Source organism: Falco biarmicus, chromosome 6 (assembly GCF_023638135.1).
Source record: "Falco biarmicus isolate bFalBia1 chromosome 6, bFalBia1.pri, whole genome shotgun sequence".
In the NCBI taxonomy this organism is placed as follows: domain Eukaryota; kingdom Metazoa; phylum Chordata; class Aves; order Falconiformes; family Falconidae; genus Falco; species Falco biarmicus.
This window is the reverse complement of record NC_079293.1, coordinates 50,324,152-50,612,509: the sequence shown is the minus strand read 5'-3', so window position 1 is coordinate 50,612,509 and position 288,358 is coordinate 50,324,152. Positions and strand designations below refer to the sequence as shown.

The following is a 288,358-nucleotide window of genomic DNA, read 5'->3' as shown; positions in this document are numbered from 1 at the left end:
AAGGTGTGTGTATATATATATATATGTATATATATATACCTTTATGTAAAGGTACTACTCTGAGCAGCAATGGACAGGAATTTTCCAGTCTGTAAGGAACCACTAGAGAAACTGTGATCAGATTCATCCACAGCAGAATCACCAAGATGCACCCTTTGCATCAGAAAAAGCTGCAGATTATTATTAGAAGATCCCTGGGGTTAGTGGGAACATAGTCACTTCACTTTCTTGATATTTGAAGTGCAAAAATCAAGGGAATCAGTGCATACACACAAAAAAAGGATAGAGTATGGGAAAAGCAAGAGTTAAAAGTTGAAAATAGCCAGGTAAAAACCAGAGGGCTGAATCTGATACTGCATTGTTATTTCTTAGGTGCATTCCTTTGTAGCTAAAACTCAGTGAAAACTTTTAAGATTACTTGTATAAAACAGATATTTTTCTGAATTTCAAATCCATTCTATGCTATTTTGTGTGTCTGTCACAAAGAATGGCTAAAATAAAATCAGTATGGCTAAACGTAATTAGGTGTTTATTGTCCTTTTCTTGAAAGAGTGATTTGTTTCCAATTATTGCAAAGGCTATACAGAGCCCTAGATGATTTTTTTTTTCCTAGGAAAAGCTTTTGCAACTCAAAATAATATCAGGAAAAAATACTGTTCCTCCTTTTAAGAAAGTGGAAAAAATTGTCCAATCAGTTTTGTTTATGTTTGACTTTTATAGACATCCAAGCTGTGCTACCTTGCTAAGCTGGGTGCAGCTAACAAGGAAATTAATATCATCAGTGAATCCCAGTTTGGTCTCCCAGGCACTGCACTTAATATTTGGGATGAAGCTATATATTGCCAGTGCTGTCCTGCTCACACCCATGAACAGTGGATTTTTTTTCTGTAATCTTATTGGAAACTGCCAAAAAGAAAGCAAAACTTCTTATACCTAATGAAAAAAAGAAAACCAGACCACATGCAGGTCACACATGCTTCTCAGGTGCTAAAAGGTGTGTTTCCTTTTAGGCCGTATCATCACCAGGAGGTAGAGAAAGCCAAGCCTACTATAAGCCAGCAAAATGTTTCTCATGGGGACATAATTTCAACCTCATCATTGGCTCCAGAGGGGCATCCTCACCTAGGTTACCTGCACAAAATTCACAGCCAGACAAGCAAAGCAAACAGGTTTGAGTGGGCAGGTGCAAAGATACAGAGGTCCAAAACACAGGCCTAGAATAAAGCTGTACCGGTATTCTTTTAGTGAGCTGTGCTGAGTATTAGCCGTTTCTCTGTGTTTACTGAGGTCTTCTCAGAAAGCAGCAGTGTGTCAGCAAGCCAGGCACATGTGGCATCCAGCTTTCAGCATCATCACCAAAGACAGGAAGAACAGTAAGAAATGTGGAGTACCTATCAGGTGTGCAAAAGACATCAGGTGTGTGGGAACACAGCAAAGTCTAGGCAAAGAATTTTTGCTGTGAGGTTCTATAGAATCATCCTCTGTGTATGAAGCCTTTAACTAGAGACATGTGTTTGTACTTCATCTGAATTCAGAGAAACTTTTATTATAAACTCTATGAAAGTACAAAACAAATTAAGAAAGGCAAGATTGTCAATGTCAGGAGAATCTAAATGAAAGATACATTTGCCGGAAGAAAGAAATATAAGAAAGGTATTTCACAGATATCTATACTCTGTCCAAAGTAGTACTTGTTTTAACTTTGAAGGTAATCGGACTTGTTTTTCTGTACCATCTCATATTGAAATTTCTTTAGTATATTTTATACTTTATGTTGTTTCTTTAGAGCAAATCAGGTATTTGTTAACTCTAGGAAGATCTAACTACAGGGAAAAGCTTGAAAGTAACTTAGAATCCAAATATAAAGTAGGCAACAGGATCCCTGGAAAACAGGCATTTGAATACACGGCCATAAGAACATGCATTTCTCTTTGTTTTGGAATTCACTTCTCAGAGTTCTACAGAGGGTAACTTAAAATGGTGTTGGTGGGAAGCACAGATAAAAAATTACTCTTCTATTAAATAGACATTTAACAGAAGATTAATCCAAGAGATTCATCTCTCAATCCTGTATCTTCAATAGCTTTTTGTTTATCCTAACATTTTTGTGTCATTATTTCCCTTCTATAAAGGGGCAATGATGATACTTGGACTCTCCTTTCTCTCCCTTTTGGGTCGATTTTTTCTATGTAGATCATATGCTCTTTAGAGCACAAGTTAGCTCCTATTATCATTCACTTACAACACCTAGCATAATTGGTGGCTGGTTTTGGTCCAGTGATTTTAGCAGTACTGCTGCATATAAGAGTAACAACAGAAATTACATATCATCCCAGACAGGGAGATCCAGGTTGACAAACTTTGGCATCAGTGCTACATCCTGCCTGCTCTGTCACAATCTAATTAATGATTGAACTGGTTGTTTACAGATGCTAGTGGACACTTCTGATGGTACTGTCTTATTCCTATTGGAATTAAGAAATCTCACGTATTTTGTGAGTTTTAAAGGTTTAAAAATTTTTACCTACTGTGTAGGTAGGCCTCAGCAAAGTTCCTGGTTCATAGTCTTTATCTATTTCATTTGTTATTATGGTAATGTCACATGACCAATATCTGTTAGACAAGATGTCTGGGGTCCTTCATACGTAATCAGGCTCTCTACAAGGGCAAAGCGAAATCAAGATGGCATGCCTCAGGTCACCCTGAACCTCAGAGACTATCCAGAGATGTTCTTACAGCTTGAAGTTATGGATATATCTCAGACCTGTCAACTGTTGTTATTCTGCAATGCAAACATCCCGCTGCATGTTATTTGGTTGTCCCTAAGATAGCAGCTGATTGTGACCAGTTTCCAGCATGAAGATTGGGATCACTTTCCCCGTCATCATTCCACTCTCCTCATGTGACTCTGTCTAGTTATCAAACCTCCAGCCCAAAGCTCACAAATATCTGCAACAACATGGTATTGGTTGAAAGATCATCCTCTGTTGAATGTCCTGCCACCTAAATTGAGGCTGAGCTAAAAAACTCACACACCAAAAACTGTACAGTTCCTGCCCATTTTGCTAGCAAAAGCCTTCTCACAATACCCTATATCAAAACCTTGACACACAAAGGAAAGTCTCTGATCTATGAGAGGTGCATAATGAGATTTGTAAGTGAAGCTTTTTGTATGAATTTTATTTGGGTTTAACAAATATAGATAAAATAAATCTGGTAGACAAACGTAATGCCTTTGAGAAAGAATCCAGAGTAGACTTTAGAGATGAGATTTTATATAAAATATATGTGCAAGTAGTGATAGTAAATTACCTGCTGGATTATTGGTTTTTATTTTGGTAAAAAGTATTTGGGACAAGGTATTTGTTACTCTTTACATGATATACAGGTATTATTACCATATAAGAGAGTCTGAATTGATAAAAAATGCATTATAGTAACAGCTGCATAGAGGATTATTTGCATACAAAATCATAACCGATATTTGCTTGTGCTTCAATTTTACGCTCAACAAATTTATATGGTGATTCATTTCCAACTTAGTTCAATCTTATAATTCATTCATAGTAAAGAGAAAGATTACATCAAAAAAGGTTTTTATTTGCCTGGAAAATGAGCATTTCTTACAGACTGTTTGACAAAGACTGCATAGAAATCTACAGCCTCATTTTTTTTTTCAGTGTAAACACACGTAAGATGTATCTTATATTCTCTTGCCTCCAGAATTATTTGACTGGAGTAGTGATGGATGATAAGATAAATCGTGAAGTTGAGAGTCACCCCATACCACAAAAGATATCAAATGCACTTAGTAAGCTCACAGCTACAGAGACTTTTCAGGCATACAGAAATAAAATAATCTGCAGTGTCTTCCAAGTCTCAAATGTGAGGGACCTACAAGTGATTTAAAAAACTACACTTCCTGTGCCCATATGTGTACACGTATACAGATTCTGAAAAAGTAAACTACTGATACTTATTTTACATACTTTCATCTATCATAATTACAAGAATATTTATTTAATTCATTTTACAAAATTATATTTTTTTAACTGAAAAAGGAATATTTTTACCAATAAGTAGACTACAGGTTATGAGAAAGTGTTTTTTGAGTGACTTGTGTTTTCAGGACAGGAAATCTAGTGTGGAGCTGGCCTGATATTCAAGTCTTATTGAAAAGCACATTTTGAGAAGTCAGCATAAGAGTGTCTGCCAGTGCTGTCCTGAAGTCCCGTGAGGAAGCACAAAGACCCTGGATAAAATATGTTTGATGAGCCGGTTATAGGTGCCTGTTACAGATGCACTGAAAAGATACCAGAAACACACTGTCATGGGTGGATCCAGTCATTTTTCTCACAGATATAGTTTCAGGTACTTTTGGGTATTCAGTAGATGTTCTCTTTCATTTGAAAGCATCTCACAGAGATGATGGAGAAAATGTCGGATCCTCGTGAGCCTCATCATGACTTGCAGAGTTATGGTCAGAGTCCCTTCCAAATGCTCTTCCAGTTTAGTAGCAGATTCACCTCTCCTTTCTTCCCATTCCTGCTTCTAGTGAGACTGGGAGCCCTCCCTTCTCTCTCAGACTGTAATAAAGATTATAGGGCAGATTGAGAACACTAAGCTGTATTATTTTCAAAAAGCAGATCACCTACTATGCCCACAAAGTTCTGACACAGAAATTAGAGTGAATACCTCTCTTGATATAACCCAGTATGCTATGCATACATCAAGTCAAGGCTGATTTGTGCCTAACTGTATTCCTTGTATTAAAAGGTTTGTTATAATGCTTCTTATTTCCAGGCATTTACATGCTGTAAATCTAGGTTTGTTCAGCAATACAAGAAACAGTCAATATTGTCTGTAATTCTGACAAAGTCAATGTCACTATGCAGACTTAAATCAAAATAGGATTTAGTTCCTTTTGGAAATCCAGGCAGGTTGACTGTAATGAGAGGTCAAGAGATATGGATTCACTGAATCCTCCCTACGATAATGCCTGAGTTAAAGCAAAACTTCTGGATACTATCTTCAATATACCCATTCATTTGGACTTGCAAGGCTCCTTTGGAAAAGAGCTGTGCTTGTCTCCACACTTCCTGCACCAAGGATGCTCTTCATCAGCCAGAGCTCAGGGCCATGCCATTACTTTACACAAAAGCAGGGAAAGGATAAGATTTTCAACATATTATGAATTTTACCAGTTGATTCCTCAATGCAGATGTTATCAGATTTCATAGCTTATGTCTTCCAAATCACCCCCAGTTGTTGGTGGGTCCAACAGGCCCAGCTGCAGTGTGCCAGAACAAAGGCTTGTCAGATTTAACAGTGCCTATGCTTTTATGCATACTGGATGATAAACTGCATAAAAACATCCATCTGGTCTCTTTACTTGCATTATTAGAGTTTTGTTAGATACTTCATGGTCTAAAAGATAACGCTACTTTAGAATAGATTAGCTTAGGAAATATTTTATTTGTAGATGAATGATATTTGCAGACTCCTGAAAGTCATAGATCTGGGATTGCTTTTACATTCCTACTAGAGAGAGCCTAATGTCTCACTGCTGCAGGAGGTCTAAATAGCTCCAGAGAAAAGAGTTACATCCAGTGCTCACACGTATATGCACAAGATTAATTACTTCTCTGCATCAGAGTCAAATAACACAGTTATATAAGCTTCAGTTTAATAGTAGGAGACAACCTTATTTCTTTTTTTGTTTCTGATTTATCTGTTGTTTAGCAGAGAATTTTTTTCCTGTTTAGTAAAACTATGATTTGGAAGTGGAATAAGTCCCCAGACATGCATTGAAAAATATCCAAGAAACGCAAAACTAAGAACAATGCTAGAATACAGCTCAAACACATTTTAAGATACCAGGAGCTTTGCCTCCAGCTCCTGATGGTGGTGGTCTGACTGGCTTCAAACTACACACTTGATGGGAATGTTTGGTCCAGGGGACCATACTAAATCTACTCAGAAGGAAAACTTGCCAAAAAAAATGTGCTGCATTGATATAGAGGCCCACACACTGACTGCTTTGATATACTGTTCTGTTCCCTGTGCACCCAATTACTGGCTCATAAATGAATGGTGGAGGAAGAATTCCTTTAGAAAACATTGGTTGCCTATTTCTCAGTGTATAAACCACAACTTAAAGCTGGATGGATTGGTAGAAATGTGTGCTGCCACCACATTTTGAAAGCAGGAGAGGACTTAACCCTCTTTGCGTGCAGGAGCCGCAAGGTCATGGCCATGTCATGTGCTACAGGAGAAAGCGTTGCTCTAGTCCCTGTAAATAAAAGAGATTAGGGCAGGGAGTCCTTCTGTCTTGGTAGCTTCTCTGGCAAAGTTATGTCAGTGATACATGTGCCTCAGGTGGCTTTAACCAGCCTGAGTACTGATGGGCAGATAGATGTGGCAGCTGAGAAATGACATTTGAGGTGTTCATTGACTAGCACTGGGCCTGAGAAGTAAATATGTATGACCTTGAATGAATGATGTGTAAAACGTGGTAATGGATTGTATACTATAAATTATGCCTGCTATGGTGTGCAATGAAAGTTTCAAACTGGGAGTTGTAAGAATGAATGTCTAGTACAGCAGATGTTCAAGTGAAAGATAGATACAGATCTCTTCATGGAATAGCCTGCCCAAAGGGAAAATTTCTTGTCCCCTCTTAATAATTTCTGGCATAATCTTATGCCTCAAACTAAAGGAGTATCATTACTTCATAGTTCCACATTCTTTACACAAGACTGGGTATTTTGCATGTAGAAGTGTTAGATTCATTTTTATTCAGACTAAGAAGCTGACCTCGGGAATGCCTGCTGGCAATGAATTCCAGAAATCTTTTATGAGCTGTGCAAAAACTGGAAATGGGCCTGGTTCTGAAATGTGGAAGGAAGAGCTCAGTATACCTTCATCTGTCTGAAAAGAGGAAGAATGTGCACAGTTGGAAGTCCTCTGTCTTTTTCAGTCTTCACTTCAAAAATTGTAAGAATTATTATGTCCTGGAAAAGTGACTGAATTGGTAGCTGCCAAGATATTTTCTGAAACTTCAACCTTTTATACAGTTTCATTCTTCTTTTGAAGAAAATATGAGGGAATTTTTATTCTGTGATATGATTTGTCATTTATATCTGGTTTTGGTTAGTTAATATATGTTGGCTTACACATGCCTGGAACATCTGCTAAATCTTGCAATCCCACTACCGATGGGTTCAGTATTTGAAACTTTCCAGCTTCCCATGTTGCGTTTTGGATTACATAGTATGCTTCTTTAATCTTTGAAGGTGGATTTTGCCTGCAAGTTAGAAAAATCTTTTTGAGAATATCTATCAAACTGAAAACAGTAACAACATTTTTCTGAAATGTTTCCTTTACCTACAGAAATTCAAGCTCATTCAGGTATATAATACATATTTTTTGTCCTAAAGCTTTTAAATATTTTGTCCCAGCTCTTCAGCACTGCATAAAAAGTATTGCTTGTTAGGTGCCTAATGTGACATTTTCATTATTCTTAAGAGAAATGGAAGTTAAATAGTAAGCCAAATAACAGGTGAAAACTGAATCCAGAACTTTGAATATTATATATTCTTACTCTTATTATATTTTGGTATAAACTATATTGTATGTAAGTTACTACTTTAATTTTTTTTAGAAGTCCTTATAAATGGACTCCTTATATTGGCATCCTAAGGCTGCAAGCCCATTTCCTTTTCATCCATAGTATTTTGTTATGTAACCTTCTGTGTTAAAACCTAGTGCTGTTGTCAGGTGTAGCTGTTTGCAAAATTTCAGTGTCCTAAATTCTGTACTGTAGCCCTGCAACTACGTAGAGTGGATCCAAAGCACTGTTGAGTCAGTGCTCTCCAATTGAACCAATAGGGATTGAAAAAAATCTAAATCCAAGTAATAAGATTTTCTGGATTTAGAACTAAAAGGTAGAAAAGTAATCTCAATAAATAATTTCATTTCCTAATTATTGTCTAGAATGGATTTTCATTAAACATGCAATTTTTTTGATCATTCATGCTCTTTTAAACATTTTTCCTGAACGTTTCCTAGCGTTAGACTTTACAAGTCATTACAAAATGTAATGACTCATAGCATTTGTTTACTCCTTTTTTTTAGGGAGAAGAAAATACCTGTGGGACCTGTATTTATTGAGAAATATCAGCAATTTCACTACACTTCTAAAGCAATATAATCAAATGTCTGTTTACTTTGCAATTATGGTAGCAATCTCTGGGTACTTTGTGTTATTTATTTAATTCCACAGTAATTTAGTGAATGTTTTATTTAAGAACAGAATAATTACATGCCTTTTCAGTAATGAACTGCAACTATTAAATGTTTTTAATGTATCATTTCATAATTCAGCAAACAAGAACAAGAAACTCTATTTTAATTGCTATCCTTTTAAAGTGCATTTAGAAAGGGAGAATTCTACAAAAGTAGAGATCACATTTCTCCTTGCTGTAACCAAACATCAAACATTTCTAATGTGATATGCCAACTTGTATATTCAGAAACAAAAATTTTGGAAGGCATGTCCAGCACAGCTTAGACTGTTTGTGTGGGGTTTTTTATACAGCAGGTTTTGTTGATTGCTGTTTTGCAAATGACTTAATTAAATCTTATTATTAAGGCAGTAGAAACACACAAGCTGAATAATTAGAGTATGTCTTTCACAACACATTGCAGGCAGGTACATTTGTGTGCAATAGATAAGCAGGGGTCAACCAAACTACTCACTCAGCAGTTCATTTTGGCTCTTCTTATGACTCTGAATCAACTCTGTGTCCTACAGAGGTGTGGGGGACCATGTGCTGACAGTGGGCATTCCTCCCTGTGAATTTTCCATGTCTATGTTTACATTCAGCATGTTTGACCTCCTGAGTCACAAGGCCTGATTTCTTTTCTTTTATTACATGACCTCTGGTTTTCAGACATTAATGGTGTCTGAAGAAATCCTTTGGGTCTATATTTCTCACAGACATGTGAGAAGAAAAAGAATAGTAGGAAAATAACAGAGCTGAGATGCTTCAAGTAACTTCAATAATTTATGGACCAAAAGAAGTTACACAAGCTGAGTATAAGCCTGGAAGGCAGCCACGTCAGTTCCAGAGAAGGAAAAAGCTTCATATATAAAACTGATTTTCTGAGAATTTGTTTTTAACAATATTCCATTTCAATGGGTCTCCATTTGGTTTTTTTCATATGCAGCTACCACCAGCCCTTGAAGCTTGTTGAAAAGGTCTCAGAAGTCTACCAAGAGATAATTCACTCAATGGGAGTTAAGACCCAGACAGCTCAGCTCAAGGATTTGTTAAATTGGAGGTACCGCTGAAAGTCTAAATCCGTTTCCTTAATACAAGACATATATCTGAGTGCACACCTGCAATTTCAATCCATAATGTTCATGCATGTGCCTATGCCACTGTCCAACCTATAACATGAACATATTCTAATTTTCAGAAAGAAACAGGAAAAATATCTTTATGACATTGTAGCACAAATAGGTAGTTTGTCATATGAACTGATATAATTTAATGTTTTTAGAAATGTGCTGTTCTCACTAAAATTATACTAACTGTTCTCAATAGAAATCAACCAAATAAATAACATAGCCTGGATTATATGAACAGAAAAGGAATTGAAGCTATACTGATCACAAATGTGAAAAAATCTTAAAAGGAAAGAATTTGGGGTTTTTTAAATGAGATTATAATTGTGCATGATTTCTAAGTCAGCATAGTTTTACGGTGGTTAAGATTTTAGTAGATTTTTTTAAATCAATACTTAGTATTTTTTACTTTAAAAAAAAATCCACAGCTTTTTTCCAAACAGCTAACTTATCAGTAACACAAAACTTGAAAAATTATCCTCTTTATTCAATGGGATAATAATGCTTGTAAAACACATGGTTTTGATCCACTTTTTTCACACAAGAAAAGGCACCTTAACTATGAAGCTCCCATCCCATGGGACTTTCTGTGTATGAGTCCTACTTTGGATGTGAAGCTGTAATACACAAAATATTTGTTTATGGTACATGTACCATAGCACTGACTATACATTATCTGCACTGCTGAGCTGAACTTTTAGGGGTTTCTTCACTGCCCCTCTGCTTTTGATAGCCTTCTCATTGTATTTACCCTGACACTTATTTCTGCTGGAATAAAATCTGTCTTCTCAGTCATTCTCAGTTCAGTATCACTATTATCAGAAGCAGTACAAAACGTAGCTTTTACAGCAAGGTTTTCAAAAATACATCCCCAGCCTTAAGCCTTCCAGGGAGTCGCCCACACATCTGAGATCACTGCTTGCACTACAGATAATTTTTGTATTTCATTTTTCACTTTAATATTAAGACTTTGAAGGTGAAAAACAGACTACAAAGAAACAATGCTGAAATTTCCACTGACTTCATCAGGGTTACAATGATCAGTCAATTACCTATGTACTGGGCTTGGGTGGCAAGGTTTTGGTAGCAGGGGGGGCTAAAGGGGTGGCTTCTGTCAGAAGCTGCTAGAAGCTTCCCCCATATCCGATGGAGCCAATACCAGCCGGTTCCAAAAACAACTCACTACCAGTCAACTCACATGAAGAATTTACTTTAGGGATAACTATCCCAAAAAGAATGCCCAGATATACTTTGTGCTACACCTTTAGTCACGTTAGATGCAGATGTAGTCAGGCACATTGACTGCTAGTTATACCAAGCTTAGCTCTTCCTGAATATGATAAGAATGATCTGAGGCTGGACAATAGCCAGCAATGTCAATAAAAGGTTCAGGAATGACCAAATTCAACATGTCAAAATTTGTTGTAAAGCTCATTCTTCACATCACAGGTAGACATCTTCTCACAGCTAAGCCAGCTAAGCCTCATAGACTAGCTTGTCTAGAATACCGCCACTCTTTTCATGTAGGTTTTTAGTGTCTGAACTATATTAAATGTGCCTTCTGAAGACAACCAGTTTCTGATCATAATTCAGGCATAGTCATGATGGAAAATGACACTGTAATTTGCACGTTATCTCTTTATTATGAAGAGATGTTGCTAATGTTGCTATCTTCAAGCGATTTCTTGTCTGAAAGTTAACAAAAGATTGTTGCCAACAATAGAAAAATTAAGACAAAACACTGACTGGAAATATCCACCAAGGCTATGCTGTCACTCATAATATCCTCACAATGGACTGACAGATTTAAAGATATTGCCAGAATTCCAGTGGGTATTTTTCTATCCTTTGGAAACTGCTTTATAATTTCACGGAAGTTTCAGCCCCAGAATGGTGAAATGATACTTGCACTGTGATTTGTAACACCCTTTCATGCTGTCCTTTTTTTCCTGTTTTTCTCACAAAGCAATTGAAAGAACAAGAGCTCATATAAATGAGGTTCTCTGCTGGCAATAAAAAATGCTGAACCAAAAATGCAACAGTATCCTTAATTCAGTATGATGTGCCTAGGTCCTGTAGCCATCATTTTGAAGCACTGGGGACTGTGGACACCTGAGCAGTGTCTAAACCTGGTACCTGCACAGAAGACAAGCAGTTTGCTGACTTCCCTTCCTCCATCCAAGCTACATCACAGTAGTGTAGTCCAAATGTGCATTATTCAGTTACAGCAACATACATGTGAAAAGACTGGTTGTATTTAATTCATCCTTGAACATTAATAGAGCTAAATGTCAAACTATCAAATCTCCCCATAATGAGCTTGTTAAATGTGATGTAAGAATTATCCACTCTAAAAAAGACAGAGGAAAAAAGTAAATACCTACAGTGAAAAACAAGAAAGAACTTGAAAAACAGAGGATGCTAGTTAAACCCTTACAAACAGTTAACAAAACATGGCTTTGGGAGAAGGAATAGACACCATAAATATGTCAAGCTGGGGCACCAGATAAACTCAAGGATAATGAAATAGTTAACGAGAACAAAGGGAAAGTTACTGGAACTAATTGTAAACTATCTTAATTAGCATACTAAAAGATCCACCCCGGAATAAAGAAAGCCCCCTACTAAGAAAGCCCCCTCCCCACAGAACATTTGAGGTGAAAAAAGAACACTGTACCTTTTAATGGAGACAAGGCTTGTAAGAACAATGAGAATGAAGTGTGAATAAACATAATTCTAAATAACTGTTCAAAGTGTATAAGAAGTTTTGCAATGTGTTAAGAGGTGTGCTAGCTTTGTGGATTACCACCTAGCACCTATCTCTGCAGACATGCAATAAACACATCCCTGGGCTCTGTTTGTAGATCTGCTTTTGCGCTCCTGGTGAAGAACTCAGATTTGGGATAACAAATAGTAACATGGCTTGCATCTTAAAATTACTAAAACTGTGAGCAGCATTTCAGTACAAACCAAATCCAGCTTCACTGCCAAGCACAAAGAAAAAAACCCACTCTAAAGAAAAGCACCTTAGTTGATTGGGTTTTAGTTTCTAAAAGTAATAGCCCTGGTCAGATAATTGTGTGAGAAATAGCACCGAACTAGCATTAACATTCACAAACACTATCTCGAACTTTCAGTCTCCCTTTGCCAGTCATTCACTCCCACAAGTATTCTCTGTATCGAGCCACCTATCCATATAAAAAATATATGAAAAGGGACAGTGAGTCCCTTGAATTGAATAAATTCAATTAATGATTACATTTTAAGTGTATCCTAGCAGTGGACATCTGGAAGAAAAATAATGGTGGGGGCTTTTTCTTTATTCCTGATTTCTGCTACAGGAGCCAACAAGTTTACAGAGCTATACATGTCCAATAACTAGGGGGGAGAGAGTGTTTGTTACTCTGTAATAGAGAGTAATAGAGTAAAAGAGAGTAGCAGAGTCCACCAAGCACTGCACAAGCACAGAACAAACAGCTTCATTGTCAGACTACAATCTAAATAGACCTCTGAATTGTCCAATATGATGTGATTATTCCTGACAAGTCACAATACTGAAAGAAACTAGCTGCTGGTTATCCTCTGGAAAAGATCAGCTGCTGTCGCTTTAGATTTTTCTGAAACAGATGTTATTTCTTCTTTTTTTTTTCAATTAACATTTTCCTTATTTATTTTTAATCTAGTAGACAATATCTGTAAAGAGTTTACTCTGTCTTCAAGCTACCAGATTCAGACCTCTATTTTTACCTCTTCTCTGAAATACTTTTGGATTTAGTTACAATGATGTTATTACTTCAAATCCAGGAATGGCTTTAGCTTTAAGCAAGATTGCAGAAAGATAGATTTAAAGTTGAGTGAAATCGTATTGCCAGAGGCCTGGACTGTAAGCAAAACTTTTAATCTCAACTAATTGACTACTTTATGGCCATAATTAATGGCACATAGAGGACAAGGAACAGTAAAAAAATAAGAAGAACCTATCTGTACAATGAAATGGATATCCTAAAGGCAATTTAACCACATGCCACTTGGTATGTAAAGAAGCAATGAAGCATGCTTTGTTTAAATATATATTTTGTAAGAAAAGGCTCCTTGGAGCATTGATTTTTGGAGATGCTACAGTTTATAGGGAACCGATGATTGAAGACCCCTCTCAGACTTCTTGAATGACACAGGAAAGATGATAATGATCCTATTCTGTGGCAATAAGACTCAAAACAACTAATTGTTGGAGTTCCACTTCCAGATGCTTCACTCATGACAGGACAGATTGAGTGCAAAGGGCAGAGATAACAATAATTCTGTCATTGGAAGGCATTATATGTTAAATAGAGGCACAATTGCCCACAGACCCCTTCTCATACTTACGGGTAAATCACAATGTACGTTTTGCATTACTACTAGCACAAAGGAGCATGGATCTGTTTGCCACACTTATCTAATTTTCTTTGCATAAAGAAGCCCCTGTGGTAGAAGCATCATAACACTCTCCTTCACGTCTGTGCAATTGCTCAGGATGCTTCGTGCAGAACTGCATCTGACAAAGCAGCCTCCATACCATTTTCTCTAAGTGAGAAGTTATGTGCCAGACCACAACTGCTAGATGTAGCTACAGCAATAAAATATACTCCTGGTGGTTTCCAAGAAAAAAATATAGATCAGGAGTAACTGAATATGCTCATTAGGCATCCTGAGACTGTTAGCAATTATATACAGCACTGTAGGTATCAAACAGATGCAACATTTAGTAGTAAATAGCAGAGTGAGACAATGCATTAGAGTACACAACATTTTAAGATAAATGTGCTCCACTTCCAAAGAGCTGCACAGAATTTTAATTAGGCAGCTACTACCACAGTGATTTCATGTGGGAAGGAGCTATTTGACAGTCTCTGTGAAGAGGCAGAAGTGTTATTAAGTCATTTCTTTAACCAATGTCACTGTCTTTTACTGCATCTATTGAGAGCCAAGTGAGGAAATTTTTTACTAATACAGAGAAGAACTCAATGAATTTACGAGTCAGAGAGATTATAAAATTATTACTGGAAAAGTATTGTGTCTGTAAAGTAGATTATAGGAACTGCTTTAACTGGGAGTCTTCATACTGGGTTTACCACAGTTTTTTTTAGTTTTGCCATCTCTTTTTCTTCCTTCTGTTGCAAACAGCAGAAAACATTTGATTTTTCTCAAGTTCTTTCCTCCTTTTTTGGTAGAGCCCTGACATTGGGTTGGTTGATACTGAGGGCAGCTTGGGTCTGAGAGGGGTCAGCTCTGAGCCTGCTCTCCCAAGCAGTCCCTGGTCCCCATTTTCCCTCTTTGTGTCCCTCCATGCCTGCTGCCTGATTGCTGCCATAGCTTCTGCCCAGCAATCAGCAAGAGCACCTTGCTATCCTTGCCAGGGAGTTGAAAGGGTCCCTGCTCAGTATGGCAAGGATAAGGTGTTTCCAAACTCAGAAAGTTTTTTTCCTTCCCTAGTTCAAGCTCCTTTTCTGACTGCAAGGACACAGAGTAACAGTCTCCCTGCATCACTTTTACATGGGGAGCTGTGTGGCTGCTTTGCATAATTTTCTATCTCTCTGATCTCCTCCCAGCTGGAAATAGAAGTTGGTAAATTACAAAGTTCTTGTAGCAGGATTGTGGTTTCCTTTTCTATTAAGGTCTTCATACAACCTAGACTGTTGTATGCTATCTGTATACATGCAACCTACAATTGTGCCTACTGTTTTATTACAAGCCCTACTTAGAAAAAGATTACTCGCAAACATAGCTAACATTACTGGATTATAAAACCATGGAGTCTTTTATTTTGGCCTCTATAGGAACTGGCTTAATAGAAAAATATTTCTGTTATCAATGTTCTCTGAAATTACTTGTGTGAAGATTTCAAAAATAAGCAGCTTAAAAGCTTTAAAAGACAGTCTTTTACTTAATCGGTAAAGGGTTGGAAATACATTTTTATCACTACCATTACCAAAGAAAGATTTAATTATATTTCTGCAACTGTTGTGAAGGAAGATTTTCACTTTAATTCCTGTTAAATTTGCTTCAGAAGAATTGGGATAAGTAAGATTGTTCATAATTACTATAGTAATCTCAGGACCACAATATACTATCAGGTATTTTATGTCCTGAATAAGAATAAATATAACTAGAAAGTTATATTTAGATAAATATATGTATATATATAAGATTGATAGATACATACATACATAGATTAGTTATATAGAGAGATATATATACACATAGTTATACATATATGTAACTTTATAGTTCTATATCTTAAATAGCCAGAAAATTAAGTCATCAACAGTCAACAATATATGAGAAAATGCAGTAGAGTTTCAAGCACTTTATCTAATTTTGGCATTACTAGGCCTCAGCTGCAGGAGCATGTGACTAAGCTAAAACATTTAATATTTTAGTGTCAAAGTATTCACTAATGTTTTGGGGTATCACTGTGCTAGGCAGCCAGTGATTAGCCCCAAATTTAAGATTTCCATCTGAATCTGAAAAGTTAAATTCCCATTGAATTTCAAAAAGATCTGGATGCCAAATTCTTTAACTTCTTTCCTTGTTTCCAAAGCTTTAAATTGATGATAATTGTTAGTACTTGCATTCTGCTTTTATTTGTTTCAGATCTGGTATTAAGGAGCAGGTTTTTTCAGGGTACTCATAAATTGTAGGCAAGTCCTTTTGAGCTTTGCCAGGCTTTGGTTAATAATTACTATTCTACTACTACTTGCCACATAAAAACAAGGCAGCCCTTTAATTTTAGGTAGTAACATTTGCAGTGTTAGAACTTGAACTTTAGCAGTTCATAGGTGAAAAATATTCATGCCGATGGATTAACATTAGCTGGGGGTAACATGGATCGATAGTATCTTCGCAAAGGACAAAACATTAGATGGATATTGTTGCTAATCACATAGTGCTATGAAATTTACTTCAGGAGAAAAAAATCACGATCAGTCTCGGTTAAGCTAAAGTACACACATTTCTACATACTTGAAATCACATCGCAATTTCTCTGTGTTCTGGAGCACCGATAATCCAATGCCCATTTATTACATTCCTGGAGTAAAACAGAAACACATTCAACCATCCCAAAAAACAGTCATCCAAGGGACAAGCTAAATTATTTTTATTGATAATGTTATTGAAATCTGCAGTCCCCTAATGCTTCAGAAGGTTATTGAGACTTAGAATACAATATGCAATGTCCACTCACAAACTTCCTCAAAACAAGCACCGGGAATACCTTGGCTTATTTTCAGGATTCAGACTCCTACAAATAAGAAAAAAGGATTTGCGCTGAACTTCTTCAGAATTCCTGTATTGGTATGATCATTAACATCAAAAACTTGGAAGAATATTTATTTCCAGCTATTTCAACCCAGCTTCTCTGTTCATTTTGAAATGATACAGAAATATTCCAAGTGTAGAGTAACAGAAGTATATTACCAGTGTAATATAAGCAATGCAATATAAACAGCCATTTAAGCTATTTTTATATAAAACATTTTTCCTTTCCTTTCCAGATACAAAAATTTCTGCATAAAACATTAAGTACTTCTAAATTATTACTGTTCCTCCTCTGCATAGTTCTAAATATGATGAAGAACAGGCTTTAAAGGAGACTGACTGAAATACCTCAGTTTAATCAAAACTCAAGAAAGCCATTTATGTTAAGTTCCTTTTCCCATTTTTGTTCCTTACACTCATCATTGCATTTTATTTCAGATTAGATTTTAATGTTTTTGGCAATGCAGCTTTCAAAGCCCAGGAAATGGAAAGTGCTGGAAATAAAGCAGCTACAGCTGCAGAACAAGTTTCCTGGAGAGATTAGGACACGGAAGGATGTGCTGGAAGATCCTGCTTTCTACAGAAAAACCTCACTATTTCATTACTTTTAAAACTTTTGGTCATCTTCTCCAACAGCAATACATCTAAAATGAAGAAACAAAATGTAATATCCTTCTGTAATACCAGTGGTCTCGCTGCTGCAAAAACTATCAAAATTAAATTCTCTGTGGTCAAACTCCTTTGACCTAATCAATCCAATCTGAGACGTCCTAAGCTCCATGCTCTTCTCTTTGATAAGGACACTTTCCTCATTTGTTACAGACATTTGTATATAAAGGAACATGAAAAGAGGTAAAATCAAGTCCTTTACTCTGAGTCAAGAGTAACATACAGTGCAGAAACAGCATCTTTGCAGCTACTGAGATACAGCTAGACAAATAAACACTGCTCTTGCACAATGTGCTTTGAGTCCACTCTGGACTCAACAGCAGCCATAGGGTGACATGCCAGAGTACTTGCCCCAAGATTTGCACAAAAGAAGCACCAGTCTGGCACTGACACTGGTTTCTGTGCATGTTTTCAGATCCAGCTTACTAATAAGATCCAAAAAGTATTCATAAATGCCTCTTTTACCCTGAAAGAGAAAGGTGTAACACTTCCAGGAAGTCCAGTTTACCATGTCTGGGAACATGCTGTGAAGGAAAGACATAGAGCAGGGATAACATGCCTGATTCTTCTTTTACTGGCAATCTGAGTCAAATGAAAATCAAGTTTGTTGTGTCTTGAGGAAGGAAGTGTCTAAAAATTAATATTCCTAATGTTTCAGGATGAAAGTGTCCACTCCACATCCAGTGAGAATTAAAATTATAGTTATTATCAGTTATATTGTTATTACAGATTTGCAAAATAAAGTAGACATTAAAATGAAACAAATACAACAATAGGAAAACCCTTCAAATTAAACGATTCCTTCTGTGTAAAGCACAAGAAAGAAAAAAAGAAAGAAAAAAAGCTGTTTCAGACTAATACCCTGAATGCATAACACACTTCAGATTTATTGCTTGAAAGGGGAAAAAAAAAAAAGTAATGGGTTCCTGACTAGGGAATGACTAGCCAAAACGCCATTAAATATAAAGGTGTGAAGCATTTAGTAAGTATTTCTGATCTGCACTTGGAAAGAAGCAAAGAGATATTATATTACATAAGAATGTATATATAAGAAAGTACTTTATATTAATAATTAAGGAAGGTTTTAATCACCTATGTGGATGGTGGAGAAATGTCAGCTAAGGAAACCCAGACAGTTTACCCAGAGTAGCAAAATTGTTGGCTGAGGAGACAGCTAGATTTCTGATGCTTATTTTCAGTAGAGTCTAGAATAATGGGCATGTTCCTGGCCAGAACTAGCAGCTTATTGAGAGCTCTGATGTGGGCTGACCCATGAATTGCTTCCATTTGGGAGAGTGCTTTTTCTCAGGAAAGGAAAGAGATCTCAGGCTCTCAAGCATCTATCAGGATCCCAAGCACCCGTCAGGCTCCTGAGCATCCAAGCAGCTCCCACACAGTCAGCACTCCCCAGACAACTATGTACCAAACTGAGACAGTGACACAATGAGCTGCTGTCATCCAAAGGGGGCTTCCTCTAGGGCATGATGACTGCTGCTACAGGACTGTCTGCTGAGAAAACACAGGTCGAGCTCTTGCAGCAGCTGAAGCTGGAACAGTCAATACTTGTTAGCTCTATTCATGCTTCAGTCAGGCAGTCCGTAAGCCTGTTAGTCTGGCCATTAAGCCTTTAAAAGTATAAAGAATTAAAATCATCTCATAAAGAATTAAAGAGAAAGCTTATAACGAGTATCAGTCCTCACAGTCTTATGGAAACAAGATCTTGTCAAACAAACGTGATATCCTTGGAGGGGATTTCACTTACTGTGGAAAAGACATAATAAAGGCACAATATAGGCCGAACCAAGACATTCATCTGAGTGCTGCACAACAGTCTGATTAAAAGATGAGTAGACACAGCATCCATGAAGCATAAATTTAATGGATTAAAATTTAGACAATTAACTGATGACAAAAAGCCATTCACAAGGGAAATCATCATAAAACAGATGCATTTCTAGCATCTACAGAGCCTGATAATACACCAGGAACTCTCAGTAACTCAGTGAAGAGAAGCACATAAAGGCAATCCAATAATATTTACAAATGACACAGAGCTGACAAAGTAGTAAAATACTGATAAGGAGAGAGCAATCAGAGAGACTGCTCTCAATTGCTTGGCAAATGAAACTTGCTTAAGCACAGTGTTTCAGTACAGCAAATGCAAAGTCATAGATCTATGACAGGAACATTATTCTGTATCCTAGAAAGCAGCATACTATTAGGATGTAGCATTATTTCTGCAAAATCGGAACTGTAATGAGATGACAGTAGAGTAATACATCTACTTCTGGGTTCCATAAGTTTAGAAGGGTGGCAACACTGAGAGATGCTTGCATTTCGTTGTTTACTGTTACCTTCCTCCTCCTTTTCAGCACATCCAGATTTAACTGTAGTTTAGACTGGAAGCTCCAGTGAAGCAGTGACTGCTTCTGTGTCTCCACTTCACTCTTTCTTAGCAGAATGGGACCTTGGTGCACTACAAAGGTTCAACAATGCACCATAAGACCTGAATGGTTTAGCTATGGCAATGTGTACTATTAGGATATGTTGGCTCATTAAAATGTTTTATTAGGTATTTGTGGAGTTCAGTAGCTTAACAGCTAAAATACCTGTGGCACTGATATTGTTTTCCACAAACAGCTTTATTACTTTTCCACTCTCAACCTATAATGATATATATAGCTAAATTGATGGAGTAAGAAATATAATGTTATCATTAGTCTTTGAAATTTATAGCTTTTAAGTTGAATTGGTATAAAATAAGGATAAAGCATAAGTAATTTTCGGTCTATTACAGCTAGTTAATTAATTAGCTATACAATACATCAGAAACACTTTTATTCAAGAAAAAATAAGGGAATTGTTAGAATACTGTACAGAGAAGTACAGAGTAATGGAAAGCTAATAGAAAGTGTCCTCCTCAATGTCTAGTGCATATTCTTTATAATATCCTGCTGTGTCCTAGGTTTATTGGACTTTATGCAACCATTCCAATCTGTAAAAACTTCAAAGATGGACTTAGTGCAATGAAAGATCATCCTCACTTCCATTTTCTGCCCAAGGTTTAGATCAATGTCCGTAGATACCTATGAAGATCAGAGAATTGCAAGCTAACATGGAAAACAGCTGCAAGATTGTCTTCACTGTGCCTTTTAAAGTTTTAAAGTCCCCTTCTTGACATCAACACTCTGGCTGTACTTGTGTAAGTCAAAACCTAAGGAGATACTGCTTTCTGTACTAGGGCCAAAAATTATATTCCCAGTATATCAGGCAGACACTGGTCAGAGGTAGTTAACAATTTTTAAGCGGAACTGGAACTTCTTAATCAGATATCGGTCAAACAGAAAATCTGTTGGGAATGAAATGTTGAACCATGTATTTATTTGCAGTTGTAATTTGAAGTAAATTGTTATATGAAAGTAAAATTTGCTTTAAATCTATTTAAAATAAAACCAGATAGCTAGCTGCAGAACAATCCAATTAGTTTAAAACTACATAAGTTACCTCTTTCATTAAATTGTCTAAGCCACTCATGAAATAATGTGCATCACAATAAAATAAAAATAAATGCACTATCAGCAGTTGTATTGGTGTTAATTAAAAAGTTAGAGAAAGATTGTGTAATCTTGATTACACATGTGCATTGAAATCATTCTAACTGCCAAAAATCTAGCCAAGTCCATTTTGTGGAAGACAATCAAAGTAAAAATGAAGAGGTTTGTAGCATTTATGGATTATTAAATGCAGTGATTCTATCAAAGATTTAAATAATTACAACAAAAACTTTGGCTCTGCTTAGAAGCACACAGACATAGAAAACCTGTTTGACTCTTTCCATACACCTAATAAATGGGGTTCCTGGTGTGCAGATATCCACTTTGGTAACATCTAAACTATCTGTGGTCTGGTTAGAGTAGAAATATATTTCTGTAGCACTTGCTATCCTGTTATCATGAATCTGCAAGTACACAACCTCTAGCCTGAAGCATACAAGTCTGCATAGTGCTGTACCACACTACACAAGAAGGGAAGAGAGACAAATTTGCTGCCTCAGATGATTTCTACCCAATACAAGTAAGTATATCTTCACTATGATGCATTTCATGGCACAGGCATGTTCATAATTACTGTTCTTTTTTCCAGAAAGACCTCTTGGCTTTTTCAGATACTTGAGGTGGTCTGTGCAGCCCTGTGCATTATGCATCTCATTTCTCGGTCCATCATGAGGTGTGGGACTTCTTTATGACCTAGGTGTGCACCAAATACTTCTGTCCTAAAAATATACTGTACAGGAAATAAGAGAGGGACAGGGGGAATACAGCTGTTTAGATTGAATCTAGTCTCAGTACTGAACCAGGAATCAAGGATTGTGATTCTTAGATACAGGGGTTCAAATTTTCAATCCAATCATATGTATTCAGAGACCGAATGGCTGGATTTCCAGAGATAGATAGTTAGATAACTTTAGTGCTTTCTGAAGTCACATTTCAAGAACAATCCTTTTGCTAGCATTAGCACAGAAATTTAACCTTACCTAACAGTATCTTACAAAACTTTAAGATGATCTATGTAATCTTCATCTATCCTTTGTGTGTATTAGGGCACAGTCTTTAATTATAGCACCTCACATCTTTTTTTTTTTTTTTTCCCCCTCAGGACTCTTGGATCATTCAATACTCCAACTAAAGACTTTAGTAGCATTATAAGATCTGAAAACTAATTATAACGTAAAAAAATACATTTAGTATGATCTTTGCCATCTACAACGATTATTCTGAAAATCCAATTCATTCAGTCAGAACAACCTATATTATACAGTACATTCCTGTTGTTTAGAACTATGAATGACAACATATAATTTGTCTTCTTTCCAGAGGCAAAGCCAGACCAAGTAGAAATATCTTACTCAGCTCCCATACATGAAAGGTAGATCTCAGCAAAGTTCACATATCTGCTTTTCTTTCTAAAAGGCAGTTCTACCTATGAAGTCATGATGTACACTGTTGAAAGTTATGGAACTAACTCAGGCATACTGGATTGCCAAAAAACCTAAAAAGATGGTCAGAAAAATGATTCTTCCTGTCACTAGAAAAGTGACAGAATAAGGACAGTTTTGCTACCATAACTAGTCATCTTGTAAAAAGAGATCTCCTCAGTGGATTCCATTCTGGGAAAAGGTACAGTGATAATTTAATCTATATACTGAAAGGCAAAGAATAACGAGTTTTCCTGGGATCTCTCAGCTGCTTTTTATGCAGTATATTCCTACATCTGGATAACAGGCACAGCATGTGCTGTAAGAATCCTCTGGAACTGAAAAGGTTCACTCAGAGAAAGAACTCAGAGGAGAGATTCAGTAATGTAATGATAAAGAAATTGGGGAGGGGAAATAAGACATACAGAGGCCTTTTTTCATTGTTTCATAAAAACAGATTTCTCTCCTACCCTTCCCTCTCACCAACAGTGCGAGTGTGCCTTTAACTCTGGAAAGGTGTGAAGACAAGTCTGCCTCAGCCTGGCACAGCACTGGGATACTCTGGCTCTGCCCCAGGCTCTTCTCTGACAGTGTTACAATGCTGCCTTTCTTTCACCAAGACAATAACTTGGTTTTGCTATGAAACAACTGTGTGTTATAACTGTTGTTCATAAACAGTGGAAATGTGTCATGTCATGGATGTTTTAAAACCAGTTTGGGACAGTTAGGAAAACCATACTGAAAACAGGAGTCCTTTAATCCTGAAAAACAATACACAAACAACACATTTTACTTCTCATGCTTCAGAATACTGCTGCATACTTCTTGTGCAACATAACTTTACAACAAATGAGCAGACTTGAAGAGATTGTGAGATTGGTTGCCAAGCCAGAAAACACTACTGAGACTTGAATTAATGTAAGGAGAGAAATCACGTAAGCCTTGCAAAGAGACCATGTTATGTGCATAGGCAGTAAATGGCACGCTAATTTACAGATGACGGAAGTATGTAGCAGCCACCTTACTGTGTTCGTCTGAATCTCTGCAGGGAGAGAAAGCCAGAGCAGTGTCTCTGCAGTCTCAAATGTGACTATCCCACTGGAGATGGCTGTAAGTGCAGCTCACCAGTCATCAGCTACATGGTACACTCTGCAATGAATGGATCAAATCACATCTCTGTGCCATCCATAACTTTACTACAAGGCATTCCCTCCACACTCTCATTGCCTTTATGCATTTCATGTCTATTACCAAAACAGACCCATTTAACAGCATACACATTAAAGTTACTGACACACAATTTTTCCTTCAGTCCCTGTTACCGGTTAGTAGTCATTTCGCAAAAGGTCGCCATAGTTGTTTTGGTGGAGGTTAAAACTTGTTGATTGTAGAGAGTAATTGCCACTGATAATAAATCTCCATTTTTTGATAAAGCAGTTCTTCTAAAATGTTTTGCAAGTGCAATCCAGAAGAAGCAATTCAGTTTTTACAGTTTGCCATTACAGTTGTGGGAGAATTAAAAACAAGTTAGTGGAAGCTGTCAGACAGAAATGCCATGTGTGCCAGGAAAGCCAGGAGGCTTGGAATACCTACAGTTTTCTCTAGGAGCTATTTGAACTAAAATGTACTCTTTAAATCCATTTTGCCAATCTGAGTAGGTTTACAAATTAAGTAGCAATGGATGTTCAAACTGGTTTCAGAGGTTTTGGGTTTGTTCTTTGTAGAATTCCTAATTAGCTAGCTTCTTGGAAAAGAAGTGGGAGAAAGGAAACTTCTACAAGTAGCACTATAATGAAAGCTGCCAATGACTGCAATCCAAGAATCACTTGGCTCTATGAGGATTAGAGACTCAACCCAATGGACACATCAGAATTGTGCTCTTGGCTCAGGAGATGGAGCAGTTAGGACTCCTTAAAATAGTAAGCAAGATGAATGGGCAGGTCAGTGCATGGTATGTCAGAGATAAGCCATGTGGGTTTTTGGATGTGCCAAGCTGTGAAAGTGGAAGGATATATACAGTAAACAGAGGGGCAAGTGTATGAGATGGATATACAGAGTCTGGAACAACAGCTGAAGGTCAAAATAACTCTAGAGGGAAAGAGGCTGTCTAGAGCTGTCAGGTTGAAAGTGGACCTAGTTCCTGAAGTGTCCCGTGTTTCATGCTGATGACATGTTTTTAGGTCAGAATTAAAATGTTCACATAGTGCTCATGAAGAAGTAAGTGCCAGATAGCTGGTCTGTGGCAAGCCAAGCTCACTTACATTCACAGAAATAAAATCTATTCTGAAGCTTGTGCCAGACCATTGGTTATGTGTAAATGTGTGAATGACTGGAGAGTCTGGAGTTGAGACCAAGAATAAACATGTGCTACATGATAAACCTGGAGTTTCCTGGGCACATAAATGAAAAATCTGCTGGGTTTCCAATTGTTTGTTTTAATGACTGTGGACTTGGTGTGCATTTGTGGGAAAGAGAAACAACAAAAATAGAACAAGTTCCAGACAGTTCGTGTTGCAAGCAGCTATGGCAATAACCCTTTTGGTGAATGGACTGAGCTCCATCTTAAAACATTTGAAAATTTTGCTCTTCTATACCAAAATGAAGGCAAACTTCTTTGTCGATTAGAAACCTTCTGTTGTTTTACAACATAAACTCACTGGCTAATACACACAAATCATCTGTTGTCTTCAGTGACGTGTAGATTGGTGGTTTTGCAAGTCTCACAATATCCAGTTACCATATTTTGGTAGCAGCAATACTTTGGATTAATCTAATTTAACAGCTTGTTTTATAAAATAAGTTTAGAAACATTTCAGCTATTTTATTGATCATTATCCCTCTTTTAATCCCCATAGAAAAAGTCATGTAACTAACACTGCAGCCCAGTTTTCTATCACTCTAATGAAGATTTACACTTTTTCTGTTTGTTTTCGTGCTGTTTGTTATTCTTTCATGCATTGCTATTACTTGTATACCAAATTTTCCTCTTCATAGGTTCCCAAATTCTTGAACCTCTCTATAATCATGTCAGATCTAAAAGGCTCTTGTTCCAGTACTCACAGGGTGCTCATCTGCCTGGGGTAGTCCCTACTGTGAACATACTCTAGTTACACACACCAAAACCTCCGTCTGTTCCTCATACTTAAACCATCTGATTGTTCTTTAGCACTTTCATTGACTGTCTTTAAGAACAAGAGAATATCACTGAAGTTCACTTGAATCTCTGTATGGGAATTGTCAGCCTGTATATAATTAAATAGGAACCTTGAAACAAGGTTTCTTAAACCAGTGATGGGGAACAAATGTGGTAGTGAGGTAACAAAGAAATTGCTACTTAGCCCTCTGCCCCCTCCCCAAAAAGTCAGTGAGGCAGACAGAGAACAGAATCCAAGGAGACACATGGATGTGACAGGTGGACCACACAGTAGATAAGGAATCGGCTGTGCGATCACACTTAAAAGAGTTGCAGGTCAACAGATCAGTGTCCAAGTGGAGACCATTGATGAGTGGCGTTCCTCAGGGGTTGGTGTTGGGACCAGTCCTGTTTAACATCTTTATCAGCAACATGGACAGTAGGATTGAGTGCACCCTCAGAAAGTCTGCCAATGACACCAAGCTCTGTGGTGTAGTCAGCGAGCTAGAGGGAAGTGATGCCATCCAGAGGGACCTTGACAGGCTTAAGAGGTGGGCCCATGTGAACATCATGAAGTTCAACAAGGCCAAGTGCAAGGTCCTGCATTTGGATCAGGGCAATCCCAAGCACAGGTACAGGCTGGACAGAGAATGGAGCAGCCTGAGCAGCCCTGAGGAAAAGGACTTGGAGGTGCTGGTGGATGAGGAGCACAACATGACCTGGCAAGGTACGCTTGCGGCCCAAAAAGCCAACCATGTCCTGGGCTGCATAAAAGAAGTGTGACCAGCAAGTCAAAAGAGATGATTCTCTCCCTCTGCTCTCGTGAGACCCCACGTGGAGTACTGTGTTTAACTCTGGGGCCCCCAACATACGGAGAATGTGGACCTGTTGGAGCAAGTCCAGAGGAGGGCTGGAGCACCTCTCCTCTGAGGACAGGCTGAGAGAGTTGGGTTTGTTCAGCCTGGAGAAGAGAAGGCTCCTTATATCAGCCTTCCAACACCTGCAGGGGGCCTACAAGAAAGCTGGGGAGGGACTTTTTACAAGAACATGTAGTGATAGTACAAGGGGTCATGGTTTTAAACTAAAAGAGGGTAGATCTAGATTAGATATTAGGAAGAAATTCTTCACTGTGGGGGTGGTGAGGCACTGGAAAGGTTCGCCCAGAGAAATTGTGGATGCCCCATTCCTGGAAGTGTTCAGGGCCAGATTGGATGGGGCTTTGAGCAACCTGGTCTAGCAAACAGTGTCCCTGCCATGGCAGGGGGGTTGGAACTGGATGATCTTTAAGGTCCCTTCCAACCCAATCTATGATTCTATGTTTCTGTGATTGTAAAAAAATGCATACAGGAAGAAGAACAGAAAGAGCAGGACTGAAGGTTAATACCAACATCAGGAACTGGCAGATCCCAGTGAAAAACTATAGTCTTTTACCAAAGGAATTCCAGGAAGGAAGCATTTTTGCCAGGGGAAAGAACCTCTTTCTGAAAAGGAACAAAGAATTAAGTCTTCGTAATAAATTTCAAGACAAATGCTGTTCCAAGGCTCCTATTTAATTAGGAAAAGACTGACAGTTCTCAGGCTGAGATTCAGATGATCTTTAGTGACATTGTTTAATTAACCCTTGAAGGTAGTCCTGTGAGAAGTAAGAATCAGGAATGTCACTCCTGACTGACAATGCTAACTGGAAGCCACTTGCCATTGCCAAAGTACACTATGCAGGGGACATCCGTACCATCATTCCCTATGCGAATGAGAAGAGACTATAAGAGATTATGGCTGCAGAAATCCAAATGATAGATTTTTCATGCTACCTTGATATACCTTCTGTGTGATCTTTATACTTAATAATGCTGAGGAAAATGAAGTAGGTTTTTACTAGTTTTGTAGTTGCACTGTGAAGAATACAAGGTCATTTTCTCTCCTTTACATCAGTCTCCCAACCATAATGTAACATCCTCCCCTTTCCTCAGATAGCAGTCTCTCCAGAAATGAAATTACATTTATTTTTTGCTAATTACATTTTTAAGCTTGACACCCTAATATGACCATTATGCATGCTCTTAACTCTTATCTATTAGCTCTTAACTTGGCCAAAAGCAAGGAGTATCAGTTCCTGTAATTTGCAACATGAACTGTTAATTGGGCTCAGATGTTCAGCTTTAGTTTTCCGCTTTGAAGCTATTAGGAACATGCTAATTGTAACACAGCAGGTAAATAATAATCTGAAACTCTATTTCATAGCAATTACAAAGAAGTCAAGATAAATGTGTGAGTTACAGACTTAGAAAGCGTAGTGGGTTTAATGGCTGCTTATACATATTACAAATCTTCACTGTTCCTAATAGTCAAACACTTATTAACCTTAGGACAGGTTGTATAACAAAAAAGTGCATTTTGATGAAAAGACAGGAAGATCTGTAATGTTACTTCATCTTCCAGCTCCACATACACGGGACAGAGTAAGAAATGTTCATCCTTGGTACAGGAAGATGGAAGTTTCTCACTCCTGATACAATTCTCTGGTGTCATGCAAGCACAGGTGTGACAAGAGCTGATGGAGGACCCACTGGAGGAAAGCAGTCACATGCATAGGTTTGACCAGTCTGGTGACAGTTCTGGACATGTGTTAGGAAATACTAAGATGACTCAATATTTCTATCTGTTGGAGTGCTGACTGCTGTTGTGGTAAAGTGTTGTGGTAAAAGTGTGACATTGATGTAGAGTACCGCTGGCTCTAGCAAATACAGTAACCCGCATGTTCAGAAATAGCTCTGTTCTTCTTAAGATTGAGCATCAAAGTTGTTTTTGATTAGTTATAAACTGAACTTCCTGACTTTTTTTTTTCCACTTTGCCATCTAACCTCTGTCCAAGCCCCCAGTTTTTTGCCAAGAAATCATTTTAAGGGAAAGAAGCTGTGATTGTTTGGATATCTGTAGTAATTTAAACTATCTTTTATGACAAACAGCTTTGACCCTGAACCTACATCCTTACAAGATAAGCTGTTATCACCACAGATGAGGACATTTGTATCTCACCATACCTGAACAATATGTCCTGCAGCAAAAAAACCCAGCAGATCTGTAGCATGCAGACATTCCCTCAGGTCCATTACAAATAGAGGATTGTAAAGCAGAGAAAATACTACAAAAAAACCAAACAAGCACACACACCCCAACCTAAGAAGTATTTCATAAGGGGCATTATGTGAACTAAATACTAGCTTCTTCTGAAGGATTAATTTCTGGCTAGCTTGGACCCTTTGTGCTATCTTCTGATAATTTATGATACATTACTAAATATTTCCTGTAGCTACAAACTTTTCATCATTCCCACTAAATTTTATGATGTCTTTGGTGAATTTAAATGTCATTGGCCAGGCATGATAAGAAAAAATCTCAGAACTGGACCATCTTTAAATATATAGTGGGCTTGCTGAGGGCTGACAGGATGAGGAAGGAAACATTCAGAAAGATGTGACCAAGGGGTGTAAAGCTTTCTGTGGGGGTGGACCTCAGTATACCCAAATTAAGACCTACGCCTCAGACATTACCCACACCCCAGAGTGAAATATCACTCAACACCTTAAGAAAACTTACAAAAATTACCTTTCATTTGTGATTTCTGACCTTTGAAAGTAGGGTTGGAACAGGTTTCATGGGTAATTTCCGGCAAAACTTAGACTGTATCATTTGCAAATGCAATGCAAATTAGCTCTATATGAAGTTAGTGTTAACACACTTACTTTCATTATCTATATCTAGATGTCCTTTTGAATTTCTCTGAAACTACAACAGATTCTCAGCTTTCCTTGGGATGTGGATCTTCCAGAGATGGCTGCTTTGACGTGCTGTCCTTAATATGTCTTCTGCCTTGCAAAGTAATGCTCCTCCCAGCAAAGCAAAACTTTCCATGTGTACTCAGAATTTTTTCTCTGCTAACAGATACAAAGTGAAACATTTGCCTTAACAGTAAAATTCAGTAAAGGTAATTTCTTTCTTCTTCTTGAAAAGGTTTCTCAATAAAGAGTTGTAGTTCACGTAACTGTAATACAGAGCAATACACAATCTACTCACAGTCACATAGGATTGTCAACACTATCAAATGCTGTTGACATGGTTGAACCAAAACCACTCTGACCTCGTCCTTGATGACTTGACATGTTTTCATATGTGTAGGCATTTAAAATGCAACCAGAGGCCAGATACAAGATCTTTCCATGTCTGCTCAGTGTCACCCAGCGCTCTGAGCATTGGTACCTTCAGTCAGCATTCCTGACTTAATTTATCCCCCATTCCCATCACTTTTCTGAAGATCAGCTCCAGGGCACCTCTGTAGCAGAAACTGGGAATAGGTAAATGGAAATACATTAACCTATCCCTCCCCTTCCTATTCTTTTGTGACAGTATTGGTAGTGAGATGCAAGTGCAGGTCCACATCATGGCTTCCCCAGAGGATGCTGCCCTCAGTCTAATCATTTCATTAGAAAATGTTTGAAGATTAGATCCTGTTTCTTAAACCTGCTACTTTGTTAGTAAAATTATCACAATGCAATAAATCTGTTTTAAGAAAAAAATAATGGAAAATACTCTCTAAATTTGTATCAATTAATTTCTGAGAGAAAATAGCATGAAACAGGTGAGACAGGAGTTGCATGAATTTACCAAGGTAGAGATAATGGAAGAGAAGTATATAATAAAAAGAGGCAGCATTTTTCCTCTCTCCCCTGCAAATGGTAGAGCAACTAAAAGGAAGCAACAGAGCCTGAAAATCACAGACCAAGCATATGAAAAATGGAAACAGACAGAGGAAATTAATAATTTCCTGTACAACCAGAACAATGTTTTGAAGATACACAATAGGTTTAAAAATGAAGAAGAAACAAAAAAGATTAAAATTTTCTAGAGATGATTCTTTTTTCTTGAAATACCAAACAGCACAAATTCTCTGTATGCTCTGAAAGAAACCATTTTGAGAAAGAGCTTTGTGTGTGGGCTAAATTAAACAAATATATTTCCTTGTTCTTTTTTTATACAATTTAGTGGCTCTGAAATGTATAACAACATGTAACCCAGAAGATATATCATAGTAACAGCTTTCATGTGGATACTAAGAATAGACAGCTAAAATGCTCTTTGCATATAATTATGTGCGCTTCTTTATGATAGTTATGGTTTTTGCATTAAATAGCGAGTTAAGGACACATTGTATTAAATTATCTAGGACATTATTAACACATGAATAAAACATGCTTTTGGTAATGTAGGGTATAGCAACATTTTGTGAGGGGTGAGAGTCCCTAAAATTTAATGTAGAGAAAAATACACTCTGAGGAGTAGAACACAGCATGGGCCAGCATACACTGCTACAGCTCTATTCACATCAGTGACACTGATTTATACCAAGTGAGGGTTTGGAATTAAACACTCCCTTTTCTCACGAAGCATCACCAAGTAAAGCAGATGTAGATGTGATTTAGGGCAACTGAGTGTTATGGTACAAGACAGCTGATCCGCGGCCCTTTAATCTCCTGCAGCTTGTGAGCAGCTCCCACTCCAGGGCAAAGTCACACAATCAGCAATGAGATTTTGGTGCCTAAAGGTGGCCAATCTGTACAAATTTGGGAGCAGCTGAGCCAAGAACAAGCTAATGAGTCTGATATCAGTGAGTGCCTTGATGCCCAAAGGGACCTCCAGGCATGCCCTGCAGAACCCATGAAAAACCTATGTCTTACAGTTCTTGGCTTTGATTTTAGGGTCGCAGTAAATGACCAGCACAGTGTAATGGACAGACACCCAAGCCAGTGGGACAAAGACTCAAGGCAGACAACTTGTTCAGGTTTCAGATTTTGATTCTCTAACACCACTGGAAAACTGACAAAATATGCTCCAAGCTTCACATTCAAGAACTAAGCACTTAGTATCAGCTAAAATCAGCATTTCTCCTTCTTGCTTAGGACTGTATCAGATAAAACTGCATAAAAGTGCATAAGAGGATAGGAAGTGTAGAGTTGCTTTTTCTATTTCATTGTCCTTCAGTACTTCTGAATGTTAATTTATTTTGATGAACAGTAAAACTTTTAAAAACAGTTGCAAATTACTTTCCTGGCCAGAGCAAAATGGCAGATAATTCATATATACTACAGAACCTCCTACTAGTCATGCTTGACAAGCAAGACATGATGAGTTTCTTCTGCTTCATTTCCCTACTATTTTGACATGAAAATGAGGGAAGGGGTGCTGAGATTGCAATGTGCATGCAAGTAAAGAAGGGGAGAGGCTGAAATCTTTCTACTTAATTGCCAACCATAGACTGACATAATACTGAATCTGTCAATTGTAGATTTTCTTTTCAAAAAGAAACTGAAAATATTTCTGTTTAAAAGGAATAAAGAAGATATATATGGCAATTGTCTGTTTGCTTGGGATATAAAGGATGTCATCTATCCCTTATACTGATCAAGCTGTAACTACACTGAGCTCTCATCTTCAAAGGATGCGTTGGCCCTAAACTCACCCTGTCTAGATTACTTTACTCTTAACATGCATGTAATACTATAGGAAGTTCATAATAGGGCCAACCAATCTGTCCCAAAGGATCCTATGGATTTTAAGCTAGACCCCCACTCAGTCCCAGCAGCTGCCTGAGTTTACTTCATAAAGACAAGATAAGGAGTTCAAGCATTAGTGTTTTTCTGTAGAATACTTTAGCCGCTAAAGGTTTTTACTGATGCAACTGCAAGAGGTTCCTAGGTTTTTGCATTATTTATTTAACTACCAGCTCTGAGGGTGTTTGAACATCATCAGTAGTGAAAGCCCTTGGAAGTCAATGAGATACTTTGGGGGTTCATTAAGCTAATAATTCTATTTAGCATAATTATGTAATGGAAAGATGACACAAATACTTTGCACAAACAGAACAATGTGTAGGAATTACAATTATTTGGCTTACTAATTAAACCTACCATTTGACCTCTTTGCCACAAGTTTAATTTTATAAACACATCATGCATGTCATTCCATGAGTCACGGAGTAGTTAAACTGGCAGACTGTATATATATTTCATCTCCTGATGGAGAACCTTACTGGGCTTTTCCTGTGTGTTAGGGGGTTTGGTTTTGATTGCTGAAAATGCTTTGAAACACTGGTAATCAAATTCAAAGCCAGTAGAACTCTGGGGGATTGACTCAGAGGTCATTAAAATCAGTAGAAAGTTTTCACGGGTGTCATGGTTTAAAATCAAGTGACAGCGTGAAGTTTAAATGGATTTGGATATCAAACCACTAAATACATGCAATTGTTTGGATTTCCCAACTTCCCTGTTCAGTAGGAGAGTCAGTGCCATCCAGGAGGGAAGTCAAAGGGGAGTTACTGTTGTGGATCCCAATTTGGCATGAGCTGCTGAAGGAGACTAGAGCTAGCCTTTGATCCGAATGTGTTCAGGTTAAGGGACATAAAGCACATTAATAGAAATATGAGTGTTACAAATCTTCTGATCTCTCTGGTGGGTTCAACCAAATATTTACCTAGGATTAAGCATTTGAATCACAATATTCAAACCCATTCCTGCCATTAGTTTTAAATGTGTAACTTTTAGATCTTCCATTCTTAAATTTGAAAAAGTATGTTTTGGAAACAATGAAACTAGCTTTCAGTCCTGGGAAGACATGTTCTCTATTGAACAAATGATTTCTTTAGAAAACTTCACCTCCTCCCTCTTTTCATGCTAAGTATGTTTGTAAAGACTGCAGAAAAACCCAGTGTCTTGGTGAGTGTGTCTGAACTCAGTACTCATACATTTTGATTAAGGTTCATGTCTTTTTTAAAAGACAGAGAGTTACTAAAGATTAAATTCTGTCTAGTTATGCTCCATTATGATCTATTGTTGATGCAAACTCACTTCAGCTATGTAGTTAAGCTGTGTTCATGATGTCTGGAATTGCCAAAGAATCGTGATCAATTAAGAATTGCTTTTTAATAATTTCTGTGCTGTAAATTTTTGGCTGAATATCAGACATGAAACCAGATATGCACTTGAACATCGATGCCTGATGACAGTTCATAAAAAATTGTAACTTGTTACTTATTAAATATTGTTCTATATTAAGAAAACTGGACCACTTACATAATCTAAGTAAGCAGGTTAAATTTGAAGATACATACAACTGCTTTACAAATTTTCATAAGTGTATATTGAGACAGTCAGGACTTGACATCTACTTCTTTATATTGAGTGTATAGTTCCTGTAAACAGAAAAGAGATAACATTTTTTACAAATAGAAAAGCTATAAGTAGAATTTACTGGGCTTCATTTCAAAGTTTGTGATGTAAAAAAGATTCTTCTTATGACCAGTATGGAATAGATAAATGTATTCTGTTCTAAAAATTTGAAAAATTAGTCTTATAAATCTGGGGGGGGGGGGGGGGGAGGTGAGGGTGGTTAATGTTGTATATCTTAACCTTATACTAACATGGAAAATAAAAATTAAATTATCAATCTATGTTTTCACAGTAATATCTACATTCATCTTGTAGAAAATTCCTAGCTACTGAATTATAACTTGTGAGCATTAATGCTTTACATTTAAAGAGCAAAACTGAAAGTCTTGTTAGGTGGATCACATAGATTGTCTGAAAGCACAGAATTTAAATCTCCATGACACAATTTGTTCAGTAGCAGTAACAGTAAGAGCCCTGTGGTACTTTCTTCAGAGTACTCTTTGGTCTACACAGTGGTTTAAATAACAACTCTCTCTTACCTGTGATGCTACAGAGAGAAAATAAAAGCGAGAGATGTCAGAACACTATTAACTACAGGAAGATTTGATAACTTAATGAAGTAACTTAAGTTGGGAAACAAATTTAATAAAACTGTATTTATCATTCTGAATGGTAACTCCTATTCTTCCTTGAGTATGAAAAAACTGAAAACTGTCTCTATTTTCTTTTTGCATAAGATTAATATGATGAAGACTCTTCAAGAAAAATGATATGCTATAATGTAATATATGGAGAGACAGAGAAAGAGGTGGGGGCAGGGGGGGAGAGAGACATATATATATATATATATATATATATATCCTGCATTTATAACTTTTGACATCTTGGCCTTCATTTTGGGTTGAGTGTCTATGAAATTTTAATCAAATTTTGACTTTTTATTTTTTTAAATACTTGCCTCTGTATAGAATCCCTATTTCTGGGGATTTTGTGATGCTGGGAGACACTTTTATATTTTCATAACATACATGCATGTTCTCTTTGCCAAATGAGGAATATTTTTAGGATCGTTTTAAAGAACAACTTTAATTAACATTATCACTGGTGGTAACCTTTAGTTAATTGGCACACAAGCAAGGACTAAACTGGTGTGCATTTTGAAACGGCCAAGACCAAAGTGAGACACACCAGGCAAACTACCGGCATCAAAAGGTTTCCAAATTAAGAGCACTTAAAGTAATTTTAACTGGTTCCAAGAGGCTAAAATTATAGTAGCTGAATCCAGAATAATGAGCTTCTGCTGAGCCTTAATGCTTTGGCTTCAGAGACCTTTGATTTATGAAAATGCACATAAAGTAAGGGAAACTTTTAAAAATACTGCAGGAATTCAAAAGCTTCCTGTGTGTTCATATAGATGCATATATGCTTCACTCTCAAGTCTGTGCCAAATTTCTACCAGTAGCAGCTTGTTGCCACAGAAAGAGCACATGACATGAGAAGATGGTGAACCAGGTGACAGAGTGAACTATGTACATCTGTTCATCTCTGGAGTCTGAATTGTCTGTATCAACTGGGAACAAATGAAGTCGAATATAGTTATCCAATGTTAGTGTCTGCCAAAACCCAACACAATTTGGCTAATTCTTTCCTCCTGATATAATTATCTGTTTAGCTCAAGAGTTACCATATTCATTATAATTCTGAACATCTCCTCAATCTATATTAATTACAAGGATAATATTATTTAAGACACAGAGCTCACAGAGTCATATAGCCAGTCAGGGAAGCACATTAGCCTCAGGCTAATTGATCAAGCAAATTGTTGTGCTTCTGTACGTATCATTTAGATCTTAATTCTGTTCACATCGTAAATAATCACTACCTTGGCCTAAGCTATCTTTTCAGTAGAAGTTCCTATGCATCCTTAAAAGAAGGAAGTTTTTCCCATATAGATAAAGGTTTCATTTATCTTCAGGTACCTATAACTGCAATAGTCATCCCCTCAGCAATGTCTGTGCCCTTTTATCATGAGATGGAGACATGATAAGAATGAAAGAGGAAAACAGTATGCACACAAATTTAACGGGAACTTGCTTCATAAACCACTTGTAAATTTAAGAAACAAATGTATTCTACTGCATAAGACAGGAAAAATGGCAAGTGATAAGGCAGTTGCAATGCAAAATACAAAGCTAATTATATCAGTCATAATTGATGGGACAACAAGCACAGGAAAGTGTGGATACATTTAGTTGCTTTTGTTGGCAATCAACCAAAGCCAATAAGCTCATGAATTTTAGCCTTGCAGTGAGGATTAATCTAGATGCATTTTTCAGAGAAAATGGATAGAGCATTTTCCCTTGCACAAGAGAAAACCAGCTCATGTATCTATCCGGATATTCTAGCAAAACAGAAAATAGACATAAGTAGCCATCATTCTTCATATGGTAAACAATAAATAAAAAAAAGTAAACCTGATTTGGCAATGATTCCTTCCATTCCAGATGTGGCAATCAGAACCTCTGTTCAGTAAAAATTTCATGTTGTTTAAGACTTCATGACTAAGTCAAATTGGCTCACGAAATCAGTCAGTGGTAAAGAGAAATGTATTATGACTGCTTTATAACCAGTCGGGCTGTATGAGGGGAAGTGTGGGACTCTGGAATAGGCAAATTAACACTAGCAGATTCACTGAAATCAGATCAAATCAGATTTAGTGCAGGATACATTTTCAGTGCAAAGATGTGTTATGAACAAGATGTATAGCCATTTCCACCAGCAGATTTTTAATTTTATAAACTGTTCTTGCCTTGTCACCAGTCACAAATGAAAATGCTTTCTGTGTTCTTACACTGCTCAACAACATCCTAAACATACCTCCCCAAGCATGACAGGTAATCTGCACAAATCAGCTGCTGTGCCTGGAAGAACTATCCTTTTCTATGGGGTATGACAGAGCCTGGTGCTGCCTCTGTTTGCACTTCACATCACCTTGGTTAAATGATCCTTCAGCACAGGAAAAAGCTCATTCTGAAATGCTCTTGAAAACACATTCAGGCTCCTTTGAAGTCTGTAGCAGTCTTTCTGCTGACTTCAAAGAGCTTGGGATTGGCTCTGTTATGGATAAACAGGGAGGAAAAATAAGGTGAGCAAGGAAAATTAGCTTACAAAAATAATGTTGGTACTGATCTAAAAAGAAAAAAAAACATGTATATTACACAGCATGTGATAAAGACAACGTGCTCTTATGTAAAAGCTGCATCATAAACAATCTGGTTTACATGCATGGGCATTTATTCAGCATAATTATCAAGATTGTAGGTGGGATATTATTGAAGCTAATGCTTCAACATAGTACACTGCTGAAGTTAATTTTTCCAGGAGACTTTCATGACAACAGACCCCTCAGAGAATTGCTACCACTACTCGATCCACTGAAGCTAATCCTGGAAGCTGTATTCACCTAAGACTGCCTCTAAGCTAACATGCCCTCCCTAGAGACAGCACCTCCTGACCGTGGATCAGACGTGCTACACCCGCAAGGCATTTGTGCCGCTCCGTAGTAACTTGTGTCCAATGTTAAATCAAGGACTCTCTGCCTTGGTCTCCATTTGTACTGCAAGCATGCTCTCAGGCATCCTGAACATTAATATTCCATGGTATCTGTTGTTTCTGAAGATGTTAAATTAATCAGGAGATTTCATCACAACCACACAAACATGCCATGTATCCCTGGCTGCTCTCAGTCTGATGAGACTTGCCCATTGCAAAATGACTGTCCCTTCTTGTACAAAACCTTCAGTAACTAAAGGAATTAGATAACCTTCTGCATGAAGTAAAATTTGCTTGACTAGGTTAGCTTTCCAATACTAGGCTGTTGTTCTGAAAACCAGCACCTTAGAATGCTGTAATTTTGCTAATAAAAATAAAAATAAAAAAAAAAAACAAACATCGCCCAAACCATAAAAGCATTATCTGAGGGAATAAAGGCTAACTCTGCATTACAATTATTTTGATTAGCAAGCCACAGTCACAGAATTCCAGTGCTGTAAGCAAGCTCCTGATGTCAGCTACAGTGTTGTTCTGAATGTCCATCTGCTCAGTTTTTGGTTCAAAACACTACATGTTACTGTATTTTGGAGCAGAATTAGGTTTACTAACACTCTACAGATTATATTAGATACCACAGCTGTTTTTGAATGGGTATGTGAAACAGCCTTGCCCCATCTTCTCCGATATACGTTATGAATTTACCAGATGAACTGGCGAGTGCTATTGGTAGTTTAGACATAAAATCATTTTGCTAAGTATTATCTTCATAGAGCTTTCTAAACCTTCTAAGATAAATCATTCTTTATGCAAGCTTACTGTTAGGAAACCACCTTGAGAGTCTTGGAGAAAGAGAGGAAAGGAGAGACAATAATATTTCAGGAGATGCACAGAGATAGATTTCCCCTTTCTACCACTAATCCTTTTAGCACAGGCATCCTTTACGTCTGTTCCATGCACAGCTACTATATAGACAGTATATTGGTTTAAAAGATAGACCTGGGAATGCTGATGCAAAACCTGAAAGCTGGAAAGTACTAGCATTTTTTTGACTTCTAGTCTATCTTGAATTTCTCTCAGTTATTCTCATATTAACTTCCATAATTTGAATTTGGCCAACATGTTTTTCCAGAAATAAATCAAACTTCATTTGAAGACCTTAATCACTAATAACTGTGAGAATAAAAGTACTGTTCTCGTTAACATTTACTGCTTATTTTGGTAGTTTGTATAATTGAGTAATTAATTCTCTTGTAAAAGTGTACTGAATTTCTCATCCAAATTATTCAGCTTTAATTCCATATCATTGACCTTCATCACAGTTTATTTTTTAGTGATTTGAAATGCAATTTTTTTAAAATTATTTTTTAGTAAACCTAGCCTTTTCTCCTCATGAAGATACTTTTACTACTGAATCTCATTGCCTCTCACGCTTCCTTTTGATATACTAAACAAAGTGAACCTTCCATTCTTTAAAAGCAAGCTATGTGTTACAGACCTTTCATCACTTCTAGTCTTTCCACCTCCCAAGCTACAATTTTTCATCATCCGTCTAAAAATGTGGATAGCCATGGGATTCAGCATGTTACTTCTGCAGGGAAAAGCCATTTACAGAGGTAAAGCCATGTTTCGATTTTCTAATTCCCTCCCTCTATAAATAAACGCTAGACTTTTTGCTACAATGTAGCATTGTGATTTTAACCTTAGTTACTTACCTCTTTGGAAAATGCATTTTGCCATTACAAAAGTGTAGCAGCAACTTCTGTATTTGGGTCTGGTAATGTTTATACATCTTTTTCTTTGGAAATTAGTCAAGAAAATTTGTAAGTATGGCTATCTTGCCTTCATTATTCACCACTCAGTGTCATCCTTGCATAATGCCAACATTGTTCATTTTTTTTTTTTTTTTAACTGGTTCTTGATTACTGATGGATGTATTGAGTTATGCTACACTGAAAACTGTTCCTTGAAAATCCTCAGTGGAAACTCCAGCACTAGAAACTCCATTTACCTATTATTTCTTATTAATGACAAGGCTTGAGACGTCCAGGTCAGCTACCATCAAACTACCTCATGCATAAATGCCAGCTTTCAATCTGAAAGTCATTAAGTACAAATGAAACTGCTTACCAAAGCCTTTGTGTTTTACAGAACCTTTATCAGCCAAACTCATTATCTCATTTCAAAATGATGTTATATATTGTAAAACAGATATACTCTGGGGGTTTTTTTCAGCTTCTGGGGGTTTTTGCTGTTGGTTTTTTCCCTCCGCAGGAAGCTACAGTGGCTGCCATTGGTAATATTCTCTCTCATTATTTCACGGGATTAATCCAATCTGATTTTTTCTGTTATTATTCCCAAGTAGGTGGTGTCTCTTCAAGCAAAATAACATCTGGTCTGCAGGAGGAGTAAAACAGCATTTAATGCTGTAAATCTAATGCACGTAAAAGGATCAGAACTGTTGATCAGGTAATATAAGCAATAAAATAAAATCCAGTATGGTAGATTATCTTTCTAATTCATTGAACCTCCAGGAACTGGGAAAGGTACCACCAAACCCTACACGATGCACAAAGCCTTGCATTTCACAAGGCACCTTTCTAGTTGCTAAAATTTGTTATACCAGTAATGTAACCCAGAGATTCCAGATTTACTTATCTGTGACCTTTATCCCTGAATTTGTATGAACTCTGAATCCAAATGCAAGACTTGAAGTATCATCGCATCTTTGCTTGCAAACTTTGAATACTAGTGATTTTGCTCTTTGCTCTCATCTCAGACCTATCAGTCAATTACAGCTTTTGAATGTATATGCTTGCTTATGTTGCTATGGTTCCTTTTGTTATGCTGAGAAAACCCAATGAAAAGAATTTGCATTTTGCTGAGACAAATCCGTCTTTTGCTTTTTCCCACCAGGAGATTTTTCTTTGTGATATTTCAGTCTCTTGCTGAGAACATTGTCTTAAAATTGCAGAGAATTACAGCTTTATATGAGGTGACATTAACAAAAAATATGTGTGGCTATCCTTAAAACAAATACTATTCTTTATCAAAATGCTGTGTTGAAATGTAACAAAGATTATTTCATGAAGTTAACAAAAACAAGAAGAATTAAACACAACTCAGGACGTTTTACTTAATAGTTTATTATAAAGGTGCATTAAAAGAACACTTCAAACTTAGTTTTCTCCCTTTTTTTTTCTTTACATATAGAAACAAGAAGAAAAGAACTAAGGTATTGGGAAAAGTGCAAATAAATAACGAAACTTGATAACTACTTCTATTTTCATATTTCATGATTAGAAAAAGATCAGTTACATATCAAAGAAAACCTTCAAATATTTTAGGTTTTCACCCCAAATTTGAGCAAAAAGCAAAATTAGGCAATTGTTTCGATACAAATTTTGCAAGCCAACATTTCGTGTTGCTGTCTGATGTACTTAATACTGATATGATCTAAAAAGAGTGCTTAATTAATGGGTTAAGGAATTCACTTGCAAAATGTCTACATCTCCTGAACTGTTTGCATTTATAGAAAAAAACAGAAGAGATACTATAATTGAAAAAAGAGGTGGTGCTTTGAGGCGCTATTAAAAATACAGGGATACCATTTTGCTACAGAGCACTGTGCCAGCCTAGAATGAAAAGGCTGTACCCCAGGAGTCTAAACTGTGCTCACTGCCAGGATTCAGGAGAGGATGCAAAGGTATCTATGTACGTTGAGCATACATCACTTGTTCCTCCTCTCAGCAGGCAGAGAGATGACCATATTTGGAACTGGAAACCACAGGTTTTCTGTTCATACAGTAATACATATTGGAGTGCTGTTGCTAGAATAACTTAGGGCAATTTACAGACACAAAACTATGGCAAATGTCAACTTGACGTGCTAATAATTCCAGTAATGGTAGAGATGCAAATGGGACTAAATCTGTCACTGAGCTGGACCAAGGCTAAGCTTCACATTATTACTTATGTTATCAATGTTAACAATTTAGTTAATCAATGGATGTACCATTATTCACTTTCAGTAATGATTGCATGGTTCTTTTTTCACTTCAGAAGCTTTTATTATTTGTTTTTTTACAGCATGTGGGAACTTAGCCATAAACAGGAAATAACAGTGGCTATATGTACATGTGGAATAAAAGGACAGCTCCTCCTTTTTACAACTTCTAAGACAGGAGGCAGCTACAGATGCACAGATATTCAGATATGGAAGTAAAAGAATTGGCTGACACATTCTAAGGACTTGCATTCACTTTCTAATATTTAATCACATTTTGACTGCAAATTAACACATCTGAACTCTAGCAACTACTAGGTTTAGTTTGTAGTAAGTTACATTCAGAAAGGGAATTGCATTTGTCAAAAACAATACTGTAGGGAAATTTTTGTTATTATGTTTCTCACATATAGAACTCCACTACTGTATTGGCCTAGAATACTGACCTCATAAATGGGGAACACTTTTACAGCTATAGATTTCAAGCCACACTGCTTCCATTCACAATTTTATCCCTCAAATGTGCTAGCACATACTGCAGTTGCACATAAAAGTGGTGGGCGTAACAGTAGGAGGAAGAAAACATGAGATAACCAATTCCTTTTGCTTTTCAAAGCAGAAAGGAGAAGATTAAATTCCCTGCCTTTATGAAATATGGACTTTGGAGTGATAGGCGCCCACTTCCACTGCACTCTTCTTCCCTCCTCCTTCCTCCCCTGTGGCTAGTGAAACAAGGATGGGGTAGTCACAAAGTAAAATGTTAGCACTGGTCCTGGTGTTAACAGTTCATAATGCCAGCAAGTGGAGCGGCAATTTTTGTCAGAAGGGGAAAGAAAAATTATTTCTTACAGGCCGTCATGCAGAAGAAAGTAGACAGAATGCTGTGATCCAGAAAAGAAAGGGCTGTATTACTAAATGGTACTTTTTAACAATAGGGAGAAATGAAGCAAATCTATACATAATTTGGGAGATAATACTGTATTCCAAAATTTCAAAATGTTTAAAATAATTCTTTATGGTGTGTGCCTAGTAGCTTGTGAAACTGCTTATTATTCCAGGTCTAGCCTTCAGAAGGTGGTGCTATCTTCAGTCTCAAAATAAGAAAAGCTAATAACTGAGTTGCCCATGTGAGCTATTGAAATTATTTTCCAGTGCTAAACTTAGACCTGTGACACCTGCCATCCCTACAGCATTAGAAAGCATTGCTAGAGTGTTTGTGTCTAAGACCAATTCTCTTCTTAGAAAGTAAATCAGAGAGCACATGTTCATGAGCTGAACTTTATGCAAACAACAACAAGAGCAAACATCCACTCCAGCTTCATGTAAAAGGCATTCTTCTTCAAAAGCTCAGTTAGGTGCCTGATCACAGGCAGCAATTATTCAAGCAGATAAGTCAAGATTTTGTCGTTAGCAGAGACAGTAATAGAACTGCATTGATTAATGTAATTAAGTGTAATCCAGCATCCAGAGTTGCAGTCTGAGTTGGCATTAGGTATTATTCACAGTTTTATTTTGTAAGAAGCTCTACTTGCTCAGTTCCTCAAACTCCAATCAAACATATTCTTTTAAAAATATTAGAAAGTATTTTGCTGCTGGGGGTACTGACTCCTAGTAAGATGAAAAACATAGTTGTTTTCATTATAGAGACAAACACAAATGTTGAATGTATTGAAGTAAGGAAAGTTATGGGTAATTCTATTTTCTTTGGTGTCCCTGCCATATTCCAACATAAATGTCTCAGAAAGTCATAAGCTTTAAGAGCAGAGCAGAAAAAGCACCCAAATGATTTGTTCTCTCTTCATATTTAACATGGCCATATGAGCAAAGCTTGCTTTGTAAGAGATAATAAAACTTGAGAACTGGGTAAGGTAAACCATATCCCTTAAAAAACATGGCAAATAATTTCCCCTTTTTCTATGGTAAGTGGGCAGGAATATTTACAATTCATTTTAATATAAGTATGAATACAGAGACCTTCATTTCCCACCTCATTTAGGGGATGTTAGATATGTGGCATCACGGATCCTACTGGAAACTTACTGGCCTGGGTCATGAACACTGTGGGATGCAGCATTTCCCTGTGCCGTTACTGTTTGGATCCTCGCAGATGTTGTTTGGGTTTAATGCGAGATGACAACTGTATGTTAAGTCCATGATGACTTCCCTTTTACTGTCCAAGAGACAGAAAATAATGACTTATTCAGATAACTCCCTGTGCTTTAGTACTCTTCTTCTAAACATGTAGCTCCTTAGAATCCCATTTCATGATCTTGTATTCGTTGGGCAAATAGCCAGCAGCAGATTTGTACAAGCGGATATAAAGTTTGAGAGGATCTATCTGCAATTACAGTGAAAGAAGCCCTGGGGAATGGACAGACATTTAACAGGGCACTCTTTTGTCAGTGCAGTGAGGTGTTTCCAGTTCAAAGCTTTTTTTATTTGCAAAGGTATATCTCCTCTGGGAGACCTGCGTGAGAGAGCAGCAGACGGTAACACACTTTCCATGGCACGTAAAAATGTTGAATAGTTCAGACCATACTCCTGGTGGCACTTCAGCTACTCAGAAGAGTGACCTCTACGAAATAAAAATTAAAACCATTTTGGGATCTTCCAATATGAAAGTCAAACTATATCATGATAAGATTACTTTTTTAATTTCCTCTGAACTGCCTTTTTTTTTTTCCCCAGTTAAATTCAATAAGATAGGAGTCTAAGACAACATTTTAATGAATATAATTCAGAAGGCTAACAAAAATTTCCTAAAGAGTGATAAAGGGATCAGAGGGGGTTTTTAGTGACACTTCTCTGACGCTTTATTAGAAAAAAAAGGAGTGGGAGGCAACTGTGACAAAGGTCGTGTAAATCAGTGCTTTAGGACAGAAACCAGCTATTCTAGTTACTTCAGATAAGAAAATAAGTTACTGCTATCTTAATATACAGAAGAAATAGTCACATGAAATATCAGAAGGAAAGCTCGATAATGCCAGTGTTTCAAACGTCAGGTCAATGCTACTCATTGGCAAGGCAGATTATGAAATCACGATGACTGGAATTACCTTTTTATTTCAAACTAGACTTCATATCTCTATATCAGAGACAAAATAGCAATGATTAAACTTCCTATTATAGAGAACTGACTGAGCAAGCCTTTAACGCTTTTTTCAATTCATGTTATTTCAGGCTTCTCCTGTACATCTCTCCTTTCACCCCAAGAGATAAATGGTATTGTTTCAGCATGGGAAAAGTCTGCATTTGAGATTTCCTGACAGCACAAATCATTCTGGAAGTTAGCAAAGTTCATTAAATGTATTTAAGCAAATCATTCTTCCTTGTGATTTAACCTTATGCCTGAATTCTCATAAAATGGTAAAATTCCATTACCTGTGAAGGAGCTACGATGAACAGATGAAACATATTTTAAAACATTTTATTGTCCTTTTACTATGACGAATCTCTATTTTATTCTCTATTTTTTCCCTGCTCTTCTTCCCTTTTTTTCTTCTTTTTTTGTTCACTCTCGAATACAATAATGTAGTAATAGTAAGTCACATTCTTCCAAAAACCACACGGTGTCCACATGATGAATAAGGCAATTAAGAAAGTGATTGCAGCAACTGTTTTTTAGCATTTGTAGAATAAAATAATGTACCTTCTAGAAGACTGTAGTGTGTTAGTAATCCATATAAATGATTAGACGTGCAGAAATGTTGTACTAATACGTGGAAGATAAAACAGAAAAAGGGATTAGACCAATGTTTACAGTGTCTGTGATTAGGATTGGCTTCCTTCCCAGTCAAAGAAATCATATGCCTTTAATATTATTAAGGACTAATATTGCGCTGAAAAGGCAATACATTTTGTTAACTCATCAAAGCAGATCTACATATTCAGATCTAAATGAAAGATATTTCATTTATAATCATCCCTCTTTTCTCTAATTGCATATTCATTAATTTAGCTCTTTTTTATCACATTACCAAAAATGAGTTTGACCATCTTTCTATCATCATTTGCAAGTAATTTGGTGAGGAAAGAATGCCTAAATTCTCTTGTTTGAGTTCCTGATTCCTTGGGCCTTGAAAAAGGCACTTTCACAGTGTGTCTGCTGTAATACAGCAACTAATCCTAGTGAAATAAAAGCAGCCTTTTAGCTGTCATGAGAGTTAGCAGGCTGCAGTAAATGGTAGGAAACCAAGCATATACCCTGAGCTGATATCCAGGTAAGAACTATTCACATTACACCTGTGTTATTGCATGTTTTTCAGTGGCCATCATTAACTGGAGGTATTGCCTTAGGTTACAACTAAGTGTCCCCCATGACAGATAAATAAATGAATAGATAGATAGATAGATAGATAGATAGATAGATAGATAGATAGATAGATAGATAAAATAGCTAGAGTGAAATACAGTAAGAAAACATATTTTCTCTGTTACTAGAAAATTAAGTCCATCTCTCATGAAGGCACAAAGACTTCCTTGCAAAATCATTAATACACTTCTGGGATAAATAAATAATTGGCCTTAGTTCTGTTAACCAGCTACCTGTCTTCTCTTCAGATTGGTTCTTTAAGGTTTGATACCATGACTACTTTTTTTCATTTGAGCCTTTGTTCAAATAAACAACCTTTGCTAGAATTTTAAAACTGAAACAATGAAGTCTGAGATTTCTCCAGGGAGACTTTATAGTGGCCTTTCAATACTTAAAGGGCACTTATAAGAAAGACAGGGACAGATATTTGAGGTGGGCCTGTAGTGACAGGACAAAGCATCATGGTTTTAAACTAAAAGAGGTCAGATTTAGATTAGATATTAAGAAGAAATTCTTTACTGTAGGGTGGTGAGGCACTGGAACAGGTTGCCCAGGGAAGTTGTGGATGCCCCATTCCTGGAAGTGTTCAGGGCCAGGCTGGATGGGGCTTTGAGCAACCTGGTCTAGTGGACAGTGTCCCTGCCATGGCAGGGGGGTTGGAACTGGGTGATCTTTAAGGTTCCTTCCAACCCAAATCATTCTATGATTCCATATCAGTGCCTAGGCATTGACAATTAAAGTAACTTCTTAGATCATTTTGTAGCCATGTGTTATTTTTATGACATGGATGTGGTCACAGATGACACCACCAGTTTAGGAGTGAATTAATTCAACAGAGCGGATACACATAAAACAATCTTCTATTGACACTTAGAAACTTGGCAGCTAGAAAATTTCATTATCACAGTATTTATAGTATAATTTGTACAACCTGATATTTAAATAGTCAACTGAATTTTGCTGAACTTTGAAAATAGTTCTAGCTTTATCATACTCTTAGCTTACACAATGGGAAACAATGGTTACTGAGTTGTTGCTAGTATATGCTACAAATTTTAGTAATAAACTTTTCCTGACACTTAGGTTTAGCACAAGTTTTTCTTCTTGCACACAGAAGTGCAAGGGAAGGATGACTAGGAACTATAAGGTATCATTTATGGGTTCCTGCTGCTGTGAGCTGATCTCAGTCAGCCTTAAGTCTATACCAGGTAAGGACTGGGAGGACACAGCTATGCTGCCTTCCTGTGCCGGACCCTTCCTTCACTTGCAACTGACAGTGACAGGGGCGCTCCCTAGAACAGCTTTAAACTAGTTTTCATTTGAAGCAGCTTTCTGCTAATTTATACTGCCTCAAAAAAAAAATGAGCTGAAATGGGGGAAAAAAAAACAAAACTGCAACACACTGCCCTAAGATTATTAGCTAGTAATTAGTTAGCTGCCTGGCAGGTGTTTTGTAGGCAGACACATGTACAAGGCCAACCTATCTGTTCTGTCTCAATAACCAGTGACTTTGCAAGTTACAGTGACAGTGAGCAGCTATCTGTGAGCCAGGATCTGGAGCTTTCAGCAAAGGCACAAAAGGCTTCTGTCCAATTCATTATTTGAACGTGCCTCTCCAAAGGTGTTCTCAGGTGTATTTTCCTCTGCACCACAGAAGCTGTTGCAGAAGATATCTGGATGTTCCTTAAAGCATGGATCCTGGAGGATTTGGGCTGGCCAGTTTTCACTGGCCATGTACTGAGAGAAGCCAATATCCCCCATGCTATAATCAACATTCTTAATTACCTTAGGGTAATTAAGGTATCATGTGATTTGGGGACAGTCTGCAGGTCTCCTCCCTTCCCACTGTTTGCTTGAAGGACAAGATCTTTTCTCCAGCAACTTTCATTGTTTTCCTCTGGTCCCTTGAATTTCTTTCTTTTTGACAATTGTGTGTCTGCTTTCTACCGTAAATGTTCCCCTCACTCTTTCCAGGGGATACTTTCTAACTGCAGGCTCCTTGCCTGACCCATCCAGGCATAAAGAAGATTTTATTTCCTGGCATTACCCAGTTCTTTTCAGGAGAGGAAGCCTCCAGAAAGTGCCACAGGAGCCAGACAGCTTCACCTAGAAATAAGCAACCTTCCTCCTCGCTTCCCAGCTAGACCTATTTCTCTGAAAACAATATACAGTAAATTGAAAACAAATCAAGCTGTTACAGCAGCTGCCAGAAGTCCCACAGGTGCTGCACAGTTTTGTCACTGAGCCATCTTCTCTTAGTACAGCTGTCTTCCTTAAAGATAGAAGAGCTTCTGCATGGCCGAAAGGCATGTGTGACAGCAGCCTACTGGCACACATACTAAGTAGCTTCAGCACCACCTGACCCAGATCCCTGCTGCCCCTTCCCCCTGCAGTGCCTTATCTCCGAGCTAACCTATCCCAAGTCACTGCTTGGTCATGTCTAAATTCATTAATTTAGCTCTTTTTTATCACATTACCAAAAATGAGTTTGACCATCTTTCTATCATCATTTGCAAGTAATTTGGTGAGGAAACACCTTTACTGTGTGTTCCCTCACATCCCTGTTACCATATGACAGGCTCTTGGCATCTCTCTACTCTCCACAGCTAGTCTATCTTCTAACACCTACTCCACTCTAGGTAATGCTGGCAAGCAAATAAAGCACTTTCTCCCTCTCCTTGCCCTCCCATTTGCTCTCATCAGTTGCTCAAAGGCCAAGATGCTCACGAGCAGATTGTCACCTCTGTCACCAGCAGATTCAGATTTAGGATCCACCATTCAGTACAGTGTGTGGAAACTGCTGATGGTCCACACTCTGCTAGGATTACTGACTTCCCTGGCAGGCTTGGTGGAACATACGCCTTAGAAAAAGTAAATCAAACGGGACTCAGATGGAAGGTAGGATTGGAACACATCCTATGCATGTTAGTCAAAAATCTAACTAGAGAATCACCAGACTTAAACTCATTGTGACTCTCCAGAGAAAGTAGTAGGCTGGTAGGGTATGCTAGTGAAGATTTAGATGTTGAAACTCACTTCATAGGTTTCAACTCCTTGTCTACTTACCTTGCTGATACCCGTTCTGATACTTTCATGACTTTTGAAACTCCAAATGTGGCACTCAGGGAATAGTTCCTCTCAAGACCATTCTTTTGTGTGCGGCTTGCAGAGTTGCAGCCACTTCATGAGCGGTGGACAGAGCCATTTTTACTTACAGTCAGTCACGTTGCTGTAGACACACCAAAAGAGCACCCCTTTGCCTGAGGAAGACAATTTTCATCTTGCTGGTTTGACTTTTCAGCTTCATTTCTTTCTCCCAAGAACCTTACATCTTTTCTGTGTTTATATTGATGAGACATCATCATAACAGAAAAGTCGGCATTAAGCAAGCAGCTAGAGGATTAATTACTTGAGAGAGAAATATATGTATTTGGATACCTTTTTGGTCAATTCTCAGCACATGAATCCTTTGGAAATCCTGCATCAAAACATCATATTTTCTGCAGAGCCATAATATATGCCAAGAACTGGTACAAAGCAACAACTCTGCTTAAAAGTACTGTGCTGAAAACTTCTGAAAAAAATGAGGTTTGAGGTTACATATTATGAAATACTATTCTGGGGAAGTGAACCGGCAAAGGTCTGAGGGGCCAGTTGTCAGGGGATTCAGTAACCTCAAATTCCATTCAGCTGTGTTAACAAAGATTCTAATCCACTGTGGCTTACTAGCAAAATGTGAAATTCACACCTTTGGAGAGAAAAGCCTTGATTAGAAAAGCTACCACAGCATATACTAATCAAATGTCTTCTTGGCAGTCATCCCTGATACACCAACAGCTGAATGAACACGGAATCTGGAAACCAGGCAATGGCCGACAGTTTTTGGAAATACAAGGTCCACCTGAGACAAACTATTTATTATGTGTTCTAGGTATTGAATACTGTCACCAAGGGAGAGGCATAGTATTGGACTAAGGCTAATATATGCAAACTAGTGATCAGGCTTCTGGCATTTCCCCTTCTTTTTCACTTAATAACATCATTTGTGCATACTGTTGCCTTTCTAACAGCTGGATGAAACAGTTTTAGAGAGAGAGAATGAGGAATCAAGCAACACACTTTTTGCCAGTTTTCTCAAAAATACTTTCAAACGAGAGCTAAGATGCATAGTTCAGACCAATATTTTTTGTCCAAAGTGAGAATTTATTTATCATGTCAAGATAGTGGACAGAAAATAAAGGAAAATATTACATACCAGAAAAGAAAACCAATGTCTATACAACTTAATGATGCACCTGCTTGTCCGCTGACTACAGGAGACAGTAAATCTGAATTTATAAAATGGTCTTTTAGAAATAAAACATAAGACCAGTAAAATTCAGTAAAATTCTCAAACCTCACCATGTTATTGTCCTGAATAGTAACCCACTGAGGGTCTACAGAGTATACAAAAAGCAAGCATTTTATACATTGGCATTTATAGAAAAGAATGATTTCTGAAGTAGGTATTTTGAGCAGGATGTAATAAAAACATTCATCTAACATTACACCCAGATTTCAGAAACAGATAATATGACATTATTTTTATTAGCATTCGTTTTTTCATGCTGATACTTAAAACACCAGTAAAGAGTAGGCACCTTCAAAGGTACTGCATATGCACATATTTACAGGATAAATAGATAAGTCAGTGAAAAAAGAGGAAATGAAATGGAGGAGCTTGTGGCCAGGAAAAGACTGCACCACCCCAGTGCTGTTTAACATCTTTATCAGCAACATGGACAGTAGGATTGAGTGCACCCTCAGAAAGTCTGCCAATGACACCAAGCTCTGTGGTGTAGTCAGCGAGCTAGAGGGAAGTGATGCCATCCAGAGGGACCTTGACAGGCTTAAGAGGTGGGCCCATGTGAACATCATGAAGTTCAACAAGGCCAAGTGCAAGGTCCTGCATTTGGATCAGGGCAATCCCAAGCACAAGTACAGGCTGGACAGAGAATGGAGCAGCCTGAGCAGCCCTGAGGAAAAGGACTTGGAGGTGCTGGTGGATGAGGAGCACAACATGACCTGGCAAGGTACGCTTGCGGCCCAAAAAGCCAACCATGTCCTGGGCTGCATAAAAGAAGTGTGACCAGCAAGTCAAAAGAGATGATTCTCTCCCTCTGCTCTCGTGAGACCCCACGTGGAGTATTGTGTTTAACTCTGGGGCCCCCAACATACGGAGAATGTGGACCTGTTGGAGCAAGTCCAGAGGAGGGCCACACAGATGATCAGAGGGCTGGAGCACCTCTCCTCTGAGGACAGGCTGAGAGAGTTGCGGTTGTTCAGCCTGGAGGAGAGAAGGCTCCAGGAACATCTTACAGCAGCCTTCCAACACCTGCAGGGGGCCTACAAGAAAGCTGGGGAGGGACTTTTTACAAGAGCATGTAGTGATAGGATGATAGGACAAAGGGTCATGGTTTTAAACTAAAAGAGGGTAGATCTAGATTAGATATTAGGAAGAAATTCTTTACTGTGAGGGTGGTGAGGTACTGGAACAGGCTGCCCAGAGAAGCTGTGGATGCCCCATTCCTGGAAGTGTTCAGGGCCAGATTGGATGGGGCTTTGAGCAACCTGGTCTAGTGGACAGTGTCCCTGCCATGGCAGGGGGGTTGGAACTGGATGGTCTTTAAGGCCCCTTCCAACCAAATCATTCTATGATTATATGATTCTATGCAATTGCCATGTCCATGTTCATCATGCTGGACAAGTGGAACACCTTAATCAGAACCTGCACTATAACACACCTAAACCTGCCCGACTGGACACATGACTACGAAGGGTGCAGTTATACCAGCACACAAAGCCAATACATAAATATTTTAAATTAATATCTCTTATTAGATTTACTGCTGATCATAATTTTCTCCAGGACAATCCATTTAGTATTCATCCTTACCAGTAGTTGTGTGTGCATGTGTAGAGTGTTAAGAGCATGTTTGGACTCTTGTCATGGCCATGATTCTGTTTTCTCGCACTGTACCCAGAGATAGGAAAAGAAACCCGTGACTATCAGGTATATGTATAGGAGGGGAGTTAAGGGAGGTGTAGCATACCCATCAGCAGTTTCCAATCTGTGCATAAGACAAGGTGCAGGTGTTTGTAGGAAGTGTAAAGGCTACTTATCCTGACCACACAGGCCTGCTAGGGCCTGCAGGACCAGCACATAGCTGGCACGTGTCTGGCACACCTCAGTGTCCTGAGCACAAGCTGCCCCTCATGCTGGAGTACTCAGCTGGTGGCCACAATGGGGCACATAATGTGGTTACCCGTGCTCCCAAGGCTGGGGTTTTGGAGCAAGGTCATGCTGGCTCGGTCAGCATAAAAGATGTGTTCATGCACCAGGAGCCTGACACTTCTCAGACTTGTGTGGCCTCAGTACCAGGCAGTTTTTGAATGAAAGACTGGAAAGAGGATACTGTGATAGCTTTTGCTCTCTGTAATAGTTTGAGAATTATTCTAGATGTGATCTGCCCTTGAGATTTCCTTTATCTGCTCGGGGTGAGGTAGCAGTGTCCTATTTCAGTAAGGCTCTTAAAACAAATATAAGTTGTCTTTTGTCGATACAGGATGCTGGGATTTACTTTTAAAAGTGAATAATAGTATTTTATGGTCCTTTTGCCTACCTTCTCGGCTACTTTCCTCTCTCTCTGCTGTACTTCTAGCAAAGTGCTCATCCAAATCACAGTACGAGTCCTACCACAAAGATCTACCATTCTCTTTTAAGATAATCACAAAAAAGAGAAGTTTCCTTTTTACCAAAGCTCCATATATGTGGGGATTGTTTTAAAGACCAGCCTCTATGATGCTGTATTCTTTCTTCCTGAAATACATACCAGTGTTGTAAGGATATACCTGTATTACCAGACACTTTCCAACTTTCAAGTCTGTGTGAGTGCCTAACCTATAACCCACCTTCATATCAGCACAACCTGGCACCTGCAGCACCCCCCAGCACAACACAGGCAGTAGTCTGTAGACAAGTAATTTGCTTTCATAAGCACCATAAGCTTTCTGTAGATAAAGTTAGTACTGCATAGTCTGTGAAGTCTCATATATTACCTTCTAAGACTTAAAGGCTGGTCTCAAATGTCTCCTTTCCCCACTCCATAAAACTATAATTTTATGAGGACCATTGATTTTTCAAGTTAAAGTTCCATCTTCAACTCCCACCATGGAGAAAGTGGGTTTATCTTGCAATTTGCACCACGGAGTTTTTACAGAAGGAACAACACTACCATTGCCACAGGAATGGAGGAAGAGAAGAAAAGCAAAATGTTATTTATCACCATAGCCTGGGGGCGTAAAAACAGATTGAGAATATCATATTCCTCCTTTTTTCTTTTAAGGCATTTCTATCATGATATTACTAAGATTGATTTCTGGCTTTGGGTTTTTTTTATTTCTCTTGTGGAGCTGAAAACCTTTTTTTTTTTTTTTTCTTAAATAGGAAGAGAAAAAATGTCTGTCAACTGCTATAGCACAAACTGCAGAGTATGAAATTGTTCAGATGTTTCTCATGGTGCGAACTATCAGAATACCCGATAAAGTGGAAAATTCTTGTGTGTGCATGACATTGTAATAGACAATTAGAAGTGTCCACTGAAAGGGAGCAAGAGAAGCTCCATCTCTGTTCAACATTCCTGATGAGGAATGTATTGCCAGACTCCTCTTTGTTCATGTTACACTGTACCCATACATCTTCCTATAGAAACGGCTCCCCTACCAGGAAGATGTATGAATACATCCATGGCATTGGCCTGTTCTAGTCCCCCATACCCTGAGAAAAAACGATGAGGTCCTTGAAATACATGTCCACTTCCCCCTGGACTGTAAGTCCCAAGATGAAACCAAGTCAGGTTTCCAGAGTAATGTCTTCTACTTAAGGAAACCTTAGGAGCTTCTTCTCTAGTACTTTCCTGTTGTCTTCTTCCCTGTTACTTCCCCATCCCATGTCAGAGGAAGTCCTGCTTCTGGGTGAACATGTTACTCTAGTGCCCAGGTACAAGCATGTGTAATGCCCAACTTGTGCATGCTGAGTGGCTATTGAATTGTGCATGGAAGTCTGCAGGACTGATCAAGCTGTCTGTCCCAGCCATGGAAGGGAAATATTGTTTAGGGCAGTCAGTGAAACAGGCACCATAATTGTGGTACAGTGTTCTCTGAGATACTCAACCACCTCTGCTTTCAGCACTGGTCTTACAGAGGTTATGCCTTTCTTTTCTGGCAGAACACCATTATTTGCAGATTATGGGCTTCAGTTACTGAGTCTTGAAAAGCAGGAAGGATTTCTACCTTTTCTTTTTGCAATAGTTATGATGATTATGATGAGAAAGGAGGATTGTATACAGAAAACAGTGTGCTCATTTGTGACTGCCCAGCAAACACCTTCTTTTTAGGTGCAGGACTGTGTACACATCCAGCCATTCAGGCTGTGGATGAGGGCACAGACATCCACAGTGCAACACACCCTGTGCTCATTCTAATTGCCATCTACTCCTTCTAGCACAGATATGTAATTCACCTTTTTGTTTTTCCACTTGTTTGCACTGTGTGCTGGTTGGACATTAATTGCACTAACTGCTGGTTTTAAATTTCATTTAAATTAAATTTAAATGAGCACCAATTCTGGAAGACATGTCTAGCCTGTAGTTGGGTGAATACTTACAGCCAGGTGAAGCACACTCTTAATATTTACATTAACTTTATTAACATTAAATTAATATTTAACATCTTCATTGATTTATCTGAAGACTGATACTGGTATGGTTTTGTGGAGTTTTGTCAAGTCCATTTTCCTGATGAGTCCTGTGCCGTTAGCTGTCCCCACTTCTGATCAATGCCACAAGGCAACACTCTCTGAAGGGTATAGAAGTCCTCAGCAGGCCTATGGGCGTACCTGCTCAGCAGTGCCCGCTATGTGAATTATCTGCTTCTCTGCTATATATTTATGGCTTGTGAGGGTTTTATATCTGTCTAAACCTCTTTGCCTCTTAGCAAAGGAAGTGCAAAACATATGCACTGCAAAGTCAGCATTCTCCCATTGTTTAGACCAGTATTTTCTGATCACTTATCACACTTAATTTGCCATATTTTTGAAAACACAGGAGAATTGAAAAGTCACAGGCTTTACATTTTCTCTTATTCTTTATGAGTATTGTGCACAGTTCTTGATCCAACAAGATTTTATGAAAGACAATCTGCAAAAAAGGAAAGACTTTCATTTATTCAACATGACTCAAGGATGTACACAAGGGCTATATCTGCTGTGTACATTTTTTCTTCAGTAAGAAAAGAAACTGCTTTTGCATTAAAACTTTCTCATGGTTCTGCCGTTGTGCGAGATCTAGAAACATGTCGAAGGGTTATGATAAGCCATGGCTTCACTTGTGCAGTGACTGACAGACTTTGTCAGAAAATATTTTTATTTTCCTCTGACAGACTGATGCAATAACCATTTTTACTTTCTGCCTTTTGGTCAAATTACTGCATTGTGCTTTTACATATCAATATGTTTCACATGAAATAAAAGCCATTTGTAATTTAGTTAAATATAAAGGGGATTCTCTAGTAAAAATTCTCTCTACACGGGACAGATCCTTTAAAACTACCTTTTGCACATACCACTTCTGCATGAGGACTGTCAAAAAGTTCCCTACATTTAAAACTAATGCCAGAGAATTTGAAATGGGCACTTTGACTTCTTCTGGTCCTCAAAACCAGCAAATCTCTGGCATCAAATATAAAATCTCACTTTTCTCTACTTTTTGCTTAGATGAAAACAGGATTGTCATTTTTCTTCCTAGATTTAATTTTTTTTCACATAAAATGTAACATTTTCAAGAAAAAAATGTTGATTTTTTTGTATAATTTCTTTTCTTGGGAAAAATTTCCATTTTTCAGACAATCCTAGTGAAAACCATCACTTAGGATACCCTTGGTTTTCAGTTGGTTTTGGTTGGTTTTCTGTGGGAATTATAGAGGCTGAATAAGATTAATAAATGCATTCTTAACAGCCTTATTACAATGAACACTTGCCAATATGTTCTTAGCTTGAAAAATAAAGCTCCTAAGATTTAAATTTTTAGCAGCCCTTCTCCAAAAAGTAAAATTTAGTTAGAACCCAATTATACTGAAATTGAAGTAACTGCTGAGGTACTGCAATGAATACTTTATCCCATATGGTTTGATTTATAATCCACCAGCACTTTGAAGACCTACCCTAATGTCCTCTCTACATTCATATACATTTCCTATTAATATCAGTAAGAATTGTATGGCTGCTTTGCATATATGTGAGAATACTTTTAAATAAAGTCATATAAGAATCTCTGTTTATATTTAATGGCTTTACAGTGCCAAGAATAAACACACATAAATTCATGTTGATTTTCAGGACCTTAAAGTTTCTGTTGGAAATGTGAAGAGGAAAGTAAGTGAATCTTTTAGAAAGATCAGTATAACCTTAATTCTTTAGTATAGGAAACCCTTCCTAGAAAATACAGAGTAAGGTTTCCTAGTTTGCATCCACTTACACCAATCTGAGCCCAAAATAATGCTTCACAATAGAATTCACAATTTCTAGTTATTCTGGACTAACAAACATCTCTAAGCTCTAAGTCAATCTATAGCATAAAAGTTAAAAAATACACAAAAAACACCCAGAGATATTTTGCCAAACTACTTTCTTGCTCTCCATCATTTTTCCCTCACAGAATTCCTGATTCTTTTAAAGGTCTTATATCTGAAATTACTAGTTAATTACACAATCAAACTTAGAGTAGAAAGCATCTTCATGCTCTCTCTACATAAAGGACAACATAAGGCAGAAGACAACGGAGAATCAGCAAGGTAAAAAAACAGTGAAGAAAGAGTTAGTCTGCAGAAATGGCTCTTCTTGACTCATGCTCTGAATAATTTTTGGTCAAATTTCAAGTCAGAAATAGCTGCAATTGTTTATCTTTTAATGTCTAACTGGAAATGTTAATGATCAAATGGCAATTAGGTAGTTACACAATTAGCATTTCCTACAATATAATTTTGATGCAGACTTGGGCTAGCTTGTTAAGCTCAAGCTGTTTTCTTCAGAGATCATTTTGTATTTTCAAAATCATTTCTGTGAGATAGCAACCTACATTTTAAAAACAATTTTCTGTATGATCAGCTTAGGAAGCTGTGGTAAAGTCCATTCCATGCATGCCAACCACCCTGAAAGCAGTAACTGCATTTTACCCCCAAAAGCTTTCTGTAATACTACACTTCTGTTAGGTCTCAGTTTTCTCTGCTTTCCCCCCAAAGAAATTTTCCCATACCACCCAAAGATATGCTGTGCTTTTCTGAAATGTGTATTACAGAAATCAGGCAACTCTGCTCTCAGACCGGCAAAACTGATGAGGACTTGGCAGCGTTTAGTTTCAGGCATTGGGATGCTCAAAGGTAAGGGTACTTTGTAATTTTAGAACTGTCAGTGCTTTTAGATAGTATTGATTTTATTTTATTGTCTGGAGATCACATACCCTTAGCTCTCAGCATAACTCAAGACTCTCATATCTCTTACAATATATACAGTTCGAGGCTATGCATAACTTAAGGCTGGAATGCACTTTCCAGCTCGGCCTGGGCAAAGGGCTGTGCACAGCCATGCAGGGCACTGCAACAAGGCCAAGAGACAGTACGTGCCACTGGGAGCAGGGCTGCTCCAACAATACTCATGGTGTTCAGGCAACAGCTAGTTGTCTAGGTCAGGTGCTGCAAGGAGTTTCAGTAACAGGAGACAAGTCTCGGGATGTGCTTGCAGGTTTTATGTAAGCCTGGGGTTTGCAGTGAGGGGAGTGACAGTTGCAATGTATGGAGGGAAGGTACAGAGGGCTCTCAGGCACTTGCCTTTTATGACTCAAATATATATGACATTTTTGTTAGTAGTTCAGACCAGTCAGCTACACAGAGCACAGCCAGCCTTCCAAAGGTCCTGGTGGAGCTGATTTCCCATTATGCACACAGGAAGGGGACAAGCAGGTTTAGAATAGAGCTGGCACACCTCCCTTTCCTCTTTTTCCTGTTCTGCCTTCCCAGTTCCCAGCTACTGTGAGAAGCTGGTTGCCACATGCCTTGGCCATGAAATGAGAAGATGCTGAGAGGACTGAACTGAGAAGGACCTTATGTGACAGGCAGGTGAGTACTACATGGTACAAATGCTGGAGGGGCTGTCTCTGCTATAGAGCAAGGTCTTGCAAAATTGCTAATGTCGGCAAGGGTATCTTGTCTTGGATGCCATGTAGATGGGACCCTCCAGCTTTATGACAGCTAAGGCAGAAAGCTGCAGCCCATCTCCACACAGTGGGTCTGCTGGAGGCAGACTGTTGGAGGTGCATGGGAAATGCAGTCTATAGGCACTGGGAAGCAGTAATACAGACTGGTTCATGGAGCAGCTCAGAGCCATGAAGGGTTAAAAACAGCTAAGCTAAGCTACAGTACCATCCCTCTTGGGAGAGACACAGCATTAATATCTTCCTGTGTTCACTCAATAGAAGTGTCTTCTGAATCAAACATGCACTACAAGGTGAATCCATAGTGCGTTAAGCCAGCAATGACACAGAGCTGCTGACTCACAAATGACTCACCTTGTTTAAAGAATGAAGTCACAAAACTCCCTCCCAACAGATTAAAAACAGTTCACCAGATTAGTTAAGTATGGCCATGTATTATACTTTTTCTGTTCAAAATCAATTCTATGGAAATTTACGAAGTGTATGATGTTGTAATATAAAACCAAAACTGCTTTAATTCACCTCACACCAAACATCTTCAACTACACCCCCTAAAAGAAAAAGAAAAGAAAAAAAAGCCCCAAAATTTTTGGCTGCAGTATATTACCACTTTCCTATTGACTTAGGCCACAAAAGTCATTAACAGATTCATTGAAAGCAAAAAGAATTCTTTCGCATTCTTGTTAGTCACCAAGACAGCAGTAGAATGAGGAGTCAGAAATAAATCAGAAACAGTTAGAAATGAAGGTGAGTCGTCAAAACTGAATTAGACAATTGTCTAAATCAAATCAGAAATCAAAAGCAGATCTGGATAAGCAATATACTTTCGGTGCCAACTTGCCAGTTCACCAGCTGCAAAATGCACTGTAATGTAAAGCATCTCCGGAATCAAGTTCTTCAGCCAGGCTTTCCCCTTCACTGTACTGGAGCAGGACCAACCCCACAAGTGTCTGAATGTACTTGTGAATTGTACTTGGTTCTACTTTTGTTGTATATTTCCATAGCTTGAAATATAAAACTTTCTGTCTCTTTGGGAAACTACAGCTCTTAAGCTGTATCATGCACGTGTTCAGATGTTTTTCTCTCTCATCCAGATCCTAAGGGACCCCTAACCTAGTAAATGTTTCATGCTTTCAAACTTTGTCTGCCAAAATGCAGTCATGTTGGCAACCTTGGAGCCAGCACAGTCCATTTGAAGACATATCTTTTTGGTGTATCCTTGTTCTCACTCTTCCTCCTCCCATACCTGCTTCTGCCACAGTGGGTGGGGCCCCTCTAAACTTCTTCAGACGGGAGAGTAAGACTTATCGTGGTACCAGAAGGAGGGAAGAAGACAGTAGCAGGTAACACCAAGCATCCATGTAGAGCCCTGTGACTGTTACAAGCACTACAAACATGCAGGTGGATTTTCAAAGGTATCAAATGATTTTGTGAGGTTATGATGTCATTGAAAGGCTGACTGTCGTGCAACAAGAAATGGTATTGGAAATCAACATTGCAAATCTTCAACTTCTTATGAGTCTGTTGAAGTTATGAGAAAGCATTTTTCACTCCTATTCCCAAACTGACTCTTTCTGTGCTTATACTTCTGTGAATCTGTTCTGAGTTAAGAAAAGTATATATGGGGCAGGTGTGTTGCAAAATGTAAGGACTGTGCTGTATTGTAACCAAAGTGGCTTTGTTGAAGACAATTATCACCTCACAGTGTAATGCTAAACGAGACAGCTCAGATCTGTTGAGAATTCAATCGTAATGACATTTCAGGATTCAGCATTGTAATATTTCTATAACAGGCAAGGTGGGTTAACAAGATGCTATCAGATTTATTTTGTACTAGCACTAGTTTAGGGGAAAAAAAAGTCTTACATAGAGGAAACAGTAATCACCTCTATTCTCCCATTTTTCAAAGACTGTGAGAAGGGATGGTAGTTTTCTCAAATATTGCAAAAGTATTTCTGAAGGAAACCAATTCAAAGCTCAGGAGAGGAAGATAGAAAAGAACTGATGTTTCTGAAATAAGAAAGTTTTCATAACAAAAAAAAAAAAGAATCAGATGGCATTTAACAACTTTTTTGGCATAGATCTCAATGTAGTACTTGGAAAGATGACATGATCTCATTTACAGATTTCCTTTGTTGCTTTGACTACAGTTAGAAGAAAATGCTTCATATAATGCATTCTACAATCTTTTTTTTTAATTGTTAGCAAGCAGCGTTGTCTGGAAAGAGTACATGCAGTTGCACTTGTACACAATGTGTACAAAAGCACAGTAACAGACACTTCCAAAAATGCATGTTGGGTTAGCAATACAGGTAGTAAAGCTGCAGGCAGATTAACTAATTCCCTCATATCATGCTACAAGAATTTGAAAGGATGCATATACAATTTAAGTTACTTCATCAGAACAGGCTTTGAGTATTAAGCCTGGAAAATAATGAACCAAAATTGTACTGAGTTCCTGACAAGAAGGAGTTATAGTTTACCTGGGAATACATTCCCTGTGCAACAAAAAAGAGCAGGCTGTCACTTGTAGTTCTGCCAGAAGACAGACACATGCTGTCCATACCATATATAGAAATTTGAGACACTGAGTGAAAAGTATGAATCGAACACAAGCATCAAATCTACTATAAATTAGATTACTATTTTTCCGGTAGGGTACCTGTATCATCTGGTAATTTCAACATCAGACAAATGCCTCCAGGAAAAAAAAAACCCAACGGATTTAGAAGTCCTATGAAATGTTATGCTGTGAAGAGAGATTGCCAAACAAAACCAGAAGCAGAGAACCAGAAAATAAAACGCAGAAATAAAAGGGAAATTTGATCAGTCAATGACCACCATTGAGAAATAAGAAAGGAAGACTTCCAGCTTTTGTGTTTTGTAGGTATAAAATATCCATGAGTAAAAATGATTCAAGACTGATCAGAAGAGAGGAATCCAAAACTCTGGCTGGCATCCAGGAGGAACTAGAGGCATAAAATTAAAGAGAAGTTCTGAGAACACGTGGGCTCACAGAGAACTAAGGCATGGAGAGATGAGGCAAAATGGAGAAAAAGGAGGATGAGCTAGTGTAAGGCAGTTATGGATGACAATTTCCTAAACTGTTATAGATAGATTCACAAATCCATGGCAATCTGTTCCTTTGTATAGTCTTCCAAGGAGCCACTGAAGCCACAGGGCCACTGCAGTCAGCCAGGGCAGGCAGTATGGAGCTGGTCCACATTGGACTTCATAAGTTAACTACATTACATGCTATAGGTCTCACCAGCTGGGCCACACTGATTGACATTCAGACCTTCAACTTGTTACTTTCCCTGTTGACAGCTAACAATTGGCGATTTTTTTCAGGCAATTGGCTAAAATCATTTACAGGTTACATCAATATGTCTTCTTGTTGCTTTAAAAATTGGGGTAGGGGTATAACTAGCCTTGAAGGTGGAGGAATTGGAAAAGAAATGTTGAACTTCAGCTAGTTCCACGGAGTTACAAATAGAACTAAGTAACAGCAAGTGCATTAATAGGGACAAAAGGAACAGTAAGCTGTTACCCTGCATTAGCACTTCAGCTTTTGAAATTATAAGACTAGTAACTAATTCTGAAATCCAGTCTAACTTTCTAGTGTACTTTCTAACTGTTCACCTTCAAGAAGTCACTGCAGAAGGACAGGCTACAGTGTCGTGACAGAGAAAGATCTGTGGTAGAGCAGTTCCACACTTTTTTTTTTTTTTTAAAGGCCATTTAAAATTAAATTTGGCTCATTAACTGGCCATAAAAAAATACTTCCACAAGGTGCCATTGTCAGTCATTACTGGCCATAAAAAAATACTTCCACAAGGTGCCATTGTCAGTCATTACTGCCCCTTCTCCTAAGAATGACATTGTGAGCATCTCCTCTCTAGAGCTCAGACCCAAAACAGACCCTGCACAAGCTGACCTCTCACCCGGGTTGGGGAAGCGTTACTCGCCTGACAGCATGCAGCTGGATATAAAGGGAGAACCTGTTCCAGCCCCATCAGCTCCTGCAGCAACAGCTGGTGCAGCCCTGAGGTAGATTAGATACTTTTATATGGGTAGCTTTATATGAGTTGTTGCAGCAACAAGATTCAGTCATTATGTTTACTTGGCTACCTACATTGACATGTGAACTGATTTTTAAAAAAGAAAAAATAAAAATAATAATAAAAAAAAGGTTAAAAAAATAGTATTTAAAGCTGAACTGCATGCTTTCTTGTGCTCTTCAGAGCACAAGGGCAGCTTGCAAGCCTTGCATAAGGTATTCCTAGCAGAGGAATATGAATGCAAAGAGAAAGTGGTAAGCGTTCCTAGCAAATTTATTCTGGACAGGATGATAATTGGTACCTACAGCCTCACCCACCATTCCCTGCTTTTTTAATCCCAGCTCTGTACTGACCATGTACCTTGAAAATGTCCTCCTAGGAATACTGCCAGAGACCTGTGCACTGTTCATGGCACTGAGGTGACTTACCAGAAACATTTGTAAAGCCTTCTTTTAGGCATCCCAGATAGGATTTTCAGAAGTGTATTGACTATTTATGCACAAGGGCCTTCAGGAAAAGAAAAGGTCTTTTAAAGCTGAGATTTCAACAGTACTTAGGCTTTGTTTAGACTGCTAAACAGCGTGTGCAAAAGGAGTAGATCTAGAGAGCAAAGAGCTGGTACTGAGCAACCAGTGCCAGCTACCTATGTTTCATTACTTGGGGATTATTTCAGGATAGAACTTGTCTGGTCTCATGGGCTGGATGCTCATCAGTGATCAGTCTTAATGAACAATGCTTGTACACACAGCACAGTTAAATCATGCAAAATCTATTAGAGTAAGACATAATCCTGGATCAATATTAAATTAAGAATACATGTATTTCGGATCAGAAAATCTATACTTTTTAAAGCAGTGTTATATCAGCTACACTAATACTCACACCATTATTTTGCTTTCTTATATAGTAAACATGTATTAACAACTCCTTTAAAGTACAATAGGAGCCAGTCGGTTTTGTTTTCTCCACAAACTTCTACCTAAAAGTAAGACTAAGTGTGAAATAACCTCAGATTGGCCAGACTTTAACAGATGTTCTATTCTCAGGACTCAGATGGTCTAAGCATATGAGAACCAAATGACAGTTAAAAACTGCAAATAAAAAGTTCAAATTCATTCCACAGTCAAAAATCACACCTATTAAATCATAATGACATTTCTTGTTTCAAGTTGTGCCCGTTCAGTTGTGTCATGCTAGTTACTGTGTTCCTGGTATTGCTTTTCAGGGAAGTCATTTGAATGGCAGAAGAGTTGCGCAAGTAGCTGGCAGATCTCTCTTGCTGATCTTTCCTCCTGCAGCAAAGCTGGTTGTTGAAATGTCTTCGAAAACTCTCACTGAGAAAATACAGTGCAAATGGATTGACACAAGAGTTGCAGAAGCTTAGCACTCGGGCCACTAAGGTAACAACCATATGTCCCGTCGATGGATCAATCTCATTGTAATTAAAAGATCGGTACATGTATAGCACGTGGTTAGGAAACCAGCAGATAGCAAAGAAGCCAACAAAAACTAGGACAATTTTTGCCAGACGTTTCCGAGTTTCCATCTAAAAAGGTGAAAAGAACCCAATTGAACAACACTGAACTATTCCACATAACAGACTTAATTAAAACATGTAGCATTTTGCTTTGTATTGGCTTTAAAAACTGTCATAAGTAAGGCCAGTAAAAATGCTTCCCTCAGGGGCTGAATTATTTTTTGTATTTCATTTACTTTCCCACTTCCAGTTTACTTTCAGTGAAAGATCCTAGCCCTCTGCAGTTACAGAAGGTTGCTCTTTCTATATGATGTACACAGTGTGAGTGATTCATGACCCAAGTAAACACTGGCTTTTAGCCTGAAAGCATGCACCAAAGAATTTCATGAAACATAACCTTTTCTGATGAGATCTCAGCACTTGGCTTGCAACTCATCTTTACTTCCAAAGCTATTTAAAGACTGTTAGCTTTGAAATCTAGAGATGTTGTGAGTGACATGTAGAGACGTTGCTAGGGTGTTAGCTGTACAATGGTACTTACATCCCATTATTTTGCCCGAAATGCCTCAGGTTGTGCCTCTCTCTCGTAGGCAAACTACCAAAACTGCATTGCACAGTCTGAAGCATCTTAATTCCAGGGTAAGGTGGAAGTTTCAGTTAATCTTCAACAATGACATGAAAGAAATGTACCTTGATTGCAGTGCTAAAGTATAATGATTACAATGTTTAAAATGTAGCTATCGAGAGTGGCTGAAAAGTTGACAGTAAATGATCATACACAGCAGCTCCAAACTGAAAGAGGGAGAGAAACTGGCCAGGTAGGATGCACCAGAGGGAAGCAGAAACCTACCCATTCCTCCCAAAAGATTTATTAGGTATGTTAGGTACCAAAGTTTTGCAAAGGCAGGAAAGTTTTCTGGCTTTGATCAATTTTCTGAAAAAATCAAGTGAATTTATTCTAACAGGGTTTCCAGATCTGTGAAATAAATCTGTAAGTAGTTTTCATGGCTCTATCTAAACCAAAACCAGTGGGGAATTCACAAAAGGTGAGAAAACTCTAACATTCCGATTTGATAGGATTTGCACTCAGACAGATTGCAAAGGCAGACTAAAAGGTGCAGAGGTACGGTGGGTGAATATTACACTTTTGTGCTATGGCCTAAAGAAATGAGAGTTGATAACAATAGTCTGGATTTATTTCCTTTTGCTGGAAGATATGTAAGTATAACAGAATTTTCTATTCTTCCGAGCCTCATAGATTAACAAAAAGAAAAAAGTTAAATAGAATGAAAAAATATGTTCTTACTTTGAAAATACATGTGGGTTCAGAAATGTGATATAAATTAAATATTTTTCCATCCTGAGGGTTCAGCCAAAAGGCTCTCTATATTTCACAGGAAAATAAAATAATACATGAAGTGCTAATATGTATGCATTTTTGACAAGAAACAGACTAGAGTAGAAATGAAATGCTGAGTAAAAAGGACATGAGGGAATGTGGTCTTTCTTTTTGAAAGAATATGTACATGCTATATGTGCAAAGAGATTTCAGTGCATATAAAAGTATTTTCTAAAATACTGCCAGAGAAAATGCTTCCTGATTGTTTTGATGGGCATAACTATTTTTCCCTATCAATACTAATGCTTTTGTAAAGCGGTTGAGGCACTTTCACTGCAAAAACTGTTGTTTGTATATACAAATATTCCTGCTAATGAACAGTTTGTTGCTATCTTATTGCTTCCTGTGCCTTACAGGGAAGCTGACTTTGTCCAGCATTTTAAAATGCTTTGTCTCAAAGGTATACAGAACCTGTACCAAAAGTTTTATAGCATCCGTAACAGAAAGAGTATTAGAAAAGTGTGAGTTCAGGATTGTCTCAGTAGAAAGAAATTTCTACTGAGAAAGCCAAAGAAGAATAAATTTGCACACTGCATTCATATTTTCAGCACTCCTTGGTCTCAGAAGAACCTTTGATCCCCTAAGAAAAATTTTCCCTGCCTATGTCAGGGTTGGGGTTTTTTTTCATTTCCAGGCACAAATAAAATGAGCTTCTCAAAAAGTTTAGGTAAGATTTCTTCTCAAAATGGCCACCTATAGAGATAGGTGAAGCCACCAGCACCAGCATTAACTACAGAAACATTGTCCCTCTCTAAGAACACAAGTAATGGTTATAGTAACAACACATACAAACACATATACTGATACTGCTTCTTGTTAAGAACGTACGTTGATAGCATTGAATTTATATTTTTCCTTGCTCATATACATTTCCATACTGGGCTTAATACTGAGCAATTGTGAAAACAAGATTTTTCAGATAATCCTTGGCTTATTTCATGCATGTGGAAAACAGAACAAGTCCTCTGTGAAATCCAGCAATCTGGATGTTATAGTTCCTGTACTTCCATTGTTAAGCATATACAGCACACAAATCTTTCATCAGGATGTAAAAAGCAAATTGCTTACCTGTCTTTTGCAATGCTCACTGTATTCTCCAGGGATGTTGTGAGCACTTTTTATTAAGCTCTTTGCAATATGGTAGTAGTAGATACTAATAATGGTGAGAGGGATAAGGAAATACACAAGGAAAATCAGCACAGAATGGATCTTCGGGTGCATGTCATCCGTCATGGGATATGGTATGCATGCTGTGAAAGTGGCATTATCCGTGTCATTGATGTGGGCTAGCTCAGAGAACACTGCTTCGGGAACTGCTAGGAGCATGGAGATTACCCAGATAGCGACAGCTTTAAGACAGGTCCATAGCACTGCACTGGAGGTCTGGATGTCCATGGGATTTACAATCGCTTTGTACCTGAAATGGATCAAAATGCAGGTGCAAATTAAAAGGTATCTTTTCAAATTCAACACGTGATGCATAAGGCCACTTCATGCCTTTGATTACAATAATGTCATATTGTGTTCTTATTTGAAATACCAAGGGGTTTGTAACCTTTCATAAATTTGTATTCTCTAAATGTCTAGCTTCACCTGTACATGTACCCATCAAAGATGGCAAAAGGAGCCCTGGGATATAGCCTGTGATTGTAGGTGGCTGATCTGTGCCAGCCTGGTGAAAGCACAGAAGCAACCATGATTACTCTTTCTCTCCAACCCCCCTCCAACAAATCCCCGGATGCACATCCTACCTCCATACTTCCACCTCACTCCTGTACCAACACTTGCCCACTACAGTTTACTTCCTTCCTGGGCTGCCACAGCCCAGAACTTCCTCCTGCCCACCAACACAGCTTTCCTGCTCCCCACCAGAGCACAGGGCTGTAATCAACATTAACCACTTCTTCCCAGACCAGCAACACCTGCTGCTGTGCTGTCTCTTGCCTTTCCACCCCAGCACCTTTCCACAGACAGATATGCTGTCCTGAGTGTGACAACTGGAATATACGCATCTATGTAAAGCCAGGCAGGAATGATTCCCAATGGAACTTGTGCAGAAGTATTAAACTCTTAAATAAAGTAAATATTTCCACATCAATAATTGGAAGCTGCTGCTCTACACGATTTTTTGGGAAACTGTCTCATATGATTACATATAAACCTTTGTAGAATTGGCAATTTCATAACAATGAAAACAGGAGAATTGCAAAGAATGGAAATCTCACAGTACAGCAAAGTAAAATAAATAGAGGTAGACTCTGGTCAGGAACTCTTTTATTTTAAAAATATTGTTGTAGAAGGTGATACCTTCTCCATGAGAAAAGGTCAGTTTTAAAAGGCCAAATACAGCCTGAGAAAAATATTTCAAGGATACCTTAATGTTTTGCTTAGATTTTTAATTTATTTTGAAAACTCTTTTTCAAAATGTAAGTAAATTATGTTTTAATGTTTTTTACTAAAAAACAAATATTAAACAAAACATTTCAGTTTGACTAAGCCATGTAATCTGGAAGGTCGCTTTATCTGATGGTTGGGGGTTTTTGCTTCTTCAATTTTTTGTTTCTAGTTTTGATTTGCTTTGGAATGGCAGAGGGTTTTTTTCTGAATTTGCAGAGTTTTGAGAAATGGAAAAGTGATTTTTATTGAATATCTAAAGAAAATTTTAACAGGAAGAAGGCATTCAGGAGAGATCCATATTCCAGGAACATAATTTTATTCATTTTAAGGTCTTTCTACTCGGTTGAGATGTACTTTCAAAGGGTGATTCAGATTTTAGGTGTATTAAATCACTCTCTGAGTTGCTTCTTTTTCTCTGTTAGCTGTACAATGAGCTTATAGTGAGAAGAACTCTAACTTAGATGTCTCCACTTGGTGATATAACTCCTTGTCAATGCATATAGATACATATACATACATATACAAATGAAAATATGTATGGGTATGAGCAGGTGTCTATATACATACCAAGGGTAAGGTTATGGTTAAATATAACATTGTTGCTGAAAAAAATGCTGAGAAATAAAGCTGTGATCCCAAATACCCTTTATGGCTGACTTGCAGGTCCTGAGAGGTACTTCATAGCACCTCAACACCTTGAGCAGATGTCCAAAAAAATGTGGGTAAAAGCTATAGCCCCATACATCAATTTGTGAGTTTCTTGGCAACCAACAGTGCAATTGGCTATGCCATGAAAATGTCTGGATCAAAGCACTGTCTTTGTACCCTAGCAAACTTTTTCTTCAGAGAATATTTGAGTCACATAAAATGTGCCTTGGAGTCGTCTTTCTCAGGACTGTGATAAATTGCCTTATCACTAAATAATTATAAATGATGACTACTTATGTTCATATCCTCTCTGAATTCAGTGTCTTCACCCATATCATGGAGTAGAAAATAAACCTCAGTAAACTGTCTCTGTTAATTTATGTTTACAATTTCTTCTAACACACAATGAGAAACTCCCTGGACACCAAGGTGTAAAGAAATCCTTTATACTGCCATAAGAAGTATAGAAGCCTCTGGACAAAGCTCAAAGTCTCCACAGCACAAACTGTGACCTTATTATTCAATAATTTGCTTCCTACTGCTGTCTGCCTTGATTTCATTACATCAAGACAGACCTATTTCATTTCATTCAACTGAGGTGACGTCAAGTCCTTACATCTGCTCATTTCTTTAAAACTCTGCATTGATGGGGAAGAGCTGTTTTGGGGATTTTGTCAGGGCAGCAGGGAGGACATTGGATAAAAATCATGTTTTGTACTACGGATATTTTTTTTCCCTCTCTTTTCCCACTGCTGTGCTTCAAACTGTTTTGACCACAGTGCTGTTACCCAAGAAAATGACCATGTTACAATTAATTATTTTAGCAGTATTTGGTCTGGTTAATATCTAAATGGGAGTCCTTTTCAGAAGTCTTTACATTAGCAGAAGATGTGGCATGTTTTTGTGCCTTGGCATATATTGCTGTTTCAGCAAGTAGCATTCTTTCCCCTGAGCTGCAACTGACTCCAAGTTGGAAGGCATTGCCTTTTTTCACAAAACAGCTGGGCTTAGCCCAGAAAACTTATTTAATCCTACCAAAATTCTTCTTGCTACTTCAACTAACTACAAGATAGCCCTCTTCTTCCTAGGACTCAGCCCTGCACAGTACTTGGCGTCAACAGGAAGGAAAAGGCACTAAGTGCTTTACAAAATCTGTCTTCTTGTTTACAATTCTGAAAAGATAGAAAAAGTCAGGTTACAGATAAAATCAAATGTAAACTAAGTGAAATTAGAAGTGTTCCCAAAAATGAACACCCAGCCTCTTCCTTTGTATAAAACCAACGTAAGGCTAAAACATACCACCAACCATTCAAATTATGAATTGTGTTTTCTATCAATAAAAAAACACTGGTACATCAGAAGTAAGGGTGCAAATTATTTAGTCAAATTAGTAAGCAAAATCCATCTTTTCCTTTACTTCACTGATGAAAAAAGAAAATCATAGGTTGCCACGAAGTTCAGGAAAAAATATAAATATGCATTTGGTTTTAATTAAAAGCCTTCATGTAAATTCTGTCTTCCTACATCCTCTATCATTATCACTGTTGACAAAGGCAGCCCAACTCAGGAAATACTTTTATAAGTTTCCTTTCTTTGGAGCTGTGGTTTCTGCCAACAAACACAAGCACAAACTTGCCCATTCTGCAGACTGTTTTGTTTGTATAGCGCATTTTCGTTATAAAGCAATCTCCTCCCTTCTACACAGCCCAAAAAACTGACGAAAAAAGAATATCCTCTTCCTCCGGAGTTATAACATGTTGCTACCTTCTAAATTCCAGCACAGCTTATCTACTTATCCCCATCTTTGCTTTCAAAGGCCTTCATAAAGGTATTTTGCAGTTCTCAAAAACAGTGCAAAGCTCTACTCCTGTTCTGCTGCATCCACAATGCTATTTTCCCTCCCACACACTTGACTTCAAAAGAAGCTGCTCCATCATTAGTTCTAAGCTATCCCTCCATTGCAGTGCTACCTCTTTTTCTAGACTACTTTGAGATGATCTTCAAAAACAAATTAAAAAGAAAAACCAAACAGCTAGACCATACTTAGGCAGTCACTGGACTATGATTACAGCCTACCATTTCAGACAGAGTTGCCTCAATATCTCCTTGCCCTTTTGTTTCTGTATCTTCTGTTGTCTCTACTTAAAAACCCTTCAAGTCAAGGACCTTCTTCTTGTTCCTGTTCATATAACACCTACCACAAATAGGACCCTAATTTATCACCTAGTTTCCTACATGCTATTACAATCAAAAAAAAAAAAAAATAGTAAGTGTCATAAACCAAGCAGAGACCTAATTCATGCAGGGCAGATACAGAGCACTGTGATTTAATTTGCATTTTAATCCTGGAGCTGGAGGGATTGATATCATTGGCCTTATTATAAGCCTTCTGTTTGAAGTGATGTTGTTTTGTCAAAGTACTGCATTTCCTGCAAACCAGAGTCATTTATCAACACCATCTATATGTTAGCATTTTATTGTGTCATTTCATGAGGATTTCAAACACAAAAAGACGGCATTTAGCCTAACAATGTGAAAGGATATAAATATATCTGAATAGAAAACATGGCCGTATGGTCAATATTTCTTAAAAATACTAATACTGTGTCCACTTGCAGTCCACTGCGCTAAAGGAGAATGAAATTTTGGATAGGGAGTTCTGTTGACTCAACTCCAGTGCAATCTTTAAGAGCAGAACAATTTATCGAGCTGAGAATAATTTGGAATCATTTGATGTCTACTTTTGTGGGAATTTATTTCACAACACTCAGTCTGATATTCACATTTATTCTATTTTGTTCTTATAAATTCTTGCAATTTAAAATAGATATGTTTTTTATAGTTATTCCCAATATATTTGTTCTGCGCTTATCTCTTAAGTGCAGAGAATTGCATTCACCAGGAATCAGCACCTCAGAGGTCTGATAGCTGAATAAAATGAACAGTATTTGAAATGAAGGCTAGCAGACCATGTGTAAACACAATTAAACTGAATATCAATGGCATATGTTCTGTGTTTCTCAGGGGGAAAATCCTAAGATTTTCCTAAGTGAAAAAAACTTTCCACTCTATAGAAACATGCTCTGTTGAGCCAAAAACTAACAATAATACTTCAACAAAAAAAGTCTGATTTACTTTTTTGGATGATGATTTCTCCACCCTGAAAAGAATCAAAACATAAGTTTCCCAGGTAAATATATTTCCTGGCCTGTCCAGCCAGTGTTTCAGAAGAGAAATTTTCTCTTTCCTTTTGATTTTTTCTTCTCTAGCTATGTCTTTCTCCTGCATTCACCTCATGTTAGCCAGCTATATTTCTTACAAGGTCATACAAACCTTTCAATGCTAGCTCACTGCCAGTAGCCTGGCTTGTAGTTCTACTTCTCTAAACCCATTTACTTGTAACTGCACAACTTAAAAGTATCATCAGTAATTTGTTCAGTTCTCCTCCCAAGAGCAGTAACAGTACATTGTTAACTGGCTATTGTTCAGAAAAGTTCACATATATGTCAGCATTCCCCATAGATTTGTATTTAATAAACATATCTTCAGTGGACTTGCAGAGGGAAGGGAAGCAAAAGGAAGGGAAGGGGAAGGGGAAGGGGAAGGGGAAGGGGAAGGGGAAGGGGAAGGGGAAGGGGAAGGGGAAGGGGAAGGGGAAGGGGAAGGGGAAGGGGAAGGGGAAGGGGAAGGCAACCAGTAGCCAAATTTAACAAAAACTTATGCTACATCTATATTAGCAAACTAAACAGTGCCAGAGCCTATTCCTTGGCCTGGAGGCCAAGTGGCATTAGCTGGATACCCATGACCGTTTGATTAAACTCAATCTCCCAATATCAAGAACACTATACCCAAATAAAATAGGTAGTTTATACTTCTGTTGGTAATGGCTCCTGGGCTTGTGTTTAATCCTGAATCATGCCTAGAAATTGTTTGGGACAATATTGATTGACCCAGGTCAAAACCGCACCATGGACTGCTCTAATAACAGTTCGAAAAGTGATTGAATTTCAGTGCTCAGGCTTATGTTTTGGTACTGTTGAACGTGGGTTTGTGTCTGACTCACATTCAGCAAGTAGCTGTATTTCCGCTGCTGTGCATGACAGGAACTCCCTGATCAGACCTACTCAGTTTGCACCTAAGCTTCATTAGGATCCTGAAACTAAACCTAACAAAACTGAGGAGCCTGATCTCAAAGTTGTGTTTAAAATATGGCTGGAGCACAGTGAAGTCATTAGCCTTCATAAAACAGCTGTGGCAAAAGCAGCTCTGGTACCTGCCTATACAAGAACAAAATGGAACATTCATTCAGCCAGGGTGTCTGGGAGTCATTGCCCAGGCTTGCCAGACAGTGGCCCAAAATTAACATTTCATCAATGAGGACAGAACCTTATTCTTACCAGGCTGCATCATGCAAACCCCTGGATACAGCATTTCCCACTGGGAAGTACAAGGCAGCTTAGCATGTGTATTCTTTGGCTTTTATTGCCTTTCTGGAGCATTTACCTCATTCCAACACTAATTTGGAGTTCTGGACGTTGGATTCTGCTCAGAAATTCAACACCTAGGTTAGAGGTTAGGCATTGCAATGTGTAGCCTAGACAAGCTCACGTACTGTTTGGCTTTGTCCCCTAGTGCTCTACTCTCCATTTAGTCATATTACTTCTCCCTCACTATAATCCTATTGTAAGAAAAAAAATACAACCCCCACATCTAACCTCATCTCATTCTTCCAGAGTTTATTTTTGGAATCTTGAAGGGTTAAAGGAGTTTGAGGGAAGAGAAACATTTCCCAGATGGGCTTGGTTCAAATCCCATTGATACCCCTGCCCTTAGGCTGATGAGACAGAGATGCATACTTATCTGCATATCCACTGTAATGCTTACTGCATGTCTCCCGGCAGTGATATCCATACATACTCGAATGAAGGAAACCTCACAAAATTGTCACTACTGGAGCAGAAGATCAATAAAAATATCGGTTACAGAAACTAAAGTGCCTGGAAGCAGAAATCCCGAGTGTAAAATATGTTCAGTGCCAGTTTACCTGTATGAAATTGTTGCTGTTAGAAAGCAATTCCTCCCATTTCCTTGATGAATTCAGTTACAGTCCATGCCATGGCAGATAACATAACTATTGAGGAGAACATTACATGGTCAGATATGTTTAGAAATGTTCCAAGCCAGGAAGAACTAAATGACCAAACCTCTATTACTATATCTGGAACAGACTTAGTTTTTATCAGTTGAGAATCTAGACCCCAAATCTCTAAATGCTAAATTCAAAAAGCATTGCATTTGCATTTATTTGGTCCAGTATTATCACCTAGAAGACTCCACTCTGTCACTTGTAAACTTGTGTCCAGTGCAGTTTCATTAGCAACTTCTGTTCTTAGTTTCCATTAAAATCAGTGTAGATGGAAAAAACAAGTACACACCATGGTAAAAAAGTGAACAATAAAAAATCACAGACAAAAGAGTTAATATAGCAATCCTTAAAATACAAACAATCAAACAAACCTGGAGCCAAACCACAAACATGACACTATGTAAAAAAAAAAAAAAAAAACAAACCAAAAAACAACAAACAAACAAAAAAAAAAACCAAACTGTGAAAAGTAGTTGGAAAAAAATGGAACAGTATTTGGGATAGTCATGTGAAGGACCAAACAGAATCATATGAGACACAATGACAACATAACAGAGTAAGTCACTTTCATGTTCATACACACAACACACACCACAATTCTATTTGTACATATATGCTCATACAAAGCTGGAAACACACAATTAAATTTACATGCAGCAGATGTAATTACACCAAGGTTAATATGGATTGTTTATCTCTTGGTTATTTTCTCTGACATCTGACAAGTTGTGTCAAGTTAAGTTCAAAACACGCTTCTTTTCAATGGACACCAAGGTATGTTTCCTCTCACCTTCCACAAATCTTATGAACCTGCAAGAACTTACTTGCTAATTGTAATCACACTGTCAAATTGGGCTGAATCTCAGCATGGATTTAGAAGTTACTAGTGAAGGTACATGTTTAGACATAGGGATTGTGACTGCATATGCCTTGTTTCATTAGTACATATAAAAACACACAAAAAAAATTTAGCCCTAGGAATATATAGTCTGGAAGAATGGTTCTGAATAAAAACCCACAAGACAAATAAACTTGTTCTTCTATAGTTAAACTATTTTAAAAGAGGATTCAATGAAATGATCCCTTTGGGAAGGATATTTGAGAGTTCCACCGCTCTGCACATACATAAAAAATATTTATTATTCATTCTCTAACAAATTTATCATCACAGAAAACATATGAGATCTTTTTCCTAGAGAAAGCATTGGTAGAGCATATTTGATCTTTGGCATCATTTCTGAGGACCTGCTAAATGCAGACTTGAGGGTTCCAACAGTCCAGTTTGGATAAACCCATTGCAATGTAATATGTAAGGGCATTGTGTACCATGTTATGGGGAGAGGCAAACAAATAGAAAAATGTATGGAGATTTATGTTCAGGCCTGCTTGGTAAGAATTCAGCTGGATCTGCTGTTTAGCAGCTATTTCATCTGCCACAGGCACAGGCTTTTACTGAACTGATCAAAGAAACAGGGAACAGGAGGAATGCTTTTGTAGCAGTTTCTCAGATTTTAGTTTACAGCCTACAAAAGGCTGTTGGACACTGGCGTTTGCATTAATCAAAGCTGCCAGCACAACACAGGCACTGCATTGATCACTGAATAGGATACACATCACAGCCATTTCTCACTTTGCCATCATCCTCAGGGCTAAGCTGTTTCCATATGAGCTGAAGAGCCCACACAGGACACACTGTCGTGGTTCAACCCCAGTCAAAACCAGGACAACACAAGAAGGCTGGAGTTTAAAAGATGTGTTGTCTGTATGAAGTCTGAGAAAAATTTGCCTAACTCTGGAAGAAAATGTTACTTTCTGAGAAAACATTTTCAGATGTGTAAAGATGGTTACAAGAGGAACTTCTTCCACAGCTGATTTGAATTGCCCAACTTGGACAAATTTACCCTAGAATAGGTAAGTCCTTAATCTACTCCATAAATAAAATTCCTTCTGCATTGCTGGTGTGTGGGGTGGGGTGGTGTCATCCCTTTTTTATTTAATTAATAAGTTAATTGTAAATAATTTTAAGATGACATTTAATACTACTTTCCTTGTAAAGGCTCTTTAGTCCCTGAATATCAGCTATGAGAGCTCGAAAGGAAATCATGTCCACTTTCCTGTTTCCCCTGCTCCCCTACATGTAATAAGAAATGAGGATTTTAGAGGTCTCTAATCACTGTATTTCAGCCTGAATCAGCACCTGGCATAAAAAAAAAAAAAAAAAAAAAAAGATGAAACTTTAAATAAATTCAGAAGAATAGTAAAAAGAATATTTTATTAGGGGTGATTTTACTAATAAAAAATCCTGAAGTAATTACTAAGGCACCTTTTCACACTTCTGAATTTATCTTCAAAACATTTCTTGAGTTTCTCAAAAAGCAGGAGGCAGTAGACTTGCCAGCTGAGCCAGAATGGTTCTTGTTATCAGTTGTAGTCATAAGTCAGCACATAGATATTAAACTTGCATAAAATGTTGAGTACTTTTATACTTTTAAAAATACAGATTGCAATCTTCCAAATTGAAAGCAAAGAAATAAAAAATTAAAACAAAAACAATTATCAAATAGTTTACCTATGCAAATCTATAGAACACATTTTAAGTATCTCAGGCATCGTATTTAATTATTTAAGTATGAATTTAAATTTTCAAATCCCTTTGTTTTTATGATATAGGAAAGGATTCATGGCACTACTGAGAAATAACTCTGTTACATGCTTAATCAAGTATTCAAGTACTTGTCTCTTGCACTTTTTAGGAAGAATACAAAGAAGATGCTATTTGAATTGCAATAGGGTAAGTTGCTCCACTGTGCATCTTCACTTTCTTCATTAGAGTGCAGCAGGACTGTATTTCAGCTAAGATATTCTAACCTTTCATTAGAAAGAAAATTCAATGTAGAAAAGTAGCAGAATTAAATTTAATCCTGTTTTTACAGATTACAAAAAATTATGTCTAAATGACAGCCAAAGAGAAAAGGAAAAACTATGTGGGACAAATCTAAAGCTATTTTAAGGGACTATCATTTATTCCTTTAAAGTCTGTTCCCCATGTCTCTTGACATTTTGTAGGTACAACTGCTTTTCATCAGCATACATGATAATGCAAAGATGGCCAGAGGTGCACACTGTAGCATTCATTCTTAATCCACTGCCCCCTGGGCTTCTCCAGCCACCTCTCCTCACCAAGGTTTATGGTCATCCTGACCTCTAGTTATGAAAAGCATCTTGGAAACAGCTTTCCATACTTGCACTCCACTTCCTTACCCTAGATTCCTTTCCAGGCACAAAACAGCAAGCCCCATGGACCCTGTTTGCATTCTGAGCTAACTGCATGGCCCACCACAGACATAAACTGGAAAAACACTCCCTGGAGCAGTGAACAAGTTTATGGGATTGTTCAAGTCAGAGACGTAGTTCAAGTCAGGTTCAGCCCCGGCTTCTGTCCTGTTTACAGTGAGGAGGCACTGGCACACCTTTTCATGTGTGCCATGCTGCAGTCCCTCTGGCAACACTTCTCACCTCTTTTTTTTTACCCTCCTTATCCAAGACCACACCATGTCCTGAGACTTTATCAACAACATCCATTAGCCCTGGTCAAAACTGCATTCCATGGCCCCTGGAGAAACAAGCTCGACAGGGGACCCATTTTTTATACCTTGTCCCACTGCACCTCTAGGAAGTGCATCCTTGGCAATCACACACCAGCTCTGTGGGCACTTTCAGGGTGTGCTGAGTGCTATTTGGGGTATTCAGCCCTATGCCCTCCTTAGTTCCCTTTTTTTTGTTTGGTTTTTTTTGTACATTTTTGTCCTTCATCCCCCTTCATTCTTTCATTTGTTGTCCACTGTAATTATTATGTTTTCTCCTTCTGTAATCCAGTCTCTGGTTTTGTCTTTTTTTAAAACTGAGAATTATTAAGGTTTCTAGAGGAGGTCTGGGTTCTCTGTGATCGAGGAAAATCAATAGGACCAGTGGCTGTGAGGGGCAGGGGTGCTGTCCCTGCACATCTCCTGTGTGGCAGTAAGAGAGGAGGGATGGCTCAGCAGCACGGCTCCTGTGTTGCCTTGTGCACCCCAGAGGAGAGGGATATCGCACCCTCTTCTAATGCCAATACATTGCACCACCAGTGCCACCACTGCACCTTCTCTGCTGCCTCCATCCCCGACACTGCCAATGACCTCCCACCCCTCTCTGCCACAAAATGTGTGGGGCTGCAGCAAGGCACCACCACCCACACTTGGCAGCCAGACCCACAGGAGCTCAAGGGTGGGAAGGGCTGTTTGATGGGACCAGCTGCTGTTCCTGGGATGGGTAACCTTGGGCAGATCTGTTGCATGCTGCCAATTTCAATCTGCAAGTGTGCCCCTGGGAAATATGGGAAACACTGTTACACATTACGTATCATGTCTGTACACAAAAAACAACCACCCACAAACAAACAAAAATAAAACAAAGCAAAACCAAAATAATCTCAGTATTAGATCATGAAGCTTCCAGAGAGAAGGTGCACGTCTGTCACACTGAAAACACTAGTGATGCCGTAAGGGACTTCTGTGACAAACAGCCGTATGAAATAAAGCAACTTTAGAAAAGATATATATGCAATGACTACTACTTTTTCTTCCTTATAGCTTCAGTTTGTAGGTAATGATCATTCAGAGCTTATTGTTTCTGCAGCCGTTGCTGTTAAATGTAGCACATACATGTAATTTGCCACACAGAATTTCTACAAAATATAAGTGCTGATTACACCATGGAAACCAGGACAACCTCCTTTATCCTAATTCACACAGGCACACTGTAAAGAACTCTAAACATTTCTAAATCTGTTTTTTTAGTGTAATCAGTGTCTGGACTTCTACACAGTCCTGTGGTAATAGGGAGTAAAAAGCAGGAAAGGCTTTAATGATAATATATTAAAATGTACTCTGAGCTTTATCTGTGAAAGGGGTCACCGCGAAGATATAGTATACCAGACCAAATATGTACTGGATTATAATGGAGCCTTTTTAGTACTATCACTGTTTGCAAACTGCTAGCATCCTATGATAGATTTGCTTATCTGGAGAAAACATTGCTCCCAGCCAGGACCTGTCTCCTCAGCATCTCTTAGGTGCAGGATGCTGCCATCACTCCTGATCTGCCAACATAATTACCCATAACTGATATAGTCAAGATGACACGTGTTAGGATCTGACTACAAATTAATGTGACAAAAACCCCTCCACACCAGTGCCTCCTCTTTAGTTCAAAACATGTCGTACAAGAAAGTAGACCTGCATCCAACCCAAACTCTTTTCAGAGTTCAGCCAGCTTCACTCAGAGATGACTCGGGCCCCTAGGAGACAAGACACTGGTCACTGAAGTCAGTGGCTGCTCTTCTGACTGAAAAAGAAATGGCTTTTCTTCCCAGTAACTGAAAATGTAATTGCAGATTTTAAAGAAACAGAGTTGTTAAATTCTTAGTATAACCATTTCTGATATTTGTATATACTGTGGAGGATCATATTTATTATGAGCTTATATGGTCACAGCATACCATCTGTAGCTGTCTTCTAGGACATGTAATTCTAAATATATTCAGTGGAAACAGATTCAGCATTATTACTTCTTGAATCTTTACTAATATTAAAAGGATGTAAAATTATATGGAAAAAGCAACAATGAATGCTTCAGGGCTATATAAAAAGTAAATGAATGAATTCTTAAATATTAAACAACTAGCATTTCCTCACATTATATTTCACTAAAGAGATGATCTCTGCAAATAACTTCTTCTCTTTTCAAATAAGATACCACATTCATACTTTTAAACAGTGGAAATAGAGCAGAAAGAAAACTGTGAAGTTTACCTGGATCTCCAAGACAGTTTTTGACATACTCTTTAACTGAGGTAATCAGAGAGTTATAGATGTTCACTTTCAGGCACATTTTGCAAGCTATTCTTCAAAAACATAATCTATTTTCATAAGTTGCAATCTTTTTATACACAAATATTTTAGGTCCTGATTCAAACACCACTGAAATTGATGGCCATTAAGACTACCCACAGTTGGAATCAAACGATTTACTGATTTGGTTAAAAAAAAAAGAAATAAATTACAGTTATACACACACAAAAAAAAAAAGGATTAAAAGTTTTAAAGAAATGTTACTGTAAGTGTGAAGATACATTACTAAACTCAAGCCTTTACATTATACACCAAGGTAATGCATTGGTTCAGCTAAAACCCAGCAAAAGAAAATGGGGTAATACCTATGGCAAAGGAACTAAACATTTTCATTTCTGGCTTTAAAAAAAAATAAATAATAAAAAAAAATTGCTTAGGTAAGGGAAGAAAGGTAATTAATTTAATTTAAGATTGCCAATTATGTTGCAAGATTTTGTCTTTCAAAGCCTGAAGCACAGTCCAACAGCCACCCAGCTGCTCTAAATCCCTTAAGTACACATTTATAATGACTGGGAGGAAAAACTTGGGGTCCAGCTCTTCGTTTCTTCCTAATTTGACAAGTACTGGAGATGGAAGTGTTACTTTCTGGTTTGTTTGGGGGGATTTTCCTTTTTTCCCCCTCTTTTTTTCTCCCCCCCCCCCCCCCCCCCCCCCCTTTTTCTACAAGTTCAGAAGAAGCAGAACAAATAGTTTGAGCCAAACTTTAAGACTGACAATTACAACAGAACTGTTTGGTGCCTCCAAATTCCCAGAGGCTGAACTAGTCCTGGAAGTCACCTCTGGTAGCCTGCTCTTCTACGAGGGTGCAAGCACATACGCACACACACACACTTTCTCAGCAGAAAGAAACAAACTCATTAAATATATCTCTGTGCTTGTGACCTACCACTGCGGTTTGGCATGGGTCATATTTAGTGTCTAACACCTTCCTCTAATGGATAAGATTTCAACACCTTGGCAGTTACAGGACCATCCCAGGGGTGCAGAGGACAGGACTAAACCCAGTTCTTGCAGCTGGCACCCGGGAAGCTGGAGGCCCAGGCACACCCTCTAACTTCAGTTAGTACCAGACTTGCCACCAGCCGGTGAGGGAAGGAGAAGCACGGGCACCTCACAAGTTGGAATAAGGGGATTGCGGACCAGGGATCCCTTATCAGAGGGGTGGTTCACCTTTCATGCCAGCTCTGGCTAGCCTTAGCCCAGGCTGCAGAGGGCTGAAAAGGGGCAGCCTAGCTTTCCTACCTGTCAGCACTGAGGGCAGTGAGGGTGAAGACAGAGACACCAACAGAGGTGAGCTGGATGGCAGGGATGAGCTTGCAGCCCACCTCCCCAAAAAGCCACTCCTCAGAGAAATACCGGGAGGCATCCACCGGCACACAGGTCACTAGCAGCAGCAGATCACCAGCAGCAAGGCTAGAGATGAAGATGTTGGGCACGCTCCTCATGGCACTGTTGGCGATGAAGATCTTCATGAGGGTGATGTTGCCCAGCAAGCCCACAGTGATGATGAGCAGGTAAAGCGAAGGGATGACGCAGCGGACGATGAACATGGCCATGCCCCGCGCCGGGGGCAGCAGGGCTGTGTCAGGCACCGGCTGGGCACTCCCGTTCCCCCCAAGGGGCACCTCGGTGAGCTCGGGCGGCAGCTCTGTCCCCATCCTCCAGCTTCGGGCAGACTGAAGGTCTCCACTGCACAGTGCAGTTGGGAGCCACTGGAAAGCCTCACCTCTTTGCAAGTCAAACAACTTTCTCCCCCTTCCCTCCTGCCTTTCTCCGCCGCCCCCGCTTTTCCTCTGCCGAGTTTCCTGCCCTCAGACATGCGGAGGAAGCGCTGCCCGCCGGCGCAGGGGGCGTGTTGCGGGACCGGGGGGGGGATAAGAGACCCGTGCCGCTTCCTTCCAGCTCTGCGGACGAGCCCTCTCCCTGGTGGGTAGGCGGGCGAGATCCCGAGCCCAGCCTCGGGGGCAGCGACCGCCCCCGGGGCAGCAGCCTGCCCGCGGCCCCGGGACAGCAGCCTGCCCGCGGCCCCGGGACAGCAGCCTGCCCGCGGCCCCGGGACAGCAGCCTGCCCGCGGCCCCCGGAGCGCCCTCGGTCCCGCCTCCCCCCGCGCCCGCCGGGGCCGGGGCGCTGTCCAGCGGCGCCGGTGCTGCTCGCCCCGCGGCTGCGGGTGGCGGAGCCGGAGCCGGGGGAGAGGCGCAGACCGAGCCCGCGCCTCACTCCGCAGCCCCGATTTATACCTGGTGCTGGGAGGAGCCGTCCCGCCTCTCCTCCTGCGAGCAATTGTGCCCTCGCCCCAGCCCCGAGGCGCCGAGGGGGATCTTGCGCGGAGGAGAGACGCGGATCCCGGCGCTGCCGCCGTCCCGGGGGATCCCAGCCCCTGCGCCCGGCGCGGACGGCTCGGATGGGGAGGGCAGGGGGCGGCGAGGGGGGCGAGGGGGGCCTTCCCCCGCCGCTGCCCCCCGCCAGCAGCCCCCGAGAGCAAACCGGAGCTGTCCGCCACGTCGGGCGGAGGCGGGATCGCCTCCGGGAAACCCGGCTTCGAGCGTCTTACCCGGGTGAAACCACGGCGCTTGGAAATGCGGGGCGACGGGGAGCGAGGGACTTGGAGGTGAAGAGATTTTATTCCTGTCATCCAGCCGTGGGTTCTGAATAGATCCTATTCAAAGCCGTCAGCTGCCTTTAAAGTTTAGGGTTCGCAAAGTTCCATTTCACGTGAGTCTCGACTATGGAAATGGGAAGGGGTGATGTGTACTATGCAAATGGTATAGCACAGTGGAGAATCAACGTTATTTGCCTTTTCAGTGCATAGCATTTGTCCCTAGTATTTCTTGCTTCTCAGTGAGGTAATATCTTTTACTTCCCAGTGCCTGCACATATATATGCTTTCCAAACAGCTCCATCTGTTTCCAGCAGAAGCATGAATGTAGTAGGTAGCAGTGGAAATATGCTGAAAGAGAGGCACACCTACTGGACTGAAGTTTTCAAGATAAAGAACTAAGGCAGAATAACAGCATTTGCCAGTAACATGCTCTGCAGACTGATTCTTTCCCTTCCTTTTCTCAAAAGGGATGATATATAAGCTCACAGTGAACTTGCTTATTCAAATTACTAAAAGAGTTCTCTTGAAGCCCTATGAGTTTATGACAGGTGTATGGAGAAAGCAAATGAATGCACGGAGGAATTGTCTGAAGTGGGAGAAGTGGGAGGGTTTGAGCACTGAAATAACAGAAGCAAAGCATGTCATGTGTGCAGTAATACATACCCTGTCCATGGCATGCTGTCCAGTGTAGGAATTAAATTTGAAAGACATCAACAATTTATTTTACATAACCTTTTTCTAAGATTAAAAAAGAAAAACTATTATTGTTTCTTCAAAGTTACACTTCTTTGTGACTCTTCTCACATCCCTGAATATATAAATGTTTTGAAGTTGTGTATATTCCTGATTCATATAATGCTGAACAGTTTATTAGAAAACCCAACCAGTGCTAATCCTCAGAAGAGATCAGGCTAGAGACTTCCCATTTACTACTAGGCAGCTGTTGGGAACTGTCACAGAGCTCCTCTGGAAGTGATTCTTGTTACTGATCAAGTTTCCTCCACACAGTGTTAAATTCAGCTATACACCCTCTGAGGCAGCCTTACTGTTGACTTGGATATTTATCTAAATTTCTGGGACCATCTACTTTGCTGAGCATACATGCACTTTTCTAGTCTAGACCATCAATACTGAGGTTTCTGCAAACAGTCGGAATCAGTCTTTTCAGTTCCCATTGGTTGGATCCAATATGTGCCATTAACAATGTGATCCCAGAGTATGGTCCGTGCACTAATTTCTGTGAAAATGGGTTTATATGTGAACAATCAATATGATTCCCATTGGAGAATAGTTTAAAGTCAACATGTCTTTAGTATTGATTTATCTGGGACAACAGGAAGCTGAGTCTTTTTGCATGAGAATCACCAGTAGAACACTTTAAAAGCTTCTATTGACATAAACTACTTGCAGTTTGCATGAGAGAGGTGAGACCCCTTGCTTTTTGTTGCATACAGGAATTTATTCTATCCTAGTAAGTTTTACCTGTACTTTTAGTCCACAGGATAGAATTCCTAAGGTTAAGGAATCAGAAGCATATTCAGTGGGAATTTAGCTTCCTAATTTTTACCCGTACTTGATTTTATCTACTCTATATTTTCAGAACTCTGAACGGCAAGGAAATAAGCTTTGGAGACCATGAGTATCTCCAGCTCAAAGGAAACAGACAGATTACACTTCTGATGTCATTCAAGAGATGTCTGTGTGAAGACAAAGGAATATACTCAAACAGCATGAATATAATTTCCTGCAGAGGCAAAAAGGAGAGGGGAAAGATCCACAGACCCTACCATAAACCAGCCAGAATTCAGATCCCTACATACAAACTGTTCATCATTCTCTTTTCAAGCAAAATAATCCACCCATCTCTTTGGATGTTATTTCAGGTTACAGTCTAGTGACAACCTCATTGTGCAGCTGTGGCAAAGTGCTTAGCATGAGAGCAAAGGAGAGAGTGCCACCGGTAAGTCTCAGTGGGAAAGAAATTGCAGAGGCTGAAATCAGCCAGTGCAGATGGAGCATATCTGGGAGTGCAACACCACAGGGCAGGGACTGCAACAACTTGGAAACGTGGCAGGCAAATCTGCTTCATCAGTATTCCCAAACATAGGGATGCAAAATCAGTCAGCGTAGGAATGAGGAACTCCACACATCCCACAAACGCCCTCTACCGAGAACTGCTTCTAGCAGGGAAAAAGGTTTCTTTCATGTGTTTGTGCAGCAAAAGGCATTTGATAATTTCAGGGCAAATTCCAGATTTGCACATCACAACAAACTTTCTGTAGGCCCATGAAAACCCAAGCCTATCTTGCCACCAAAACTACCTGCAGTAAGTAGCCTTTAATTAAGTATGCATGTTGGCAAGCTAAATGAGAACTGTGTTCAAATGCAACCCTGGAAGTGATTATGTTTGAAGGCCTGATCATCAGTCATGCATTAAAAAGAAACAAAGCAACAAACTAAGAACAAATACTATTTTATTTTAAACACAGAGCATTAGGAACTAAGCCTGAGAGAAATTTTTGCCATATCACACATCAGGCCAGTAGATACAGCTGGAAAAAGTGGACATGCATTGTAGCAGAGTGACTTGTCTCTGACAGTCAAATGTACAATAACCTGAAGTCAGTCATGCTTTCTTTCTTGTTACTTGAATACTGGCTTTCTTAATTTGGTGGAGGGTTGGGTTTTTTTTGGCAGAGTCTTCCATTGCCTTTCAGCTTCTTGAGTCAGGGGCTCTATTTAAAGAACAGAAGGATACAGAAACAGATCACTTCTCCTATCCCCAGGTTTCAGACCAGGTAACAGGGTTGCTACTGCTGCTATGTGGGAAGAGTAGACAGAGTTGGAGAAAGGTGAGGATGGAGACAAGGGTTCTCTACGTGGGTATGAAACACTCCATATTGTGGAGCCTCCAAGGAGGACAAACATTCAGCTTCTAAGGCCACATACCTAAGGCCAGACCTCAAACTCTGAGGTTAAACATCTCAGCATCAACATGAGTTCAACTATGGCTGCTCAGGGATAAGATCTAAGAAGCAGCTAACTAATATAAAAATGTCAGATGTATGCCATGCAGCTCTTCCACCTTCCAGACTCTAGATAACAGAAGCAACTACACTCTGGTCAGAGCCAGACTGTGTCTGCTGGCAGTACTGTGCCTGTGCAGCACTGGGCTGCAAGCAGTAGTTTGTGGCCTCCCAGGCCTGGCAAAGCTGCATCAAACACCGATAGGGAAATTCCTCTTTGTTAAGCCTGCATGACTGGACACAATGACTGTAGAAAAGAATGCTAGGGTGATTCAGCATGCCTGTTTCTTATTTTTTCAAAATATGCTTTTAGATTAAACAGACTTTGCATTAATTAAGAAAATGAATACTGAGGAAGAAGTTTTAAGGATGACACATCTCCCCAGATGGAGTGCCATGGCTGAGCTCACACCCCTGTGCAATAAACCCAGACTCCCTTTGGTCCATCCCTCTCAACTCCCAGACCTTGCAGCCTGCCCGCTATTCGTCATGCTAAACATAAACCAGCAGGCAGGCAGGAGGACCTGAGGAAGTCACCTGCCTCCTAAGCCTCCTGTCCAAGCAAAAGGTGAAGCAAACTCCATCTCAGGTCCGAATTACAGCGGAGGCACCAGTCTGCAGCTAGCAGGGGCCTCCGCTGGGCCTAAGCATCAAAGGGGGAAGTCTGCAAACCAAAATGGCAATTTAGGTGATTCCAGCACTAGGCAAAGGTGAAAATCTGGAAGAAGAGGCTGTTCTCCAAGATAGAAGCATGCAAGCTCTCTCTTGGCTAACAAAAAATTAATCTTACTGTTACCAGTTCATATTTTTTTGTGCCATTTCGTTTTGTGTCATTTTCACAGTGCCGTGTTTTCACAGCACAAGGATAATAGGTGGCATTACATTTAATCACACTAATAAAGCAATGAACTGGGTGCTTAACATTAAACATGCAGTTCATCCCTCTAAGCACAGGTGCAGCTTCATGCATGCAGTTAGTTTCCATTTGTTTCACTGTGATTATTCAGTAGGGCTCCAACTTGCTGAGGAGTTAAAGAGCACACTGCTGAGCTGCAACCCTCAGCAGAAAGCCAGGCTTAAGACTCACTTAGAAACAAGTGTGATATCAACATCTTCTATCCCAGTTGTCCATGACAGACAACCAACAGACAGCCACTCTTGCAGATTCAGAACAAATAATGATTTTCTGTCAAGAAAGTCCCAAAGAACGGCTTGAGTTGCCTTAGCAGACTGCACAATGCCAGCTTACTCTACTACCATCTCAAGTTATCCTCTTAATGCAGTGTTACAAAGCACATTACTGAACATACATGACAAAAGGAAATCATTGCTACTACTTGCTTATAGTGTGAAGATAATGGGCTTCCTGTGCTTCAGCTCACATGACATGTAGAGATCCACTTCCAAGAAACCAACAGTTTTATTGTGGGTCCATTCAGCACATTCAGTGGGATCTGAGTGCAGACACCCATGGGGTTTCTATTGGGTTTACCTGATATCCTGTACAGAATTCATTTTTTATTTCAATGCAGCTGTATTCCTCATGTATAAAGTGAAAGCATGTTGCCAGCAGCAAACTTTTCTTTTAGCATCTTTATCACAGGACAGAAATTCAAGTTTCCATAATGTTACTGAGGTCATACAGTGCATGTATTGATTGTCTTCGATTAGACAGTCCAGTCAGGTAAGTAATTATGCTATCCCCACCTAACAATAAAAAGATACAAAGTAGCATTTATTGCAGGTTTTTACCTAAAGTGTGTTCTTAAATATTTTTTCTATCTGTAGTGAAATCAAATGCTTCCTGACCAAACTTAATTATTATTGTGGATTCATGTTCACTGATTAATGTAAAAGTAATCACTACCCTAGTAAGTATAATAAAAAAAAAAAATGAAAAAATCTATCTCACTTTAGAAACAGAGGTTTTCAGTTTTCCCATTGTTGCTTTTTTAAAAAATTCTGCTTAAAAAAGATCATAAAAAATACCAATAAAAGTATTCTTGGAAGTATGTTCAACATTAGGTTTTCAATAGCAAGTCACATTTTAAAAGAATTAAATGATGGAAATATTATCAATATTAAACATCTGTCCAGCATGCTGATCTACTTTAGCAATTTTATAGTATAGTGGAAACACTAAACATTGCTTTTGGATGATAATTAAGCTCCATATGTATCATGAGCAGAAGAAAAGCAACTCACTGTAATGACATCTTGCATTTTTTGTGAAGGTTAGCCACACATCCTAAGAACCACAGTATTTTATTGTAGAGAAATGAATCTGGGTTAATTAACAATATACAGCTGTGGGCTGGCTTCAGGGGCGGTGGGTTGGCTGATGTGGATAAGGTGCAGCTGTGGCTGGTTCCTGCTAAGTAGTTAAATAGCTCTAAGGGATATGGAAAAGGAGCAACCAGTGAAAAGAGATCTGGTAGAAGCAGAGGGAGGAGAAAGAGTGCCCTGGAAGTAGGAGAGATGAGGAGCAGGACAAAGCAGAGACAAGAAGCAGAGGGACTAGCCTGAAGAGTATGGACAAATGGCATGAACAGTAGATGAACTGTTGAAATCTTGTGGGGGATTTGTGGCTGTGCTGGGGCAAGGTGCAGGAGCTATTTATTGATGTTAACCTGGTATGGCGTGGTAAAATCCTTGTTGCAGCTGGCTAGTTTTGAGAGTGCTGCAACATTTTATTGCAGATCACATGGCACCGTGATGTATTATTGCTCTTAGCTCATTCAATGTATACAAACCTTAGCATTCTTTCTAAGCAGTGGAGCAGTAGAAAGTTTAGAAACCCCGTTTCAGTGCTACTAATACAGCAATTCTTACAGTATATTTATCTTCAGGAGATAAATATTTAACTACCTGAAAAAGGAGCTGTAGTAAATAGCACACTTATTGAAGTGCTTGTCACTTTCTTTGTAATCCAGCTACTTTAGCAGATGCAGGACAGGTTCCCCTTAGAAAGGGTGTTCCAATGTCTTACAGCAGTTACTCCAACTGTGCTGTGTGTTACCTTTAAGTTGCAGCAGCTGAATTCACATATAAAATGAACCCAAATCCACACCTCTTCCCTCCTCCTGCCTGTTTCCACGGAGGGGGGATGGGAAAATACTATTTGTTACATCAGCTTGAAGCCATGCTGCAACTGGTTATAAAGGAAGCTCTCCCATGAGTTTAGAGGCAAGAGAGTAAATTCCCTTTAGGATTTGGTGGCTGGATTTCACTTTCCTGTGCATCCTCTTCAGAATGCTGAGTAAGCTACTGTGCACCAGTGACTGAATAACAAGCTACCTCTTCCCTTCCTCTGGGTTTCCATCTCCATCCTTCCTCACTCCACCTTCTCATAAAACTCCCACTAGGTTCAAACTGACAGGTTGAGCCAAGTTCCTATGCCTGTTTGCCAGCAGGAGTGTGTGGTGCATACATGAGCTCACATGCATAGCTCTGGAGTTCTTTCAACTGTCCATATGGAGTATGCCGGCAAATTATTAATAGCAATTATTGCCATTAAGTTATTTGTAGCAATATTGGAGTGGTTAATATTGTTTCCTTTAATACGTTTGCCGTTGTTTCATTGAATCCAGAATCTTGGACCTACAGCTTCCACATCTGGTTGCATACTACTTTTTTATTGGGTTTAGTTAAAAATAAGTTATTAAACTCCAGACGGTGTAAACTGAACTGCTCAGCAGCCCAGGAGGCTGCCGCTGTGCCCCACCTCAGGGCCGGGGCGGTCGAGGGGCAGTGCGGGGGCCGGCGCCGGGACGGGGTGGCAGTGGGTGCAGCGGGTACCCCCGGGCGGGGCGGCAGGCAGGCGGCAGGGCGCGGGGGGCACCCGGCAGCGGCGGGGCAGGGGTGGCCGGCGCTGCTGACGGTGCCGGGCGGGGATTACCGCCTGGGGGCCCCGCTATCGCCGCGCCCGCTCCCTGCCCGAAAGCCGGAGCCCGCCCGGGGGCGACGGGCGGAGCGAGCCGGGGCCGGGGCTGGCTGCGCAGGGCGCCTTCCCCCGACATGTCCCCCAACTACATGAGGAGCTTCTCGGAGGGATGTGTGAGTACGCGGGGCGGACCCGGGGCCGGCAGCCGGCAGCCAGAGCTCCGGCCCCCGACGGCCAGGGAGCCGCGCCGCGCCCCCCAGCCCCGGGCACGAAGCCGCGGTGCGGGGGGTCTGCCTGCCGCGGCCGCTCAGCAGCAGCAGCAGGCCTGCCAGGGTGCTAGGAATGCCCCTGAGGGGAAGCCGACATGTAATTTGCAAGAATAAGTATCCTTAGGTTTGATGATGAGTTATTTTGGCATCATTTGACATCGCGTAAATCAACAGAGCCGCAAAACGAACGGACTCGCGGTCGGAGCGCTCAGCTCTGCCTGGCGCATTCTGCACCAGCAGGATACGTGTAACGGCGGTGAAACAAATCAACTGCTCAGTGCTGGACGAATGTTTACATAAATTTAGCAGCAACAATAAAAGCTTCTAAGCCATTATTTTGTTAGAAAGCTACTGCAGCCTTCATAGGCAAACCCCCTCCTTTTTAAAACAAATAGAATAAAATAAGTATTTTGGATAATGAAAAAGAGCAAGTAGGCCTCCAACAATAACGCTGTTCATTTTTGTTTTCATGCTGAACACGTCTGTGATTTGCAGCTCAGGCCACCAACGGTCATTGGCCAGTTCCACACGCTTTTCTTTGGCTCGGTTCGTATGTTTTTCCTCGGCGTTTTGGGCTTTGCTGTTTATGGCAATGAGGCCTTGCATTTCAGCTGCGACCCAGACAAGAGAGAGGTTAATCTTTTCTGTTACAACCAGTTCAGGCCTATAACTCCTCAGGTAATTTTTTTTTTTTTTAATTGTAGAAATCCAATGTTAAGAAAATAAACTGCAGAAGTTAAACATAGTTGTTCCATATAAGTAGTAACAACTGACTGGGCTAATTATCACTTAGCTTTTTCATGAACGGTTTCCTTTTAATAACCTTTAATCTGTGACTAAATATAGAGTTGTGTTTTCTGTCCTTTGTAACAACAATCCTCACAGTTCAGAAACCAACTGAACTTTGCAAATTAAAAACATAACAGTGATTTTTACCTTTATTGTCATCTGTTTATACATTTGTTATATATTAAAAAACAGACTTGCAAAATGTTCCAGTATGTGCATGTTTTAGCTGTCATAATGCAGTTGTAAATGATCTGACAACTACATTTCTGCTACATTTTAGGTATTCTGGGCGTTACAGCTGGTGATTGTACTGGTACCTGGAGCTTTTTTTCACCTTTATGCTGCATGTAAGAGCATCAAACAGGAAGATATCCTCCAAAAGTCGTTCTATACAGCTTTTTATATCTTCTCTGTTTTCCTAAGGATTATCCTTGAAGCTGTGGCTTTTTGGCTTCAGATTCAGCTCTTTGGTTTCAAAGTGAACGCAATCTACATGTGTGATGTGAGAGCACTTGAAAAAAAGTTTAACATTACCCGGTGCACGGTGCCAGAGCACTTAGAAAAGACAATTTTTCTTATTGCAATGTACACGTTTACTGTGACTACAGTGGTCTTGTGCATTGCTGAAATTTTTGAGATCTCATGTAGAAGGCTAGGTTTGTTAAAAACTCAGTGATGTCAACCACTTCTAGTTATTTACCATCCAGTCCACCTGCAGTTTTAAAACAATGATTTCAAGCTATAACAAAAAAGTATCTGTCCTCTATGCAGTGTTGCAGAAGAGAACCACACTGGTGATTACTGCTGCTGGAGAGTAGTCATCTGACACTTATTCCTCATCTAAAAAACTACAAATAATCTTTTTTTTTTCATGTCAAGAACAAAGGCAATAAGATTTACAAGCATAATATGTGTTCATGACCTGCCACATACAATAGTTTTGCCTCCAGAGGAGTATCTGTATGTGAGCAGGAGGTTATTTATAAACATATTTTTACTCACAGCTTTTCTAAACACATGCAATTCAAGGTAACAAGGTTCTTGACCTTCCAGGAAAAACTATTCCAAATTTCTTACATATTCTTATGGCTTGAGAATTAAGCAGTAATGGTGGATAATGTCTGGGTACCAAAAAGCATTCAAATATTTTCCCAAGCTGTGCCACTGCTGCAACCTGCATCTCAGACCCCAGGGGCAAAGACTCCTGGTTAGGCTGTGGTGAAAACATATCCATCAATATCAACTTACTTTGCCAGCAGTCCAGCTAGTGTCATAAAGACTAACATGGTATTCTTTGTGCTGATTGGAACGCCTTACCCTCATTATGTTTTGGCTTACGATGTAGAAGACTTCTACTAATTTTGTATGATCACATTTTAAAGGGGTAAAAGGGCTTTATGCCTTCATTTTGCATAAGAAGCTTAAAAGTGTCAAAAGAAAATCTTGGAGAAAAGCCTTTCCTGGGTGCGATCATGCCTTGATTTCAGCGAGAGTTTTGCTTGTGTGTGACTGCAGAACTGGGTTTACAGAATATTTTGCTGTGTGTGTCACATCTAAGTTTTTATTGCTCTGACGAAAGTTGCTAGAATAACATTTAAAAAGAAGTCTACATACTAAAATTATTGCATGCAAGAAGTGTATTTGGATAGGTTAGGTCTTGAACTTTATATAGGTATCTGGTATTTTTGTGTGCAACAGCTTCTTCTTAAGGACTAATAGACATCTTGAACTTAGAATTGATTTAATTCCTTGTGCTGAAGTGACGTAACAGAAAAATAAAAAGCAGATTTCAGAACTGAAAGGAAAGGAGGAGGTAGCTTCCCTGTATAAAATATACACAAATAGCAGTCATAACAATTAGCTATTTCCCATTTGTTTTTCAAATACCCTCATCAATGGAAGGTTGCTTCCTCTTCCTCATTCATCATTTCTGTTCTGAATCTCAGTGAAACAAGAGACAGATTCATCACTACTTAACAGTGATCCAGGAACCAGCCAGGAACCACATTCAGTCAAAAGGAATCCATCAGCATCTTTGGACACAGTTTGAGGCCTGTAACACTGAAGGGAGGAACATTTTTGCTTCTTGAATCAAATTCAACTTATGTGAAAACATTCAGTATAAAAGTATAAAAAGTTGAGATCCCAGTGACAGCATTTGGGTCCTTTCAGGAATATTTGGAAAATTGTGGGAAAATGACTACAAAATCTTTTAGCTAGCTAAATTAGCTTAACTAACTGACTGTTCGTTAAGCAGATCCAAAAAAGGTTGGGTCGCAAGAGCCTTGTAAACCTCACCCACAGAAGTAGTCCTCGTTACATAAATGGAATTGCATGATTTAGGTGTCTTGGATTTGATGGATTCTGGGCCATTTAAATCAAAGTGAGTCACCACTAGATGTATTAATTTTTTTAACATGCCTATCAAGAACAAGATGTTAAATTTCAATACATTCACTATATTAAAGCATTAATGTGTCATTTTTTCCCTATGGAAATATATTGTATGTTGTCTTAAATACATGTCCAGTTAACACTATCAGATTTGCACAAAATTGAACTAGTTATTTTATATTTGTAAGCATTATAATTGGAATAAGAATCACTGTGCTAACTTTTTGTTTGCATAATATACCATGTGCTTTGGCCGATAGATGGTTTTTTGTTGCATACACTGGTATCCATCTGGAATTATTCTTTGCAATTTAAACTTGTAATCTCAGATAAAAAAATACCTATTTATAAATAAAATACAATATATATTTTACTACTAAAGAATTTACTTCCATGTGGTAGACACAGTTGTAACCAACTGTACTCAAATCACACTTAGTTAGATGTTTGTATAACAATAAAAAACCTCATCACAACCTCATCAGTATTTTCCCTGGTGCTTAATATTTCTATTGCTTGTTGCTCTTCTTCTGTAGATTTTAAAACACTTCAGAAAGGTCAGAGGAGTGCCAAAACCCCCAGCCCCTCAGGGGATTTCCTTGTTACCATCAAGAGCCTTGCAGAGACAGGACTGGCATGGGACTGTCTGAGGACCCCTGTGGGACTCTAGGCACCAGATTACCCACCACCATGCCCTTTCCCTTGGTGGTCAAGATCTGGAACATATGAAAACATGTTGTTCTTCCAAATGGGATACAACGCAGATTTTTTCTGCATTTCCGGTGAAATTAAAATTGTCAAATTTCTTAGTTTGTTTTTCATTTAAAAAAAATTGTGCATTATTGCCTTTTAGTGCAGATGTTTTTCTGTGACTGATTCCATCATTAGTTTCTGAAACATGTTGATGGATATATTACGTCCATGTAAAGAAACTATTTCCCCATGGTTGTCAACACTTCTCTATCCTATATTGCCATTTGTTTTCCTAGCATTCATTGTATTCTCAAGTGTTTCTAAACTTTTCTTTCTTCTGCATCTTCCAAACTCCCACCATTTCTATGCTCACTTACATTGCTTTCTATCAACTTCCTTCTACCCTTACTCCCTCTGCGATTTATAACATATCTGCATGCGTTTCTCAGTGTTGCATTGATTGTATCTGAAATGCTTAGCAAATAGTTAGAGAAGATCCTGAAGACTTTTTTTGCCATTATCAAAGGAATAATATAATACACTTGGTGTTTCTTTGATTCAATTTTTTTTTACACAGCAAACATGAAGTCCTGTCTCCCAGAACACAGTAGGAAGTGTTTTTGTTGCTTACATCAGGGTCACATTATAAATGCTTCTTGTTTTCCACCATACTCTAGCTGCCTCATTTTCACAGACAGCACTCAAAGCAATCCCCAGATCATGCATTTGCAGTCGGTTTTGTCTCTAGCAGGGTATCATGCCCATTGCAGTTCTCATTTAACAAAGAGCTGTAATTGTTCCCTCCATCATCTTCAATGAAACAAATAGACCCAGTAAGTGACGTGATTGCCTTTATATCAAAGGTATAGATGCTCAGGGCCAGCCAACTTCCAGTATGTCACCACAACATCACAGTTCTATCCCAGAACTCCTTGTTTTGTTCCTTTTTTGGCTTCATTTCTTCTGATCAGCCATCATTTCCCTTCCATTCTCTTTTCAGCACTCTCCCATGATAGCTATTAGACAATGCAGCTACCTCTTCTACCATGTGTCTCCCTCCAACAGGCATCTTCCTTTACACCCTGGAGCACTGACATTCTTTTGTCTTGCAAAGAGCTGTTTTGAGACCAGGAGGAAGTGTGGCAACAGGGCCATTTAAAAGAAATGTTAAAATCATTTTACTATGTTGTCAGAATGAGAAGATGACAAACACTGAAATAACTTACATTGCAGTTTCTGAGATCCATTTAAAAACATTTTGTTTCAACAGTTCCCATTTCTTTTGCTGTTCTTAACCCCTCTCAGCAAAAACAGAAATCCCTGGAGGTTCCGCAGAGAAGACGTTATCTGGGAAGCGGTGATCCAGGAAGATGTACTTTCCAGGGCTGGCGGACTTGCTGAGAGCTGCCAGGAAGCAGCCCAGTCCAGCGGAGTGCTGTGAGCCAGGCCACGGCCGGGCAAGGCTTCCCCTGCCAGCAGCAGGACGAAGGGTGGAGGCCCAGGAGCGGAGGCCCAGGAGTGGAGGTGCATTTCAGTGCTCGAGGGCCTCCCAGACCTCCGGTGAGCCTCGGGGTGGCACAAGGGGAAGGTTCTGCAATCTGAAAAGCGATTTTACTTGCAGATCTGCCTACACGGGTTAAATCTACACGGTTCTATGGGCTGATGGGCCAAAGGGGAAGAGAAGGGCCAGGACCAGGCCACCATCCCCATGATGGACCGAGGTCTCCAGGCCCCTCCACAGGGCGGCTGTGGGGCGCGTTTCAAACACTAACGCAGCCACGCAGGCGCCGCATGAGGCTGCACGTCCCCGCGGCCGGGCGGGCGGCCGGACCAGTCCGACCGCCTGCGACGGGCCACAGCGCGGCTGAGGCGCCCCGCCGCTTCCCCCTCCCGACCAGCAGGGGGCGCGCTTCCCAGGAGCAGCGCCACCGGCGGCGGCCCGCCCACCACGCACGCGCCCCAGCGTCCCGTACCGGAAGCGGAAGCGGCCGGCGCCAGCCTCGGGAGCGAGAGCTGCTGTGGGCCGTCAGCTGCTGCCGCTGTGCCCCGCCGCCCGCGTGATGGCGGCTACGGCGCTTCCCCCGCTGCCGCCGCAGTTCAAGAGCATCCAGCACCATCTGCGAACCGCTCAGGAGCTGGACAAACGCGAGCCAGTGGTGGCGTACTACTGTGAGTGAGGCGGCCGCAGCGCCGCCCCGCCCCGCCGGCCCCTGAGCCGGGCCCGCCCCGCCCTGCCGCCCCCCCTCCCCCCCGCGGCTGGCGCTGCCACCACACGCCGGCCACCGGTGGTGGAGCGCGCCGCTCCCTCGGTCTGCCGGGCAGGTCGGGGTGCGCGGAGTGCCCGCCGCATGTACGGTGAAGGGGGGGGGAAGCCCCACCCCAACCCTCGGGGTGGTGCTGGGGGCTCAGTCTTTGTCAGCCGCTTCAGCTGCCAGCCCCAAGCTGCCTTTCACGTGCTCTGTTTTTGCAGAGCTAAGACTCTTTATAGTCGCGGGTGTGTCAGCAGCCTCCATATATGTACGCACGTGTATAAAGTCAACTCTTCTGTCTGCGCTGGGGCAGTCCTGATAATTATCGCAAAAAACTAACATTCGAGAGTGTTTTCAGAGTTTTTCTCCTGAAAAGACCTGCTTTCTGTCCTGTATCTTAAGTAAGCAATTTAGGTTTGAGAGTCTTTAATTCTCTTTAATAGTGTCAATTTCCTTTCCTTGTGGCTTTGTCGTTTCTTCAGGGTTCCCTATGGTGGAGAGTGGGTGGCTCTTTTTTTGTTTGTTTCATTGAAATAAACACAGCATAATCTTGCTGTTTATCTATCAAATTAACATGTAAATTTTCTAAGTTAATGGTCGTCAGGGTGGTGTCTGAGCTTTTCTAAAAGGCCTTCCACAGTTAATTAAGAAAAGCAAGCCTCTTGCTGCAGTCTTAAATTCCCTCACAGTTGTTAATCACACTTGGAAAGTTTCTAAGACAAGCATATCACCAGAAATGTATGCTTATGTTGTTCGGTTTTTTCTTTTTATTGAGGTGTGAGGAGGTCATTTTGGGGGGTTTACATGGCAATAGCTTGTCTTCAAGAAGAGTTAAGTATAAAAGAGGTATAATTGGCCGATTAATTTGTGAGACAGTCTTAAGTTTAGAGGATTAACTCATGAAATTCAGGCTTCAGAAGGCTCTGAAAAAACTGTCAGCCAAATGTCAGAAGAATAATTTTAATTTTTATGTGTTATGCAGGAATACCTTGCTAATGTGGAAAAGTGCCACCAGAGAAGTGAGATAGCCACGTGTTAGAACACTGGATGTTCTCAATAGTACTTGCTGTCTCTTGGAAAAACACAGGACAAATACTTGGTGTACCAGGAAGCACCAGCTAGGTCGAGCTCCACAAGTTTTTTTTGTTTGTTTCTTTGGGTTTTTTTATCAGATGTAACACCCTGTCTGCCTACATAATAAAAATACTGGAGTTTTAGTGTAGGTAACAAAATACAAGTTTGTTTTTTTTTATAAAACATAAATATTTTGGTGGCTGATCTTTTTTTCTTAATATCTTCTCCATTCTTAAACTTAATGTAAGTCTTAGGGTACAGGAAAAAACCCACAAACCTGTGTGTAATCATTGTAAAGTCCATTGCATTATCTGTCTTAAGTACCCTGAAAATTTGTGTATCATATTTTTTCATTTGAGTACTTCAGCGTATCAGGTTCGTTACTGAGTACAGAGGAGACTATATTCTAGAGATATCTTTCTCATTACATTACTACATAAAATAAAAAGCAGTGACACCTCTTTTTCAGGATGGGTCTTGCTTGGACCGTTCGGTTTTTTAAATACACAAAGAAGAATTAATTTTCACCAGTGTTGCACTGATGGCACTTACTTCCTTGCATGGTGTGTGAGTTTGTCTGGATTGACTAAAATGAAGAATTCCTGTTTCATAGGTAGTTGTTTGGGGTTTTTTAAATTTTAATTCTGGCTTTGAAATAAAAAAATAAGATTTATGAACCATTCATTTTGAATGTTGTGGGTTTAGAACAATTATGTGGAATCCCAAAGTATTAATTATTAATACTGCTTCTGTCACAAAAATCTGTATACTTCTAGCATGCTATGAATAATAAAAAGTTTCCTAAAAAGGCAGGGGTTTTTTTGAAGAGTAAGTCTGGAGATGCAAAGAAATTTCATGATATGTTTCAGATAATGATTTGAAAGCAACACAGATTTAATGTGGAGTTACAGCAGTGTTTCTCATGAGAAGCTTCACTAAAAAAGTGAGCATGTCTTTGTTGAGCCTTTGAAATGTGTTCCAGAGGAGCTTTATACGTTTGCTGTAATGTATTTTATGGAAAGAACGGTGTGAGGAAAGCTTGGTGTGTGTGTGCTGGAACATGTGGTGTTCTCTGTCCTGGTGCTCCTCCACCAGCTCAGTCTGCAGGCAGGTGCCTGGCACCTCCTCGCACGTGGTGGGACCGGGAGGGTGGTGTGGCACAGCAGCCAGTTGAGGGGACCCTATGGTGAAAGGTCCTATGGTGGAACAGTGCGGCATGTTCCATCACAAGGCTGCTTGCACAGCAGAGGGGGCACACCTGAATTTTGGTCATATGATGGATGTAACTATCAGTCTGAAGAAAAGAGTAAGGTGTTTATAGCTTTGGACTTTGGAATGTTGCCAGAAGTGGTTCATCCCTAGAAAAAAAGCTTTGGTTCTAATATTAGTGTTTCCACAGCACAGTAGTTTTCAGTATGGGCATATGTTTGCAAGGTTTTGATTTATGTACATTTTAGTTCAATTCCACTTGTATATTTCTGATAATAAGAGCTGTGTCACAAACTAATTTGATATAAGAAGCACGTGAACTCTGGTTTGCAACCTAAAATACTACTTTCTGTAGCTTAGCAATAAAATTGTCAGGAGGAGCTACTTACTGCTCGTGTTAATATTTTTGTTTCTCAGCAGCATCCACTGGTGCTAGAGGTGTGCTCTTAAAGCTGTGAATTTGAGTGGTGCTTACACATGTTATTTTGCATACACCATTTCAAACTTTTTTTTCTGTTACGTTTTTGGGTGTGGTTCATTCGAAGACTTAAACTAGTACATACCTGCACTGCCACCTAAAGAAGATACTGTAGTAGTTCTCTGTTCTCTCATTCCCAACCCTGATTCCTTCAGAAGCAAACATTGATGTAATTGTGTGATGAACACCAACAATAAACTATTTTTCAGCCAGGCCAAATCACTACCGCTTAAATAGTTGTGCTCCCACACAGACAAAGAAAAGGAACAAGGCACAGGGGCTGGGGCGAAGGCAGGGTTCCTGCTTTTTTGATATTGCTGGCATATGTTGATTTAAAGAAACTGTAATTTGATTAACATTAATCTCTGTTTTACACGATATGGATAGCTAGAGCAGGGTTGATTAATACAACTGCCACATAATTTTCCACATGAAAAATAAAATGTTGAAGAACAGCTTTGATGCTCTTGTGCACCATAACACATCACAGATGCTTTTTGTTATACTTGCTAGAAATACTTCAAAATTTTTAAAAAAAGGTTTTATTTCTGGTAGTCCTGTGTATTCCTTACAAAGCCTACATGATGAACTCCATTTTTAGATACTCAAATTCAAAGCAGCATATGATGTGTCACTTTGTATTTGTTTGTAAACTGTTACTTTTTTTAGCCCTAGCCACTGTTTGTAGATGAACAAAATTGATTGAAGCAATAAAAATATATTTGCTTCTGGACAGTATGTACCGTAAATGTACTTGGCTGTAAAATTTGTTCTACTTAGACCATAGACTGTAGAGAAATGAAGAAACCAAGTTTTATTTTAAGTCATACAGGACATGATCTCAAAATAATTTTCCTTTTAAAAAGATTACTTTATGGTTAATGCAAGCATTCAGTGCTGTGGTGATCTACTACCTTCTTTTGAAATGATTACCTCCCCATGTGGTACCTTTTGTCATGTTTCATGTTATTTTGTTAATCATTGTCATTAAGTGTGTAGCTATCTCAGGTTCAGTAAAGGTCAGCTGATTCAGTAGGTATGAGGGAATACCAGTAAGGATGCTACATTGAGTGCCTAGCAAAAGGAAGATAAGTGTTTGGTGGTCAATAAAGTAACTTTCTTATGTTTAAAAACTTACGGTCTGTTTGACTACTTTGAGATGTTATTCTGCAAACACAAGGAGGCAGGCTTTGATAAAAAAAAAATCTCTGGCGTTTGTAATAACTAAAGAAATTGTATCTCTAACTGGGCCGTAGGCAGTTTGACTCGGCAGTTATTTTTTTGAAAAATTGCAAGGTTTGAGAGTTCTGCCTTCCAACCTCTATTTAAGTGTTTAAAGCAAGATTTTCCTTACTAGCTGTTGTTTAACCCTTCAGTAGTGTTAAACTCTTTCCAAAGATGATTGGTAGTTTATTTTATACTTCCATACTTACTGGCTGTTTTTTGTTCTAATGCAAAAGCATCGAGAGAATGCTAGTGAGTTGCCAGGAAAGCACTGATGTTTCATGATACATAATATCCTAACATGCAGCAGTGTTTGGATATCCAGTGAATTCAGCATGAAAAATTATGATCCTAGTAACTTCTGAAAAGCAGGGCTGCGATAGTTTTTGCTTTACCTGCTAATCAGAAGACATTCATGTGGGATCAGTAAACTTCATCTGTTTAAAAAAGGTATGAAGAAAATCTACAATTCTCAAGTTCTTGAGATAGCAAAAGCACCAGAGAAATCCTTCCAAAGGATCTTACTGTTGTGTTAACATTTCTGGTTTTGTGGGATCAAGCAGGAGAGAAAAGCAAAAGACTTGGTGGGATTTTTTTTCCCACAACCGGTTGACAACCTCTTGAATCAAAAGTCATTCAGCTTTTAAGAGAAATACTAATCTGTTAAATGTGACTGGTTTTTTACTTTCAAGTTTAGTCAGACATCCATGAAACAAGGTTCTCGCTGCATACCAATTATAAGACTTTTTTTCTTTTTTTTTTTTGTTAATTAAAAAGAGAGAGACAAAAAAATAGAGTTCGTGGGCTGACTTGGAACTTGGGAAATAATAGCTACTGTGTAATTTTACAGTTGGAATACTGTTAATTTTTCACTGACCTTTCCTCAAGGCAGAGGAAATAACAGACAAATATTTTAATTGAGCTTTTAATTTATTCAACTTTTTATTGTATCTTGATGCACTTTGAACGACTAATTTAGAGCATGCATGTAATTCAGAAGTATTAGTGGAGATAAAAGTAACTGGTCTTTGCTGTATTTCACTGCAGATGTTCTGCAGATACTGACTTCATTTAGCTGGGACATTGTAAAATTGAAATGCATTAAATAATGTTCCTATAACATTTCTTATCTAATAAGATCAAATTCCTGAGTTTTCAAGTTCAAATATTAATTTTCTGTATTAGTTTTGTATAATGCATTTGTAAAAGTAAGTTTTCCATATTCTCATCTTACTGGTGGCAGAAAACTGTTTTGTGTGATGCTAATACTGTAAATGATTCAAAGTCTATTATTAGAGATTACATACTGAAGAATAGATTTAATCTGTTCTTTACTCAGGATGAGTTAATTGAAATGGTCAAATATTTTAGTAGTAGATATCCATTTCATAGTGTACTGTGAGACTTGCTTTGGTTGAGCTTGGTTGAGCTACGAGTATATAAAAATATTTCTCAGTTTATAATCTGCTCTGACAGATAGGAATGAGAACATAGAATAGAGCAAGTATATTTCAGAGACTGAAACTTTATTTCTGAGGTATGTGGTATAAAATTACTGAAGTTCAGTTGTACTGTGTAAATATACTAACATGCATTTTTCCCACTTTACGGTTCATTGTTTTTTGGTGGATCTTTATTCAACTTGAGCTGCTGGAAGTAGAATTAAGAACTGTCTTTTCCTGTCTGAGGTTTGCTGCTGCTTCTGAAGAAGGGATGCATCAATATCAGCATTCTAATTTGCAGAATCACAGAACTGTTGAGGTCAAAGGGAACTTTGTATGTCGGCTAGTCCAATCCCCTGCTCAAAGCATGGTCACTAGTGCAGGTTGGTCAAGACTGTGTTCAGGCAGGTTTTGAATATCCCCAAGGATGGAGACACCACAGCTGCTGGGAGCAACCTGTTCCAATGTGTGATTATCCTTACAGTAGAAGATTTTTCTTAGGTTTAAATGGGATTTCCTGTATTTCATTCTGTGCTTATGGCCTCTTGTCCTGTCGCTGGGCACCAGAGAAGGGTCTGGCTTTGTCTTCACTCCCCACTGCCCCCTTCCCCACATCAGGTATTTATGCAATTGATAAGACCCTTTAAGCATTCTCTTTTCAAGACTAAACAGCCTCAGCTCTCTGTGTCTTCTGGCATGATAGATGTCCCTAGCACTTTACTAGCTTTGTGGCCTTTCCTGTGTCTCTTGCACTGGGAGCCCAGAACTGGGACCCAGTACTTCAGTGCTGTGTAGAAGGGAAAGATCACCTCCCTCAATCTGATGGCCATGCTTTTCTTAATGCAGCCCTGCATGCTATTAGCAGTTAGGGTCAGGAGTGCACTTTGGAAACTTGTGTTCGTCTAGGGTCCTTTGATTTACCGCACAGAGTAGTTTGAGATAGGTTTCTTCCAGTTTAGTTTAAACTGGAGGGTGTTCCAAAGAAGTGCTTCAAATCTGTGCTGTAATCACTACACGCTGTTTAGTCCAGAGTAGCTGCCTTCTCCTTTTGCCTTCTTGAGATCTCAATTGCTATAAATCCTACAGTTCAGGTAGTTTTTCTGTTTTAATTAGAAATACTTCATTTTCTTTACTAAACTATAAAGATAAGCTTTGAAAGAAGCAGTAGTTTAGAAACTTATGAATGCCACGTATCTCTTACTCCAATTTTACAAGACCAAAATTGGTCCTTATATCAACCTGAAGAATGGCAGTGTAGAATACAGAGTCATTTCCTAGGATTCATGATAGATATTACTAGATTACTTGTTTTGTCATCAAAATGTCGTAATTACTGCTCTTGTTTGTAATTGCAAAACACGTTTTGATTGTTCACAAGTTGCTGTTCTTCAAATAACAGTGAATTATAATGCAGTTTACTATAACTTTCAGTAATTTTAAGTAAGAGACATTTTACTTGAGATAGTTTTGACCTGACTATGTTTGTCTATCATGTAACATAACCTTGAAATAAGTGTAATCAATCCATTTTCCTCTGTAGGATTTAGAATATCTAAAAGAATCTGAGGGAAGAAGGAGTCATGATACTATGCTTTTTTTTTTTTTTAGTTTCTTAATTAAATTTGCCCGTAGTCTTCCTTCTCCCTATATTTGCCTCAGATTTTTTTTTCCTTGCACTTTTCCTTGCCCTAGTTTTACTTGAAAATAAATATTTTAAAGTGATTTTGTTTTCTCTGGAATGTTTCAGATTTTTAACTGATGGTGCCAGCCTAATATTTACCTTGTTTTTTGCCAGTTTCCTTAAACATCATATAATGAAGAGGAAGTAGAAGGCCCTTCGAAGTTTGTCGGTGCTATTAAATCACTTTTTAAAAAGTCTTTTAATTCAGACAACTTGTACTTGGCCATGTAAAATTACCATGTATTCATGATCTGCATGCAGGAATTACATTGATGAAGTATGATACATTAATGTTCATGAAAGCAAGAGTAATTTTATTTTTCTTTGCAGGTGCGTTCTTTAAAAAAATACATTTGCAGTAGTTTGAGTATAATCCAATTTAATGTTTTTGAGTCCCTTGCTTCCCACCTTTGTATTCAAGCTGTTGTCTTCCTGTACCAAGCAGTAAACAAACATTTTTGTTTCAATGATGGGACACAGCAAAGAGGAAGGTGTAGAATATGAATGAATAATAAATTACATCCTGAAAAAGTTTTCATCTCTCAGTCGGAAGTTAAGTTAAAGTCAAAATATGGCCAAAGTTATGGCAATGTTTTTTCTTACTATTTAATGTCCATTTGTTACTATCAAATGTAAAAAATATTCCAGTTCCTAGTATTTCTTTTTTTTTGCTACACTAGGGAATTAAAGGGAGGGAGGGGAAGAACTGTAATCTTTGATCCTGTTAGACCTGGAAAAAGAAAGATGGATAGTAGGACAGAATTTAGAAGATAGAATCAACCTATTGTGCATGCTTGCTGGCTGGAACTGTTTTTCTCCAGTATTTTCACTTGGCACGGAGTTACTTTAAAATGGGAGTGCGGGGAGTTTCAGTTGTTATCCAAACATAAATCTGGAATAACTTACTGTGTATTAGGAATTAATGCCTGGCTTGTACTAAAGACAAAATACTCACTCTGAAATTGTGCTGTGTATTATTAGCAAAGGAAAAATAACATGGTATTACGTGACATAAATAAAAGCAGAGAAATTTCTGTAAAGCTCACTGTATAGTTCTATCCAGCACACCCACACTGAAGTGTTTGCTGAACAAGAATTAAGGGCAACAAATCAAGACATAAATTTTGTAGTTGTCTTGGCAAAACATTTTTCTGAGTATGATTACTTGCCAACTCTTTATGAATTTGAAGATAAATGTCCTGTCTGTAAACTGAGAGCAAACTCTTTTTTTAGTTAATAATTGGTAAAACAGTTCTGCTTTCGTGCATAAAAGATTACAAGTTACTTTAGCTCTACTTATAATATTAATTAATATTTAGATGTTAACTCTATTTAGTCTTCTTTACCTCCTTATGCTTATACTACTGTTGGCCACACAAAAATCTTTTTTGCTACTTTATTTGGATAAAGGAGGCAAAAAAATACATCTGTTATGAAGCCAAGTGCATAAAACAAGTTTAAGAAGAACCAATAATTGCATTCATTTATTTGGTTTCAGGTATTACAGATCTTCATCACGAATAGTGCAAAGAAATGAGAATTACAGGTCACTTTTTTCCAAGATTCTTCAAATACTTCATTTAGGCTTTAAAAACTTGAAAACTTTTGCAGCTACAATGTATGGGTTTAGTTGTCTTATTATATCAGAATTTTCAGCAGCTTGGCTGTTTACAGAGGAAATTTTTTATCAAAAGTTAGCAAGCAAATGGCTCCTGTAAGTCTAGTTCTTTAATTTTACAGTACATTACTGTGGTTATTAGGGACGTGCACTTTAAACATTTTTCAATGTATAGAGAGAAGTTCTGAAGAGAAAACTGAAATAATTTTCATGTAAAATGGCAACTCGTGTAGTATTTTTAAAAGGTGAAATAATACAACTGTAATACCAAACACTTAACAGGATTTCTTTCTGTGGTATCCGTACTGTTTGGGAGATTAATTTCTACTTACTAGAAAGAAATTGAAGCACTTACATTAAAGCAATTTTTTTTGTGACTTAGCAAGCACGGTAGTAATACATTCCACTGCTTTTGCAATATTGCAGAAACCAGAACAGCTGTATTTAAAGGAATGTAAACAATTATTCTGTCTTTTTTCAGGTATAGGGGGAAAAAACTGAACTCATGTTACATTTGGCTTTTTCTGCAGAAATGTTGGAGGTGGTAAACCTTGGCCTTCTGCTTTTGAGTTCTTTGCTACTTAATTACCAGTCAACATAAACAGGGAGGACAGTCCTTTGGCCATTAATTGCCAGTTTAAACTTTCACTGATGATATTAACAGAGAAAATTGTTTTGCTCATTGCTACTGAAAAGACAATAATGAACTATTTGCCCATTTGCTGCAACTTAGACAGGAAAAGGACATATTTCCTTCATTAGATCAAAGTGTATCTTTCAGTTACTGTCATGTATCCTTACCATATGTAATATTTGTGTGATAAACTACACAAGGAACAAAAGATACTTAAGAGACTTCTGACACCTTAATTGGCAAAGGTAGCAGTATCAAAACCAACACAAACCGACATGGTCTTACAGTTAGCCTTCATGCAGAGCACTTGGGACATTTCAAAGTCAGAAAGAGCAGGGGGAAGGATAACAGAAGATGCAGACACGGAAAAATTTGTGTTTGGAAACAAATTGAGATTCTTTGCCCTAGAAATAAGATGTAATAATAATACTCAAAAATGCAGAGTAGAACTAGTAGACACTTTTTCGTGATGTCAGTAATAAGGCAAGGGATTCATGGAATCATAGAATCATTTTGGGTTGGAAGGGACCTTAAAGATCATCTAGTTCCAACCCCCCTGCCATGGGCAGGGACACCTTCCAGTAGACCAGATTTGTCTTTCTTATAAGCCCACTTTACTGAAAGGCCACTGTAAGGTCACCCCGGAGCCTTCTCTTCTCCAGGCTGAACAACCCAAACTCTCTTGGCCTGTTGTCATAGGAGAGGCGCTCCAGCCCTTTGGTCATCTTTGTGGCCCTCCCCTGGACTCACTCCACTAGGTCCATTTTCTTATGTTGGGGGCCTCAGAGCTGAACGCAGTACTCCAGGTGGGGTCTCACAAGAGCAAAGTAAAGGCAGGGAGAATCAACTCCCTCAGCGTGCTGGTCACAATTATTTTGATACAGCCCAGGATTCAGTTGGCTTTCTGCACTGCAAGCGCACGTTGTCCGTCCATGTTGAGCTTTTCATCTACCAGCACCCCCAAGTCCTTCTCCTCAGGGTTGCTCCCAGTCTGTTCTCTGCCTGGCCTGTGTTGGTACTGGGTATTGATTACTTAACTGCTTTCAGATTTACTTCCAGACTACTTTTTATACAGATAATTTCAAAACCAACATTTCAAAACATTAAAAGAATGGTTTTTTTTATTTCACTAGCGTCTGTAGAGGCAAATACCAAAGTGTTTCCTTTTCTTCCTATTCTGTTTCTGTCGGAGAAATCCCTAGTTCTCTCAGTTTTTCAACAATTCACTTGCTGTCTCCTTGATAAGTTTAATGATAAGTTCTCAACCCCCAAGCCCCACTTGTGACTAGGGCAGCACTGAGTAAAGCAGTAGGTCTGCCTAAATGTACTTAACATTTTGTTTGTCACAGGTGAGTTTCAAACTGTGGAGAGCATACTGTCCTTCTCTATGTTCAGTTCATCAATTGGAACTGATGTTCCAGGAGATTTTGGCTGGTAAGGTATGGTTTGTATTTTCTGACCTGCAGGTTGCCTCATACTTCATCACAATCGGTTTATTGTATCAAGGTACTTGAGTCAAGACTCCCTTTCAGTACTGAATGGTACTAGGTAGTGATGCTTTGTCAGTTCGAAGTTTTCACAAACATACTCTTTCCTGATCACCAGTTATTTCAGAAAGAAGGAATAGCTTTTGCCCTTACCTCAACAGCTGCCTGCCTCATCAGAGGCCTGCCTCTGGGCAGGTTTTGTTATGCAGTACTCCTTTCAAACATATTACTGTATCTGAAGAAGTGAGTATGCAAAAATTCTGAACTTTGAAAGTTCTTAAAGATTGCAGTAGACTCTCTTGTTAGGGTAACTTAAGTGTACTTTGACCTTTTACTAGTTAAGATCTTGCAAGAAGTCTTTCTAGTTTATATAGATGTTGATACAAATCAGGGTTTCATGGCTAGATGTGCTGTCTCATATTGTAAATTGTGTGGTACACAGATTTAATAGCTGTGACAGGTGGAACACAGCTCAGGTGACATTAATAGTTTGTAGGATGTCTCTGTTCTTAATACCTGCAGAGCTGCTGCTGCTAGAGCTCCTTGATGTTTTCTCAACGGTCTGTGTACACTTTGGGTAATAGTCCTTCAATCTTGAATGACCTGAGGACTCTTGGGTACCTTGGTCCCAGAGTCTTTTGTTAGCAGGAAAGTGGTGTTCATAACAGTTACAAATAAGCAGATCTAATGATTAAACTGATACTCAAGACTAAAGACATTTGCAAAGTTTCCATTTATATGGAAACAAAGTTCTTTTTATGTATATGAATTATGGAGAGAGATGAAGGTACATACTTCAGCAAGTAAGATAAATCTGTATCTAGTAATGACCAAGGGTATTCTGAATTTAAATCACCCTAACTCATATCAGTATAAAATTAATTTACTTTCTTCTGAAAATATCTGATATTTGTGTCTTTACAAAAGAAATAACTGATCCAGATGACCATAGGTCTAGCATCCATTATGTTAATTCCTAAGTTTTTCATTATTAAATTATACCATGAAATGTGTTCAGGGAAGTTTACAATCATGTATGTCCTTAAAAATCAGTTTAGTTGAAGACTGGAAGTGTTAGCTCCTTATCATGTGGTTATGGTATTTTAATTGGCAGTAGAACTGAACTAATTTGAGTGCCTTAGATACAAATCTCTGTATCTTTCGACTTTACATGTGCAGGTTTCATAATTTTTAATATGAACTAGTCAGTCATTTACACCTTATAAATAAGGTGAGCTTAAAAGGATGTATCAGTAATTATCTTAATATTAAATGTTGTCACTTGATGAAACCTACATAGCGTAGAACCTACACAGCAATTCTTCTTAAAATTGCTGTCTTTCATTTGTCGTGGTCAGTTGTTGTAGTTGGTTATAGCCGTTATTCATTCCTGAAATTTTGCTCAGAGTAGACTTTTTCTTGGTTATTCTTTAGTGAAAACTTGAACACAAAGGTGCTGGCTTGTTTTATAAATTGTAGAAATAGAGAGGCACTGGAGGGCACAAGTACTTTTTTTTTTTTTTAATCTTTAAATGGCTGGACAGCTCAACAGCTTAATGTTCAAAAAATTTGTCAGCTTTGCAGTCCCAAATATGGAATGTATATTTTGTCTGGTTTGAATTATCAATTGTATATGAAACATTAAATATTACTTAATTTATATGGAATTTTAATGATGCTCACCAGTAGAACCTAGGTAAGGTTTGTAGAGAGAGATCTGATTTTCTTAGACAGCCTGATGATGATAGATGGAAGACAGACGTGCTTTTCCGTAGCTTAATTCCGCACACATCAGGATAAGTGCAGTTTGAAAATATCTGTATTATATTTGTATTTACTGAGATAATTTGAAAGGAAAAGGCTATCTGGTACATGAAGAGATGCTTGGAAGGAGAGAGATGGTCAGGCTGTGAGGGAAGTAAGGATCTCTTGCAGAACTCTGTATCCTGCAGGAAGAAGTACATTGCGGTATGCCATAATAACTGGCTCATTATAGTATTTGGTAGAGCTACAGCTTTTAGTTCTTAAGCTCTGCATTTGAAACTGTTTCGTAGGACTCCCTTGAGGGTCAGGAGTGAGAATTAGTGAAAGGGCTACTTTGTGAAAAAAGTTCTGCATTGTGTTACTGAATGTTACTGTCCATTTTCCCGTCTCTGTGTGTGAATCCCAGTAAATAAGTTGCTTAATTTTCCCCCATAATTTCCTGAGACACATAAAGTTCTACCATATGTGCATGTTTAAATTTCATAGTTTTTGGTAGTAAAAAGTTAATTTTTAATCAGAAGATGTTAACAATTCATTTTCAAGGTCATATGAAAAAATGACTACTTGCAGGGAAAGCTTAATAAAGTCTGGTCTGATTTAAAGATGAGGTTTGTGTCTTGTGTCTTTTGATGTTATATATTAGATGCTTAATTCTGTTAAATAGATGCTTAATTCTGTTAAAGTGGAGTTTTAAAACTAACTGGTTCCTGCTACATTAAGTTCTATTTTGGAGATATATCCATACACCCTATACATATATGTAAGTCGTGAAAATTATCATTAGAGATAAAACCCAACTTGAAGCTTCTGTTTGAGAGGCTTGCAAACATGGGTGGTGATTATTTACAAAAGCACTTAATGCTGCATAATGGTGATACAAACATCAGTCTGAAATCAGCAGGAATACTCACTGAAAAAAATAAAGCATAAGTCTTAGAAAAATATGTCCTAATATCTCTGCAAGACTGAATATATCTAGATTTCACTGTCATTGCTTGCTAGTACTGCAGTAGTATATTGTTAAACCATGAGAGGAGTTTGTCTTTCTGATGTGTTGAGGGGGCATTGCTTTGTTTGCTTGTGGGTTTTGCCTTAGATAATAACTTCTTGGGTTTTTTGTGTGTTTTGTCACCTTCAAAGGTCGCCTGTATGCAATGCAAACAGGGATGAAGATTGATAGTAAAACCCCAGAATGCCGTAAATTTTTATCAAAACTTATGGATCAGTTGGAAGCTGTAAGTAGAATTTATTGCTCTCCTCTAAAATGATTCATGATGCTTTAATTTTTATTTAAGCTTCTGCAAATACTGTTTTTTCTTTGTCATCGGTCATTGATGCAACTATTTCTGTATGCAGGTATACTGTATGAATTTAAATTATATGTAATAAATGGCAGAAGGATTGAAAGGAAATAAAATTGTATGTGTGTATGTATGTTTATATGTACGTATGCAAGCACAAACATAACTGGAATTTTATATAGCAGACATTTGCCATAAGATTCGTTTAGACAATATGAATTACAATATTTATACATATTCTCATGAGGAATTGTAATTCATTACAAAATAAATAGAGGTGTTCTAGAAGACTTTTTTTATTATTATTATTTATTTGTCTTTGATTCCTTGAAGTCTGCAAGAGGCTAGTCTAGTTCTTGGGTGCTTTTGAAATTTTTGATCTAAACTGTTGTACCCAGGGAGTTTTTTAAAACATTCTCTAAAAGATAAAGATACTTTTGATCATCTCCTCTGTTAGAGATTGGGCTTCTTATACTATGAATTTTTGTAAGCAGTCCTATCTGTGTGTGTAAGAGATAGCTATGCCATGTTCTTTTGAGTAGACCTGATAGTATTAGCAAACAACCTTAAATAAAGTAAGTTAAACAAAGAAAGATAAAGTAATTTTACAAATGGTCAGTTTAAGTTCCAGGAGCTGTTTATATTCATCTGCAGTAGTTTTCAATAGTCTGGAAGGAAGTAGTGTGTGAATTTTAAGATATAAGGGCTTCTTTGGAAGCAGAAAGTAAAGCTGAAAAATGAAGTAGCCGTTCTTTTTGTGTTCAGTAGTGCAACAGCCTCCAGTTATTCAGAAAAACAATGAAACATGAACCATTTGTCTTTTTTTTTTTTTTTTTTTCATACCCTGTGCTGCTTGCTATGTTTTGTCTCTGATTTTTAGCAATGGAAAATCCAGTGTACAGTGACTTCTCGGTGTTATCTCATCAAATTTTGACATTCTTAATGGGTCTGGTTTTCATGTTCAAAAGGGAAGAGATGTGGCAGGAGACATGAGATTAAAACTCCAGAAAATTTTGCTCTTCATTTCCTAAGGATTTTTAATTTTTTTCTGATCCCTTGTGGTACTGCAGGAACTAATCTGCAGTTACCCCTTTTGTTTCAAATTTGGAAAGACTAGAAAAGGAGTAAAACCCCGTGGTTTCATCTTTCAGTTGCTGGTAAGATTGTGTGACATCTTCTGCTTAGGTGTCGAAGTTCCTTCTAGATAGTCAAGTGGTGGAAGGATGGAGAGAGCACTTTTAAGTAGATCTAATATGGCATTTTGGGGGCGAGAAAGCTTGGGCGTATTGACAAGTTGGACCTCTGCAGTGATTTAATAGCAGCCATTTCCAGTGTGCCCGTAACCAGCAGGGAGCACAAAGGGGTGCTGCAGCCTGTGCTAGATGTTTCTCACAGCTTTCTGTGTGTTGCCACAACTGATTACATTAAAGGTTAAGACAGACAATCCTGAACTTTATAGTAGCAAAACATAAAACAGTGTAGATATATCTGGAAATTACCAGATGTGTTCTTTGCAAGAAACTTCATAATATTCCCAATATGAGAATTAATTAAATACAGTGAATTTTGTATCCCAAGATGCATGTTTCTGTCAGAAATACTTTTACATATGATTGTGTTGTTTTTCTTTTCCAGTAGGTAACTCTTTCATTAAAATGCTTTTACTAAAATTAAACCGAATCTGTTAGGTTGAAGTTATAAATCACCATTTAAAACATCAATACTGCAGTACTGAGTCACAGATTGTGTGAAGGGTAATTTCAAAAGTAAACAACTTGTTTAACTTTAATATTTTTAGAAGCTTGTGTGTCATTTGTGCATTTGAAATCATCTCCATTGAAGATCAGATCAGTTGTCATCTGAGTGTAAAGTATATATAGGCTGGTGAAATCGTATATATAAACAGATCATTTTCTTCCTCAGCCTCAATTTCACTTCCGTTATGTATCTTGCAACTTACAAATTGTAGTACACTCACAAGAAAAACAGTTACACTTTGTAAAACAAATACTTTTTGAAAACTATGTAGAGTTATGCATTTGACAAAAGTCTTCAGATTTAAAGTTCTATTTGGAAAGTTTATATTTCACTGCTAGTATCAAGTAACTTTTCTGGAAACATGCTATGTATTAAAGACTTGGCAGCAATCTAAAAAATATGGAAGTGCAGCCTGCATGATTAGATTTTCTTCACATGCACAGTGAAAAATAACTGCCATTCAGAGATTGCTTTTAAATCTTTTGGCAAAATAAAGGCTGCAGGTTAGTATCATGCAGTGTTCCTGTTTTTGTTCTCTGAGGATAACCTGAGATTTCCTTATGTGTGAACAGTAAGCCTATTCAGAAGCTCTAAATCCACCTGTTGTAACTGTTAGAGGGTTATTTGCTTTACTGATTTTTATTGGGAAACTTGAGGATTCTTGTACTCTAACCTCTTTGAAAAGAGGTCTTTGAATTGCAAATACACTGCTTACATTGAAAATTCCAGTAAATCCATAGGTCACTAGACTGGTCAAGGTAGGGCTCAGACGCTTTGGAAGATGTAATGAACTGCCGTGAAGTAACCTTACAAGACGAAACATACATGATCACTCTCACCTACAGTGCATTTACAAAGCGTGCATTACTTTATGAATTGAACTGTGTTGAATCCTGACAGAGGCTTCAGAGTGCTTGGTCTTTCGGATAGCAAGGGGGAAAATATCTGTAGCTCCTCCTTCACAATATTGTAGTTGTGTTTATTTTTAACAGGTTTTTTTGGTGTTTGGTTGGGGTTTTTTTAAGTATTTTGTGATTGAAGACAATTTTCAGTGCTACTTATTCATAATATTCTTTCTCCAAAAGAATGTGCATCCGCTTTAGCATGCTGCTTTTAGTGTTCATGTCAGAAGCTGGAGATTTGTAAAATAATTGAATTGTATATATTTTCTTTTTTAAATTGTACTTGGCTTTGTCTAAATCAGCAGCTTCTCCTTGTGTTTGAATTAGATTGCAGAATTGCTAAGGTCTTATAAGGTAATTAATATATTTCTTTAACTTTTTCCAGATGAAAAAGCAATTTGGTGATAATGAAGCTATTACTCAGGAAATTGTTGGTTCTGCTCATGTCGAGAATTACGCTTTGAAAATGTTTTTGTATGCAGACAATGAAGACAGAGCTGGGCAATTTCATAAGTAGGTGAAAATCTTTGGGTTTTTTATCTGAATTAAGATACTGGTCATGTAATTTGAATATCCAAACTCTCTTTATTTTGACTGAAAACAAGAATTGGGCTTTAATGCATTAATTTCTCTTTCAGAAAACTCTGTTTGTTACTGCTTGTATGCCTCTGACTTCACACATTAATTGGTATCCTCCTTTACTCTTTAAGAGGTTGCTCACCTACTGGCAAGCCTTCTAAAATCCCAGGCTGATACTGAGCTTGACATCCAGCATGTTATTTTCTACTCTACAGTGATATTAAAATAGTTGTGATGATACATTATGTGGTTTGATTTACAGCAGTAACTACTGCATGTTGATGGCTTTCTCTAAGGTAATGCAGGATGTCCTATGTCCTATATTGAACATTCCAAACTAGAAACTAAGTGCAGAACACATGACCAGCTTTAAAAAATACTGAAAACTTTCCACATAGTAGTCAGGAGACTAGTCAATATATTGCTAAATTTAAACATTGTGAAGTAAGTTCTCTAACATTAGATTAAAAGAAAAAATTAGTAATGATTGTCTTGAATATAAGCCAGTATGATCTAAAATGCCACCCTATAAAATGTGATCCTGAGAGATTAACAATACCAAGTTAGTGAAATGTTTTCTTTTTTACAGAAACATGATAAAGTCCTTTTATACTGCAAGTCTCCTGATAGATGTTCTAACAGTATTTGGGGAGCTCTCTGAAGAGGTAAGTGAATATTAGACAGCTGTTGTCTGTTAGAAGATGCTTCATGACTTAAGTATCCATCAGAAATTCAAGGTCTGATTATTACTGTGGAACTCATAGCCTTACATTGAAGAAGTAGGAATGATTATAGGGAAAAATGAAGCAAGGTTCCTGGCTTTTTCCACCTCAGTTTTTTTCACTCTGCAAGCAGGATCTTTAGTGCTAGTAACTGAAGTGAAATGGTATACAATTTTAGTTAGATACTTCTGATTTTGCAACAAACCCTGCTTTTGAAAGGTGATATGTTAAGTTGGAAGAATGTACATTTACTTAATAAAAAATGGCTTGCTATGTGGCCGTTAGGACATGAATGTTTTAATTCAAAAAGTTATCTGCTAAAGTAACTAACGCAGTGCTCTTTATGGCAGGTAAACTTTTAATCAAACAAGTATTCCAGAACTGGCTGAACAAGATCATGATTATTTTTATTAAGGCACACCAGAATAACCACTTGGTCTGATTTGAAAAAAGCAACTTTTCTATTAGGTGCATGGTCAGCTGCTCTCTGTTATTCATGCCCCACAGAAGAATTAATCTCTGATACAGAGGAACAGGTACTCTTAATAAAGTATTCCTTGTTCTGAAAATTAAAGCGGATGTTTCCTTGCTAAATTAAATGAATGAGAAGCTCAGTTTGAAAATGTAATGGTATAGTTGATAACTTCTGGCAAAGAAAAAAAAAAACCAGAGAAAGCTGCTACTGACTCATGAAGACAAATTTCAAATCTTTTTAAACAAAGGCTGAAATACCTGGAAAAACAAATAAGAAACAGCAGCAATGCTAAGCAATCTGAGACAAAGTCAGTACTAAATCCGCAGAGGTAATCTACAAATATTTTTTTCTCACATGCTTGAGTGTTATAGGCTTCCATGCTTACACAAGTAAAAGTGCTTTAAAAACCTGAAGTTCTGCTGCTTTGCAGGCCCATAACAAGCTTGTGGTTGTGTTGGTCCCAGACTAATCCATGCCCTGCTTGGAATTCGCAGGCTCAACATCCTGTATGTAAATCCCCAATCTGATAAATGTGCCTAACATACAGGCATATTTTCTCAGTTTAAAAAACAGTTGCCATGGCTAATTTTTAAATGTTGGAAGGAAGGTAAAAGAATGGTTTTGATAGTGGTGCACTTCTTAGTATACTATGACATATAGGAATGTAAGTACCGATAAAGATAGGTCTTGCCCAAGAACACTTGTCCAAGTGTTCTTGCAGGATTCTACATCTCCTATAGCCTGAGACTATACCAATCTTCATCTATCAACAGGTGCAAGTAAGATTGCTCTTTCATGTGTTCTCTTAAAGCTGGCTGCTATGCTCCCTGACATCCTTTATGATATCAAATAGTAACTGTTCCTAAAGCCAGAGTGAATGCACATTGAATTGGACTGAGAAGACTGTCATCTTATCATCATGTAATTCACATGTGTGGAATATCAGCTATTAAAGGCTTTTAAATCAACAGTAGAAGGCATAGAAAGCAGATACTTGACACCTAAAATCAGAGAATGGGTATTGTAAATACTATGTATATTTTTAACTGGCAAGTGGTTGATTATTGGGTAGTATGAATGAATTGTGTCACAGGAAACAGTGGATGTTCCATCCCTCAGTATCTGAACAGGCAAAAGGATTTTCTGGAAGACATGTTTTACAAGACAGCTTAATCAGATCAGGAAGAAGCCATGTGATAGTAGTGTCATTTTCATTTACCTCGGTAGTAATGTTCATGCAGTAGGGCAGCCTTCCAAAAAGAGGCAGCAGTGCATATTAAAAACAAACTGAAAGCAACAGAATTTAGGTTCTCCGTTCTGGAGTGATAAGCTTTGCAGCTGGGATGCAGAATGACACACATCAAACACTTTGTTTCCTTCTCATCTGTGTCCAGAGTTGTGGTGTGGGGAGGGTGTGCCCATTCTTAAATATGCTTTTCCAGGGGCACCACCAGCCTGCTGAGGCACTCGGCTGTGTCCTGCAGTGGGTCTGCTGGAGCTGGCTGTGTCCAGCACAGGGCAGCCCTGGCCTCTCCTCACAGGTGCCACCCTCTGTTGCTAGCACCTGGGCATGGACACCCAATGCACCAGCATCTTCACACTTTATCAAGAAATAGTTGTGGTATTAAAGGGAAGATGTGCAGGCTGTTACATCTTGTGAAGTGTTCGTGTCTAAAGGTGCCATGCTCTGGATATGTATTTCTGCATTTTGTGGCTTCTGTTTGTGAATGATAAAAGGATTTAATCTGTAACATTACCTGGACAGAAATGATTAATAAAGAAAAGTATTTACAGAAAGCCATGCTTTCCAGTTGTACTTGTCTTTTCTGAGGTATAATGAATGCATTTTAATAAATCTGTCATCATGATAGGCTTTTTTCTGGAGGACGTTTTATTTGTGAAAATGAAGGACTGTATCTTTCTCCTGGGCTGTGTGAGCATCCCATTAAATTTGGGCAAGAGAGCTTGCTAGACTTACCTGTCACTGTCATTCCCTGCCCTCTTCTAGACAACAGTGCAGCAGACTTTCTGCAGTACACTTTTGAATTTCATTTAATTTAATTTCAGTTTCATTGAATTAAATTCATTCTCAAAAACTTTGGATGTAATTTCATTCAGGACTTTTAAAGAGAGAGTATTCTGTCTACCTCAGTTTCCAAACCACTTTTACCTGTACTTGTTGCTGTGGAAATTTGACTTCACCGGTATCTTGCAGGTGATAATGTTGATGTGAAACGTGATCCACCTCAGTTGTTCACTTGGCCAAATTATTCCATTCATCCCCCCACATTTCTTGTCTCTGTTTATATTCAGCCTTCTTCCTTGAAATATATTACCTCATAACTGTCAGGACTGTTATATCTCTTAAAACTTTTGACAAAATAATTGCTTTGCATAATCAGTAAGATTTGTCATAACAATTGAGAACTGAACTCTTCCTGGATTAAAAAGGGGCTATTGTAATACTCTCAGGAAATAGAAAGTGGCCAAGCTTAATTTCATGTTTTGACATATTAAAGTTGTACCTAAGACCTGTAAAGTATATTTTAAAAAATGAAATGGAAAATCTCAAAACGTTGAGATTCTGACATATATTTCAATCACTCGTTTTGTGAAAAGACGAATTTATGAAAACCCAGGTGAAATACTTTTCCTCAATTCCTTTTCCCCAGAAACTGAAAATAGTGAAAAAAACACATTGGTTTTCTTTAAATACTGAAGTTACTACCACATGTTTTCAGTTTCGAACTGTTACTGTGGAAATAGAATCAGACAGGCAAGCAGCAGATTCACTTCTCACTGCTATTGCTTCATATTGACACCATTTCAGAAAATGAGAGTTGGCAAAAAATCATATTGACTGGTAATATAGTAATTAATTTTTTGAGAAGTATTAATATTTTTTCTAATAACTGAACTAGAAAAGTCATTGTTATCATAACCCCTTGCTTTGCAGGTAGTTTATGTATTGCTAAAGTCCTTCATCTGACATTTAGCTATGCTGTGAAGATATTAAATCAAAATATTTTATGTCCTTGAATATCACACACAACCCACACACATTAATCTGCAACTACAGCAGCCTTTCGGATTTTATGCTTTTAAATGCATTTTTAAATTTTAAAATGATGTAATTAGGGAAGAGTTTATATTACTGATCAGCAGGAGTGGCATTTTAAGTTTCAGATATTTAAATCTAAAGTAAATAATCATGTAAGTTTATGGAGTTAGGAAGTTTTCTTTATTATTTCACATCAGTAATAACTATGCAGTGTGTTCTGTCTTTCACACTAGATGGTCCTGGTATAATTTACTTCCTTTTCCTGACGTGCTGAACTAATTGAAAATCCCCACATTTTCCTTTTTTCCTGAGATACTGTTAGAGCTATTCTTTTTTTATATGTATTTTTTTTAATTCAATTAATTTCACATATATTGTTTATCTTTTAAAGGGGTGTCAAATGGTAGCAGAGAAAGCAGTTTAGTTTTATAATCTCTTCTCAGGGTGGAAAACCCGTTTATATTTCTGTCTCAAGCGCATGAATTCTCAGCCCCGAGTGGTTAAAGTGGCTGGCCTTTTCCCTTCCCCAGAACGCGCAGCACAGGAAGTACGCCAGGTGGAAGGCAGCGTACATTCATAACTGCTTGAAGAATGGAGAGACTCCTCAGCCTGGGCCTATCGGAATGGAAGGAGAGAGCTTCGGTATGTCTTTTTTTCTTTTAAGAAGAGCAGAGTGCTGGGCCAAGACCGAAGTGGTGCTGTACACAGTTCTTCAGGGAGCACCCCACCAGAAGCACAGCTTCACTGTTTAATGTTCCATTTGTGGTGGGCCACCTTCTGATTTTTCTTTTCTGCTTCTCCTACTGTTATTTTTATTGGACCTTACTATTTGTTTGACTTATTTAATAAAATACTTTTTTTTTTTTAACTTTCCTCTGTAGTGTAGATTATTGTTTGGAATACAGCTACTCTCTGAGAAGGCGTTGTCACCTTTGGGCCAGAACCATGCATTTCTTTACAGCTACCCACAGTCCTCCTTTTAAATCTGTCCTGTAGTTATGATACCTTTGCCAGTTTATCCTCTCTTGGAAATTAGATAGGAGTTGGAAATGGATTGCTGGTAAATGAATTCGACTTCAAAACAAACACCTGATTGTGAGACAACCCCTTCTCCCCCTATAATAATGTGGTTTTCAAAACAGGTTTATGGCTTACTCTTTTTAGCTGGGATTCCCTGCTGCTTTCTCACCAATCCCCCCTTTTCCTCGTGTTTTTAGTTACTCCCTGTGTTCTTCTGGCTACCTGACTGTCCTATACAGGGTTCCTTGGAAGTTACCTGCTCGACTGTTAAATAAAAGGTGATTTCCAAGGACACTCACTTACCAAAATTAACATTTATCAGAACAGGTTGTTTCGACCCTCCCAAATCGTACCTTTTACTGCCTTCTGTTTAATGCACTTAGACCTGTCTAAATTTAAAAGTGCTAGCTCTTCAGTAAGAAATATGAGGGGCATCCAAACCTTTCTCATTTAGAGCTCTTTAAAAACAGACACCACCACTGTGAGCAGATGCAAGCTAGCCTCTCCATGAAGTAACAGAACACTACTAAGCAGAGCACATAGATCACATCTTAACCTATTCTGAGAAAGACAGCTCCATTCGCTCATTTCATTATGTGTATCTTTACTAAAAACAACTAAACATTCAAACCAGAGCTGTCATATTGTTTCTGAATTTTATAAATGTTATCCTGTTTCTAAGGTATAGATCCACAGATAACGTACAAAACTTCATTTGTTAAACTGCTAAAGCATACTGTTCTGTGTATAAACTGATAACACTTTTCAGTTATTTGTAAGAGCAAAATAGATGTGAAAATTACTTATTTCTGAAGTATATCAAAATAGAAACAGTATGTAATGGTTAAATTAACTTTCAAAACATTTTCACTCATTTATTTTCCCACTGTTTGCACTTTTTCTGTGCTAAATATTTTATGAATGTTTAATTCTTCTTGCATTTCACCAGTTGCTTTTGATAGTGGTCAGTTTCATTAATAAAGGGTCTCTTAGTTTTCGTTAAGTCAGTGCAGAAACTTAAAATACAAATTTTAAATGTGAATCCTTTATGGAAATAGGGTGTCTTTGGAGTGGATATTTTCACTATGCAAATTAAAGCAGACTAATTCTGCACAGTGACAATAACCTTTATGTATATTCACATACCTGATGAAACAACTAAGAACATTAAATTATTTGGAATGTGGCTCTCCACAGTGTAATCTCTTATCATTTATATGTTGTGGTCACCACTACATGTTAAAAGAATTTAAAAATTACAAAATACCTAATCACAGTTTTTTTGAGTAGAATGTGTACCAAACATCTATTCCTGCTTATTGTTAGCCTTTATTTTGTTAAACATAAAGTGTCTCAAAGCCTGGCTGCCAATTATAATTTCTTTGCAATTTCCTGGGTAAAATACTGTTTGGGTAGTAATACTGCAGAAACGCTGCAAGTTCAAATATTTGTGAAAAAATAATTGGTATGATACAGTTTGATTTCCAAGCTACTGGTTTATTCTTGTTACTATGTTTTCCTTACCTAAAGATCCCCTGCGGACTTCAAAAACTGGAATGGCTGTCTTACCCACTGAAATATGCTCCAGTCTAGGCATAGCTATACTTGAAGTGAAGCATTAGCAAACTAATTTCTTCTTTAACCTACAGTCTTTTTCAGTGTAGTTTTCTTAACTGCCAGTGCAGCTGTAGAGAAACTTATGTTGCAACTCAAGCTGCAAACACTGCCACATTTTTGTAAGTCAGAATATACCAGTTTGATAATCTAATGGAGAAGACAACATGGGAAACCCCCCTTTTGTTATAGTGAATGTCATGAATAGCTCAGTTAAATATTTCTAGCTTTAAATGAGTGCTCTTTAGTGGTCTGGCTCATGGTGTGGTGATGTTTTCAAAGCTCACCTGATTATGTGAAATGAATTATGAGTTCTGAACAACTGCAGTAATGGAATTTCTAAGCAAAGATTAGAGCTTTTGCTAAAAATCTGTGTATGCAGCTTGTGTAGAAACAATAATTGTTCCTCAGCAGCAACAAATAGGCTTGCTCTTCATTTTATTAATGTGGAGGCAAAGGTAACTGACTTGCTCAAGGCTGCAAAAGAAACTGTTGTAGGAGGGAATGTGGAATTCAGATCTTACTCAAATCCTTACTATTCATTGTAGGTCATTACAAGCAGTAATATGAATTGGCGAAGATTGTTGTAACATTACCAAGTTACGTCTACATGCAACTTAAAGGGTAGCAAATGCTGAATGAGCCAAAATTTTAACATCCTTAATGATAGGGACCCTGCAATATCTATAATTTGGCAATATCTTTTTATTTCTTGAATTCTATTTCATGTAGTAAAAGAATTTCTCACAGTTTTATTTTCTGAGCAATTAAGTGAAAAATACTTTTAGACGTTTATTTTTGAAGTTAGCTGCATAGTGTAGGTGTCCATGGTGCTTTACATAACCAAGACAAAAATTCTATGCAAATTAAATTTTTCTTAGAAGAATCATTAAAAAAAGTGTCAATTCTTGCTTTGTGCATTGTAAGAAGAAAAGCAGCATTATTTGAGTGTATGGCTGAACCTTCCCCATTCCTTTCTGCTTGCTCATTTTCTTCCTTCCCTTGCAAGTGGAAAAAGTCTGTTTAAACAGAGTGAAACTAGGTCTCTGTAGCTTGACAAATTACCATTTTTTTCCAAAGTGGTATTTTCTTTGTGATTCCTGAAAACCATACTGTAACTCTTGGAGATGTTTTTACAGTAACAGGCATGCTTTATGCAGTTCTGCTGTTGGATTTATGGATGCTTTTGTCAGGATGCCACCATGGAAACCTTAAAATGATATGATTTATTGGAATGCAAGTCCTAGAGTACACATAAAGGTCACTTAGCAGTAGCCCTAGGTCATCCAAGATTTTACACTAATGTGGAAAAAATTAAAAATCTGGTTTCAAATATGAAAAAGTTCTTAAATGGCCATGGTATAGCCATAGTAAAATACATTAAATGTCACCACTTTCATTGCAATATATACTATTGTGTTCTACATTTGTATTGCAGAATTTCAGGAAACCTTTATAGTCCCAACTAGCAGAAAGAACAGTGAAGGAAAAAGTTGGTGGATTTTTGAGTCCATTTCTCAATGTAGTGGAAAAAAATAAATAGCAATAGGGAAAAAATAGCAAGTGGAAAAAAATAAATAGAAAAAAAAAAAAAACCCACCAGGAAAAAAAATTTAAAAAGCAGTGTTCCAATAGAACCTTACATTGTGTATCTTTTAGCAACATCTCAAGCTAAAGAGAAACAGTCCAGCAGAATGAGAAAAAGAAAATGTTTTTAAATTAAAATTAATAAATTACCTTTTTACTTCTCTGGACTCCTGTGCCCTGTTTAATTCAATGGGGTCCTTAAAAATAGGAGTCCAGATAATTGAAGGAGTCTGGACTCCTTAAAATAAAAATTTTGCTAGTTTTGACTCTAGTGCTCTGAACCGCTTAAGTTTTATAATCAGTGCTATACATCTAAACTAGACAAGGGAATGCTATGAAGCCTTGAGACTCCTCTATTTGTATGAAAATACCTTTGGACAGTTGGTTATGGGGCCAAGGGTATCAGCCTTACTCCACGAAGTCTTGCCTTGGGTAAATAATAATTAAAAAAACCAAACAAGCCGATATTCTGGGCATACTGTATCTCTAAGGAAAATCTAAAGAGCACATGGATTCATTATGCTGGGATCCAAGCACAAAGGCTGATGACGTTCAAAGACAAACTCATCTGGAGCTGAAACTGTGTGAAACAATTGTGACACTTTTACAGCCTGATATTTCAGCATCCTTAAGCAAATTGCAAGGAACTTCAAATTTTACATTATTGCAGCTTTACTTTTTTAGATTATTTCCCTACTTTTTATAGCATTCTTTACCTGGAAAAAGAGTTGTTTTTCAATAATGTTATGGGTGTTATAACCACAGAACTTAAACTCTGTTTGTTGACTTAAATGTTCTTTTCCAGCAGCCTGAAATCTTTTCATTTAACGCTACTGTTAAAACTCTTCACACATACTGCAAGCACATATCTCAAAATTGTTCTAATACTTTAACCTTTGATAAAGAATATTTTAAATATTTGCTTTGTAGAAAGCATAGTTACCATGCTTTGATGGCATTTGGGCACTTTAAACACCTAAGAAGAGTTAATTTAAACAAATCGACTTTTATATTTAATACAGTTCAGTGTTTGCCAATTGCATAATGAGCAAATCAAACAGTTGAGCTTGATCTTTTGTTACATATGCCTGATATAAAAGTATATCACCCTTTTATGAATTTACCTCTTACAGGCACTGTTATTAAGGGTGGTCAGCACTTTTTTTTGCTTGTTTTTTTTGTTTATAACATTGCCAGACTTTAACCATTTGAGTTCATATCTTCCATGGCCAGTGTTGCCTACAGCATTGCACTTTTACGGAGTGACTATCAGAGACCATGAACTATGCAGTGAGGATGCTTGAAGCTGAAACTGGGAATGTCTTGGAGAGAAGATTGGGAGGTAGTGCAAGCCAGACACAAGTATGGGGCAAGGGGTTGCAGATACATGATGTGAAGTTCTGGTGCAAGGAGGAATCAGAGTGGGACTGAAGAGCCAGATAAGGACAACAGGAAGCAGCAAGCGGCAGAATAAAGGAATAAATGCATTAACAGTTTGAGCCTGAGCAAAAACTTAGGAGAGGTATTTTCTCTTAGTTGAGGTACTAAGTACAATGAAAGAACGTTTTCTCCCACTCCTCATTCTCAAAAGTGGCTTAATAATTTTTCAACAGCTTTCCCAAAATACTAGCTTCAGGCAGACACCCTGGAAAATCCAACTTTGTGGCTACCTTTTTTTTTTTTTGCCAATTTTTAGACACTTAATTTTACTTCCATGCATTATATTGCAGTATTAGTTACTAGGAAGAAATACAGCAAAGGAAAAATTGGCACCTTAAGATATCCTTTGCCTTCCAGAGATCTGCCAGATGTTTGTTTGCATGTATCCAAAATAGCTTCATAAAGCCACAGCACTGGTTGCAGCAAGTGAAAGTAATTTACACAAGAGTAATATATAAAAATGTTACCATGCTCTGTGTTTTTATATTAAATTTTGCTAGCAGTGCTTGATGCGCCTGGCAGAACTTTACTTCTAGGGTTTTTGCTTTTTAGTCCTTTTAAATAAAGATTTTTGGTATTAGATTGGATTTGGGGGATTTTTTTTTTTTAGTACTCGGATGTTCTGAATGAAAGTAAACCACTACAACTTTGCAATATAAAACAAAAATACATTCTTTAACTATGTATTTATTAAAGTCCAGTACAAATGTCCAAATTACAATACTCTTAGTTCTACTCTGCATTATAGCCTTTTATTGTAGTAAATACTATTATGAATTGGAAAGTATTTGGCCCTTTTGAGTAAAGGTAGTACCTGAACTTTTTCTGGGAGGAAGAGTGAATTAACATAGGAAAAAAATCTGATACTTCCAATAGTAGACTGTTTAATTATTAAGCAGTAGAGGTGCTTGCATAACACATAATCTTCTATACTTGAAGATCAGTGTGGATTTCATAAAGAATGCATCTTTTGCCAGCTCTAAACACATAAAAGTTTTGTGCTCCCATATTCATTTTACTCCATTTCAAACTGGCTGTTAACAAAGCCATTCCCAAGACTGCTCATTCCATCTGTCATTATTGATTCAGATGAACACGTCAACTGTAAAGTAGCTTTTTTAAAATTGAACTGAATTCAAATTAAGGAGCAGAAATAATCGCATATTCTAAATTAACTGGCTCATTAACATAATAAAATCAGACTATTAGCCTTCAAAGCAACATTGAATAAATTAGACCAGAACCTTAAGAACATGACTAGACTGAAAAATAATATATATATTCTTTGTATATGTTATAGGATATATTAAACCTCATTATTCTTACAGTGCATTATGTACTCTAACTGATCTAGATACTGTTATGACTCAGCTAAGCTGCATTTCATTTTCCTGCTTGGTATTACTTTCCCAAAATTCCCATTTTTTATTTTTTTGTGGTTTGTTTAATTGATATGGGGTGGAAGGATTAGCTCTGTCTGTCTTTGTAAAAAATGTTTGTAAGGCAAATACAGTTTTCCATATTCTGGTTCATGCTTGTATTAAAATATAGATAGTGCATATTTGTAGTATCTTGTTCAACTACTGTGGATGCAGTACATGGAGGTATAAGGGTTTGTACTAATGAGACAGAATGCTTATATTCAGACCAATAATGAGATAATTTAAGCAGAAGAGATCTTTGAAAGTATGTCAGTTTCTAGGTCTTTATCCTATGCTATGTTGCTTTTTTACTTTTACAAATTAACCGTAGGTGGTTTGAGTTGATAAATGTTTTGTCTCCCGCTGTGGTGGTAATTTTTCTACTAACAAAAATTTGAAAGGAAGTTTTAAAATGGAGCCTAAGCTTTCGAGTGTTTGTACAGAAGAATTACAGTAATTCCAGTTTTGTGTTGTCTTAACAGATGTTGAAAGGGAAGAAGCAGGGTCATCTTCTCTCCATAGCGGAACAACTCAACCAGCAGCAGCATCTACATATGAAGCTAACAACATACCAACTAGTAATTACACCGGCATACATATACCACCTGGTGCCCATGCACCAGCTAACACTCCAGCTGAAGTACCCCATAACACAGGTAAGGACAAATCACACCCCAAGACTTTCATGCCTTTATTGAGAAGTAAGTTCTAGCCCTCTTTCCATTACATATAAAGTAAAATAATACCAGTATTCTGTGGCAGAAACAACTTAATAAATTAGCATCATAAAAATGCCACTGAAAATATTTTTTTATGGTTTTTAAAACACACACTTCATATTTTGGAGCACTTTGCCAGAAGAGATATATGGAGTGAAAGAGTGAGTGTTCCTGCAGACAGAATGGGTTTTTTCTTCTTTAGAATCATGCATTGCCACGTCTATACTGTAAAGAACTATGAATCTTTCACTTGATAGATGAAATTATATTACTTTATTTCATATTTAGCTTTCCTTGTGCAGATATACTGCTGTTCTTTATGTGGGAACGTGATGTTGAAACTGTTACAACGACGCTATAAAAATCATTCCTGATGTACCATTCATACTTTTCTTCTGTTTTGTTTATGCTCTTTCTCCCATGCAAGTACTTTAGTGTGATTGACCTCAGACAATAATATTAATGAAAAATTTGTCCCTGCTGCTAAACGTATTGGTTCCAACATCCTCCCCCTTATTCTGTATCATTTTTGGACCATAAATGAAATTCTTAAAAATCCAAAGTTCTTCCCAGTTGCTGTGTTTAAGAAAAGCAAACCAAAAAAAGGTTTTATTAGCTGATTTGTGAATACAACCTTTCAACCTCATGTTATCTTTTTATAATTATGTTTAATAAGACTAAAAATTTGAAAGCTCTTGATTTCAATTATGCCGATGATTTGATTGTTTGGATTCATTTTTATATTATGGAATGTATGAGGTATTTTTGTCACACAGCCCCTCTGTCTTGATACTTTCACATTTTAAAAATGCTTCACCCCATAAGAAGTTCAGGATGCTTTTTTTTTTTAGCTTTATCAAAGGGAAATCCTTCAGATAGGTGCGGTTTTTTAGGTCTGGGAGGGAGCGAATGTTGTTTTTTACATTCAGCCTAGGTAAATGTTTAGCTCATTGCTTTTACCAGATCTGAAAATTATGGAGTACGTACCTTGTTGCAATACATAAATTATTTACATTACATAGTTTTAACCCCATTAGTAATTCCATGAACTAATAGATAATTTAGAAAAGTGATTATACTGTCTTCCTACATAGCAGATGGTTTACAAGTAACTTTATGTTAGTCTGTTATGTTATGGACATACTGCAAAAATATTGTTTCAGATCAGTGCAAATGAGTGTCTAAAATGGGAACACAGATATAAGAATGCCTCACAGCATAAAGTGCTGTTTCTTCTTCTAGCATCACCATTTCCTTTATAAATCTGGCTAGCTTTTTTATTCTCACCAGTTGTTTTTGAAGGAATTAGGAAGAAGATAGTTTGCAAGTGTGAGATGGCAGACACGGAGCTTTAAAAATACAATAATGGAGACTCTTTCTGATATTTAAAGGCAGAATTTAAACTTCAAATGTAAAAGTTTACTCCTACTCCTCTTTAGCAGGTTTTCCTCAATACTTTAGGGTAGCCAGTGTCTTTTGGACTCGTATTTTCTTACTTTTTTTAATGCTTGAAATAAAATTTCTGTGAAATACTGCACTGATAAAATGAATGTAAGCCTGTAAATTCTTCTGTAATATTTTATGATGTTTGTAGCCTGAAGTGAGGCTTTTTAAATTATTTGTTACAAACTTTCAGAATTGGGAAGCTATCAGCATCCTAATTTAAAAATCATTCAGTCATTAGATTTACCTGTTCTGTTTTCTTATTTTCTGCTTACTTCTAAAGTCTATAAAGAAAAATAACCAAGGCCAATTTTTTGCATTGATTTGCAGGAGTGACAAGTAACACCATTCAGCCTGCTCCTCAGAATATTCCTCTGGTTGATCCTTCCCTTTACAGTGCTCAGTCTGCAGGTAAGACAGTGGGATTTGTCTTGTCTGTACGTGGACGTGCTCTGTTCTGTATGTCTCCCCTGAGCTGAAGGAAGAAGTCTGAGAAACAATGTCATTGTTATCTGAATGCTAATAATTCAGAAACTTTAAAAAGAATGGACATTATCTAAACATTATGTTGCTGGGAGTTTAATAGTTTCTGAAAGCTTTGCTACAGTTTACAATTAGTGTTGTCTGACTTTTTCGAACCAATGAGTTAGCATTGTGTTAGGCTTTTTAATATTTACGCTGTTGTTTCTCAAGTGACGTTCTGATATACTTAGCAAAGCCTGCATTCCTGATGGCCTTGCTACATTATGTTTTTGGTAATTAACACACATTCCTTTTACTTAAAATTTCTTCTACAGGTTAAGTGCGGAAGTTATTTATTCACTTCGTTAAAGAATCACAACATTTGTGGCGGTGTTTTGTTGCAGCATAATTGTTATGTGTGCTTATTGATTATAAGTAGTACCTGTATTAAATGAAATAATTTATAAGATACTGCTAATGATGTCATTTTGATGTACCATTTAATCAAGCCTTTTGTCTTTTAAAATGCCATGTGTCTTGGATGTTAAAATCACTGATAACCTATATTGCATGTATTGAAGTGCACACATAAATGCTAACTTTAGGGAGACCGTGGACTGGGAAAGAGCACTGACTGACAATAAAGCTGGAATCATCCTAGATTCTAATTTGAATGCTGGTATACATTTGGACAATTATTAAATGTTCTCTAGGAATTTTTCTGTCCGTGGCATAGAGATAATAAAGATAAGTTATACCTGTTTGTAATAATCAGATTTTTTGTTGGCAACGTAACATGGATGTTGAGTATGAAATCCGTTCACATTCTACCCTGGAGTTTATCCTCACCAAGGGAAGGCTGATAGTATACGGAATTGATGTATTAAGTTCCAGTACTAAGTACAGTCAAAAGCTGCCTGTTATGACTACCAAGTTCAGATAGGTATATTCTTGTATATTGTAACTTACAAATATTTATTTAGATAGTTTATTACATTGTTGGAGACAGTGTCTATATTAAAATGCCAGCTTTACTGAAAAAACGTTTTTGATTGGAATGCTACAACAGGAATTCAGTGTTTAACTTTTAGTCTGGTGTTATAGGATTGCTTAAGGATGTGTCAATCTTAATTTATTAGGAAGCTATTTTTTTAGAAGATGTCCTAAAAAGATAAAAATAATGAAATTTACATTTGATAGACACATATTAACCTTTAGTATTCTTTTGAAAAACAGTGGGGTGTGCCTTTTGTTCATCTGGCATATTACTGTAACATCTCGTGACAGTTAACTCATTTTATTGAAAACAATACCTCAGACCTGTAGCTGGACCATTTAAATTTGGTGACAGTTTTTGAGTTTTGGGGACTGTTGTGGGTGCTTCAGTAGCTCCTTAACAGCTGAAGGCTTTACTTAAGCTTTACCGTAGTAACTGCTAGTTGGAAAGCAAATCTTGTTCTGTTTGGCAGCAAAGCTTTTATAATTAACCAGCTTATCATGATCCTCTAGACAGTCATTCTACTAGGTTTTTGGATAACTACTCTGGAAATTCTAGCCATCATTGTTTTTTGGTTTGAATGTTTAATTCTAGATGTCAAAAATGTCGTAATTTTGATTGAAACTTTAATTCTTCATTAAGTATTAGAAGTTTCATTATTCAGTATCTGGATATCGGTGCATTGCTCCCTCTAGCCACTTACCTGTGATAACCTGATTTAATAAATATAAAGGAATTGAGTGGATTAACATACCCTGTGTTTGTGAGAATTCATAATAACTACTATTGTGTAATTTAAGAGATTAAGACCCTTGCTAAGCACAGTGATGAATCTTTTAACTTGATTTAACCCGAGTATTTGCATGCCTGTCTTCCTCCTCTGCAAATACATTGTGTCACTATAAGTTTTGGTCATGTAACAGCTTGACATGTTAGATTCTTATGAGGGAGTTCTACAAAAGCGCACCTGAAGAAGCTCGTACAGATCCTTGGTTCTGAAAGCTTAGAAGATATGCTGTCAGTCGTGCAGCAGTTTGAGAGGCCATAAGGGATATGTCAGTCACAGTATGTTTGCATGCATAGAATTAAGAAGCTTGAGAGCAGTGGAATGTGTTTGTCCTTGCCTGTCACTGTCCTGTCATGCGTGCCTGGTCATTACCCAAAGACTCCTCCCTTCAGCTGTACATGTAATGACAGATACTCTTCTCCTCATGCTGCTGAGGAGTCCTTTTTGTGCCAACAGTACTCTGTTCCACAGTAGCCTTGTTCCCTGACCTGTAAGTAGATTTAGAAATGCCTGTATCTCACAACAGATGCACTAAACTGGGACCCAGGAGCCCTCCCCAATTCCTGAGTTGCAATATATATTTGGGGCAGATCCTGGCTGCGTATTGAGGTTAGGCTTTGATATGCACCATTCCTATGGAACTGAAGTTGCCTTTGGATGGGGTGGAGGCCTCCAGTAGATCCATAGAGCCAGCACAGTACAAAGTACACTTGCTCCATGATTTAGACATGAGGTCTGTGTCTGTACTAATAAATTAAACATGCCTGTAAATATTTGACACTGAGAACAGCTGGCACAGAACCACTCACATCCATACTATTAAACTTTTAAACTTTCTTTTAAACTTTCTAAACAAGGTAGTTTGTGAAGGCTGCCAGTGTTGAATGGTCTCTAGCCTGCTCTGACCACAAGTCGTGCCCAGGAATTGTTTGGGAAAGTGCTAGTTTGCATGGGCCAAAACCATACTGGAGTCTGTTCCAGCAGTTTTGACAGTGTAGACAGTCAAGTTTGAGTGCTGAGATGCATTCCCTGGCACTGCTGAATGTACTAGTATAGGCATAGCCAAACAGGATGTTACACTATAACTGCAAGACTCTTTTTGGTACTAAGATCAAATGTATACTTTTAAAATAAATTATGTATTTTCTTTCTTGTAACGGGGAGAAGCAATTTGATTAATGCTATGATGAGAGGGGAACTTTTGGTGGTGAAGTGGAATATTTTATCAAAAGAAAATTAAGTTAAAATAACAGTACTCCTTTGATTTTGGTCAGTGTTAATCCTTTAATAATTGTCCTGTCTTGTGAGAACATGTTTCAGAGTTTAAAACTGATTTTGAAAGTGTCAAAGCTTGTGCAATTAAGCATAGGTTAATGTCTGTGACAACAGAATGTAGAGCTGCACAGCAACTTTGTATAATGTGTGCGTGCACTTCTCTGGTGTAGTTTGCTTTAAAAATTTATTACCTCTAGATTTTGCTAATACTAAATGCATTCATGGTCGAGCTACACAGAGCTTTTATAAAATCTTCTTACAGTACCGTATGCTCCCTTCCACAGGTGGCATAGTGTAGAGAAACCATTTCTCCATTCTAGTTGTGCGTATAATAATGTTTGATTTTCTACATGCAAAGTAGAAATAATAATACGACATTACATGTTTTCATGATCCTAAGAAGACATCTCGGAGGATTTATATTTTTAGTATCTTAAGTGCTTTAATGGTAAAAAAAGAACATCTTGTTTCAAAAATTACTTCAGTTATCTTTGCCATCACTGTTTTTATACACCAGGTTGCATTATTACTTTTTTCTTAAATCAGCTGCCTTATATTTGGGCAAATTCATAAAAAGGAAAACCATCTGATGGATAGAAAAGGATACCGGGGAGAGAAGCAGATGTGTCATGTAAAATACACATTATTTTCATTCTGAAGCAGCTTTTTTCCCTGACATGATTTTCAGCACCTCCAACCTTTTGGTTTTCACTTTGTATTCCTCTTAAACGAAAAGAATCATATTTCTTGTTATGGATTCCATATGTCTGTCATGTTTCAGTAATAAATACAACTACTGTGCTAACAATTTCAGATTAACACAGAAGCAGGTTTGTTTCAGGATATGGTATACTTTTCCCATGTGAGTGATGTTGGGCTTTTTTAGAGCTCAGAATCACAGGATGATTGAGGTTGAAAGGGACCCCTGGAGGTCATCTGGTCCAGCCCCTTTGCTCAAGCAAGGCTCCTGTAGAATAGGTTGCTCAGGTCCACATCCTTTGTGTCTTCCCCGGTCCCTGCACTCTCCCCATGGTTTAATTTGCAGCACTGAAGGAAGAAGTTTGAGAAAAAAATGGCACTGTTAATTCAAAAGACAGCTTTTGAATCTCTCCAAGGATGGAGACTCCACAACCTTTCCAGGCAACCTGTGCCAATGCTTAGTCACCCTCACAGTAAAAAGTGTTTCCTGATGTTCAGACAGGACCCTCCTGTGTTTCAGTTTGTGCCCACCACCTCTGGTCCTGTCACTGGGCACCACTGAAAAGAGCCTTGTCCTCTATGTACCCTCCCTGCAGGTATTTATATAGCTTGATGAGATCCCCCTGACCCTTCTCTTCTCTAGGCTGAACAGTCCCAGCTTTCTCAAGCCTTCCCTCTTGTAAGAGGTGCTCTAGGCCCTTCATCATCTTTGTGGCCTTTCTCTGGACTCTCTCCAGGATGTCAGCCTGTCTCTTGTACTGAGGGACCCAGAACTGGCCACAGTACTCCCAGTGTTGCTTCACCAGTGCTGAATAAAGGGGAAGGATCACCTCCCTCCACCTGCTGGCAACACTTCTAGTGCAGCCCAGGACGCCATTAGTCTTCTTTGCCACAAGGGCAGATTGTTGGCTTATGGAAAAATTGGTGTCCACTAGGACCCCCAGGTTCTTTTCAACAAAGCTGCTTTCCATTCCTCAAGTCTGCTTATCCCTTGGAATATGTAAACTGAAGTCAGTTACTAACTTTTGTGGTTATGCTTTTGGTGTAAGTACAGACATTATAGTTAAGTTTTACGTTTTGAAAACTTAAGAACACAGAGCTATTTTATTTCTGTCCTGCTTGTCCATTGTGAGGTGTTGACTTCAATAGGAGCTGAGGCCACTGAGCACATCAAAAGATCAACACCCTTACTGTGTAAACTTTGGTTTATAAATCTAAAATTGTTACCTTTTTTCCCTCAAGTTATGTCATAATAGCATCTGAAATAGATTTCATAATACATAAGGCTTTATGCCAGCAAAACATTAATAGAGCTCATACTGTAAAAATAAGATTAGACTGGTGAATTTAGGCTTCCTTCCAATAAATTAGTTGAATACTGGACTGATGCCTTGGCCAGTTTTTAAAGAATGATTTTGTAGTTTCTTTTGGCATCATAACATAAAGCCACTTTGAGGGGAGCTCGGTCTTTTTTAATTTCTTAAAGATGTTCAGTAATGTGGTTGCAGATTGACCCCAGCTGCTTTTAGTCTGTGACTTTATTTAGGTTACAAAATAACCTAAGTGTGTGTCTGTGTTTATGCCCTCCCTCATGCATATTTACTTGCATGTCTATGTATTTTAAGAGATTTAATGTGTCTTCACCTACTCAGCAGTAAACTAATCTACATCACAGTGATAATGAGCCCACCAAGCTGTCATGTGCCTCAGTATTCAAAAGTTATTTTGTGGTTATATGTATTTATTGAAGGGAAAATAAGTATAACTTCTAGAGTATATTTAAAAATTGATAAAATTAATCTTAAGAGCACTTGCCCTTCTGCTCTTTATTTGGGTCGGGTTGTTTCGAAAACCAGCAGACCAATCCAGTTTTTAATATTCCCAGGTTTTCCGTTTTATTTGTTCAAACGCTGTTCTTAAATAATAAGATTGGGGAAAGGAAAAGCAAATATAATAGACATTTTCTGATAAGAACTGAGATTCTTTAGTAAACATTCTCACAGTATTGCTAACAACAGTTTTATTTTGAAAGAAAGGGATCCAGCTAACTGAAATTGTACCATAAAAAATGCATTTAAGTATATTAATGTCCTTGCTTAAAATTAGAAAGCTGTACTTAGAGAACTAAAGCTATGTTTAACCATATTTTTATATAAAATCTATGGTACATTTTAAAATGCACTTTTTCTTAATCTGTGAAATCTGTTCATTGCTTATAAAATGCTGTGTGGGAAACCTATTAAAGAAATACATAATTCTTTAGTACTGCATATATTTATCCATGTCCACATAAATCAGTCTTTTACAAGTTGTTCTGAAGGAACATGAGTAAAATTTTCATAATTTGTCCATAGGTTATTGGCATGGCATGGTGTTAGTCTTAAAACTCCTGGTGAATTTGAGGGTTGAAGGAGGGACAGTAACATAACTGTGCTATATTTTATGCACGCACCAGCGATGCTATTCACAGATTAAATCTTCTGCCAGTTATGGCATAAGTCCCTACTATGTTTTTTAGAAGAGTGAATGCATGTGTTTGAGCATTACAGAATTCCCAATGTTTTAACTTATGTCAAGAAAATACTCTGCTTAATAAATAACAGTTAATTGTTTTATATTATAGTATGAGAATACTTTTGCTAGTGTTCTCCAGTATTAAAAAAAAAATGGGCACATTAAATGGGATCAGTTTTGTTTTCAATCATCTTACATAAAAACGGAAGCATAAACTTTACTTGGATAAAACAGAGATATAAAATGTGCAAAAACATGCCGGTGAGAAACGCTTCCACATTTTGAAAAGTTATTCCAGTTGAGAAGGAACAGTCTTCAATTATGTATAATTCCTGAAGAAGAGAGCAGAGTAATTACACTGTAAACACAAAAAACACTGTCCTTGTTTCTTGCAGGTTGTAATGTGATTATAGCTAACTTACAGTCGTTAAAAAGCTCTCCTTTGCTGCCTTAGATGAAGAGCAGATCTTTCTCAAAGGCATTGATTTACTTTTGAAAAGCACTGGGTCATATAAATACTTGTACCTAGAAAGGTCCTCATATTTTTCAAATGCCAGCAGCAAAGTAGTTAAATATTATATGAATGGAAAGAAAAGTGAACAGAAGTAATAGCTTGTCCATTAAAGTAGTACATCATGTAGCTTGGTCTTTGTAATATTACCACAAATATTAGCCTGGTTTTAATAATATTACTGCAAATATAAGTAAAACACAGAAATCATGTGAAAGGAAGCCTCAGTCACATTTCCTTTATAGTAACTTTGTAATACTTATGTTTTTGCAGGGGAAGTCCGTTTGACTCCAGAGGACTTTGCCAGAGCTCAAAAATATTGCAAATATGCTGGCAGTGCTTTGCAGTATGAAGATGTGAGCACTGCTGTGCAGAATCTACAGAAGGCCCTCAAGTTACTGATTACGGGCAGAGAATAAAGCCTTTTTCCAACAGATTCCTGTCTTTTGCCTAAAGAACTAACAGCTTATTACTGTACCTGTTAGAGGAGTGGAGTTACACAGAATTTCTCAGTCCCATCACCCATGACAATGAAATCACTGTTTCAGTGTCAGATTAGCAATTAATGGTACAGTAGGGATCTCTGTTTTCATCTTACAAACAGTGGAGCTAGAAACGTATGAATGCAGTGGCTTGATGTAAGCAAAATACTGAAATACTGTGAACATTGCTCAAGAGCTAAAATTCATCTTGCAATATTTAGGTTATCGGATTGGAAAAACGCTGAATCTGTAAAAAACTTGAGCATAAGAATGTTCTGTTAAAATTCTTGCTCTGGTGTTATTTCAGGTTATTATTTAATAAGTATAATAGCTTTAAAATGGTCACTAAGATTAGCGCTTTCCTCGTGAAATGAGAGCATGTAAGAAAGCTAACATCCACAGTGGGAAGGACTTTTTCCTATACATAAATTATTTGGGTATTATCTGAGACATGGTCAAAGTTGAGGGAGACTTTGAGGACACTTGTATTTCATTTCAAAACGTGCTGGAAATAAACATCTTCTGATACATCAGGTAGAGTCATGATGGTGTTCCAGCCCAATCCCCCACAACTGTATGGACTGCTACATGTATTCTTGATTACTAATTCTTGCTCCTTTTGTGTGAACACTTACAATTTTGTATATGTATGGGTAATTAAGAGAACGTACTAATATTTTTCAGAGATGATCCTGAAACCAGAGGCAGAGATTCTAAAACAACATGAACTTTTAGGGAGATTTACTTCATAGCTGTTCCATCTTTTTCAGAGGCTGAAAAAAGGCCTGTTCGTCAGCCATTAAAGCAGTATAAGTTCATCTCTGATGTTAGTGTCATAGAGCTTTGTATTTCCAGCTAATATTCTTCCTGTCTGCTTTGTTGTGGAGAGTTTTTGGACTTGGGATTTAATTAAAATATCTTGGAAACTGATTTTTGAGTCTTTATGAGGTCTGCCCTTGCAATTATGGAGCTCTTGATTGTTAAAAATCCATCCATGCTGTATAGAAGAAAGAGTAAGTAGTCTTTTAACTGGCGTGACGTAATAATTGAGTACACCATAAAGCATGTCTGATATATGTAATAATTTTAATGACATATTATCTGACCTGTCTTTCTTTCCAAGCTGCCAGATCAAATCCACATATTCTTCAAAGCTGCACTGTTTTGCAATGACTAAAATAAGTCTGATATTGAAAGCAAAAAGATGAGGAAAAGACAATCAAACATAAGCATGCATTAAGGTTTAGCTGGTCATACCCTTTTAAGAGCATAGAGTCTTTGACAGTAGGTTTGAAAAGGGTGGTATGAAACTTGTAAATGGATGCTTTAAGCATTTTAGTTGATTGAGATTTAATAGAATGTCTGATACTGTTTGTGCTGCTTTCTGATATGGGATAGCATGCTAATCTGGACAGTGATTTGGATTAGATTTTAATTGTTTTGGGAAATTTAAAATAATTAAATCTGAAACTTTTTTGACAGTTAACGCTGTACAGACCTGGGCAGTAGGTCTGTGTTTTGTACAGCGCTTCATTCAAGAGAGATTCCTCACCACTATCAAACTGAATTACTGTAAGTTGTTCCATGTATATTAAAATTGTTCCATGTATATTATTGTGGTTACACTGTGACTGGAAAAGCTGCTTTTCAGTTGAGAGAAGGATGCAGAGCACTGGTCCGTGTAGAAATATATATATTGCATTGCTATTAAAAATTAGAAGTTGCTTTCAGTTGGGGATCATACCACTATTTACTAATACCAGCTTCAGTACCCAGCACTTGATAGAGGAAAATCAGTTCTCCTGTTTCTATTTATAAAAGAATTTAAAGAACTTCAGGGCTTTTGTATTACATGGACAAGTAAGTGAGCTATGATATAACACTGTATTAATTTGAGGCTTTTCAATTAAAATTGATATCTTTTTTTTTTTTTTGGTGATTGAATGATACGAAATGGAAGTAAATAACTAAGAAGTTTGCAAAAGAAAACTTCAGTATTTCTTAAAGTGTGTAAGATTGTCTCTTGGCCATGATTATGTTGAACCTCTAAGAAACCAGGGAATTGTCAGGAAAAAAGCAATAAGCAATGAAAAAGCCGTAAGCAGGTTTTTGAGTGATCATTTACAATGTATAACCTTCTGCCTAGAAAGAAGTTAGAATAAGTGAGTCTGAGGGGAATGGAGATGAAATGCTAATACAAAACTTTAAGACTTTCTTAGAGAAGCTATCAGGACATTCTTTCTGAAAATAAATTAGTGTTTAGAAGTTTATTATATGAAATTCTCACGAACTGTAAAATTAAACACATCCTAATACCAACCTTCAGACCACAATTCCTGAATTAGCATATTGAGTTTTATTTTGCATGAAATTTTGTTCTGATCACTTATTTGTTAATTTATAAGTTTTAAAAAAGCCCATCAAACCATGTTTGAAGCCACATCTTGAAGCTGCTAATGTTTGGTGTAATAGACTGAGTATTTATCATCCAGTCTGATGCCTAAAGTATAAATTACAGCAAAACTTTTCCATTCTATTAAGTATAGCCTCAGGGACAACTTGAAATGTGGCAGATAGCCCAAAAATACAAACCAGTGTTGCAGAAAAATTCAAAAAGTGTACATATTTGAAAATGTCAGGAGAATGTATGTAGATAGCCTGTAATTGTTCCAGGCTGGAATTTGTGGCAGGCACTGGAATTTACGGCCCCATTGTTAAATATTGTGTGAGCTTTCAGTGTTGGCTGATTCACTTTACAGCCACTGAATGGTAAAATATCAGCCCATAGCTCCTCTTAAAGAAATTCTCAACGCATACAAGTACAGTATTAAGTAGAGTGACAGTTTTGTTGCGTGCTACAGACAACTCTTCTTCAGTATGATTGCCACCTACATCCTTGTAGGCCTTTCTCCTTTGAGTGTGAGTTCTCTCTCTTTTCAGTCTTGCTTAAGAAAAGAGAAAGAAGCATTTTCTGTCAGATACTCCATCTTCAGTTTCGCTTCTTGTGTAAGCTAGAAATCTAGTAAATCGGTTCGTCGTTTGTTACTTTAAAAGCTTTTGGTATTACTGAATGTTTCTGCAGTTCTTTATACTTTCACCTCTCTGAAGAGAAAGTTCCTTATTAGGGAATCATGGAATCATTTAGGTTAGAAAAGACCTTTAAGATCTTCGAGTCCAACCATAAACCTGACAGTGCCAGGCCCACTATTAAACCATGTCCCTAAGTACCACATCTACACATCTTTTAAATACCTCCAGGGATGATGACATACTTCAGGGTTCTTACAAAAGTCTTTGAAAAGTGTCTTGCAGAGCAAGTCATTGTTGAAATGTTGAAATATTGAAATAGCTTTGAATAGTATTGAATAGTATTCAAATAGTACTGATATATTGAAACAGTGGAGATTTTTTTCAAATGTGCAGTAATTTACCAGTATTGGAGGTACTCTTTCAAAATTTTTGAGTTATTCCAGGTGGAATTTCTAATTATGTCGTTTGTAATGAAGGTTCAGCTACACAGACTAAAGTATGATCACATACCAGAATGTGATTGTAATTGTAGTGTTTGATGCTATGTAATACTTATCTAAGATAAATTAACAACAGGGGAACTTACTGTCTGAAGTACAATTGGGGGAGAGGGGGGTCGCAGATACATGTGTCTGTGCATTTATGATATAATGCATGTAAATTCAATGGTGGGCTATAAGAATGCTTTCAAAAAGACATAATTAGTACTTTGTTTACAAGTATTGGGAAAATGTCAAGTACAAATATATAGATACTGCTAACAATTGTTCTTAATGCTAAACTTTGCCAAAATTTAACTTTTAATTGTGCAGTATTCCACATGAATGTTCTTTGATTTTCTCCTTTTTCATGTCAACAGTAAAGTAGGAGCCTGGTACAAAAAGAATGAGAACACAAATTTAGAGGAAGTTAGATTTACAAAAGATCAAAGGAAGTTTCTGTTACTATAAAGTCTTTGTGGTACTGTTCTCACTGAGATTGGAAAGTGCCCTTGCTTATAAAGTTTAATTTTTGCTTTCTTTTAAAATGTCTTGTGTTGTGCAGCTTACAAAATTAGAGCCTGAGCCTGGATATTTGGATTAGGAAAACCTAAAAGTTTGATGCTGTTTCTGAACCACCAGTGCACCCTGATACTGACAGCAACTGTCCTTCACAGTCACCTGAGAGTACCTGTTTTTCAGTGTTGGAATTTTAACCAAGTTTGTTGGGAAAAGGAACAATGCTTTTTTCTTATTGCGTAGCCGCCTTTCAGTGCACAGCTGTAGTAACAAGAGAACTGGAGAAAACATGAATTTGCATTAGATATTTCACTGTCGGCAAGAAAAGGATATTTTTGCCAGCAGAGCTCTCTTTGGCTTACAAGAGTGCTGGAACAGTCTCACAGAGATTGTTCTGAATGTAGTGCCCTAAATGATCTCAGAATAGGAACTTTGTAAATAAGAGCATCAAAAACAAACTTGAAAGAGAATGGAGACATACACCAGGGGAGAACAAGAAATCACACAGAATGGGAGGGAGCATATAAATGATTGCAGAAGAAAATAGAATAAATACTTCCAATCCCACGTGGGATGGGAGCAGGGTAGTGCCTGAAATGAAGTTAAGAGTTATTGACAGATTTCTTTAGAACCTTGAAAGAGATGAGAAAAAAGCTTGAGCTTAAGGCAAAAGATTACAGGAAGATAGGAGAGATGGGGAGGAGCACTAGAATGACAAAAGGAACCCCACTTTTTTTTACCACAAACTGGGAAAAAATGTGAGTTACAGCACAGGAGAAAGTTAACCTAGTTGAGGAAATGATGGCAGAGACTAAATCTAGCTTGAAAAGGGAAGAGAAAAAAACCAAGTAGACAGCATTCTGGAAATGGAGAGTAGCAGATGTTCTCATCCTAGGAACTTTTGCACTCACTAAATATGTCATATTTATTAAATATTTAACATTGTTTTTATTTGGCCTTTTTGGAAAGCTTAGGAGACTGCATAAATAACTGCATGATATCTGCAGAGAAGTACAGAGATCCATGTTGGTCCTTCAGGTGCTGTTTCCTGATGTTGTGCTTTCCTTCCTGTTCTGATTTGCATCCCATTTTTCACTGTATTTATTCTGTGGTGTTCCCATAGGTAGGGGGGAGGTTGTAGTCATTAAATGAATGTTGAATGTTGCTAAGTGTGAGTGATAGACCATGTGTTTAGACATTCTCAGGTAACTTGGGAAGAATACCAGGTCTGGGGTTTACCTGGTATGTACTGTGGAGAAAAATGTAGCGATTGTACTTCCCTCCTGAGTTTCAGAGGCTCTTTGGCAGCAGAATGTCTGCAATATTTAAAGAAGGATAAGTGGAAATTAACTCTACTCAGAGCCATATTCCCAATCAGAGCCCAACAAACTGATCTCTAGGAGTCTGGAAACCTCCAGCTGAGCAGGTGGTGAAACTGCCAACTTTTCCTTGCCTCAATTAACCCATCTGTGAAATGGGTTCCTTTAGTACTTCTACATGTAGTCAGGATTTTTGTAATCCTGACAAGTAATTACAAGACAAGAGTTGATTGTGGTAACAAGTTCCCAAATCAATAGTTTTTAGGAGAGGCAGAGGAGACATTAATATGTAGTGACATGATTTATAGTGAGAATGGAAGAAATGGGAAAAAAAAATGATAGGATAATTTAGGAAGGAATGGGCAGGAATGAGGAGGAGATACAGAGACAGTGTAGTTGTAAGTCATGGCCAGCAACTTGTATAGTAATACCTAACACAAATCTTAAAATGTTGAATTTGTCAGAGAACCAACATAACCATTCTATAACACTGAAATAAGTACAAATTCAGTACCGAGAACTTTTAATGGATCTGTAAGTTCGGTTGATATTTTGCAGCAGAACAGCAGCAAATAAAGCAATTGCATTAAGAAAAGTTGTGATCAACTTCAGACCTGTTAGTTTAACCACAAGATTAAGGAAAAGCTTACTTCAGATTGTGAAAAAAAGACGAAGTTCAAGCATGGATATGATAGCATGTAGTATGTGTTCTCCTAGCCCTTTTGTTCTGCCCCTCACCCTGGGTGGTTTGGGGCACTTTTAGAAGATGAGTGTAATTTACTTAAAATGAAGTAATGCTTGACATAAGGCTCTAAAATTGCTTAGGTGGAAATAGATTAACATGAGAATTGAAAGATGAATTAAAGCTGGTGGAAAAAGACTGCTGTAAATTCTGAATTATTTTCAGGATGGAAATTGAGAGACATCAGCCTAGGGACACATCCTGTTTTATCTATCAGTGCCTTAGGCTGAGGTCACCATCTAAACCACGTGTAATTTGTGAATGAGATGAAGTTGGGAGGTACTGAAGTACTGCAGACAACTGGGAAAAATCCTCTGACTTTGACTGAAAGACTAGAATAGAGTGAAACTGAAAGCACAAAATACAAAATCACTCACTTGGGTTCTAACAAGAATATTTTTTTTAATAGAAGTTGGGATATGGAAAGCTGAAGTAATTCTCATCGGCCTCACCTATTTCAGCAGTGTAATGTGAATTCAGGATACATTGGATGAGACTGTTTCAGTGCAGAGTTAAGTAGACTGTCACAATACAACAATAACAATTCATTGTTGAAAAGTTGTTTACTAGGTAGAGATGCAAAGAAGGGCTACTGAGCTGATGAAAATCTTATCTATAGAAAAAGAGATTAGTTACAGAATGGCTGACTTAAGGCATTAGGGACAAAGTGTTAATTTATTTTAAGACATCCTGATAAATTTGTGGATTGGATTGCAAGATTGAAGCGGTAATAAACTTAAAATTTCGGTTTGTCAGTCAGTGAGGTTTTGGGAAGGATTTTTCTGGCTTCTGCTCAACCTTGAGTAATGGTCCATCTCCTGAAATACCTGGAAACGTTACTGTAAAAGAAAGGTATTGCAGAACCTGAGACACTGTGATGACCTGATTTCTCTCAGTGTCTTCCAGTGACACATTTTGTCTTTATTAGGTCTAATGTTTGTTATGACGCATTGTAAGCAATTTTTGAGTAATGGTGAGTGTGGAGCAGAATGAAGAGATTTTTATGCATTGTATGAATTCAATACCTAGTATATGTTTGCTTGTGACCGTGGAAGAATATCCATGGTCTGCATGTTTCTGAATGCAGACTTTTAAACTTGCAATATGAAAAGCTTATCAGAGATTTAGATACATAGCATATTGTGTCTAGATGTGGCACTGCTCGAAATAGAAGCCATGTCTCTTGGTGTGAATACAGCTTTGCAGAACTAGCCCATACTGAAATCCCTGTAAGCTCTTGTAAAAAACCAACAAATATTTCTTTTGTGCTGAAGGTGATCAAGTGTATCAGCACAGTCTTGGGAAAAATACTTTTTTCAGTGTATATACTAAATATGTATTTGTAAAACAGGCGTGCAAGTACTTATGACTGCTGCACTTCAGTGCTGCAGCCCTTTGATAATAGAAGCTTTACACACATCTGGCCTTTATCCTACACTTACTTGCCCGAGTAACTTCACCCATGTGAATGGTCCTATTGAGGCAATGAAGAGTACTCATGTGCATAAGTGTTTGCTGGGGTTGGGGAGAAAGGTTTGCTTTTTGTTCAGTAAAATATAGCTAGAACAATGCCAGTGGCTTTAAGAGATCTAAGTGTGGTATGCTGCTAGTTCTCCAGTGTGGAGGTTCTAATCTCATAATCTTTATACTGACAGATTTTGAGATGGAAGTGTTGACTTTTTTCCATTTATGTTTTCTGTTGGGAAATGTTGAGGGTTTATTTGTACTTTAAACAAAATAATAATGATAAATCCTATTGGACCTAGTTGCACTAGACATGCAGAAAAGGACGGTACTCCTTTGAAGGCTCTGTCAATATATTTTATGGTACAGATATATCTAAACACAGCTCCTATTAGCTAAGAAATTGTTATTCTCGGGAATACACCTGCAGGAACGCGTACAGACCCTGCTGTGTATACTGTAGTTGGCTGTGAAAGAGGGCAACTTCTACTCTTGTTCACCCTCAACCACCTTCCTAAATCAGAACATGCAGCTCTTGAAGAAAGCATTGTGAACCCTATTGAAGATTTCTTCCCCTTACCACACAACTTTAGATGATGTATTGCTCCCACAGACTCTTTGGAGTACTTAGCACGTCCCTGCTGAAGCTCAAGTGAGATACAAACAGTGGAAAATGTGAAAGCTTCTTTGTGCAGTCCTTTTTCATGGTAATGGTGTGATGTTTGTTGATACTGTTCAGTCAGCTTTCTGTGAAGTAGTAACCTGTTCGTAAATGTTTCTGCCTGTATATATGTCAGGTTTACGGAACTATATGTATTTGGTCAAACCACTAAGCTCTTTGAACCTAAGAACGTTGGAGTTTCCTAAACACCCTGCTACTGCATTTCTAGCACCTGCAATTTCTTCAGTTTCTGACATTGGAAATGCCTATCAAGATTGCTGTCTACGGAAATCGAAGTCTCTAATTCCACAACTTCTTCTGGCACAGTTCATCTTTTCAGAGATATCTTTCCTCCTTTGATTGCTTTGATGAGTCTTTCCAGTCATTGTACACACAGATGCTGCCACAGACATCTGTGCACTGCGCAAATCTTCAGGACAAGCCTCAGAACAGCCCACTTTTTTTTTTTACTTTTTTTTCCCCCCTTGGTTCACACAGCTCCCATCTTAGAAATTAATCTTTATTTTTAATCTACAAGCATTCATCTCTTAGTGGCTAGTGTTCTGTTAGTCTCCTGTCAAGAAATCTCTTGGTCTTCAGTCAACTTCCTTGTCTTTTTAGTCCTCAGCTGTGGAAAATGTAAGGACTCAAGAGCTCCCAAGAGAAAACATCTGTTTGTGCCTCCCAGCTTAAAAGGTCTTTCCCATTCAAGCCTTTAGAAAAGGGAAATGCAAAACACAGGGTGGGAACCGTGAGTTTTCCAGACACAATGTTTTTAGAGGCTGAAGAGGGTTTCTCTTTGTAGGGCACTAGAAAGACCTGAGAGTATCAGACATTTTCCTGAAACTTTTAGTCTATAAGAATTTAAATCAAAGTAGGTTCCTGAGATTTTGGAAGCAACTGGCAGAAGTACTTTACAAGGATATGTTCATTCAGTCTACATCCTGGTAGGTTTCTCCATTGTCACTCCAAAACAAAGGTCTTGCTGACTGGCATTCATTGGGTGGCTAAGTCCAAAATACTTGACATTATACTCAAATTTCTAGGAACTTTCACAAGAAGTGCAAAAGACTGCAGAAGAGGCTCTTTTTTGTCATGTGACCAAGAACAGTAGCCACCGTGTCTCCTGCAGCTTTTTAAAAGAGTGAACAAGAACTGAGTGGCTTTGGTTATAGTAGAACACTGTCAACCACTTGATAATTTGATATTATTTATCAAGTCTTCAAATATTTTCATCTGCATTTTGGGTATGTTAGTAGCACAAAGCTATTGTCATACAGCTCCCTGCTCCCCCCCCTCCCCCCCAGGAGGATACCAGAGCACATGCATTAATGTCTGCTGTGTGTCTCTTGATTCCTGGAGAAAATTTATCCTGCAATGAGAAATCATCCTTTGAAGGAAACCATGCTTAGCACCTGTACAGTGAGGTTATCATTTGATGAGGATAGCTACTTGATTCTTTTTTGTTTCTAGGGGACCTCCCTCCACTCTACAATAATTTGCTATTTTTTTTATGCTATGCTGTCTTGCCCTCCGTCTCCCAAATCCCACACAGGCAACTCCTGCAGACTTCATATAGGAACCTCCATGGTGATAATGGTACAAACTCTGATGTTACAAATCTAGCTAAGGAATTGTGTGGAGGTCTTTTTGTGGAATGCAATCCAAATTGCTGATCCTGTCTACTCTGACTGGCCTCTCTGACCTAATGTCATTTTAGATGCCGTTTATCTCCAGTGTTTGGCAGCTGGTAGCCTCAGACATGCTCAAAAGCATGAAACCATTTTTCTTTACCACATCTGAACTCTTTTTCTTTTGTTTCACTTCTAGAACTCCTCCCATGAGACTCCTATTACTTCGTTAGACTTGCTAACAGAATCTGGTGGCTCATAATCTGGCTAGGAGAAAGGGAATCTAATTTCTTGTCATCAGAAATGAATGTATCATTGGTCAGTCTTAAACCTTAAAAACATGGATAAATTTTAAGTGAAGAATATCACAGATGCCATCTTCAGTGGTTTACATTTCTCAATGAAACCAGACCTGATCAGGACCATTCAGATTAGAGTCCTCTCTGCTGTACTGGAGGGCAGTCCTCTTCGCTTTCCTGGAGTCGGTTGATGGATCAAGTACCTCAAGCAGTGAGTACAGAAGCTGAGGTACAACTGGTGGTTGTAGCTGCAGGTTTCTGAATATTTTCACCTACTGTGTTTGAAGCATTTGGTGATGGCTCCTCCTTTTACTGAAAAGCACAATGCTTCATGTGACTTAATCTTGTCTTTGTGGGTTTTTATTTGCTTGCCTTTTGGCCAAGGGCTATACTGTCTTCTGTCAAAAAATGCTTTTTCTACTAGCTATCCCTCTGGTGAAGAAAGTAGGAAAGAGTCAGTTTCTAGGGTAAAAACCTGGCATTTAACAACCTTTGAGAAGTACATTACTTTGAGGATTCCCCGTACGTTTTTTCTGAAGATGGATATCAGAGTTTCGCTTGAAGCCATTGTCTGTGCTCATCCTTAAGGCTGTTCGCAGAACTGAGGCTAGGTGAATGCTGTATTGGCTTCATCTTTTTCTGTTCGTGGAAGTTCATTCAAGTTGTCTTCTTGTCTGTGTCAAGAAGCAATTGGCAGTTATGGTGCAGAAGTCCTCTCAGTAGACTGTGACAAGGTGATGTGGGAAGAAATAGAACTATAGATGACAGTGGGGCAGATGCTGCTGGAAATGTGCCATTGTGAAGCAGTGGATGCAGGTGGTAGAAAACAGAAATTCTCTGCCTGACACTATTTCTGTAGGTAATACATCTTAGAGGGAATTAGTTATAGGTAACTAATCTCTTTCATACAATTTTTTAAGACACCTTTCATCATTAAAATAACCATAGCAGGTATTGTTGATGAAGTTGCATGTGCATTAACTTTATAATTTGCATTGCAAAATATAAAATAATGGAAAATTTAGGGTGGGCATTCATATTTATCCTTCTTTCCAGCTATACTCTGAGCAGTGCCCTGGAAAGGGACTTTATTTGGAAAGCATATCTCACACAAACATTTCCACACGGAAGTGGATGGAAGAAAGGAGAAATTAATGCATATTCTAAAATGAAACATATTGAAAATTGCACAGTCTACATCTTTATTGCAGTGGGGGTTTGGGGGGACATGTATGCTAACTTCTTTCGATAGTGTAAGCTTCTATTTTTATTCTATGTGAGCATCATCATAAGATGAATATGTGCTTCGTTCTTTTCGGTGCAAAAGAAATTACAGTTTTTAATGTAATTAATATTTGTCTCTGGCAAGATATAATTGAAACCAGAGGTTTTATGTATTTGAGATCTCAAAATAGTAAAATGGAAGAGAGGGTAGAAGTGGTGGAGAAAACTTCCCCAGCAAAATTCACTCATCCTTCAAGTATTTTTCTTAGTGGATTATACCATAGATTCATTGGATTGTGCAGAATGAGAAAGATTAGCACATTTTTTATCCAGAGTTTTTAATAAAAGTGCTCACCTAACTACTATTGTATTAAAATTGTATTTTATACCAGATAGAGGCACAGTAAAATGTTTGGGAAGTGTTGGTGTAAATTTATATTTTGCCTCAGATATTTTAACATGTTCCACATTTGGGAAGGGTGACTTGAAAAGATAGCATACCACATCCATTTTTATCTGATACTTCTTTAAATGCTACACTTGCAACCAAGTGAAGGTTCATAACTTGCATTGGAACATTTGCAAACAAGCCACAATGCTTCATGAGCACACTGAACACTGGAATCTGTTGCAAGTGTTCAACTGTTGAATATAGAGGGTTTTTTCAGTGAATCCCTTTCCTGGCGCCACAAATTTTGATCAGTATCATCAGAATAGGCAGGGAGAGAAGAAAATGGCCTATTGGATTCTACATGAGAGAAATCTAATAAAATTCAACCTATGAATGCTGGTCTCCAGCTTAGTAATGTCTATCATATCTAATTTAGAGTCTAGATGTCAAGTTTTCTGCTTATGGGAGCAGGAATCTAGAGATCTTTCACTAAAATGATGGAATTAACACTTTCCTGGGAACAAAATCAGCTTTCATTACCTATGTGGAATTCTCTGCAAGGAAGATCATGCAATAGGAATATTTATGTGCATTCTGTTCATCTCTCTCTGACTGCTTTCAATTACTGTTTCATGTTTGCAGCCGGCTTGTTGGTTTCTGAAGTTGCTGTGAGTCAACGAACAAATCACAAACTATTTAAAAGAAACCCAATTCCACCCCTTGCAATGTAGCAACAGTAATGGCAGGTACTTTAGACTTGTCAGTTATTAACATTACATTGTAAAAATTATGTGAGTTCTGGTGAGTGGGTTGCTTTGTTCCCTTGAGATTGAGTACGCTTACACATACAGTATTTTTCTTGAGCATGTTATACAAGACAAACAGTTTGTAAACTGGAAGCAGAAAATGACATTTATTATTTTTTTTACATAGCCTTATTCTACATTGGCAAATACTGTTTTTTTAAATTGTTCTTTCTGTTATAATTGTGAGTATATTATTTCTTAAGAGGATACATCTTTGTTTATTTTCTCTAATTACAGTTTTGGATGTGAAACTTGACTGGCTTTGCCAAAATTACGGTCCAGTGAACCAAGACTAGTTTAGGGGGAAAAGGGCACAAGTCAGTGTTTTGCAGAGCAGACTCCATTTTGATCAATTTTTACTTTGTCCTTTGGAAGATTCTTGAATAACAAAACCTCAGAGTACAAACCTAGATGAACCAAGGAGTGAGAGTTCAATGTAGGCTGCTGTGTCAGTGTCCCTGAGCTTCACGTAACTCCAGCTGTCATTACCCTGCATAACTGCTGCCAGTCTTCTGTACAGAGGATTTATCTGTTCAACCGGTGTGCTGGTTTTTTCGCTTTAGTTCTGACTAATTTCTTTCAAATAGGAGTGCCATTTTGAAAACAAAATAAGATTTAAGTATGTATTAATTTTGTCTTGGAAGCTGCTGTGATGGGTATCCAAGAGCAGTACTTCTGACCACAGGACAACGTATTACAAAAGGAACAGAATGCTAGTATGCCAGAGCTCGTCAAAGAACCCATCTTCTTTGAAAAATGGAAGTGTATTAATGTGTTGAAGTATACCCATTGTCAATTAGACTACAAAGGAATAAGCATTTCTTTCCAGACTAATTAGACCTCCTACTCTTGAAGTCAACCTATCTGAAGTCTACAATTATTGTGTACTGCTCCTTTGGCAAAACTAGGAGCCATGCAGAGAAGAGGATCAGACAGAGCTTTGACTTTCCTACCTTCCTAACGGATCTGAACTTCTAAAGGAAGGGCTGTGCATTCTTATATTTAACTTTGATTACTTACTTTATGAAGAATCCCTACACATGGGACTTCTACCAAAGCACATACAAATAAAAAATAAAAAAATCTAGCCTTTACTTTGATTCAGTGATGATTTCTGTTACGATGTTTAGAGTTTTAATTTTTATTTTATTTTTCTAGGAAATAAAGACTTGTGAGTCTCATTCAACTAGTGGCCCTTTGTCTATTAAGCGTGTTTTCTGTTTTCTATTGCACAAGCTCAATAAAACTGATCAATTTTAAGAAAAGTTGCTACTGAGGGGAAACAAAATCATAAAAGTTTAACAAGTGCTACTTACTGCACCTGATATGATTTATCAATAATAAAATGTATTAATGATAAATTTTTAATATATTTTATTGTCTCACCAAAGGAACTTGCCTCTGGTGTACAAAAAATTAAATTAATCTGTCTCCAGAAAAGAGGGAATGCACTGTGGCTGTTCCTCGGTCATCCATAGGAAGGTATGTGTTGGAGGGGTTCTGACTTCCCCAACAGATCTCTGGTTTTCTGCAAAGGTAGCTGGCAGTTAAAGTAAAATCTATTCATAAATTTTTAAACAACAGTCCTGAAATGCACGAGAATGTCATCTTACATCATAGTCCTGCGCAAGTGTATGGAGAAAAAAATTCAACGAAGTAAATGAGAACTTGATCCTTGGAGTATTTCTCTGTAGATAACTTGAAGTAGATGAATGGCTCTGTGCACACACACACATTTCCTTGTTTAATATCTAATATAATAGCCCTATCATTTATGAAAAATTATTAGCTGAGTACCTGTCACGTGAGTTTAAATCCTGTTTCCTTGCTGCTTATCAGAAAGCTAGAGGTGATACGCCATTTCTGGTGCTTTGTTCCCACTGGAGACAGAAGTGCTATAGCTGTGGCAAATGTAAACCTGGCAGACACTGGAGACAAGGAGGGGGAAGGAAGTGTTTTAAGTGCTTAAAGTTGGGTAGTGTAAATACCATTTTCCCACTCCCCATGCCGTTGAACTCCCGAATATTTAGATCAACTGATAAAGCCAAAATCTTTGTTTCCATGCGCAAAGCAAGGACGTATTTTTGAAGTGCGTTTAACATCAAGCAAGGAGCATTATTGCAGTAAAAGTAACCATGTCTTAAGTTATCTGAAATACTGCTAACAGCAAAATAGTGGCAGCTTGGATTTCAGTGTTGCTGGTTATCCCTCCTGGCCAGAGGCCATGGGTGCTAGCACAGTAACTGAAGCCTGTGTCAGGGTGCTTCACTGCCATCAGTACTGTGCATGGTTGTGACAAGTGGTTTATTGTGCTTTCTGGACCTGTGTTTGTTAAAAAATTGGCCTCTGTATGTTACTGTTTAAGTAGTCAGATTATGCTTAAACAACTAAATTAGAATGTTAAACAGGTTCCTCTCAACAGTGAAGTAGCAGTGTCCTCGATTACTCCTTTGTCTGTCAAATTAAATATTTTGGTGATGCCCTTTATTGGGAAGAGCTTCCTTTAGGAATATTATTTCTAAAGCATTAAATCTGCATTTTCTACTGGAGCAGAAACATTAGTCATCAATTGTGCTATATTTTTTCCCTCAGATCAAAATGCCTTTGAGGACCTTTTTACTGCTATACAACAATTGTTCAATTTTTAAACTGATGTGTACTGAAAGACCTTTTCAGCCATACCAAATCAAATTTCATTTGCCCAAATGTTTTCTGTTTTTCAAAGGGTGAATGCTACTAACCAATCAGATACAGAGAAGTATTTGGCATCAGCTACACTTCTAGTATATCCCTTTAACAGAAACTGAAAAAGTGTTTCCTTTTTGTATTTAGGTACTTTTAAAGTAAAGTTTTCACATGAATTGCCTACATTCAGGTAAGGTACTTTTTTAAAAAAACATGTCTTGGCAGAAGAAGAGACTTTATGAGCTTTCATACTTCAATACCAATGCAAAACATATGCTAAAGCAGTAATTATAATACATGTGATTTCCTTATCATATAGATACACTACAGCTAAATGCAATTTTCAAACACAATGCAGTTGAAATTCCACACAAATTCACTGAAGCCAGGTGAGCCCCTGTAGCAAAATTCATGCAACATAATCTCATGACAAGCTGCAGTATGTTCTCCTCCATGACTTCTAGTTTGCATCTCTATATACAAGTAGAAAAGGTTATCCACCAAAGCTAACTTTGTCCTAGGGAGGTAAACTTTCCTGAAATACATTTCTAATCTTCAGTTTCAGGTAATAAATTTGCTGCTAGCAGTTAAGCTTGATTCAGGAAACTGCTGAAGCTGTATCCAGTCTGCAGGAGGTACCCGAATACCTGTTAGAGAACATTGTTGATTCTAGTGCAAAAAATTATTCTTTTTAAGTGAGAAAGGATAAATTGTAGTTATAATTTTACTGTTACCTGAAGAAGTGAGGAAGATGGAAGATTTTACAAAAAAAAAAAAAAAGAACCACCTACATCTCTGCTAGGTGTAGTTTTCAGCTGTACAGATGTGCATGTGCTTTGGTTTCCAGTGGAGCCTGAATTTCTTAGTTGCACAGCGTTGCACTGTTGGCCTTTATTTCCTGTCCTTTGAACAAAAGTTGAGTTTAACTGCTTTATCTGGACTGCAGCCTCCTTTTTATAACTAGTGTATTAGTATTATAATTACTAGTTCTAGAGAAGATAAATAGCATGTTTATGAGGAAACTAAAAAGTAAACAAATGATTTCATTAATGGCAGTGCTCTGACACAAAAGATTTGTAAACAATAACTGAAAATAGTAGATTAGGCATGAAAAATAAGTCCGTCCTTAAAAGTGACTCTGTGCTGCTCCTTAAATCTCTTCCTATTGTGGGACTGCCTGTTTGAACTGTTTAATTAAATCTTGGTGCCGAGGGCTGTATCAATTATAACCTTGTTAATGACAGACAATAAAAAAGCTTTCTCTTTCAGTATCCTCACTTTATATGTAGTTTCCCAGACTTTAACATTGGGAGGAACAGTGCATTGCTGTTGTCCTGGCTCTGGTTTTTATTGAATAGGTGCTACATCAAACCCAGTAATTCTGTAGCTGATTTGAGTAATTTAGGTAGTATTTCTTGGTAGCTTTTGGTGACACCTTAGGGCTGGATCTGTATGATTCCTCTTTTGGCAGAACTATGTAAGGAATTACATCAATATGATGACTTTTGGGAGCGGATTTCTTTTTTGGCAGAACTATGTAAGGAGTTACATCAATACAATGCCTTTTGGGAGTATCAATATGCTTTTTTACTAGCATAGTTTAGTCTTCCCTCCAGATGGGTGTAAATTATTTCAGTATTAACGGGTCACTACTAGGGTATGATTGCACCAGTTGTCTTAATTGATGAAATGCAACAATTTCTCTGTGCAGTGAAGGCCTGTATCCTTTTTTTTTTCCCCCTTCTTTTTAGGGAGTATTCTTTACCTCTGGAATTATCCTATATTTAATATCTCTAATTTTTAAGCATATCTTAATGAATAATACTGTGTAGCATTTTTAGTTTGAAACTGCCAAATTAATGATCAGGTATAGATTGATAGTTGCATCTAGCCAAAACAAATGTATTTTACAACAAAGCAAAGAAATAAATGAAAAACAAGATGTGGACCTGCATCTTATGTATCCAGTGCAGTGCAATGAAATCAACAAAATAATTAAAGCATTGTTCTGTCCTCTATAAAATATTTTTCTAATGCAAGCCAGGCAGTACATGCCCATATGAAGTACACTGCACAAGCATTTTCAATAGTGAAAAGAACTGCAAATCACTTGCAGCTTGGCAAGGAGTTTCAGTAAACAAAAAAGGTCTAAAATAGTGTAACTAACTAGTGAGCACTACAACCACCTGCAAGGTCTTCCAAAGGAAATTCCAATTCATAAAAAGAGGTCCAGAAAAAGGAGGGACAGTGTGGGTCAAGATGATTAATGAAAAGGAGCGCTGTGTGTGCTCTGCCTGCCCCTTTCCACCTACTGTAAAAAACATGGTTATGTCTACATATGTTAATTGTCAAGTTCCATTCCCATATCTTAAGATGTACTCCACAAACTAATAAATCACATTTTAAAATATTTCTGATTGGAAAGCCTCAGCTTTGCAATTCTCATGTGCAATAGGAAAAGGAGTAGAGATGTCAGAAGGATCAACTTGGAGCAATTACAAGAAAAAAAGGCAAGGAAGCCTTCAAACATGAACAGGAGAGTGATAGCTACTTATGGAACAGGAGTTATATTTGACATAGCTTGTCTTGAAAAGTGAAATATTGTCACCTTTAAGAACTTGTTGCTTGAGTGATGAAATGCACTTTATAAATTGTTTCATATGGGTCAATAATGTCCATATATGAAAAATGGCCCATCACCTAGGGCCATTTTAGGGGAAAATTAAAACCTTAAATTCTCATTCTGAACACTGAATTGTTGGCAATTAATTTTTTCTTTTAATTTTATGAACAGAGGGGTTTTAGGGTACTTCAACCCACCAGATGCCGGCTGGAAACACAACACAGCAGGGAGGGAACAGCCTAGGAGGCTCCTGGAGTGTGTGGCAGGTCCCTTCCTGACACAGCTGGTGAGTGAGCCACGAGGGAAGGCGCCCCGCTGGGCCTGTTGTTTGTCAACAGAGAAGGACCTGTGGGTGATGTGATGGCTGGAGGCCGTCTTGGGCACAGCAAACATGAAATGATAAGAGTTTTCAATTCCTGGAGAAGTAAGGAGTGGGGTCAGCAGAACTGCTGCCTTGGCCTTCCGGAGGGCAGACTTTGGCCTGTTGAGGAGCCTGGTTGACAGAGTCCCTTGGGAGGCAGTCCTGAAGGGCCAAGGAGTCCAGGAAGGCTGGACACTATTTGAGAAGGATATCCTAAAGGCACAGGAGCAAGCCACCCCCATGTGCTGAAAGATGCACCTTCAGGGAAGAAGACTGCTCTGGCTGAACAGAAAGCTGTGGCTGGAGCTCAGGAAAAAAAAGTTTATGACCGTTGGAAGAAAGGGCAGGCAACTCAGGAGGACTACAAGGATGTTGTGAGGTTATGCAGGGAGAAAATTAGAAGGGCCACAGCCCAGCTAGAACTTAATCTGGCTATGGCCATAAAAGGCAAGAACAAATGTTTCTATAAATACATGAGCAGCAAAGGGAGGGCTAAGGACAATCTCCATGCTTCATTGGATGTGGGGGGAAACATAGTGACAAAGGATGAAGAAAACCTGAGGTACTTAATGCCTTCTTTGCCTCAGTCTTTAATAGTAAGACCTGTTGTTCTCTGAGTACCCAGCCCCCTGAGCTGGAAGACAGGGATGGGGAGCAGAATGAAGCCCCATAATCCAGGGGGAAATGGTTAGCACCTGCTACACCAGCTAGATACTCACAGGTCTATGGGACCAGATGGGATCCACCCGAGGGTACTGAGGGAGCTGGCAGAGGTGCTCACTGAGCCACCTTCAACCATTTATCAGCAGTCCTGGCTGACCAGGGAGGTCCCAGCAGACTGGAGGCTGGCCAATGTGACACCCATGTACAAGAAGGGCAGGAAGGAGGATCCAGGGAACCACAGGTCTGGTAGTCTGACCTTGATGCCAGGGAAGGTTATGGAGCAGATCATCCTGAGGGGCATCACGTGGCACATGTAGGATAATCAGGGGATCAGGCCCAGCCAGCATGGGGTTATGAAAGGCAGGTCCTGCCTGATGGACCTGATCTTCTGTGACAAGGTGACTCAGTGGATCAGAGAAAGTCTGTGGGTGTTGTTCACCTAGATTTTCATAAAGCCTTTGACACTGTTTCCCACAGCATTCTCCTGGATGAACTGGCTTCTCATGGCTTGGATGGCTGTACTCTTTGCTGGGTAAAAAACTGGCTGGGTGGCTGGGCCCAAAGCATGGTGGTGAATGGAGTTACATCCAGCTGGCAACCTGTTACAAATGGTGTTCCCCAGGGCTCAGCACTGGGGCCAGGCCTGTTTAATAGCCTTACCAACAATCTGGATGAGGGGATCAGGTGCACCCTCAGTAAGTTTGCAGGTGACACCAACTTGGGGGAGAGGGGTGGGGGAAGAGTGTTGAGCTGCTTGAGGGTAGAAGTGGACCTCAGGGGATCTGGACAGGCTGATCAATGGGCCAAGGCCAATTGTATGCGGTTCAACAAGGAGAAGTGACAGAACCTGTGCCTGGATCACAACAACCCTACGCAATGCTACAGGCTTGGGGAAGAGTGGCTGGAAAGCTGCCTGGAGGAAAAGGACCTGGGGGTGCTGGTCAATAGCTGGCTGAACATGAGCCAGCAGTGTGCCCAGGTGGCCAAGAAGGCCAACAGCATCTGGGCTTGTATCGGGAATAGTGTGGCCAGCAGGAATAGGACAGTGATTGTCACCCTGTACTTGGTACTGCTGAGGCCGCACCTCAAATACTGTGTTCAGGTTTTGGCCCCTCACTACAGCAAAGACATTGGGCAGCTGGAGCACATTCGAAAAAGAGCAGTGAAGCTGGTGAAGAGTCTAGACAACAGGTCTTATGACGAATGGCTGAGGGAACTTGGGGCTGTTTAGCCTGAAGAAAAAGAGACTCAGAGGAGACCTTATCACTCTGTACCTGAAAGGAGGTTGTGATGAGGTGGTGTCAGTCTCTTTTCCCAAGTAATGAGTGATAGGACAAGAGGAAATGGCCTGAAGTTACACCAGGAGAGGTTTAGATTGGATATTAGGAAAAATTTCTTCATCAAAATGGTTGTCAACTATTGGAACAGGCTGCCCAGGGAAGTGGTTGAGTCACCATCCCTGCAGGTATTTGAAAAACATGTAGATGAGGTGCTTAGGGACATGGTTTATTGGTGGACTTGTCAGTGCTAGGTTAATGGTTGGACTTGATGATCTTAAAGGTCTTTTCCAACCGAAATTATTCTATGTTTCTGTGAAACAGATATTTGAAAAGGTGACTTTTTCTAGCTGTGGACTGTAATGCAGCTAGACAACCAACCGTTCTCTACTCCATTCACAAACTGAAATCTTAGCTTAATTTGAAGAGTGTTCTATGTCAGATACAAATGCCAAGTGCTGCTGTTGGTGACTCTCACCCTGATTTTCTCATGCAAGTTCAGCATTCAGTGCTTTTGAAGAAAAACATCACATTTATTCTGGCATATTCTCACAGCATCTTTGAACTTCAGTGGTAGTTACATTTCCTGCAGAGAGAACTATTTGTGTTACAATGTCATAGTCTTCAAAAAGGCCACAAAGACAAGCCTCCGTATCTTGCCCTTGCAACATTCCACCCATTTCATTAGATATATGTCCAGTCAACAGGCAAATGTGCATGTGCAGTTTCTAAAGGGTTTGCATGTTGGTCCCACTGTCCTTCAGCTGGAACCCTGATTATTCATAGGCTTCTGGTTTGCATAATGTAAACCAGAGATATTTCTCAGCTATATCATTAATGTATTTCCAGTTAAAGTTGGAGGGATGTTTCTTGCTGATGTGGCTGGTAAAAGACAGGATAGAAAGGCTTATCAATACAGCACTCAGATATATTCTGTAACTCATACCAAGGCCAGTGTTGTGTCAGGTTGTAAATTTTGGGTCCTGATGGTAAATACATGCAGAGAGCATCCAGATAGAAGGCAGAATCTTGTCATGCAACAGAGAAAATAGAAGTATAATTTCCTACAGTGACAGGACAAAGTCAAGTAAATTTTGTTACCATGTGCTAATTTGTCATTCTGACAAAATACAAAAGGACTTTGGAAGGAAGTCCAAAAGTTTTAGAAGCTGTCCTGCAAGTAAACTAGCCTGAAAGCCAAGAAAATGAATCTCAAGAGAAAGATGATATCAAAGGTTTAGCCCAGAAGGAACGGTGATACAGACTGTCCTTCAAGTCAGAGCTCTGATCTCTTAAACTGTGTGGTGGAAGTTCATGTGCATGTGCCTGTCATCCCATTACCTCTGGAAAGGCCTGCAGAGTAAAAACAGTGTACCTGGTAATTCTTTCAGATCTTGAAAACCAAAAAGTGGTTCTGAACTGTTGGATCATAGAGGTGCATGCATATGAGAAAGATGTTCTGATTTCCCGAGAGTGCTTACTGCTGTGTTTTTTCCTGAGGGGACTGTGGCTGGAAGGCAGAAAAGAGAGCAGCTGACCTTCTTGTCTTGTCAAAGCTGCCTCAGCCAACAACCCTGCAGAAGAAAGTGAAGATTACACCAAGGCTAAAAGTAAGCAAGCTTAGCAAAGGAGAGGTTCACAGTGCAAGAGTGAAAGAGAGCACAAATGGGATACTGGGGGCACTATGAGGAAAGCAGGGACTAGGCAAACAATAACAAGAAAGTAGTTTTCGTAGACACTCAAGGGAAACAGTGCAGCACTCAATGCTGTGCAGAAAGCAGCTAAAAATTGCTGGTCTAGAAATCAGGCCTTAAGTAAAGGTCTTACCATTCAAAGGTAAGAGCAGGCAACAGAGAAATTGCTTTGGTTTTTGTCTGATTTATCTAGCAGACCTAAAGACCTGTCTTTTGAGTCATCTGGTTCTAATTTGTGTTCTGAGTATGCCAGTATAGGTAAAGATCCTGTTGGGGTGTTCAGTACACTCACTGTCAGGAAGAAGTGCAGGCAGATCCACCACTAAAATTTTGGGCTCTGTCGAGATCCCATCTTAGAGTCCAACAGCCAAAATCTTAAAGGCCTGACGCAGCTTTCAGTAAATGTTACAGGATTACCACATACAGTTAAAAACCTACAACCAACATGTTACAGAGGTGCTCAGTAGAAAGGAAGTGGTATGTGTTCCAGCTGAAGGAGGAGTTCAAATTCAGTATCAGGAGAGGTATGGTGACAGCCCCTGCCTGATGGCATTGCATCAGCAAATGTTAGCCAGGGAGGTGAATGAAATCGCATGGAGGATGGGATGGAATCTCACTTGGCATCTAGTGAGCTGGTGCTGTCCTAAAACTAAAACAAGTGGGTATGACCATGAGAGGACAACTCAGAAAATCATTCAGACTCCTAGGAACAGTGTGGGGAAAGGAGTCAGAATAGCCCAGTCCACACTACACATGGACTACACATTACTTCTTGTAGGGAATAACTTTCCTGACGGCTGAGACTTCATTCACCATAAGCAATAAGCTTTAGGAGGGCAGAGGGGAAGGGGGATTAGACCAGGTGGAGAGAGCATTTGTACCTTGAGTTCTGACACTGTGCAATGGGAAACTGAGACCAAAGGGTGACTGCCAAAACTGTTATGGAGATGGATATGTTATCGATTGTCTCCATAAAAATATTGTTGTCTTATTGTTATACTTCCCAAAAATGAAAGCCAGATTCCTTCTCCTCTTCAAATTTTCTTTGTTAGATGCCAGTATCATTCTTAAGAGAGAAAGGAAATACAGCAGTTATGTGGGGTCTTCTTCCATCCTTTGCTTGGTGTGATTGAATTAAGTTGTAGTCTATTCTCTACTTTTTTTGGTAATTCTGTAAAGGAAAGAGTAGAAATGGATGACAAACTAAAAAATGTTATAAATAGCCATGACAACCATTACAAAATGGTTTTCCTTCACTCATGTGATGGTCATTTGAGGAAAGTCTGGACACTTTATTTCTGTGCACAGAGCATAAACCACCCTCGGCTGCTGAAAGGGTCTTCTGAAGAAATACTGGCAATCTTTTGACTGTCAACTAAGCTGACATACAAAATGGGAAATAATTTTAAGATAGTTTCTTTTGGAGTAAAAGGAACTGTGTGACTCGAAGAACAAGCTCTGTTGGAGTTCACCTCAGTCTGCCATTGTATATGTGTGATATTTTACTCTAAGTTTTTCTTTAAGTATGGTTGTGTGCACATCATTATAAGGGTGCACACATAAAACTTGTGAATTCTTGGTTTACAGTCATTCTGATTAGATTAAGCCTGAAATAAGTGTTTGCACTGGGAAATTACAGTTTTCTATCTTAAAGCTTAGAACAGTGTATGTCAAGAGTTATATATCAAGTTCTTCGGTACTGAATTGAATTATTCACTTCACATCTCACCATCTTATCTTTAAAGTGCCATACCAGTGCAAAATGCTTCTCATTATTTTGAGAAACAGCCAATAAACATTATATTGCCTGTTGCATAATAGGAATTTGTCTATATAGATAGGTACATGTATATATAAATGTAACTGGCTTTTCATGAAAATAAGCCTCAGTCCTCAGAAAGGAAAATTTTGGCTGTGTTGTCTCAGTATGTGAAGCTCAACATGTTTATCAATGACATTCACACAGGTAACAAAATCAGCAGTGAGTTAGCGCCCCCAAGAATTTCTATTTTATAGTGGTAGTTAAGGTCACAACTGTACCTGAAACATTTGAAAAATGCTTAGGCTTATTTTGAAATAAGGAGGAGCACTCCTGCATGTGAGAAGTAGCTACAGCCTGCCATGACACAGTAATAATACAGGCAGAGCCAGGATAAAAGGGAAGACATTATTTGCAATGTCTTATAAATACCAGAAGGGGACTCCAAAACTGTTGCAGACAAAATAGTGTCAAATTTATTTTATTTCTTGCTAGTTAACATAAACTTCTAATAATTGATTCAGAAATGAAAACACAAAAAATTAAACACCAAGGGAAACACCTTTCCTCCCCCTTTCCTAGGCTCAATTTCAGTCAAATATCACTCCTCTGCTCTTCCTGGTCTCAGCTCCCCTCATTTTCATCACCTGTTGCACTGAGGCTGTCCCAGTGCCTTTACAACAGGTACTGCATGAGATGGCGGCAGTGGGTAACTTTCTGACACTCCTCGATTACTTTTTCCACTGCTGCTCTTCACTTCTTATTTATCGTCCTCTGCCCCAGCGTGGGTCACTCACAGGCCAGAGTCCCTCTGGGGTGTTCCTGCCCTGGCATGGGTCATCCGTAGCTGAAGTCCCTCAAAGCCATAACTCCATTGTGGGGCACATCTTTCCTAGTGTGTGACTTCAGCCACATCCCAGGCAATGTTCATTTCTACGCCACTCCCCTGTTTCTTCTGCCCCAGCAGCCAGCTACTGCTCTTTATTAAACGTCTGAGCACAGGTGCTAGATGCTCCCCCGCAGTGGTGTGCAATAAGTTACCCACACGGGTTTCAAAGCCAAGTATGATGGGATGCCCAGGTGCATTTCAGAGCCAGGTGGACCCAGCTGTAGCCAACACAGAGCAACTCATGACCTCCTCCTACACAGGTCTTTCCTGCTGCCACCTGTCTCCAAATCCTGCCAGTTACAGTCAATATATTAGCCATGATGATTTTGAACATACCATCCCTTCTCTATAAAGAAATAATGTGAAATATTATAACGAATAGGTCTGTAAGTTACGGGACAATATATGATAGTTGACTGGATGATTCTAAAGAGTTGGTGAGATAAAAGGGAAAGGAAAACATAATGAATTTGCAGAGGAAATATGGGATTCAACTCATTTGACATTATCAAGTTTATCAGACATCCACAGGAAGCTGATTTGCATCCCTCAGCAAGCAAATTCTCCCATCTAATTATAGGTGTCCAAAAGACATGGGATGGCTCTTCTATATCTCTCCTACCTAATGAATGAGGTAGCATGGGTGTCTGTATTAGACTGTACACCTATCTTCTAGTTAGTTTCATTTTTATGCACTCAATCCCACTCTATGTCAGTTGTCAGTTATGAAATGAATTATAAAATCCATGCTGCTTCCACAGACTGAATATCGATTACCATTGTGAGAAAATGTGTAATTTAATGGCACAAAACTTTTCTCTTTGTGTTAGCTTATTTGTTTTTCCTCTGTGTTTCTCTTGAGAATAGCCCCAGAGCTATTCTCAAAGATTTACATGCATGGATATTTCCGTAATGGCTCAGACATCTCTCCCACTTCCACAGAGGTTAATTCAGTCTTCTCTAAGAACAGCCCACAGATTAGTTAGATTCTGCCAATTACCTGTCTTTCATCTGGCTTGTGTCAGCTTGCCTCTCTCATTTAACAGGTCTACTTCCAGAATCTGAGGATGCAGTGAGGCAGGCTGGGACAGAGGGAGTGTGAAAGAAAAGAGAGGTAGGTAAAAGGCTGTGGTCTGAAAAAATGATAGTATAGAAAATTATTTGCTTTATGAACACAACAGGGAGGAAAGCAGACTGGGAAGAGGATTCAAGGTTGGTATGCTCTTGCATTGCCCTGAGCACCACAGGGAATAGTGCTGTTAGTTGGGATGGGATAGAGGCACCAGTGCTGGGGTCTCCACAGCACAGTGAGGGTCAGGAGAAGAAGGAGCCTTTATGAAAAGATGGGCAGTATGTGGGTTGGAGGGAAGACCATACTGTAGGTAGCAAAATTTTTCCCAGGCAGCTGCTTTCTATTGTTTCTCCATTGGCACCATGGGGAGCCAGTTCAGCACCCATCAAGCAGAAGGCAATTTTGAAATTTTAGTGCATCATGGTTTTGAGAGGAATGACTAAAAGGCTACATTTGCCATGGTTTAAGCAGTTTGAAATACAAGCAGAAATACATGGATAAAGCATTAGATGAGGGACCATCGTTTGGTTAGACGGTGTTACCCTCATTTGGATTCTGGATCTTAACTGTTGTCTTGGTGATTTTACTCGCTGCACTGTGCGAGACTTGTTTTTATCACATCAGTAATTTAAATGAGTAATTCTAGCATAAGCTACAGCTAAAATAATAAACTAGAATATATTTACACCTGTATAGACACAAGTGGGTTCTTAGCTCCTTTATTAAGGTAATATTTTACTTGAGTAGTGCACATATTAGCAAGCTGATTGTTTTCCATGTAATTTTCTGAATACAGCACTTTTTTTCAGCATACATCTATGAGTTTTCAGTTTCTTTCAGTCCCCATGTAGGCAATAAATCAATTAGTTATTAGTCAACACATTATGTGTGTGTGTGTGTGTGTGTGCATAGGATATATATGAATATATTTTGATCATAACACACGACATTTTCTCTGAAGAGGAAATCTTGTACCAGCTACTCACAATGTCCTGCTGTTTCTTATGCAAAGCAAGTAGAAAAGGCACGGTGAGTTGCCAAGGAACTATTACCTCAAGGGAAAATAAAGCCAAAACCTCAGGCATTTGGATCTATTGTGCATTTCAAGTAAAAAAACTATTCCATGCTGAAAGAGACCCAAATCAAAGGACCTGCAACCTCATCAAGGCTCATTCATATATCTGTTTCATCAACTAACAAAAGTAGAATATAATGTATTGCATCCAACTTGCCTGCAATAACTTTTGCATCATTAACTAAAATTGCACTGAATTTGGCCCCATGCTTTAACAATCTAATTGTCAAGATGACCTTTTTAGACATGCCATGGTGAGGCAACCCTAGTCTATCACTGTATTGTTTTCCTGCTAAGTTTGGGCTGGCGGGTGTGGTGAATAGGTTACAGTCAAGGGACTTTTTAAAATTGTGCTTCCCAACTGCTTTTACATGATTCCCACCAAAAAAATGTTAGTGGGAAACTTAACTTTGTATTTTCTGAAGAAAGCCTCAAGGGCCACGTTTTTTCAAAAGCTTAGACAATAACGTGTAAGTTGCACGTATTTGCACTTCTGACACTGGGAAAGATGAATGTGCTTTCTGGCTCAGAAAAGGACAAATGCTTTCCTCTGCGCTGGAAGTTCACAGTCTTTATGAACTTGCTTCCCTACATCAGTCTCTGTTCAAACCTGGTTTTCTGGTAAAAATTATCTGTTTGTTATATCTTAAAAACACCCATGTGCCACAATAAATTTAATACAGCACTCACATTTGCTTCTTTTGTCTGCATGTCTGCTTGAGCAGAAAGTGCTTGAAGACAAAAACAGTGATAAATCCATTGATGATGTAAAGAATACAATCTTTAAGCATTTGCAGTGCCTAATATGATGATTTTAATACATGTTCCAGCCTATGACATGAAAATAAATCAAGGTATTTAATTCTGGTCTAGTATATAAATTATGTATTTTCAAGGTGTGGTCCCCCACTTCATAATGATTTTTAAATCTAGTGTAACTCAGAAGGCATTAAGACTTAGTTTAATAATATGAAAAACAATGGGAAATTAAGAGAAACGTTGCTCAATATAAATTGGAATTTTTGCTGTGCTCACACAAAATCAACTTTTAGAGGGATGTCTTACTATAATCTCAACAAAAAGAGCACTCAATAAAAGGGATATTCCTTGGCTCTTCATAATCCCAAAATTGATAAAAGGGAGGGGTAATGTTATATATTTTCTCAAAGAGGATAACCCAGGATTAATCATCAGACTCTTTCCAAACAAGCACAAAATAGATGCTGATGGGGAATGAATTCTCCAGTGTACATTCTGACATTTAACCCAAACCTTGTTTAGAAGAGTTGTTCGTGGGTTCTAACACCATTGACTGTTCTCCTAGATCATACCTTCCTATGTTTTGGTTGCTGTCACTGTCAGTAGCATCAAGAGTATTTAAAATAGACTGGTTTCTCACGAATGTACTCACATTCTGTCGAAGATTTGAGACCAAAAGAAAATTTCGGTCTTTTCTCCTGTTCCTTTCCCCCTGACCTCATTTGGATGGGGAATAATTAGAGCTAAAAAACAAAGGATAGAAAGTCTTATTTCTTCCAGGAAAGAAACATTCTGAAATTCCCTGTTTCTCTTTCTGTGTTTATCTGGCAGAGCCCCAGATCCTGTCACCAGTATTTACCCTGCGCCGTTTCTTACTCACAGCTTAATCCAAAGCGTGTTGAAGTCAGTGGGAACCTTTCCCTTGACCTCAGGGGGAATCAGCTCTGCTTGTGTAGGCAGAGCAGTTTCAATTCATTTCCACTGCTGATTACAGAACAAGCGCAGGTTGAAATCGGTAACCTGTCCTGAGATTCAACACTACAGTGAAGTTGATGATGTCTTAAGTCACTTTTATACTCTTTTAGTTGTGCTTTAAGAAGCTTAAGTGGTGACAGCTGCCAAAAAACCCAACAGATACATGACTTTTTTCTTCTCTGTTGAGTGAAGAAATTAAAAACTGTACTGCTTCTAACGACTGTGCCATTAATAACCATTGCTGGAGACATCATGGTTCTTCTTGTCTTTTGAAATGTTTATGTCAATAATATAAGGTAATTTAGTCATTATGACTGAGAGAAAAAAACTTAGGTTTTGTCTGGAGATTGTTTTTAATAGTAGAGGAAGTTCTTCTGATACAAGATAAAGGGACAAAATCTGGCGAGCAGCTTAATAGACACTGTTCTTACTGACTTCAGTAGGAATTTGGGGTGTTCAGACCTTTCTGAATCTGAGCTGGTTATTTATGGGAACTCTACAAAAAGTCAGTTTTGAATCTTACTGATTATTGAACCAAGCAGCACTGGGAGCCATTCCAGGCAGACTAGAACAAATTCAGCTCCATTTTCCTCATTAGCTTAATGGATGTCTGCATCCAAGTTCATAAAAAAAGGAATGGGAAACGGAGGAAGAATGTAATGATTGTAAATTCATGGCTTTTAATGATTTAGGTTGTTCATCCTTATAATATTTAGTATAGTGAGGATTATCTCTACACACACATTCTCACATAGTATGTGTGATACCTAAAACCAGTACTCTGAAAAGTGCATTTCCAATTAAGTTTTTAAAACGTTTACAAAAATACTTGCTTGCAGTGTATGATCTCCAGGTCCAAGTTTTTGCATCATCTGTTCCACACCCATTTCCTTTTGATCTAATAATTTTAATTCTAATGCTTATCTCATATTTTACAAGTTAGCCAACTCGGGTTGTTGTTTTCCTTCTGTACTTCCTTCTACTTTCTTCCATTCTTTCCTTTTCTCACAATGATGACATCTCTTGCCATTTTTTTCAGTCTGTAGCAGTATTTCTACTTTTCTCTCTATTAGGTGGTCCTGTCTCTACCTCACCACCACCTCTTTGGTTTATCCACCCAGCCTTCCTCCACCAGCCCATCTTCAACACTTCTACCATTTTCCCAGTGTCTTCCTTCTGAACTTCCCACCTCCTGAGATTTCCTGTAGCTTTTTAATCACCCCACAAATGTCTGTCTTCTGCCACCTCATACACTCACCTTTCTTCCTATATGGTTTGCACTCCTTTGTTTACATGTGCCTTATTTTCGAGGATGATGTGTGAAATTCCAGTGCAGGGTGGATCCAGTTGCCTATTATTGAGCAAGGAGAAGGAGGAGGAGGAGCGCTGCGTGCCTGGGGGGCAGAAAGATGACTAGGAAGCCATTGTTATGGTCGGTGGACACAGTGCTGTTTCCTTTTTCATCATCCTCGAAAAGCACGCATGGGGAAAAGGGCGGAGAGGAGAAGGGAGGAAGCGTGTTTTGCAAGGAGAAAGGACAGTACCCACAGAAGCACCCACTCTGACAATCTCAATGCAGCCTTTTATAGTGGTATCATTTAATGATACACAAAATTACTCTACTAATATGTTAGTATTTCTAGTATACTACTGTAAATGTCCTAAGGCAGTTATTTGAAAATGGGACTCTAGTGCTGCACACTACCTTTTCACAGGAGGAGTTTGTGGTAGACATTGCTGCCTTCCAGGGTCGTTCAGCTAACATGCCTTGTCCATAAGCTGAATGATATATACCTACAGTAAGAGAGAGGTCCGCCCTCACTGCGGTTCTGTTCACTTCTCTGCTGAGACTTAAATAAAGATCTCAAGGCAGATGTTTAGAGTTATGATGTGATGATGGTAAAACCGAGTCATTGAGAACTGGACTCCAGTAACGTAGGACATAAAAGAACCTGTATATTAGGTCATTGCTTTAGGGACATATTTGAGCTGCTGAGTCATTAACTCTTAACTGCTTTGCCAAATACCTCTAGTTTAATAAATTACTGACAATATTAATGTTGTGAAGTTAATAAGCGGCACTAACATTCAACTGTCTGAATTTCCTTTTCTATTTGAAAAAATAAATAAGTATGTTCAGGATAGATTAGACAAAGGTTAGCTGCAGGAAAACATTTCAACATCATAATGAAAATGGTGAACTTCAAAAGAATTACTGTATTTTTTTTAATTAATCTTTGTGGATTATCAAAAAAGATAATTAAACTAAGTTCAGATGTTTTCTTACAGGGGATTTATTTGGAATTTGTTCTTTAACCCTCTTCATTCTCATGATTACCCATTTGTAATGAAAAAAATTTAGAATAGCAAAATAAGAAAGTTAAATAGGAATTATATTTAAACATCTTGAAACTTTGGGAATCTTGAATATTTATAGTTGTATCTGTATGTACATTACTTGCAAAGGTTTGTCACTTTATTGTAATAGCTTTCAGAGCTTAAGAGTATACGTAAGTAGTCATTAATTAGTATTATTAATAATAAGAAGAGCAGGTTTTGCTTATTTCTTTTACTTTAGTAGCACAGTAACCCTAATGTATGCTATAATGTAACACTTAGAGCATGTAAGTAGCAGCAGCTCTGATGATTAGCTAGACCTTAAGGCTGAAATATGAAGCGAGCCACAGGAACACAGGAGCAGCTACAATTCCTGTGCCATGGGATCTGTCCTCTGCTCCTGTGTCCTCATCTGCGGGCAAAGCTTGCTTCTCACTTTAGTAAGTAGTGGGTGATTTTGTCTCACCAGCTGGGATTTGCTGTGGGTAAGCTACCAGCTCTTGCTGCTGTTGTTTCACCGGGGAACACTGTCCTGAGCCTTTGTAACCCCAGCCCTGGGGAAAGGGCTGTGGTATGGAGTGGGGGTGTGAGGGGGGAATATGCTGCCAGCTATGTCTGCATTTAAACTCCTCCTGGCAGTCAGGGGTACAGCCAGTAGGATTATTTTGTGTATCCATGTATAATGTAATGCTTAGTGAAGGAAAATAAACAGTCTCCAGGTCCTAGCAAAAGAGTACAGGAGACACCTCTGCTGAGGCTAGAACTGGTCCATATTTCCCAAACAGAAATGGAAAACAGTACTTTAAAATTATGAAAAAATTAGAGGTAAGAGGGTTTTTTTCTTTCTTTCTTCTTCTTTTTTACAGTTTGTCCTTTTTGTGATGTTTTGAAAATTTTAATACAATTCAGGGAAGTGACTGAATACATCTAGGTAATACAATCTTGGAGTTAGTGGTTTGGGTTTTTTTCTGCAAACTTATATTAATCTCATATATTAATGTTTTTCAAAATACATGCAAAATATAGATTTTTTTAATACTTTAAAAGGTATGTCATAATTTTCATTTCAGTATGTCTTAATGTAGAGTTAAGTTGAATAACATTGAATTTAGAATATGTAATTAAAACAATTTTCCCATCAAATATTTGTAAGGGAGGGACATGAAGGGAGAAGGGACCGGGAAGAAAGGGGAAGCAGGGCAGGAAGGAAAGAAGGAGGAATGAAACACCAGTTTCACACGGGTTAAATGGAAAATATTCTCTTTTCTCCTTGTATAGCTTTCTGTGACTTGTCAAGTCCTGATTTTGAGTTAGGGAAGTAGACATTCTTTGTTTCTTTCCCCTTCCTCACAAAATTTTCCAGGTCTTATATATTCATTACAAAGAAATACAGCCTCAACTGTTTTTCTTATGGACTCCTAAATTAAGGAAAAATGCGTAAATATAACCATCCAACACATGATCCATTGAAGTAATACTAACAGATCAAGTGAATTAAATTCCTGAGGCTATGTTTTAGGATGTTTTACTATGTCTTATTCTTAAAAACTGAAGAAAATGCATGAACTTTCACAAAGGATCTAAAAGATTGTAAAGAAATTGTGTTTGGGGCTATGACAAGTTATAAGCGTATCCTACAACCACAGTCTTAATTACCCCTCACTAAATTCATGGGACTGCACACTCACATTGCAGTACAAGTAGGTGCAGTCTTGCTTCTATGATAAGAGTCACAGCCATGTTTAAAAATAAATAAAATAAATTGAAAATGTGTATCTAGATCAGCTTTCACAGTGAATTAAGATGTTCAGATGGTAGACTAGCTGTTTTATTACAATTCTGAACTAAAGCTATCTGTAAAGCTTTGGTGTCTGTTTCTCCACTGCTGACTGACTTCCCCTTTTCTGCAGCTGGTCTGTGGAAAGTCACCACTGATACCTTTCCTCGTCCCTCGCAATCACAAAAAGATATTCCTGTTCCAGTACCATTCTCTTAATGTGGCTGTGCCTTTGCTTTTCAATTTTTTCGCTGCTTTTCTTTCTTTCTTTCTTTTTTTAAATTATATTCTACCTGTGAAAAGAGAAGATACAAAGAAGCAGCAAGGAGATCTGCAGGGGTGTGGATTCTTAAATAATTTTCTAGAAAGGTCCAGGTTTGAGTGAGGCAAATGCACATTGATCTAGTGATTTTGCACTCAATTTTTGGTATTCCTTGGAGTAAATAAATTGTAACCTGTTTCAGATAATCTGTTTTTCCTCTGTAGTTGTAGGTCCTAACAAGGATGTTGTACCAGTGTCAGGTCAAGTTGGAGTAAAATATGGTGGCTTAATTGGAGGTTCTGGAGTTAGGTGATACAGTTGCAAGAGGAGCTCAGTGAGATGGACACAGTTAGCAAGTAGCCACATAACAATATATATAGTGATATAACCTTTCATTTCTCCTTGCACCCTCCTCAGGGTCCCAGATTTATTCACTGCTGGAAGTCTGTACGTATTCCTGCAAGAATCAGTATTATTTGCAGAATTTGAGACACTTCTTCACTGTGCAGGAGTGAGAATGGGGGAACAAAACATGGGAAAGGAGCTGAAGGCAGACAAAAATTAGTTTAAGGAAGCTACACAGAACTGGTTCCTGGCACTCCCATGGAGTTTTTTAAATTGAAAAAAAACATTACTAGCTGCTGTATTTCCACTTCCCTATTAGTTTTTACTATGAGGAAGCCTGAGCTCAATAGGAACTCTTAATAATATAGAAGTATTATAAATATAGACAAAAATCACAAGGGAAAATAATATCCTAAGAACTCCAAGCTGGAAGCTTAGTGTGTGGGCACTTTTCTGTAATTTTGCTATTAATCTCTTTGTCTGTCAGTTCCCTATTTGGAAAATAAGGGTGAGTCCATGTGTTTACTCAAGCGTGCTGTGTTATCAAGTATTCAGCTATTATGGTAAGGGTAATTTTAAATGTGCTTTGAAAAGTTCATGTTTTAGATTTTTGCTCTCAGATCATGCTCTTAAGGGGAAAAACTTTTTTTTTTTTAATTAACTGTTCTTGTACTGGCTGGGGCCTGGTAGTCTGAAGCTTGAGTTTAATTGTTACTCTGAATTCACACCAGAGTCTGTCCTATTTAGTTCAGCTTTTAAAGCATTCCTAATCATTTGGTTTGAGGAGCTGAATGCTGCCAGATTAAATGTTACCTGTACCACTGCTTTATGTGCTTTGGGCTCAAGAAACTGTCAAGTTCCTTGCAGGTCTTGTGGAACAGATAGTATACGCTTGTGTAATTTATAACAGTGCATAGGCACAGGAAATGGAATTTAAGTTATAGAAGCAGTTCAAATTTTCATGTAGTTTTGAACTTATATTGTTCTTTTTTGTATAATTTATTGAGAAGTGGAACTGTTAAGAACTTTTTATCATACCTTCAAAACAATACTTTACAGTACTGGCTTAAAACACTGCTGTGTCCTGTCGCTTCAGCCTAGATACAGTAAAAAGTTTTAGAAGAGCAGTTGATAGCCAGTTCATCTCAAACATGGCACTATCTCATGTTTTTCTTTCATTCTTTAGAAGCAAGAAAGGGTTTATACATCTGTACATTTACTGCTTTCACCCTACAACTGTAACCCCGCTCTTTGAACACTATTTTTACTTAAATGTTGCATTTGTGTTTAGCATCTAATTTCCATTGTGCATGAGAAGTATATTATTGCTTATGATAGGGGGAAAACTTATTGATTATGATTGATGTGCAATTATTTCCACTTCTATGTGATCCTGTGATTTTGTTACCACTTGTGTGTTTTGTTTCAAAGAATGATGAATGAACTTCATAATGTTCACTTTGGTTTCAATTCTGATAAGCATCCAAATATTTTGATGCTTACTCAAAACTTATCCAAAGTTTCCTAAGCTCTTGAGTCTGCAAAACTAGTCTGAACACTTTGACAGAGAAGGGCTTTCCTCATGAGGTTTCCAGTTGTTCCACTAGTGGAACCTGATGGAAATACCATGAGGTCAGCTTTTCTTCCAGTTGTTCCAAATCTTTAACATCTGGACAGAAAACAGAAGTGAGAAATCCTGCCCTGAAGTGGTATTATAGGAAAAATTGGGTTCTAAAAATAGGTGAAGAATGACTGTTTTTTTAACTCCTCCAAGCTGGTTAATCCATGACTGACAAAAATCAAGAACCCAGAATTACAGATGATCGTTAACTAGTACCAGAAACTATAGCCTACTCAGCTGAGACCTTTTGCTCCTTAGAATTTGGTTATTTGCAAAGTGACACATGCAGAGCAAACCTCAGATCTGTTGACAGCTTAGAAATTTTCAGGGATAAGTATTCATGCTCATTCCAACCAAGTATTTATCCATTCATGAGGGGGTAGTGCACAGGCCCTGGCAGGAAAAGGTTATCTCAGCTTTGTGCAAAAAAAATTCTGTGTGTTTCCTCCCAATATTAATACTCTGGGTGAGCCCCTAGCTATCAGTGTTACCTTCTTTAAATATCTCTAGTTTCAGATTTAGTCTATTGAGAAGGAGGGGGAGTTTAGCTGGTGTTGAACTTAGCATTGAAATGACTTGCAGCCACAGAGATGTATTTTTAGACAGAAGAACTGGATAGCTCAATGTGTTCTACCCTGTTAGTTGGTATTTAGTAAGTTTAAAGTATACTTTGGAGAAATCAATGATCTCTTTGATGAAGCCCCTATTTTCACTACCTGTGATCTTCTGTTTACTGTGCTGCTTCCCACATGCTTCATATCAAACCAAGGATGAGTAGCACTCCCTGCATATCCTCTGATTTTACAAGCTCTTACTTGTCAGGTTTATCTTCCTATTCCAATCCCAGACACCAGTGCAGATCAGGCTGCTGATAATTGTTCACTGCCAATACCAACATCATGCTACAGGTTCTCTGTAGCAATAGAGTGCATCACCATGTAACGTGAGCACTGCTCCCAGGTTCATTCATCTGAAGCTGGGAAAAAGTTCTGAGGTTCCTTTTCCCCTTGAGAGATATTAAAGTTCAGGAAGCCTTTACAAGTGGGCAAGCAAGGACCGCCAGCATCCTCCAAACCCCACAGATCAGAAATGTGTGCGAGAACACCCAGTGGCGACATGCTCCACCAGGCTAAGGTTTAGACCCCCAAAGTGCATGATCAAGAGTAAGGAGTTGAAATGGGCTCAAAAAGAAAAAAAAAAAAAAGATTAAAAAAAAAAAAGATAGTGATTAAAAACCTGAAATGAAAGTGAAAGCCCAAATTAGTTTGCTGCCCGATCTGTCTCTCACTTTGCTTGAGGTCACAGACTTTACAGAATTTTATGGAGTGCAATGTGTGCAGGCACTGTATAAACCATGCTCTCAGCACTTCATCAAAGACATTTCATCTGGGACGAAGAAAAGAATTTTAGCCTTTGGTAACCTCCCTGACAGGAAATACTTCATAACCAAAGTTTTATCCACATTGAAGCACACAGGGAAAGTACCAATGAGGCAAACACAGGAGTGTGTCTTAGTCCCTGGACTTCTGCACATACATTGTAAAATAGATATTAAAGTTACTATTCACTTTATGCTTGTTTTTAGGAGACAAATAAATAATTTCAAGAACATATATGTCATTGCAATCATTTATAGGCAGTATCACCAATAACTAACTTAAGTCAATACAGTCCTTCCAACTCCCTTGCCTCCCAAGTCCCTGGAAGCCCATGGTTGCTTGGTACTTGGTCAGACATAGAAACTGGGTGCCATTTCGCACTATGTACTGAATCAGCAGCCTCTCCGAAATGATCACTCACCCAGCATTCACCCATTCCTGACCAGCATGTACATGAAACCATCGCATTAATGACCACAGTGAAAACTGACTTGCTGCCTCTTCAGTCTCTTAGTAATAGGAAACAGCCCTGTCTGGATGGCATCTCAGACCTGAAGGGAAAACATCTCACCAGAAATAAGAACTGAACAAAGAGAAAGACCTGCCTGATCCTGTCCTCAACTCATCTGCACCTGAAACAGAAAGGTAAGGCTCTTAATCTCTCAAATAAGGAAAAATGAGACAAGCTGTTTAGAGACTTTCTGGCAGACTCAATAGAAAAGCCAGGAAGTTCAGGCAGATTGTCCATCCGACTATGAAAGATGGCTTCTGCTGTGACCCAGCTAGGGGCAAACAAGGCTGACCGGGTCTGGGAGCTGATTAAGTAGTCTTATGAGAGATAGAAGACCCTCAGAAAGGAAGAGCTCAGGACTCTAAGGTTACTTTATGTAAAAGCATATTGAAACAGAGTCCATGTCTCATATCTCAACAGTCTGAAGTAATTCTTGAATTACAAGTATTGGGAGCAGCAGTTCACATCAACTCTGCTACTTCACCTTTTAGATCAACGCCCAGACTTTGATCCTCAAAACCAGCTTCTGGGAGCTCACCTTTGAACTTTCAGACTCAGCAGGGGTATCCATCATGTGTTCTCCAAGATAGGAGAATGACCAGGCAGAAAGCCAGGAATGATTGTAGGGTGCACAGCCTATTTTTTTTTTTTGGCCTTGGACTTTTTGAGAATGCATATGATCTTGAATTTTCTTCATAAGTTTATAGCATTGCACTATTTATTTTAAGCTTCCTTTTTTATTGTTGTGAGTTAAGTGTTTTCTCTTTTGTACTGTTACAGGCAATAAAGTTTCAGTATTTGCACTTCTTTGGAAAATAAACACAGGTTTTCCTAAATGTAATTGATATAATAAAGAGGAAATTTTCAAAAGTTCAGAGAAAAATCAAGTTTCTTAAACATTAAAATGAAGTATCCAGACATAAAATATGATACTTTGGCTTATTGTTTCATGAAATATTCTTTAACATTCTTATAAAATATTTTCAGAGGTCCATGCAATGTTGTACAAGACATAAGGAAACCATCCTAACCATTAATTTAAAAAAAAAATATATGAACAAAGCCATAAAAACCAGGGCCTATAAAAGTCATACAAAGTATTTCACTATTCACTATATATCATAATATTCACAAAACATTGTGGAATATTCATAGAATATGATACCCCTGTACCTAACAATATTCAGACAGCATTGCTTGTAGTATAATGAAATAATGAAAGTAAGTGTAAAGCAACACTGCCACTACAAACACAGTAAGAAAAGAACAAAAAGATCCACTCGCCTTTCCGTCGGTATCACTCACAAGGTGTGATACAAGAACCTTTCACTGGTTGGTTATAGCACTGTTTCCCAGACTTTGGTAATTTTTTTCCTCTTACTCATATTGTGCAAAGCACAGCCCACAATGTTAACCTGAGACAGGTGTTGTAAGGCAGCCTGCAGTCTCTCATTCTGAGACGGAGACCTTAAAATCACTGTGATGCACACACTCACACCCTTGCTTTTGCTAAACAGCATCCAGATAAGTAGCCCTTCTCCGACTGCTCGCCCCATACCAGGTTGTTTCACTATTGATTAAAGGCAGATGTGGCGCAGTGAGCTGCTGCTAGGTAATGAAGGGCATTTTCTCGTGAGCAGTTAAGCTGCTCTTGGTGCTCTGCAGCTCTGAGACAATCTCCAGCAATATGCTACTTCATCATCCAGAGAATCTGCACTGTATACTATCCCCACGGCACAGGCACTTTTCACCAGGCAGTGTTCAGTTGGGGGATCCATAAGTGGCAGTGCTCCTGCAGTGGAGGGGAAAGCAGAGTGCTGATTGAGAAAGTATATGACAGCAAATTCAGAACAGAACTAACCAAGAAACAGCTCAACAAAAGCATGACAGGAGAAAAATCCCATTATTTCTTTTTTTCCTTTTTTTTTTTTTTTTTTTTTCTTGACTCCTCAGGTTCTGGAATTGCAGTCACCTCTGATGCCTTCCAAGTAGGGAAGGAAGATGAAAGTTTCCAACATAGCCAGCAGTTATGCACTACATGGATATCAGTGATCTCTACATGGACGGCAAATTGATTTCTTTCAGATGCTCTTGACTTACTGTGTATATCACACGCACAGTGGGTCCAATATGCCCAGCAGATAGTGAGCTTAATCTTCAATTGATCTGCACATGTGCAGCGAGTGCAATGCATTCTAGACACAGAAACTTTACTGTGCATGTGAGGTAAGTGCAAACTGAGTGTTTTCAATTAACCCAGGTGGCAAGAACTTGTAGGTTCATTGCCCAAGCATAAACTGACTGTACATAATAGAGTATGTCTTATGTGCATTGATACATTGGACTCATTGCAAGTGCAATATAAAGTTGACCTCCATGGACATTATGCAGAAATAGAGCAGGTTGCTACAGAAAGCAATAGGGCAGTTGGCTATGAGTCTTGGAGGCTGGCACGTACCCTTCCCTGTGCCTCCCACTGCCCCTGGGGGGATCCCCTGTGTGACACTAGACCCAGAAGCAGGGTGGAAAGCAGCACAATACCTACTCAGAACACAGAGCTCATTACAGGGAGAAAAGGCCGACCATATACAAAGTCATTCGTGCTGCCTTTGAGTCACAGCTGGCCATGTAGGTTTGGCTAACCCAGCCCAGCCGTTCCCGACCTCGTGTCCAGTGCCGGGAAGTTACAATGCAAGCAAGCCTACAGCTTACTGGTTTGAAAGACAGATAGTAAAAATTGACCAGAATGAGTGAATATTAATGCTCAGTATAAAGTTCATGAAAAATTTAGTGATGTTTTCTTTATTTTTTTTAAATAGGAACTCTGCTTGTAACTGCCATTGCAGGCCGATAACTTCATTGAATGATTCCCTACGCCAGATCTCCTCTTCCCCCATCCTTCCTAAGCCAGCTCAGATCCATGGAGTAGGGTGAAAATTTTGGACTTCTTTTGTGCTCGTGTGTTTTTCTGTGTTTCCGTTTCTATCATTTCTATGTATCCCTACCTCGCTGTAGTGCAGTGCCACATTCTACAGGTTTCAGCTGAACAGTTCAGGATCATTAGCAAATGATGCAAACTGCCGCCCTCCAGAAAAGCTACGCAGGAGTGGGGTGTGGGCCTGTGCTGCGTGTGCGAGCAGCACGCAGCCTTGTGTGCATCAGAAAATGGGTCAGAGATGTGTAACCTCCACCTGCCTCCTATCCAAAGTGCAGTGTGGTCTGTACCCCGGAGACAATCCACGCACTGTCAGTGCCCAGGGGTCTGTGTCAGCAGCTCTGGGACACGGTGGGGGGGTGTTTCCCGGAGGTGTGGCGTGCCCACCCTGCTGTGCACCGGGCTGGGCCGGGGTGTGCGGTGTCTGCTTGCCCCCGGGGACCCGCTGCCACCGGGATGCTGCGAGGGGCGGCGTGCCCAGCAGGCCGTGACCGCCAAGGGTAGTGCCCTCCATGTGGCATCTCCTGGGAGGGGGCCCGCGCCCGTTGTGGGTGGCTGCGGCCCCGTGGCTGCTGTTTCCTGGAGGGGTGTAAATGTGCCTGGGACCGCGCAGCCCAAGGCCAGCCCCTTATCGGTGGGCCGGGGCGCTGCGTGGCCGTGACCGCGACCGCGGGAAGGGTGGCGTGTGGTGCCGCCCGTGGCGCCCCCCGCCGGGGGTCGCTGGCGGCGGGGTCCCGGTAGCCACCCCTCTCCCCGGGAGCGGGGCCCGGGCGGAGGAGCGGGGCCCCCCGGCGGCGGCGGCTCCTCGGCGGGTCCGGTCCTGCCCCCCGCGCGGCGGGTGGGGGCCGGGCCACCCGGGGGCCGAGCCGGAGCCGCCGCCGCCACCTGAGGCCCCGGCGCGGGGATGTGCGGGCGGGGCGGCCGCTGCCCTCCGCGGGGGCGGGCTCCCTCGGCACCGAAGTTTGCCCGACTTGTGCCGAGAGAGGCGCGTCCCGGCGCGGGGGGGGCACCGCGGCGGAGGAGGAGCGGATCGGCGCGGTCCCGGCCGCTGCGGGCGGCGTGTGCGGGGGCGGGCGTGGAAGAGGTGGGCGAGCAGCGATGACCTTTGCGAGGAGCCCGCGAGGGAGCGGGCCAGAGGCAGCGCGAGCGGCAGCGGGGGAGGATGGTCGCTGAGCCCCGGAGCAGAGCCGCCCCGTAATGCCACCATGTAAGTCTCCTCTCCGGGCTCCGGGGCGAGGGCTGCGGCTTGCCGTCCGCGGCGCTCGGGGACCGCGATATCCCCCGCGGGCTCCTTCGTGGGGCACGGAACCCCGGCCTATGAGCAGGGCTTCCCCCCCACCCTCCGCCCCCGTAGTAGCTGGTGTGTAATGTCAGGTTTGAGCCGCGCAGGTGGGTAGGGCTGAAGGAATGGGGAAACGAGAGAGTCTCACGTCGGGCGCTCGCAGGGCAGGGCAGGGCAGGCAGCGCTCTGCCCCGGCCGGGCTTCGGGTCCGCCGGCGGCTCCCCAGCGGGGCCCGGGCGGCCGCGGCCGTTCCCAGAGCACCGTAATCCCGTCCTTAGAGCCGCTCTGGTGAGTTTCCCGGCGCAGGGAGCCAAGGAGCGAAACTCTTGGCCCCGCTCGCCGCCCGCTGTGAACGCCGGTGCCTCGGCACCCGCCCGGCCCGGCCTCGGGGCCGTGGTCGCGCACGTCGAGGAGCCCCGTCCAGCACAGGCACCATTCCCAGCCCTCCAGGTGCGGTGCCAGCACAAGTAGGGAAAAAGGGAGAGGGAGGGCCGGGCGGGCTCCATAAAACCTTCCCAGCCCCACCGCTCCTCGCCGCAGCGCACGGAGAGGAGGAGGCAGCGCGGGGCTCCGCCGCCGTCCAGGGGCCAGAGGCGGCGGGGGCGCCGCGGGCGGGTCGGTGGCTCCGCGGGCGGGTCGGTGGCTCCGCGGGCGGGTCGGTGGCTCCGCGTCCTCCTTCCCTACCGTCCGTACACACGCCGCCTGGCCCCGGGCGGGCCGCTGCCGTGGCCTCTGGGCACCTTCCCCGATGTTTTGCCTTCACTGACAGGCTTTCACCGAAGGTAAGGCAAGGTACTAAGGTTTGGGGTTAGGCGTTGGCAGCCAGGGGGACCTGTGGCTGGACCGAAGGCAGTCAGGGGAAGGGGCGAGGGGTGGGGGTTTCTAACAGTGCACGGTGAAGTTAAGGCTGAGATGAGAAAGAGTTCCTAAAGAGCTAGTGTTGCACTGCTACCGAGCTGCAAACAACCGGCAGATTAGGTTGCCTCCAACTCGGAAAAGTTCATTTTGAATGGAAAGCCAAGGGACTCAGACAGATCTGATAGAGCTGGCACTGTTTAAATTAAAAGGCCGTGTCCTGGGTTTTTTCATCTCTTTCTGTGAGTGTGAGGGAGTTTTCAACGTCGACTGTAAGAATAATTAGGAACATGTTATGCTTAACCAAATGAAAGTTTTAAGTGGTATTGCATAATTAATCTTTCAAGACATTCGAGTACTAGAGTTGAAAACAAGGGTTTCAAAGTTAAAATCGACTCCTCTGTTAGCCTGCAGGGACTGAACTGTGAGTGGTAATCACCTTTCACTTGTTGTAGTTCCACTTAAGAGTGATTAAGCTTAAAATCTTTTTGTTTACAACTTCCATGAGAAAAAAATGTGAAATTGATGTTAATTTTCTTTTAATTTCAAAGCGTCAGCAACATTTTTCCTTAATAACTTTAGACATGTCAAAGACCAAAGAAAGTCATGTCAGACTGCCTAAGGCAGAATTCACATCCTACTCCAGGGAACTTTGCCGAGGCTTTGAACAAGGAAGATGGTGTATTCAAATATGTATTGCATGTTTTGAGACCATACAGTATACAAATGCTCCAGGATTATTCACATTCTGTGTATATCTTCTTGCAGAGTTGTGCGCTCCCTAAAAGGTGATAATGTCTGGCTGCTGGCATGTAGAGAGTAGAAGGTTCAGTGGTTAGATGTAACAAGACTCCCACTAATTTCATCTTGCTCTATGACAAGTTACGATCCATTTATGGTTTAGATAAATTACTAAATTTTGCTCTTCTGGAATGAATTGTGAATAAGCTCATTGTCTCCCTATGTTATAGGAAATGAAAGTAGCTGTGGACTGGACTATATTGAATTGGTAGCTAGAGTGCATAGCTGGTCATGTCGCACAGTGCCTACAATGGAATAATGCAAGTCCGTAGAAAAATTAGTAGTTCTTCTATCATACTCCAGAGAAGGTCACTTTCTAATTTTTCTGCTCTTAAAAGAAAAAAAAAATGTTAGGAGGGATAAGAGTATGTCCAACTGTAATGGATGTACTCCTAGCTTAGGTGTCCTAATAGTCCCCAAGTATATTCAATAAAATGTTGTTTTGGTTCTGTGTTTGACAATCTACAATTATTTATTCAGAGCTACCAGCATGTTACCAGCTGGGGACAGAACAGGGCTTTTTCATTTAAATTGAAACAAAATAGAGAGGAAAACCCAGTATGAACAGTGTTCAGCAATTCTAATGTATCCAGGGTTAAAGACTGAAATAATCCATATATATTCTGAGCTCTTTTTTATGGACTGCTTTGCTTACTTAAACTCTTCGTGTATTTTAGCACATTGCTGTGCTGATATCCATTCTCTGAGCTATTGATGAATATTAAATGACAGAACACATCCTTTTAGTACTATTTAAAATAGCAGCACAAGACCAAAAGGGTCTCCTGGGCCGTCAAGTCAGTGCTGTTGTAGCAGGGGACTGTATCATCCCTTGACAAGAAATAAACCAGTCCAGAATTGTTTGCCAATTTTTCTATTGAATTATTCATGCTGTTTGGATTCAGTTCTAGCTGTTACTAACACTAGTAATCAAGAAAATGAACCTTATAATAAATATAATCATAGTGGGTATTAACAGGTGAATAATATCTGCAACTAAGTAGTTTTTTTGATGCCTGGGAAGTATTTAACAGCTGCTCTGGCTCCTTTTTGTAACTGTCTGCCAATTGGGATGTCATATTACAAAAGTATCAGGGATGGATTTTGTTATGGAAGAAGACTTTTTGTTGGCAATGTGTTAGCTGACTTCTACCCCTGATAACTGCTTGTGTGAACAGGGGTGTGACACACCTCATGGTGTAAGGCTGTGAGCAGTCAGGTTTCTGAATTGTAGCTTTTTGTCTATGCAAGATCTCAAAAACATGTGAATAACTGATTTCCTCACTCATTTATAGCACTCAGCTAGAGGTTATGCTTTTTAACATAGATCTTTAAAAGTCCTCTCCAAAAAAACCAGGTCTGTCTCATGGTGCCTGCATTAGTGGAGTCTTTTGGTAGCATGCTTCTTTTGTGGTCATTCTTATTTGGATTTGATAAACCTCTTTTTCTTGTCAAGTGACATGATGTGGTGTAAAGAAAGTTCTTTTTTCCTTCAGCAGTAGGGAATATAAGTGGCGTAGACAGGTTTGCTATTTTTTACCTATTTATTTTGGTGGATAATTGATTTTTATTATTGTATTTTTTTATTTTAATTTTTATTTTTTAAAAAATTGTAGAATTATCTAGCCTTTTTTCCCAGGGAAAAGAAGTCTTTGTAATTACTCCTTTCTGCTTTGTTGCTTGCACTTATTTATGCTTTGCTCTGTTGTTGATTATCCATGTTTTTTAAATCTTTCTTGACATGCTTTTTACAAGAGTGAGGATGAGGAATCAAACAGTAAACTAACACTGTGGAATACTGGCTTGTAAGTGTTATCACAATGCAAGTAAACATTAACAAATAGAAACTGGCCAAATAAAATAGTGTTCTCAGACTAATGCAGAATCTCAGATTCTTTAAGAAGGGCACTAAAGGCAGTGTGACTGGGTAGACTCACTCCAGACTTAGGCAGCAGAAAGTTGTCATGTTGTTTTTCCTTAAGTATCTCAAAAGTTGTGTCTTGGATTATCCAGCTATTCAATAAGCAAAAACTCCAGCTGAGTTCACAGAGACATCAGAAGTGGTGATTGCCGTAACACATAGAAAATGTACCAATACAATGAAAACCAACACAGATTTCTTCTGAATTACTAAACAATTGTTTGTGACTGTTTCCTAGTCTGGTAACTGTAACTCTGCTTGCTCAAAAGTAACCAACAAACAAAAACCAGTAATGCAACCACTTCTATAGGTTTGCATTGGTAGATCATGCAGCAGGCTGGCATGTATTTTACCAGTAGCTGCAAACTCTTCTGTAGAAACAGCAACATTCTTCCATATCTCTGGTATGTCATGCTGTTATCCTCAGCATTTCCATCTTACTACTCTGTGATTATATATGCATGCTGCATGTGTTTGCATATAACCATTTTAATGTCTTTAAAAGGACTAAAGGGCTTCTGTTCAAAGTCCTTTTTCTAAAGTAAGATTAAGGATACTGTGGATTTATGAATTATATACATTGAACAGTAACTGTTCCTAAACCTCAGCATTCTGTTGTCTGAGACTGTAATAGGTATTTTTGGGTCATTAAGTTGAAGGACAATAATTCTATTGTTTGATAATCTGGTTATTTTGCATGTCTGGCATCATCAAAGAGATTCTTGTATTTCAGAGCCCAGAGTATTTTGTGCTTGTCTTCAACACTTGTTAAGTTTGACTTTACAATATCTCAGAAAAATAAATCAGTTTCAGATTCCTAATTTGATACAACTAGCTATAAAGAACTGGACTTCTTTTGTAGTCAGACACTTGTGCTATGTAACACTGCACTGAAAGGAAACCTAGCTGATTTCAGCAGTCTATTGAAGTGCCATTCACCTGGGCCCATTGGCATCTAATCCACAGGAGTGGTTTGATGAACTACTACTTTTAAAACTGAAACATTTGTTGTTCCTTTACAATGGTTTATCTTGCTGCATTAAGTTTGGCTTGTCTACATTACAGAATTCCACTTTGGGAAGAAACAGGAGCTGATACTGGGAAAGAATTTACATTTGCTCCCAGGTTTCACTGGCAAGTTCACAGCAATGCGTGGGGAGCAGAAGGAAGATTATTTTCCCAAGTTTAAGAAAATTAATTTTTCTTGCCACTGAGCATGACCTCTGTACTTTCTTTCACTTACCTCTTTCGCATTTTCATCTTGATAAATCATACTGGTGGCCATTCCAAATGCCTTTCTTTTTTCTGTATTTAATATGCACTAACCTGCAAGACATTTGTGTTCATCAGTGTTTCTTCGTGACTATTCATTTGTGGTTCTTTTTCACATACTGTTGGTGGGAATAGACTTGTGAAATATTTTGGGGATTCTGCTAGATGTTTTCTCCCAGTGTAAGCAGATAATACCTTACCAAACAAAAGCCAGTGACCATGGCCACATAAGAGGAGTAGAAGTTGGTCAAAATAATTCATGTTGTGTTTCATTACTTGTTGCTTGCTTTTGCTTGTTGCTAACTTGTTGAATGAAATGATACCGGAATGTAATGGAGCACCATTCATTTTGGATACATGGTTAAAAGTCTGACCAAATTTATTAAGAGTCCTTCTTGCTTCCTCTTCTGCCCACTATGGAGGAAACATTTTGGTTTAGCCATTAAATGTCCTGTGTGCTTCAAGGCAAAGGAAACTTTAACTTCAAGCTATAACTGGTAAATATTTTTATATAATTGCATTGGGTTTATTAAATAATAAAGATGTCCCTGACTTCACTGACAGCACAGGTGAGCCCCTAGATTTTGGCAAGGAAAGTTTCAGGATTTTCATTAAAGTTGTCAGCAGAAAGTTTGTAGCCATCAAAATATTAGCAGTGAAAAATATGGAAAGGCTGGTTAAGGGCAGAGGCAAATTCTCACCTACCATCTTCATATAGTTAATAACAAATATCTATGTATTTTATATATACATATATTTGAACAGCATAGATGTATTTGTATATGTAAATTATGTAAATAGGTAAAGTAAAACTTTGCAGCCTCCAAAAAAACTCTTTCAGACTGTCAACATATGGGCTGTTTCTTTTACTGAAACACCACCCACACCTATCTGCTTAGAAGCCCAGCCCTGACCAGTCTTCCACTTTGTTGTCCACTAAGAACCAGACAGCATCATTTCTGACCCTTTTCAGCAAGCATAGAGACTTCTGTCCCTGTTTAAGTAACACTAGGGCCATCCATAATTTTCAAGTGCTACTTTATTTACTGGTAGTTACTAGTTTGAGTAACAAGAGTATTTTCTCACTTTCTTGACTTGTAAAGCTTGCTGAATTCTTGCTTGCTTTTTTTCTACAGGATGTCTCATGTAAGTGAAATGTGGTGCTATCACTGGAAATGGAAGCTGCAGCACTGTCTCTGCTTGTTTACCATATATATTATATTCATGCAACAAGCAGGTAAGTCAGCGTATAATCTTCCCACTTAAATAAATGGTCTAGGAGCCAAAGTTTTGATTACAAAGGACTACGCTTACGTATGACTGAATTATGTACAATATAATATTTTGAGGAAAGTGATGTGTTATAATCATTAGCTGTGATAGGTTGGGTCCTATTTCCTGCTACTGCTGAATTTTCTTTTTGTTGTTTTTTATAATTTTGCTGTTATTGATTTTTTTTCCTTTGAATTCTTTCATTTTATCATTCCTTTGCTTTTACCTCATTAATACCTACCTCTCTTTTGAATTTCTTCTGGTTGGAATACTGTGAGTAATCATGTAGTTCTTCCATTTTCCACAGTACTGTTTGTGCCTGTAGATTGTGTATTCAGTAACCTTTCACTCTAGTTCAAAGCTGTAAAATAACTGTAGTATGCTTATTATTTTTAAACACTTTTATGATTCAAATAATAGAAACATTCCTCAGCAAGCTATACGTGCATAAGATAATCATACACTGTAAAGAACAATCAGTTTAAACTTAAAATCATCTTGGTCTGTAGTGACACTTGAGTACAGAGTAATGTAACATATTCTGACTGTTTTCTTTAAACATGTGAATGAGAGATTTCATTTACTAAATGTCTTTTCCTAACCACTAGAGTGCAAAGTATTTTAGGAGCTCCAGCTGCTTTACTGGAAAAAACCTCTGGAGTTTATTCTGGAGCATATGAAAATTTTGGAGCAGCTTGTAGTGCTTAGCTAATTCCATATCAAATGGGTAGTGTTGCTGTTACAGACTTGCCATTGGAAAAAGGATGGTTTATATATAGAAAGAGTTTCTGACTTCTTTGATATTGTTTTTTTCTTTAAATAAAAAGTGCAGGGGGTTGGGTTTTGCTTTGTTTTTAAACCCGCACTTTTTATTTAGGGAAAAAGCGATGCAGTAGCTGTGTGGTAGCAGTTTCCAGCTCTATGTCACTTTAATAGGTGCTTTCCATTTCCATTAAATTGTGTAGCCAGAAATGTTCTTAGGTCCCAGCTCTCACCCATGGCTCCATTCGGTGGTGACCTTTGTGTCCTTGTGTTGCTGGGCTGTATGTGGTACTGGGCCATGCAGCTGCCAGCCTCACCATAAAGTAATCAGCAAAACCTGCTCTAATTTACAGCTGCTGGAGGCTGTTATGGAATGACTAGAACAGTAAGACCCGAAGACCATTAGTCTTTGCTAATTCCTTTTGATAAAAGTTTAGTTATTGAAAATGCAGGTGACACAGCAAGGGTAAGTCCCATGAGCCGGAGGGTCTTAGCCAGTATGCTGTGAGGACAGAGAAAGCCAACTACAAGCTCACCAGTGCATTCAGGTAATCTCAGCATATCATTGCTACCTGTGCTGGTACTGAACAAGTAGATGGATCAAAAGCCCTATGCCAAACTCCAAGATACACTTTTACAAAATCATATATGCCCCTGACTAACTACTTCACCAATGAAGTGGTTGGTGCCATTGCATTGGTAAAAGCAGCCAAAGTGTTCAGCTAATTCAGTCTCCTCTGTTATAGTTACTGGTGGAGCTCTTTTCTCAGGCACGGGTTTGGCATGTGGAGGCTCAGAACCAGGTCTCTGATGGAAATCAGAGCAGAGACCTGAACCTGGGTCTTTACATCTCAAGTACATGCCCCTGGGGTCTTTTTCTTTCTTGTTTTGACTGGAAAAGATTTGCAATCTTCAAAACTTTCAGTAAATGGAAAAGACATTTCCCTATCTTCCTGAATGATGAGTAGGTAAATAAGGTATGCTGGAAACACCCAGGTTCAATAGACAAATGTTTGCTGTTCAACAGTGAAAGAGATCACAGATAGTCTGCTGTTAATACCAAATGAAATGAAAATGAGGCATTTACCTTTACAGCAACCTGTCATTTGGCAGCACTTGCCTGTAGACCCTTAGGATTTATGTGTCTTTTTATGTTGATGTAAAAGCATAGGTTATACTGCAAAAATGGAGTCTTTTCATCTGTTAGTTTTTAACTGAGCAAGGCAGACAAGGTGAGAAACACTGCTGCTCCTGCATTTTTTTATTGTCTGTTCTTGAAAGGTGTTGGTCCCTTTGGCTGTGGATTCATATGGCATCCATAATCTCTGGCAGCTTAAGCTTTGCTGAAGTTACAGTAGAAATATCATAAAACCTGACATTCATCCAGCTTCACTAGTGAGCTGTAAGCTTAGAAAGCTATTGGGGCTTATTAAGCTTTGCCTAGAGGAGGTCACATATAAGCAAGGGATTAAGATCATCAGGTACAGGTTTTATGGATTATTTACAGGGCTATTCATAAGGATAAAAATGTCAGTCATGCTGTGACATGGAAAAAATGCAAAAGTGATAATGTTATAGTTTAACTTGAGATGAACTGCGAGACTTGGCCTGCTTTCAGAAACAAAGTTTAGGAGAAGGATTACACAGCGGAAAACTTAGAACAGGGGCAGGATGGTCTGTGAAGAGGATATTCAGCCACAAATTGATCAGTTAAGTACTAATGAACAGATGCAGCAGTGGAGTGTAATCCCAAAGTATAGGCCTGATACCTCAGAGGAATCAGTGGATGGAGTCTGACACTTAAAACAGAAAGACGGAAATAAATTATTAAAAAAAAAATTATGAAATTGTAGAACATACTTTAGTTAAAATCTCAGCAGCTGTAACTGTTCTGGCTTACTGGCTTCAGGTCATGCCTTGTGACATGGGGTGACGTTACAGAGCAGCTCAGTAAGCAACTTGGCAGGTTTCCATTCCTGTCTGTGGTAGGTGTCCCTGATGGCTTTGTGTGAGTCATTTAATTGTGCCTCAGTCTCCCTGTCTATAATGATGAATGGTATGTCTTGCCTCTATTGTAAACAGTTTGCCTATCTTCCAGTGGAGGGACTGTATAGAAGCTGAGATGTTACAATCATGGTGTTTTAAACAGAAGTAGTTAAATCTGCTTTTATCTGAGATTCAGACATTCTTAACTTTCCATTTGTATGTACATAATTCGTTTCAGAGGGCCTAAAAGAGAACAAAAAGAGTGAATAGAGTTCTGGAAAACATAACTAATGGGGGCAGGCAGAAGGAACTGAGATTTTTTTGGTCTAGAGTAGGCAGAAGGGGGAATGCATAAGAACTGAGAATATTTAAAGAGATAGCTGCAGTGGGAACAGATAGACGGATCTTTCTGGACAGCTGAAAGGGCAAAAAGAATGGGCTTAAATTACAGCGAGATAGATGAGGAGAGGGCATCTCATCAAAAGGTATAGATAGCAGTGGAATAGATTGCCATGGAAGACTGGGGAATCTCAGTCCTTAGGAATGTTTAGTAATATCTGCCAGAAATGGTTTAAATCTATAGCCCTTCCTTGGGGCTGAGAAATACATTAGGTGATTTCCAGACTTCCCTAATTTCTGTAGTGCTTCCCTAATCTTTGCCATATAGAATCTGGTTTGGCTCAAAATCTGGGAAATGAGGACATCCATTGGAACTTGCACTTCTCAGAATATGACAGCGCTTTTGCTGTGCCTACAAAATTGTGTTGGTGGTTGTCCTGTTGCAATGGCCTCATTTTCACCTGACATATGGAAGCAGCAGTTCAATATGGGAAGTAAAAACTGGCAGCTTCAGGTGTGTGTAACCTCACAAAAAATGTTCAGTTTAGTCTCCCCTTGCTTTTTGGCTTTTCTGCTCTCATAGCAAAATGTCTAATATTTCAATATTGTACTGTCTCTTGGTTTTGCCTGTGCTTTCTGTGATAACCCAGAAGCAGAACTGGAGTTTTTTTATTGACCTTGAAAGCACATTCCAGTTTGCATAATTACTTTCCAATGTTGTTTTCAAGTCTCTTGCCAGTACTGAACTTCAGGTTTTTGAACACTTGCACATTTTGGGGAGATTGCAACATCCTTGTAAAAGTTTTTACTTTCTGTCATCAATAGATACATAATTACCCAAAAGTCAATAGCCATTTTATGACTACCATGCAACTATATTGAGTTTTATTCAAGATGTGGAAAATATTTATTTTAATAAAGCCATGAGTATGTCAACAATTCTTATTACACGATTTCTGCATTATGCCCCATACTGCTGTTATCACAGAATTACTATGACTGTAACTAATGCCAGAGTGAGCATTTGTCCTTTTGTTCATCCATCAGTAAAGTGCATTGGTGTCTGTAGCCACTTTTCCATGTCCTCAAAGGGCTTTAATGAATCCCCAGGAGCTCCCCAAAGAGTAGGTTTCAATTCAATTACAGTCCTTGAAATCTGCATTTCATTTAGTGAGGATTCAAAGCAAAAACTTGTGCAGTTTTTAATTCACCAAAAAAGAGAGGTTGAGTAAAAAGAATAAATCTGAAAGCAGTTCCTTCACCCACATGGCTGGTAATGGTCTCCAGTATGGGGTCATCTCTGCCCATCATGCTCCTCAATTGGAACTATGAAGATAAAGGAGGGATTAAAGTCCTCCCTTTGTTTATGGCAGAGTTTCAGAGTCACCGTGCTGGCCCAGGAGCCTAATGCGAGATAGGAAGGGAGTATGGTGGGAAGTATTGCTCATGCCACCAGCACTAGCAGCAAGAATCACATTGCCATCTGTGAAAATGGGTTGGGTTTTATCTGGAACGGCCCGAGTCAGGAAGTGTGTTTTTTCACCAGAGACCTGAAACTGCATACCACAGGCAAGGGCCAAATATCCTATCACCACATGAATGATGAAATTGCTGTCAGCACGTTCCCTTATCTTCCTCTCTCTTAGCATGTGCACAGCAAGAACCAAAGTGCCAAGACAACAGCCCAGTCAGCCAGCCAGCACAATCCTTGCGTATGGCAGGGAGGCAGGGGATGATTTTATAACATTACTACTGGCACTTTATGAAACTTCTCCCATGGCATCCCCAGGGTGGGAATGGGCGTGCATATATTGCTGGGCAGGGTCAATGTGACTGTGAGTGTTGCCCCTGACTTAGGCATGGATATTCGCGTTTCTGAAAGTTACGGAAGAATTTAGAAAACCTAAAAAGTTTGGTAAAAAAAAAGTATTCGGTTTGGCAGTCTCTTTCTTTACATAGACATACATACATCATGTGTAATTAAGAGATTAGTCACAAGGAATCTGGATATATAATAAATAGCTCCAAAGTAAGTATTTTTATTCTTCCACCTTTCTCTGTCAGTCTTCTTTTCTGTTTTAACATAGCGTAAGCAAAACAAATCAAAAGCAATCATTTATGTTCTGTTTAATATCTAAATTTCTGTTGGCTTGAGGCATGTGTTTAGAATTTCTGTTCATATAAATCTAGCAGACAAAATGTTACTGGTTGGCTTTCTTGCATTTCCCTTAGTCGACAGTTCATTAATGTCAAAGTAAATCACAGTTGGAATTAATTTCACAGGAAGCTGCCTCTCATTACCTCTGTTTACTTTTTTAGCTGTAGTTTTTTGATGGTGCTGGTAATTGTTTTCCCTAAAGTGTTTGGACCTCATTGCATTAACCATAATAATATTGCCTTAAAAGCACAGTGATATCTCCACATACCCCCTCTAATATGCACTTGTAGCCAAACCCAAATGGAATATGGTCAAACATCACAGAAATTCAAAAGCTGACTAGGACCCCATCTTACAGGGTTGCTGCATTCTTCTAGTAGAAGATAGGCTAAGTAATGTACCTTTTTTTCTAAAGAATATATGTTTCACTGAAGATCCTATCTTTATGACCTGTAGATTTTAGAATCCATTTACAATTTTCTTTGCCTCATTGTTTCTGTTCACTGTAAAATATTAAAAACATAGCCAAATGACAATTTGTCAGTTTGTCAATATTGTCTATGACAATGGACAATAAAAATGTCTAGCTCAGTGGTATATCTAATAATAGTCCCAAAATAACTTGTGGCCAGCTGAACTGTGCTTTACAAAAGGCTGTCTCTGGTAGAGATTATTGTGTAAAGAAATTAAGTCTTTATGTATTTGTCAGTTGCTCCCAATGAAATGAATGAACATTCTAAAGTATGTTTCTGTCTTATTAAAAGACTGAAGTCTTTGAGAATGTCACGTTTTTTCTCTTGTGGATTAGAAATGTGAGAAATGTTACATCATGAAGTTATTCCTTAACTAGGAATAGAAGTTTTCCAGATAGAAGTACTTTACATATAAGTCTAGCAGTCATATGACATGCATTTTACTATGTATTACAATTAATAGAGTAATTAAAGTGGATGATTTTATATACCAGTGGACCTTTTAGAAGTGAGTGATTACCATTGTGAAGTCAGCATTTCTCAATTAATCATATAATCTTGCATATTATGGATGCATATTGCTGTGTCCCTGATTGTTTTGCCGGAGCATTGGATTTGTTTACTTAATGGGATTGCTTAAGTGATTTGCACAAGGTGTAACATGCAGTGTTCACTAGATCAAGGTGTCAGTTATCACTGATAATTGAAATGTTAAAATGTGTACTTTTATTACAACCACAGCCCAAAGATGTCTGAGATAGATAAACTTACCCATATATTATGTATGGAAAATACTAAAATGAAAAACAAACAAACAAACTTTTATTTTTTAAGAATTTGAAGAAAATCAAGGGAATTAATTTTAGCTAGAATTTATTAAGGTACTAAGAAATAAGAAGACCCATCTGGAAAATTACATTTCTTAAGATTGTGTATAGAAATACCTCTAAGTAATTCACGTGTACTGTTTCAGAAGTCCTTCCTTTCATCATAGAAGAGAAAAATATCTTTCCCATGAGAGGAAAATAAAGTATTTCAGCTATAGACTGTAAACATTTTCTACAGAGTTAACTAATATTAGTGTAATAGTGATAACTTACATCAGAGAGGTACATCCCTTACTGTGATGCATTGAACAAAAACTACTTTTCCTGCCCTAAATATAATATCGGCATTCATATCAGGGGAAGGGAGGGCTTCCAGAAACATCTCTTGTTTTGTCTGGGTTCAGTGCTTGCTGGTCATCTTAGTTCCTGTAAATGACAGACTAAGCTCTAACTCTTGCTGCAGTATGGGAAAATTAAGTGCATAATTTATAGTTAAGAGTTCTGCTTATGTAGCCTGGCCTCCAGGTATCGTTCACATTAGTTCATTTTATTTGCCTTCCTTGAAGGATCAAGCCACTTTCCACTCCAAGCCCAACTCCAGTCATAATTTTTTGGTACCGCTATGAACTTGTACTCCTTTTTTCTCATCTTTCATGTTGCCGTTTTTACCCTATGGTCTGAGACACCAGCAGCTTCACATCAGCAGTATGTGGAGTGTTTTCAATTTGTTAATTGGAAACAATGTTGCTAATTGTCCCCAAGATTTCAGCCCCCAGACATGCTCACCAATTCCCATTCTGTGAATTTCCCCTTTGGGAATTTCCAAACATCTTTTCAGTTATTTACTATGTTGTCCAAATTCCAGTGCAGCAAATAGTCACTTTTGACAAGAGAGGCCACCACAGTGGTAGCTCAGATGATTGCTTAATATTCCAAAACTACAGATGTATCAGTCAAGATGTAAGATACTTAATATTCTATAGAAGTGCAGCTTGGCATATTTTCAGAGGACTTTTTGAACGTTGTTGTAAACTGAGAAGGTGTATGCTGGAGAATATTTTGCTCAATTGAAGACTGACAGAACATTAGTTACCATTCTTGAAACCAATTTTTTTCTGGATATTCCCAAAGCAGTCCAACTGTCTTCCAGTACACTGTAAAACAACTGCTTTTTTCAGGGCTAAATATCCATAAGAGTTAGTTCTTGCAGAACACAGGGTAGATCCATGAAAAGATCATCACACAGCTAACATAATTTTTGAAAGGATACAATGCAAACGGAGTGTTTCCAATTCCAGCTTTTTCAGTCATGAATATGCTTCTTGACGGATGTCAGACAGAAAACTGCAACTCCGTATCTTGGACAGAGTTTGTTTTGTGCATGCACTGGCTTTTCACACCTCTTTTGATTAAGAGCTGTGCAGTAACAAATCCATACTATGAAGCTGAAGGCATTTTTTTATTGGAACTTGCTTTTTAGGTGGAGAAAGACCTCATGGTCAAAGTTATTACAGAGGCAATTGTACAAGTGGCCCAGTCCTCTGTGATTTTTGTTTTGTGAGCAGTGAGGGGAAGTGTTTGTTTCTCGTTGTCTTGAATTTACAGGAAAGGTTTATAAGCAGGTTTAAATTTTAAATATTTCACTGTTTTTTCTTCTAAATCTGTGTCTAAATGTTTTCCAATTCCAAAGTAATGTTAGTCATATACCATACTCACTTTACAGAAACTGGAAGAACTGGAAGCATATGAAGAATCCTGAAATCAGCTTGTCTGCTGAGTCATTAAAAATACACCAATAACTCAGAGGTTTCATGCTGTGTGGATGTCCACCAATCCAATGTTTTAAAAAAACAAATCGCTCAAATGGTGTTCAGCTTATCTTGGATTTTAACTTTGGTTTAGAGAATTGCTGTATTTCAACAAATCATATCTGTAATACACATAAAGAAATAAAAGCAAAATGCTGATGTCAAACAAAGACATCATTCATACAATGAGTTAGAATCTATGACTTTTAAAAACCAACATATTGTTTGGCTGATAAAAGTATTTAAAGGAAGTGCAACAATAAAAACATTGAGCCCCCTCCCTTGCATGGGTAAGCATGGTACATCAAATGTTCTGTCTGTACCAGCTGCTCTGGTTACATTTGATGATGTAACTAGTTTATAAAAATGTAGGGTTTTTTTCTTTGACCTGTCAGATTTTGGCAGCATGTTGTTTCCATGATGTGCTGTAATTTGATCTTATTTTGGATTGGGTGTGCTTCCGCTCAAGTTTTGCCATTGGAAGTGGCAAAAACTTTGTATAGCAGCAATGCCACCAGTTGGAGCTTCCCACTTTCTGTCTCTGCATATGGGGAATTACTCTTCTGTTAAGTGATTATTTCAGTGCTTTACAAGTGAATTGCATCTAACCCTGCATTCTGAGAAGGGTCAAAATAGGAGAAGTAGCACTGGTACAATGATGAATTCCTCCGTCTGGTGGCACGTGGCAATCAGGAGACAGTACTGAGGATTAAAAAGGCAAACATCTCTATATATACACTCCCTCCTCCTAATAAAATCTGTGCATATTTTTCATGTGTGGGTAATACCAAATGAGTGATTTCTAAATCACCTGCCAAACACCAGTAACTTAGAAGTTACCTGCAAATAATATGTTTGGCTTAGTCAGTTGTCTTTAGTTTTTGATCATTTTCTTCCCCCTCCTTATCAAAAGTGTCAATGTATGCCATACAAGTATTCTCTTTCGGGCAACTCCTGTAGTTACTGACTCCTTTGACTACTACCCTCAACAAAGTATCTGAAGTTGTTCTGCATTGTTTATAGCATATCAGAATTGATATTCTGGCAATTTAATTACATCATCAATAGTTGAACTCAAGATCTTGGGAAAAAAATTGCCTATTTTCTTGTGCTTGGCTGCATAAATCTTTTCTGAATAGCGCATCATAGCAATGGAATGCATCTGATGCCAGAAATGTAGCTGAGAAGAGTCCAGTTTTTAAAGTTATTGTTTTCAAAACATTTATCTTGCTTTATTATCTTAAACAGTTTTCTGATGTAATAAACATTCTGAATTTAAAGGAGAAAATTAAAATGTTAATTTTAAAATTTCACCGTATATTTTTATTTCTAAAAAGAATTAAATTTCTTAAACAAAAGATTTTTTTCAGGGAAGTAAAGAAAAATAACTCTTACTAATAATTTGATTGGAAAAACAATAAAATCAGCAAGCATGTCACATGTTGCTTGGGTTGTTTATGCTTAGATTGCAACATATCTGCTTTAACCTTGAAATAGTTTTGCACAGATTTTGGAAGAAGATATAAGGAAACTCTTCAGTAAATGTTTAGCTGTATATAGTCTGGTGGTTCCTCCATTTTAACTGGATTGCATAACATTCATTTTACTGGGTTCCACCAAAGTCAGTGCAAGTTTTACTGCCCCCTTGTATAAAAGCCAAGATACATCACTCTTGAGCACTTTGGAAAATCCCTCCCCAAATAGAAACTATTTGGAAGTTGGTGTCTTGGCAAAACAATATTGTTGTGTTAGAGGAAGCCAAAGTTTCTGCCCCATGCCTTTAAAAAATTTAACCTGCATGATGCTGCAGCATTGCTGTTCAGTGTTCAGAAAGCAAAAAGGCTTACAAGAACGAAAGAAACATTACTGTGTACACTTGGCAGTGATTATATGTTGTAACTTGTGGGTTTTGTCTGCAGTTTACTGTGATCTCACCCAGTAATGCATGAAATGGAAGAGAGTTTTGTATTCTGCTTTTTGTCTGTGTAATCCCCATGTCATGTGAATCCTGACTTTGTACTTAAGAATTGACTTGAGCTCCAGCAAAAAACTCAAATGCACAAATGCTCCTGAAAGGACTGATACTGAAAGACTTACTCTTCCAGCACTGTTAGTGCTTTATGGAGGACATGGTACCATTTGCAGGAGTTTGGTGCGCCTCAGATTTCCAGAGATTCAATGGGAAATGAGCATTCTCAGCACTCCCAAAAACTGAGCTGAGAAGACAGCGTTTTTGCTGTTTCACTCTGTTTTCAGCTAGGTTTACTGCATCCAGTTGGGGATTGTTCAGTAACCGGCAAAGACAGTTAAAATATAAGAATCCAGAAGTCCACTCTTGTTTCTACTACCCATCCATCCATAATCTGCCTGGTTTTCAATCCTAACACACAGAGGAAAGCATTTCTTAAATGGATTGCTTTTGATTATAGTGGCATGAAAGATTTTTTGAGCTTTCTTTATGTTTTACTGTAGTGTGTATGTTTCTAGTGAGAAGACAGCTCAGCCTCGCCAGAGTTTTAATCTTTAGGGTGAGGTCTGCAATGCTTCTTATCTTAATCAGCTACTGTGTTTATTCACTTGAAATATGTAAAAATCTGAAGAAACATCTTCTGTTAGCAGGCATGAAGCCAAACTAAAAAAAAAAAAAAATTAAAAAAAAAAATCTGGTCTTTCAGCAGTTTATGGTATTTCACATTAGATTCTTATTAGCTTTCCTTTGCAGAATTCATTGTAAAGAGTGATACATGACAGCAGAATGGAAATCTTACATATTTGAAAAATAGGAAAAGGTGTTAAGCTAGAATCTGGTCATCAAAACATGAACGTTGTGAGTCACAAACATAAATTACTTAATAGCAGCTGATGAAAATTAAAGGAAACTCTTTTTTTTCCTGCCAAGAAGCTCTTCTGTGGTACTGGCAATTTGTTCTTTATCTTCATGTTTGTAGTTTAGGATTTTTTTATATTGGCCCTCACAATAGTTCTTATAAACAGTCCACATTACTCCTTTTATATTATTCCTTGTAAAACATGTGGTGTTGTAGTGTAAACTTAGAAGTACATATAAAATACCAATGGTAACAAATACAATAATCAAACGCTATGCAAGTAGACTTTGTATGGGCAAGGTAGTCTATACATTCAAGAGCTGGTTACCTGGAATGCAAGGAAATAATCTGTGTCATTAGATACTATTGTTGGGCTATACTTACCAATTTGTCAACAATTATGAAAAACACTGAAGACTAATGTGTCCAGTCTAAACACTGATCTAGCAAATATGTTCCCATAAGGATCTTTCTAGGGGTTATTGTGTCTATTACACATACAGTTTTCAGTAAGATTAATAAATCACCTGCTATGTTTTTAAAGTTCTAATATAAATGTTAAGTAGTAATAATGGTGGTATTTTATTATTTTTCTCCATGGAGCATGATCTTTCATAAGTAAGCCAGTAATCATTGTCATATCTCACAGGAGATACAGTCTGGATGTAGGATCGCCCATTACCCTGTGCTTGTGTACCATCATAAATAAAGTTACTTGGCTTGTTCTTTGTTACTACTTTGAAAATTCAATTCATATAAATTATAAGTGATAAAAATTACTGTTAAAAAGGTCTATAAAACTTTATACGTTTATGATGCAACTCTAATACAGGTAAACATTGAGCTAAACTTTTGGAACAGTTTAAGGACAAATATCTATACGGAAGCATGTTACTGTGTATATTTGGATTGTGCAGGTGGATCTCCTGTGCTGTCTGTGCGCAGTGACAGATTTATAACGGTAGCCCAATAGCACAGAGCCTTTGTCCACACTTTAACTAAATTATGTTCTTAAATATGGGCTGCTTTGGTTATGGAAAAGTACATTGTATGAGTCTTGGATGAATAATATTTTTCATTGTGAGCACCTTTTTATCAGCAGCAATATGAGAGGTTTGAGTGAATATCCAGACTCCCAATTACATATGGTTATTGCCATTTCCCTGTAATCTATCTTTTCTAATTACGACACAGTACATTTATTTCTGAAATTTCACATGCTATTAAATGTCTCTTACTTGCCTGTTACTGCTTTAAAGTAACACAACCCTTCATTCCTACCAACTCTGACAAAGAGCAAGACATTTAGGTTTTTTAACTTTCTAATCATTTCCTCTCTTATGTAGAGGTGAGGAAAAGACTGGGATTCAGCTAGTGAACTGAAATTGAGAATGATAACTTCAGATCAGTGCTTGCTACTTCAGGTGAAATGTTGGGGACCTGTGTGGTGGAAATAGCAGCATAAACTAGTGGGATAGGTTTCCTTTGTCACACAACAGTGGTTTTCAAAGTTTGATTTAGTCTAAATAATAGAAAAAGGCTTTAAGAAGGAAATATTATAAAGAAAATACTAAGGCTGGAAAGCTGGCAATTCAATAATTTGGAAATTGAAGAACTGAAGAATTCAGGTTGCCTATGAAATTTTCCATTTTCATATCCACCGTGATGATGTAGGTTTTATTTACAAAGTCACCTGCTTTTTGTCATTGGCCTCCAGCTTTGTACAGAGCAGATGTGCTATGAGGCTGAAAATAAATGTAGGTTTTAAGGCCTTTGCTTAATGTGTGGCCAGAGGTAGAATATGTACACTGAGCGAGGCACTGGATTGCAAGATCTCATGGCTGGGGTGACTGAAGGCTGTGCTAGAAAACTGAACGCTGTCTCTGACTCTTGTCTGCTAGGGGTGGCTGAGCAAGTTAATTTCATGGCTGTCTTTAATGTGTCTCATTTTCTGTGCCTAATTTAAAGCTATAGAGTGATTTGCATCTATAATTGCAGTTGAAGTGAATAGGAACTGTGTTTGACTATATTAGCCTCTATATAATGCCACAAATCATGAATAAGTTAGGTCTTGTGTGCCTGAAATGAAACACCTAATGTTAAAGGATTCTTCCAATCTTGATATTCCCCAGCTACCCCTCTATAAAATGTATTTAAGAATACATCTTCCCTCAAATTCATATTGTAAGTTTTTAATTAATAAACATTGGAGAAACATTCAAATGTTATACTAATGAACACCACAGAAGAGCTGATGAGGAAATTGGTGATTCTGTCTCGGGAGAGAACTGGAATTGCTGCAAGGCTGAGGGTCACGCATCGAAGAACGGTGGTAAAGCAGGATACTGAAAAGTTGCTTGTTTCATGGGATTTGTCCTTCCTGTGCACTGAATGAGGTCCTGCAAAAACGGTAGTGTGTGATTATGTAATTGAAGATTTTTTTTTTTTTCAATTATCTGCACAAAGGCCAAAGGAAGGTTAACTCTGGCATTTCCTAACTTCAGTAGTCCTTGATTGTGCAATCCTAATGGTGCCTGCATGTTTCTGGGAGGGGTTTATATTGTTGGTATGTGTGTGTATATGCAGATAAAGATGTGATTACTGTTAGAGATGCTTACTTAGGATTTTAATTTAACCTGTAGGCAGAGCAGAAAGTCGTGTTAACAAAATGTTATTTACTTATTTTTCTTTTTTCATTCATTCTCACTTAATCAGGATGTTCTTCACCACACTTATGAGACAGTTTAAGGAAGATGAGATTGACAGTAATTGGAGTAATCAAGCCACTTCACTGTGAAGCTATTCGTTTAGGAGTAAAACAGCTTTCCTTTTGATTTAATTATTTATTGTGGCCTTTGAATGACCCAGAAGTTAGAACAATAGCAACCTCATTCTGTGTGACCTATGTAACGCCAGAACATAGTATTTCATAATGAAAAAGTAAAAAGGAACAAAGAGGTATTCTGTTGTAGTACTTCCTACATGCTACTATCACTTGTATGATCCACCACCCACCACCCCCTTCATTTTTTAATTCCACCCGTAACTTCAAGAGGATTTCTGGTTATGCATTTGAAATATATCCTTTCTCCACCTTTTCCAACACAATATCTTTCCAGGGTGATACTGTGCACAAGGGTTTTGGTGGGGGGTGGGGTGGGGTTTGGTATTCTTTTTTTTAGGCACTGTATTCTTAGTTTATTGATGGTTGATTTGCGTTGTCTGGTTGGAAAAAGGAAACAAAACACTTTGCATTTGGAATTCAATGTTATGCTTAGCAAAAGAAAGACAAGAAAATACCTATCTAGAGAAAAGATGTTAAGGCTTCTACTTCTGCAGTGCTAGTTTCTGGAGCAGCACTTCAGGAATGTTGGAGTCTGGATGTGTAGGTCCCATGTGGACTGAGATTTGAATGAAGGTGGCATTTTGCTAGGAAGTGGGGTTTCTGAAACGCATAAAATCTTTCTGTGTATCTGAAATAATGGCAGGGTGCCCAGAGCTTTGTGGAAAGAAGCCTACTTCTTCAGCAATAAATAAAATAAGTAAGTAAATAAATATATTTAGTCAAGGGTAGGATATCTTTGATGTGATGTTCTTTTGCTAGATGAAAGACTGCAACTGGCATGCAGTGCCAAGCATCCCCCTGCTTCCTCAGTGCCTTTGGTGCCAACATCCTCAAAAAGAACATGGATTGTAATCCATAAGACATCAGATTTGAAAAAGGATTTCCTTTAGAGCGAAGGTTGTTTTTCTTACCCTCCAGGCATGTAGCTATGGTAGGACAAATGAGTCTCCCAGAAATTAATAAAAGTTTAATAACAGTGGCAGTTTTCAGATTACAAGTCATCAAATAATTTATTTTTCCTGTAACCATGGACATGATGCCCATCTGCCCTTGGGACAGAAGTAAGTCTGTTACTGGTTTAAGCCAGGGGTCCAGGCAGGCCAGTGGTCGTAGATGGGCACCTGGAATAGAAGAGTTAAAACAAGGCCTACATACATGGTGCTTCCCCTTAAAACTCTCCCAGTCTTCAACTGTTTCCATTTTGGGAATTAAAATCTCACTGGGGCTGGTGTGGCTTGCCTGTTTAGTAGTCTGCAACAGATTTCTGCCAACACAGTCCTTTGGAACTTGCACATCCACAGTTGTCCTCAGGCAGGGGGTGCCACGTGACCACTTCCTGCTGCATGAAGGGCCACCTAGTTCCCTTTGAACGTGGCTTCTATAACAAGGGGCCACCAAGTGAAGACAGTGAGCAGATACTGCCTCTCTTCCTTTTCTGGGTCACCTGCAGACATTTTGTATACCTTTATCGGATCTCCGTTACATCATCTTTTCCCCAGCTTGAAGAGTTGTTGACTACTCCCTCGCTTGCCCAGACCATCCCCACACAGGATCCCCACCCAGGCATCCTCTGCCCATGACTCAAGGGTTTCATTTAAGCCCAGGCTGGGACAGCTATACATGTCCTGGGCTATCAGCTAGCTGGAAGCAACAAGAGCTGGGTGGCCCATGTTGGGGGAGGATCTGGGAGCAGGGGTGACCCCAGTGCAGACAGGGCCCTCACTGTCTGGGCACACTCCCACCACGTCTGAGCTGGGTTAACAGACAAGGTGAGGCAATGAACCACATCCAGGGTTCATCCAGGGAGTCAGGTCAGGAGCAGCCAGAGACAAGGCCAGAAACAGATACACCTACAGCATATGCCCAACAAGAACTGAAAGCCAATTAGAGGCTTTTAGTGCACTTGGTGCATTGTCACACTTATCTACATTGACTTTTATTTGCCATTTTATTGCCTAGTCATTCTGTCTTATGAGACCTTTTTTTCAGTTCTTTACAGTTTGCCTTCAAGGTATCTGCTATTTGGAGCAGCTTTCTATCAATAGCAAACTGCATCTGTACTCTTCTGTTGCTTTTCCAAATACTTTCTGGATATGTTAAGTAGTGCAGATCCCAGCAAAGACCCCTGTGGAACTTTGCTGGTGACTTTCTTGCCTTTTTACAGCTTCACATTTGCTCCTATGCCCTGCCTCTTAAACAGTTTTTTATCCATGCCAGAACCTTCCTTATTATGTAATGGCTGCTTAGTTTCCTTTAAAGCCGTTGGCAAAAGTCTTTGCCAGAAACTTTCTGGATATCCAAGTGAATTATGTCAACTGGGTCACATTTACCCACATAGCATGACTGGACGCTGCAGAGAACTCCAAGAGGTTTGTAAGACAACACATCACTTTACAGAAGTCATGTTGACTCTCCCAAATAGGTTTTATTTATCCAGGTGTCCACTAATTCTAGCATTTCTTATACCACCATCCCTTGTGGTAGCCATGGCGTTGGTCTGCTCAGTGAGAAAAATAAAATTGGAGTAAACTAATTTTACTTCACTGCCAGTAACCGGCAACCTTTACAGGTGTTAGTGTTATTAGCAAATCTTCAGAATGTGTGATGTAATTATGCTGCTGTTCTAGTGCTCTAGACCGAGACTACATCTTGGAGAAATGGGCTCAAAAATAATAGGATGTGTTTGATCATGTTGACAAGCAGTGGAAAGGACTGAGTGGTACTTCTAGTACTTTATTAAAATGTAATGAAAGGTTTGAGCAGCTTGCTTGAGTGGTAGTTCCTCAATATAATTTTGTCCCAGAACTACTCTTGTGGCTCACAGCTGTGAACATTAGCAGAAGAATCTTCTCAGTTGCAGCGGGTAGCTAGACCACAGTTTGACTAGCTTGAGGAAGGAATCAAATATTTGTCATATAATGCTTCCTCAGACTGAAGGGGAGAAAAGAATCATCACTGGAAAAAGAAAGCACGAATTTCTGCTTATTTCTGAAATGCAGAATAGACAGGAATAAACTGAAATGCAGAAGGAACTGACAGAGTCTGAAATTCATGCTGTACGTTCTGTCTCACAAATGTAGAGACAAACCTATTACCTTGCACAGTGCAGATCTGGTAGTCACGGGACTAGCAGTCCTACCTCTCCCTAAAAGAATGAAGCACTTCTGCATATCTGCATATAGACAGAGATATGCTCACATACATAGAACAGATTATTTCTTATTGATGGGCAGTTCAGAGATCAGCTGTTTCAGAGATCAGTGGGTTTTATACCTTTGTGTTTGAAAAAACATGCAGAAGTCAGTTCTAAGTGAGAGATAACACTGTCGTGCTAGTTTGTGGTTTTTTTAGTAAACACAAATACCAAGAAACTTCTGATATTATTGCTTCCTGGAAAGAACTGTTTTCTCAGAACAGGAAGGCTTGTAATTTGTAAGTGAAATAGCAAGGTTTGCAATTGCAGGGAATAACAAAATCGGTTAAAAGCAGATTAAAGTATAAGACAAAATAGTGTGAATGAGAATACCCTAATTATTTAATGTATTTAAACTGTTAGGCTTTTACATTCTTTTGGACTATCAGCATTACAACTGGAACAGCAGCTTTTCATACATTCCCCTTTAAAAAAAATAATTACATAAATATATATATAAAGATAGTGGACATGATTCATAGCTAGAACTTCTCAGAATTATTTTTAAATTAATGACAATACTGGTGTGCAAGAGTAGCCGCATGGGCAGGACGTCAGTAGAAGTGTTTCTCTCTATACCTGCCTAGTGTCTTGCCTAGAATTTTTTTCCCCGCATTTCTATTCTAAAGTTATATTTTACCTACTTGTGATTATTGTAATACGTTTCTAATACAACTGTTTTCCATAGTATCTTGGTCCTCTACAATGTTTACCATCACTTTGACTTACTGAGGTTAAGAAATTTCTGCACTGGAACTACTGGGTTTTTTTATTGTCACTGTCATTTGCCATGAAATAATACATTTCATATAGCATCTGTGCTGAGTCATGGATTACAACCAGAACGAGGTGACTTCCCATTATAGCTCCTGCTTTGGATTTTGGAATGAAACTGGGCCTTTGGTTAGTTTTGGAGACACAGTCCTGGGAGGAGGACCAGCTTCAGGCAGAGCAGAGAGCTGTTTTGAGCAGAAGTCTGCTATAGGCAACAAAGTAGCTATGGTCCTGCTACATATAGCCCAAGGTGGCCTCACTGCCATGAGGGAAGGGATGTGAATGTGTGGCTCATGCTGGAGGAGGTGGCATCACCACTGCAAGCAGCAGCAACATCACAGACTGATAAAAGCAGTAACTGCTGCAAGGTTGGCTTTCCAGACCTCCCATGGCAATTTTCATCATATCTGTGTCACTTAACCCACTCTGTCCCTGAAGCTGTCCCATGCCTGAAGCTGGTCCTCTTCCCAGGACTGTCTCTCCAAGACAAACGACTTTGCTGGAGCTGCTTAATCACAGCCCCTTCTTCACAGACATGCAAAATAAGATCATTCCTACTCTATTGAGAAGATTTGAATGTAAGTGGTGGTATTTATTTCTGTTGATATGTGCCATTTAGAAAGTCAGTATGATCAGCTGTTTTAGGTTACAGCATTCATATTTTTGTCTCTGTTATCATTTTGCATTTGTGTTGTTGGTAGAGTCAGCTGCAGAGGTAGTATTTGTGAAATGCCAAGAAGCTTGAAAAGAAAAGGTGCAATTGTCTGTCTAGTTGTAAATGAAAGAAGATACTTCTGGCAAATGTTTGCAAGTCATACCTGGTGATGAATCTAGGAGTTGCCCAACTACTTACAAACAACCCTCTGCCATTTCTGTGTTTAATAACTGCTTAAAGTTGCTGCTGGCACTTCATTTTAACTAAGTTTAGAGTTTAGGCTGGAGCAGATTTACCAGCTGAGCCAAAAAAGTGTTTCGCCAGCCATGCTTACTACCACGTAGTGCTGCATGTGATTTGATACTGGAAGATGCGGTCACAATTTTGTGACTGTTTAGATCAAAATTTCATCAACCCTTTGTTTCTATGGCATTGCATAGATAGGACTGGGTACCTGATGGGGTCTGTTCAGCATTGTAGGCCTTCCTCATTTTGCCCAACTGTGTCCTAGGCAGACCATCAAGCTCTGCCATTTTTGTAACTGATCCAGACCCAACTAAAAACATGCAAGCAGTTACCATCTGAGCTATTAGAAGAGTTTTCCTTCTTGTAGTTGCTGCAGCCTGATCATAATGACTCAATTATCACATGCTATAAAATGCTATAATTGCTTTTAGTACTGTGTACTGTCAGAGCCTGTTCTGGCTGAGTAGTCTTGAGACTATACAGGAGGGGTGGGAACTGCCTGGATGGAGAAACCCCTGCAGTCAGGAGAGTCACAGGGAGCTGTCTAACACACCTGAAGGCTTTTCAAACTGCAGATGGATCTCCAGCACTCACTGCAGAGTTTACTGTACAATAACACTTAAGAAAACTACAAATATGAAAGAAAATATCAGAATTCCTGGAAAGCTGTTTGAATGAGAAAATGAGTTATTATTACATCAGACTGATTTATTTTCTTTTTTTTTTCTTCTTTTTTCTTCAGATACATTGTTTTTGTCAAAAATGAAAAGTGTATCAATTTTAAAGAAAAATGACAGGATAAAAATTCTAGCTGAAATGCTTTGATGATGGAGAAAAAATACTGCTTTAAAAATTTGAAGGCAAAGCTTTGAGCTATTGTTTTGAATTTACTTTGATATTTTTAAAAAAATTCCTAAAATTTTTAAAGGCAATTTTCTGATTTGCTTAAAGTGACTTAATTGACAACATTTTGCTGGATATTTTTTGAAGGAGATTTCTTAATTTTTCCTTTTTTTTTTTTTTTTGACATAAGAGTTCCTGTCTAGTTATTCCTATGCTACTTATTTTCAAGACTTCTAATTAGCAGCTATCACATTTTTAATTTTCCAGTTACTTCTTTGCTACACCAAATTACCATGTGTGGATGAGCTGACCAGGTACCAGGTATTAGGTTCATATTAGATTACAATGCCTGCAGTTCTTTAAAGATTTCTCAAAAAAACCCCAACTTTTATGTGCTCTTTGAGAGTGTGCTATACTGAAGCTGACCTGAAACTTACTGAAGACTTCTCTGTCTGTACATGCTGCTCAGTAACTTTCACTGAAAAACTTGCAATAATTGGTCCTAGTGCCAGCCTTACAGCTACTAAAATAGATTTTATAGATTTACTTTCATAAGAGCTAGATCTGGAACAGCCCATCTCTTAAGCAAGCAGGTACAATAATACTTTAACTCTTAGGCAGCAGCTGTTTTGCAGACCTTGGCACTAGGGTCAACTGGCGTAATTAGAATAAGAAGGAATACTTTCCCTAAGGAGCTCTTAATATTGACTGTATCTTAGCAGAGCTACTAGGTGAGACTCCTTGATAAAAAAATCTAGAAGAAAAAAACCATAAAGTCACTGAGTTACATTGACTAAACTCTTGAGCAAAGACCTAGTCTTAAACAAGTGGGTATGTCATAAATCAAAGTAACACTTTATGCCTAAAAATTCTGCCATTCCTGCCATTGGAGTCTACCATAGTTCTAGGCTTAGTCACTGACTTGTGTTGAAGAAATAATGCTGTCACAGGACTGTAGCAAAGTAGATTTAGGTCGACATGACAGCTTGCAGAATACAATGACTACTTGGTTATGCACGTAGGTAATGTGAAAGGAATTGTTTAATTTTTCTTATCCATGGCAATTAGACACTGTGGTCAGGGTGAAATGCAAGACTTCCTTTATTTCCTGTTTACACAGACTCTATCCTCATTACTCTGTGCTTCTGAATGATGGTTTTGGACTCTTTCTCCTTGTTCCTCAGTGTTCTGACAGCCAGTCCAGCTTAGTTCTCCCACAGCCTTGGTGTTGGACTGGTTTCTGCAGGGCTGTTATGAAATCATTCATGACTCATTCTTCTCTTGCTTGCATGAGTGAAATATGCCCGCTGAAAAAAATCTCACCGTGGCATGGCAAGGAACACTTACCAACTTGTTAAGTATGTGAGCTGTGTTGTAGCAGGTCTGTACAGGGGGTTCCAAACTATACATTGCAGTATTAATATGCCTCTTCCTAATTCCGACCCATGGATGTTTGGGAATATCTTTGCTCTCAGGATACAGTATGTCATATTCAGATGGGGATACTAAGAGAAAGGGGGAGTCAGACACAGCCTTCACTGTTTTTTCACCAGGCTTTGTCTGCCTTTTTCAGTTCTACCCTTGTGTAAGTACAACGATATGATCATTTAGCAAGCAACAAGGTGTTATGGTGTGCCTTGCCTTATTTTCCATGTCTGTAGCTTTGCTATTGTGTCTCTGCATTACAGCTAGGACCCACCAAACAGTTAGTTCTATGTATTTAAGCCAATTCTTGCCTTTTCTGACACTACCTCTATGAAGGTAACATATTGCCCAAATTAGGCCTTGCATTTATGCTTTTCTTTCCCTTCAGAAATGTTCCATGATCTGCTTCATTATCTTACAGTTTTTATTACTTTCTGCATTCAGGTAGATGCTAGGGCGACATTGTTGGAACAACTTTGTCAGATTGCTTTTACTACTTGTTTATGCAGTTTTTCTTTTCATGCTGTATGCCTGGTAGGGAACACCCTGAATAATGATTCAAAACTAACACTGTAGATTTATGAAGTAATATGAACTTTGTCCACTCCCTTGCCTGCTATATTCTGATCAGGTATTATAACCATTCATAGGCTATATGCTTTCCATGTAAGAAATTGCCACATTTAAAGTGTTCACCTTAAGCAACTTTTATATTTCTGTTGAACTTTATGTATTAAGATAGTAAAGTAGGTAATTTGTTTCTATTTCAGAAACTGTACATGACCAGAGGTCAGATCACCCTCTGAGGTTCCCTTATTGTCAACTACAGTTTTTCATGTTTGAGTCTGTAGGGTTTGATCCGAATCCCACTGCAAACAGTGAGAATATTTCTTTGAGTTGAAAGAGTTTTGGATGAAGCCTAAAACTAGATGGACTGGCCAAGGACCATGAAAGGAGAAAAGCTTCTAGTAAGCATAGAATCTCAAACTAAAATAAAGAGAATTAGATATGGGGTTTATATGTTATTTATATAATACGTTTAAATGTATCTCTTCTTCAAAACTTGAAATTTATTACCCTGAATTCCTGTTTTTAAGTTTTTATCTGGACTTCAAATAAAATATCTAGAACATCTGGGTGGACAACAGTGAATAGGGTTCACCCTAACTTTGTACTTCACCGGGTGATAGGATGCGGATGTGGGAGACAGACACTATTCTCACCAGTCTCCTCAGACTGCTTTTGAACGCTTTACTGATATGCTTCATTAGCCCCTGAAGTGAATTTTCAATGCAGGGAAATGATCATTGAGATAAGTTCTAAAAGAGCTGAGATAAAAGTCATTGATAGGTTCATAAATGAACCCAAGTTTACAGTTCACAGTTTAATAGTTTACACAGCAGATGTGAAGAAGTTAGGCAAAAACAAAAAAAGAGAATCCCAAGCACATTGCTTTGCCCTATTTATTATATGAGGTAAGTTTAAATATCTTGCTGCTCTACTTAGTGCATTGTGAAGGGCCATACTGGTAACATAGTGAGTGTGCCATAGCAATTGGCATATGCTTTATATTTTGCTGGTTTATTAATTGTCACATATGGAAAATTGCTTTTCTGTTAATTATTCTGTGCCTTAACACTGAGAAATTTCTCTCAACTTCTCCCTCCAAATTTTGCAGCTAACTGCATAATCACAAATGTGTAGTCATGGGTAAAAATATACTGACTTTTAACTGTTTGCTTCTCACTCTTGTTATTGACTGTTACTGCAAAGTAAATCTACAGTCAAGAGGCAAAATCCCCTCCCTCATTTTGAGAAATACGCTTATACTCTCCACACTGGTGTGTTTATGTCTTTGGGCTTGCACCATTGCTTTTTCAAATGCTAGCTCAAAAGTTATAGTACCGTAAACTTTAAGATTTTGAGTACTGAATCAGAATAATCGTGATTAAAAACTGTAATAAAAGGTAAGTAATGTGAAAGTAGTGCGAATTGTAAGCACTCTTGGAAATTCAGCGTGAGGTGTTCAATATTATAGTTTGATGAGTGTCGTTTCCATATTCGCTTTTTTTTATTAAGCCCATTTTATTTTAGATGTCAATCAGGCTCCATCACTGGAAGGCCCAGGACTTAATATCTTGAAGGATTCAGTCTTTGAGGCTTTGAAAATTTCAACCGTGGTAAACTTGCAGTCAAACTGGGGTTTTATTCTCAGAGGGGTCCAGATATTCTGTCTAGATATTCAATACTGATGGCAGATCTTAAACAGTTACTTTCATATTGTTATTAGTTCATATTTCAGGTGCAAAGACAGAGAAAATTGATAAATGGACTCCTGCTTTAAATAGGAAGATATCTTTTCTGCTGTGGCTTTGAAATAGGCTTTCCTTGAGAACAGCTGAAATGTAATGACAAATGGTGTTGGAAACGGTGTTAGGGAGGAGAGCACCATGGTCACTGGTGTTCTCTGAGGGTGGGTTTTACTAGAAACATTAGCTGAAAAATTACAAGCTGAGGACGTTAAGTTTTGAGACGATGACACATGTTGGCTTGCTTGAACTTAAAAGATTTGCTGAATGCAATACAAGTGCGGAGTTTAATATTTCAGGAAAATATTTTAAAAAATAACCTTAGACAGAAGGAATATGGGAGAATCCAGGGCTTGACTGTCATTAATTGAATAGTTAAGGCAATTAATGCAGTACAACATGTTAAAGGTCAAGTAAAGGTACAATACTTGGTTGTAAATGTTAGCATATAGTCATTATTAAGTGAGAACAGTTTGTCCATTTAGTTTTATAGAAGGATGGTGCCATCAAGTTCTGTCTCGTACTCACTTCCCGTCTCATTTCAAGGAACACTGTGCACCTGTCATTATACTTCCTAATCTTTTAAAACCTCCTTAAACTGTGTCTCCAGACCTAACAAAATACTTTCTTCCTGTCTGCTTTATATGTAAATAACAGATTCATGAAAGAGGTTTCCTTTGGTTGATTGGCTTGGTTTGGTTTCAGAAATTACAGAGCAAGTCAATTGTGAAACTGAAGTTTCCATTAAGTGGCAAGTGTTTTAGATGTTGTTTCCAAATAATGCTGATGACTGCAGAACCAGTGCAGAAAATAAGTTCCTTCATATGAGGCAAGTTCTGTTAAGACTAAGAAAGCTTTTTTGTTCTTACAGTAAGCTGAATAGTTTGCTGATTTCAATATGGGGAAACAAGAAGTTGTAAGTCTATTTTCAGAATTCCTCTTTCAGTGAAAGATGGATTTCTCCTGGTATCTGAAGTTGAAGCTGTCCAGTTTTGCATAATTGCAATGTTATACCTGTTTTAAATATAAAGACCAGTTTAGCTTTGTAGCAGACATTAAAAAAATCACATCACATCAATAGCTGGAAACCTGTGCATTAAGATGTAGAGTAGACCAGTAACAAAAACAAGACATAAAGCATTTTGAACCCTAACAGAGAGGTTTTCAAGCCAAACTTTGTCAAACCTGTCATAGTTTCCTTCATAAAGAGGGGATATTTTCAGGTTTTATGTGTTAAGCTGTCATATTTGACAAAAAAAGACACACATCAGTTATTTATTTCTGATTTGATCATAGTGAATTTGTTTTCTTCCGTTCAGTAAAGCAGCATGTTGCAAAAAGAGAAGTGGAGCACGCACTGTCCATCCTTAAGGAGTTAAATACATGTAGTTTGATTATAATCAAATTCCTAACTTTTGAAGTTCATTCATCCATGGAATATTTTTCTCTAAGGAACTGGTAAAAAAAAAAAAAAAAAAAAAAGCTATAGAGTTGGAAAAAGCACTGGAATGTGTAGGGAGACTTCTTGATTGATTGCAATGGGAGTTCAGTGGCCAGAGCAGCTGGAGAACTGGATGGAGGTTAGAAACATAAATCATAGAGGCCAGACTGACAAAAATAAAAGGTTCAGGTGTAGTCACACAAAGAACAGTCATTGCAGGCTTAATGGAAGCAGTAAGGACATACTCGACGGTTTAATGCAAGATTTTGCTGTTTGTGTTATAATGTTTTCTTTTCTGCTACTAGATAAGGAGAAGAAATGGACCAACAAACCAGGCGTGTAAGTTAGTAATACAGCTGTGAAGGGATTATTGTTTTGAGCTACGTATGCCATTCCCTTCCATCTTTACATCTTACAGAAACACTAAGATAAGAAAGCAGTTCTAGATGCCATATCACTGAAATGACTCAAAATTAAAATTAATGGCTTGTTTAAGAACAAAAACCAGCATTAGAGATGTCAGAATAACACCAAATGTCAAAAATGTACACACTTCCCCCGCCACAATGAATAGTAGTTTGCTATATTGTATATAGCATTATTCTGTTCTTAGCAATGCAAACTATTGAGAAGTAATTTCTGATCTCACTTTTACTTGTGTATCTTTGCTGTTTCCAGCAAGACCCTAAATGAAGTATGAGAGGTGAAAGCTTCGGTTAGCAAAAAGGCTCTAACCCCTTTCCAGTCTCCTGACCCCTTCATTAACAGTGCACAAGAAAATACCTGATATCATTATTCAGAACATCTTCCAGTTTGCTCTGGGCAGAGCTAGCTGAATAATAAGTATTAACACTGAATATGTTACTGTCTTTGGAAGGTGAAAGTGTGGCTAATTTTCTGATGGGGGTAGAAGAGAATATTTCTGTGTGTAATAGAAAAGCTCTTATTATTTTATGATGTTAAAAAATCACAAATATTTTGACTTAGATTGCTCCTTCTTGCATATCAGATGAGACAGATATGTTACTGACAGTATCTATTTTTAACAGCTTACTGAAAGAACCCAGAACATAATAAAGTACTGAAATATAAGTAGCCTAAATCATATTGAAATAGGTACTTTAAAAACTAGTAGATGGGGCAGATAATAAAACCCAAAAAAAGATTCAAAGGCTCTGTGTGAAATTGGTTTTGAGTTGGTGTCTATGAGTATGTCTAGAATGCCTTCTCTATTACAATGAATTCCAATGTAAAGTAATTTTGCATAATTTCTGTATCTTGTTAAACACCAGCAAACTGTAGTTTCAACCTCTACTGCAACAGATCCATGTCATTAAATGCAGATTTTCTGGAATAGCTTAAAAAATCCAAAAAATCTTCTAGATGCGAGATTTGGCCTATAAACACACAAAGATTGAAGAATATCACTGAGTAGCAGTGCAATAATCCCCCTACCCTGTGTTTTCTGGAGGCATTCATAAGAGTTAAGATGATGCTTATTCAGAATACTGGTAGTAGCAGCCAGAAAAAGCATTCCAACGTTGCAACCTGGGAAAGAAAACCCTCAATTGAGTTCTTCTCTTATAAGCAATAAAAGACATTGAATACAGCATGGTTCAAATGGAAACTGCTTTGGATATTGGTTGTGTGTTGGATTAGTTGGGTAAAGCACACAGTGAAGAGGCAGTATTTTCCACTTTTCACTGCACAAAATATTGTTACCCAGAAATTTTGTCGTAACAATTTCTTTAGTTTGTGCCCAATGTATATGTAGAGGTAACGTATTTCTTGTATGCATCTGTATGACTGAGTTTTAGTAAGAAACCTGTGCCCAGATATAACATTATTTTAACCAGTATCTGTGCAGTTTGGTGGGATCTCAAATTCCTACAAACCATACCTCACCAAAATATTGTCAACTGTTTTGGCATTAATTTTTTGAACAGCTTCCCAGGCAAGCATGAGACTTGCTTGCATGAATGATACCCAAGAAATTATTTAGCCATAAAACTCCTCAGCTTGTACAGCCTGGTATAGACGTGTTGAAGCTAACTGCACTCATGGATTTACTCCAGCTGAAGATGTGATCCTTTTTGTAACAATGCAGCAAATGTTCAGCTAGGAGCCAGAAGGCAGAACTTCTTGCTGGGGTGGAAAAAAAAAAATACGACGTTCTTGATGATTGTTGCCCTTATAAATCTCAGCATGATTTGTGATGTAGTGTGATATATAGACCACAGTTTGAAACCATTATGTTACCTGCAGCAACCTCACAGAAAACACACCTGCTCCCACCCTTTCCCTTCCCTAACATAATCTTTTTACTGACATGTGTGTTAGCTTATGTGCTTATTGTACTAGCCCGTATACTTACTGGTTAATACTTTTTTAACCAGCATATCTAAACTGAACTGTCAATACCACTCTTTGTCCCAAACTTCTGCTACTTTGTGGAAAAAAAATCCAACTCAGGCCAAAACTAGCGAGTCAATTCTGTTATTTTTATAAGATTATCATAGGAATGCCAATGAAAATATTCTTAAGTTACAATGGGTGTAACACAGGATTTTCACATTACCCCCTCCCTCTGGGGGAAAACCATAACTTTGTCTACAGTGTGAACTCCACTCATATGGGTCAGGGCAGATTTACCCAGTCAGTGTGTTTGTTTCCACTTCCATTTTCATTGGCACAAACTCAAACAACTAAGGGGAAACAGGCAGTGCAGGGCCCCCACCCTGGCTCTGAACGTATTTTCTTCTATTGTAGCTGGTTCCCTCAATTTCCCAGATCAATCAAAACCTGCTGGAGTCAGTGCTGTGATAAAGTTGGTTGGTGTCAGGAGGTAGGATATTTGTGCTAGAGTGATGAAGAAGGTTTAGAGCTTTTCGTGGCAATGATAACTCAACAGAAATAAATACCTACTGAATTCCAGCATTAAATGGGTTCTGGGGGTGGTATGGAGTATCTGGAGATACACTGAATTTCTAATGGTCTCTGTATTGTGCTAGCATCCCACTCTGAGAGAATGAAGACCATCAGCTCTAATCTTTCCAGGGCTATCTTAACATTTTAGCAATCTGACATACAACAAATGCCGATAATGTCAATACTTGGGTAACGCCATTTGAGGGCTGGTTAGGATGCTAGTCTTGAGAAGTCCAGAGGTCAGTTCCCTGAACGGTACACCCTGAAAAAAATGAATACCCTGAAAACCTGGTAAAGTTCCAGTCCATCTGTGTCCCTTGTGAAAAGGATTAAGAATCATGCTGTTGTTTATATGTTTATTTATGAGTAAATAACAAAATCTCTTGTGTTCTAGCACCACGTTATACAGTTTTGCATAAGGAAGTGCAGATCAGCTTGTCTTGTGTTAGTGAAAAGTCTGCTGCTGGGTTTAGTAGTAACTGGTTACTGCCTGCGTTTGTGGTAAATGCTTCCTGAGTCAGTAATTTACTATTCTTACTTCTGCTTTTCTAATCTTAACCTGATTTGAAAATTAAGCTTTGCTCTTCCTGACTTTTTTGGTACATTATTACTGTTACTGCCCTCAAGTGCATCCTGAAAGATAATTTTGATTATCGTGTTAGAAACAGGATGTACTACCACCTGTTTCTCCGGGATTTACGTGTACTGTTTGAACGACCAAAACTAGTGAGAACTGTTCTATTGGCCCCTACATAAGATACAAGAGATAGGGCCTCATGCTCTGCCTCGCGTGGCCGCTTTCCTTTTCCCACTTATGCGCTGGCCATCTCTATTCCAGTAAATGAGCCGTGCCCAGGGCTGTTCCCTGCCTCGGGGGGCCAGCTCATGCCGTGTCCCAAACGCGCAGGGTTATAAACACTAAGGTAGCTGTGTTCAGGCTGCATGTTGGGAATGGTCCCTGACCCGTGCTGGCTGCTGAGCAATGCCCAGGAAGGGTCTGGGAGGAGCTGGCTGGTCAGAGCGGTGCTGGGGCAGTGTCGCACTGTGGCTGTACTGGCAGTCGAATCCCAGAGCCTGAGATCGTCCACGCCACCAAGGTGGAGCTATCAATACTGTTGGTTGAGATTAGTTTCAAGCATAAGCTATGAGGTTTACAATTCCTTACAGTTATTTCTCTTATGAATTATTATATATATGGAGGGATTCAGAGACTTTATTAAATACTTGGGGAAATGTCTTTTGGCCTTCTGAATTTTATGTTCCCTGCTTTGATACTTTTCAGGTCAGACTTTCACGGGCTGATGTCGTAACTTAGAAGAAAATAATTGTCTTTTATCAGTTTTCAAATTTCCACATACAAGTTCATTAATTGTCTTTTTCTGTCTTAGAAAAATGAGAACATAACCAGTTGTGTGACAAAAAAATTAATTTGTTAATAATCTGATAAGCAATAAGAGTTAGAGCAACAGAAAGCAGGAACAAGTGACTTCACAGGCAACAGTTACACTTCCATATATGTCTATGTATAAACCTGTGACGAGATTTTTTTTTTACCATTTCATTATTCTTAGGTGCACCAACCGGTTCAGTCACTTAAAGCATATGCCGCAAGACATAATGCAACAGGAAAGGAAGATGCGAGGCAAGCTGATATGACTGGCCAGGGCATAGTACTCTCTTTGTCTCCTGGCTTCAGTGGCCAAAACCCAATTGTTGAATTATTTTGTGAGAGCACAATCTTGTCTTTCATTGAATTATAAAAGGCCCTGCCAGGGTTATGTGCTATTTCCAGTCAGGAATATGGAGGATTTAAATTCTTGCTGGGTACAAGGAGTACTATGCAGATGATGCAATGGGAATGATGCAGAATGTGAGTCTGGACTCAGCTTTTAGTAGTGCTTAAAAAAGTGTTTTCTTACAAATCAACAAAAAAAAGTCACATTTGCAAACTAAGAATAACACAGGGATGAAAGATTCTCCCCAATTGCATCTTTATTATACTCGTGTTGTGCAAAATGCATTAATTCTGTTGTAGCTTTAAGTAGGATAATGTAAAGTTTCATTGATGTAAAGCTTATAGGATTTTTATTTTTTTCATTACGCTGATTACATTATTGATGAGTCTAAGCAGGTGGTTTCACATAAAAACTGGCAATGTTTACCCTGTTGGGGATTCTATATATTCTACACTTGTTAATATAAATAAGTATCTTAGGAATGTTTTGGAGAATTATTTAAATTGTACTGGGTTTCATTTTTTGATGACTTACACTACACTGCCAGGTATTTTAGTGACCAGCAGTTTAACTGTTTGGTGTTAGGAGAAATTAAAAAAAAAAACAAAGGTGAGCTGAAATACCTTTCTCTACACACAAGTTGTCCAGTGTCAAAGCCTCCTACTGATGTCTTTGCAGAGATGGAATTTAATATAACATGCCACTAAGAAAGGGTGATGGGACAGGTTTGAGCCCTACCCAGAGAAATAATGCTTCTCTTTCTAAGTGGGGAGGACAGGGTGACAGTTGTAGAAAGCTCATTGACTGCATTGGAATTAAACCTTGCCTTTCCTGGTCTTTAGGCAGAAAGTAATTTGGGAAGGAAATTCAAAGACTGGAAGGGACTATTTCTGTTAGAGTTTGATATAAAAGATCAGCCTCTTGCTACCCCTAAATTCAGTCAGCAACTTGGGAATCTAGAATGCGCCCAGTGGATTGGTAAGGAAAGGAAGGAAGAGTATGGATTGCTGTGTGGACGTTAGGCCAGGTGTCATATGGTTCATGGTAACTTTTCACATGCAACTTGTGTGTCTGAGAGTGGATCTCTTCCTGGATGGGTGTTTGCACGTGTTGGTCTAGTTATTACTTCTTTCCTTAGAAGAAAAAGGAATTATCAGAACCAGAAAGGATAGCAGAGCCTTCCTCACTGCTCGGGTCTGTGCAGTGCCTCCCCCGTTGTTTTCATACGGCAGCAGTTATGGTGTCGTGCCCTCCCGTTCTGCCTTGAGGGGGGATGCAAGGCTGAAGACGGGACTGTAAAGCTTCAAATACAGGACTCAAAGGCATCATTGTGCAGGAAAGGACTTGAAACAGTTGCTGAATTTTAAGTCCATGCTTAAATCCAAATCATATCTGTGAGATTTTAGGATTTGCTTAAGATTGTTGTGAATTTAGGGCTATGCACACTGTAGAAATGCTGAAGTAGAAATGTTTCTATATTAACATTACAAATCAGGGGACATTTACATTTATATGCAACCACAATCATATTTCCAATGAGTAGACCACATACATTATATGTATGTGCAAGGACAAGCTTTTATACACAGGATTTATATATCAGGATGAGAGTCTTCTGCTTATTGCAGAGAAAATCCTATTTTGTTGGTTTTGTTGTTTTTTTATCCTTTTTTTAAATCCAGATGTTTAAATAGTTAGAATAAGGATTGCCTAATTTGAAGATTACAATGCATGCTCACATTAAATTATGTGTTGTGTACAGTAATTTTTATCAGGGCTAGCCTACTGTAGCAAAATAAGGATTTTTTGGGGAGATAGTTTCTACAATTTGGAATATAAATAAAAAAGCAAAAATAAATCTGCCACACCTCTTCATTTGCACTTTCTCAGAGAGAACGCAATCAAATTGTGGGTTGCATGGTAAGCAGGCAACATGGTTTGCTGTGCAGAGGCTCCAGAAGAGTGTTACTAGCTTAATGTTTTGCATAAAAATTTGTATAGGTCTTATAACTAACTTACAAGTGAGTAAGCAGACCATTACTTTATGTCCAGAGGGGATGACATGCAACTTCTTTGCAATTAATATATTCATATTTTGCATATAGATATTTCTGTAGACCTACAGATCCCCTTTACATCCAAAATTATTTTTTTAAAGTGAAGATAAGCTCCTGTTGAAGCCTTTGCCATGTGATAGCTGTTCTGGGTTTAGTGTCTGTGTCTCATTGGAATAACATGGGTTTGTTTGTTCTGTAGCCATTCCAGCCCACCCACATCTTAGTGGTTTGGCCCTTCCTCATGCTTGTCTGCAGGTGTGCCTGTCTCTGACCTCATTCACCCATCTATTTGTAAGCATAAATATGTTTAACCTAATGTTTGGCCATATCTCTCTTACGGCATCCTTGAAATAGAAAAAAAAAAACAACCCAACAATTAATTGCTTATTATAAAGCAAGTCTTTTTCCTGCCTAATGTTCAGCAAAATAGGTATGTTTTCATGCTGTCACAGTAAACAATTGTAAGGTTTTGCTTCTATTTTGGGCTTTGCCATGTTCTTGCAAGAGCCTACGTCCTGTCACATCCTTGTGCTTTTCTCTTGGTTGGAAATGACCATGCTTGTAAGCACTACCTTTTCAAATGTATGTAAAGTGCTTAGGGTTCTCATATGTCTACATTAAAATTATAATTAATTCTGTACTGCTTTTTTATGTCTAAAGTGCTAGGTACTGTAGCTAAGATTTTCTGTGGTTTAGGGCTGGTGTAATTCTGTCAGGCAGGAGAGATTTTACTGTTCACTTGAATAAGAGGAGAGTTAACATAAACTGGGGTTGTTTTGTTTTGTTTTGTTTTCTGAAAATTCTATCCCAGAGCTACATAGATTTATTTCAGGATATTTTTGTATGAAAGTTGTGTCCTTTACAGGGAGCAGTAGAGTTAATTTTCATGCCAAAATGAAATCCAGCAGAATTTTATCTTACTTTTATGAGGGAGCCTTTTAATGGATTTCTAAAAAACACCAGTAGCGTTAATTCAACCCACACCGACTATCATTAGTATCCTGTGCTGCTGCCTACTCATATGTAGTCATTTACACTTCTGTCGGGTGGAAAATGCTGTACAGAAGGCCATGCATGCTACAGCTGGAAAAAGAAAAACCCAGTGCAAGGTGTAACAGTGTGAAAACAGACTGGATAATACACAAATTGCAAGTGCAGACACTTTCCCCCAGAGACCCCGTTTTCCTTTGATCCTACCCTTCACAAACTTTAAGTCTTTAGAGCTGAAATAGGCAGTGTCCCAATCTGGATCACTTTTGCTCTTTTTAAAAAATCTTTGGCCAAACAAAATTTGTTGCCCGGCAGTTCTCCAAGGTTGGGTAAGTGCAGGAATGAAAGCTGGTGGGGAGGCAGAAGTCAAAACTCATGCCTGAGAAAGAAATGCGGAATATAATGGGGCAAAAATGAGGTTTGGGGGGGAAATTATGACAATGGAGAGAGGTAGAGAAGCGTGAGGACCTAGAGGAAAATATGAGTATTAGGACAGATTTTGGAGGCAAGTGCTGGAATGTGTTAGTCATATAAGAAGGAATCAAAAAAAAGAGAAATAGAAATGTATGGGATGAGGCTTTACACAGAATGTTTCCTTCCCAAATCTGCAGTTCAGCGTTGTAGCTCTGGGTCTGACTGTGGCTTCAGCTGCCCACAAATGGCTTGTGAAAGTCACTTTCAAATTGTATATCTCAGTGCCTTCAGGTGTCTTCATGAGTTCAAACGGTGGAATTCTTTGCTGAGGCCCTAAAGAGACAAAACTGCTAGGCTGGACAAGCGGGGTGATTAATTTTGTTCCATAGGATATGAGATTTGCGTGTGCACGTCTGTCTGTATGGTGCAATCTTTAATGAGTCACGTACTCTTTCTGTTAGCCCCTTAGTTTTAGGGCAGTCTTCAGATAATTCAGCATGATGTAGGAAAGACTAGTATAGTGTACTTTCCTCTTCACAGAAATTAAAAGGTATATGTGTGAAATAGGCAGGATACTCATAGAAAAGAGGGAATGCCTTCATGGTTAGGAAAACTAGCAACCATGAGAACAGGATTCTATCCCTGTCTTTACTGATAAGTTCCTATTAAAGATGGCCAAATTGCTTTGACCAAAAATTTCCATTAGCCACTAAAGTATTCATTTTTGGATTTTCTACAGTGGGCCAGGTTGGCAAACTGCTCTCCCAGCTGCAGTTTAGAGTCATTGATAGTGTGCTTTGGACATAAAAAACCCTGTACAAATAGTAAGTAGTTAAGGAAAATCAGTACTCTTATTACATAGATTAGGAACCCAAAATCCCTGGAAACTTTTGCCATTTTTGCCAATTATCTCCATGCCTAACTTTGTCCTTATAAAATGGGCATGATAGGAGGGAAAAAGGCATTTCCCCTACAGTCAGTTCCCCTTCTGAAGTCAATTAACATTTATGAATCACTTAGATAACTTTGGTGAAAGTTCTAACATACTCCAGAAGAATTTATTAATTTTCCTTTTTAGTATAGTGTTGAAGTGTCATACTAAATACGTAATTATTCTTTTATTATAGGAAGTACGAGTTCTGCAAGAAAAAAAAAGTGATTATGAAATGATACCATACTCCAGGGTATTCTTGTGATGGAGACAAATGACTTGCCCAGTGAAACTTTCAATTAGGAAATGTTGAAACTAAGTGGTTAATTTCACTGTATGGGGAGGGTGTTCATTTTGGTTTGGGGGAGAAAAGAGGAGGAGAAAAGATGAAGGTTTCTATTGGACAAAATATATTTAGAAAGTGAATTTCCTGTGGTCTAGGGTGATAAAAAATATCTGACAGGCAGATTCTGCATATGTGGGGTTCCTGACCAAGAACATCAAACCTAAATTTATTCTCATTGAAATCAATAAAATATCACAGATCTCTTGTAGAAATGTCTGTGGTGTGTATTGCAACAAGTATTCAGTTTCCAGAGTTCAGAACTGCTCTGGGCCAATGGCATTGCAAAATATCTGTCAGCTTTGGCTGGCAGCCTAAGATTGCCACAGCAATTTTTCTCTTTAATGAGTAAAATAGGTGGTGTTTATAGAAAAATGACTCTCATGAGAAACTGTGCAAAAAGTTCCATTCAAAACCATTCTGTTTATATATAATTTTGTTGTTTGTTTTCTTTTCTTTTTACTTACTACTGTGGACATTTGCATGAAAACAGGATATTTCTCCTTCAAATTGCAGTCATGGACAGAATAGCTACTATGCCAAAATGGAGCCAACCCACTTCAAAAAAGTAAACTATGTTGCTCACCAAATCTGTTTCTTCTGTGTATGTAAAGTTTTGAGCACTTATTTTCCTACCTAAATTTAGGTGCTGGGTTTTTTTGCATTAGTTCTGTAAACCCAACAAAACAATATGGATAAAATAAAATGAAGATATGTTAGTGAAAAGATTAAATTAGTAGAAAACCAAATAACATAAATAACATTTATGTTTTAATATTTACAGTGACAGCAGGGATAAAAGTATCTTTGTTACATGTACTGACAGGGTTTTTTACATGGCTTAGAAACAACGGTAAATACTCAAGACAGAGATAAATAGAAGGACTGAGTGCTGTTTTGGCTGGTGGTGATCAACAGAGTTAATAAAGGCAGGCTCCTGTTAAGAATGCCTGTGTTCTTTCTCATGCACATATTTTACTTTTCCAGTCTGAGGTTGAATGCAGTATTCTACCAATTTGAGAGATACACTTTTACTGACTAGTGCCATATTTTTTCTGGTTCAGCAACATTTTATAATGCCGTTAAGGTTTACTATAGTGGTCCAATGCTGAATGAATGCACATTAACACCCATGTTCTGTATCTATTTACATCACTTAACAGCTTAGTCCCTGGTTTCAGGTCCATCTGGGTGCGCAGGGAAAGCTCTCAACTGCCCAGATAGCTCTGTGTCATATATTTCTCTGGCAGGAATGAGTAGGAGAGTGGGTGTGGCGCGCTGCCAGATCCTCAGCCCCTGTAGCCCTCAGCCTAGCAATAAGGAGGGCAGGAGCGTGAATCACGGAGCCCTCCAGCTGCAGGCAGCTCCAGCCGGAGCAGTCTTAGTGCTGCTCTGCCCTACAGAGAGAGGCTCACTTGCCCTGGACTTGGAGACTGCAGTGGCTTGTGGCTTGCAGCATGCTTTCCCTGTTCCTCCTCCCCTCGGTCTGGGGTGGTTCTCTGAAAACTGATACCTGCCTGTGCAGAACACTGGGTGAAGCTGTCATCTGTTTGTACAACCGCAGCGTTTAGAGTCACCATACTAATAAGTAGATATTCCCTCTCCAGTTAACAAATGGAACAGCAGGGTTTCAGGGCAGGTGAGCATACTCCTCTGTAAAGATTTGCAGAGAAATCAAGAGTGGACAGGCTCTGCTTTGTACTACACAGATCAAGTTTTCCAATGTCATGAGCGCCACTTCTTCCCAAAGCTACCTGCAAAACTTTCAGACAATCTTTCTCGTTTTAACAAATAAGCATCCCACTAGTCTTTTCTAATGTAACCAGCCTGTATTTGGCTCTGAGAGCCCAATTAATTATCAGTCTCTTTACCTCTTTGGGGCCAAATGACTTCATGATTTTCAAATGAAAATTATAAAAACTCCAAGTACACCTTGTAATTCTCCCTGCAGGTGTAAACTGCTTCTTTTTTTGCCATGCCACTTCACAGAGTTGGCATCCATTTGCTTTGGCCAAACACCATTTGAATGTGACTGAACAATATCAGGACCCAAGTAGTGGAAAGAAACATTGAGGGTTTTTTTGAGAAGCTTGTTGCCTTTAATAGGAATTAAAAAAAACTATTTTACACTGCTCCATATGTAGTTTGCACTTGACAAGTTTTTTAGTTGCTTTTAGCTCACATTTAGTTCACATTATCTATTTTTTTATACTTGTGTACTTGACTCAGAATTGTGGTATAATGCAATGTTTTCGAAGTAGTTCAGCATAAACGTGCCAGTTAGTTTCTTTGGTTATCTGTTGCTCATTACACCAAGTCTCATAATCTGAAGGGCCTCACACGGGGCACCAATTGTCTATTGGTGAGATTCAGTTCTCACCTAGTTTGTTCAGTGCTGATTTGGCAAACTGTTACAGATTTTAGCAGCAGGCAGTTCACAGTAATCCTACCTTGTAATACACTAAGTAAATATATAATAAATAAGCAAATGTGAACCAAACAAGAAATGCAACCTTGGGTGCTAACTGGGTCTGAAATTCTCATGGATAAGCACAGCAGGTGAGCAAAGGAGTATGAAGAATAGGCTAAGAATTTCTTGAAGCATGACTGCCACAAATATGTCAATGGAGCTGAGTCAGAATGGGAAGAGTGCAGTAATTTGCTGTTGATTCAAAAGCCAGTGAGTAGCTCGCTGCTACCCTTCTGGGTGATGTGGAGAGCATTTGCCGGAAACACTGATGACTAACCTTCGAGAGCCCTGCAGAGCTGCTGCTTCTGTCGCCTTTCAACCCATCTCTTTTGCTGCTGCGTTCCAGGGACATTCCACTGGAAACAATAGCATGGCACAAAGCTGCTGGAATAGCCACCAGTCAGCATCAGACCAGCAGCCAGAAAATGTAAATTATACCAGTCATCTTTTCAGAAGCTGCAGTTTAAGAATTCATTTGCCTTTCTGAATTCAAAAATGTCACTGTTGTTTCACTTTTGACAGGTCAATATACATAGCAGATATATATTGTGTGCAGAAATGAATATTTAAGTGTAATTAATACTTCTTTTGTGTAGGATTTCTTACATATAGCATTCTCTTGCTATACTAGTCCTCCAGCATTTTCCCCATTATAAACCAGGCCTTTTTCTGCCTTTCTTCCTCTCCATCTCATTTATGTTTTTCTGTATACAAATACATTTTATTATTGTGTTGATGATTACTTTCCTGTTAAGATATTTCTTTTCCTGACCTGCAACCTTTCTTTGTTTTTTATTGCCAGCTCACGGATGCTACGACTGTAGGATCGTGCTAACTGACCCGTCTGGAGTTTTCACTTCTCCCTGCTTCCCCAGTGATTATCCTAACAGCCAAGCATGCAAGTGGATCATCCGAGCACCTCATGGATTCATTATACAGTTAACATTTATCGATTTTGACATTGAAGAAGCTCCGGGCTGCATTTATGATTCACTGACATTAGACAATGGAGAAAGCCCAATGAACCTTTGTGGCATCACTGCCAAAGGATTATCCTATAACTCTACTGGAAATGAAATGATCGTGTCATTTAAAAGTGACTTCAGTATCCAAAAGAAAGGTTTTAATGCCAGCTATGTACGAAGTAAGTAAAGCCAAAGCCTTTCATCCCCCTTGTAGATGCTGGAAGGAAATGTCCTGTCAGGATTAGAATAACACTTCTTGTGTATATACACCATTTGTGTATATATACCTACAGGTAATGTATTTTTATGAAAGCAAAAATAGTACCTCCATGCCCAATTGAGTAGTACCTTACATTCATGGATAGCACCATTAATGAACAATAGCCTTGAAAGATATTCTTTCATTCTGAGTAAGAAGACTACTCCCCAGTGCGAGTAAAGGTATCAGTGACCTTCACCAGTGACTTATTTTAATGTTTCACATATATATTACTTCAGAAACTCTATGTTAAGGCTTGGTGACACCATTGTTACAACTACAAACATGACACCTGGGCAAAATCCTTAATTTCTCCCAGAGCAAGGGGAACAGTGTTACATTCATGTTTTCTTTCACTTCTCAGAAATGGTCATATGTAAATAATAAAATTAGGTAACTTGTTTAATTTTGAGTTTCACAAAGTAATGCAAATTTGGAAAGTAAAGGGCCATTCAAAGACACAGAGCAATTTGATATTTAGAAATGGCATTTAAAAGGACATTAACGGTGCATCTAGGATGCAATATGTACCCAAGACAAAATATATGTGGGGAAAGACAAATTTAAAAGAGTAGGTGAAGGGAGGCAGGAAATGATTGAGAGGGAATTAGCCAAGAATAGAACAGCTTTTGTGTGACTGCTCGATTTTATGCAAAAGTGATTTCAAAGTGATTTTCACAGAGTATGTCCTGTTATCCGTAACGAGTTGGCCACCTGCACAAGTGTTGGCTTTCCTGGTTGTCACCTACTGTAGCACACCAATAGCAGATGGGTGGGCCATATCCTCAGCTACAGTAAATGAACGCAGCTTTGCTAGTCTTAGGGGAATTATGTCAATTTACATCAGCTGAAGAGTGTAATTATAATTTATTAGTAATAGTTAACTGCATAATTAAAAGCTCCACCAATGAGTAGAAGTTGCTCAGTGCTGAAAGGAGAGGAAGGAGAGGCAACAGACCTCTGTTAGTACATAAATGCTTGGGACAATGTCGTGTAAATTTAGCATACAGTTGAGTAGTACTGCAGTGGCCCAGATTCAGTGCGATAGTAACCTCTAACCTCTCTAACAGGTATTTGGTATGCAGACAGTTGCAGACCTCATTAAAGTTGATGCATTTCTTCCAGCATCAGCAAAAGGGCAGATGAAAGCAGTGAAGCTAGGAACAGCAGAAGCCACTACTTAAGCACCGAACCATGCTGAAAAGTTTGACTGGCAGGAAAGCAGTTTTCCCTGCAAGGGTTTGTAAAATACAATCTAGGGACTCCTGGCGTGCTTATGGGTAAAGGGGTGCATGAGATGTGAGACAGTGACCCGCAAGTAAGCTAGGGGCTCTAAAAAGCAGCAGAGGCAGGCCTCGTGTTGTCCCAGCACTCCTGTAAAAGCAGATGTGGATCTCAGAACAGTGAGCTGCCTATTGCTCGGTGCTCCTGCTGTGTCCAAGCTGTCAAAGCTTTTTTATGTTCTTCATGTGTAAATAGCAATGTGTCAAAAAAAACCCCACCCTGATCATTGTAATCCATTTATCTTCCTAACAGAAACAATTTAACATCATTCTGAAAGTAGTCTAAACACTCGGATGAATATTCCAATAATATATGTATATTCTTCCTCAGAGAATAACCAGTTTCTGCAATACTAACATCTGAAATTCATCAGTATGATGACTGACTATGCAACAGTAATGAGAAAGGAGATCTGTGCTTAATGTTGATGGCAGGATTCTGTTTTCTCCATATGGACAAAATACTTGTCTGTTTTGTGCTTTCACTGTGTGGGGAAGGTGCCAGTGGTTAAATCTGTCAGATGAGTACAGCAAAGTTGAGTAGACTTGTTCAGTACCAGAGCACCGTCCTCCCTGTTTATTTTCTTCCTGTACTGTTTAAATGTGACCAGATGGTCCATAACTCTCCTGACCACCTAACACAGGCTTAACAGTGCTCATATGAGTGAGCTTTCAATTTTTTTCAAGTCTTGAATCCTTATACTTCTTCTGGAACACTTTCCATGTTACGTAAAGAAGCTTACAGTATAATTAACCCATGAAAAAAATGCCACTGTTTTCATTGGAGAGTTGAACACATTTTCTATCTATAAAATAGTTACAACATACTTTTGCCCCTGGGAAGAAAAAAAATCTGTGAAGTAAATCCAGTAACTATAAAAGCCCAGTATTTTTCTCTTCCCTCCCATTCTCCGGTTGCTGGGTTGGTGGATAATGTGCAATGCTGTATGTTATTTTACTATATAATATATTGGTCAGATTATGTCCTTGTGTGTATCCGAATGTGGTAGCTTGGAGCTCGGAGTCTTTGCAAGCAGCTGGCAAAGGGAAATTGCAATACCACAGACTACACAGAATCTTTATACCATATATCTGTCTTTTTTCCTAAGTGTGGCGTCACAGTCGCCCTTCCCTTACATGTCTCACCCTCTCATACTGAAAGGTATTTATTTCTTTCTGAGAAGGGAACAGGTGTAGTAATTAATATGTGTTGTGGCATCACTTGAAAATCCCAAGGGAAACTGCTGAAGATGTATGTGATCTACCACAGAACTGTGGAGCCAGAAGTAAAACCCCAAGGGCTGCTGCAATCTGGTCTTGTTGACTTCAGTGCCTTTGCTTGACTGACAACCTGAAACTTCTTTCTGTGGAGAAATTTACCAGAAGAACTTTGCTCCCGTAAATGTGCCAATAATACTGAGCATATTGGCACTTTGTTTTGAAAAATAGTGTTCTCCAAAGCAGAGTGAACAGAATTGTCATTAATATACTTATGGAGAAAAAGCATGTCATGTGATACTGGTTTTCACATCTGGTGACTGCCTTTTTTGCTACTGCAAATGAGAATACTTAATAACAATTAGAGACAGAGTAATTCTGTCCATGCCTAAATTACTAAATTACATAGTTGCAAGAGGTCTAGCCACTTCTGGATACTTGTGCAAAATCCAAACCTGCTGACCCAAATATTAGCAAATAGTGGACAGCTTGAATGTAAATATTCATGAGCACATGATTGCAGTATTCAACCAGAAGGCTGCTGGGGACAAAATACGACACTTCGTAGAAACCCATTAGCTGAATTTAGGAACAAAAGACTTCAGTTGGCCAAGGAAAGTAGTAGGGGCTTTCTTCTATTGCAATATTTAAAAGAAGCAAGGCCTGAACTTCATTGGTGTAATGCAGTCATGCAGACAAGTAATTAAAATAATCTACCTTAAAAGCAAGTCATACTGTGTTTTTCAAATAACTGGTTTATTCCATTGCTTAATGCATCCTTACTAGATGAATAACTAGTAATATTTATAAAGTGAGCTGAGGCAGAGTTGGAAGTTAGTAGGCAATATTTCCTAATATTACTCTTAATGCAACTTCAGGGATGGTTAACTATGTGTAGCACAGCATTCTCCATGCCGTTGAAAAGGAAATCTGCATATTTTCAGCTGAGTGCACTCCCAAGCCGATTTTCCCTTTGTGTGTGCTATTGGTATATTACAGTGATAAAAACCATCTGATAAATGTTTGATTTAATGAATGTTCCTTTGACCCCTGCTGCCAGTCTGCATTTACTTCTATATGATTAATTTATTTTAAAAAATGTATTTATCTCCTCTTGTTTCTAGTCGCCGTGTCTCTGAGGAATCAGAAAGTCATCATTCCCCAGGTTCCTGACATTGATGCTGTGTCTGTGGCAGACACTGTCACAGTGCCAGAGCTTAGCCAGTTCACACTGTGCTTTGAAGCAACCAAGGGCAGCAACGATGACAATGACGACTGGAAGGTTTTCTCCTACACTGATGCGTTGTCAACAGAATTCTTCAGCTTTGGGAAGACCACAAAAGGCCATTTTCTGTCTATCTCAGGCACGCAATGCATCCTTGAGAACGCATTGCCACGAAATGCAGAGTTTTTCACGGAAACCTTTCAACAGCTCTGTGTTGTAGGGGATAGCTTCTCAGGCAATATAGGTATATATGCCAAAAGCATCTATCATATAGTCTTCTGTCCAGATATCTCTGGCAAAGTTATCCCGGGAAATGGGAGGCTGGTGCTGGGCTCTAACAGCAATGAAGTGAGCTCTCTAAATGGGGACATTTACAACTTCCGCCTCTGGAATTTCACCATGAATGCTCAAACACTGGCCAACCTCAGCTGCGATGTGAAAGGAAACATTGTAGACTGGGAAAATGAATTCTGGAGTATTCCAACTTCAGCACTGAAAGCAGAAAACAATTTGAGTTGTGGTGAGTATGCTCTGCCAAATCTTTTTTGCTTATTTTCCCCCCACACTTCTGCATTGTGCTGAATATATAATATACCAGCATTGAAAAAAAAAAATGTCCCTGCGAAAGAAAAACAGCTAGGTCTTACCTTTCTTAGACTTTAGCTCAACTCTTACCATACACATAGGCTTTGAAAGGGTATAAAGTTGTTTCCCTAAAAGAACAAGTCTCCTAAGTATATTGAGTTGCTGCTTGAAATGATCTGCAGATCAAAGTTTTTCCTAAATAGTTTGTTTATTGGCCTTATGCTTACATGAAATGAGGATAACAGGCAAGTACCTGCTAGCCTCGGGTAAGATTACAGTGGTCTCTGGAGAAAAAAATGGGTGTTACCTTACCATGTAGTAAATATTTTTGTACGTGCCCTTTGGCCCTTTGATTAGCCAGAAGGAGCCCTTGCAACCCTTGTGCTGTGTATGCAGAACCAGCAAAAGTAGTGACAAATCAACAATGCATATGAGACAGAAAAGTACGAGAAAAGATTAAATTAGAGGAGGAAGACAGGAAGGGGTTTAGATCAAAATCATTGGGTTTTATCTTCCTGATAACATATTATCAGTCCTTCTTTTAACTGGTAAATAATGAAGGTCTTTCTTCCTGTAGATTACTCCAGAAAATAAATTCCAATACATTGTCCAACCTGTTCTCATTTCATGGCTCAGACACTCAATTCTCATAAGTGCTCAGGTGTAATTTTTATGTATATGTATGTTATTACAGCTGGTTGACAATTCTGTACTGGAATGTCTTTTCTAGAAGAAAAAAAAAAATCAAAACTGAAAAACGTGTCAAAAAACAGTATTATTGTGTTTTTTCAAAAAAATAATCTTTTTGTTAGTCATAACTTTAGAGGCATTTGGTTAATTAAACATGCATAGGGGAAAATCTGAATCACAGCCAGCAGTAGCTTATACACACACATACAATGCTCGTGAAAATCAGCTGCTGTCAAATTCCATGTGTGTTTGACATGGAGTTTGAGCCTTGCTATTATAACAAAAACAAATTTGTTAAAAAAAAAACACTCAAAAAAATCAAAGTAAACAGTTAAAAATACTAGTTCTTTCTGAACCACGTGGGGTCTCTTCATATCTCATGTCCTTTCTAGTTTTGCTTCTTGCTCCTCTGACACCTTACTACTTATTAGTTTAAACATAGCTTAAATAGTGTCAATATAAGCATCTCCTGGCGGAGCATCTGTCAGCGCTCTGAGAATCCTTAGCTCTAAAACAGAAGCTGGCATCATTAAGGTGTGATAATTTCTGTATTTAATAGCTCTTGAGGGGTTAAGGTGGCTAAAAAAAAAGGCTTGCTTGCTTTAGTTTACTCAGACCAAAACATGAGGTACTCATTCACATCTAGACTCGCTGGAACAGCTCTCAGCACGTCTCTGGTAAACAAATCTAAGCAACGCCTCTATAAAATCACAAGCAACTAGGTGCCTTCACCCCTCCACCAGAACAAAGAAAAATCTGATCTAAAAATTGACTGTGACAGATGAAGGTGGTGTGGACAAAAAAGTTGCTGCTTTTCCATCAGTACAAACTGGCCTGACAGAAAATTACTTCCAAGAAAATCTTACTCCTCCTACATTGTTATACTACAAAGATTACCACAACACTTTTGCTAAATGACCTACCAAGACCTCTGTAAATGTTGTGGTTTCATTTATTTTTAACTGGAGTATGGGTCTTGTCCTTCTTTCTGTTAAAGACTGTACAGTCCTGTGATACAAATGTAACATCACAGGCTGTCGACATAGAAACAATACACTTACTTTCATTCCACAGCCTTATTCCTTGGGATGCCATTGTTCAACTCTTTCCTTAAAGCAGAAATTTATTTTAGAAAACATATTAGCCTTCATGTGTTAGGGCCAGGAGTCTATACAAGCCACTTCAAATGTATCTATATATAAGCATTTTTATTTCCTCTATCTAAGCGTAGGAGAAAACTAACTCACTATTCAGTCTTATTCTTTTGAGATGTTAAATCATCCCCTGTGATACAGGCTTTCCTGAACCAGAGTGTTTCCTAAAAGAAAATACTGGGTGCAGTGTCATTTAAAAAATGGTTGCTAATCCAGAGATGGAATTGTTAGAATTTTCTTCCCTTCATCTTCTTGAATAAAAGCCTTCATTGTAAAACCAGCCTTCGACAGGAGAGTTGGAGTCAGGCTATCAACCATGAATAAACCACTGATAGTCAGGAGATGACTAACTTATTAGGCTTCATTTAGCAGCAATGGAAGGATTTATGCAGAAGAAAGGTTTTCACACAGCTCCAATAATGCTTCCTCAGAAAGTGGCATGTAACTTAACAAAAAAGCAAACCAAGCATTTAGCAGTGATCTCAATGTATCCGTGCCTGAACAGTGCTTACATTTTTTAAGGGGTATTATTTTCATGGGTTTTCAGACAAAGCTTTTACAAGTAGATTTATGGAGCATAAAAACACGGGCAAATTGTTCCAGATAATCTTTTCATAGTTTTACCTTCTCCTAGTTTATTCCTTAGACTAATGTTTTCACAGCTGTGCAATCATGGTGGGGTGTTTCTCTAAGACTTGACTGAATTCTGTTTTTATTGCCATACCTTAGCACAGCTTGCATTTAAAGGTATATGTACACAGCCTGGATATCCAGAATAATTTTAAAACAAGCAGCCTAGGTAATGATAGTGGTGTAACAACACCAATTCAAAGCTCAGTGCAGGCAAACTGAGGAGCATTTAATCAATTTCTGGTACTGATTTTGGAGTCTGCATTGGCTGCACCTATAGCAGGATGTTACCTATTCAGTTTAAGGGTAACGTGGCCACATGTCTGTCGATGCCTGCAATTGCATTTGCTTCGTGTACACTACACGAGTCCTTCATTCCCAAAGGCCGGAGGAATTCTTAGTTTCACTGTCAGCCTTAACTCAGGCTGGGATCTGTCTGCCTTAGGCAGCTGAATGATGTGTCAGGCTGAGCTAATTGCCCTCAATGCTGTTTATGAATAGTGGAATAAAAAAAGCTGTTCCAAAGATCAGTGCGTCTCATACTGGAGAAGATGTCTCAGTGAAGTCAGAAGGTTTTTTGCTGTAGGAGTGCCTGTTCCTCTACACTAACTATAAAGAAAGTCTAGTGTGATGAACAGATATGGATGTCAGAGTTTTAGACATTTGAAGGGAGTGAGAAATATCACACAAAGGGTCTATAGTACGGGTCCACGTCTGCTGTTCACATTACTGACCATGCCACTTGGCTTCATAAAGTAGCTTATGCCAAGTATCTGTTTGCATCCAAATCATTACATTTGCTCTAGTGAACACTGAGGGAATGTCTACTCTGGCCAGAATTCAACCCAATTAAAACTTAAAAAGCTTATTGAATATATTAACTGAAAATATTCTTCTTTAAAGTATACAGTTGTAGTAATTTGACCCTGGCTGGATGACAGGTGCCCTCCAAATCTACTCTGTCACTCCCCCACCTCAGCTGGATGGGGACGGAAAATATAATGAAAGGCTCGTGAGTCAAGACAGGGACAGGGAGATATCATTCACTGATTACTGCCATGGGCAAAACAGGCTCGACTTGGGAAAATTAGTTTAATTTCTTACCAATCAAATCAGAGTAGGGTAATGAGAAATAAAGCCAAATCTTTAAAAACACCTTCCCCCTACCTCTTCCTTCTTCCCAGGCTTAACTTCACTCCCCGTTTTCTCTCCCCCCTCCCCACCAGCGGCGCAGGGGACGGGGAATGGGGCTGCGGTCAGTCCATCACACGCTGTCTCTGGGGCAGGAGGCTCCTCACACTCTGCCCTGCTCCAGCCTGGGGTCCCTCCCACAGGGGACAGTCCCCCACGAACTTCTCCAGTGTGAGTCCTTCCCATGGGCTGTTGTTTTCACAGACTGCTCCAGGGTCACAAGCCCTGCCAGCAGCCCTGCTCCAGCTGGGCTCCTCTCTCCACGGGTCCACAGGTCCTGCCAGGACCCTGCTCCAGCATGGGCTTCCCATGGGTCACAGCCTCCTTTGGGCATCCCCCTGCTCCAGCGTGGGGTCCCCCATGGGCTGCAGGTGGCTATCTGCTCCACCGTTAACCTCCATGGGCTGCAGGGGCACAGCCTGGCCCACCATGGCCTTCACCAGGGGCTGCAGGGGAACCCCTGCTCCGGCGCCTGGAGCACCTCCTGCCCCTCCTGCCCCGGCCTGGCTGGCTGCAGCGCTGTTGCTCTCACCTGTTCTCACTCCTCTCTTTGGCTGCAGCTGCCGTTGCCTGTGTTTTTCCCCCCTTCTGAAACGTGCTGTCAGAGGGGAGCTGCCACAGTCACTGATGAGCTCGGCCTTGGCCAGTGGTGGGTCCATCTTGGAGCCAGCCAGCATTGGCTCCATCGGACATGGATTGGATTTTTTTCTTTAGTTTCACCAAATAAAAATCATGATCTTTTTTTAAATGCTCCCTGAAGAAAATATGTAGGTCTACAGATTTTCGAAGCCAACTTTCAGGTGGTCTTTCCATAATACAGAACCAAGGGGAGATAACTTACAGTAGGCATTGATACTACTGCTTAATATTATCAAATATATTGGGGGGGACGGGGGGAATCCCTCATTCAAGAGGTACTAGAATCACTTAGAACATCCTTTCTGGAGTTCATAGGAAGTGTACCAAGGAAAAAAAAAATTAAAAAATGCTGAGTTTTAGTATTTGTTGAGGATCACATGTTTTAAATTCTGCCCTGTTTTCGTCAGCAATACATGTAATGGTATCTGTAGTGTGACATGATTTCTCTGTTGAGGCCCCGTGCTTCATCTGTTCTTGCATCACAGGAAATATTTTCCTAGCTATCTTTATGAGCTGATGGGTGGTGGCTGTTTAATTTTATGGAAGGATACAATGTTTCATGAGAGAACCTCATTGAGTCAATATGATTCTGAAGCAGTAAAGCAAAAGCCAAAAGGGCAACGCTCCCAGTAGATTCAGATTATGCCATGCTCTATGGCCCCGTTATTTTCAACACAGCATGCAAAAGCAGCTGTATCTGCAGCTGAACCGCTGGGATACACAGTGTCATTAATGCAGTTTCACCAGTTCTTTTTCTGTAGCCATTCTTATATGCCCTGTTTTTTTCTCCAGATCATCACAGTGTGTGCATGTCAATATGAATAAATCAGTAGAGATACAGACTTATAACATTATCTGCTTATAAATCATGCATACCAGAATATTAATCACACCCACTCCCTGAGCAGAGGAACAAGTTTAATCACCTTTTATCTGGTTGGTGTCTGTCACAGGTTGATTACTCACAAGTGTGTGGCAGGTAACCTGTGCCACAGCAGCGGAGCAGGGTTGCTTCTCCAAGGCACACATGATTACTCATAAAGATTGCATAAATCCTATGTCCATGCTGACCCCTCCACTTAAAGCCATTTCACAGAGTACACACAAGCTGCATTCATTTAATGCAATGCTATTTAGTGAAAGCTAAGAAAACTAGGGAATGATACTTTAACTTGCAAGTCAGCAGGGTTTTCATGGATACCTCAGTAGCAACAGAAAATAGGAACACTTTGGCTCTTACAGGCAAATGGCAGTATCCCTTTAGCCACCGAGAGAAGTTAGGAAGAAGACTGTCACGGCAAGATACAGTATATTTTGAGACATGATAGTTTTATGCCCAGTAGCCAAACCTTTCTAATTATTCTACTTTCTTTTCCTAAAGGATCATACCTAATTCCCTCTTCTGCAATTGAACCAACCAGTTGTGCAAACCTGGGAAGCCTTTGCCAAGGTAAGAAGTCCAGGTCATTTTCACAGTTTCATCTTTGGTAAACCTTTACCATGGGGTTTTCATTCCCTTTCTTTTTTGTTATTGTTTCTAAAAGGGTGAACTGCAATAAAAAATAGCAAGGAAAGGAATTCTTTAGTCTCATCAAGTGTGTGGGTGTCCTGTACGTACAATATGTGGAAAAAATGTGATCACTCCCTTGATAATACATTTTCCAAATAGTCTTCATTATATCAAAACTGAATTAATTGAGTGCTTTCATTTCTTTCTCCATTTCTTCTCCTCCTGCACATTTTGACGGTAAAATATTAACCAGGGTAAGAAGTGGATGCATCTGTAAACAAAAAATGAGCAGATGTAAATAAAGGAACTGACTATTCATATTTTTTTTCCCAATAAGCTATAGGTACTTGTGACAGTAGCAGGTAAAAATTTAACATCAAACTGCAAAATCCAGAAGCTATTGGCTAATGAAATACTTGTTACATCATTTACCAATGGTTTATTATTGTAAAAATCACCCCAGACAAGAATTCATTAGGTGTCTTTAAAGATCAGCTCAGTTGAATGCAAGGAATAGGTAAACCCTAAAGAATTTCATGCCATGTGAATTGGACATGCAAGGACAGTTAATTCTTTCTGCTCTGCTTAGAGGCTGAAGTTCTATAAAAATGTTCAACATGAACAACATCAGCCCATTTCCAAGACCTTCATGAACACAGACCTGCTTATGAGGTGGAATGCCATGTTAAACTTCAATCACAGCAGCAGCAGCTGCACCCAAAATGTCTAGCTCTGTAACCCTTTTCAGGCTGAACAGCGGAAGAAGGAGACAGAAGAGAATTAAGTATAAAAGGGGATGAGAAAGTCACAGAACTCTTTCAAAACCAGCATTTAGAAGTAAATCAGACTTGGTTTAAAAATAAAAAGGAAAGTGCACTCAGCTTGGGAAGCCACTAAGAGACCTATGTCAGTCTTCAGTATACTTCTCCAAGATTTTCCTGAGTTAAATTTAATTCAGGTTCTTGGAGCATATTCTACTGGTCTTCACAGGGAAGGTAAAATGCCAATTATGTCTGTAATCAGATTTCAAACAGTAATTTTCAGGCATCATATTCACAAAGCACAATATGATCTAAATACTGCTACTTGAATACCTTAGGTAAATGTCACAGCAACAGTTATTCAGTATTAGGCTTTTTATATGTAAAGGTTAATATAGCCACCATATAAAGAACTTTGTGTATTCTCTTGGAAGAACTCTGAGCATTTCCCTCTATCAAAATGGCATCTTGTGAAAGGACAGAGAATATCTTTCATTAGGTCAGCTAATATGGCTGCAGAAATGGACACACTTACAGTGATACAAGCCTGCCTTTCTGAAAGCCTCAGCCTTTTTCCAGCTGTATTAACTTGTCTAGTAGAAGATAATGCCTCTAATAAAAGATGCTACCTTTCAAACTTGCCTCTCTTAACTTCTTAGACCAGGGGTCCTCTAATTATGGCCCGCGGGCTGGATATGGCCCCCCAGGGTTCTCAGTCTGGCCCCCGGTATTTATAGAACACACATGGCGGGGGGAACCAAGCAGCCGCAGATGACTGCCTGCCACTTCATCCGCGCGCCGGCCCCCTGTTTAAAAAGTTCGAGGACCCCTGTCTTAGACCATCGCATCTCCAATAAAGACTACGAATACCTGCATGAAGATAACACTCTTTCCTTCTCTGCAAAGTGTTTGGTAAAGTGTCACTGGTGTTCTGTGTTTGTCACTTTGGAAGTGGCGGATGAGATTTACCCTGTTCATCATCAGTATCATTATTGTCATAATAATGAAAATCATAAAAAGTCATCTGTCTATTTCTGTCAGCACTGCAGATTTATTTTAAACTGAGAGGCCAGTTTATATTCCTGTTTTGTTTGTTTGTTGTGTGTTGTGCAAGAGCACCAGTAACACAGTTTGTGGATGCCAGATTATGTCAGCTACATCTGATGAAAGATCTGTTTTCTCCATTATGCTTAGCAAATATTTTCATTCATTGGAAGATGCCTTCTTTAACAGCATTGGCTGGAAGATACAATCAGTAAGAAGCCTTGTCTACCTGTCAGACAATATAGCCCTAAAGTTTCATATAAAAGCAGCTTTTTTTGTATAATAAGGTTCACTTTATACACTCACTTTCCCAGTTAGAACCTGGCTGCTGCAGTGTCCAACTCTTCCTTCTCTTTTCCCAAGTTTCGTGTTTCACTGAAACCTGAACATAAACCTGCTCCCAAAGATGAAACCTGAGTTTATGACTTTCAGACTCAAAAATGTTAGCTAAAACAACCTCACAAAAAATCCAAAGTGCAATTTCTGCCTAAAATACAGTCATTTAACCTTTCCAGGTTGGTTCTTGCTCAAAATCTTCAAAACTTGTGCAACGCTGTGAGATTATACTTCAGTAACCTTCAGATTGTTCAAAGAGTTTTCAGGAAAAAGAAATCTGTCAGAATATGCATTTGCATTCCCTGGGAGTTACTAAATAAAATCAAATTATTTTCCAAACTATTATTTGAAAATTCGATGTCATGATCTTTGAATTCCTCTAGCATGTGTACCCTCCCAGTCCGCTGTGGGTGAAATTTGCAGTCTGGGCTCCTCACTGATTTTGAGAAGTGTTCTAGCTGCTTTGTCTGGGAAACATTTGCCAGGGTTCTGGGGAGTGACTCCCATTAGTGCCAGTGGGAACAGTACAGTTGAGATCCTATATGAAGCTTTCAAAATATATATTCCACTTCAATTATTCTGGGTCTGATTTCAGTTCAATGGAGTTAATTAGATTCTTACATGGGTGTTTTAGTTTCACATTTGTGTGTCATCTTCAGTCCCTGAGTAGGGACCATTATTCTTTCCACAAGCAATATTCTAAGTGCATGCCTCTTAGAACTTATAAGATCTACTTTCTGGTCTTTGCACAACTGTTTGGATCTGAAGCTCTCATAAGAGGATTTTGAGTTTATGAAAGTACAGGACTGATCTTGCAAACCTTACACTGGCAAAACTCCCACTGAAGTCAGTGAAAGTGAAGATTGCAGGACTGGGATCTCAGTTCATATCCATTCATCTTTGTGCAGAAAAAATAATGTGTTTATTTAACATTTATGGCATTGTGTGCAGATGGTTTCATTTTACATTGCCATGCATTGTTCCCATTTTGTCTTACCTTATTAACATTCATGTTTCATTCAAGTTCACCTCTTTCTCGTCTTTATTACCAGCTACTGTAAATGCTACTACTCCTACACCACCCACTGTCTCCACTAACATGCCCGATACTAATAGAAACGATAAGCCAAACAATGGTAAGAAATCCTGTGTTACATTTTTCCTTGTACTGTGTCTAGAGAAAATTTATTGTATTTTGAGGTGTTTTTTTCATACTATCATAATGTCAAGGGTCATGTCTCAGGTCTGATCTCATTTACATGTAAATAAATCAGGAGTAGCTTCACTGGACCATGTAAAAATGGTGTAAATGAGAACAGAACAAAATGTGGTGTTTATTTGTATCATGTTTACCTGGCTCTTGTACAAAAGGGACTCCCTTTGTGTCATACTTTGTGTTTACCCATGCAAATAACAAGGGAAGGGAGAGGGATTTTTAAAACGGGTCTGAAAAGAACCATCCTACTGAAATGTTTTAAGTCTGCACATTATGAGGCATAATCTAGCTCCTGCTTGTGCAACCAGGGTGGTAGTATGCTGGGATTGTCTGTTCCTCACTAGTCAGGCACAGGAGCCAAGTGGAATCGTTCCTATGGAGCAAAGCCACTTCCACTGAGTCAACAGGAATCTTTCCACTGACTTCAAGAAGAGCTGGATCAGACTTTACTAGGGAAAATGTTGACAGTATCAGATATCATTCACTTTTCATTTAGAAAGATTAAGGGAAAAAATAAGGTAGTAAATGAGCCTATTATTAGCACAGGAAAAAAGCAGGGATTTCTTTTAAGGTTTTCTCAAATTCTATGATATCACTGTCTCCTAGACACTGAGCATCATTTTGTGAGGCACTGTTAAAATACTTCTTAATTTGTTAAAGATCATTGTTAAACATTATTAACCACACAGAGATACATTTCTACAATTTTCATCTAAGGCTTAAAGATATTTTTTGTAAAGATTTATTTTTTCAGTGTACTCCACAGAAATAAATTAGAACCTGGGGGGGGTTGTGATTTGTTTTTCTTTCTTCTCCTCCCCACCCTCCCACCCCACCCCCCACCCCAAACGCATCAGTTGCTACTGTAGGTTTTAAAGTTGCTGGAGTATTTTTTCTCTTGGCAAATAATTTCTTGTACATTGGCAATCATGCAGTACAGTAGACAGTGTGAAAGAATTTATCTGAATTAAGCCTGTTTGAATTTACTAAGCTGTTGAAGTAAGAAGAAAATACTGAAAATTTCTTTCAAACTGTGCTTTTTTCTTTTTGTGGAGCCACTCACTCTATGTTCACCATCAGTAGTTAAGTCTGATTTTCGTAACTACAGAAGGAACTGAATGCCGTAATGTTATTATGAATAAAAACTGGACAATTAAGTCCCTTCTTTGGCTTTGAAACTCCCAAGAGATAGTAGAAGTACTAAGAAAAATAACACAAATTAATTTACAGTAGAAGAAAATTAAACTCAGCTAACTGGCATAATTTTCCAGTCTTGGTAAGTTGATTTTTACACTAAGAGCAGGCAGGAACAGACAGTTAAGTTGCATATATTTTCTTTAATCCATTAACTCTGTGGCTTGCTACACACAGACCTGCAGGAATTCAGACTTCCTGCTACAGTTATCTTCCGAATGAAGAGAAGTTTACCTGAATCCTCCCATTCACGACCACAGAGGCAGCAAGAATCTAAGATAAAAGGGGTCAAAACCATAGGAATTATCTCAACCCCAATTATTTGGCCAGTGAAACAAAGGCCTCTCCATTTCAGTAAAAACTCAGCAGATGAGAACCCAGAGAGAAAACACATGTACAGCTTGTTTCTTCCAACTTTGTCCACATCAGATGCTTCTGAGGAGACCAGCAACAATACCTTGGCTGCTTTTACAGAAAAAAATGACCTAGATAATACTGTCACAAATCAGTTACCAAATGAAAATATTTCAAATTATTCTAGAAGTTCATTTCGTGGCACTTTTGATACAGCAGATGCTGGTACAAAGCCTTCTGAGAATGCAGCAGTTCCTCTTCTTCAAAGCAGAAGTCCTAATGCAGAGAGAGCCTGGACTTTGGCAAATAGGCTAGATCATTCTGAGTCAGTGTTCCACTCTCCTGTTAGCAGCAGCAGCAATGCTTACGGACACAAAAAAGAAACTGTGTGGATTTCATCCTCCAACAGCAGCACAACCAATTTCATGCATGTAGGCAATGTCTTGGAGCATGTGAGTTTGTGGAATAAGACAGTATTTAATTATCATACCACCTCTGACATTCAAGAAGACAGACATTCTAGGTTAACTATATCACCTATAAAGGAGAAATCGTCATTCCAAAAAAGTAAGCTAGATTTTCTAAACTTCACACCTGAAAGTTTTAACCTGGAAATGATAGAGAGCAATGCTGATAGGAAGACGTTTTCTCTGTTAGCAGCAAGCAGTGAATTTCCATTTAGAAAATCTATGCACCTTAAGGAAAATCACTCAGGAGGCATTACAAATCTAACCTCCGTGGAGACTCCACATGCAAACCCAACAACTTTTTTTCAAAACATTAAAAAATCATACACAAGATTTATGCCTGATGTCCAACAGACAGATTCAGTCCTAGAACACGGTAGGGAGCTACTAACATTTTCAGCACTTTTGGTAGGAAGAGGCTGGACAAGCTCAGCATTTAACCACATTGTAACGACCCTGCCTGTTTATCAACAATCATTGACTGACCTATATTTGGAAAGCGACAGCATATTTATATCCAGTAGCGACTATTGGTCTCATTATTTAAAACATTCAGGATATTTTCAAAAGCCAAGTGAGACCCTAAGAAACGGAGTGCTGGAGAACAATTTAGATGCATTTCCTGATAGTAATGAAAATGAAGAGTCAGCTTTTTCCGTATTAGAGCCAGAGAATAGAGTTGGCAACTCCTGGGACTCAGGTTACTTGGATTTTCCAACAAAATATGTAGGTATTTCCCCTTCTTTAACAGCAAGTTTCTGGACTGTTTCCTATCATTTGAAAGAAGTATCTCAAGTATTTTCTGGGGAGCCATCAGAAAATTGGTGGCTTTCATTTAATAAACTGCTTTCTTCCCCAACAGAGGGATTGCCATCCATTAGTTCACTTGCTAAGTCTGACAGTATCTCTGAACAAACATCTGCCATTAGATTATTAGATCACAGAGCTGAAGAAATGAACTTCTTTAGTCATGCATCAACTTTAGAAACACAAATCTTTAGTTCATTTATGCCAGGACTTTCGAAGAGAATTTCAGAAAGTGGTGGCAGGACAATATCACAGTTGCAGTCAGCAGTGAACTTTGCAAACCTAACCATGTCTTTGAACAGTCAATTTTATTTTGATTTTCCTTTCCCTTCCCTGGAAGCATCTTTGAGTCAACCCTTTTTACAGGTACAGGTAAGTCCCTTTGATAAAGTACTTGAAAAGTCCACAGAAAAATTAATGATATTTGATAGTTTGCACATACAAATCAGAACTGACATAACTGATCAAACCAACACGACCCTCCTAAGCAACAGGCAGCAGCTTGTGTCTGTCCTTCCAACACATTCAGGAACCCAGACTTCATGCTCAAGGGATAGCCAAGCTGCTTTCTTGATCAATACACCAATTAAGAGTACAGTAAACAGTACAAGAACACACAGATCACCACAGTCTCAACATCTTTCAGCAAATGATGCTGTAACAAATAATATTGATAAAGCAAGAAGTAAAGTTCAAATAGATGCAGGTGTTTTTTTAAAAAACATAAGTTTGATGAGTTCTGACTTCCTTCCAATGACATTGTCTTTGGAATTAAGGCACGTTCTTCAGTCAGACTCAAAAGTCAGAATCAGCGTACCTCCTAACAGCTACTCCACACCTCCACTCCCACAAAGTCTTCAGAACCATCTTGATACAATTTTTCCAAGCCTGATCCCTCAGTGGGATGTAGCAGAGTTAAGCTTGCCAACCACAGTAACACGAAGAAGACATCTAACTTTTTTAGGACAAAACTCCGCTGAAAATCAAGGGGACAGTCTGAGATACTCTCTACGGGCAGTAGAACAAGAAATCATTGGTGATGATGAAGACATAAGGAATTCTGCTGTTCTGACATCAACAAACATATTGAGGCTTTCCAAATGGGCTTCAGAAGAGAAGGTGTATGGATCCTTTAACAAGCACAGAGAAGGAACGTCTTCTCTGAATATTGTTAGTCCTCATGCCTTGGATTTTGAAAATGCTGATTATGGACATTTTGCAAATCTCTCTTCTATTTTGGAGACATCAAGAACTGCAATAATGAAAGATGTGATACCTTTGCCACCATCATACAGTGGAGTTATTATTCAGCACAAAGAGACCATCTTGAAGGGCACTCTGATGACACCTGCAGCAGCAATCCATCACTATTCCATGCAGTCCCAAATGCCAGTTTCTTCTGTAATGTACCATCAGTCATCAGCTTCATCACATCTTCATTCCTTGGCCAATTTACCATCTGGAACAAGACAAAATACCACCTCTTACCCACCACTAAAACAACTTACTAGCTCTCCTGCTGTCTTTTTATCTTGTTTATGTTACACCTTCACTGAGCTGGGCTGCCTGTGTCAACCTGAGGTCAACTACAGTATGTCAAGCCGTTAAGTTAGATGTAGAAAAAACCCAGATCATCTTATCTATTAGATATTCAGTTGGTAGACTGAATGTAGAAGTAGCTAGCTTTCATCCTTTAGATATAGATCCATTTAGCATACAAAAAGATTTTTGAATACTAATTCAAGTACAGTAGAAGGGAATTTGTAACATCTTAGTGACAGTAAATGTCAATAACGTGATTTCTAATTTTTGTGTGCTTCTCTAAGACAGCTCTCATGAGACTGTGAGGATAATATATTGGGTTGCCATGTATTTTGATAGATTTTTATGCCATTTTATTGTCTGAGGTTGTATGAATGTTTTTCATTTACAGTATTCATATATTTTTGAGGATTTATGTTCAAAAAGCAAAGATTTTCCAAAAGAAACTTTTGAATAATTTGCCTAACAGAATTAAAAGAAAACAAACCTGGTATTTCATTGATCATTATATTTTTGTAGTTGGTGGTGGGTGTGGGGAGAATTGTTTTTCCAGGTTCTTTTTTCCTCTTTTTTCAAATTGTCTTTGGCTACTTTTCATCAATTTTCTGCCCATAAAAATATTTTTTTTTCATTCAGCGTTTTGAGGTGGGATTTCCACTGTTTAATTTGGAGAGTGAGAAATCATCTTTAGTTTTCACTATCTGCCACTGCAGTCTCCTGAGAGTCTTTAAAAATGTAGATTAGTTTTTTGTTCTTGTTCTTTTTTCACCTCATTAAAACATGCTTTGGGTCACCATCTGGTGGAGATCTTGAAGCTGTTAACTAGTTTGTAGTTACTATGTTTGATTTTAAAAATAATTTGCATATTCCTATATTAAGGTGATTTTATCCATATAAATAATTACATAAATAAGGTTAAAATTATATATATAGGATTATATATTAATGTGTGAGAATATATATAATGCACACTTTCTGTATGTGTGTGTGTAGCACGTATAAAAGGTACATTATACATATAAGATTTAATATATGTATATACAGGGATATATACATATAAATGAGATCCAGCTCTCACAAGTGTTTTCAACTTGAGCAAAGTCCAATTTTCTACTTCCAAAGGCTTTTTTTTTCTCTTTTAATTGAAACTATCACAGTAATAATAAGAAACTAAAATACATTTTCGGATTAAACTGCACACAAATTTGTGTGTCTGCTAAGTTAGGGGAAGAAAAAACAAAAATAAATCAAAAACCAAGCAAGTTCATTCTACCCATATCTAAAATCTAATCATAGCTTACCAAAGAAGGTAACTGGTAAACCATCTTCCTGTAAGACATTCATTTTTTAGGATTTTATTGCAGAGGAATTTTCATACTAATCTCAGTGACCATATGATCAATTCCATAATGAGAAGAAAGAGCAATACTCAGGCTAGCTCATGAATAGGATAGTAACTAATATGCACAATTAAATTGGAAAATACTGACTTCAAAATTTTTCCAGATACTTGATTATCTGTGAAGTTATAAAATAATGAAATTTGCTCCACCTAGAATAAAAAGTCTTTTATTTAGAGTCAGAAAGATAGAGTAATTCCTTTACAATCAAAAAACAGAAAGGGATTTCTGTACAATTGTTGTCATGTACTGTTCTGTCCTATGTAAAGTCTCTGCAAGATTTAGATAAGATTTATACAAATACATGTATCTGTGATCAAGACTCATAACTTCATTTTCTAACAGCCTTGAACCAGGCAACGCCACATGTACATACTCATACAAGTGAATTGATCCAGAAACTCTTAAACCTCCCCCACATCCTGAGAAATTTTATCCAGCTAGAGCATACAGAAGATTTAGTAGCTTAATGAAAAAAAATTAACTTGTGAAAGGTGTAGACTTTTAACACAGAGCATAACTATGAGATCATTTGATGTTATTTACTAGATGTGAAATCTTTTAAAGCTGCCTACAAACTAATGAGCTTAATTCTATGATCTGGCCATCAACCAGGCCTAAGAGCCAAGACTATGTAGTGAAAAGAAGAGCTGGATATCCCTTCTCCCACCTATTTCTGTCCTCATTTATCTTGTTACTTTCAATTGATGAGCCTTATTCGCTCTCACAAAGTTTTTAGTCCAATCTGCATTGGTTGAATTCTGCATTATAACAATATGGCTGAGAGGAGAATTTATCCATGTAACAGACTTCAGTAGTTATGATTATTTTCTAAATTCATGACACTTTCATAATCTTGCTTTTACACACCACATAAAAGGCATATGCAAAATACTATTTATATGTACATTGTGAGTTTCCATGTCACATTTCAAGTGTCTCTAAAAATATGGAGAGGGAAGGAATTCTCATCTAATTCGACAGGACTAGTAAGAATGGGCCCAAGCCTGCAGGGCTTGTTTGCTCCAAACTTGCATAATGCCAAAAAGAGCTTGAGGTGTTCCTGTACCTGGCGTTCAGCCAATCTTTATATTCATCATGAAACTTAAGTTTTGTTCTTAAAAAGGTAAATTTGCTCATTTTCTAACATTATAATGCTGTTTCTAATGGACAGGTGGACTATTCTACAGGATATCTATAACTGTCTTTAGTTCCAATTCCGACTCAGTATCTAAAGTACATGATGTGGTTGCAGAATGGGTAAGTTAAGTTTTCTTTCCTGTGTGATTACCTATATGAATCTGCCCCACTGATGTTATCAATCAGAAAAGGAAAAGAGACTACCAAATAAATTATTAAATTAATATGTGTTCTCCGAAGAACTTTGTATTATTGATTTGTGCAGTAATTAATTCAGGTTTAGCTGGGGCTATTAGGCACTGTGGATAGGATTTTGAAATGTCTGCACTATACTAGCCAGCTTCATAAGAATTGTAGATACTGAGATTTTGGAAAGTGTGGTGAGATCAGAATTGTCATTGAAGGAGGAAAAGAGACTGAAAGATGTCTAAGTTCCAACATCTCTCTATTCAGAGCAAAATTTTTTCTCCCCAAATACCAGTGTGGTTTTGAAGTTATATTGTGACAGAAATAATAAAAAAACAGGCAGTGTGTATTTGTGTGAGGCAATACACTTTTTTCCAGTTTACCCTAATATTCTCTGCTTCAGAAGTCTTCTGCTATAGGTCAGTTGTTGGAGTTTCTAGTAGCTCCTGGGTTTTCAGCCCATTTTAGCAGACATAAGCTCCTTTCTGGGCCCTCTGGGTAGAGGATTCTTGAAGTTCTTGCCTCTGAAACTTCCTTCTGTTGGAATACAGATATTCTGTCCTTTCTGACAGTATACATAGTGGCTCTCACACAATCTGTAAGTAGTCTTTATACCAGTTAAATAACATGAACATAGGATGTCATAAATATATGGCAATTGTTCTTTATTTTTCTTTTAATAAACCTGGAGGCTTTTGGCTTTCAGAAGCTAAGGACCTACAGTCATCTACAAACCAGAAATGCAGCCGTCCAACCCTGCCAAGGTTGTCCTTTTAGCCGCAGTAGCCAGGCAAAGTATGTAGGTGCCTGAACCAAAGAATCTAGAAAGGTGTCTCTTGGTCCTAGCAGAGTATGCAAAAGTGTCTCCCAGGGAGAAAACTGAGCAGCCATTGTCCACTCAGAATACATAATGCAAAGGTCTGAAATAAAGATCATAAGGTTGTAGACTTTTAGGTGAAAATTGACCCTGTAGTTTTGTCAGTAAATCTTTTCTAATTGAAGTGTTTCTGAGAATTTAAGATGAGGAAGAGAGGGAGAAAAGAAAAAGTTCAGCATCCTGTGTACTCACCTATTCACTGTGTCATGACCTTAAAGAGATTTCCTTCTGTCAGTAAAAAAGCCCACATCTCTCACTACCAGTTGTACATCTAATGTAACAATCACCTCACTGAAATGGGAGAATGTTCTCTTTGCTTTGAAAAACTGAAGGGAATTTCTCAAGGGGGAGAAGGGTAAAATTCTAACTCTATCTTAAGCAACAAAGAGCCCCATTAACATCTCACCGTTCGTGTGATCAATGTCTTCCTGTTTTTCAGCTAAACCGTACTTTCCAGAACTGGAATTACACTGTATATGTGGTCAATATAAGGTAACTGAAGGGGGAAGATGTTTATGCCATGTTCCTTATGAGAATTAGCCCACCCTAATCAATGTTTATTTGTTTTATAGCATCTACCCTGGCTCCATAAAAGAGGGAGTAAGAGAAAAAAGAAGTCTCAAAAGGTAACATATTTAAAGACATTTTCTTGATAGAGGCAACGGCTGCTATTACAAGGGGCTTTACAGCAGACTTTATTGTCTATTATTGGATTCATTGTCTATTACTGGGCTATGCTCCAGTCTGTAAATATATGACTGCTGGTGAGCTGAGTGCTCTGGATGTGCTCAGAAACCTAATACTGGTTATTGTGTTTGGTTTGGTTTAAACCTACTGAGCTTTAAACCTTAACAGTTCATTTTTTCAGAGCTCAGGTATCATCTGTCACAAAAATGAATAGACATAGCATATATTTGTAGTATGGCACACCCAGCTTGCTTTAGCAACAAACTTTAGTGCACTGGTATCTATCCACTGTCACTGCATTTATTCTCTTGAACCAGAGCCTTTGAGTTAACAGACATCTTACTAGATGCAAAACACTGAAAAATCATGCTAGAATTGAAAGCCAAACTAGTGTGAGTTAAACTATTTACCATATGTTCTCATTTCCTGACTTCTGCTGGGCTCAGAGGCACTGGAGTTGGGACAGCCTCAAAAGCAGCCAAAGAAAGTTGTATCGGTCACACCCCCTGAAAATTGGCCCTTGGGGGATTTCTTTGAAAGTGGCAGGCTGATTCTGAGGGTTATATGGGAAGGGAGTGAATCTTAGGACCAAATTAAGGAGAGAAAACCAAAGCATAATTAATCCTGTGAGGAAGGGACAGCAAGTGGCTGTGGGATGTATCTGTTTGCAGTGCAGGCAAAAGACCCAAAGGGAAGTACTTTAACTGCCATGATAAAAGCTGGGCTTTTCAATTTCAGCGGTAGTCAAGTAGTTACTGATGCTTCCAGTTTTCTACAGTTTACCTAGACATGAAAAGATTCATGAAAGGTACTATCTCCTTCCCACACACCCACAGTAGAAAGAAAGCTTTTATTGGCAAAACCATTTAACTGGTATAGTGTAAACCCAGCCTCTGAATGGGCTATTTTGCTGCTTGACCTACATTTCCAGTAGGGTGTAGTGATGTGGGTGGGATTTTTTTTTCTCACTTCTAAATGATACGGTTATGCCAGCAAAACCTTTTAATTGGAGACCATGCCTTAGTCTTACCAACAATCCAAGACTGCTGGGGAATGTAAAGCTTTCCCTATCCCCACCCCTGCATCTTTATGAGGCTAGCAGACCAGCTTGTCAGGATCTTGTTCTCCCCTAGACTGCACACCTGATTTCTTTGCATCTCACCTTCCCACCGTCCTGTCCTCTGGACTTTGTTTCTTCTTCCTGGTCTATAAAAAAAGGAGGTGAAGAGGGAGAAGTTATTCCAGTAATTCCACTTTCCTTTTCCTTTTCTTTTCCCTTTCTCATTTTTTGACATGAAGTGTATATGGCAGTAAGTTATTTCTAATAATGTATCACTGTTATGGGGAAGCAACCTCATTCCTATTTACTCATCAAACATAATTTCAGAGGCAATGAAATTACAAGTTGATAATATGTCATAAAGTTTTTCAAGCCAGGCCTGGTCTAATGAGAAACTAGTCTTCTCATGGGCTCTAGCGCACATTGTGTTAAGGCCAAATGGCATTTTGTCATCATTCTGAATAATTTAGTATAAATGCTAATCATGTCACTCAAAATGTTACTGTTCTCCAAATAATCAGGATTGTTATGCTCTTCATGTTTTCTTAGAAAAAAGGAAAAAAAAAAGGGGGGGGGGAAGTCAAGATTCTGCCCAACCTAGCAATCTGGTTGGGGTAACTTAAATATTCCTATAAATTATTTCTGTGAATAGTTGTCCAAAGATTTTCTTGTTTCTCCATTTTAGGTAGTCAAGAAAAAATTCTGTTGCAGTTTTAGACAATCTACTATTTCCCTTAGGTTTTGAGTATTCCATTTACCTTCATGTTTATCCGAACAGAATTTCATTCCACAGTAAAAAATTAAAACCTAACCCATAAGTATCATGGCTCTAACTTTAGCTTTTACAGAAGTGAACATATTAGCCTTACCCTAACTCACTAAACCTTATGTCCCTTTACTGAATTTTCCACAAGATCATAGCCCTCTTATTTCTAAGGCACAATCATAAATCTTTAAATTGCTCTTTGAGTTTTCCCTCTATTTACATGAATTCAAATTCTTATCATTCAGATCACATCTTTTATCCTTACCTTTTGGATTAGTATTTTATACAACAGTTTAAAATTACCAACCAAACAACAAAACAACCTATGCCAACCTTTTCAATGCACTTTGCTTTGCTTCGTTTCAACTCTTATTTACCACACTGCTACCTTATCAGGGATCTTCTGTTATCGGTCTCTCCACCTAGTCTTCTTGCAGGTGAAGGAGGAAGAATGATTAGAGAGAATAATTCAGAGAAGGAATAGAAGCTGGAAGTGGGAGGTAGGAAGCTGGCTTTTTTTGGCACATTAAAAATAGGTCTTTTCCAAATAAGTATTTTAAACTGTACTGCATTCTGGAGAAGAGCAAAACAACATACAAATATGGAAGTGAATTGTTACACTTTCATTGCTGTGTTCTATGAGCTGCAGAAATCCAAAGTACACTGTGCTTATTATGCATTTATGTACATGGTGATGAGAGACAGACAGAGTGCCAAGTCCAAAAGTGCATATTATTATCAGCACCTTTAATACTGTGAAATCTCTGGATGGCAGCAGTATATCAAGCTAATGCTTTCGTAGATCATTAACTACCTTAATAGAATTTTACCACAGCTGTACTTGACTTTGTGTCTGTTTTTAATCTTTTCCTCTGGACATACTGTTTCCATCTCTTAATGAGAGGAGAGCAGTTAAAAATAAAGTGGACAGGAGTTCAGAATGGGTTATGGACATAGCTGTTTCTGTTTCCCATTATTTTGCACAAACCTTTGAAAGTGAAGCTGGTTTGTGGTTTTTATATAGATAAATTATAAATGTGTTTGTTTCTTTCATTAATTCTTTGCTTTTTATGACTGCAGCTTTGTCAGAACTTTCTATGACTGCTGCTGTTGCTTTTCTCAGAAGGGTCCTACTGTTCCTAGGTCTTGTCAGATGACTATATAGGGCTGTCTTGGTAGGGGAACTGGTCTTCATTAAGCAGCTCAGCTCCCTTGCTTCTCCTTTCTTCTTTTATTTTGCAAGCAATGTTGAGATTTCAGGCCCAAATTAATTTATAACTTTTTCTCCACTTAACATACAAGTAAGATTATGCTTGCTCCAACTTCCATTACTTGATTGTCATCATTTTGATGTATTTCCTGTGATCAATTGCTTCTACTTTGTGAAACAACATTAATGTCAGCCCTGTTAAACAACCCTACCAAATTAAAAACCACAGTGGTAGCCATCCATGTAAAGACCACTAAACTTAGAAATCTCTTCTCTTAGGAATGAAAATAGAGAGGAAAGCAGGAAATCAGAGCAGCCCATGCCTAGTCCTGCTTTTTTGAAGTCTGTGGGAGTTTTGCTGCCAGTGTCAGTGAGGCAGATTCAGGCTCCTGCTTGCTGTGTTCTTGGGTGCTGTGTTGCTTAATGGAAAGTTTAATGGATTTGGATACAATTTAAGCTAATTAGATTGTGTAAGAGTTTTAGACAGGAGTTAGCAACATCAGAGCAGGATAGTTTTGCTTTTATAGTCCAAAGTATCTTTACTGAGTAAAGTATTAGGGTTTTGCATTCTTTGTAGATTACTTCATATTATTTGTTTTGAAATAATAATGCTATCCTTGTTATAAATGAACACATCTGTGATGCCTGTTCCTATTTTTAAAATTTTCCCGGTTTCTACTGGTGAGGTTTTAGGAACAACTTGCAGCTGGCCCACCCCTACTCCCCACGACTTCAGCTTCAGTGTTACCGAAGGCAGTAAGGGACAGCCTTGGCCAATGCTGAGCACCATTTTAAAATGCTCCATAATGTGTATGTGAGGTGTGATACTTCTGCTTGAAAAACCGACCAACAAAGAGCCAAGCAGAAATTCAGAGATGTCTGCACAGTGTCCTGCTGGCATCTTGTGTCCATGACTTGTAAAGAAAGACATCATCACAGATGGAAGAATTTGGGAATTCCTCCTGATTGACTGAAGGATGATCCCTTCTTAATCTCCTGCTGAGACTGCTTGCTCTTGATCCAGCTTCCAATTGCTTCCTTTGTCCTTCCACTGACTTCAACTGGATTTTGTGTAGGCCTGACATTGTGAGATGCCATTTTTAGGAAAATAATATATTGGGGAATAAGGGTTTTCTTTGTTGTTTTGGAACATAGTTCAGACGTAACCAAAAACTCATTTCAGTGAATACTGGCTGTTGAAATGTGAGGGATTCCAGCCCTCTCCATTTTGCCTTTCTGTTAGTAACGAATAGCCTTCACAGAAAGTCATCATGTACTGTAAGTGCTTTCTGTCGAAAAGCCATGGTTGTTTGTATTCCCACACCAGCTCTGTAAGCAGGAAGGCCTGGAGACACAAGGACAAGCACAGAGGTGTGACCATGCTGCTTGCGGCACTGTTCTGATACAGTGGCCATTAACTTAAAAGGAAGGCTTAGAATGCTTTTATTTTTAGTAGTCCAAAAAGTAGCTGCAATTTTTAGTTTTGTGTCCTGAAGTCTCAGATTTTGTTTTTTCAATAACATCGCCTGCTGAGAAAGGAACCTCTTCATCCTTGGCATTACTTTGAAAGTGTCTGTTATGCCCAGTCCTAATTTTTTGCTCTCTGTTCTGCACATTTTAGTGGTATCATAACCACAATTGCCTCAAGTAAAAGTTTATCCCCAACTCAGATGCTTTTGTGGAATGCTTTTAATTTCCCTCTGCTTTCAGATTTCTTTCTGTCTCATTCTGTGTGTTTTCTCACATTTTGTCTGTTGTCTGTATTACATCTTCACTGAGTGACTTAAACAATAGGAAGCTATTTTTTCATCTGTCCTGTTAATGTGAAGAAGCTAGTAATGTTTAGAGGTGATTCTTTGGGCCTACTTGTGCTTCCGGTCTTGAGCTACTGCTACTCATTGCTGCTTATTTTCAAAGGCAACATAACAGCAAGATTGGTAAAGAATTTAATGCTGACATCTTAAAACTTTTAAATATGCCAGAGTAGTTAGGAATGAAATTCCCAGTGACTTTTAGTGGAAATTTAGATTCACTGAATACTTTAGGTGCTTTAAAAATGATTCTTTATATACCTCAAATCAAGTAACATTAACTATGAGAGAAAATAGTGATTTGTTAAACAATTTGACAGCCACAGTAATTCAGTATTAGTTCAGGCTGTCTAGTACAACTGAAACTAGAAGTAAAATATGCATTGTTAATTACAAACTACATATCTTCAGGTATGAAACAGCCTGTGCTGCACGGTTCGCATGGTTTGCTAATCCTTCCTTCAGGCTCCTTGCATCGTGTAGCAATGAGACCACAGCCTGTGTGTAGGCACACTGTCCTGGAATAGCTGTGAGTCACACTGCTGGAGAAGAAAGCCGGCTTTGTGGTATGTGCCATGGCAGCACAGGCTCCACCACCACCTCCTGTGCCTCTGATGAGGATGCAACTTTGCAGACTCCTCCTTCTGAGCCAGCTTAGCTCAACGGACCAGGACGAAGTAGAATAGATGCCGGTCTTCCCCTGCTTTCCTGCTTGCTTCAGCTGACACCATTTCAGTCAGAAGGGAGGCATAAATACTTATCCCCGTTGTGTTTACCTACACCACAGTCATTTTTTTTTTTATATTGACAGCAGTAATACTATCAGTACAGGTTACTGTAGGTGATGTGTAATTTGTAATTGATTACTGCTCTGAGAATCTGTCTACTTATATATGGCACACAATAAAAGATATAAGGTTCAGTGTAGCAGATCTGGTGACACCGACAGAGCAAGGCATTGTTGCCATTTATTTGAGTGTTGGCCTGCTGTTTCCCAAATCAAGAATTTTGTTCTTCACCGTTAAAATGTTTTTCTTCTTGGATCTGAGTTTGACAAAAGTAGAAGGAAGCACTTAGCTTCATATTGCATCAGCTGTCAAGTTAAAAGGTATTTATTTACTTTGGGAAGCTGGCATGAGTCATTCTGAAAAGTTTATAGACATTGTTTTCATCATAATATGGAACAGGCTCTTATACGTGACTTATGCTTTAAGAGTTTCTCAGAAAATAAATAACAAAGTGGTTTAACAGATTATTTTTATCAGTGCTTCATAATCAATACTTTTCTGTATAATTTTTCAAGGTAACTGTAATTAGTTCTACCTCATCTAAGCAGTTCTACCTCACCCTTCTACCTCAATCTACACACAGTTATGGGTACTAAATATCACTGTGGTTAATTGGGAGTCCTGCAGTAGGCAGCATAGCAGTAGCGGTGACTGTTCACTTATGACTTCTGTTCTGCAGCCAAGTGCTGAGGTAGGGAGTGGCATTAGTATATTAAGTTTTCCTCTTCTGAAGTAAAGGGAATAGATGATTGAAGCCAGAATCTTTTAGGAAAGATGGTTAAGTGCCAGGAGACTCTGGGGCTGAAGTACTGGAGGGCTGAAGGAATTGTCAATCCCGTAGGCAATTTCCATGCTTCTGCTAAAAATAAATGCCATAATAAACTTGTGCCTCGTAATATATCCGAGGTATACAGCAAAAGCCTGCTAATGCATATCCACCCTACTGAGGCTATTGCCATATGTTAAACACTCCATGTAGACCAAAGGAATGTTAGGAGGAATGCAGTATCTCAGGGAGCAGGGCAGGTGCAACCTGGCCAGGGATAGCCAGAATTTCCCTGCTAAAATACATCTACTGGGGAAAAAACAAGCCAAGTCAGCAGGTAGTCATATTTTTATCTTCTTTTTCAGCAACATGTTACCAGCAAAACAGCAGTTACAGCAATAAAAAAAATAAGTGTACTTATGTTCAACAAAACATACAATAAAAAAAAATTATCCAGGGACGAGGTATATTTATTTACTTATTTCTTTACATCTGAAACAGTGAAATGTTAGAGTATTTAGTTCAAATTCATGATATCTTAGTGAGGTTTGGGCTTTTCTTTTCTTTTTTTTTTTTTAATTTTTTTCCTAGACTGAGGGGTTGTTTTCTAATGCCAGTTCTTTTAATGCCATTCCACTAATGAGAGTACTTCAGAATTATTGGTTGGAGTTGTTCAGTTTTCAGAATGATGTCTGAGAGAAAGAGGATTAAAACTGCCATCTAAGAGCAACATCTGTACACTAAGATGTAGTTTTATACCGTACCAAACCAGGCACCTCTGGAAAATGCAGCGCAGAGCTGTCATCATGGGGATGTCTTTCTAGAAGATTTTTGGTAATGAAGTCCTGGTCTGTCTAGGAAGGGGCACCTGAAAAGCCTACTAGCCCTTTTCCATACAACACCCCTATGGAGTTTTTCTCCTACTCTTCTTCAAGTAGACCACAAGACCCTTTACCTCACTGCTGCATTCTTGCACTGGGGGCTGCCTGTGAAAGCAGCTCTGTTTGGTGTGTTCCCTGCTCACTGTAGGTGTGCTGGCAGTGCTGCCACTTCCCAGGCTGCCAGGAACTGCTCACACACTGCGAAGGTCTGTCTTTATTCAGGCTAATGGGTATCCGAGGGCAAGGCTAAGATGAAGAGAGCCCAAAGCAGGCTTGCTTTTTCCTTTTTTCCACATTTTGGCTCCCATGGAGATCCAATGTTCCATGCTTCAGTGGCGTCACCTCCTACTAGCCAGAGCCAAGCAATGCTCTTGGGTACCAACACAGTCTCTTCTCCAACATGTGTTTTCTGTGTCCCAGGAGGAAATTTCTGAGCCTTCCACTCTGGGTTTCTTTCCTGTGTCCTGCTTAAACTGCTTTTCTGTTCATTATTTCCCTTCCAGAAAAGCTATGTTTTTGGACAAGGGTGGGGACTGTTATATTTCTCTCACAGGAAAGAGACTTGGGCACTTTGAACTACTTCTTATGCCCAAGAAAGTAGCAGTGGGCTACAGTACAAAACAGCTATTACTGCTCAAATTGGAATTACTCATCTGAGCAACTAGACTTTCCTAATTAGGACTAAAAGTTTCAGAAGTGTGTCAGGGTGTTTTTCACTCCATCAAAATTTAGACATTTATATGTTAGGCATCTGTTCTTCGTTAGTCTTTCACTCTTCCTCTGTGGTCAGTGGAGACAGACCCTCTGGAGGATGACTTCTGACAAGTTTTGTAAGGTGGGATGAATCAGCTCTTAAACTCCTAAGCCATCAGCTACCAGAGTTTTAGATTTGATTAGGGCCTATTTAGAGCTCACAACTCACAACTTTATGCTTTCAACTTTTAATATCCTTTAATATAAGAATCTAAATCTTCTGAAAACATTTCTTAGCTCTTTTGATGAGTTTCTTCCTTAATGGTAACTAGAGGATGAAACTTCGCAGTCATACTTTCTTCTTATGACCCTATATATACAAAAATAATAATTTACAGATAATGAGCAACATTGTCTTGGTGACACTGTTCTATATTCAGAAAACCAGAGTCTGACAGATATTCTTATGTCCTCACATTTAATCTCTACTGTTCTGACTCAAACACTCGGATAATTTTCCTTGCAGTTTTTCGGTTTTGGCTCTTCTGGTTTATAATGCTACCAACAACATCAATTTAGAAGAGGAGGACATCCGACAGAAGCTCATAAATAATAATGGGACCATGGAAGGAGGATATAAGCTTCATACCGTGGACGTTGATCCAGTGGGTAAGTAGTTTTCAGCTTTGTTACAACAGCTTTTGTTTGCTTGTCCAAAAATAAGCATCTTCTATGTTAAAATGATCCCACATTTCCAGAAGGTATGACTGATTTTTAATTGTCCCTTTAAGCCTCATTGTTCCACTAATCTCAGAGAGCTGTACTCCAGGTACCTTTTAACACAAACACAGTTGTTCAGATTGCTTTAGTCAGTGTTTCCCTATCTGGTTCAAAGAGGCTGGAACAGTTCCTGATGGCACCTCTGGTAGTTTGAGGATAAAGATGTATGATTTACAGCCAGAGCCATAATGAGACATTTTGGACCTCCAAGGCCCCTCATAGCCACTTCTCAACCCTGTGGTCTGTGCTTTTGCCAGCTGCTGCCCTTAATCAGTCTCCTTTTAGCAGTCATCTTTTCCCATTCAACTCCTTCCAGTCAGAGGTTGCCCTTCCCTTGGGAGAGAGGAGGTAGGGGCTGGTGGACTGCAAATGGATGCAGCATGCAGTTCAATCCTTTCCCTTGAGAAGAGCAGTATAGATTGACCTTGTTGTGCACGCCTCCATTGCCACTACTCTAGATAACCAAGCATTTCATTTGAAGACAGCTTTCTGCTGTAGACTGGTTGATGAGCTGAAGACAAGAAATGGGAGATGATTAGATGAAGAAATTTGCCATTAACACTGACATACTTTTATTTTTACAGAAAAATGTTTAGCTGAAGAAAACCCTCCAAATTATTTTTGGCCAGATACCAGACCGACTGTGACCAACTTCACATTATGCCATGGGAGCTCAGTTCAGACCGCATCAAGAACCTGGTAGGTGTTCAGATAGCTAAAAATGATTTCTGGAAGATGGTTTTTATACTGTGGAAGATTATTTGTGTGCAGTAAGAGTATGTAATTAATTGGTAAGAAAAACAGGCTCATACACTCCTTCTGTAGGGCGTATTGAGGTCTACAATGAATACATGTTAAAAGTTACTATAAAAATAACACCTTCTTATGGAACAAAACTACTTTCTTCAAGTCCTGAAGTTTATGTTGCATGTCTGTGTTACATTTTCACATTTTCTCCCACTCCACTACTACTATCTGACTTGCATAAGAAATTATCAACAAAACTCTGTGAAGATGAGATGTGTATTTGGTTTAATGCAGAACCTCTCATCTGACTAAGGGAAAGTAAAAGAAATTCTGTGAAACAAGTATTTTGTTGCTAGTCAGTTATAACTGAAGGTGGGGATAATCTTACACTTTAAGATCTGAACATGTGTTTTTAAGGTTTAGGCTAAATTTTCCCTAGTGTAGGCTTTTAGACACTGTATCTCTATTTCCCATTTGTAAAATGGTAAAATTATTACTTTCATTGATATATGACCAAAACAATATGGCTTTGATCTCCTTTGCATGCCCTGAACGCTATGATGATGCAATATTAAGTAATTTCTTCAATATTTAGGATGATCACCATTAAATGCAATATAGTAGCCTTATCCACCCACATTGCATCTGGAACATGTTCTGAGAAGATCAGATCTTTTTACTTTTTGAAAACAATATGGCAACATGGATATGAATCAGCTTTGAGGTTCTGTGCCAAACAGGAAAGCAACCAGCATTATATTTAACTCACTTCCTCAGCCTCTTAATCTTGTACAAGAACTGCTGGATTCTGATTGACCAGCTTTTGTTGTAGAGTAGTGCAGAAGTCAAATTGTTTTTATGTCAGAGCCTCAGAATCATTAAATTAAGACTTCTGGCCTCTTCTGCCCCAGTATTGCTTATCTTTATTGTTCATTTGTGGTCTACACAATACCATCATCTGTTTACAGCACTTCTCATAAAAAAAAAAATACTGTGTTCTGCACTGTGATATGCTTTCCTTGCTTCTGCCTTTACTAGCTTTTGCCAATATGGAGTACAGATGGGATGTGTTTTGAAAGAAGAGGAAGCTCTTCCAATGATCTTTTCTAGTCCTATGCATCCTACAGTAGAAGGTTATCTGCTAGTGTGCTGTTATAATAAAGGTGATCAACTGAGGAATAACTTTATTCTGTCATGTGCTGAGTGAAAGAATAACTTTTTCCCATTCTCCATCCTGCCTTTGCCATGCTATGATAAGATTATTATCTATAAAGAAAACTAAGGGAAAAATGTGTTAAATTTTGGAGCTGTATCTGGGTATTTTGCTATGATAAGGCTTTCTAAAAGAAGCATTTTGAAAAAAAAACAAAACGAACTTTTTATCTGCCCCTCACCAGCACCTGGATCTGATGCTGACCTGCCCAAGTTTTCATGGGTCGCATAAGTTTCTATCTCCACATAGCTCCTGTGCATGCTCTTCTGGGAGATATTACAGCTTGCTATTGACTTGATCAAAGCCATTTATATCAAAGGGAAATCATAGAAACATCATCTGATTAGGCCATAATAGGAGCATAATTTGTGTTAAAATTTGTGTCTTTCCCAAAATAAAAGGCCAAAATTTCTGCTGATGCAGTTAATTAAATCAGTACAGGAATCAGCTGGGAATTTGTCCAAAAGAACAAGTGTTTCTCTCAGCACTGTCACTTAATTGATCACATATTTCTGCTGTCAAGCATATATATTTAATGTCACTAGGGGTCATATTGCTAGGAAAATTGTGAATTGAGAAGAGTGGTCCACTGTGACACCTACAAAAGAATTGTGAAACATTAACATATTTTTACTATTTTATTTCATACAAATTTTGTCATTTTTCCTCTTTAGCTATTTGGGTCTGCAGAATTACACATCATACTGGGGCCAGCCTGATCTTAGAAATTGCACAGGTGAGTATATTGATGTTGGTCTTTGGCTAAAGGAATAGTTTTGTAGTCTTTGGTTACTGCTTACTAAAAGAAAGTTACATTAAGGAAGAATAACTTCCTTCTTTATGCTAAGTTGTTTAAAATCTTTCTAAAAAATCAGTGCAAAATAAACTCTGGGAAGTGCACCAGGCCCAGTTCAGTCCACCCATGAAAATCTCTGGATACTGATTAATGACATTAAATGCAATTTAAGCAAAAATAGAGGCAGGTAGTAGTTTGCCTCAATTTGGCATTCATATTTAGACAAATTTTAAAATGTTTCCAATGCCTATAGGTGACAGTGGAAGGACTCCCACTCTCTTCACTGGGCTTATGATCAGACATTTTCAGATTTATTCTCAGTTTGCAAAATACCCCTTGATGTCATTCTGGCCTTAAAGGAGGAGTAAAATGAACAGACAACAATTTTATGGCCCTTTTTTTTAGTTCCAGAGCTAGTGAAGAGAATGATACTCTCTTTTCAGAGCCCCTGCAGCAAGCTCCTGTTCTGAATTACTTTCTTGGAGAAGCTTCTTTTTCTTTCTCCACTAATAGGGGTGTCCTAGGGAGACTGGCTACCTTAGTAATTGAGAACTTGCAGTCAGGGTATATGAAAACATCATTTCATGTAAAATGGACATTCTACAGTAAATGTAGTAAAAGCTGTATTATAAAACAGAACATTAAAAGAACAGAGCCAGTTGCAGACTAAAGAAGAGTGATATATCAAAATCTTATTTGTAAATTCCAATAAATCTCAAACATTTTGATATTGTAAAATACTAATGGTTTTATTAGTTTTCTATCCAGGTACCCCATCAAACTTAACAGTTCAATACGTGATTTACGCTAATGTTTTCATGTTAGACACATACTCAAGCTTTCCTTACCAGGAAGATTCTTCTCATGAAATTTGCTTAGGTGTTGTGCTTGCCAACCCTCTGAGTAAGACTGCAATCCTCTGAAGGAACTGAAATACTTGCAATCAGGTCAGACTTTCTCACCAAAGCTTAAAAGAATTAATACTTTTTCAGTAAGAGTGACTTTGGATGCATTTGTTTCACTTCAAGACTGAAACTTTTTCCCAGTGAAAAAGAAAGGATAGCATAAGGAGAAAAAAGGAGAGAAAATACGCTTCTTATTCCTTACTTCCCCTGTTTTTCTTTCAGTCAGTCCTTTCAATAATAGTTCTGATGTACAAACTCAAATCAAATTAAGGAGAAGGACACAGCCAATGCGGACAGTATGTAATAATCAGCAGGTTCTATACACTTTTTCATGAAATTATAAATTTGATAAAATGATAAAATCCTATGTTCATTACAAGTACCACAGACCATGCTCTAATTTTCAACAGTAAGTATAAAAATTTGTGTTTCTGAATTACTTCAGGACTGATATGCATTATTTTCTCTTTTTATTCCATTGTACGTGTTCACTTACAGAAAATGCAGCTGACATAGCCAATCAGCTTCTGAATCTCACTGGTGAAGGGCAGCAGCTAACCTCAGACAAAGTAAATGATGTTGTGCAGAAGCTCAAAAAAATTGTGAATGATGAAGAAATTGATGAATCTCTGGGTTCTACCGTGGTGACAATTTTTTCCAATATTCTAACCAGTTCAGACAGTGTATTGGCAGCATCATCTTCAGAGTAAGTATTTCTGCATTTGAGACAAGTTTTTGAAAGCAACATGTAAGGTTGGAAGGATTCATTCTTCCATATATAGACAAACAATTGCAGTACAAAAATCAAACTTTTCTGATTTCCACTAGAAAGAATTTTCCAAATTAGATATACAAATATTTCTTCTTGTACTAAAATTAATGTGCTTGACAAAAATAAAGTATTTGGGTGGAAAAGAAATCTCCTGATACATGACATAGCATAGATCTAAATATTGTTGGAAAATTATTTCAGGACCAGTGATATGTAGTCAGATAGTTTCTGTCAATCAAAAGTGTTTGTTTTCAACAGAGACGTGTAAATTTACAGCCTGACAGTCTCCTTGTGAATACATAGATGGGTGATAGAGACAGTCAATAATAAAAGGATCATCTGAAACATGAAGAACATATAGAGCATAGTGGGGTTTTTTTTCTGTATTCAGTTTTTAGAATAACTTTATTTTTATTTTCAGAGCTTTAAAAACTATCGATGCCTTGGCTTTAAAGATCCAGTTCACTGGACCATCCATGAGTATTTCAACACGAAACCTTGCTCTTGGAGTGTCTTCTATAAACTCAACTTCATTCAAAGGTGGTTCTTTCAGTGTCAGTCCACAGAATAATGCATCTGATTTCCAGGTACGGAACAAGCAGTTGTATTTAAATGTGAAATGGGCCTGTTGTTCCAAGCACGTTTACTGTGGTTCCTATAAACCCACTTATAACTCACAGGTCTCCCCCTACTTTCTATTTCCTTTTTCCTGCAATCATCCAAACAGATTAATGTAGTATTTCCTTGAGTGACAGGAAACCGAGATAAGCTCACATGTTCCGTATGGATGAAAAGTAATTTTCTTACAAATCCAGAACAGACTTCATACTTTTTAGGTTTTCTTTTACTAATGAAAAGGGAAAATAATCTTTAACAGTCTGCTGTATTACCCATTGTACACTAGCTAACAATTCCATTGATGCATTTCAGCTATAGAATAAGACACCTAAATATAGGTATGTACATGTAGATTTCTACAGATAGATCTTCAACCTTCCAGTACAGTTTAAACACCTACTAATGGAGTCTGAAGGCTGGTCCAATTATTCACATGTAGGTTGACAGGCTTGTGCCATTTGGGATGTCTGAGGCAGTTCAAGACATTCACGTGGAGTTTGACCAGCCTAGATATGAAAAATAAAAGAAACACAGATCACTCAAAATGCAGAATGGTCTCCAGTGCTACAGTATCTAGACAGGCTGCTATAGTTAGGATACTTGTCATCAACTCAAAAATTTAATTTTTTTTTCCACAAATAGAAATTATGTTTTTTCCCGCAAATAGAAAAGATCAGACGTCTAAAAGCTATGAAATAATATTTGAGGTGCACATGAATACCTATTGGGATTTTCCAAAGGTTCTGTTGAAATCAGTAGCAATGAGGTGCCAAGTCTTTTTAAATTTCATTGTATACTTGTCTGCATCTCCTGGTACCTAAATGCTTTTTAAAATGTAGTGCAATGTAATTTTTCACAGTTATATAAGAAGCCTATGACAAAGGTAATGTAATCTCCGTTTCCTGGGAGTCTAACCATTCAAATACACTGAGGCTTACTTGGGAAAACACACAGAAAATATTAAACAGAAAAATAAAAATAATCTGCTAGCATTTGGGCCAGAGGAACCAAAACTGAATTGAAACAAAATGTGGTATTATAAAAACAGTGTAAGACTATTCACCAGACTACAAGCATCTTATGCAACCAAATTAATTTCCACTGCAAAGCAGCATGACAAGTATCCTAATAAAAGACTGATTATTTTATAAAATACTATATCCTGTAAAAATCAAAAACAGTAATGAAGACAGTGCTGGGAAAGTAGTAGTAATATAATAGGATGTAGGGCTTTTACATGCTGTGTATATAGACTTTGGATCAAAACTCAAATGCTGGTTTAAATAGACAGAAATGGGTTTAATGTAATAGAGTTTTCACATACTTATATTCATGAACATTTTGGCTAAGATTTCTTACAATCAATTTTATTAGAAGTTTTTGGTAATTGTACATATAGTTTTGTTCAGGTCTCCTATTAATGAAGCTCAATAGCTGATTGTTCTTTGTTATCAAAGGAACATTTCTCCTCCAGATTTCATCCTGTATTTATGGAAAGAGGAAAGGAAAAATTCTGAAGCCAGGTTTGGGCTGTTTGCATGTATAAAAGAATTACCATCTGTGGCTTGAGGACATCCAGGAATTTTCTTGCCCTGGAATCATTTATTATAGCACTGTCTAAATAATCATAAAATCCAAACTCCGTCAAATTATTTATAATGTTCCTATTGGAACATGAAGTTGTTCTCAGACTTCCACATTTCCAACAGCTGATTGAGAATTCCTAGCATCCTTCCTACCAGAAAAATCTGCAGCAGCTGTGGTCACAATTTATATTTTCCATGCCTATCAGGAAAGATACTTGCTATCCCTGCTGGAGGGAGATTCCCTTTTTGAAGCCCAAGTTTTTCAACAGTGATGTGATGATCTATCCCAGGCTCATCAGAGAGCATTAAACTCTTCAAGCTGTATGTCAGAATGTTTCCAGATTTTATTTCATTTTTTTTTCTTAAAGTAGATATCAAGCAAATGTATCCATGGCAATTTGGAAAGATTCTATTTCAGTCCACTGTGTCTTTATGTTTCTTGCCAAAGCTTTGACTAAGTTAGCTTTTGGTGATTCATATTATCAAATTATTCCTGTAATATATCCATACTTCTTTATAGAAGCCTCTTCCACTCTATTTGCAGACAATACCTAATGGCACAACTTTATCACACACACACTTCCTGTTTAACGTGACAGAATTATTCTTTGAAAACCTTTTATTCAACTGCATTTAGCACTGTCAGGAGACACCTATGAACCACTTCTTACTAATTTCCAAGGATGCCTGTTACTCACAGTAAATCAGTGGAACTTAAATAAATCTATCAGTAGCCTATGGCTTTTAACTTTCTATTAGCTAATGGTGCTTTTAGAATTATATGATTGATCATGAGAGGCATAAATACATGACCAAGTTGCCTCTGGAGAAGTCAGGAGCGTGAGTTTCCTTACCTCGCAATAACATTCTTAAACACTTTTACTATAGAGCCACTGTGAGATGGCTTGCTCCCCTTCCTTTGATGGGTAGGGTGGCACACCTTGAGTATGCTACGGTGGGAGAGCTCTCTTGTAGCTAATGAAATGCAAGCTTGCATCCTTGTTTCTTTCCTGCTCACTTGTTATATCCCTGTGCCATAGAGGGCTTTCAGCTGTCTGACACATTACCAGTACAGATTAAACTTATATTGATGGCAGAAAGTGACTTTTTTGTGCTACACGGAATGATAGAGAGGTGACACTAATCATTGTTTTAAAATCTCCCTTCTGTAACAGAGAAACTAGAAAGGCTCATAGGAGAATTAATTCAGATGTGCAGATCAAGCCAAATAATACAACTTAAGAAAGAAAGATTCACAGCATATTTTTCAGTTCTCAGCAATGTTTGGTATGATGAGAAGTACCTTGAAGGTCACTGAAAATTATTATTACTGTTATATTATCATCTCATTATTTCCAAATCATTATTATAGTAACGGAGGAGTGTTTTGATTTTATCTAATACCTTTTTGTAGCAGAAGGCTGATCTCATGCTGGAATGGTGGGAAAGCCTCCTAAGCCTTTTTAAAATTTATTTATTGCATTAACTCTTACATACATACAGGTCATAGTAGTGTTGATTGGTTCTAGTCCCATGTTTACATATCTTTGCGTAAGGGTGTGAACCCAGTTGTGGACAATGGATGGTTTGGGTTTTGTTTGAACATGCTCTTCTGTTGTTTTTATTTAACAGATAGATTTTGACAAGGATCAGACAAATGCCTTCGCTTCTGTTGTTCTGCCACCAAGTTTACTGAAGAATTTAAGTCAAGACGAGTTTGAAGTTATATCAAGGGCTCAGTTTACTTTCTTCAATAAAAATGGTCTTTTTCAGGTAAACTTTAATGTGTTTGAAGTCATTCCAATTAGGCTGAGTCAAAGCCACCTGCTAAAGGTTTTCTGTAGTGTAATCATTTCACAGCATCCCATGAATTACAGGAATGAGAAGGTGGTAGCAGATGTAGGCGCTAGAGGCAGTGTTATGTTCAGTGACAAGATAGTCAAAGTACCCAAGCTGAATTAAAGTCAATGATTTGACTGCAAATTCCCGTCACATGGGAGATAAACTTTTTCTCAGGGTAACCTATGGAAAACTGTAACAGAGTAAAGTAGCAAGGCCTCTTAAAGGGCATAACATGTTAAAATGCATTAATATAGGTCCTTGTTATTCAGTGGAGTCAGGTTCCTTTCAATCAGAAGAGAATTTGGCCTGTCACACTGCCAAGTACTCTTTCTTCCTCTTTTCCTTAAAGGAGTTGGTTTACACTCATATCCAGCTGACTACTCATATTTAGTTGCAAACTCTGGGCTGATGGCCATTGCCAGAGAACATTTGGGTTTGTACATATCACTCTTCCTATATGTGTTTTCATAAGCACACCGTATTTTATTATGGAATAAGGATAACAGTACTTGTACCTGAAAAATAAAGGGACTCAGGTAGATTTGATTTTTTTCTCCTTTGGGTCCCATCATATGGTAATTATAAAAAGTTCCTACATGGTAGATGCAAAAAAATAAGGAAGAATTCACAGCTTGGAAAAAACAACCAAAACCATACCTATATGGAAAAAAAAAAAAAAAGTTAATTAAAAAGGAAACATTGTTTCATAGTGAACCGTAGACTGAGTCTCAGAAGACTTGAGTCTGTTTTCCCATTAGTATTTCAAGTGACCTTTGGCTCTTGTTCATCCGCTGAACTGTGTAGTATTGTATTGTCCCTATATTATCATTTTTATTGGCAGTGTATCCAGATTCTTCAGATAATCTGAGCAAGAAAATACCCATGACCCTCAGTTGCCTTCTGAAATACACCCCAAAGTACCTTTAACTATTGAAAATAGTATTCATTTTAAGCCCATTTTTGAGAAAAACAGGATGGATATATTTAATAAAGAAACCAGAATACAGATGTAAACTTGTCCTAATGGCATAAAATCATATAAAGTCAGAATGTGTCCTTTAATGGTGCAGGAATGTGTTTCTAAGGGATACTTAATAAGTCATTGAAAAGCAAATAACATTAAAATCTGCATCTAAATTTGCAACTAAAATTCCTTCCATTTTTTTGTGTGTTTTTCAAACAATTTGTGGGTGACATGTTCAACACTATTAAATAAAAATGTGTAAAGCTCACCTTTTAATAAGTCAAAAAATAAAGTAAGTCTAAAAAATAATAAAGGCTAAAAATAAATGATCTCCATGCTGTCTCAAACCCAGTAACTTTATCTGTATATATATATAACTATATAAAAATATTTCACAAATATATTTATTCCAATCACAATTAAAAAAAACCCCAATGCTATTAGCTGCATTTCATATAAGCATTCAACATAACAGTGAAACATCATACTTTACATCACTGGAGGGTTTTTTTATTTGCCACTGGAGAATGCTAGTAATAAGTTTTATCTTGTCATTCATTAAAATCTGATGTTTGCATTACTTAGAATACTATATGAAAAATTAATGTAAGCTATTCAGGGTGGGATTCATTTTGCCAAAGGCAGGTGTGTTCAATGTACATACCTATGCTTGAACTGTTCTCCATAAGTTGCCTTCAAAGCCAGTTAATGCAAAGAGTGGACACTGTTGAGGTGTGACACATCTCATCCCAGTGCAGGACTAAGCATCAGTTCCCCAGGCAAATAAGCAAAGTGCAATTTGAGACACCTCAAGGTACAAAGGTACTACTGGCCGACAGATGGGACAAAGAACATCTAAGAGATGTGAGATCTTCTGCAGTAGTAGCTGGAGACTAGGCAGGATACCTTAGAGCCTCTAAAATGGACACTTATTTTAGGCAACCCATATTCAACCTAGGTGTATAGAATAAGTAAGATGGATTACGCACTGGATGTGCTAGTTTCCTTTCGTTGACTGTGTTAAGAAATGCTAGAATGGCTACTTCAGTTCTAGACATCTTTTTATGTGTTTAAAGTTAGGTGGAAAGAACATCCTCATGAGTTTTAAGGCCATGAAAATAAAGTGAAAATATGATAAATATGTGAATTGTGATTGTCTAGACTAGACCAGATTTATGGCATGAACACTAGCCATATTGCTTTACTTTGTACCTCTGTGTATTTTATTGGCTAAAAGCTTACCCCTAACTTTAGATGAGCACCGCCTTATAGCTAAATAAGCAGTTCTCTGTATTCTACTTTAATGCACACAGTATTTCTATTCCTTTCTAAGGACAAGTAAGAATATATTATATTGCCTTTCCTAAAGAGACATCTGATATGTCTGCTAGAGGCAGAATCCACTGAAACCCATAGAAATCTGTCCAAAGGCTTTCCTAGACTTTGTCAGGTGTCGAAATTTAGGTAGTAGCCAAGAGGTTTTCTCGTTTGAATGCTCAAGAACTGTCTAGAAAACTGCATTTTCACTCCTCTGCAATTTTTAAGTTTTTAGGAAATTAGGTCACAGAGCTCCAGTATAGTCTGAAATGCCATGTTTAAAAAATCTTGCATATGGTTATTAAGAAGTTAAAATCTCTTCGCAGGATAATGTGAACTTAATAAATGAAGCTATTCTGCCTTTCATGAATGGGTGGTGGGATCTCATGAGCCCAGTGCTGAGCTGATACCTGACATCTTGTCAGGCTAACAAAACCCCTAGACTGAAGGAATCAGGGTGTGGGTGTGGGGGGTGGGTGGGGAGGGGGCTGTCAGGAGTTTCCCAGTGCAGATTTTTGGAGGAAAAGTGAGTGGCAACAGATTCATTTATTCATTTGACCTAAGATCTGCCACACGGAGTGGCCAAGCTTCCCAGCTTCCCATAAGGCCACCCAGCCATGTAACTATGCAGGTTTCAATGGAAGCTCATCAAAAGAAAATAGTATTTCCAAAGCAATTCCATTTTAATAAATCATCAGTTTCCAAGGAAAACTTCTCTTTTGGAAAATTCTCAGTCTGGTACTTGTTCACTGCCTGTTAGAAATGTTATTGCTCAGTGGTAACATCAGTATTCTATTTCATTTCTCATCAAATATGACCTAGTAGCAAATATCTCCTACAGTATGTAACATTTCTTTGAATTTGTTTACTGTTTCTTAGCCATTCATTGTAAATGGAGGATGATTTAGCAGCTATACACAGAAAACAGGTTATTGGCTAAAAAATGCATCTACTGAAAAGGATAGCATCGACAATAATAAGAAAGCTAGTTCATTCTTGTTTAGGGAAATGAGCTAATCATATCATGGGTTATCTCCTACATTGTTTGAGTTATAATTTTGTTGGCATCAGACATAATGATTAAAGGTGGAATTTATGCCTTCTAACCTCTCTCTATAATTGTGCCTATATATGTTTATAACTATAAGGAAAATAGGGAAACTTCCATGAGGCAAGCTCATAATTTGATTTTATAAACATAATGTTCATATATTGCATGATCAAAAGTGAAAAAATGCTGACAACTTATTTGTTCTGGCATGCTACAAAAATGAAACTGTGTGCTCTGGCTTTTATGTTATGTGCTGCGTAAGCATTTATATTTTTCTGAATCTTTCAAAGGATGCAGAAAATCCTGCCAATTTGACCAGTTTTGTGGTGGCATGCAGTATTGGAAACATCACCATTCAGGATCTTCAGGATTATGTGAAGGTTACAATTAAGCATACCAAAATTCAGGTAAAACAAGATTGATTATTCAGATGAACAGGCAAACAGTTTATATATAGCAAAGGCTAAGCGTATAGCCTGATTGATTTGGATGGATTTTTAGTAAGGACATAAACTAAAAGGGAAATAAAAACTCTAGAATGAAAACAAATAACCGAAAAGTAAAAAAAAAAAACAAAAACAACCAAAAACTCTTCCTCACACATTCCTGCTCTGTATTTATATGAAACATGTTGATTCTGCCACTCAGAGGCAATTTCTGTGCCAATAACTGTAGGCAAAACCTCTGTTCATGACCACGTTTGTGACCAGTGACCAGAGACACGATTTATTACACTGGAACTTTAGAATTACTTAAATTCTTTGATCAAACATGAATTGTATTGTTAATAGCTCCCCAAGTTATTTTCTTGTTAATGTGGTTTTCAGCAAAGGAAGAATGGACAGGACCATATTGTAAAAAGGTGACTACAATTAATTTAGGAAAATACAGACCAAAGGCAACCTTTTGGCACATACTCTTTCAGTTAAAAAACATGCGAGCTTGAGTGTCCTCAGACATGCTGTCAGCAGCTACTGCAAAAGAGACAATAGCACTAGAGAACTTAAGAAAGAAGATGTTAAAATGCAATAGCTAAGTAAATTAAGTGATGAGAACCCAGTTTCTAATTTTCACAGTTCGATTAACTTTCCTGTATTTCATTATAATGATTATTTTAAGGACAGGCAAAACAACCTCCATTTAGGTTCAGCAGGCTTTTGCACATTTTCAAGGCCAGTTATATAGAGGATTCATCAAGAAGTCCTAGGAAGTGAACAGTAAAAAGTAGTTAGACTCTGTAAAGACGTCATACTCATGGATGACTTTAGTGAGACAATAAAACTTAATTAGTCCGAGGATGTGGAAAAGGAACAGTGCAGAGGAAGAGTGCTCTAGATTTTATAATCTGGGCAGATCTGTCTTTCTAGTGGAGTAAGTTCTAATATGACACAAGAAAAAAAAAATTGACAATCCAAATATTGATTCTTCTTCTCATTAAATAAAAAGATAAGGAGTAAAACATCTGTTGTAAATGTGTATGTTGATGAGATTTATGTTTGAAGAGGTATACCAAGTCTACTTTTGCATGTCATGTGTTCTCTAGGAAGATCCTAAGCCTACCTGTGTCTTCTGGGATATGAACAAAAATGGTAAGTTTAAAAATACCATAGTTTTAAAATTGCTCACCGTCTTAGCCATTTTGCTTCTTAATCAGTCCTTGCAGAATTAGAAGAAGTCTTCAGACTGTATCATTTTTTTCTGGTTAGTACAGTTGCTTGTAACAGCAGAAGTTAATTATTCTTGTAAAAATACTTTAATGTAAATTTGTTTAACATTTTAAATTCGTAAATTAATTTTCTCTACTTTTCTGTATCTGACAATAGTTTTTCACTGATCTGTCTGTCTGTGCAAATTAAATAGTAATGCCACTCAGACACATGAATGGTTCTTAGCAATATTTTTAACTGGTCATTTTTAAAATGTTGGGTTATTTAGTGGTGAGATTATGCCTGTTACAAATCTTAAGCTGTTTTTTAATTCTGTGGAAGGTTAGGAACTGCATTACACAAGTTTCATCTGCCTTGTAAATGGATGACAGTCAGCATGATGAGGTCTCATGTGGAGACACACATTAACAAGGCAGCATTTTAGGCCATTGTTCATCGCTACTGCCTAACCCATGTGTGATGTTACACTCATGCTTTTCATCCTTTGCACAAAATAATTCTCTGGGATGACTTTCCAGTACTTTCTATTTTAGCAATCACTACTGAGATGTTACTCTTCCTTACGATGAAACAGACGGAGTGAGAACTGTCTTTAGCAGCAGTATATCAGGTGGAGGGGTTTGGTACAGAGTCTTGAAAGAAATAAAATTTAGCATCCAAACTTGTAGTTGAAAGCAGGAAATTCAGACAGAATAACTGAGAAGAATACAGAAAGATAAAAATGAAGGGGGAAAAATCTACTTAGGAAGCGAGTCTTAAGAAACACATTAAAGGAGAAATGCACAGGGAGGAAACTATTCTCACTGGCTGCTTGAGTGTGGGAGAGCTTAAAGTGGTTTTGAAACATCTTCACAGTCTTTTGAGAGATTCTATCTTGAACTGGAGGTACATTTATAGGGCCAGTCAGATAATTTGCTGGATTTTGCCTGGAGTTATGCAAAAAATATCTTTTAGAGTTCAGAGAATATGAACTATTTCACAAAATTAATTCATATTTTAGCAGGGGAAAATGAAAGAAGAAGTAATCAGAAATACAAATTTTACTTTTTAACATTTAACTTTTAAAGGTAAAATCTTTTTACTTATTTTTCAGCATGGCCTTTTCAGGTGGAGTGAGTAGGGGATAGTTTACTTCATGTTTTTTTCTTAAGACCACAAAAGGTCATTGGGATTATCCACTCTGACCTTCTGCATTACACACTGCAGAGAGGAAGGGTGGGATCGTCTGCTCCTGGGCCATAAATACTTTCATGTGACAGGAGGTATATGAGTAGGAGGAAGGCAGGTGTAGACATCACATCAGTGTAGTAAAAGGGAGTTCTAAAACCATCTTACTGTTGGGTAAAACTGAGGTGTGATATAATGTGATATAATGCGTGATCCACACATTAGGTCTCACTCATCCCTCATTAACCAAACAGCTCCCTACCTTTATTGTAGCTCTCTGTCTATTGCTTCTGCTCAGTAGTCCATTACTGGGACACTCATCTGGTGTGATTCTCTGCTAGGAAATCTCATACTTGCTTCTGTCCTGATTGTTTTTAATGTTCACCCATTCAATTTGAGAAAGCATTTCTGCATTTGCACAAGATGAAGTGAGCAATTTGTTTAAAAAGAGGATGACATGAGTTTGTTGGAACGTTTCACCTGTTTCATTTCCATAGGTGGCAATGGTGGCTGGAACCCTGCGGGCTGCCAAGTGGACGGCAAGTCCAATGAAAACGAGACAGTTTGCCTATGCAACCACCTCACACACTTCGGGGTCCTAATGGTAGGCAACCTCACTGTTCACTAAGTTATCTTTCCTAGGAACTGCAGTGCAGTCTTTGTCTTGCATTGAGACAACTCTTGGTTTTGTTACTTGGGTTATTTCTTTTGCACATTATTTTTAATAATGATACATATTTTTCCCCCTTATTGTCATAAAGTTGTCTTTTCATCACAAAATAGCTAGTGATAAGGGTTCAGGAATGAGGTAATGAATAGAATTAGTAATGAAAGCACATTATTATTATTATTATTATTATTATTATTATTATTATTATTATTATTATGTTCTTTACAAGTGGCTAAATATTATAAAACAAAAAGTAAAATGTGCCCATAAGAGTATTCTAAATTTTGAAAATACTGTGCCACAAAAGACCTGGGGTTGAGACTTCTGAGTGATACCAAAGTACAAATAGCATATTATAACATCCAACTCCAAAGCTGGGACATGGCTGGGTGAAAAAGAAAGTCAGGGACCGTAAAATCAAGGCCCAGTACTAACACTTCCACTAGCAAAATAGAAAAAAATGATCCAAAAGAGTCCTAAGGTGCAGGGAGGGGGTCCCTGTCATTTCCCTTAACAATATAATCTGACAAAAATTACCTGAGTGGAGACAGGAGGGTGTAACAAGAGGGAAGTGAATGAGAAAAAAAGTCTAGGTAGATTTGAAATTTCAAGATCAGAGAAGTGGGAATTTGTTTGAAAAAAAAAAAAACTAGGAGAAAAAGTTGAGGTGCTGTTTTCAGAACAAAAAAAAGAGACTCATATTGTTAGGGAAAACAGTCAGGGAAAAAAAAATGTCTCACAGTCAGTAAAACTGCTAATGAGGATGAAAAGGCAAGGGAACACGATTCCCTTTCATCCCGAGATTAAAGAGGCTAAATTGTCCCTTGGAAATTTTGGTTGCACATCTGACAAGATTTATATTTATCTAATGTCAAAAACTATAAAGTAATACTTTCTTTTGTGAAATGTGTAAACCTGTATTTGCTGTTTTCTAGTAAACGGCTTTAATCAGCTTTGGCAATGCCTTGCAGTATAGGCCATCTGTTGGAAAAAGTGTGCCCACTGAGGGCTGGTACAAAACATTTAACTCTACTCGATCGGAGCCTTAACCAAAGTCTACAGACTGGTTGGCTGAGATAGGTAAACATAGCCTTTAGTCTACGTATCAAAGAGATGAAAGAGGGAACCATACAGAGCACTTCAGCCTCATTAGCCTAAGCACCTTATCATTCAGGTGCCTCTAGCAATTTGCACATGTAGTGTTTCTGAGAGAATAACCCAATGTGAAAAAGATGGAATATTGCTATCTTTTCTTAATATTGGGGTGTGTGTGTGTGTGTGTGTGTGTGTGTATGCTTAGTAATGGGCTGAAACGTTTCTCTCCTGAAATTTGCATTCTTTCGTCTCTAAAACATACTTGCAGAAAAGATGTTTGGTCCTCACCATAGTAACACTCCTAGTGGAAGTATCTGGGTTTTGATTTAACTTGTTGCAGTGACACATAGGACTTAACTGCCCAAGGGAGCTGCATGCACTGACTTTCAGCTTTGGCCTTCCAGACCCTTAATAGAGCTGCTCTCTTCATGCCATGCTGAGATGTAGATATGAAAAAGCCACAAGCCTTTTGTCTTTTTGCAAGTTAAATTGTGGTCTTGTTTCACTTTTTCATCCTCAGAGGGAGAAAAAAAAGGGCTTTCTTTAGGATATGTTCAATGACTCCCTTCTCTTCCCTGAATGCTTTTGTGGCAGTAGGAAATAAGGCAGAAGTTCTTTGAATTTGGGATGTGTTCCAATAGTTTTTACACAGTTTTGACCCTTCTAGTTGCTTTTCTGCTTTAATAATATTTTATTACTTTAATTTAGATATCAAATTATTTTCAAATAACACTCTCATATATATTTAAACTGTCATAGAAGGTTGGGACAGGGTGTAAAAAAACCTGCTCCTTCCTTTTCCTATGAAGAATGGCAAGGTCTGTAGTATTTTGTTCATTTCTTTTTACTAGATAATTTTTCTAGAGACCACAGTGACAGTGACTGTAGAATAGATACCATTATGTGTTAGTATTTGTTCACATTTACTCTACAGTGATATAGATCCAAATATTCTCATTTTTTTCTTGTCCTTAGAAAAGGAAATAGCACTGGCATTTATTCTCAGATGGTACTATGTGGCAATTACAGTTGGACAGAAAACTGGAAAAAAAATCCTCAGAATGTTCCTGCTTCATTTCCAATTTTTTTTTTTTAAGTGTTGTCTTTGTCACTATTTTTGCTGACCAATTCTATTTATAACTGTAGTTTGCATGTCAAAACAGACCTTAAAACCAAAACCCAGTATCTTACCCTTGGTTTCACCCATAGATGATTAGCTACATTGGCTCTTACAAACTTTTAATAATGAGAAGTGATGTCAGAAACTCCCCAGAATATTGTATGAATGTTGCAAAACGTTTCAGTATGAAAACTTTTAAATGAGTTGCCTAAATCTTACATCTTCTTAAAGAGAGTTGTCTATAAGCAACAGAACAAAAAAGTTTGAAAAGGAGAGATTTTTCCAGAGAAGTATGTTTGAATTCCTGGTACTGAATTGTAAGGATCAGCATCAGGCTCTGTCTATCTGCTGATCCCAGCAGTTATAGTACTTGAAGCACAATGTTTTGAAGAGCTATGGGAAGGAAGTGAGAGGTGTAACTATAGACTGAGTATACTCAGTAAACATGAACCCTAATGTCAGGATTATAGTGCTATTGCCAAAGCATTGTTGAGTTTTACTCAACTGATCACCAAGAGTGTAGTGCTCATGGAAAAGGTGTTTGCTATAACTGATGCCTCTTCCTCCTCTCTCATGTAGGACCTTCAGAGAACCGTTACACAAATAGACCCACAGAATACCAAGGTCCTCACCTTTATCACTTACATAGGCTGTGGGATATCTGCTATATTTTCAGCTGCAACTCTTCTGACATATATTGCATTTGAGTAAGTATTAGTTCTGTGAAAAACATCACAAAGGAAGTACCTGTATGTGATAAGATAAATTAGTTATATTATTAGTGCGGTTTATTTGTTTAGAAAGGGAAATCTACGTTTTAATTTAAAAAACAAACAAACAAACAAAAAAACCCTCCATAACCATGGTCACATGTTGCAAGTGGAAATTTTTTTCACGGGGATGCAAGTTCAGACTCTTTCCCCCTGTTTCCAATGTGTTGTGCTGCTCAGGCCTGAGAATAAGACTAGCATGACTCAAATTTTTCTCTCTGGGGAGTACAATATCCTCTAGATTCTGAATATCTATGTATTGTTTTAAAGTCTGCAAGCATGCTTTATGTAAAAACAAGACTTGCCTGTGTGAGCATAACAAGTCCTCAGAATAAAAAGATAAATTTCCAGCTCCTAGAACCCTTCAAAAAGAAGTGGGAAGAGAAGTAAAATGAAGATAAACTGTGAAGTGTTACAGCAGTTTCAACAGCAGTCCCTACTGAAATGTGAAAGTGACTCAAGGGAATGCAAAAGTTTTGAAGTGACAGTTCTGTGAACAGTGAAAAGAGAAAATGAAGTCATGTCAACACAAAGGAACCATTCTGCCTGTAACAGGACAGGACAGAGTAGCTGCTAAAGAAAGGCAGCTTGATGGGGGGGCAGACACAAAGGGGGTTTTCGAGTTCTAAATAACTCCAGTGACTGCATTCCTATTGCATTACCTATGGTATAGTGTTCTGGTCCAAGATGGCAGAAGTTGTTGGCTTGCCTCTCAGTTCGTACATTTCAATGTATATCAGTTACAGAAAAATGGACTTGATCTTTATTCTTTCTAAGATCCTATTAAAAAAATCAAAACCTAAAAACCCAAACAGAAAGCAACATGCACTGGACAATATATGCCAGAAATTAAGCAAAATTTACATATAAAATAAGCAGAGATGACCTTCTGGTCAGCTGTATTTTGAAAGCTTTCTTTTCATTTTCTTCAGTTTTCATTTGAAGTATAAAACACTTTGTATTATATTTAAGTTGAATGTTTTTTAATAATAAATCAGTAGCTAAAATATTGTCATAGTTAATTAGCTCATTAAGGACCCAAAGAAGTGTAACTTTCCCACCATACACAACCAAAGGCTTCAGCAATTTCACACAGAGGTACACATCCCTATACCTTATTGCCACAAAAACATACAGTTAGGAGGAAGTTCCCTGTGTTTTTATTTACTTTGTAAACTAGTAAACCCAGCTGCTGTATGTGGCTTGAGTGGTAGAAGCCAATTAATCATATGCACCTGTATTTCTCTCATTAGGAAGTTGCGAAGAGATTATCCATCCAAAATCCTGATGAATTTGAGCACAGCCCTGCTCTTTCTTAACCTGATCTTCTTGCTTGATGGTTGGATTGCATCGTTTGACATAGACGGCCTCTGCATTGCTGTAGCTGCACTTCTGCACTTTTTTCTTTTGGCCACCTTTACATGGATGGGACTAGAAGCTGTTCATATGTACATTGCTCTAGTGAAAGTGTTCAACACGTATATACGGCGATACATACTGAAGTTTTGCATCATTGGCTGGGGTGAGTTCAGCAGATGCAGTATTTACCTAGCATGTATTTTGAAATGATGCTATATGAAAGCTCCCTATCACAAATGCAGAAAAGAATCAAAATCTGCGTGGTGTTTCCTTCCCTCTACCCCATGGCAGTGCCGGCATGCAGCCAGCCCTCTCTGTCACTGAGTTCCCCTGGGTAATTCCATGCAAATACACCATAACTGGCACTCTCCACCTGGAGCAGCTCACAGCCTGAGGAGGAGCAGAGACACCAGATAAACTGGTCTTACTTTCCAGAGGGGCCAGAACTGGAGATGGGAAATGTTAGTGCCATATCAGAGAGGGAGAACCATGACACAATAAATTCAGAAACTCTAAGTTACTACAAAGCCTATGAGGATCTTTGCATTGGCTTTCAGAAAGCTTTCAATCCATCTTAAAGTTTCTTCCAAACAAGTTCAAAGCCTACGGCAGAATCAGAACCAACCAAAAGTTCCTCAGCTTCAGCACAGTGTTTATACCACAGAGAGATCCTGCCTGCCCTAAGCAGGACTGAAGTGGAAAATGTAATACTGAAAAATAACTGTGAGGCTCGGGCAGCAAGGCTTTTATTCTTCATTATTTTTCTGTATCAGGAATCTGTGCCTTCTGCCTGAATGCACATATTGTGTTTGAAATAATACAACACAATACAAAACCATTAACCTCATGGCTAGAGCACTGACCTCAGTCCAGCTGATAATTGATGTCTTTCCATTGGCAACTAGCATCCTCTTTGGCAACCTCAGCAGAGGACAAGGACTGAGTGGTCGGAAAAGCAAATTAACCTCTTCCCCTTTGAATCTGTTTTGTCATAGAAAGGATAAGACATGTAAATAAGGCATGTCAGGAAACGTAGATTTCTTTTGTGTAAGCTGTACCACTCTACACAGAGTTCTCTTCCACATAGTTGTCTATTTTCCCAAAATATTCCCTTTTCCTTCTTATCAAAAAGTAGAAATTTTGCTTCATTTTTTGGGAGACACATATAAGTGAAGGATATATAATCCTGTAGAAAAAGAGAAGACATTTACAGTTGAGAGAAGCAGTGGAGAAATTACAGGTTCAAGTTCATGTTACCCAGTTCCCCAGCCTAATCAAATGACATTAGCATCTCTGAAAAAAAGATCCCTGAAAAACATCCCTCCATTAGATCTTGGTTTTGTAATAGTTTGTTAATCTTCTCACTATATTATGAGAACCTGTGTGCAATTGCAACTTTAACTTTGGGTATTTAACAGAGATTACATCACATACTAAAATATCATTTTGTACCTTACAAAACATTATGAGGCTTATTCCTTAATGCCCATTAAGTGCTTTGACAGTTTATACATTTGTACTGTTTGAAAAATTGTTTCCTTGTACTTCTCTGTGCAGTTTTCTGACATAGATCTATCTCAGGACACCTTGTACTAAAGCAATAGGGATGGAGATATCAATAATTGAGATTTGCATGGTAATTTTGAAGGTTTAGGAGACTTGAAAGCAAACTGCAAGTTTTCTTGTGTTACAGGTTTGCCAGCTGTGGTGATAGCAATTGTTTTGGCAAGTGCTAATACAAATGCAAGTCTTGTTTATGGCAAAGAGTTATATGGCAAAGATGCTAATGGGCAAGGAGGAGATGACTTGTGAGTATTTCATTTAATCTCTTAAAATTTAGCATTTGCAGTCTGCAGGAAAAAAATAGCATAGTCAAATTGCTATGGAAAAGTCAGAGGTGCATTAAACAAGCAAAGTAGGCAAAATCGTCTTCTAAATTATTGGAAACTGAAGTGTGAAGAAGGCTATAAAAAAAATGGAGGGAAATCTGCATTACCCAATGCCAGGTACGAACACTCCTCTGGCAAAAGAATGTTCAGCAGTTTTGACGTGAAAATAAAATAAAAATACCTGTTTTGGTTTATCTTAAAAGAAAGCTATATCTTCTAGGTAAGAGCAAAGAAAGAAGTAGTATACAAATAGCCTCCTTCGTAAATAAACCAGGCTTTTGTCATTGTAGTTCAATAGCTTTCCATGTTCTTCTCTTGATGTCCAGATAATAATCTCCAAATGCCAAAATTACTGTCACTTCATTTTCTGTTACTTGCCTGAAAAAGCTTCATCATGATAAGTAAAAGGTCATTCTGTATTTTTATTACAGTATCATGCAAAGCATTCCAGCCATTTGTTGCTGGAGGAATAAGCTAGCTCTCTCACATGGCTGTCAAATGGACTCAAAGTCTCAAAGGACTACCTGTCCTGCTTCTTTTCCAGAGATGTATGAGTTCTTTTATAGCTCAAGTGGCAGAAACTTGAGATTTTGACACTGAAGATCCAAGTTTATCCATTCTGTTACTAAAGCATCCTGTGCTTCACACAGGTGAAAGTTGTGAAGCTACTCATACTGAGTCTAAACTTACCATGACGAGATTGCAGTTCCTACAGCTTGTATCTGAGGTCAGATTTCCTTTTTAATCAGTGTTAACTAAAATATGGTACCACCTTCAGATTTCTGACATGATAATACTATGGACCAGAGTCACTTAAGATGCCACTGGGCTTCATCCTATTTACAAACAGAAAATAAACAAAGGTTTCATCTTAAAGTTTAGCTCTGCATCAGTGGTATCAGACATAGGGTGATTTTCCTTGTGGTCATATAAATGAATGGAGGATAGTTTGCATTATCTAAAAATGATCATATTTTCATATTTTTTACAGCTGCTGGATCAAAAATGAAGTTGTATTTTATGTGACCTGTGCGGGCTACTTTGGAATCATGTTTCTCATGAACGTTGCCATGTTTATTGTGGTGATGGTACAGATCTGTGGGAGGAATGGGAAAAGAACTAATCGGAGCCTGAAAGAAGAGATTCTAAGGAACCTCCGTAGCGTGGTCAGCCTGACCTTCCTCCTGGGCATGACATGGGGCTTTGCCTTTTTCGCCTGGGGTCCCTTAACTCTTCCTTTCCTGTACCTCTTCTCAATTTTCAATTCATTGCAAGGTAAGCTGAATTGCTATTCCGTGAACAAATAATATTTGAGCTATAGCTGATCTGAGACATTTTATGTTCAGTCAGTTTACTAGAGAACTCAGATCCCTAGTTGATATTAAACCATCATTAGTTTCCCTTTACGTGGAATAATGATACCAACTACATATGGGTTGAATATCCTAGCTATATTAATTACTGTTTCAAGGCCTTTTCCATAAAATGCACTGTTATTATAAATAGCACTGTTCCTAACTGAATCTGCAGTGCTCTCTGTTGAGATAGATTCTGTATGACCTTCAACATTTCCTTTCACTGATTATAACAAATATAGGAAGCTTCTGTCCTGAATTTATTCCTGTAGGGAATCTGCAAAGCTTATAACTGTTTCATTAAGGCATGAGAAGCTAATAAAACAAAACTCAGCCCTGTTTCGGTGTGGAGAGATGGCACAGAGATATGGGGGATTCTTTGGTTCTATAAGGAAAATCCAATGACTGTTATAGTTGGCTTATTTTCTTTTCCTTTACTGAAGTTTTGAATATTTTAATTTTATGACATAGTTCATCCTTCTGAAAAATGCTGTAAATTGTAATCAGTTATAAATTACAGAAATGTATAGCTGACATTTAAAAGAATTTCAGCTCAGAGCTGAAATTTGCATATGTACCAAATGACATAAGAATCTCCACCTCCACTTGCCCTACCCACTAATAAAGAACAACGAAAAATGTAACAAAAAGAAAAAACTCAAGAAGGTCATTGAAAGGGCGTGTGCTATACTACACATACTGATACAAAAAATAAATTTCCCTGGAAAAACAACCATAACTGAAAATGAACCCAAGGATGTCAATGGAGGAGCATGTGTTATGCCACACAAATATTGAGCTAAAAACCAATTCTCCCAGGGTCAGCAAAATGTCTTGCCTCTGTGGAAAAAGTACCTAATGTTACACTGTGTGGATTTTATCTGTTACAGTTGAGATGTATTTACTGCGCTAAAAGATTTATTGAGCTTTCGTGGAAAGAGAATAATGTTGTGGGTTTTGGTTTGGTTCAGTTTCAACCTAAAATGCTAGGCAACATGGCAAAAATTGTTTGGATGTAGTGTTCTTGCTAAAGACTTTTTTTTCCAAAGGACACATTCTGATACTCCCCTAGCAGCATAATGAAGTATTTGCTGCAGTGTGTCTGTGTTAGAAATTCAGAAGGGCCTAGAGAGATTAGAAGTATGGGAAGAATATGAGAAAAGATTAAAACTCTGAAAAGCAGGCCAAGGATCAAATTGAACAAGTTCTCTGTAACCAGAATTTCCAGCACCATCAATTAAATTTCTATGTGCAGAGTACTGACCACCACTGCTTAAGTCTCTGTGGGGTAATAGCACTGTTCAATGGAAAATGAGTATTTGGAAGGCAGTTCAGTCAGAAAATAAGACTGGAAAACCTGGGGAGCAAATGAAAAAAGGAGTGATGAACTTTTCACAGATTGTGGTAGCAATGATGACACAGTATGTGCTCAGGCACGTCATATGAAGCACAGGAAGATAACAATTCTGTATCTGAAAATGCTTATTGCTGTGTCAGAAAGAGCAAAGCCAAAGAAACAAGGAAGAGGATGTTTAAAATCACATATAACTGGTGCAGTGCACATGGAACAGTAAGGGAGTGGAATGAAGCAAAGAAAAAACCGAGGATTTGTACCAGGAAGCATTTCCAAGCAGCAAAAAGCAGTTCAGTATGGCAAGTCTTTCATCAGTATTAGCATGACCTTAATTATCAAGGCCTCAGTAAACATGTTTATTCTCTCTCAAGTTTTAGTTTTTGAAAACTGCACAAGCTATACCAGCAACCTCCATCAACTGTTTTTTCTGCACTGGCAATGAAAAAGTAAATTGCAACAACTACTGGTGTTACTGTACATTGCTATTTCATCTACATAGGAAATTATTATTCTCTCTTTGATGCTCAGAGAAAAAAATCTGGGAACATCTCTTTTTTGGCTGCTCATTTTATACATATGCCTGGGCAAGCCAAATACTTTCAAGTCAGAGCCAAGCCAGAGCCAAGCCTAGGGTCTGATTTGGCCCTGGGAAACAAAATCAAAGCTGTATTACTAAAGCACATTGTAAACTTAATGAATAATGAAATACAGAGAAAAAAACTTTGGAGACCAAGCCCAAACAGGGCAAAGTACTTAATGCAGTACATTTGTTTTGTATTACTAGAGACATACGCATTTTCTTTTTTAACCATTCAGACTGTTATTTAAACCATTCCAAACATTCACCACAATTTATTTAAGCATCAATTTAGTAAGTGTGTGCTGTGCACAAGTCCTAAGAAGTACTTTGGGCCACAGACAACTGCATATCTCTAAGCCTGTAAGAGCTGCTAGCGATTGCATTGGAATGACTCTGTGCTTGAAAAAATCACACACAGAAATACTTCACTAAATGCAAACACAGTAACTGTAATGCAACAGAGTTTGCATATGGGATGTATTAAGGTATGTTTGCCTTTCTTAACATGTGCTTTTCCTTTTTTTTCCCCATCAGCTCTTGAAAAATTTTGCAAAAGCAGTGTTGCATGACACAACTTTACCTAAAGTTAACTGGTCTCAGTGGTCTCAGCCTGGCCTTGATGGCTATAAACAAATAGAAGTCCAGTTCGATGACATGCATCCATGCAAAATCAGACGTCAGCACTTTGGAGGAGAGAGGATAATTTTATGCTCCAAAGCATTTTTTTTCCAAGCTATACTCTGCCATTGTGTTCTACCAGCTGAAACACAGCAGGCATTAGTGTACAGAGCTATTCATGATGACCATAAAGAAACAATTTTAGAGGATGGCACTTAACCACATTTGCCCGCATTATGTAGCATTTATTCATGTTTAAGATATAATCATGAGGGATTTGGCAGTAACATTTTGCCATCAGGTGTTCAGCCTCAGGTTGGCTTTCTCCCAGGGAATAAGAGTAAAACAAGAACAGGCCAAGCTGGAGAATGGCAGAAGATTCCACAGCCAGTGCCTGCCTGGGAAGAGCCAGGAGCATATGAGATTTCCAGCTTCTATATATAGCTCCAAAGTATCTCTGTAGAATGATGAAATTATACCATACACCCAGTTAAGACCTTCTTTACCACATGGTAGATGCTTGTCTTCTGTCTTGAAAATAATGATTATACAATTATATGAGAAAAATGAACAAAACATTCTACAAAAACATTTTTAGAAGCATTTATTACGATTGCATGCGTAAACCAGGTAATTTTCTTCAGAACTAAGTAGCTGGACACCTAATTAATACTTGTGAACATATCCTTACCATTTTCATAATCACTTCAAGTACATGCATGTGATGCACATAAATCCAAGTGTGCTTTTTCAGGGCATTCTTTAGTGCCAATTACAAGGCTTACGGTTTTAAGAGAATACAACCCACAGTTCAGTAAATAGAGAACAGGAGGAGATAAAATATCTCCTTGCTAATATAATAGTGTCTGTATTTACTGTGCAGTCTGGCTCTTGCAGTCCTGTTGGGCTCAAAATATTCATTTGGTTCAAAGACAAAACCTTTTAATTATTTTCCTCTAAGCCAAAAAAATAATTAAAAGATCCGCACTTGTCTGGATCTAAATCAACAGTGTCAATAAAAGGAGTCCTATCCTCTTTCTTCTGATATCCCAGACACTTACATAGCAGATAGAGGATGGGAAGACTTTAATTAATTTCCATATCTCTTCAGTAAGGCATGGATGACTCTAACAAAACTCTAGGATTATTTACCTTTGCTTGTACTTCATAGTCTTTTGTTAGCAGACTTTAGTTCATCTGTTTATCTATTTATTAATACATGCTTCATTTGCTGTCTTTTTGCTTTTGTTGCAGGTTTGTTCATATTTGTATTCCATTGTGCTATGAAAGAAAATGTGCAGAAACAATGGAGGAGGCATCTCTGTTGTGGCCGATTCCGGCTGGCAGACAATTCAGGTAAAAGCAATTCACAGCTCCCCTCCTTAGGTGCTGTAGTAGTGCGTAAAAGCCCAGGTGAACAGCTTGCTATGTTGTTTTTAATATAATACAACATGAGCCAGAGATGTGGAAAAATGGATTAATCATATGTTGTCACTTCAGTACTAACAATTGCCAAGGGACTTTTCAGATATCACTTCATAAAAATTCTCACATTTTCTCTTTGAGTTTTCCACTGAAGGCAGCTGGTAAATTTTGTAGTGCTATAAGCATGGTTTTGGAAGGCTCTTTGGACCCTGAAAAAAAAAAAAAAAGAAAATCAAATAAAGATCCAGAGATTTAAACTCTGTCATTCAAAAGCCAATATTATTCCTTTTCTCCTATATTACAGTATGTTGACTGAATTGTGTGGACTGTTAGATTGATGTAGCAGCAGTTCTTAAAAGGCAGATAGAAACACTCTGACTTCTCTTGCTTTTATCTTTGCCTTTTCAAACTGTTTTGTCCTTCACCATATAATTCAGAGCGATCATTAGAGACTCAAAAACATAGAAAATTCCTTTAGCAGAAGCCTGATGACGTTCCACAGTTGAAGTTCATCTTTATCTGTAACTCTCAGATAGAAAGGAAGGCAGTTGATCTGGACACTTATACGTGCAAGACTTGGGACACTGAGTTTACAGTCTCCCACACCTTTGGCCACCTCGGATGGCATTATACTCCTGTGTTTAGGCAGCTTGATCTTGCTTTGCTCTCTGATGTAATAATATTGGGCCATATAATTCTTGCTTGTATGGTTCTTGCTGAGTGACCAGGGTTGAAATCTACAGTTGATATAAGGTGGTGTAATCTTATTGCCTAGTAAAGTAAACCAGTCTATCCTGGATAATAACAGTGCTCCAAACACCCTTGTGTCCTTTTTCTCTTGGCATCCAATGTTTGTTTCAAGGTTTTAAGTAACTGCTTTGCTGTCAAGACTTGTACACTGCAAAACATTTATGCTTTCAGTTTATAGTAAGATAACATGATTCATGATTTCAAAGAGTTAATTAGGAAAAGTGTATTTGTTCTGATCCTGCATCCAGATTGTTTCATATGTTTAGTTTCTGTGTGGTTCATGCTTTAACTCCTGAACTGGAAAACACAGATGGATCAAATTATTTCCAGATTTTTATGCTGCTGTTGGGCAGCTTGTGGGTATGATAGAAATAAAAACCTGAAGGATCCGAGTACTTCAGTGGTATAGTTTATGTACTGTCATTACACCTAGCATTAACCAGTCCATCCTCACCGGCTGGTTTTATTCTCCATGAACCTGACACAGTTTCCTGGCAGAGCAGTGCAATATAAGCCAAATGTGAACTTGCATACCTATCTAATTGAAGTGTACTTTAGGGCATGCAATGATAAAGCAAAGACAAGTGAAAAGCAAAGACAAACAAGCGAAAGCCTTGCAACACTGCCATAGCTAAATCAGAGAAACAGTAACCTATACCCTAGCAATGATTTAGGATAAAATATTTGTCTTGATTTAACCCAGGGCTAAAGTGGCCAATGTGTTTTTGGTTTGGACTTCTATTCCATATTGTGAATTTAATTGCAATACAGTGAATAAAGGCAAGACTAAGGTGTGAAACTGCCTGTACTACCTGCAAGTATGTGATGCAAAAGTAGTTAGATATGTTTATTATTAGAACCCTTGTGATGAGTTTTCCAGTGTCAATTTCCCTCAGTAAGTTTATTTGTATTATTTATTTTGTTTAATTTGGGAAGTTGTTCCAGTATAGGAGGCTATTGTGTTAATGGTTCAGACAAAACTCTTCAAATAACTAAAAACTACTAAATAACCATTATTATTCATTAATAGTGCACCAATGTGCTAAACTCTAGAACAAGAAGTGCAGACCCACTAGTATGTAGTATTTGCCTCAGCAGATGAAGCCCTCAAATGATAAAACCACTGTAAATGCACCTATCCATCCCTTTCCTATCCATCCCTTTCAATTTCTCTCTTCAGGTCATGAAACTGTGCGTCCTTGTACTGCTACAGAGCTTCACTGCTCTCCTGCGTCCTGGAAAGGGTCTTTCTTACAGTGCTGCCATCCAGCCATTAGAGCATTAGAACCACCAATTTTAACTACTGTGGTAAACAGTAAATCAAGTTGGAATAATTCTTGTATTTCTTAAGACCCAAAGAGGCTACCTAACAGGAAAAGGATAGGGTTTTTGTTAAGCAAAACTAAGAAATGTGTCTGATAATTGAAATGTTCATAACTGAATGAGACATTTAGTACCTATGGTAATTATTTATGTAAAACTTTTCAATCCTTTTTAGACTGGAGCAAAACAGCAACCAACATTATAAAGAAGAGTTCTGATAATCTGGGGAAATCCTTATCCTCTAGTTCCATCGGGTCCAATTCAACCTACTTAACATCCAAATCAAAATCTACAACAAATACATATTGCAAGCGAAACAGCCATACAGGTGAGTCCTTGCACTGTAACGCGGTGCATCTGTGAACATGTAGTTTTGTGTTAAAGGTGCAGTGGAGATTTCTACCCAAAGGTTATGTGAGAAAATTTCACCAATATGTATAGTTTCAATATTTTTAAAATATATGTTACTGTTTGATAAGAATCTTAACTTAATATACTATACATCCAATGCATACTTCTGATCTCAGTATGTTCCCATACTAAACAAAGTAGGCATGACGAAAGCAAATCTTGCTTTTTCTATAGCACTTTCACCTTTTTGGCTACAAGAAGGTAAGTCTTATTTCCCATTGTAAACACAGGGTAGCCAAAGCACAAAGGGTAGCCAAAGCCAAAGAGAGATGATGTTCATCACCCAAGGAAACATGAAAACTAGCAGCACAGCTGGAAAGAGGGATCAAGTCTCCTGAGTCCATGTCCACAGCTGATTCACTTGGTCAAAGTGAATTCCTTCCATTTAACTGTAACACAGTTACGGGTGAAGCAACAAATGGAGGCTACTTGGAAATGATACTGTGTTCCCAGAGTATGAATTGTCTTTTCCTTCTACAAATAGAATGCCATATCCACTGCTTAATTCTTTACATGTCAACAGTGTATGTAATAAAAGGCATCATTTGTATTCCACTCATGACGTAACAGCGTGCTCATTTTAAGAACACTTTAAAGGACCGAAGAAAGAGGAGCTGGAATGATTTGCAAGTCTCTTTGTTTATGTCTGAGATAATATTTCAGAAAATCACTTAAATAGTTCGGATTTTTTCATTAATAAGTTTTTGTGAACTCATGTTTCTGTCCTGTGTAAAGTCACATAACATCATCACAGGATCCTCTTCTAAAACAGAGTGGAAATAAAATCTGCACACATATTTAACCCAAAGATGTGTTTACTTGCTTTGAACTATTTATTAGAAGCAATGTTTAGATATGAAATATGTAATTTTACTGTCAGAAAAGTTATGTTGTTTCTTAAGTTATTTTCAGGAGTCCCCAGTGTCTCATTTATGATGGTACAGTCTCCTTTCTTGACAAGTGGCATGATTTCCAGGAAATGCCTTCTTTTTTTTTATTGACAATCATTACCTAGTTCAGTTAGGCACACAATTTTTATCTTGAAATCCCCTTTTTAAGAATTACATTGTTATTTTCTCACTAATCAATAGTCAGTGCATCCATTAGCATGAAGGGTTGTGCATCAGTTATTTTAAGAGTGCAAATCTTTTGGGTTATCAAGAATGTATAAATACAGTAAAAATGAGTGGTATAATTGATACCTTTCTTGATAAGTGGCATAATCTCCAGGAAATGCCTTCTTATTTTTATTGACATATATCATATATTGACATATATAATTATATCGCCTGGTTCAGTTAGGCACACGATTTTTGTCTTGAAATCCCCTTTTTAAGAATTACAGTTATTTGCTCACTAACCAGTAGTCAGTGCATCCATTAGCATGAAGGGTTGTTCATCAGGTATTTTAAGAGTGCAAATCTTTTTTGGTTATCAAGAATGTATAAATACAGTAAAAATGAGTGGTATCTTAGAAATTCTCTGGTGTACCTGAGCTTGCTTTCAGGACTGCCATTCACGGCTGCACTGGGAGCACACAGTTCGTGCCTGCCTCACAAGGGTGCCTGTCCCTACTGCCATCGCAGGTTTGATGTGCCATGCACCTAGTTGCCCTGAGCAAACTGTCCAGCTCTCCTGTGAAAGGACACATCTGTCAGCAGTCTTCCATGAATAGTGTCTGTAATATCCACTGGTCACAGTGCTACTATTAATTTCACAGTAGAGGAGGAGAGCATCATGCCCTTTCCACTGCAGAGCATTCTCTGTTCTGCAGACAGAGAATCCCAATCTGTACTCATGGCAGATCAACCTTTAGACCCTTGGCATTGGGATTAATGATAAAAATATACTTACGTGTTTTGTCAGACTCAGGGCTTTTTATCAGTCTGACAGTTAAAGAGAGTGCTGGAGGTTTTGCAATGTACTCTTGAAGCAAAACAATAAAACATTTCCAGATAAGAAGCAAGTTAAAAGAAACTTGTAGTTAGGAACGTGCTCATGTACTTTCTTCAAAAGTGGTGAGCTTAATCCCATGCATAATTTCCTAAAAGAGACTGCAGTTGGTAGTGTAATCATAGTTTGTAATGAGGTGGTTTGTTGGACATTAAGGGGATACCACAGTTTTCTCTATTTATTTTTTTTAATTTTAATGCATTTTGCTTGCACCTCTGAAAATATACATTTTGCTGTGATACTCCAAAGAATTTTTGTTAGTGTTAGGTTTTTAAATAATGACATAGCTTCTCATAGTAAAATAATAGAAAATAACATAAGATTCCAATTTTTAATACAGCTAAACTTCTCGGTTTGATGTCTTAGCATAATTGCAGGCAAATAATTTAAGACCTACATGTCTTGGCAACTCTTGTTAATATGGTTATAATGGAATTCCAATCCCTGGAATTGACACAAGCATTCATGTGTTTGTGGTATAGATAATGTCTTCTAAGGCCCTTTCCTCATCAGTGGTGGAGCATTACAGGTAAAGTGAGAATTGCTTTTGTTGAATGCATGGTTTGAACAGGGTGGAGGGACGCCACTTGCATGATGTCCTCATTGACATAAAGGACTTTGCTAATCAGAAATGCTGCTTATTTCTCACTATTACATCTTGCTCCATTGATGCTGAATCAAAGGATAAACATGCTTCAAACTCTGGGTATCTGCACTCTGCATGAGGCATGAAGCATTTGGAAGATACCATTTTAGAAAACAGACCATGTCCTGACACTAATGCTGGTGTACAGTAGCCTGGGGAAAGGAGATTAAGTTGAAAGACTCATAACAAAGCATATATTAAAAAGCAAAAAACAATCTGATAGGCTTCCAGAAATTTTTTAGCATTTTTACAAGTTATTACAGGAATTTTGAGATATTGTACTTCTATTCAGTCTATGGCCATTACACAATTAGTCTTCTAGCCATTGTTTTTTCATATCCAGTCACATCCAAAATAACTCTGAATGACAAACTATACATGCCTGAAAGCAATGCTGTGAACTGCTGGTTGAATGCAGAAGGTGCCAACTGGGACATGAATATTGGGTGGACCCTACTGGGTGGATGAAAGAAATCACTTTGGCATCTTGTGGCCCTGCTGTCCACGTGTCTGAAACAAACTTATTGTAGATACTGTTTAAATACCATATATGAATACTTCTGTGAATTAGAAGTTAAGATTATTTCAGCAGAGAATTTGGTGGTACAACTACCATTTACTTCAGTGATACAAGATTTTAACCCTGTACTTAGGTGTGAAGCCCATTGAGCTAAAAAATAAAGAAGGTCCCACTGGTTTCAAAGGCCTTACATAATTCCTGTGCATGCAAATTTCATGAGGAAATAGCTGATATTTAACAATGTAATAGTGCCTTGTGGGGAAAAAAAAAAAAAGGAATTCCAAAATCTTTCCCTAAAGACTGAGAATTAACTTTTCATTTTTGTAATAAGACATTCAATATGTAGAAAAACTTCCAAATGTGGTACTGTTGGCTAGTAAGTACATACATTGAAAGGCTCACAGTACTCAGCAGTTTGCTATTGGACATGGAGTTATTTGCTGCAATTCATGGACATTCTTGCGTGCTTCAAAAAAATCATCCTGATGTGCCTGAACATGCCTGTTTCTTTCTTCATGAGTGAAACTGTTTTGATTTCTGACTGCAATTCATTTCTCCTTTGCAACACTTTACACTCTTTTATGGCTTGGTATCATGACTTCTGCAGGGGTGGGTTTATTTCTGTTTATTTTTAGTAAATTTATTTCTATAGGAAAAAAGGTTTGTATGAAATAATGGTTTAAGTAATATGCTAAATTCTTAAGTGATCCTTTGTCAATGAATTTTTGAAGCTGACTTCACCAAGATCCTGTAAACAGCCATAAAAAAAAGGCACTTGTAGAAAACATTGCTTCAGAAGATACTTCATCTTACTGCCCGTTTGCAATGATCTAAAACTTGCCTGGGTCGAAAGAATTCGTTCCAGCCTTATTCACTACAATGGAAGAGATAAGAAAGCTCATTAGGGTGATGTACTTGAGAAAATGACATACAGGCTCTCTCCTTCTCATTGCTCACTACATGAGCTCTACCTACTGACCGTTCTCCGAACAGCAATAGTCAGCTGCTGGGAGCAGACTTTCCCAGCCCGGCTGCGAATTGCCTTGCTTCCTTTTTTTCTTCAGCTCCACCCTTGGCTTATAGCACATGAACTCTAAGGAATGCCAATTTTCTGCATCTTCCCCTCCGCCCACCCCAGTTGTTCAGTCTGTACCCTCCACATTATGTAAAAAACAAAGTGATGCCAGGCAAGCACAAAGTTTAAGCCAGTTTTGGCTCTGGTGGTCTGCTTTAAGATACAAGTCAACTTCTGCTGCATTCTGTGCAGAGTACATTATTTCCGTGCATATCTTAAAACCTCCTTTGTGGAAATAATTTAATATTTTTATTGTCATTTTCCACTACTTTATTATGTGGAGAAGTTTTTTACCAGATGTTATGGAGATCACCCCTTATTCCAGTGCTGTCAAAAAGTTTTTTTGTTTGTAAGATTCAAAGCATCAACATTAAATTAATATATTAAAAGGTGGTGGGAGTCAGTTATACTTTAGGCAAAAGAATAGAGGGATAATTTCAAGAGAGACCTGAGAGGCCCACAAAACCAGGCATTTTAAATGAATTTAGGAGCAGCAATACCAAAGCAAAAAGTTGTGTGCTGGCTTTTAGAGCACTAATTTCATTCAGCAATAGTGGCAATTGAAGGCATATCTATGTGGGAGTGACACACCTCTTACACTGTGAGTCGGCTTAAGAAGCCCTAACTATTTTTTGTTCGTTTTTCCTCTTCCTAGAGAATGTTTTTCTTGACAAGCCATCTTCAAAATTTGCCCAAGAGGATGGAGAACAGACGTCAATCATCCCTGTCCACCAGGTTATTGACAAGGTCAAAGGATACTGCAATCCTCACTCTGACAACTTCTATAAAAATATCATCATGTCCGACACATTTAGTCACAGCACAAAGTTCTAACTGGGCTTCTGAATTTTTTAAACTGAAGGAAGACAAAAAGTCTGCCTGGAACTGAGAATACTGGATGTCATAGAATGTGACCTGTTTAGTTCCTTTTTTCCAGTTTATAATGTCCTCCTGTTAACTGCTCCCACTCGAGGGCCAATTTCTCTACCTTTTTACTGTTGTGGAAAAAGGCAATTTTCCACCATGGTATTGAGCTGTTTTTAAATGTGTGCCAGCCAACACGATGCTTGAACAGCTAATTGTAATCCTGTGTAAATATTTTTTAAGACTCAAGAGCCACAAGCCTGACTCTAAATTACATAGTCCAAACAGAAGCAGGTCTTGACTCCTGGAGAAAATAACAGACATGTCATACAGAACAGGCAAGCTCTTATTGGACCGTTTACTGATGTTTTTTTTCTTTTGAAAAATATGGATTTTTCTCTACAACACTTAGATTCTTACTTCTTGACTGTCCAGTGTTGTCTGTTCTTTATTGGTATGTGAATAAAACCCTAACACCAGTGTTAAAGGGTTATTTTAAACCCATTTTTGACTAAGTAGACCTAATCATGCAAACCTTGTTTACCACAACAGTATGTGCTGTAAATTCAGGCTATTTTGTATCCATGTACATAGAGACGCACTTGTTATATAGATGTGCTGGCTGAGAAGGGTGTGCAGGTTGCTAGTAAACCTTACATATTTTAAGCCCATTGATCTGTATTGAAACAGTCAGTCATATGTTTCATTTGCACCCACCTGTGCAGAACAAGTACACAGGCAAATCCAAAGTTTACACAAAGTCATGTTTCAGCATTCATTGATTGGTATGTATTAAATGCAGCATCTCCCATTGCAATTCTATGTTCAATGTTCTTTTTCACTAAACAAAATAGAAGACATTCCACTATCTATAAATATATACCTAGATCTCTCTCCACACATTTTTACAATAATGCACACAGCAAATATGACAAAATGTGTACCACAGATAATCTAAGAACAATGAATGGTGCTAAAACTTAATTTTAAGTATTTAAATACAAGGTTAATATTTTGTAAACCCATGGGTTCATTTGTCAGTCTCTGTACTTACGATATACTGTATGTATAGACACTCCATCAGATGGCATTGCAACATTAGAATAACCTGGAATACATTTACCAGTAATAAATAAATAACATCTTTCTGGGCACGTAACGTTATCAGTATCCCTCTCCTGCCCCCCCTGTTAGTTGACTTGATTGAGGTTGTTGGAGGCACGGAGTTTAAACAGCATTTAGGCAACATTAAGGAATTTCGCATTGCTACTACGCATAATAACGCTGAGTTCTTTGTGTGTTTGCAGAGAACAGACAACAGCACAACATGCTTACTTGTTTTAATCTCTGTAAATATATGACACATTAGCATGCAGCCATGACTGCCAAAAGTGCATCTCTCCTCACAAGGCATGCCTCGCCCCATGATAGGTTTCATAAAAATTGTAACTGTACATGTCACTGAAGACATGGGCAAAAACTTCAAAGGCCTTTTGAAATACTGTTTTCAGAGGAGAAAATCTCCTAATGGAAATCTCAATTTTAAAAAAAGGCTTTAAAAAAAATATTTTGAGCCAAATATTTAATTAAATGCATTCAAAAGGTGACCAGAAAGTTGTGCTGAGATTTTTCAGCTGCCAAGCAGGTGGATGTTCAGTGATTAGGGGTGTGGATTTGTGCCTTTCTTTGCTCTTTGCACATGCTTTTGCGTGCAGAGATCATTTAATGCTGTGACCGCACAAATGGCATATTCTCCCTGGCTGCAAACACCTGGTGGGAGGAGGATGTCCTGACGGTATTCCGTCCAGAAATACTGCTGTCGCTACACGGACCTTAACGAAACCTCATTCTCGTAACTGCAAATACTTAAGTGGTGGTATGAATGAAAGTCAACCTGACTCACTTAAAATGTAATTATTAACATGGATGAGTGTTGTCAGATATATTTAATAAGCAAAATAATCTAGGGAAAGATTATGTACAAGCATTTACTGAACTTCTATTTTATCATCCCACTTGCTTAACTACTGTAGATAATAGTGTTCACATAGCAGCTTACTGTGAGATTTCTACCTGATTAAGGTGTTCAGAAGTGAAGGAGAACCAAACGTTCCTGAAAAAATGAGGAATCACTAAAACATAATAGATTAGTAAAATATAAATGAAAAGCAAGCACAGTATCCTGACTGACGCTGAGCTGTAACCTATCAGTTTAATGTACAGCTATCAATATTTTTGCTGAATTAAGATTTTTTTTCTCTTTTTTTACTACCATGTAGTAATCTTAAACTGTCTGTGTCAGTTAGATGCCCTTGAATGCTCTCAATTCTACAGTGTAAAGCTTCTACTTTGTAGCTGACATGCTGTAACCTCCCTTGTATATATTTATTTATTTGTGAGGTTAAATATGTCAAATATATTTAGCTCTATATTGACTGTTCTTGTAACTTTAAAACTAAGCTTCTGCTTCATCATAGAAGAGGGGAAGAATAATATCTTATATATGTTTTTTCCAAACATCTTGTGAAACAATTTATTGTAGTTCTACCTTTTACAAGTATGAGGAAACATGTCAGTGTACTATATAGTGTATGAGGTTTGAAGATGGACTAAAGTGGAAAGAAACATTTTCAAGTAAACATTCTTGATGTTAGTGTTCCAAATAATTAAAGTATTTTAACAGTGAATGCTTGATTATTTTTTTTCTTTTTTAGTGTTTAATGGCAAAATTACTCAGTGAAATTCTGGAAAATAATCTTGTGTTTATTAAGGATGTGAGATAGGTACATGCGTAGCCAAAATCCACCTCATCAGAGGAACGCATCTTGGAGAATATGCTTTTCCATTTTGTGATTTACTCAATGCCACATCCAGTGAATGATCTGAGAGTTATCCAAGTTCATTTATTTATGGTATCAGTCATGTCATAGAAGTTAAAGGAAAATCAAGGCAACCGAGGATATGCTGGGATGATCTTTTAGAAGTAATACAAATGAATAATCTGGAACTTGGGTGTTATTTCTATTCGTATGTTTCTTTCCAGCTGACTATAGTCCCTCATTATCAATAATTTGATTCAACTTGTAATCATACTTTGATCACTGTTGAAACATTTTAGTCAGCCAATCACTTAAAACACACTAATGTATAAACATTAAATGTAACATGCTAATGGCCTACCTTTAAATGTTTACCTTCAATGAACATGGAAACCTAATGAAATGCATCAAATCTGCTCCCCTGTGTTTAAATCGCATCACAGAATATGCACAGAATATGAAGATTTAGCAGTAATTTTTTTTAGAAAGCAATAAAAAAAAACCCCGTGTGATTAGTGGCATTTACTAATGAGGATACTGGGTGTGCCTGTGGATGGTCTGTCCACGTGTGTCTGTGGACAGTGAACACTACCCTTGAGCTTTATGCCTTGAACAATGTGGGAGGACCCTCTGAGGGAATGAGCCCAGCGTTTTTTTTCCAAGTTGGATCTTGGCAGATGCCAAACTTGTAAGGAGTGATTTGCAGTGTTTGGGGGTGGATTTATTTTTCTCCTTATTTCATCACTTTTTAAATATCCAGAACAATTTTATTTTAATCCTCTACTGTTAACAGCTTCCTACTGTAACCCATTGAGTTACATAAAATGCCACTTCATTTTATTACTTTTGAAAGGCTGATCTATAATTGGACACATCTATATAACCACAGGGACGGCTACTGAGTTACAGGGCAGCAGCGTGTCATTCATGGAGCCATTATAAAAAGTTTTTATGCATTTACTATATATAAAGATGTAAGACCATATATGTGTCAGCAAATTAGGAAAAGGGCTTAGAAGTTAATGCTGGGGAAAACAACCATGCATACCAGTCTGTGGAGCAGCTGTTCCATGCCCAGTGCTCCAGCTACTGCTGTGACAAGGAAACTTTCCCCCTTACCCTCCACTTAGCTGGTCTTTGGTTACTTTACTTAGTCCATTTAATTTCAGATCTCCTGGCCCTATCATGGCACTCCCATACCCAGGACAATCATTTGCTGCAGTGCTAGGGAAAGGGATAGGGAAAAAGAAAGAAGTGAAAGGGAAACCCAAAGGGAAAAAGGGAAAGGGTAGTTGTTAAAGCTGGTTCTGCATCTTCTTACACTGTCCACACGTTTTCTTGCCCTTGCCTAGGATATGTCACCCTGATTAGTGATGGAGGCAGGCAGGAGGAGTAGGTGGAAAACATCACCATGGCTATTTGTGAACCTGTTAATTAAAACTAGTATTTTTGACCCTCCAGCTTTAAGCAAAAGATCAACCATGGTGCCTCAAGGCAGCAGCTCCAGGATTTCCATGCTTGGAGACTAACCTACCAATAACATCTTTCTAGTCCAGGAAGAATCTAATGCCCTTCATGATGAGAAATCAATCTGATAAGGTTCAAGCACCACACCAAAACCAGCTAAATAAATCTCATGGAAACCTTTTCTGGAAAGACAGCCCACCCTTTGAGTCTGCTCACACAAGGCCAGTGCCGCTACTGGTCTTAGATTAAGGCCAGATCTCATGAGAGGCACACATTGTGGTGATGTCCATATGGATTGTATAACCACAGCCATCTGACAGCAGTTTGAATGACATGGTTTTCTCAAGGTGTACCAAATGACCCAATCTACAAAATAAATGCCAGCTTGAATCTTGAGTGTGTACCAGACAGACTGAGCGCTTCATGTCCAGACTATTCTAGTAAAAGTTCTCCAAAATCGTAGCCTTAGATAGACAAGAGTTCTCAAAAATTCTGACTGTATTCCATATGTGAAGTGTAGAAGAAAAAGCAAATGCTGATAACTTGGGT

At 38.4% G+C, this 288,358-nt stretch overlaps 4 protein-coding genes and 1 long non-coding RNA gene across 17 annotated transcripts; 4 read left to right on the top strand and 1 right to left on the bottom strand.

Annotated features, from left to right (window-relative positions):
- Positions 1–63,073: 63,073 nt before the first annotated feature.
- Positions 63,074–80,616, bottom strand: NMBR (neuromedin B receptor). The gene is made up of 3 exons (XM_056344338.1): positions 80,198–80,616; positions 65,885–66,233; positions 63,074–63,486 (listed from the first exon to the last, which is right to left on the bottom strand). The coding sequence occupies exons 1-3, from the start codon at positions 80,611–80,613 to the stop codon at positions 63,085–63,087; spliced, it is 1,167 nt and encodes a 388-aa protein (XP_056200313.1). The 5' UTR covers positions 80,614–80,616; the 3' UTR covers positions 63,074–63,084.
- A 7,929-nt stretch (positions 80,617–88,545) lies between these two features.
- On the top strand, positions 88,546–91,174 carry GJE1 (gap junction protein epsilon 1). The gene is made up of 3 exons (XM_056344350.1): positions 88,546–88,637; positions 89,229–89,411; positions 89,803–91,174. The coding sequence occupies exons 1-3, from the start codon at positions 88,599–88,601 to the stop codon at positions 90,196–90,198; spliced, it is 618 nt and encodes a 205-aa protein (XP_056200325.1). The 5' UTR covers positions 88,546–88,598; the 3' UTR covers positions 90,199–91,174.
- A 3,414-nt stretch (positions 91,175–94,588) lies between these two features.
- On the top strand, positions 94,589–134,168 carry VTA1 (vesicle trafficking 1). Of its 5 annotated transcripts, none has more exons than XM_056343028.1 (9): positions 94,639–94,778; positions 96,402–96,545; positions 108,610–108,704; positions 111,816–111,943; positions 112,599–112,674; positions 116,798–116,909; positions 123,832–124,005; positions 125,842–125,922; positions 133,030–134,168. In XM_056343028.1, the coding sequence occupies exons 2-9, from the start codon at positions 96,524–96,526 to the stop codon at positions 133,173–133,175; spliced, it is 834 nt and encodes a 277-aa protein (XP_056199003.1). In that variant the 5' UTR covers positions 94,639–94,778; positions 96,402–96,523; the 3' UTR covers positions 133,176–134,168. The 5 variants fall into 5 exon arrangements, with proteins under 5 accessions (XP_056199001.1, XP_056199003.1, XP_056199002.1 ...); XM_056343027.1 differs by lacking the exon at positions 96,402–96,545 and adding an exon at positions 105,568–105,652 and having other exon boundaries at positions 94,644–94,778; XM_056343025.1 differs by lacking the exons at positions 94,639–94,778; positions 96,402–96,545 and adding exons at positions 104,102–104,128; positions 105,568–105,652.
- A 24,023-nt stretch (positions 134,169–158,191) lies between these two features.
- Positions 158,192–172,112, top strand: LOC130151940 (uncharacterized). Of its 2 annotated transcripts, none has more exons than XR_008822812.1 (3): positions 158,192–158,868; positions 169,863–170,001; positions 171,821–172,112. It is a non-coding gene; the product is annotated as an uncharacterized LOC130151940 (long non-coding RNA). The 2 variants fall into 2 exon arrangements; XR_008822813.1 differs by lacking the exon at positions 158,192–158,868 and adding an exon at positions 165,743–166,864.
- A 1,268-nt stretch (positions 172,113–173,380) lies between these two features.
- Positions 173,381–286,210, top strand: ADGRG6 (adhesion G protein-coupled receptor G6). 8 transcript variants are annotated; one of them, XM_056343397.1, is made up of 26 exons: positions 173,381–174,009; positions 180,070–180,170; positions 217,789–218,130; positions 221,836–222,456; positions 228,207–228,275; positions 231,529–231,612; positions 233,064–233,807; positions 238,631–238,716; positions 240,099–240,151; positions 240,232–240,285; positions 248,848–248,990; positions 249,686–249,800; positions 251,736–251,797; positions 253,261–253,468; positions 253,956–254,121; positions 257,371–257,511; positions 261,203–261,319; positions 262,456–262,501; positions 264,244–264,350; positions 267,211–267,338; positions 268,655–268,923; positions 270,454–270,568; positions 271,641–271,924; positions 275,811–275,912; positions 278,230–278,382; positions 283,315–286,210. In XM_056343397.1, exons 1-26 carry the CDS (start codon positions 173,396–173,398, stop codon positions 283,491–283,493), a joined length of 5,103 nt encoding a protein of 1,700 aa, XP_056199372.1. In that variant the 5' UTR covers positions 173,381–173,395; the 3' UTR covers positions 283,494–286,210. The 8 variants fall into 8 exon arrangements, with proteins under 8 accessions (XP_056199372.1, XP_056199368.1, XP_056199365.1 ...); XM_056343393.1 differs by lacking the exon at positions 233,064–233,807 and adding an exon at positions 280,901–280,947 and having other exon boundaries at positions 283,315–283,525; XM_056343390.1 differs by lacking the exon at positions 233,064–233,807.
- The last annotated feature ends 2,148 nt before the right edge of the window (positions 286,211–288,358 follow it).

What these genes read in the sequence shown, in the direction of transcription:
- NMBR (XM_056344338.1), bottom strand. Translation starts at nt 80,613, where the DNA reads ATGGGGACAGAGCTGCCGCCCGAGCTCACCGAGGTGCCCCTTGGGGGG. An exon ending in ACTGCCCTCAGTGCTGACAG is followed by an intron (nt 66,234 to 80,197) that starts GTAGGAAAGCTA and finishes GATCCATTTCAG; the next exon opens with GTACAAAGCGATTGTAAATC. An exon ending in GTGAGCATTGCAAAAGACAG is followed by an intron (nt 63,487 to 65,884) that starts GTAAGCAATTTG and finishes TCACCTTTTTAG; the next exon opens with ATGGAAACTCGGAAACGTCT.
- GJE1 (XM_056344350.1), top strand. Translation starts at nt 88,599, where the DNA reads ATGTCCCCCAACTACATGAGGAGCTTCTCGGAGGGATGT. An exon ending in GGAGCTTCTCGGAGGGATGT is followed by an intron (nt 88,638 to 89,228) that starts GTGAGTACGCGG and finishes TGTGATTTGCAG; the next exon opens with CTCAGGCCACCAACGGTCAT. An exon ending in TCAGGCCTATAACTCCTCAG is followed by an intron (nt 89,412 to 89,802) that starts GTAATTTTTTTT and finishes GCTACATTTTAG; the next exon opens with GTATTCTGGGCGTTACAGCT.
- ADGRG6 (XM_056343397.1), top strand. Translation starts at nt 173,396, where the DNA reads ATGTGCCTGGGACCGCGCAGCCCAAGGCCAGCCCCTTATCGGTGGGCC. An exon ending in GTATATGTGGTCAATATAAG is followed by an intron (nt 240,152 to 240,231) that starts GTAACTGAAGGG and finishes TTTGTTTTATAG; the next exon opens with CATCTACCCTGGCTCCATAA. An exon ending in CACACTTCGGGGTCCTAATG is followed by an intron (nt 264,351 to 267,210) that starts GTAGGCAACCTC and finishes TCTCTCATGTAG; the next exon opens with GACCTTCAGAGAACCGTTAC.
- VTA1 (XM_056343026.1), top strand. Translation starts at nt 94,670, where the DNA reads ATGGCGGCTACGGCGCTTCCCCCGCTGCCGCCGCAGTTCAAGAGCATC. An exon ending in TTATGGATCAGTTGGAAGCT is followed by an intron (nt 108,705 to 111,815) that starts GTAAGTAGAATT and finishes AACTTTTTCCAG; the next exon opens with ATGAAAAAGCAATTTGGTGA. An exon ending in TTGGGGAGCTCTCTGAAGAG is followed by an intron (nt 112,675 to 116,797) that starts GTAAGTGAATAT and finishes TCCCTTCCCCAG; the next exon opens with AACGCGCAGCACAGGAAGTA.